Genomic DNA, 236,122 nt, shown 5'->3' on the forward strand with positions numbered 1-236,122 from the left:
CAATGCAGTAAAATACCGAACATTCGGAAATGTTAATATTGCAGCACAGTTGGATGAAGGACGCGCGGTTTCTATTCGTCGGCACAACCAAAACGTCGAGAAAAACCGCCATGTTCTCGGTCGATTGATAGATGTTTTGAAGTTCATTGGTTGTCACGAGCTGTCCCTCCGTGGGCACGATGAACGGGCTGGCTCTTCTAATAGAGGGGTATTTTTGGATATGGTGGAATACATCGCATCCCTAGATACAGTATTGAGAGATCATCTTGATGCCGCAACTGTTTCGAAAGGGACATCTAAGGATATCCAAAATGATTTGCTCGACTCAATGTATAAAATTTATCTACAACATTTGGCTCTGGAAATTGAGAATTGCCAGTTCCTCTCGATTCAGTCTGACGAGACAACTGACATCACGTGCGTTTCCCAACTGGCTGTGATTTTTCGGTTTGTGAAAGATGGTAAACCTACGGAGAGATTTCACAGCTTTGTACCAATCGTTGATTGCACGGCTTGCGGGATATCGGCTGTACTGAAAGAAGTGTTACAGCCTTACAACGCGAAGTCAAAATTGATAGCTCAAACTTATGACGGTGCGGCAGTCATGAGTGGGTCGAAACATGGTGTTCAAGTTTATATAAAAGAAGATTTTCCTCATGCGCATTTTTTACATTGTTATGCACACCAATTTAACCTCGTTATTAAAAGAATGTGTCTTGATACCCCTCTCGTCCGTATATTTTTTGCAAATGTTTCGGGGTTTTCTTCATTTTTTTCCGTTTCGCCGAAGCGCTCTGACCTCCTTCGCCAGATATGTAGCCGCCGTCTCCCAGCTTGTGCACCAACACGTTGGAACTTCCAATCAGGCGTGGTGCAGGGCGTGTCCGAAATTAGGTCTGAGCTCATTGAGTGTTTCAATGGCATTCAGAGCTCTCCGATTTGGGACGAACGCTCTGTGAGGGAGGCGGCAGGTCTAAAGCGTCTGCTAGAAGATGGTGAGTTTTCATTTCTTCTCGCTTTTTCTCCACAATATTCTATCGCGTGGATGTATTATACGGCGCATTGCAGTCAAGGCTAATGGATGGAGCGTCTGTGCAGTCGTGCATTTCAGACTTCTGCGATGCTGTATCTCGTATCCGGGAAACAATAAAATACGACGACACATGGAGTGCTTCTTTACGCCGCGGGCAAACAACGCAGCGTTTGATTTTGTCTGCAAAGGAATGCTGTGACATTCTGGTGAATCAAATAAGCGATCGTCTGCGCACTGAACATCTTGCCGCGTTCTCTTTGATGAACCCCAAAAATTTTTCATAATTTGCACGTCAATTTCCCATCCATTTGTTGGCTACTGTCTCCAAATTTTACCCCATGATAAACGTGGGTAAATTGGAAAATGAATTGCGATGTATATACACCAATCAAACTTTTTTGAACATCACATCAACTTGCGCGCTCTATGGGTTCCTCATAGATAACACTCTAGTAACTACCTTTGCGGCGTCTGCAAAATTTCTGGACATCATTTTGACGAGACGCCTATTTCTTCCGCCGACGCAGAGCGAACATTCAGCACGCTGAAGCGTATTAAAACGTATCTCAGAAACACAATGAAGCAAGATAGATTAAATTCCTTGGCTGTTTTATCCATTCACAGAGACGTTATTTCTGGGATGCATGACTTTAATCAGCGCGTTATTGAGCATTTTGCTTCCAAGAAACCGCGGCGTGTTGCATATATGTTCAAGCAGTAGAAGTCTAGCAGCATATATATCTATGAGTGAGCGACGCATGTCCTTATCTTTGCATAACTTTCCTTTCTTCATAGTAACGTTTTAAACCTTATTTTAGGTTTTGTCTGCTTTCCCGAAGTTTCTGTTAATATGTCATTGTATTTATCTGGGTAAATATTGCCTTTCCTTTTGAAAGAGGTTTCAAAATAAACTATGTCTATATTTATTAATCCCTTAACTTGGACCGGTTTTAAAGACACTTTCTTATCGTTAAAAATTGTCGCTTTTGCCAATTGGTTGTTACCGATGGAATGGTTTTTATACTCATAAAATGATGGGAGAACTTACAGCGCTAATCCTGTCCCCTTAGATGGGGGTGACTTGGTGTCGCAGTAGCTTGCCCCGGTTGTCAAAATGTACACGCGCCGCCACTGCGGAGACATTTTACAGCCTCAAATTGACGTATCACTATGAAATCTCTGAAAAAATGACCAAAAATGCTGTGTTTGTAGTCGAATTTAACGCATTAGATAGTTTTTTATTCCTAATTGCGTTATATATTTAGATAGCATATATCTTAAAGTTCAAAATCCACCCTTCGGTTTCATTCTAGCCCTTATAACAGCGGACTTATTCGATTCGGTACAACAACACGACGAAAATTTCCCATAAGACTCCATTGTTTCTCGTTTCCCAAATATGGCACAAGATGGCGTCCATGAACTTGTTTAACATTAGGCAAGTTGGTTGCCGGCCGTTGGTCCCACCCATTTGCCATGCACATGATCTTGCTGACATGTAAATTTTCTGTCGGGCATTGCTCCAATATAACGAAGGTTTATATGAGTATCAATTTGGGTCGGGTTTAAACAACGAGATGCCCCAAGACCAAGCATTTCCATTTGCGAGTCCCCTTCACACATACAAGCTTCCATTAAATTCATTATGACGTCAGGGTGTCATAATAAATGAATAAAAGTTTGCTAAATCGTTCAACGAGTATTGTGTGACCGTAAATATATAGGCGTGACTAATGAATCCAATTTAGTAAATACATACCAGTGCAACAACAAAATCTCCTTTCTATATTTATATATTTATTTAACATAGTATGTTAAATATGTCTGAACTCAAAATCAACTCGCACAAGATTAGCGCTCTTATAATATAGGAATAATTCTAAGCGCTTAAAACAACGTTTTCTAAACAATGTATATAATCGTTGCATGTTGATAAATAAACATAGCGTTTTAATCTAAAACGATAATGCTTACGTGACAAGATGTTAAATTTTTTCAAATATTCTCTCAAGTGGATGTGAAAAAAATTCTAATATATATATATATATATATTGCTTTAAATATTACTATGGAACAATACCGTGCTGCAGAGCAAGCATGCATTAATAAACTACAAGACTACTATTGTACACAATTTTATTATTTCGGATGACGATGCGTCGATGAGAAGATCACAAGGGTTTCATTTTTATTATCAATACATATTATGGAAATTTCGTTTTGTTGTAGAATTCGTTAAATTGAAGAACAAAGAGAATGTTTTTCCAAAAATTATGGCCCTATTTAACGATTCAGGAATCCGCTTTAACCTAAAATGTTTCTCGATGTCACTTAGACTAAAAACAGCTGAGATATCATATCAGCGAACGTTCTCGGTGCTATTCTCATTCGTGGCCATGCCTGGAGTCTCTGGACTCAGGACCAAATGATATTTTTCTTCTAATATATATAGTAATATATATATATGAAATATCCAATGTGAAATGTTTACCCAATAATATCGCAATTAATAAACACCGGCGCGTTTATTGAGGACTAGGGACTTTGTGACGTATTTCCATTTCGCCCGCCTTGTGTAATATTTCGCCTGCCTTGTGTATTTAAAATAAAGGTGGCTGAACGGTAGACAGATATGCAACAACGTAGGTAAATATTAACGTAGGAGCTAGAAAAGTTGCACCTCAGGCGGGTTAGAGATTTACCACAAAGTGATTGTAACAGTCTCCACATGGGCTAACTATAGTCCTAATATCTTTTGCATATATCTGAATGTTAAACAAAACCTGCTTTGTATATTACTCTTTTTTACAGTCATTATAGCAATATGCAACCCGATCCCCAAAGGTTTCAAGGAGTTGAAGTTGAAATCTTGACACTGAGATTGTTGTATAATGATCATTACTTACATCCTTTCTGCGATGGATGGATGGTATTACCAGTATTTTCGACCTACGTTGAACGAATCTGCGGCAGTGAGATCGAGGAGATTCCACAGATAGGGATGCCACTTTTGGATTTACGAATCGGATTGATTCGAATCGCATCTTTTCCGAATCGATTCAAATCAGATATACGCGATTCGGAAAAAAAGAGCGATTCACCGAAAAAAAAATTGAACGTTTGTTAAATCGTTGTTTTCGGCGGCTTTAAATCTGCCGAATGCGTTTATGCGGCACTCCAAATAACACTAAATTACGGGACCGAAAAAAAAACATTGTACGTTTGTTAATCGTTGTTTTCGGCGGCGTTAAAACTGCCGAATGCGTTTATGCGGCACTCCAGATAATACCAAATTACGGGACGGAAATCAATGAAAATGAATTTTTCGTGATTACCTTTTTACTTATCTGCCGTCATTTGTTTTAAGTTCAGCACAACACACTATTTTACGCATCACCTGAGATGATGTGTGGCGTAATTTCCACCAAACTGCCAGTTCAGTTTTCCACTGAATAGCCCAAGTTTCTATTATGCGCGAATTTGAATGGATCGTATATCTGAAAATTCGTGACAATTTTGATGGAAATTTTCAACAGTACACCTGCGCTGCGACTAAGTTATTGTACGCCCTGGCATGATTAGATAAAGAATCAGCTACCTACGTCTAGTAGATCAGGGCTTCCCAAAAATAGGGGCCTCGAAACGAATTTTGGGGGCCGCAATAAGAACAACAATTCCACACAAAGTACTATATTTATTGTACTTTTTCAGACTATTGATTTGAAATACAATTGTTAAAAACGAAGTAAAACAAAAATTTCACGATTATGGGTGAATACATACATCATCCTATACAGCGTCTTCAATTTTCTTTCGAAAATAACACTAAGGCTTATTTGTTGGGTATGTAGAGAATAACAATTTTTTCTAATATACCAAATGGGAATACCGATTTCCTTTTACTTATAAATTGCACGTTTTTATTTAAAAACTGCTACATAAAGATTATTAACCATTTAAAAAGTAGAAATTATTTTTTGCTATCGACTAGGACTCAGTGGTTACAAAACTTCATTGTATTGTGACGCCCTCCAAAAAAGTTGCGGCTCCCCGTGAAAATACGTATTGATACCTTTCAATAAAAGACCTTTTTTGCAACGAACAAACAAAATCTAACAACAGTGAGTGAAATCACATTTAATGGGCCCTGGTAGAAAAGCCAGCTTTATATAAATACAAAATCGCAAAAGGGATGGGAGTGCGCAACGCTTTTTGAACGAAGGAAAAATAATCTTTATCCACAGAAAACCGAATTTTCAAAATTAAACTTTTTATTATATTATATATATATTTTATTATCGCTAAGTGCGCCTCGAATCAGGATATTTGTGTTAAATATTAACTAATATATGCTTGAATATTTTACATATTTTATTTATTCTGAATGTTTTATTGTTCCCCATTATTGCAAATGGTCTGTATATAAATCAAATTCAATTTACCGTTCTATGTTGTTCACTTTCTGTTACGTAGGGTCTATTGTTACGCTACAGCGTCTTCAATAAAATAGCAAAAATGCATATTTCGAACTGTTTAACATTATTAACGTGAACGAGGGCCGCGAAAAATTTTAATATATATATTAAAAGGGGCCGCGAGCTCAAAAGTTTGGGAAGCCCTGTAGTAGATAATATTTCATTTTGATTTAAATTTAATTCAAACTTTGTTCTGAGTGAAATATTTCGAGTACATTTGAAGAGAACTATCACTGAGTGAGTTCATCGGCCGGCAATGTTAATTGACAATCATGTTTCTCATCCCAAAATATGTATTTATTTTGTTTGTGTTTGTCAGGCTTCCACTCGACTGGCGGTAAACGTAATCAGGGGGACATAATGTAATAGTACATACACGTCTTTTTTCAGCTGTTACAAAAAAGTAGTATTTACTTTTAATTTTGTTAGCGCGATACAAGCGGAAATAAAACATTTCGGATTATTTCTAGCAAATGTCATAACGGACAGGTGGGAGTGAATAAGACTTGAGGAAAGCCAACTTGTGCACTGTTTTACATCAACACGCGCCAGATTTCATACCAGACCAAGCATGCTGTGCGAATGTCGTCTCACTCTAGCCCCAGCGACCATGTTTGATCGAGATAAAGCGTCGACCAATTATCGCTCGTCAGCGCGGCGTCCATTATGCACATTTGGACTTTCTGAATTACGAAATTAAACGTAGTCCACGATAATAATGAAGTCCGAGTTAGCCAATAACGCTGTTAGTCACAAATAATATTGTCCTAATATTTAAGGAAATTTTCGTTAGCAATCGTAGTCGGGTGAACGATTGATTTTCTCGAAATTAATTTAATTATTCTTGGCAATCATTTCCCTTTTATAGTAATTCAAATGCAATTAGAATGTTTTTGTCGTATTACTCTATTATGCTTGCATAAGTATAAAATATTGTACTAAAATATTGAAGATAAAGAATCGGTAATAAGGCCGGCCTTAATTTAATATAACAAGAAGTAAAATACCACAGTCACATATACTGGTGTGGGACTAGGGAAAACCGTGCTGTTGCTGTGTTTATGACATAACAGTACACCTGTTCCCACCTCATTTTCTCATATGAATTCCATCAAATTGCCTTAGTCCTGATACAGGTTTAACACAATAATATCTCAGTATGGTAAGACTTAGATAAGATTTTAGATAAGAGATAGATAGATGAGCAACAGCAAGTTTTTCATCAATGCATTTATTGGTGATATCTATGACTTACATCTTTTTATAATGATGGAAATAAGTGTGGCTCATTCACTGAAAAACCGTTATCATACTTGCTATATAGCAGGGGTGGGCAACCGCGGGCCGGATCCGGCCCGCGACGAGATTTTGACCGGCCTGCTGACTGTATCCAACCACACCCTGTAATGTTGTCCGACGCATCATTCCTGAAAGTTGCCGATCTACTCTCACCGCACTGTCAGTGCAAGCTGGTAGAATAAACAATTGCCATAGTGAACAAACAATTGCGTTAGCACACTTGTTAAACAAACAAAATAAGGTCAAAGCAGAAAGCGTTGTAAACATTCCATAAAAATTATCCAAATCCACATAAACAGATTTATTATTTTGTCAACCAAAAACAAACAGTCATCAATACGAAAAAAATACATAACACAAATAAAATTGCTTCGGTTGACAGGATGGAGAGATACGACCATGAGATCATTGAGGTCAACTCCCACCCTATTTTCTGGAAAGTGAAACTGTGTTCATACATCGTACTCAATTACGGTTTCGGTGATTGCGCTATTTTGGTATTTTTGTCCTGCATATTGATCTTTTCATTCGATCCTCTAGAAAAGCATAAACTGTATTCAGGGGGTTTCCATCAAACACTAATGATATAAACAAGCTGGAAAGTAATTTAGATGCATTCAATTAAAAAGAACATTACATCGACTTTAACACTCATTTTTACCCCCGAAATTCAACAAGCCTTTCGAAATCATGGTCGTCTAGCTCGGTAGAGTCTACCTGGAAACAGCTCCAAATGTCGATATCAACATAAGGCCAAAATGTCTATACACACCGGAGATTGACGCTCTTAATTCACTATGAACACCTAGGCTATCAGACTCTAAATGATATAGGGCAGGGGTGGCCAACCAGTCAGAGACCAAAAGCCGCATTTCATACTTTATTACCGCGAAGAGTCACATTATAGACAAGAACACACATGAACATCAGATATACTTTTATTCAGCTCTGCTAGAATGCTAATTTATTGTAAATGTTACTGACATGATTATGACAGAAATTTACAACCATTTATTGTTACGCATGCTATTTAGTGGGACTTGTGGCATTCCTTGGATTGAACAAGCCTCTTCAAATTTGGCTTGCAATTCGTTGTAGCCAATCAAAGCATTTCTTTCTTACGCGTGGGTGTTAGTCAGAACGCTTTGATTTCACGTATTCTAGGGCGAAAACACACAGATTCGCAGACGTATGTTGACCCAAACATTGACAATATCCTAAGCGCAGCTCCGTTGACAGTGAGGTATTTTCCATTGGCATGCTTTCCCATAACTCAATGGTGCCTACCCTTATGAAAGCGCATTTCAGTTGGCCTTCGACCATCTCAGACTCAGTTGCAACCTCATCGGAGGCCATAGGGAATTTCACACTATCCGTATCAGAATTAAATGGGCCGTCGGCGACGTAATCTGAAACGTTTTATCTCCACTTCACTCAAATGGTAAATTGCGGGGTTGCCGTTCAACTTCATTTCGCATGCGGCTCGCGAGCCGCGGGGTTGGCCATCCCTGATATAAGGTTCCAAATTTTGAATTAAATATTAGAACATGTGAAAAATAGCTCCAGCTCTATCCATTATTGTAAGCTCGAACAAAATGTCTTCAGCCCAGATTAGAACAAATTTAGGTTAGAGCGAACATTTGTTGAAACATTCAAGAAAAAAATTCTGTTCAAGGAAGGTTTTGATTTAATTATAAACAAATGTCATGGATGGATAAAATTAAACTGTTACTCATCAATCATACAAAATGCATTATATGCTTGTAGGTTACATGCAAACCTCATCTGATAATGTAAGACGACTTTAAATTGAAAAACACACATGAAAAAAAAAATCAAGTACGTTTATATTTTGCAAAAATTTAATCAATACCAATATTCCTATTTTAAGATTCAGATGTTAAAGACTTTCAGTCGGTATTGGCGCCATTTTCCCATCCAATAACTATGGTACTTTTTAAAATGTTTTGAATACTCCTTAGTGTAACAAAAAATTGAAAATATACGAGACAAAATGTCAGGTAACAAACAACAGCTTACCTCCAAAAATCCAAGAATGTTACTCATTTAAAAATATACTGTGATAGGAATCTTAAAATAGTAAAAATTCATCTCATTTATATTCCATTAAGTAATACACTCTGAACAAGTTTCAGCTAAATAAATAAGAAGCATAAGATTGCATATGGCACAGTGTGCAACAGCCAGTAAGCCGTAAGAGACATATGATCACACTTGTTACCTTATGATCATGATAACCATGTTCAAAAACTATCGTTTTTGGTTTTCTTTATAACATTATGATAGCCACACAAAGTGATTTGTTCTAATTTTTCCAAATGAATATAAAAGTAGCAGTTTTCATACAATTGCACATAAATATAATAGCAGAGGCATCTGACAATTTCCAGTTGTAAACTCAAAACGTGACAGCAAAAAAACAAGTTACAATTTATCACTTGCATATACCTAAACAAACTAAAGTTTCTAAATTTCTTCGCAAAAACACAAATCGAAAAATATTTTATTTAAAGATTTTGTAAACCAAGCATGCACAAGTGGCGAAAGTATATGATAACACAAGCTGTGACCATGTTTTTCTTCTTAATCAGGTATTCACCCAACCCTGCTGCTAAATCCATTTTTGAAAAGTTTATTTGTCAGGAATATGATAATAATATATATGATTTATATGTTTGGACAAATTTATGAATACAGCAGACAAAAAATAAAATGATTAAGATTGTTTATGGAAGCAAACTGATAATCCGCCATCAATCATGGATTGAATTATTGGAATATAGTCAATATATCTCCCTATTGTGAAAATTCCATGAAACATAACAAACTTTGTCTTGAATATATATATAAATTTCCATCTAAAGCAATAAACCATTAATAAAAGATATATGATGATAAGGCTATAAAAAATATTCCACTTGTCCAACATATGTTCTGGCATCCACTATTTTATTCAGTTTTGTTTTTCTCATTTCTCTGTAGTTTTCTCAGATATTGGCTCTAAATGCATAAAAGATAATCGATCCCAGCATCATCCAATTTATTTGCAGTTCATAATTTAATTTAGTCTAAAATATACAAACACCCCGTGTATGGTTTAAATTTCAGGTAAGAATATTTATAGAGAGTAGCTAAAACCGAAAATACATATTAGATCAGTGGTTCTCAACCTTTTATGGCTCGTGGGCCCTTTCCAGTGCCTTTTTGCACTCGTGGCCCTCCTGTTCGCAATTCCAAAAAACTGAATTGTGTTGGATTGTACTATGTTTTTACGATCTTTTATGGAATGCAAAAGCAAACCACAGACAGGAAAGTAAAAGCTGTTCAGTATACAATCAATGGGAATCTTGCGCTTGGGACTGTCTGACAAGGTTTCTTATATTGGACATTGTCTTTGATATAGCCAGACGAATAGTGTAAACATCAAGACGGGTTTTTAGATTTTGTTTAGATGGTAACAAGATCAGAAGAACAAGATTCGCACACAGAAGTTGAATTTTATTTTGAAAGGAAAGTATGCAAACGAAGTCCCTTTATGATCAATTCCTAGCCTTGTGTCGTGGCCCCTCTTGAGCAGCTTCGTGACCCCGGGTTGAGAACCACTGTATTAGATGATTTCATCGCATGTCCTGCACTTCCTCTCTTTCCTGTTTTTTTTTGCCTTCAAGAACATTCTTGTGATGTTACACTTGATTGTGATACAAAAATGATATTGTATGATGTACATATCACACTGTTTAATATTTAGATTAGAGCAAAACTGAATTTGAGATATTTTCATAATTTTAACATAAGTTTGTTCCCAGTATGATAATAATAAAATTTGAAAAAAAATGGAAAATTTCGTCTCGAATTTTAGTAGAGTAGAAAAATAAATAAATTTATTCTCGATGAAGAACCAACAAGTAACACAATTCAGAAATGAAATAAGTTACCTTTATAAACTTTGTCTTGCTCTTCCTCAATAACAGATGACGTTACAGAAGCAACTTCTGATCCGTTGCTATAATAATCTTCTTCAGGTGTAACATAAACAGCTTCTAATGTCATAGAATTAATCTTAAAACAGAAGTGGATACAAGCTTTGAAATAATAAATAAAAACTTGATTCAGTAATGATAAAGAATATTTCTGATACAGTTAGTCAATTAGCATAACTTATACCTACATTAGTCGACTTTAAAGCATGTGTAAGTGTAGTAGTTGAATACTAAATCTACTCAAACTTACAAATTGCTGCCAGAGAAGTCTATTGCAAAAGAATAGACCAAAATAACACAGCCACAAATAGTTAAAAAATAAGGTATGTATTCAAAAAAAATACACAATTGAATATATATGGGGATTTTTAATGAATAGAAATTTTTTGTTGTTCCAGATGCATGGGCATGCATCATGGAGAAAGCCATTTTTGACCACCGATTGTGTGTATGGAGTGGGAAAAAAGAGTCCAATTTATCCTCTGAAGAGTTTCTAACTTGAGAATTGAAACAGAGTAATCAGAGCACGGAGGCATGATGTGCCAACCATTGAGAGACTATCTCTGTTGGCAACCCTAATCAGCAATATCTTAACGAAGCCAACATCATACATCATAATCAAAATCACATCGTCTAGCTCACCTCTTGACATAAAAGTTGGACAGCTTCTGCATGTTTAACATCCCGCAAGCTTGCCTCGTTGACAGATAATAATGCATCTCCAACATATAAACCACCAACACGTTCAACAATACCTCCTGGATGAATTTCCGATATTAAAATAGGCACGCCATGATCCCGACCTCCCTGAAAAAAAAACATTGATAAAAAAAACTTGAAAACAATTATAAAAGATAGCATAATGCATATAAAATTGATGGATGCAAAATAAGCATGAATAGTATCATGATGACTTATCAATACCAGTACCAAAGCATTCTTCGTGATATAACACACCAATACAGACATTTGAGAAATGTGAATGAAGTCGTAACTTGCGATATATTTTCAATCCCCATGGTAATACACATAAAAAATTATAACCGGATGTTGTCACTGAGTTAACGATTTGCCTATTTTCAGATGACCTTCTTGGCAGTTGATACCAACTAAAATAGCAAATTTATTTTAACAAAGCTTTATACAAACATCTATGCTGTAATTATCTAAGGATGGGCATTCCTTTCAGTTGAAATTCAAAAGAGCTTGATTTTTAATGCGAGAAAATACAAATATGTATGTTCAAGCACAAGTGCTGATAGGATAAAGTGGGGAAGTTAAACTAAGGGTTACAAGTTCCAATCTGCGATTGAAATCACACATTGCACTATAAATCTATCTTCTCTGTAAAATATCAGGAGCTTGCAACTTTTTAAGGTGTAATGTAATTCTCCAGAAAAAGGTCACTAACAAGTTCAAAAAATGCAAAACGAAATTGTGTGTTTTCATGCCATAAAGTCTATAAATACATAAATCTAGACAGTTATCAACAAAACCGATATCTCAGATGTAGGCCTAGTACCAGTGGAGATAAAAGTCACACCACTAGATGATATTATTACAGTTCATAGATTCCTAAAATATACCGATTGCAATACTACAGGAAAGAAAATAGTGCATCAGATCTTGAAACAACAACTGAATCAGATCCAAAACTCGAGTGGAAAGGTTAATAAAACAGCTGATAAATGTATTTCCTAATCACAGACCTCAAAGCTGCCCAAGTATGAGGCAAGTGTATGAATATTTGATGAAATATTGATTATACACATTGAATAGATACTTATTTTATCTGCAACATTGTAATCAGTGTTGCGAATAAAATAAATATTTTAAAAACATCCTATGTTACAGGGGTAACCTTACAGATTGAATCCATTTAATTTAAATCAAACTATACGAATACTTTTACACTGGAAAATGATTCATAACATTATATTGGATCGATGGATTCCTTACATATATCATGAATTACCTTTGAAAACAGAAATGTAAACTTTAAATTTTTTGCTGCCATGAATCTCAACTGAGAAATTCCCATGGATAAGCAAATAGAAAAATACTCCACTTACCGTAATTGATATTCCTAAACCCTCTTCAGGCCTTTTTTCAATTGTAACCTTTCTCACATGACCAACACCTTGGTTTTGTGGACCATCATTATTTATCTGTCAAAAAATATAGCAAGCGTAACTTTAAGTGAGCAAAAAATAAATAAACAAATGGACGTGAAGTTCTATCAGATTAAAACCATTTTCAAATTGCTCATCAAATTTTATTTGGACTCCAACTCTTGTTATAACCAAATTTGGGCCACTCTGATGTGGGAGACTTTATTAATTTCTGCTAAAAAATTTGATTACTCTTGGCAAAAAAAGTTTGAAAATATAACAGTCAACTTTTGCGTCATATATCATAACCAAGATTTCCACATATGTTCTCTTCTGGTATTACCCACGAACAGAGTGACATTTTCGGACATATATTGAATACCAACAATCAAAAATATTTGGCAAAAAAATCCACGCATGAAGCAATACAACAGCTTCTATAAATATGTTAGGATTTTGCACTAAGGTGCCATGTAACTTTCAATTTACAAAATATATTCCAAAGTGAAGCATTTCATTCTTACATGCTGTGGGGGTGAAGGTAGATTTCCATTTCCCCTGCAAGCTTTTATGACTGTTTTATGTCGATGTAAATGAATTTCAGCTTCTAACTGACTCCACATCTTTTCAAAATTATTTGTTTGTATATTTCTTCCCAAAAGTTGAATTTGTTGAATTCTGAATGTTTAAAAACAACAAAATATGAGAATGATCACATGATACATTTGTATCTTTCACCGATGCAATCATTTTCACAAATGTTGATGTATTTGCATTCCAGATGCACTTGTGGGTTAGTAACAGGTTTTTGAATATGAGATTACATATAATATTTTTATACGGCACTTATTCATGCCTTTCTCTCCGAACAAGACTTTATACAAGAAGCCACCGATATCTAGCAATATATAAGTAGCTTCTATTATTTGGAGAGACCGGAATCTTTCTGGTTTGGTATTAACGTAACTACCCAAATTATTACACCCTGGGTGAGTTGGGGGGACCATGGAATTTGAATCAGAGATGTGAAATCTGCGAGGTCAACACAGTATCTTAGTAAATCTAAGGCTTTAATTAACCGCAGAAAAAGGGCTAGCCCAGTAACACATATGAAGAAATTTAGAAAATAAATAAATCTAATTAATGTTGGTAAAACATTCAATATCCAACCAATTTACTATAAAAAATCGATGTTCAACAAAAAATATAAAGAAAGAATTTAGAGCAATATAAATAATAAAAATGGTGACCGTACATTTGAACCCACGTACATTTGAACCCATGCGTATATCCACTGGTTCAATCTATATGCGGGTGCTAAAACCCATGGGTTAGGGTTAGTATGGGTTTAACTATCCGTGAAACAAAAAAAATTCCATAGGTGCAATAGCATACAGGTGCAATTGTCATGGGTTCAAATGTACGTGGGTTCAAATGTAATGGAACCAATAAAAATATATAACAGAATTGTACATTCCTGTTTCTGGTGTCATATTACCTTCCTGCTAACTCTTTGTCAAGATATTTTGCAGCCAATCTTGCACCAAACAACTCTTTCTCCGACAATGCTAACCTTTCTTTGAGTTTCTCATTTTGAGTTTCATATAATTTCACAGTTTCTCCTAATAATGCTTGCTCTTTCGCATCTTTCTTAAAATTTCTTAATTCTTGTTCCTGGAGAATATTTATTTTAAGAAGTTAGAATGTTGAAAAGCAAAACAGATATAGATAAGAGATGTTTGTTGATTTTCAAAATAAATTGAACTAAACCAAAATGACATAAATGCTATACAATACTTAGTGCATAATGGGAATTGCTGTCAGTTCACAAAATCAGTTTTAATTTACAAAGATAGAAAAATAATACAATACCAGATTTTCTTTTATTTTTGTTGCATCCATTGGATCTGAAGTTGTTGTGCTGTGTAATTGAAGTTGAAGTGCGTGGATTTGACAAAGAAGTGTGTTTGATTCTGCTTTTAATGCCTCCACTTCTGCACGACAATCCAATAATTCAGTTCGATAGTGAATGAGTTCTGCCTAAATTTATTCAATTGCAGAATTGTGTTTTAGTCAAAGAAGATGACCACATGAGTACTCGAAAAGACAGAATAGACTACATGGGTACTCGAAAAGACAGAATAGAATCAATTAGATGCTCAATCCGAATTAAAGAATGGATGAGCAACCATGGTTTGCAACATGATTAAGTCATCTTATCAGCATTATTTCATGACCCTGTGGATAAAAATTCATATTAAATTATAATTTCCTTCCAACCTACCTCTAATTTTACATTCCTCTGAGCAGCACTTTGTGATTTGTGGCATAACTGAGAAAAACATGAACTGAGAGAACTCATCTTCTCTTTCGCTGTTTGCAAAATATCATCAACATCATCAAGTTCTGTATCACCGAGAAGTAGGTCAAGGTCCACATAAGCTCGATCAAACTCTTTCTCCAGTAAATCAAATGCTGATAAAAGTGATGCTGCACTAGTCATATTTATAAGTTAATGCAATCCAAGCCAACAAGCTGTAATCGATAAAAAGTGGATATTTTGGTAAAATACGGTACTTGCATCACTGAACCAGACAGCCTGATTGACGGACTGACGGACAACGCGACTACCTAGAGGCCTGGTGAGTTGTCCTTCTTTTGGCATTTTCTACGGTGGTGTTTTAGGTCTATAGAAATGCGTTTTTGATATTTTTAGTGCTCAAATGTTGAGAAAAAATACATAAATATGCTCTAGAAAGAATTTAGCGAAGTTAGACTGTTGACTTATAGGACTGAAGATATGACTGAAGCATATTTATGTATTTTTCTCAACATTTGAGCACTAAAAATATCAAAAAGCATTTCTATAGACCTAAAACACCACTGTAGAGGTAGAAAATGCCAAAAGACGGACAACTCACCAGGCCTCTAGGTAGTCGAGTTGTCTCTGGTGAGTTGTCCGTGTAGTCGAGTTGTCCGCCTCCCCTAAAGATCAGTGTACATCTTGCTGTCTTGTGGTTTTATAATTCAGTAATTACCGGTACGGTACCGTACCATCAGACCATACTGAACATATACTGATATATGAATACTATGGCTTAACCTTAACGTAACACAAAGATCGGGGCTCTGAAGGTATAGGCTAGCATAGGGCTACTCAACTGGCGGATCGCGGTCCGAATCCGGACCTTTTGACCATTCGATTTGGACCGCGTCCACTTGTTTATTTTGGCAGCACAAGCATAGTTATGAAGTGGCAAATTTTGTGCACCGCACGAAACAAAACTGTTCTCCAAATACTTTTATGAATTATTCTTAAAACATGGGTTTAATCCACAATCACGGCACAACCTATTTGTTCCAAGGTCAGACTCGATTTTACAAAAATCCATATTGTTTCAAGGTCCGGTTATTTGGAATGAAATTAGTCAGGAAATAAAAGACTGCAGGTATGCAGGCTTCGCCCGCAAACTTTTTAAAAACAAGTAACATACTCACACCATCGGTCACTGATGGTAGGAGGGCAAAAAACTACTGTGTTTTAACATATTCAATTGAGTTTTGTTTTTTTCTCTTCTGTGTTAATTCATTTTCAGTGTGTGTTACTTTAGCTCAATTTCGTTGACAAAATGATAATATTATATTTTTGTTGAAGGCTGTGGCCATTGAGGTGTATATAACCCTGAGGTTATATCACACCTGAACCTGAATGGCTGTGACTGACTCGATGGTCTCGCAACCTGTCGCACTTTAGTGCGAATGCCCAGTCTAACTAGTCAGGTATCCCTGTCCGCATGACGCAGAAAATTTTTGGAAACGATCGGGCCAGAGGAAAGGGGTCAAAACGGGGTTTTTGTGGCCCGAGGCTGTTCATTGGTCAATCAGCTGTCAATCAAGTCACGCTAGAGTGATTTAGGGGTTCAGAGGCCGTTTAGCTAAGTTTCCGGGGCCGGAAAGCGTTTGCCCGAGTATTAGGAATTTTTTTCCAAGTCTTTTTGGCGGTGGGGGCTGTGCCCCCACGCCCTCTGTGGTGAGAAAACTCGTGCAAAGCCACGCGCACTTAGGTTCTATTGTTTTTAGGGATTTCTGAGGCATGTGAATGGGGTTTTGGGCCAAGATTTGCCTAATTCTCAAAGAGTATAATTATTTGAAATTTTCTTTACTGAAAAATCGGTGTTTCCCCCTCCCAATCGCCCTCCAGTGGCGTAAGAAGGTTGCGCACTTAAAAATAGAGCTATTGAGAAATGAAATAGATAGGTATGGTTGGAAAAATTAGCTTAACATTGTTTTGAAGAAATTTTTGTTCTCTTACTCCCCAGTCACGCTTTAGTGATTTTGGCTTATTGCAGGCCTCTGAAAGGACATATTGAGAAAGTGAAAGCATGGGTATATTTGGAAAAATTATTTGAATCTATTTTGAAGGAATTTTTTTTCTCCAACTCCTCAGTCATGCTCCAGTGATTTTACGTTATATCTCGAGAATGGTAATAGGTAGAGATGCCATATTTGGGTCATACAAGTTAATTGAGGTCTAGTTTATGTCAAAAAAAATTCGTCACAGTTGAGTGATCACGGGCCCTAAAATTAATAAAACTTGATTCCCATTGGGGATGATCAGTTTCTAACCTAGTATTTAAACTATTTAATGGACTAAAAAGGTCGGGCGCAACGACCAGGGTCTTCCAACAAAATCAGAACAAACACCTACTTTTTACCTTACTAAACACATTTCTTTACATTTCCCCTCGCGGGTAGCGAAGCGACCGACCCCTGGATGACCTAACGGTCGCTTCGTTACAGCCTCGTCACAATGCCTTACAGTTAATTTTAAAATGTTGTATGTTAACTATTTGACATTGTTGACGAAATAAAATACTACTACTAGTTTCAGATGATTTTGATACTATTTACATACACAGGATGGAAAGATCCATAGGATGTTTCCCCGACCTTTGAGCCCAGCAAAATTCTCCCTATAGCCTACTTTACTATTGCAAAATTTTGGATGGGTACCTATTTTACGAGTGTTTCAGAGACTGTTTTACTTGCTCAAAACCATTGCTTTTATTGAAATATACAACCACGTGCCACTTACACGCTCTTTTGAGCATACCGGTCTATCGCAGCTTACCCGGGACTAATTTTTGATTGAGCTAACTCTTGACCCTCTTGAGTCTTGACTAATGACAATTAAGGATAGGATTTACATATTTATCCCGGGGGAGAGGAAAGCCGATAAGACGGCTTATCCATATGGCGAACCACGGCCTCTCGTCCGGTTACCATTCCAAGTCGGGTATGGGATTAGTTTTACTGTATTGTTTGTTTTTGGAAGCATGGATTTGGTGGTGGAGGAAGCCGTAACCGACCAGCGGTTACGTGAACCACCCAACGACGGCGAGGAGTCCAGCAATCCTCTCGCACATAACCATCCCTGCATGGGATTCGAACCTGCGAACCCACGCAGAGTAGTTAGAGGTGCGGTGGCGAGCGTAACGCTTAGCCCGTTGAGCCACACCGCCGCGCCTAAAAAAATTAAAATACTTCATTCACAACTAATTTTCAGATAACACGCGAATCCGCAAAAACGAGGATTGTTTACAGTCATGCTTGAATATCTGTCTAAGCGGCTTCAAAAAATTTAATTGTTACGTCATCGTTGACTTTTTGCTGATTGGCCATTGTTACGGAAATAATCAAGGAAAACGATGCTCGTGGAAATTCAATACAGTTTTCGTACTGGTACCGATGTGCGGCATTTGTATCCATATTTTGAGCCATTCATTGCCCTTGTACCTATTTAATTAAATAATGCATTTGAAGTTTCGTTTATTTAATGCAGAGTTTCCCAACCCGAGTCCGCGGTGTCAAATGAATTTACGGTTTGAGTCCGCAACGAGCCAGAAATTCATTGCGGGCCACAAACGTTTTTGCGAAACTTAAATATCAGCCAAGTTACGATTTACGTCAGAATTTACATAAAACATAAAAAGTAAGTTTATTGTCATAGCATTAATCGAGTCAATAATTCTGGTTACTGATATGACTAACATGTGACGCGACAGGTCACTTGCGCGTCGCTCAATCGAAATTAGATTTCCCAACTTACTTACCTGAGTGGTGTTTCTCGCGAGTTCGAACAACGAGGAATAAATTTTATTTCTGGTACATATCAATGGCGGCAACCCAAATTTTGTAAATTGAAAAGCGACAATACAAAATACTAAAAATAAACACCATAAGTTTTGTTTTATGATGGTCCGCGACCGATTAAAACGCTTTTTTATACATTGCAAATCGCAAAATTTCGGGTGCTACCGTAGTATACGTACCAGGGCATTTTCCCTTAGGATTCTTTGCTTTACTGCCTTCACATTGGTACGTACAGTACTGGAGCGCAGTAAGTGTTGTACGAACAGCTCAGATTTGTCGAATTCACAAAAATACGAATCAAAACAAAATATAATCGGGCACTTTAATAGGCATTTTTATGTCCACTGATTGTCATGGGATTTTCTGAGTAGTTAGTGTGGCGTAGTATGTGTACCAGGCTAGGGTTAGGCCGTAATTTTTTTTCCAATTTTCCTTTTTTTAGTTCTATAACGAGTTTGGGGACTAGCGTTACTGCTACTACGATATAACTTGATATTATCTCAACCCCAGTAGGGGTACCGGTACTAAACAACTTTGATCCTTGGACAAAATATGAAAACAGAAAGAAAAAGTAACCTAATGCAGTAATGCGTTCGTTTACAAGTTTATGACCCTGTCATAGTAATACAAAGGACTGTTTGAAAGATAATTTAAAAAAATAAACCTGTGTTAATTTACGGAAATTTTTTACCCACAATCCGAGTAGTGTTCACTTTCATAATTTTATATCCAACGATATATAGAAATGTTGTACATTGACGGGAATCACACAGCAGTTGCTTCTTTCCAAAATTATAAAGCATTGGCAATAGAAATATTATTATTATATACTTATGTATGTTAAATTTATTCATTTTTGAAATGTAGAAGATGACATCCATTCCCTCTGAATTTCTACCAGAGTTTCATATTTTAGAATACCTCAATTTAATTTTATAAATACCTTTTTGATTTTTTGCTAAATATCACGATTTAAACTTTTTGAACTTGAATGCGCATTTACTTGGACATTTCAATAATAATTAAATCTCATGCATTCTGATATAAAGTAATTAAATTCCATTCCCTAGGCTACTGGTCATTTTGACTGGCAGTGAAGAAATAGAAAAACCGACATCTGAAACAGCGCATTCACTACTATCAGTGTACAAAACTGAGGTTTGGTCTTCTTCAGAGCCAGGCAATTCCAATTCGGGCAAGCCTTCAAACACTGGAAATGGAATTTCATTGTATTGTGGAATTGGTCTAATTGCAGACTCGAGGTTTAGGTAAACTAACGATCTCTCGTTCTTCCTATTGATTCCCTTCGTGTTTACTGCACAGAAGTAGCAGTCATCAAAATATTTTTTCGAGATCATTGGAATACCAAAGCGGAGTGACTTTCTATCCTTTTTTGTCCACTGTCGAAGAGGCTCAACACATTGCTTGTATACAATATGGGGTGCCCAACTGCCCATACCTTATCTTGATCACCCATCATTACATTGAAGTAGGCAAGATACGCACACTTCACAAATTTACCAATCCCTTTTCTGTTGGATTATATATACCTTTACTTGTAATTATAACGCTAAAATGCATATAAGAATACTCCTAATTTTAAGGTGGAAAAGGGGCGTTTGGGTAGAATGTGCACCAAGATGGCGCACAACCTGAACATAGTATGTTAACAGTTTAAGATTATCAGGTTGTGCGCAAAAACACTACCCAAGCACCAAAAAGGTATAAAATAGCAAATATTTCAACAATTTTACCTGATGAGAAAAAACTAGTATGCTTTTCGTACTCAGCACCCTTAAATTAACCTAAATCCGCTTAGAAACTTTGGACAGCAAAAATGTGTTGGCCAGTGTTAAGTATCAATATCAATATGCCGAGGTTGGACTATCGAAAAGTTATAAGTTCTAAACAATTTGTTAATTAAATCCTACTAATTAAATTATATATCGTGCCATCACGAAAGATCGCCTCAGACGTTATAAGCCATCAGGCATTATACCTATAAGGCAGTGGTTCCTAAACTGGGGACACGAGAGGTCACAAGATGGAATCGGAAATTTCCATGTAACGGTTCCTGAAACGGTCTCCGCGTTCGTAAAAAATACCGGCTTTTTCGCAGTGTAATAAGTTTTTTTTCTGTCTTGCAATATTCAATCTATATTCTATGATAACTACAAGAATTCAAAATGTCTCTCTATTTTAATTCATTTGTGTTCAAGGTAACTCGCGGTTGCGGCGACTCAGGACAATATAAACTTATTTCCGATCTAAAATACCACCCCAATCTGCGGACATAATAATGTGTGATCAACTGCCCGATTATATTTAGTTTTCATATATATTGCGCTCATTGGAATTCGTTATCGTCGTTAGAAAGATCTGGTATAGAATCCCAGACAGTATATTTAATTTAGTACAATGAAAATACATATAGAGTATATTAGTATCTGAAAAATACTTATTCATCGACTTGAAATCCGGTACGGCTCCTGAGTCAGTTGTCGAGGTTACGCCACTCGTGAAAAGAGAAAGTGAGAAAGTGTTTTAATCTGTCGCAGTCCACCCCAAAACAAATCTCATGGTGTTTTCCGTTTCATTTTTAGTATTTTATAATTCCGCTTTTTCAATCAAGAAATTTTTGGTTGCGAACTCACTTCTTTATTATATCTTTAGCACATCGTCGTTGATGATTATATAATAAAAACTAATTCGTTTTCCCCACCAGTGTCATGGTTCCATGCGAGAACAAAAGAAGCAATTATCATCGTCTTCACGGCACTGAAATATGTCGAGGAAAATTTCTGATTTAGGGAGAATAAACACCGAAATTAAGATTTTCACGGCTAAAATAACACGTCACGCTGACGAAAACAATCGAGATTTATGCAAAATGCAATCGCAAACGTCCTTAGCGACTTTATTTTGCTGTTTTAAGCTAAAAATGTTGATTGAATTTTACGTGTCATATGTAAACGTTTGAGCAGAAAATACATTAAAGCGCAAAAACATACGTTTATTGTGTGTTTAGTTTTACTTAAAACTTAGTTTGACTTTACCTGGTATTGCGAACTGAGCGGAAAAAGGAGAATGTATAATGACCACTATTTGAGTATGGCTTTATACATACGACAGTGAATGGCGAAGTTGTACTCCCATGCGTATTACCCTAAACAATCTGAGCAATGACGCTAGGAGACCAACACTCTTACAGTGTCCTCTTAATATAAAGCAACCTGCCAATCACAAAAGTATATTTTCAAAGAAAAAAAGAGGGGGGCGCGAAGTTTGTAAAATTTTTCAAAGGGGGCGCGGCTCAAAAAGTTCAAGAACCCCTATGGCCAATATAGCATGGGTTTGTAGGAAGAACAAATCATTATTCATTCTAAATAAACATTTTGATTTTCAGTTTATGAGAACTCTTGGAGATAAAAATACAAATGCGTAATTAACCCACAATGTAGGCTACGCTCAGATCATAGTTTATGCTCCGATCAAACAAAATATTCGCATCCTGCATGACTCGCTCTCCCATGGAGTACAGCTGGTAACAACCCAATTTAAACAACGACGCAATCAATCTGTCTTTCTTTGAAAAACAATCACGGACTTTGTGACAAATAAAACACAGCGACATTAAATTGAAACAGTCTAGAATAGGAAAAAAAAGAGAGAAAATGATAGCGCGACGACTGATGAATGATGAATGATGTCATTCCCCGTCATTTGTATTATACTAGCATTTCATGATTGGGCACACAAAGATAGTACCAGGTATAAAAGTTATTCTAGTTCATGGACTGTTTATATATCTTACCTCAATCTTCTTGTAATCCACATTATATTACAATTATATATACAGTATATCGAATTGGAGTTGTAACAGACCGAGAGGCAACAGCGCCATATTATCAAGTCGCTTTGGCGTTTGTTTTCTCAAAGGAAAATGTGAAAAATTTATCCTAACCTGTAGTGACGTAGTCCAACAACGCTAAATTCAGTTGTCAGTAGTTCTTAGTGGCAATACTGAAATAGGTGGGCTCCAGGAGTATGCGCACCAAGATGTCGCACAACCTGAATTTTAACCGGTACACACATACTATATTCAGGTTGTGCGCCATCTTGGTGCGCATACTTTTCGAGGTCCGAAATAAGTTTACTGTCCGGGAATAGTTGTGTATCTGTTTATAATACTTACACGATACAAAATAGTGATTTATAAGAGGATGGGGAACTGAGGTACAAACTTGACAAAACATCCTCAAAATAAGCGCCAAAAATATTGCAATGAGACATAGAGAGCGGTTTCATACATTGTACGGTATGTCATATTCTCAGCTTAGATTACGATCTGGTGTTTATATCCCATTTTGCTCACTAAGCGGCACTCTTGGAGGCAGGGAATTTTCCCGAGTTATAGCCTGTTTGCGGTGTTTTGCGCTGTATTCAGTAAGTAGTAAGACCGGTTTGGCTATGGTTGTAACGTATTCGCGTTGGTGTCATTCAGTCATAGCATAGACTTGTGTTTTCTTCTGAAGCGATAACTCACGACTTCATAGTATGAATCATGAATAATAACAGCCCACGAAAGAATAATGGATATGCCCGTTTTGCTTCCAAGCCAAGTTACGACCAACAAGAAGTTGGATTAATTGCAGGTGAAGTTACCGTACATTCTTCTCATCAAAATGTTTTTTTTAGGATTTTTGGAATTCTATCTTAGGTAAACTGAGGCCCATAAGTTATATATTTTTTAAATCACTTTATTGCACTGTGTGGAAGATGAAAACAGGATTATTTAGAAATCTAGCTGCTTACTTTAAACTACTAACTAATACATAGGTCTGTAGGCGCACGTTCATGAGCTGTTCTTACTTGTTTTAACACAATATTTGATTCACAGATGATGATGACACTGTGGATGATTTGGTTTACAGGGATGATGTCAATGGCAGGGATAAACCAGATGAGAATACTGAAACAAAGTAAGTATCCTATTCAGCATTTGATATTCTTATTACAGCGATAGCAGCTCATGTGTATTATTGGAATATTAGCTTGAAAGTATTGAAAATAAATATTGTTTGAAAATTTGTCTGCTATGTATAATTATGTATTTGGCATTTTGTTCCAGCCTGTCCTGGCTTCCTTATGTTAAAGGTTTTATTTCAGCTAAGATAATAAATGAAGGTGTAATCATCTATTAACATCAAGATTTGTGTTATATCTCATGAATGCAATACTTGGTTTACTAAACTACTCTGCGATGTCTAACTTAACTTGGAAATTTGAAGAATCTTTGTGAGTAATATCAAATTCAAAAATCAAATTTTTCTTTCAGATATTCAATGCGAGTGAGTATGGAGAGGATGAATGGTGTTAATGTCAAAACAACGCATTCCACAAGTTGCAAGTTGAAGTTTATTGTTACATTATGTGGCTCCATTATAATAATCGGCATGATTCTTATTTTACATTTCTACAATAATCGCCCAAAGACTATCAGCATTGGGGATGGACCCTATGGTCTTGCACAACTGTGTTTACATGACAGGTCTCTGAAAATTTTAGACCACATGAAGAATATTAAAATGGAAATCTCAATTGCAGGAGATTATTTTCCTTCAATTGAATATGACCAAGCGTATAACTGTAACGAAGATCCAGCAACTATGTCTGGTATGTGCTTGAGATGGCCTGAACATAATACCACATTGAGCATTATTTCGGTGAAAATTCCGATTTCTTCGTCACCGAGTGATGCTCTTCAGTGCTTAAAGGTTTCATGGTCTTACAAGCATAATAACATACCTGAAGATTGTATATATCTAGACAGTGTTGATAATGGTGAAATAATCGGACAAAATGTCTGGTTTGATACTCAAAATTATGTTCTCTGGCCTCAAATTCAAGATTCATCATGTGTTAAGACATGTTCTCATTATGTTACTGGAAGTCAAGTCGGTGCCACTGAAAAAGCACATAAAGATATGGGTGGCACAGTTGTAGAACCACTTTGGATGTCATCACAAGCATTACTAGTGAAAGCATCATTACATGATCCTCTTCTTGCTTGTAGCTATTTATGTCATAACGCTACCCGATCAAAATTGTGTCTGAAAACAAGGGACGATGACAGCCATCATTTATTGGCACATTCTGATGTGAAAGAACGAACATCCAATCTGACGTATGTTGTTTGCGCAGCAGAGAATACAAAAGAACTTTATGAGAAGGCAACTTCTACTCTTTTAAAACCAGATCTTTCAGTTACTCAAGGTAAACTTTCAAATGTGGTTAATGATGGCGTTTATTTTGAATCTGGCCAGGAGCCTTCTCATCTTATGACAGAAAAGAAAAAATTGACAGAATCTTGCTCTTTTCTATTCAAACGTCCTTTGTGGAACATTGTTTTTAACAAAGATAATGTTGAAAAAGAGTTGAATCACATAAAGGAGATTGGTGGAACAGGAATATTATGTAACATGAGTGACATATTCACTGCAATTGGAGATTTCGAATTACGTAATGATTCCAACATAAACACAATGACTGTCATTAATTCAATGCATGGTATGGGATTTAAAGTAATGCTGCCAGTTTCACCCTTTGTAAATTTTAATTCTGATAATTTCCAAAAAGCAGTTTATAAAGATTTTCTCGTCAAAAGTCAGACAAAAGAGGCTCCTGTGCTAACAAATGTTCCAATGTTTGGAAATCGTATTTATCCCGGTATTGTTGATTTCACAAACCCTGAAACTAATGGATGGTTTGCAAAACATGTCGATTTTTTTAAAACAAAATTCAAAATAGATTATATTCACTTATTTTTTGGACAAGCCTCATGGCTCCCAGCACAATATAGTTTGCATAATCCATTGCATAACCCAAGTTTTTATTCTACATTATATACGAATGTCGGACGACAAATTGGGACTTGCACAGTCACTGATGTTGCATTTTCATCGCAAGGGGATCGCCAGATCGTTATGCTTAAAGCAGTAGATGGTTTAGAATCTACTATGAAGTTGGCATTAGCATCCGGATTGGCTGGTTATCCCTTTTTCATTCCAAATCTACCCTTTCGCTTGGCAGAAGTGAGCATGATGGGACCAGCTGATTTAGAAGATGGTTTTATTAGATGGATCCAACTTGTATCTTTTTTTCCTGTTGCTCATATGCCCTGGGATTTTGATGCCCTAAGTAAAGCTGGAGTGAATTTTACCAGGCTTACCAGTATGGTTAAAAAGTGCATGAATATCAGGCATGGTCCAGTTGTCGGATCAGCACTGGAAGCTGCCATGCAAGATGCAGATAAAGGTGGCTCAATACCTATCATCTCCCCTTTATGGATGGCTGCTAATGTTCCACCAGTTTCTGAAGGCAAATTTGAAATTGAAAGAATTTATAAAATCCAAGATCAATTCATGATTGGTGAAAATATAATGTTTGCGCCAGTATTGCAAATGGGGCAACGTTCTAGATCTGTATATTTTCCTGCTGGCCAGTGGACGGAATTGAATAAACCAGGAAGCAAAATAGGTTCAGATGGTAGACTTTGGCTTAGTGATTACAGAGTTGATTTAGATGACATTCTAATATTTGTACGTAAAATTTAACCCTGCTCAGTGTTATAAATGTTGTCACAGATATTTGTAATACAATCGAATATCCCAATAATTTATATTGCATTTCCCTAAATATAAAATTCATTCTTTATCAAATTATTTGCCATGGATGGTGTATCTTAATTGAGTATTGGCCCATAGTTGATTACAGGTAAAACAAACTCATTACCTAATTAAAATTACATTCTATTTTTGATAGCAGCATAAATATATATTATCACAAAAGCATGCCAGTTTATACCGATCATATGTACATATGGAAATGATGAATCACATATGCCGGTATCATGCCAACACATTTCCTTCTTTTGTGCAATTCAATACATCCTGTTGTAAATGATACCACATACAACTCTGAAGCAAATAACATGTGTAATATATTTAACATATTTATAAAGTGCAGTATGCTTGTTATTTATTGTTTTTTTTCAACAATTTTTCTTTGAAATAGTATAAGATGATAGTATCCTGATGGTCTACTGCAATATGTTTTCCTTTCCAAGCAGTTTGATGAATATAGTTCCATTTACCCAATATGTAATCCTATTTTCAATGCCAAAAATATCCAAACTGCCCCCTGATTTAACTGAAACAATTCAACTATTTTCATTTCAAGTGATAAAGCATTCTATTATATTAATTATTGTTAGTGCTGCTTTTGGGATTTTTTTTAATCTGAGAAAATTTTATTTTGTAAAATTTCATTTCCTTGGAATAAGTTTACTTCAATAACAAATATTCAATGATCCTGTATTTGGCACTCTACCCAAGCTAAAAATTAATCCCTCTAGTTAAATTATGATTTTTTTTTCTGTATTTTCTTAGTTTATTCCTGTGTGAAGTATTGATGCAAAACATTTACATTTGTAAATTTGTATTAAATATTATTTGATGTGACCAACAACTTTTGTTATTGCTTTGAATGTGTCTGTTTTTTTTGTTCTGTAAATGTCTTCCAATACACAACTATCTTAAAAAAAAACGATTGTGAGGCATGATGTCACTGCATTTGTATACAATATTGATTGGCTGGTATTTGTGGCATCAAATTAATGCATTTGAAAATGCCGCTTATAGGGTTGATTTAGGCCAAGATAATTTTTTCTAAATGAAATTTTATAAAATGAAAAATATTTGATTTTTTTTATTTTAGATTGAAGAAAATTTTTCATTTGAAAAAATTTTCTGGTGCATTCACAAGGCCCATGGAACACGTCTAATATTTTCTTTATCATATAACAGCATTATCTTATATTTCTTTGCTAAATCATCTAGTTACGATCAACCATGATAGGTATGAGCACATTAAAAGCGAGCATTCTAAAATTGATCAGCATCTTGCCATTTTTTTGACTGCCTATTACTAACCATGACATCTATAAGTATAAAAATTGATTATATCTTGCTATTTTTATGACTGCCTGAATTTTTGCATTTCTTTTCTTGACTCTAGTGATTTCATTATATTTTGTCAATTATTGCTGAGAACATATTGCTTTGAATTTTTAATGTTTCTAACATTGTACCAAAATACATGTATAGCATATTATTGTCCGAGCACACGTGGATGAACAATATATGAAATTAGAGAGTCTAATTATGGATAATGTCAGTTAGTAATCTACATAGGGTTCAATATTTATATGTATTTATTTTACAATCACATTTTCATAATATACACATGGAAAATTAATTTCTGTAAACGTCCCTTCTGTGAATGACAGCTCTATTTGTTCTGTTTTAGTTTAGTGATTACCGGTATATATTTCAAAATTAAATCAACCACGGAAGCCCGTCTAGTCTTAGGTATGATATCCTATTTGATTGCATTCTGAATTTTGCCATACTGTTCTCTTTTATCATATTTCAAATAATGTCAAGTTATACCGTTTTTGTTGTGCAATGAAAAATAGTTTTCAGAGATATTTACAATTACATGGTACGCGATGGAACAATCTCAATCTCATAATTTTCAATGTTGGGTTGTGAAGCAAGCGCTGTGGTCGAATACACATCGTTAGTCACACGCAATAGCTTTTTGCACTTAGTGTTCGATGATGGCTTCGATCTCCCTCTTTCTGCGTGTGATCTTGCTTTTCCTTGAAAAAAGTTGTCGTTTTCCTCCTCAGTGGTTCCCAACCCTTTTACATATCGCGGCCCACTATTGAGCACTTTAAATATTCTCGGCACATCTATAACAAAACATGAACACTCCTACTGATAAAGCCAGTTTGTTATTAATAATAAACAAAGGAGATCAGATAAAGGGAATTTTATTCAATTAGATACAACATACCCTGTGTTTAGTAACAGGTATAGATATAATAATAATAGTGAATGTCAGTAGGACTGTTATGGCCGGAGCCTCTTTACTACTGCTGTAATGCGGGACGAATGTGAAGGAGACATGCTCCCAACTCTTTGTGAGATACATACTCTTAACGCAGGCGAGAGGGGCCCCAATAATTTCGTCTATATTTAAACACGTGTTGTTCCCGCTTCAAAAAAAATATCATTCCCGAAAAGTATGATATTCATTCCCGAAAAGTATGATATCCCGATATTATAACTGTTTTCTTACAACAATGTACACAAGAGCGCCTTTGGAGCACCTCACATTTTTGTAAAAGATCCGCGGCCGCACGGGTTACACGTGGTCTTTAAACGCCCCGCCGATCACGCGCTCCGGTTTTGCCAAAGTGACTATAAACTTTATAGTCACTTTGGGTTTTGCTCGCCTTTCCACGTTACGCCCTTATTATTAACACAGGCATTCACTTTTGTACCTACGGTATTTCTTTTTTGTTACAATATAATATGTTTCTCCCACTGCCAAAATCATTTAATAGTGTTATTGTCGGCACTTGCGAGAAATGAAAATGGCAAACAAACTGTATTTAATTTAATTAACTGTATCGCTAAAAAACAACAAATTGATTTAAAGTTGTTATAAACCGCTGGACGTATCTTTTCACGTTGTGAATTTCGTGCAAGGCCCGGGCATATGTTAATGGCAAATATCATAGCATTTATTATGTCGAAACACTAATTCGACTTTTCAGACCGCAGAAACTATTCAAAAAAGGTAAACGTTTTTGTGTTAGAGATATGAAATAATCGTCAATTCCACCACGCTTTCGTCAAGTCGTGCAATTTACTAAATTTCAAGACGGTTTTCATGAATTTCATTACATCAGTGTTTGAACTACTGGCGTGATCGCAAGGGAGGGCAAAATAGAATATATTCATCGATTCGAATATTTTTAACGAATTGTCAAATATCGGGTATTTTTATTATATATACAACACGCATCCAGAACGCTAAACATTCTAATGTTGGTGAGCTATTTCTGACAAATTATTACACAACGGCGAACGTCGAAGTGTGGCTTTATATTCCTGGGAGAACTAAGCGTTCACATAGGCGACATGTGTTAAAAACAGCTAGTAAGGAGTGAATTAGGTATTTTATTCCGATTTTTATCTTTTGCGCCGGCTTTGATCTTTCTCCCCACCGTTTGTAAATTACCTTTTCCTATTTTAAGCTGACAATATTACCATTTCTGACGCCGGAATGCGGATATCTAAGAAGACGATATAGTTGACTTTCTTATGATTTTACTTTTCCTTTCTGCGTGTTTTATTTTCCTATTAAATAGTGTATAAAAACCCGACAGAGTTATTGCTTGAATCCTGAATGTTATTTTGAGTTTAAATAACGATCCAATAAATCGGCAATAATGCTAGTCAAATAATAATTCCCTGGTTAAATTGGGTACCTTGTTTGACATTTTCAATTTTACGAAACGGTGTTGAACTAATACCCAAATACGACTCCTCAATTTTGTCGTTTCTGTTAGCAAGAGCCGTGGGGTCATTTCACGTAATTGAAGGGATTGGAAATTGGAATAACTCGAAATAAATTCAAAAATGAAATCTCTCCGTAGCACACCAAAATCATTTCGCGGCACATTGGCACTGTGGTTGGGAACCAGTGGTCTAGCTGGTTCGCTGTTTAAGTTTCAGCAGAAAGAGCATGATTTTTCGAACAGCTTTCTCAGCAGCTCATTATAAATAACTCTTCAGGTGTGATTGATCTCTGCTAACAGCTATAACAAACAAAGAGTATATGTATGTATTATATATGAATTTATTACACAAATTTCAAAGATATGTGACGTTCTAAAACCGAAGTGCTCTGTCTAAGGTGGGCATATCATACACATATATTCAAAATCGACTCACAATGTCTTTTGAATCATATTCAAACCAATTGTTATATATTGTTACTGAAATGGAAGAATTGACATGAGAAACACTAATAATAAAAGGGAAAATGAGTAATGATATATGTATTAGTTAAATAATATTACAGTACTTTATTAGGACATAGCTACAATGGACGGAAAAGAAACACAAATCAGTGCAAAATAAGCTTTGGCAATAGAAATATGAAATGCATTGTACATAGTATGGCCTGATAACTAATATAAAAAACAAAAAAGCAACTCATGTCCGCTTTATTTACAAGTTTTAATAAAAATACCAACTGTACTATTGATTTTAAGGGTAATATAAAGAAAATTTTATGTGCAACTGCTGACACTTTTTCATTACTTATTGTCCAGATTACATTTTTTATTATTGGAATATTGATTTGCATACCTAATTCTAACTTTACAATTATCTCTGATAAGATAAAATTTAGCGTTATCGTCTCCGTTCTAGTGGGCATGGATTACAACTAAAACTTTGGACTGAACACAGATCTGTTGCCCGTTCCATGGCAGACAATAAGCCGTTGTATGGTGTAGGGTTAAGTACCGATATTAGTTATAGTATGCATAAATGAGCAAGAAGAAATAAATGAGCAAGAAGTAATAAAACTCTAGTATGATACAAAATTTCATATGTATTCATAAGTTGATCAATAAATAGCATTTGATAAGAGCGGTAGCTGATGATGACTTTTAAAAAATAAAACATTTATTAAGTATAATATTAACTGCTGTGTAAAGATCAGAAAAGTAATATGCTGCATGATGGGAGGATAATCAATACAGTGATTAATCCTTTTTTGATAATAATATGAGACAACAGGATTGTTTCATTCTGCTCCATCAAAATTGTACTTCAATTCCTTACAGATTGTCTCTCATTTAGCAATATATGGACATCTAATTCTCTAAATTTCACTAATGAATTTCAAGTTACTGAATTGGTTATTAAATACCACTTCTATTTGAAATGTCCCACAGTTGTTGCATATCAACTTAATAAATTTCTTGCATAATAATTTAGTCAGCACAATTCTTATCGATTTGACAAAAGTTATAAAATAAAATTACAAAAGGCACAAGCAATAAAATTTTTATGATAAAACTCCCATTCAAAATTGTTTTTCTGGTATTTATATAGTTTGACATGTGTTTTCTTACTCCTAAGATTTCGAAAAATTGATAAAATTCAGATAAAATGTACTGGCAGGTTAATGCAGAATATGGACAATATGAAAAAAATTGACCAATCGCCACATCTGAGGTGAGGTTTGTGAGACATTGTTCACTGTCACATAACAACACTTTTTATAAACAGTAGCATGAAATGTAAATAAAAGACACCTTCATTTCAATAAAGACTCAGTACAAGAGTCTGCTGTAGGGTATTTAAATGGACAGGAATTGATATTTATTCATTCCAGCGGGCCTCGATCTGCTTGCATCACAGATTTAAGTCCCATGCCATCATCTCACCCAGGGCGCAACAAATTAGTGCCATGTCCGACCAGAAATTAACTGGCCCTTCAAATGTAGCAGACCCTCATAACAACAGTATTTCGGGCAATAGTTAAAAAATTCTTTTTTGTAAGTATTTGACAGAAAGTTCAAAACAGTGGTTCCATTCATGTATGAATAGTCCAATATGCAATATGAATAATTGTCATAAAATAGCAGGCTACAGTAGATATACGACTAGATTTATTCTAAGTGTTATGTTAAATAATCATGATATGATACTTGAAGCGATTTTTCAACAATTCACATATATGAAGAAAAAATGCAACTAAAGCAGGGGTGTGCAAACTTTATTACATAAGGGGCCCGCTTGATATAACTGGGTGGAACCGTGGGCCGCACCTTTCTTTAACATAGGCTTTCTAGTAGTTGCAAGCACAAAATGTTGGTTATTGATTTTATGATATGCCTTATTAGGGCACTGTAAAGTCATATAGGCGTAGAGAATAAATTGGACTCGGGTATAAGCTTTGCAACGAAAGGGAATTACCAAAGTAAAAACTCTTTTCCCAGGCCACACATCATTCAAAATTGGCACTTCTCTGCAGGCCGCATTTTGCTCCCAGGTTGCACACCCTTGAACTAAAGGGAAGACAGAAAAATAGTTGTCTATACTATATTGATGTTACACTTACAACATTGGAATACATTCTTCTAGTGTGATAGCAGCAGGCCAATTCCCATATTTGTTTTTATCTTTTTCACTGCGAATATACTTTTCAAAAACTTTGTCAAGTTTTTTACCTGCTACAAATATCCAATTATCCCGAAAACCCAATGTTTTACATTCCGTGCTGCCTAATTTTGCTAACATATCTTTTGTACTATCTTTCAAACGCTGAGTTGCATCATCATAAGTTGTCATAATAATGACTTCATTTTCATCAAGTTCATTGAGAAAAGTTTCAAATTCTGTACTATCAACTTCATATAAATCAAAAACCTTAGTTCTCAACATTGCTCCAGTTCTTCCATCAATGACAGCAACATTCAATCCACGATTAACATTTCCCTTTGAATTACTTAGGATCCATGTACCGCCAACACAAATGGATGGACCGATGATATTGGCAGCACCACTGACTATTTGAACAGGTAGTTCCTTTTCTGCATTACATTTGATTTTCATATCACATACCTGGTTTGCCATTTGTACTTCTGGAAGTTGGGGAGGTTCTCGATTAATCTTCTTAGGAGATTCTTTCTTTTCATAATTTATTTCGACAGCTTTTTCTCCCTGTCTGGCTTCTAGAACCTCTTGCACATCCTCCTCTATGATTTCGCTGGCAGTGAGTTTATTAACAATGTGTATATATGTATTCACAGTGTATGCTACTGCGAGAATTGCACCAGCAACAAGAAGCAACTTCAAAATGTTGGAAGCTCTCATCGTTAACCTAAATTGAAAAAGTGCAAATATATTTTGAGTATTAAGGTTTTATTTTGAGTTCCAGCATATCACAGTCACCACCATACACATAATAAAGCATGTATATCCAAAGCTTTATAAAATTTAATAATAATTGATACATAATATAAACTGATTAAACCAGGAAGGAGTGTGCAACCTGCATGCTAAATGCTAGCTTGTGCCAAAGTGACTATTCCCTTTGGCTTGTGCAAAATGAACAACGCATGTCTTAATATCATTAACCAAAATTTTGAGCTTGTAACTACCAGAAAGCCTATGTTAAATAAGGTGCAGACCGCGGTTTCAACCTGTTACTTGTATCTGGCCCACCTGTACTAAAAGTATCACACCTTGAATTAATTATTAAACAATAATCATTTGAGTGTTGCCTAAGCTTCGCTCACAGATCATTCTTTTTAATTTCTGAGTGAGTTCTAGTGACCTTGTTTTGAGCAAATATCCTAAAAAAATCAACTTCGCACCCTTCTGCCCTTCTATTCATATTTTGTATCAGAAAAGAAAAAGTAAAACAGCAGAAGCACAATGCATACTAATCCCTTGAAATCAATCACAGGCATGCTGAATATCAAAAAACAACTTTGCACTTACCGTTTCTAGCTACTTTTCAACTTGCATTATTCGTTGAATTTAAAAATAATATTTATCGAAATATCATCTGATATAAATAAAAAGTTTAAATTTTGTTTACATGCTCCAAAGAAAACAGTAAAGTTAATAAAATTACTAAGTATAATAAGGTACATTTACTACAGAATACAATCAAGTTGTCAGTATTGGGCTTGAGAAAAATAACACACCAGTCAAATACGACACCATGAATGCCAAACTTTCAGAAGTTAATTTCAGCAAAAGCCACAATCAGTGAGAAAATTAATGTTCAAATAAATAGGACAAGTCAAAGTGACTAGCGAGATAATTATTTAATCAGTTAGACTTCTCACGCCCTAATATGGGTAGAAAAAATAACAACAATTTTGTATCCTAACATTTTGTCAAAATAAACATAATAAAATGTTAACTGCATATTGTAAGCTAATAAAATCGAAACAAGCTAAATTATATCAAAGAATATTGGGTATAATCAATGAACAATATTAGCCATGGATGTTCTAAACAACTAAAATATAAACATTTACCAGTAAATTCACCAAATGGGGGACAATTATAATTTTGAATATAATGAATAAAAAAGAAAACCAATCTAGAACCGCATTTTCAATTCCATATTCAAAATTATTTTTCCACAAAATTTGGCATACTAAATTGTTTGGCTTCAGTCATCCCCTGTCATGGCTGTCAATTTTGTTCACTGGAAAAAAGTATTTCTATTGCAATCATTTTAGTAAACTTCCGAACTACATTTTATCACTTCCATATTCTAAACCTGCAGTTTACATTATTGAGATATTGTCGTAAATAGCAGCAGATAAACTAAGATAAATAAAATGCATACATCTCAATAAAAGTAAATATGGAAAGCTGAAATGATGCAATAGAAATTGAAAACGACAATACAATTGTAAAAAAGTTACGATTTCCTTTGATTGAAACAAAGGTACAGACAGGTACATTGAAAGCACAGGTATACAAATAGTAGTGAAAAGCAACAGTGGAAAAATGTAATCTATGAAACTGAACTAAGAGCATAGTAAGAAACAAGGATCTCATCTGAATGGTTTTATATCCCCAAATTTTGTCTTTCAGGAACTTCCTTTATTTCAAACTTTGAAAAAACATTATTTTACAAATTCCATGGAAAAATGAACTGTCATCAACGTTATTAAAATCTTAAATTTTTTTGACAGTATCAATCTCTGATATCACTGGATGTTGAATGAACCAGACTACATATATGTATCAATTTGAAATAAACAAAATTATCACATTCAGAATTCTGCTTTACTAACTTGCCAGGCAAAAGGTTTAAATGTAGATATATATATATACTTATCAGGAAATTTACACATATGAACAAAAAAATAATAATAATATTTATAATAAATTAAATCGGAAGAGCTCATATTAAAAAGAATTTTGAATGAAAACAGTTACCGGTACTTGTACAATCGAATCATGAATACATTCACATTTTACAGAAGACCAGATTGATTAATAAGGTTCCAAATTATTCAAATCTATCGCAATGGAAATCTACTTGTACCTCTACTACAGCACAATATAATATTTTGTCATAAAGACTGCCACAGAGATAAAAAAAATATTGCAGTGAATATCACTGAGAAATTGAATACAAGATTAAAAAAATTAAATCGTTTGGATTACTCCCGCATGTACCTGTATATAATTGATTTCAGCATTTATTTTAAAATTCAACTAGCTAAAGATATTCACGAAATATAACACTTTGAAATTGCTTCAAACTCCAGACATTAACTGCAGTAGGGATTACAACAAGTATTCCACAAAATAATGCAGACAGTTATTGAGATCTGGATTATCACGTCGTTCAGCAAACACGAATAAATAACAGGTTCAATTGTAGTTTTACTTCAAGCGAAAATAATTATGGTAATATAATAGAAACAACAAGAATAAAATTGTACAGTTGGTTATTAATAATCAGATCTTCCACTGAGAAAGGATAAACAACAGTTCAGTGCCAGTCGAATCACATCATATTTTAGATAATGACAGAAACTGAAATTGATAAAAATGAGTTTACAGGTCAAAAGTGGAGGACACTAAATTTGAAAAATAAGATTATAGTTTTTGCTAATTGTTACAACTTATAAGATAATTTTTGAATTCCAAACAATATTACAACAAAGAAATTCGGTTCTCTATGAAAATAAACACTGCATACTTATAAAGGTAATAGACCTACATGAAATTATCCATGCAATAGAACACATCCAAATTGTTTTAGGCTTTTCTTCACATACACTACTCTCTCCAATATTGTCTTCTTCAGTGAGCGATTTTCCTTTGTCAGAGATTTGTAATGAATGATTGTTGTGTCAGGAAACATTCAGATATATTTGGTGACTTACTATGATTATTTTATAATAATTTGTATTACATTATACTTTATTTCGGTTTTATAACTTAGGTATACAGCCTTCAAGTGATATTGCTTCAGGCCAATCACCAAATTTGTTTTTATTTTTATCATTCACCATAATTTGTTCGAAATCAGATGGATGTTTTAGTTTTTTGCCTCCTACAAATACCCAGTTGTCTCTAAAGGCAAGTGTATTAGCTTTTTCGCTTCCGAGATCCTTAAATAATCCCCTTGCTTCATCGTCAAGCTTAAATGCTGCATCATCATATGTGGTGATAAGAACTAGTTCATCTTCTTCAACCTTTTTAACAAATTCCTTTACTTCAGTGCTATCTTTACCATATAAGTCAAATACTCCTTGCCTTATAGTCTCCCCATTTTTTCCGTTAACGACAGCAATATTCATTCCCCTGTCAACATTGTTCAAAGCATTTTTCATTACCCATTTTCCATTAAAACAAATTGAAGGGCCGATGACATTGGCAGCACCAGTAGCAATGCGAAAAGTGAACTCTGAATCTGAACATCCTGTTGTCATTTCACATTTAAATTGTGTTAATTCCTTAGGCACTTGAACTTTTTTTTCGGTATCATCCCATTGCTCTTCCGCTGCTTTTATAATTGCATTATCAATCAACAAATCTGGGTCTTCTACTTTCTTATCGGCAATTTGAACCTCCTTTTTAATTGGTTCTTCCTTTTTTTCTTCTACGTCTGAGGATTTTGTAAATCCCAGTAAATTTGCATACAGTTGTATCGTGTACCATGATAATCCCAAAACAAATATTATCAGTAAAACACGAATCACGCCTGCACCTCTTGCCATAGTTTAAAAATTACGACAAAATCTGAAAAATTCATCACAGAATAGCATGTTGAAATCATGAAAATTGAAACAAAATGCTTTCAGACAGTTTACTGGTTTAGAAGCATAAAACAAGTAAAGTCTGCTAGAAATATGGAAGTTGGAACTTAAAAGTCGGTACCGGTATTTTAGAAATGACACTTTTAGACTTTGTTATGTTTAAATAACTTTATTGAAATGGCAATTTTGTCTATTTTAGCTTTCTTGGTACCATCCATCCTGCCATCAGCTTTCATATAGCCTAGATCTAGTGAAAAATGTTTCTTCATTCAGTCATTGATTTTATTGTTTTTCACCCAAATGCTGATAGAATAGAATTGCCAACTGCTAATTTTAAAAATGTCACTGACGCGCAAGCTGGATTGGTAATTCAGAATACTAAACTTTATACTTACTTATAATCTGATGATTCACTTGCTTGAATATCGAATCATATTTCTGTACGGGTACCGGTACCGTACCGTACGGTATTCTATTTTTAATAGTAACCGTAGTAATATACAATATACGGTAATCTAGTAGGCTAAATATTTGTAATTTTACCACTTTATTTCAAATTTAAAAAATGTTAAAGGTATGATTACCAAAGTGCAATCAGATACCGTACTTACTGACTTACGAGAAATTGTTGGCCACGACACCACAGAGTTGAGCAAAATGGTACGACCTCACCTGTCAATCTTGAACGATATATTGCACTGGTTTATTTCCGCACTAATGATCAATCAGCAATAAGTCAACAATGACGTAACAATTAAAATAAAAATTAGTTAAATACGGTACGTTAATTGTCATTATGTCTACCTGCAGTTGCAGTAATCCAAGTGCTTTAATCAGCAATCAGTACCTGCAGGCGACACGTAGTTGAATGTTTTTAATGACAATAATGGATTTGAACACGTTAACACTCTCAAAACAAGTATCAAAAATTTTGCCGAAAATTTCATGATATATCGACGCCTAGGTCCGGGTCGTGTCGGCCGTTAATTGGCCACGATTTGTTTATTCAGTTCCGATATTTAGTCACCCTACCCTCTTTTTCTCAAGATGTAACTCGTTCTCCAACCTTGATATACAAATCAAAATATAGTGCAGTAGTTCCAAACTCTATATACAACTTCAACGAATACAAAGTTATATGTAGTATATATTTACGGTTATATTCACAAAAAATCCTCTTGGACCGAGAAACGCTGGTCTTCATCATTTTCTCGATTTTTCAAATTTTTAATTCTCTTGCTCGAAATGCAAATACAACACATCATCACACCACGTCCAGGTTTAATTTATCATAGGTATCCATAGCGCGAATCAGAAACTTATGTAACTGCCTAATAAATGTGACTGGACACAAAACGCAGATTGCGATTCCTTGAGGGTGTCTTATGTGCAATTTCCGGATGGGCCGTATTCTGAGGCTACCATTCTCTCCCAGGTTCAATTTTCTATTTGGGAGATCAACATGAAAAAATAACAACCGCTAAACGGTTTCCGCAAAGCCTCCTCGAGACTGCACTTACTCAAACCTCCTCGCACTAATAGGGTGATCTTGAAATTATTAAACAGTGGCTCTGAAATGTCACTTTATAAGTCGTGGCGTTTCAAACTGTCAAGAAACGCCTTTTCAGCTTAATTTATCTTTCTGTTGGGAAAAATCTACAATCCACGGCCGGTAAAAGGTTCAAAAAGTCACAATAATTGCATTCAATACCTTCGGCAGATTGTGTTTATTTCGAAATAAAAATGAACTCAGATAAAAGAAATTGAAAAAGGTGCAACAGAGGCTTGCGTTCACATGCAATCATAGTCACACACTCACAATATCAAAAATATTTAGTGCTGGCGAAGCTGATTTCGCCACGAAGAGGAAAAGAAACTAATTCAATTAACGATCTTCAAGACAGGCAAATCATAGCACAGACGAAAATATTGACTCTCCTGTAATTGTTGTGCAAGAGCCGAAGATGTAACACAGCTTATTAGTAGTAGACTATAATATCCCATGTCGATGTTACCAATAAAGTTTTGTTAAAGCTAACATTTCCCCACAAGATCGAAAAGTTTTTTCCTTGTCAAAAAGCAACGCATATAAGACAATATAACAACATTGCATGTATTTTTCAACTGGCAAACGAAATTAAAAAAAAAAATTGGAGAAGTGAATAGTACAGGCAAAAGTTTACCCATGAGAGCAAAACAAAACAGTGGGAAATGCTTAATGAATTGAAATAGTTAAATTTACACCATGTTATAAGTACTACATACATAACTGAGCAGGTGCCAGAATATATATATATTCTATGGATGTTGAGTGAATACGCGAGAAGTGGAATTTTGGCTTTCGTCAAACCAACACTGTCAAACACAATCTTTTCATGTTATATATAAAACCCATATTTGACGAAGTTTCACAGATATTTGAAGGAAATACAAATGTGAAATACTGAAATCAGCATATATTATGATCACTGCTAAGGCAGCTAAGGTTAAAGCCCAATACCCAAAGTGCAACAAAATCGGTAGAATTTTTGAAAACCATGAATATTACAGCCCTTTCAAAAACATAATAGCTTGTAAATTAGTTGTAAAGGCCTGGCTGATAGCGAAGATGTGGGGCATGTCATAAAAATATCCATGATATAGCAGTCACTGCGACCATTTTGAAAAACCAATTTTTAAAAGAATTGTTTCCAAGTATGCATTGAAACTCAGGAATGTAATATTAGAAATGTTCAAAAGGAGCAGCAACAGTAAAAAAGTTAAGGAATGTGACAATGTTAAGCCTAAACAAAGGACATTAGGCACTTATCAATTTTCTATAGCACACGGTCTGATTTTGCAGTAGCTAGGTTCAATAGTACACAGCAGCGTTACAAAGTATTTCAGGTTGCTTCTACCGGCTGAGCTTCTGGCATGAGTCATTCGTCTTTGCTATTTTGTGATCAAGTTCAAAACCTGTTCGAACACGTTTAAACCTGTTTTTCACAATTTACCTATCAATCTCCACAATCAGAGGTATCTGATCACATAAACCACCTATCAATCTCCACAATCAGAGGTATCTGATCACATAAACCACCATCTGGGAGCATGATTTTCACATTCTACAGCTTTACAATTGGTATTGCAGTATATTTGTAGCAGTTACCGATACCAAGTATTGCCTGGAGCTAAAACAGATGAAACCATATCATCTGGTGAAAAATCGTCGTCATCTTCTATATCACTGTTGTCATCTTCAATGAATTCATCTTCCTGCATATCAAAAATAAGAATTTCAAAAATAGTTGAGGTATAATACATTGACATTTTTCTTTAGGTTGATATGTTTATTCAAACTGAGTTGGTCTGCATTTTAAAGATCTCAGTTTCAAATCCCATACCAATGCCCTTATGTGCAGAGAGTGAATAAATTGGATGCCCAAACAGAAAGATCACAGTTCTCCTATAAACATATCAGTCATTACATGTAAGGGTGTACTTGTCCATACCCCCTCATAAAAAAGGATGAAATTGTCCAACACTATTAGAACCTTGGGTTTGCTGCTCAATAAGGTACTTTGATTGTCCACAGATTCCATTTCCCAGTAAAACTGTGATTATATACTTATTTTGAAATTTGTTTATAATTGATTTTTACTGGTTAGAAACTTTAAATTTGAACAAACTATTACATGAAAGACTATATCTGAAAATGCTATGCGCAAACATCTTACATCATCAAAATTATTTGCAGAAAACACTGGTGTGGATGCAGTTCGTATTAGTGCATGATTTCCTAGTTGTTGAACAGGATTTAAAAGATGATCAGGATTCTGAAGATGTTTGGTTAATTGTTCAACACAGCTCGATGGAATCAACAAACCTGCGAAATAGAATGGAAAATAGCAGTAATCCAAATCACTTTTTAATATTATTGGTGTTTGAAGATAATAAGCAAGGCGGCAGGCAACTTAGCTGTAGGGTCAATTCTTTGAATTTGTTGTATGTGAAAGTATTGGAGTCGAGTGAAACTTTAGTCTTTTTAAATTTTTTTATCTCGTGCGTCAGGGGTAGGAATTCTATTTTAAGTTGAGATTCCAAATCAATTTAACAATGCAATTTAATGTCTTGTTAGACTCTGACAGAGTTGAAGTTAAAATTTCAGACCCGGATCCAAACTTTTCAAATTCAATGGCATTATTGGTAATTTCGGTGCTCCCGAAGTATGCGAACCAAGATGCCGGACATCGGAACGTAACATGGGTAACAGGTTAGGGTTAGGCGATAATTTTTTTCCCATTCTCCTTATTTTAGTCCTATTATCAGTTTGAAGACTAGCCAAGAGCCTCCCGTAGTATTTATACCTAAAATTATGGCCTAACCCTAACCTAGTACACATATAACATTCCGATGTCCGCCATCTTGGTTAGCATACTTCGGGAGCCCCGAAATTTCTAACGGAGGCCATTTTCACATTTGACATGATATAGAATTCCACTGAAGCCTATGATACCTATCAAACTTTAGTATCAAGTTGATTTCAGCCCTACTACTTATTCACAATTTATATTGAAATATTTTTGAATTGATATGCTAACAGTAATGGGATTCCAGGGTTCCCATTCTTGAAATATGAAATCAAGGGAATGCATCCTTGTTTTTTAGGGTCGTTAGACAACCGCAGCTTATGACTAGTGCTATACATTTGTAAAGTTTTGTATCAGATTTATGCAAAGCGTGTCATGTAAATTTACATACATTTACAGTTTACATACATTTTTTTATCATGCAATTTTATGTTATGCTCTTGTATTGTTATATATTTATAATTTTTTTCTTAAAAGAGGGAACCTGTTGTTGGTAGTTCGATACAAAATAGAACCTGTTCTTAAAATTTCAAATCTCATCACTGTATTACTTTGAATGAAGTTGATTACAGATAAATTTCAAAAAATAAAAATAAATTATGACAGATAAACGTAGTTTACTATCTGTATTTAAAATGATATATTGAAATTCTCCAGACTTACCAACTAACTTTCCATCTTCTGTTTTTAATCTGACAATTTGCATTTTATATAGTGTCGTCATCCCAGACGATAAAACTTTTTCTATCAATCTCCATATAGCAAGTACAGAACCAGACAAAACATGATAAGTACGTCGCCGCTTCCCAATACCACACGGAACTCTTTGAACTTGACGATGACAAACCCCTTGCCTGCGTACAGAGAAATATGTAATTGACACTTCAAATTGAACCAAATGATGGTAAATGGTATATCCATATTATTATCAGTGGTTGGATCCTAGACGGTGGGGGTCAAGTGCATGGGGAACAGTATTTGTGGCCACTAGAATACTTCAATCTTATGCCACAAATGCAATGTATTTGTTTCTATCATTAGTGCTTTGAATTAAAAAGGGGCATCAAAGGTTACACATCTCAGGTTAAAATCCCATGACCACCACCTCACCCGATTGTAATAAATCGGCCAAGCAATGTCAAACTATAAAGATTCTGGCCCTGGAAAAATAGTAGATCCCTATATCAGTGGTTGCTTATACTAGGCCATGTTTGGAGTGAAAGACGTGAATAAACTTTTATGTATAAGCTGGTCTGTGACAGAATTTTTTGTTTTACCTTACAATTCTCATAGGAAAATACATACCAGTACGCATGGGAACAAATATCTAACGATGCCTTGTATTGTTTTTCCCACCAAATCTTCGCTTCACCAGGTTCCACTTTTCTGTATCGTGATCGAATTGTGGCAAGTGTTTCTCTTTTGACTTGTTTTCCCATATTAGGTCGATGTAGCGTAAACAGGCGGAATTCATCAGATAATTTTTCTGAATCTTCATCATTATATGATTGTTGTTTGCGGGTTTTAAGTTGATTTTCAAAACACAAGACAGCCATACATCGGCCATTCCTTTTCTGAAATGAAAAAAAAGGTTATGATTTGTGAATGCTATTGCTACTAGCATCAATGTGGGTATGATGACTTAATACATGGTTTTTCAAGACAATGGTGGCTATGTAGGTGAAGCGTTAGGCTAATTATGATGGCATCACAGGTTGAAATCTTGGGTTCGAATCCCAGGCCCATCACCTCACCCAAGGTATAATAAACCGCCAAAAACTACAAGTTCATTACCAAGCAATGGCTGCTTATGTGGGGCCTTGTTCTGAGCAAACAGCATATAAAAAAAAAAACTACTCAAATATACATACATCCATATACATACCAAATGTGTGACATAAAATCCATCTTCGTTTTCACTTGAAAGCTGAGACCACGCATTCTCAGCATCATCCCATGACATCCCACGTTCAATTTTCACAGTGTGTAATTCAACATAACCGCTGCCAGCTTTCTGTGCAGCTGTTGGTTTGTCGCCGGTACCAGAATAGGCGTTTAATTGAAATCGTTTGCAATCGACTCGTTCGACACAATCATCTCGAGATCCAACATCTGTCAAGAACATATAGACAGTACAGTCTTGGTTCAACTACAAATACTCCCTTACATTTTATTGGCTGTTTGAATCCTTGGTCAGAGGAAAAAGCGGGAAAACAATTCAAGACGAACTCTACATATGAAACTACATTACCATAACGAATAGATAGGAGAGAGATGATCAAATATATGGACACAAAGACCAAAATGAAGTGGGTTTGCAATTTCTAACATTAGACTACCGGTACTGCAGCCTTCAAGAATAACATAAACGCAGAACCAATACAAGGTGCACAATTTTTGACGATGTCATCGGACACAAAAAACGAATCCCATGAAGCCCACAGAAATTTTCGTAAGAAAACAATACAACAAATATGTGATAACTACAAAATCTCAATAAATAGACGGTAAAACCTATCCATCATCCGTGTTTTAAAAATCATCCCAAATACTCGACCATAACTTCATATATATTGGTTATATCATAATTATTTCTTCAAATGAGTTCCAATTGCTAAAAATGCTCTTTCATTCCATTACAATGGATTATAGAGCAGTGCCTAAATGCCAAATATGGCAATCATTTACCTAAGAAAATAAAAACAATATGTCATAATCTTACCCATAATTCCTTGATCAAATTGTCCGTGAGTTTTTGCTTTTTGAACAATATTAGATAATGTATCGGAAAAAAATTGAAAAACAGCATTTTGTTGTAAAACTTCCATTCCAAGTATACGGTTCATGAACTTAACAATGTTATTATATTCTGAAATAGAGAAGAAACATATTTCCCATTCTAGTCCCACAAAAAAGACAAAATAATTATAAAAAATTAGGACCAAGTTGAATACAAAGTTACACTTTCTTTATCTTCATTTATATAATAGTAACTATCATAATATCGATGCCACAAAGAACCTAGCAATTAGGATAGAAAAGGAGTGTAGATATTTATCCCGGGAGAGAGAAAAGCTGATAAAGCATCCTAATCGTATGGTGTAAAAGGGACTCGCATCCAGTTACTAGTCAATTTCGGGTTTGGGATTAGTTAGACAGTTTCTTGTTTCAGATGCATGGACATGATGGTGGAGGAACACGTAATTGACCAGCGATTATGTGAACAACCCTACCATAGTGAGCGCACCTCTCGCACATAATTATCCCCTACGGCAGGGATGGCGAACCTTTTTCAATGAGTGGGTCAAAAATTATATTTTTATTGCGGGACAGGATAAAATGGGTCACAGATATTCAATCAATGTTTTTATCCATAAGAAAATTCTGAAACAAATATCTGTTGGTGTAGTTTTGGAACAAACAGAACAGATCAAATGCATTGTTACGGCATAAACAATGTCAAGCCAATAGCTGAATAACGGTACACAGCGGTGCAGACATGCGTCAAAGATTAGGGGCTTTGAAAATTACCTTACCGGCCCGAAAATGAACAATTCAAATATGGGCGACCGCAGTCTTGACTTCCCAACTGGCGGTACATTATAATAGTTTAGTCGATGTTAGATTAATTTAGGGCTGGTTTTATCAATTTTTATCAGTGATATGTTAGCATTTTTTTATTCTATTCGTGCCTTGGCGGGTCACTAATAAAACGCGGTGGGTCACTTTGTGACCCACGGGTCAGTGGTTCGCCATCCCTGCCCTACGGTATTAGGACCTGCAAACCTTCGAAGGGTAATCAGAGATGCGATGGTGTACACATTTCTAAAACTTAGCAGTAATGTGCAAAGTTATTTAATTTCATTATTATTTACTGTGTACTGTATTTATTATTTACCTTTTTCTAATTGAGGTGGCGCCCCTGATGATTCTACAGAGATGAGACCAACACCAACCATAGCTCTTCTGATATCTGAAATAAAAAGATAATAAACTATTGATTAGGTAAGCATAAAAAAGGAATAACATATTGTTACTGATCACAGGCTGAAAATATATTTCACGGTAAAAAGCGAAATTTCCAAAATGTGCAATCATAATTAATCAGGGTCAGCGAAATACAGTCCTGTGCATGTTTGATTACAGTGTCCCTAATAGGACGTTTGATTACAGTGTCCCTAATAGGACGTTTGATTACAGTGTCCCTAATAGGACATTTGATTACAGTGTCCCTAATAGGACGTTTGATTACAGTGTCCCTAATAGGACTCTCATAATGCCAGCGCTGTGGAAATTAAAAGCTACAAGAACAAAGAAAATCCATTACATTACTGTATTTCTAATACAACGGAGTACAATACAATGGACAAACGATCCCTGCAACCTAAACATGCATATTCCGAGTGTCTAATCTATACTGACCTCTGAAGAACAGTCCAGGATAAGTGGCAGGTGGATGTACAATAGGAACATCTAAACTTGCAACTGATTTCATTACAGAATCTAGTGCTAATCTTCCAAATTTATTATCAAAATTATATTGGGATAAATCTCTTGTTTCCGTGGCGCGACGATCACCATGAGTCAACGCTCCCTGAAATTAAAAAATAAAGTTAAAAAAGAATTGGGTAATATTAATGGATTAATATCTAGGATTCGGTAATTTTCATTGTAACATTTGAAAAAGATGTCCAATACCAACCTTTATATTTTTAGTTCTGGAGAAACAATTATATTATTTAACCCTTTTCTCCCCTAAAGGAGGAATATAGACGATCACCTTATCCCAGGTGATAATCCGGCTATAGGTTGCTAATTTACTGTTTTGGGGATGTCTAAACTATTTCAGAGTAGTTCGTTGTTACAACGGCGTCTAGTGTGTGTTTATCCTTGGTCCATGCTTGATCGGAGTATACTTGTAATCGCACCTGTGCAAATTACAGTCGACGACACATTTGTCATTAATTTTTTTTTGTTGTTTTTTCTACTTGGTGTATCGACATATTATACGCTTATTTGCGCCCATTAGTCTGGCTGCGTATAATAAGGCCTTCTTTGCCAATAATTTCGCGAATGTATAAAACAAAGTCAACAAATTCTTGCGCCAAGCGTGGGGTCACGATAGTATCTATTTATTTTTGTTATGCATAACGAGGTCATCTCTGCGTCACGTGCAGAGTTATGATCGTAAACAAGTTTGTTATTGTGATCGTAAACAAGTTTGTTATGGCGGCTGTTACATTCCCTCGACGAAAAAAGGACTCTAGATGGAAAAAGCAAGACCAAAGAATCTAAGGCCTTCTTTACGCCAATAATTACGTGAATATATAAAACAAAGTCAACAAATTCTTGCACCAAGCGTTTATCTATTATTTTTGTTATTCATAGCAAGTGCGATCAGTTTCGAGAAGCACTACTGTTTGCATAGAATGTGACGTGCATCTCTGCGTAGCAACCGGCAAAAGTTGCTTCGTAGATTATCATAAAAAAGTGGAATATTGGCGATAGATACTTTGTGTTACCTTTGTATATTCATCCATTTTATGTATATATCATTTATTATGATTTTTATGTATATAAATGTAATGTATGTTTGTGTATATATTTTTCATTTTAATTATAGTGTGATTTTCTTTATTAGTGCAAGTGTGTCTAAGTTTATAAATACAAAACTACTTTGCAAACGATCAATCCTTGGCCCGCGAGACGCAACTGAAGAATTCCAGACTAGTTAGTTTGTCGACAACGCGCAAAAGTGAGACAGCTCGTTATTGACACGCGAAGATTATCAATTGAATATCTATCGTCTGGTTCGCATTACAAGCTTCACTGAGCACTCGTTTGAAAGACGACGTAACGCGCTTTACAGCAGACATAATACATTCGAGTCTCTCGCGCCTGTATACTACAAGGCTCAAATTGAAAACAAAAAAATTGAAAAATTTTTGAAATATTTATCTTTTCCCGGCCATACAAATTAGAGAGAACAGGCTGCGTATTTTGAGCGCCGCATGTCAGCGGGCGTTCAAGAACGGCTTTTCAGAAATACCAAAGTGGTGTTGCTATCATTTTTAAATGAATAGAAATGACAATTTTTAATTAGGGGTGTCAAGAAGGCCGTAGATTGTCGGGGAATATAGGGTTAAAAAGGGAATTTAAGGAGCTCCCCATGGTCCGTAAAATACGATAATAATTTTAATAATTTATCATAAAACTTTTTTCAACTTAATTGTATTTTTGAACATGTCTGTCAAATTTTGTCATTTTGTGAACAAACAAATTATTAAGAGTTCAATTCAAATCCACTCACCAAACTTTCCAAACGTTTTGCAACAACTGAAGCAAATCTCTGTTCACCGGCGAGTTCAGAAATTAAGAAAACATATTCAGGAGCATTCACTTGATTTGAACGATGTGTTCGACCTGAAGAGAAGCATAACATAAACATAAGCAACAAAAAAAAAAACCAATTAAATCAAGTATGCTTGGGAAAAATCAACTTTTCATAAACAAAGACAACATACAAGCAGTGTATTCCAACCTTTTCTGGCTTGAGACCACCTTCTGGATGCTTTTAGCACTCATGGACCCCTTATTTATCATTCTCATGGTATTTATAGTGGTATTTTGATTGGCAGATTCCAAATTATATTATGTTAAAACAATTCATGCTCAACAAAGTGAAAACACCCTGTGAAATAACCTCAACAAGTAATAAAACTTGGAAGAATGGATTTTCTTGTCGTGGTAAGTGAAATCACTTTTGCGTCTAGCATTGGGGCCCAAACCAGCTACGCTATGGCCCCAGGCCCCAGGTTGGGAACCGCTGACATACAGCATTACATTTGTGTTAGTGTGCAGTAAGTCTATTGAATCACTTAGAATAGTCATCTTTACTATTTACTTTAAACAACGATATTTCACGCCTTTGGATCTGCACCCTATATACAAGTAGAGCTACTATTATCTGGAAGGATAGAGTCTTTCTGGTTCACTATTGCCTACCCAATTTAATATGTCATGAATGACGCATCGGGCGTGAGATTTGAATCAGAGATGTGTAATCTGCGATGCCAACACAGTTAAAGTCAAATGATTTAACCGCCAGAACATTGCATCACCCTGCCTCTAAATGATTCATGCATTATCATTGTAAAATAAGCATAAAGTCCCACAAAAGGCCAATTTGTAGACATAGAACATGTGATTTTTGTGCCTGAATTTTACATAATACTTGCCGAATTGTTGAATAGCTCGATCAGCACTCCATGGAAGCTCCAGAGTTAAATGAAGTCTTCGACGTTGATTTCGAGCTCTGCGATCTGATTGTAATGAAATTCCAGAACTTGCAGCTTCACTAATAATTGCAATATTTTTCTCCCCATCCATGAACCTCTGAAATGCAGTTTACGAAATAAAAATAATGAATTAGTGGGTCAATACATATATAATTACATAGAGAGAATGCAGAACTCCACAAACATGCTCCGGTCAGCAAAACATGGCCAGTAAATGTCCAAACAGGTCAGTGAAATAGGGTCAGTGCGTGTTCAATTAGGGTCAGCACAAAACACTCAGTATGTGTCCAAACCGAGTCAGTGGAATAGTCTGTGCATGTCCAATTAGGGTCAGCGAAATATGGCCAGTGTGTGCCCAATTAGGGTCACCTGCACCTCTGAAACCCAACAATTCATTGCAGGAGACGCATCTTGAATTTAAATCTCATTCCTCACTTGGGGTGTAGTAAATTTAGTAGGTAATTCCAAACAAGAAAGATTCCGGTCTACCCAAAAACAGTATCACTGAATGCTTGCAAAAAACTTGAAGATATATTCCTCAGATAGGGATGTTACTCATGTGAAGTTCACATTGTATATTATTAAACAACATACCTGTTTTTCTGCCAAATTAAGCATATTACATCGCACATCGTTCTCAGTTCTAGATTCATATTGAATGTTTCCTTCTTCAGTTGCCACCACTCTACCTTTTCTTCCAGTCATCTAGGTATTTAAGAAAATAGAAATGATTAAAAAACGAATTTTTCATCATGTTTACGAATACCCAGTATAATCCTATCAGTCATATTATAAAACAACGCGAAAAAAATTGCCATTTCATAATAATTTGAATTTATCAATAAACCCAATTACCAAATTAAGGAGGGAAGTCAGGAGAGGCAATGTCAAAAATAGGATTTTCATATTTATCCTGATGGAGAGGAAAGCCATATAACAGCTTAATCATATGGCAGTCACTCGCCCTATTAACAATCCATGTTGAGGACAGTTATAGTTTACCAGTTATTTGTTTCAGATGCGATGACTTGATAGTGGGGGAAATCGTAACGGACTAGCGTTATATAAACTACCGTACCCTACGACAGCGAGAGGTTGTGTAAACCTTCCTACGATAACAAGAAGTCCAGCAATCCTCTAGCACTCAATTATCTCCAACAGGATAATAAACCTGCACACTGTAATCAGAGATGTGATGGCAGGATGTTCCTATCAGGCATGACGCACCAACCGCCAAGCTTCAGTATTGACAATCAAAGTGAAAATGACAGTGTGGGAGTAAAATCAATTTCATTTCGAAATAAAACTTTACAATTCTGAAGATATTTATTTCTTCTATTAATGAGAAAATTGAAAATGGAAAATTGGTATTTGCACCATGAAAGTTTTCTACAACATACCTCGGCAACATTTTCTGGTCCTCCAAGAGCATCAATCAATTCATCTAGTGTATTATTTGGTAATTCAACAGAATCGAGTTTTCTTAACAATTCTTTTTTAAGTGCTTGTGCTTTTGCAACTGGATTTTGCCCAGACAATTTAAGACTTTCAAGTCCTGCAACAACATATTTATTTTCAACAAATAAAGAATGAATAATGTATATAGGTTAATCAATATGTTATTCAAAAATAGTGTGAAATATACTTTAAATCAAAACTAAAATGCTTTCATTTAGGAACTTGAGTTAATTGAACTTGAAAAGGCTGTTATTGTGATATATTATTTTGCCTAATATGTTTTAGTGGTGGTGCACATTGTCTGCTACAAATAGTCTTCGACGTGTATAATGTTATCTTGCTATTTAACTTGGTTTGGAGTATTTGGTTGTATTAAGAATCTTACTAACAGTTACACCAGAGTTTCTCAAACTGGGCGGCCCTTAAACAAATGCCTTTACTATATACCATTCGCCACGGTTACATCAATTTAAAGAAAATTAACTGTGATGATTTGACTGTAATGCACTTATTTATTAATTTCATTTTGTCATCATTGAACTTGTTCAATAAAATAATTAATGAAAACCCAGTAAAAACAAGACTAATTTTTTATATTGACGAGCAGGAGCATGGAGTCTTTGGAAGGGGGCCACAGACTGTTTGGAGTATTTGAAAGGTGGCCAACAGATCATGAAAGTTTGAGAAAGTCTGAATAAATTCTTCCTTATTCTATATTTTGGAAAAGAACACAAATAGATAATATGATCCTCATATTTACTAACAATATACAAACTACAATGAAAATTGAGCCTTTACATGAGTGAAAAATTAACTAGACCTCATTCTATAACATAAGTGTTATCGTAAAATTTTGGTAAACTCACCCAAATCTTCCGTATTCTCTGAATTAACATAGGCAGTGAGATTAGTTTGTTCAGATTCATTTGTTTTAGTTTTTATTTCGTTAGAATGGTTTGAAGGTCCATTTTTTAATCCTGCTTCTTCCAGTAGTCGATCTGCTTCTTCATCCATATCCGATCCTTTCTTTTTGTTTTTCTTCTTCATCTTTTTCTTTCGAGATTCTTCTGCATCTCCTCCCCATTCTATTTTTCAAAAAATTTTAAAATAAAATTGGTAAAGATTGAAAAAATATGGAAATTTTACATGCGATTATTATTTCCCCCCCTTTGCTCCGAACAAGGCCATGTACAAACATCCACTAACTACCACTTTTGGAATACGCCATTGCCTATTCAATTTATTACACCCTGAATGAGGTGAAGGGTAAGGAAATTCAAGTTTATATTGAATTAGTCCTGAAGTATGCGCACCAAGATGGCGCACAACCTGAACTCAAGTTGTGTACCAAGTTAGGGTACTTCAGGAGTACCAATTAGTCAAAAAAGTCAAGTTATTTTGGTACTCCCGTAGTAGGCCTATGTGTACCAGGTTAGGGTTGGGCCATAATTTTATTCAGATTTTCCTTATTTTATTTTTATTACGAGTTTCTACGGACTGGGTATGTTAGCCAAGTGAATACCCCCTGTCCATAGGTTTTAGTCTTTTTACACAACTTGACGTAAAATAGGGGAACAAGATTAGTTACCTCCATATTGGTACACATACTTCTGGAGCACCATTTTAAGGAATACCCATGAAATAAAACATGACATGTTAAAGTCCACTTATTAAATAAATGAAAAAATAAAGAAAAACATATTTTATACCATCACTATCCGAGCCTCCTCCAAATATTTTTCCGATATCTTCATCACTATAATCAATAGATGCATCTGAATCAACACCCGAAAATTTTGCGGAGTCATAATTTTCTTCATCAGAAGATGCTGAGTCATCATTGTCATTGGTTACCGATGAACGAGTTTTCTTGGACACAGGTTCGTTGGACTACAAATTGATGAAATTCAAATAAATATTATAGTAAAATATCCACAAGATAATAATTTTATCTAATTTTTGGTTAAATTTTATTATTCTCAAACCAAGAAAAATTTACCGTTTTTAATGCTCTCGCATTATCATTCAACAATGTCTAACTGCCGTAACTGGTATTTCGTATGACTATGCCCACCTTATTATTAATTGCATTTTTTCTTTTTGCATTATTTTGTTTTTGTGAATTTCCATCTTCCGATGCGTTATCATCCTTTTTATAAAAATCTTTACCGAACAAGTCAGTCACTCTTTTTCGATCTGGCGCAGGAAAATGGTTTTCAATCAAATTTTCAAAAACACCTCTGAATGGAAAAAATATATGAATGAAAATTTAAACTGGAACCGGAATATTGATTACGATATTCTATTGAGAAAAAATTAAAACCAGAATAAAACTAGAATTATTGAATAAACTAATGCATATGGAGATTAGCAATAAAACCTGCTTTTTACATAAAACTGAAAATTTTAATGAAACAGAATTTAGACGTTTGAGGGTTTTAAGACAAAAGGTGAGGTTCGATTTGAAAGTATTACAAGCAAGTACTTAATCATAGTTGTAATATTAATCAAGGTATTTAAATAATATGTTACATGAGTTTAAAAATCAAAAATATAAATTTTCACTCAATTTATCAAAACATATTTTTCAAGTTACGCCTTTTTGGTTATTGAAGCGCTTGAGTTGTAAGCTAAGATTTCAGCTACGTTAATTATCACTAGTCTATGTAACTTTCACCATTGCAACATGAATGTGTTATGTAATATTTTTCATATTTTGCTGCATAAACACTTCTAATCAAATTAATCGCAACTGGAAGATTCTAAAACAACAAACTATTCAAATATGAAATCATATTTAAAAATTGTCAATTTCTCACTTGGCAGTAGAAACAAAGTCTTCTAATTCTCCTCCACATTTTTCCAGCATGTCCAATGTTCTTGCTTCCCCAGTAGATTGTAATCCAATGACAACACATTTTCCATGTTTAACAGCTTCCCTAGCAAGTTGTGAGGCATGATCAACCTAAAACAAGGAAGGCCCGCTCAATTAATGACCAATATCCCAGGCTAAAGGTGAGAGTGGGTTCAAACCCCATAAAGAGCATGCTATAATGAATTATATCGAAATAGTCAATACCTTGGCAGCGATGCATAGATATTTAAAAAATCGTTGATGTGCTGCCCAAAATTGACCCCACATTGTTTTTTTCATGTGATGTTCCGCATCAATGAGTCCAGCAGCGACTTGAAATGCTTCTCTCGCAGCAACCCACTGAAAAAAATAATTTATTGACTTTCAAAAATAGCATTTACATTGTATGTTATACAAACAACAAAAGATATTTGATAAACAAAAAAATTCCGGAGTATTTCAACCCCGAAGCACCCCATGAAGATGGTGCATTGCGCTTAGCATTAGGAATACGCTTGTCTGATTACTCTGTACGGATGTAGTAGGATCAAATTCTGCCTCCCTATAAACCGGCAAGAGGTCGTGGTTCGTCATATGATTAAGCTGATTTATCATCTTTCCAGGGACAAATATGAAAATTCTATCATATCCAGAAATCATTAATCTTCAGACCATAAATTTACAGAATTATTCAATTTATCAAAAATTCAAAAAGGAGACCATATATTCCTGAACAAGGAGATAAGGCAACAAGAGAGCAATATTGGAACACGAATTAATGACAATTTTGGCCAACGCAATGTCAGAGCAAAGTTTCAACCAAACATTAAAATGGGGAGAATTGTACCAGAAGTCATACACAAGTGTACTGAATGTCTTACGAAGGCGTGTTCATAAACTATAAAAACCAGCAAAATTTTGACAGAGATCACACTAAAACTAAAGAGTAAATTTTCCACAGATTCACTTTCTATACAAAAACCTACCAATCGAACAGCATCATTGTACATTTTTATAAACTTTCTTGGTAATTGCACTTCCTTAATACGAAATGATACTCCATGGAAACTGAGCTGCCTAGCAATGTACGCTCCTCTGGATTTTAAATCCATGGCAACCAATTCCATTGCCCCAACACCTCGCCTTTCAACAGCCTTTAAAATAAATATTATTGGACAATTAGTGGACAAGAGGTTGAATTGTTAAGACCTAATTAATCGGGTTGGCATCGCAGATTACACAGCTCAGATTCAAATTCAATGCTTTATTATTTGGTAAAACTCTCACATACATGATCACGAGCAATTAGAGATACAATTGAAATACATTTTTGCTGTCCATTTTGCCAACTCCTTGTAAATTCATTAGTGACAATGAACAATGACATTAAACCATTGGCTTGCTCTAAACAAGGCTTTGAGCAAGAAAACAAATTACAATGAAACCGAGCTCAAAACATACAAATTTTTCGAATTTCGGGATAAATAAATAAACGAATGAACTAACGATAGAATAAATTGTTGCGTTTACCTGAATGAAATTCATGAAATCAGTGAAAGGTGTACCATGTCCCCACAGGCCTATTCGCGACATATACGCCATATTGCGAGGTTCAGAAGCCCCTGTAGCGCTTGCATAGATAACACTAAATGAAATAAAGCGCAATCATTTTTAAGCAACGAACATACACAATATAGAAATTGTCACGAGAGCATGCCATATATGAGTCTATCTCAAATACTCTACAACAGGGCACAGATTTCTTACTATATTTTTCGAGACAATAAATAGTTTTATCTATTTATCTCAGGTTAAAAATCTTGATTGAAAACCTTGATCTTCAAGAGACCTTGGGGGGATTTCTTATTGCCAAGTTAGACCGTAATAGTTAATGGGTGTGGAAAACGTGGGGTTTCAAGAGGGTATAAAAAAGCATCCGAAACTGATAAAAAAAAAATTTACATTTCGGAAGAGGGGGGGGGGGGTGTTCTGACGTTTAGAGTAGAGACATGAAATCATTGTATTGGAAATATAAAATATCCCAAAAGTATCCAGAGTGAAACAAAAATCTTACCGTGCATTTGGCAGTCGTTTCTGTAGTTCAAGAACAGTATATCCAGTTTTAGTAGGTTTAGCTGAACCAGATGGAATTAAATTTTTGGCTTTGTGACATTCATCAAATATAATCTGATTACTCGAAGTCAAGGATATAATTGTTTACACCAAATTTACTTTATATAAATGCTGATTCATTATACGTTGCAACTAAAAATTTGCTTTGTCATTCTTATAGCGCAAAAAGTAGTTGAAAATAGAATTCTCAATTAAGACTGCATTTGTTTACAAATGTATATGGAATTAGGTTTTAAATACAATTTTTTTTTAACATATTTGATGATCACAAACGCAATTATGATTTTTCCATAAATATGACATTTTTTAATCGATTATGGAAAAAACTGAAAAATTTTTAATCAATAAAAACAGAAGTTTCTTGTAGAACCAAGATTTAAAATGAAACAAACTGTATTTCATTATCAAGCACTGTCATCTATATTTTACTATACAACAAACTACATGTCACACATTATTATATGCAGTCAAATGAGAAACCTGGGTGGTTATCGAGAATCATCAAGTTGTGAGTGATGATGCTGAGCCCACAGTAATCCTGGGTATATAGTGATATAAGTTCATGACCAATAGTTCATACGTTGGGTTACAAGTCCAATGTCGTTAATACAACGTGGAAAAAATTTCGAAGAAGAAAGTGTTCTAATGGTGAAAACAATACCAAAATTTTTCCATAAAAATGATATTTTTTTAACAAAGGATACGACTCCATCAAAATCTTTTCCACACCAATGCAATATTTGTTTTAATCTCGTTCCATATTTAGTGTTAAAATGACTTTCTCCAATTAATGATGAATACGTAGCAAAAATAACTCCCTTCTTTACAGAACTGTTTTCTCTCGATGAAATTTTCCCATATTTGAACTAAAAATAGAGGAATATGCATTTCTATTCACATACAACAACAACTACCGGTGTTTAGTATAGTATTCCAGAAATCATGTCTAAAATGTTTTCAACCGTGAATGTTGTAAACTTTCGAAAAATAGATAAAACTGAGACCAAATTTTGATTTATAAATTGATAATAATTAGCATAATGTTATGGTATTCAAGACTCTTGCTGCACACACATATGAATTTATTTCTGTAATATTTCGTCTGTTCGAGGTCTGTGTTATAGAAATATTTAGTGTTAGTGTACAATACGACTTTTGAATTAAACAGAATAGTCATCATTGGTCTTGCTACAGCATCCTTGCATTATACATCAGGAAAAGGATCGCCATATTGGGCCAGTGGAAATAAAAATACACAAAATTGACAATTGATCTATTAAACTTACCTTATTTAACATATGAACATGGATATTTTTGGCACCAATATCTCTGAGATCTCGTTCCGAATCAAATTTAAGATCATTCGATACACTAAACCTATATAATATAATGAAATAACCATCATGATAGAAAGGCAAGATGTCATAAAGTACATATAATAGAATGGAAAAGCAGGTAACAATTAAAATAGACGTGACGAGCAATATAATGTGATGAAATATAATGTCTGAGTAATCAAAGTGTAACTGCCGATTGTTACAATTATGCAAATAACAAAACAGCTGAAAATTAAAAACAGAATATGAAAACTCAAAATTTAGCTTGAAATTTTTTACTGAGGTATGTAAGTTTAAATTTGAATTAATTGATAAACTTTTAGGGAAAAAAGTATGCCTCACCATGAAAAAATTAAAAAAGCAAATTCTTACCAAAGTGCTCTTTTCCTTCCCAATATATAATTTTCAAAAATGATTCCAGCAACTGTTCTTCCTTTTCCCACACCTGCACCATCACCTTGAATGAGAAATATTGAAATTGTGAATACGGCTATTATAATTTATCAGGCGCAGTGATGGACCTGTGAATCGTTTTGTGGATCGACCTGTGGATCATGGTTGCTAGTACAAATAGTCACTTTCACTTCACAGAAATTCCCCATTAGTTGAAGGAATTCAAGAAATTTTTTTTTTTTTTATATTTCTTTCAGCTCCCTGTGACATGTATATTTATCAAAAATTTCAAAAGATGTATGCTGATTTTGCAGTGATCGAAATAGCGAGTTCGTTCTCAATTAACACGCTGTGTGTTTAAGAGTGAGTAGTCTACCTTATATTTGAGCACTCCTTTTTTGCATTCATCCAAATATCTTTCTCAATATTTGACGGTAATAATACAAAGCTAACAACTAGTATGTGCTCATTAACTTTGAGTGATTGGGTACAATGATGGAAAATCGTTCATCACAACATAAATATATTCCAGCCCAGTAACCTATGAATTGTTTTGCAAAATTGTTGTTATTGTTATTCTCACTAGGGTTGTTGTAGTTGTTTTAAAAAAATAATTTATTTTGAAAGTTACCCAGGGTCTGATATAATACAGGGGGTACTAGGATATTGTGTACCGAACTGCAAGTCCTTTTTCCTTGTTTATTTCCTACTTTTCACCTACATCAATCTATTTTGACAGCAAGGTAGAACCAGACCATCCCTAGCATTTTTCGAAATTTATTATATTAACTTACATTGACCATTATTATGATCTTTCATATTCGCATTTATATCTTGTTTTGTCTAAAGAAGTTAGACTATGATCTGACGAAAACTCACAAATTTACTTTCTATTTCGTGGAAAGAGATTATGCTATTCTAAATTATCCGATATAATATTCAGTAAAATTCTCCCAACAATGGATCATTTGAGCTTTGTTGCATATAATATATTCTTGATATTTCTATTACCAACCTACTAAGAATCCTGCTCTTTCTCCATTCGGTAGAAAAGTTGTATGTTTTTGACAAGCATATGTTATTGTTTCAAGTTGTAATGCAGACAATAGTCCTTGATCAATCACTTCTTCAGGAATGGAAAGTTTATAATGAATATCTGGAGGTGGAACACTGGACAAAGAACTTGTCTCGACGACTCTGTCAGGATGAGGAAGTCCAATATTCACTGTGAAAAAAGTTGCAATGTTTAGAACCCTCGAATAACTATCTGTGTTTTTTCATTGCTTTGAATAGATGACATCCTACAACTTCAGTGATGTGTAGATTTTGATTTCAATATACCGGTAAGTAGCGTATCTAAAATATTGATCATTCCAGTCTCTTCAAAGAACATTATACAAATTTCAGAAAATTGAAATTATTGTATTTTTCTATTCAAATTCACAGGTTTCTTACTTACGTTTCAATTTATCTAGAAGATTCAAAATGTAATGGTAAGATTAAATGCCAGAATAAATATTAAACAATTTAACTAAACCTATCTCATTGACTGTATATCATATCACATAGATTATTACTTTTACTAATATCATTGACTAGCTGTGAAGACCCTCGTTTGGCGAATTTTTATACATTTATGCTTACTGCTGCTGGCAAACATTTCAAAGTATATAAAAATATGCAAAACCTGTAAACTTTTTTCCAACACTAGATATTAATGAGAGTAGTATTGCCTAAAGCAAGGTTAAATAAAAAAACGTACATTTGCTTGGTTTATATTCAGCATAAATATTGGCATGTTGACCTTCTTCTTCCCTTTCCTCATCTTGAACTAATTCATCTGTTGACTTACGGGAATCCACAACATCCTGGAATAGCAACAAATAATGAGTATATTGTTTTATGTACTCTGAACAAAGCTCTGAAGCCGAGTTTTCCAACCGGGCAGGAAGTTTTACTCGGAGAAAGGAAATTTTATTTTGTATTTGCATGTAGTGTTACTAATATATTTTGCTTATATATGGTAATACTTATTTTTGTACAGATTATAAACTATTTAATGAACTTTAGAAAAGTTAAAGTCAAGTAACAAATTTCACCTACTAGCTTAGAATCAATTCATGATTGAACAATAAACATATGCATTGTGACCAGGGTTGTCCAAAACGAATCGAATATTCGAATGTATTCGAATATCAAAGTATTCGAATACCTTTTGGGCTTATTTTCGAATAATTCCGAATAGTAGCCACTTTTCACCGTAAACGTGGTGTTTCGTTTTACGGGAATCTTCAAACGACTTGTTACGCTGTCTCACGTATTGTAATGACGATGAAATAGAATCGGCACTTTGATTGTTTAAATTATGTGCGACCGTACGCCGCATAGTGTTGCGACACATTTGCACGTTTGCGTGGGTGGACATTGCCGACATTCGTCTACGAGGCTTCCAATTTACAAATTCATTTCCATTACGTCGAAAAATTGACAAATACCGTATTTCATGATATTTATTCGCAGGCCGGTTATCGTTACTTTAAAGAGAAACACGGCCACCGAGATAAAGTGATTGGTGACCCTTTCGTTTTTGCCGATTCAGCAGAACACGACAGGGACAGGAAAACACAGCTGTGAAATAACCTGTGGACATGTGGACGTACAGTGTAGTACTTATCACATCCCAAAATTATTTCAACATTCGGGTTAATAGGTTGTCCAAAATGATTGCCGCTTTACAACTTAAATTTACCGCTAGGGCTGTCCAAGCGAACCAAATATTCGAAATCGAATCGAATCGCAAATTATTCGAATCGTTTTTCGGCTAATTTTCGAATCGCTAAAATTGGGTACCGGTACATAAAGCGGAAACCACCTTTACGGGATGTTTTTCATCGGGCAAGCGGCGGCGCTCCGAGCTCAGACCACTCTCGCTCCCGCTTGCTTAATTGGTTTCCCGATATTTCTCTCGCCTTCATTTTGTGATAAACATGTCATTACTAATGCCCGCCCGGTGGCATGTGATTAGCCATTTCATGCGTGGTCATCATAACAAGGTATAGTCGATCGTGACGTTTTTGAGAAAGAACAAGGAGAAAAAGGAGACAATTTAGAAAACGATAGTTCTATAAATAGAATCGATTTGAAGCTGTTGAGTTAGTTATCATAGGAACATGGTACAGGCAACTCAAAGCTGAAACAGATGTTTTGGGATCCTTATGATGACAATACCTTCTTTAAATGGAATTTGTAATTTCTCATGATGGCATTACTGTATTATCCATCTATATACCAAGACAAATAATTGCACTCTTGCATTTTGATGGCTGTTGTACACTAACAATATTATAGTCCTCAAATAATATTGTCATCAAACTAGCTTGGAATTTTTAAATGCAATTTTGAACTTGAGCAACAGTTTTATCTATATTGATGGTTGTTATTATTTTGCTGAAATTTACACAAAAAAACATAAAGACTAGTGAATAGGATTAAAATAGCATCTACAAGCTTTATATGTCCTACTAAAACTGAATCCATCAAAATTGAGATTGCAATTTTTGAATAGTGCAATTTTTACTCTTAACACTCAACAGTTTTCGAGACCCAAATTTTGGAGTTCTCCAATTTTTTTGACCAGTTCATACAAGCGTGTGATCTCCTTTGATGTAACTGCACATACGTTACCACAACATCGAAGGGCAGGCGTTTATTGTATAATAGAGACAGATTTACTATTGGGCAATAATATTCGATTACTCGGTTCGATTCGGCGAAAATATTCGATTCGATTCGAATCAAAAAATTATTCGATTTTGGACAGCCCTATTTACCGCTCAATTGTTAAAAATAGATTATTCTGTGAGTATGATTCTACCAAACTAACATGATCTTGTTCTAAACATATAAAATAATTAGCGCATATCAGCATAACTGAACAACAGGGACACAATTTTTCTACCCGTCTTATTGGAGGCCTATATGAAAAAAAAACTTTTTTGAGTGCTAAAAATAGACATCGTCCTATTTGCCATGTGGACTTATTAGCCGGAAAATACGGTATTTATAGCCGTCATTGTTACGATATTCAATAAATTGTGGACTTAGAATGTGTGGTAAACTACCCGATTATAAATAGTTTTTGATTCATATTTTTATATTTATGAAATAATAAAAGTATTATTACTCAAACATACAACGGCGATCTGTGGACTTAAAATGTGTAGTAATGTTCCCGAATATAATTAATTTTTGATTCGCATTTTTGTACTCACGAAAAAATTGTCACAAGTCGGAAAAATAACTCATACTTTATCCCGCTTAATTTGGATAATGGTTGGTATTTAAAAGTATGGGCGTTTTACTAGGATGATTTTGTGTTGCGCAAATATAGTCAAATCCATCATCGATACCACTATTGCCGAATTAATTTAATTCTGTTAACATGACTCGTGGAGTCATGGTATATAAAATAAATACTGCAATAATCTGCAAATATGAAATGCCTGGTAGTATAGCTAGGTTGTAACTTGTAGATAGCAGTTATTCCATTGTTTATTGTATGGAAATTCCTACATACATTTAGATAAGCTTCAATTAGTGGATTTTATTTTCGAAGTATTCGAAATTTCATATTCGGAAAAAATAATTTCGAATGTATTCGAAATAGTGAACTATTCGGTATTGGCCATCCCTGATTGTGACATAAATACAGCTCTGAGCAAAAAATGCTAGTTCGAAAAGTTCTTAAGGAAAGAATGAAGAGTTTGAAAATGGGTAAAGGAGGGAATGTGTTAAAAAAGGCTGGGTGGGAATCGTTGCTCTGAACAAAAGTCGGATTCACCAATCACCACTACAATTAAATCAAAAGCATTTAATAGCACAACAAACCTTAGAAATAAAACATCAGAATATGCTATGAGAGTTTGAAGTATAATGACTAAAAAAAACCTTTTAATCATAAATCATTCATGAATTATAAGTTAAAGAAATTGGATGACAATAAAAAACCTGCTCAAACTTAATAGCCTATGAGATATTACAATGTCTCGATTCAGATTTATCGTGAATAAAAAAAAAACCAAGTCAACAAAAAATGCCCTAACTCACCCTTTTCAGGTCTAGTAAGTTCAAATCCTTAGCAGATTTTGATCCTGAATTTTTGTAGAAGTTTTGTACTGGAAATAAGAAAATAAGAAATCATAAATAAATTGGGTTGTAAGCAATATATTATTTAAACTTATCCTTAGGGCTGGGGAAAATATTCGAATAATGAATAGAGAATGGTATTTTACTATTCATGGCAATTTCTCATAGCTGCAGCCTAAATTACTACCATAATGGATGGAGCTGAAGATACCAGAAATTATAGCGACTTCTAAATAACCATCTAATATTTTTTTCACATTTCCAATACTCCATATATTATAAATCTATACTTTTCAGCAGAATATTTATTTTTTACGTTTTGAGTCTCTCTTCAGCGAAACTGCATTTGAGTTAGGTTTCATGGTAGATGTCACACCAAAATACCACCTCAATGTCTATGGAGTCGAAGATGGAGCTTTTGACGTGAAAAGTGAAGCTTCGCAGCTGGAGTCGTTATTTCAAACCAGCTTCCTGATTACCACCCAATGATAATTACCTGAATAACTTCTATTTATTCCTGGTTTTGTCTCCCTCACAGTGTTTGGCTTAGGAAGAATTTTTGAATCCTTTTGCCAAGAATTTTGATGTTTCTGAAAATAGAAAGTTGAGTGAAATTTATCAAAGTTAACAGAAAAAAAGATCTCACATAATGTCAAAAAGCTTCCTAATCAAAATAAGTTGGGTTCTAGACAGCCGCAAAGATCTTACCAGTTCTCTGTTTTTATTACTTGAATTATTTGTTGAATATGGGTTGTATTGATCATTGGTTGACATCTTCAATAATGGTGAATGTGGCCTGTTGAAAGTAAAGTATAAATATTTGATTATATTGGATGGGTGTTAAATTCAGTTGTTGTACAGATTGGAAATAAAATCATTAAGAACAGAAGGAAAGAACACCCAAATGAAATATTAAATTTTATTAGAGTGTGACAGTAGTTCACTATTGATAATCAGCAAGCACCCGTGGCATTCTTTCTACTGAACTTCATAGCTCTCTGGTGGCATGCTTCTATCTTCTGCAGACATAAGCAGCAATGTAATTATTGGGTATACATGGTGACTAAAAATTGATTGTCATACATATCCTTTTTGCTTAAGCTTAACTGAAGTTATTTATTGGATGCAAGTTTGTAATTAGAAGCACAGGCTTGACGAGAAATACTAGAGGAGAAGATTCCTCATGATATTTTATTCAAAAGATACTCATACCAAATACACTAATATTCTTTTTTTTTGTGATGACATGCAATATTTTTACAATCATTCTTGACTTTTGCATTTCACTAGAATAAACGACCTATTACGGAAAAAAGATTCATTAGGTATAAGTACAATATGCCTGCAGTAAAATTTTAAACAAGATAATATTCACCTGACAGTTGCCAATGATGAAAGTATATCTGTTACTGGAGAAAGTGGAGAAGCGCAATTCCTATGATAAATCTTCTGATGTTGCGGTAAAACCGTGATTGTCATTTTATCAGTATATCCTGAATTATTGTTCTTGTCACTGAAAATATTCTCAGAAACAGGCAGTATAGTGGCCGTAGGAATTATATCAGCCTCCTTTTCAGCAGACTCGATAAATAGACTCCCGAGATTGAGTCCTGATGAGGGTGGTGCTTGAAGCTTCTGTCTACTCTCGACTTTTGTAACGATACGAACCTGAGGACTGCCAGGATTTGAGTTTATAGTCCTAATTTCATTACCTGCAACCTTTCTGACAACAGTTATAGGTTGGGTTTTAACAACGTTTGCAACATTATTGAAAATTATCGGTGAGTTTCTTGTTGTTGCGAGTGTTGATACTCTCACACTACCAGCTGGAACTTCTATTTTATGGGGAACACTTGGCCCATTCTTTCTCATAATTGGAATAAGAATTTTTTTGCCACCAACAGTTACTTTAGCATAAGTATTTTTTGCTTCTGTGTTGGTTAGAGCCACTTTTGGAGTTTGTGAAAATGATGCTGTCGGTAATGTTATTGGTATTACGTTTGACAGAGGCTGTTGCACTGGTGACATTTGTTTCACACTAGTGGGAATTGTAGTAATATTTCCAGCAGGAGTTATAGATGTGGTTGAAACGATAGTCCTTTTGATAATGATAGGTTTTTTGATGCCAGTACTTGTTATATTGAGAGGTAGTCTGATGATATTTGGTTTCCCTTTGGCATCTAAAAAAATGAATAGTATCCAATATTAACAAATAAAAAATTCAAGCTAAGTTGCAACAATATGCAATCTATCTCATTTTCAAGAACAGTGGCTCCCAACCGACGGACTGTTAAAACTAATAAAATATGTTCGCTGGACAGCAACAAAATATTGAAGCAGAAAAAAAAACTGAATTAGCGTAATAAAAACAATGTTTTTGCACCCTTAGTGCGTCAATTGGGAACCACTTTTTTGGAATATCAATTATATCAAAGTTTAAACTTAGGTAGTAAAATAACAAAGTACCGATAATATATTTTCACTGGTTAATCCATGCTGGGATATAGGTGGCATGTCTGATTTTTGAATACATTCTAATGAAATTTAAAATCTAAAAAATACTGTAAATTAATTTATACATCGAGAAGTAGTTTGTTAAAACTAGTATTACTTTGTAAAATATGAGTGCAAAGGCCAAGTTATGACAAAAAAATACTTGATTTTTTTTCAAATTTTTTTTACTTTAAATGTTGTCAGTATCACATAAACAGAATCACAATCTGATAAAGATATTTAACCTATATTACAAACAAAAAAGCAACCTGCAGCTGTTTTTATAATTGGAACTTTTATAATTTTCTTTCCCTGTTGTGTAATTGTGATTATTTTTGGCGATGCTGGTTTTGAACCAAGATTTACTAGGGTGGGTTTCACAGTGGCTTGTGGAGTGCTGACCAGATGAGATGATGCCTGTAAAAAAAGGTAGCATGCAATTACGAATTATTTACAAGTAAAAAATAGAAACACAAAGATAGAAAGACAGTGTTATCACTCACTGACACCTGTTCATTTCCACTAATTGTTGACGATGATGCTTCAAACGACAGACCTAAATATATAAATTATTTAATTATTTATTTACAACATGGGAAAATGAATGAAATTTTCATAAAAAAATAAGTTGTTAAGTTAAAAAAGAGATTTAGAGTGTGTATTCATAAAATATAATTTATTGCGCATATATTTGATAAAAGTGACTTCCAGATGATAAATTATTCAAATGTTTATACAAAGTATGCTGTTACATTTTTTGGGTAGCCTGCAGAACAGTGGTTTTCAACCTTTTTGGCGAAATTATCTACAGACTTAAGAAACCTTTTTTGTCTTTTATTGTCTGATTTGACTGACTATAAATATATTGGCTATAAAAGCTAACCCAATAAGATTCAAACATTTTACATATAGTATTTTCGACTCTAGGATTCGAATGGAAACTTCGAACCCCTGAACTGTAATGGCGGAACCCCCGATTGAAAACCACTGCCATACTAGTTTAAAATACAAATCTGGACTAGACGACAAATAATAGAAAAGATTATAGTTGGTGACATTGGGTCAGTAGAAGAATTTTTTTTACAAATGATGAGGATATTCCAGAGAGAACAAAACTTTTGTGCAAAGCATCCTAGCTTGATGAAACCATTGGGTACAATCATACACAAACAGAAATTCAAGTGTATAAAAAAATATACTTTGTTTTTAGAATTAGGAAATTCGTGAATATGTTTTTTTTTTGAATCACCCTGTATATTATATATAAAGCAAAAAATATGTACCAGAGTTTTGTAAACTCTCAAGAAGATTGTCTGTTTGATTTCCAATAATTTCCTCATCTTGATTCGAGTCAAGAGTTGATAAACCACTTTGGTTCAAGGCGGCAAAAAGTAGATCCTGGGATGTTGCTGACGAAACTTCATCAAGTTCTTGGGACATTTGTTAACAAAACTTTCAAAGAATTTTATAATCCAAAGATTAGTTGATGTAACACTTGACCAAAAATATGGGGAATTAGAAATTACACCAGCACACAGAATTTTGCTTAATAAATTATCTACAGATATAAATCTTTGAGTACTAAAATATAAAAATCAAATGATGAAAAACATTAAATTAGGCCAGGGCTTCCCAAACTAGGGGCCGCAAAAAGGATTTTGAGGGCTGCAAAGAGAACACCAATTTTACACAAAGTACTAACTATATCTATGGTACTTATTTCAGACTCTTGATTCAAAATACAATTAATAAAAATAGTTTAAAACAAAATTTCACGATTCTGAGTGAAAACATCTTCATACCGTGTTTCTCAGAAAATAAGACAGCGTCTTTATATACAGAATATGAATACTGGTTTCCATTTATATATAAACAGCACGTTTTGATTTAAAATAACTGCTACATATAGATTAATAACCATTTAAAAAGTAGATTTCTTGCTATCGTCTAGGACTCAGTGGTTCTCGAACTTCATTGTATTGTGAAGCCCTCCAAAAATATGCTCAGGCTGCGACTCCACGTGAAAATACCTATTGTTTAATACTTTTCAATAAAAGACCTTTTTGCTATGAATTTCATATAAACGAACAAACAAAAGCTAACGACAGTCAGTGAAATCACATCTAATGGACCATTGGTAGAAAAGCCTGCTTTATATAATCGCAAAGGGGATAGCAGTTTGCAACGCTTTTTGAAACGAGGATAAATTATATTTATCCACAGATTTTTCGTATAGGTGTGTCCCCCTGATAATTTGGCGCCACACAAACCGCTGACTTATGGTGAGTTGAATAGGATTTACATATTTATCCTGGGGAGAGGAAAGTCGATAAGACGGCTTAACCATATGGCGAACCACGGACTGTCGTCCGGTTACTATTCCCTGTCGGGTATGGAATTAGTTAGTTATTTGTCTTCGGAAGCATGGACTTGATGGTGGAGGAAGCGGTAACCGACTATCGGCAGATCGGTTACGTGAACCACCCTACAGCGGCGAGGAGTCCAGCAATCTTCTCGCCCATAACTATCCCCGCATGGGATTCGAATTTGCGAACCCACATCATGCTTAGCCCGATGAGCCACACAGCAGAGTTAAAAAAATTCTGGATAAGGACCATGCTGTCGGTGACCAGACATTGTAATTCATCATTTAGGTCTGCATAAACAAACATTGAGCTACGGCTGGACTTGCTATACAGCAAAAAGCATCCGCACCCATTATCAAATATGCATATTTCGAACTGTTTGGCATTTTTAACGTTAACAGGCGCCACGAAAAATATTAATATATTAAAATGGGCCGCGAGCTCAAAAGTTTGGTTAGACTATATTACCAGACAAATCATTCCAAAATATAATGCGTTTAGTTGTGTGTAACTTCAGTGCAATTCACGACTCCGCCACTAGTAAGAAGGAATTATTGAGATATGACTGATCCAAATTCCTCTAACATACTGCTGTACAAACATAATATTGCTATTTTCTCGGGTTACAATAAGACGAATGATATTGAAGTTGACTAGGCTATCTATTGTCTAGATCCAGAGATCTGGAGTCTAATAACACCGTCTTCTATTCTAGGTCAGTAGGTTCTGGCAGCAAAATAGTTTGTGATAGTACCTTAGTAATTATCACAATGACCAGATGACAGACCGACGGACCTATACCAATAAACTTCGGTTCGCCAAATCATATTTTTTGAGAAAAATATATATTAATTCCCGATGAGCATTGCGCAACACCGCGCAATCACCAGAAACACCCTGAAGATGAAAAATTCCGAATGCGACCTCCTCCGCGCGACGCTGTTCGTCGAATGTGCTGCCTTTCAGTTTCACGTGACGATTTTCTGCTTGAATGATTTTAGGCTTCTTCTCATTGTTGCTTTTCTGTCAGTGACGTCGCACACTTGTTCGAGAAATTGTTGCCAGGCTTCAGGCGTATAATAGGTTCGTTTCTGTTTTATAATCAGCGTACTAAACGGCAAAATAGTTGAAACGAGTAGACGATAGAATAAAATAAGTGGAAAACAAAATGAATAAAACTGATTACGGATTCGGGAGAGCAAACAAAACTGAAAAATCAAATGGATGATAAATAAATTCATGGAATGTAATAACAATCTGACAATTGGAACTATAGTGGGTGGGGACATTTAGTCAATGCGTTATGATAAAAAACATTGCTTTTTTGACTTGTTCTAACATATTAAAAAAGGTATGGATAGTGGATACATATATATTAGATTAAAGGTGTTGTCAAAAGAAGACAAGTAGCGTATTCAGCTATTAGTTCAGTTATTATGAATAATCAAAATGTTGCATACCGGTACCGGTACGGTACCGCTACTTTTGATTTTAAATAATGGAAATGCCTAATACAGCAATGAGGTGTCTACTATAAAATTTGATTTACTGATATACATTTTTAATTTCTGTATTTAACATTCATATATATCGGTATAAAATTATGATTACTCTTTGCTGCGACTGCAAAATAATAAATTTTTTCTGAAAAAATAAGTATTCTGTAATTTCTGGGCTATTTCAATCCATTTAAAGAATAAGTTTATGGTTTTTCGATCCGTTCCAGACGACTTTCTTAAACATGGACAGTAGGCTACCACTAGCTAATGGCCAATTTTATGCATCAGCAATAAAAAATATAGAGAATCAGTTCTTATCTACCAAACAATGCTATTTGTGAAACTTGGATGCCTAAGTGTTGAATACTGACGTGGGATGTGTATAAAACATTGAATAGTCATAATAGCGAGTTTGTCATAATTTCAGAAACAATTTTAAGGGATAGTTAAACATATATATAAATATAAAATAATGATTATGGACTTCACAGAGTTACATCTATCTCTCTATCCATAGCTACACTTCATGTTTTTTGTTATATCTATTTAGTAAACATATTATACTTGATCATCCATTGTATTGCTTTGGTGACGAGGATTCTGATTGAAGCTCAACTGTCAACATTGACATACGCATACTAGCATCGGCTGTCTGATGACTGTATTTGGACCAGGTCTGTGAGGTCAAAGAAGAACTAACAACAATCATGACAAGTGAGTGTACTTTTCTGCTTTTTGAATGCTTGTTCATACATTTTGCTTTGAACAAGGCCCTACACAAGCAGTCACTGATATTTAAGGAGCTACCATTATTTGGAAGTACTGTATTTCCTACCCAATTTTTATACCCGGTTGGAATGGGATTCAAACCGACATGTTTGACCTGCAATGCCATAACAGATAACGTTTCTTGATTTATATTTTCCAGGGGGAAATCAGAGGGAACTTGCTCGTAAGAAGAACCAAAAAAAACAAGCTGACATAGCAAGGGGCAAAAACAAGGAGTCAGGTGTGTCTAAAGAGAAGCGTATGCAAAGGTAAAATGTGATTCATTACGAAGTCCTTTGATATCTTGGCATGTTTGAATGTGCAATAAAGTCACGACATCCAGATAGTTTTATTTCAACAAAATGCCCAGATTCAGCTTATCAACAAATAATATGGTATCTAATTTTCTAAATATCTCTAGTCTAATATTTCATTTCTTATCAGGTTTTTCTCCCGTGTATAAAACAAGATACAATTTGGAGAGAATTTTCGGGTGTTTTGATGTCACTGACCTGCTTTATTATACGAAGTAATAAACCCCTAATTTGACATTATACTATATTCACAGTGATGCAGATATTATGCGGCAAAAACAACTTGCAAGTCAAGCGAAGAAAGACACAGGAGGAGCCAGTACCTCTAAATAGCAGTCTGATATTTAGAATATCAAATGCAAGGACATTGCTAATGTTTTGTAAAAAATAATATTTTGTATAATTAAAATGAAATTATCCAAATTACTGGCAACTGAATTCAGCTTGGTATTACCCCAGATAGCCTGTGCTCAACACAATCATTCGTATCATATTCTTTATTCTGTGTTTACTGCAACAGTTTGCCAAGCTAATGATAGGTTTAATTTTTGAAGTGCATAACAAGGGTAGGCCTACATGTCTTGTATAAAATTTTGGCAGTATTTGTATTATGAATATTATGGTTTCACAGTAACTCACATGACAACATCTCTGCCACGTTGCTGCCAAATACTGGAATCTGGTTATATCGCTTTTAAATGCAAGAAATATACTTATGCATATCTACTATGCCAATTGTACAAATATAATCTGGAACCTTATCTGTTGTATGTTTTCCAGTAAGTAAGATTTTTTAGTAGCGACCAGAGGGAGTGATGAATATGCAAGGTTAGATTGGCACATTTTCGTTTGAAGTAATTAAAGAATCACCAGAAGGCCTTCATACAAAAAATTTTAAATATCATTTGATGACCTGCAGCCACTTTCTTGTAAAAACCCAATCTGTCTCAACAATCCTAGACCTAACAATGTTTTCTAAAATGATCGATCTCAATTGGCTTGAATCTGTCGATTCTGTGTAAATGAACAAGCCCCAATGAAGTCCAACACATTCTTACAGGCATATATTTATTATGTGAAGGAAAAAATATCAGACATTTAATTGCAAAAACAGACCACCAACAAAAAGGGAACGTAAATTAGTGCACAACCCGCCGTAAACCTTATTCTAAAAGTATTTGTCAGGTAACGTTCAGTTCATCAATAAACGGTAGGTGTATGTATCAAAAATTGGCCCGAAATGCATTAATAAACCACATTACAAACAGGAATATCAAACAACTTTCATGCGAAACGATCAACACTATGCTCGTTTGGTTTTCTTATAAAACTCCGGATTGAATAAGGCAAGTGTAGTCTGTTGAACGTAAACGCTATTTCAAACCATTCAGAAGGATGACTGATGTTGTTGCACATACTACGGCAGTACCCAATTTTCATCAAATTTATAGCTTACATGTAGTTTACACAAAGTGCCCGTAAATCACCTCAGCTCATATTTTTTTTAAAAATGTTTGTGTTATTAGATACCACTGGTGACTGAAAACTTGATCACTTTAAATTTATCTTGAAGCTCTCTGTTGAAACATGAGTAAGACACCTTGAATGGTTTAATTAGTCTTATTATATAAACTTTTGATAAACCACTCCAAGAATGTTTAAGACCGGTGAAGCACAATTTATGCTTGGATCCTTTAAACATAGCAATGAAGAACCTAATGTCATATCATGATTTATGTTGAACAATCTGGATTAGCAGAATATTTAGAATTACACTATCATTGAAAAGAGAACATACAAAAAGATTAAAAAAATGCAATATAACAATGATTATTACATATATTAAAAGTGATTACAAAAATGATAAAGAATCAATGAATAGTATACATCCTGATGCCTGCAGTGCACTGCTATGTAAACTTGGACAATAATAACTCCTTTTCAAGTATGGCTGGATTTTTATCGAAATCCAACACAAGGTGCAATTTAAAAACACTAAGCCCACATTACACCATAACAGTGCTTTTGTACCCTTCATTCAAGATTATCATTACGTGCTACTAACAGGAATGAAGTAAATCAACTCATATTGTTGCTGTCCTGAGATGATGATATGATAAACATTATTTGCAATAAATTTGATTAGCTTTTTCTTTATAGTTTTTGTAAAATTTTGGCATCTACAAAGTCATAAAGAAGATAATAATAAGATGAGGCTGCATTATTAAGAGATATTTACAAACATGAACAATAAGATGACAACAAAGTTTTCTTGATTTTCTGAACTATCAAAGTCCAAAGAAATGAGCCTCATGCACACATTTCCACTGCATAGTTATTATAAATTTGTCTCTCTTAACATGAATGCAGTTAATAAAATGCAATAAGCTATTATATATACACCAATTTCTGACTTTCAGTGATGAATTTAATTTGGAAACTCTCTGTTGGGACAGCATGCTGGAGCAATGAGGGTCCATACATAGATTATGATGACAGCCCAAGATGTTGCCACTCTTACCCACATAGATGCAGTATTTCCATTAAGATAGGCACTTTCGACGGTTTGGTCGCTTGAAGGTCTGTGTATAAATAAATTTCCATTAGGTATGCTTAAACCCTAAGAATGATTTTTCCGAATCAGGGCTAGGGAGCTGCATAGAGATCTTAATGGCTCCATCTCCGAAGCCGCAGTATTTTCAAACGCTGGCTCAAGCCTAATTATTTCCATCTAATCACTGGGATCCAGCTTGGGCTCAACAGCCATTGAAGTTTTTTAGTATGGCCGTTACCATGAAACATCAGTCCAAATGCAGTTTTGTGTAGTCTGGACTCAAAACTATGATACAAGGTTTTCAAATTCTGAAATTAAACCTTGAACATAGAAACTTAACTTGAAACGTTTAAATTAATATTAGTAATTATGCTTATAGAAATAAGTATAAGATGACAAGGATAGTTTTCATTATCCGTATAAAGTATTAGAGAATTATAAACATGAAGAAAAAATCCAAATTTTTCCACCCTAGTAAAACGTGATACTCACGCAAACCAGTTTGTCAGAGTCATCATCACATATAATGTTGTGAGAAAAAATATAAAATGAAAGAACGAGTAGGAATATGTAACACTATCCTCTTCATCATCAACAACTTGCTGTCCACCCTTATCTGATTCTGAAACTGATAGAAACATGATTATGTTACACATATGCTATTAGAGGAGATGTAACGGCATTCCACAATGCAGTAAACATATATATAAAAGCAAATCTTGTGTTATTTTACAATATGACAAGCTAAAAATATTTTAATATATCCATGTACCAGCCAATGATCGAAATAACATAAAAATACACAAAATATGAAATTTAAGTTGATTGGCATTTATACACTTGTATGTATTTCAATAGTCCCTACTCTGATGGCTTCAATAGTTAATTGAGAATCAAGTTGGACAGACAATGCTGCTATGAGTTTAAGGACCCAGACTTCAAACCGTTATTACTGTGTTTCATAATTCATTTCATCCATAAAGTATCACATGGCGAACCACAGCCTCTCGTCAGCTTACTAGTTTACGTCGGGTATAGAATTACTGTAGTCGACCAGTTGTTTGTTTTCAGATACATGGACTTGATATATCCTAAGCTTGAATAGTTGCTTGCACTGTTCACATTTGAAAGGTCATAAATTCTACGAAGATCAACAAAATGAGGTTCTAATACTTGTTATACTATTAAACAATAAAACACACCAGCTCCGCTGTCATATCCACCAGCCATACAACAACAACAGCAAGTTGCTTCTTCTGGATCAGGTGCCTTTCCGTGCAATGTTAGTCGCTCTTCTTCACTTGTTGTTCTCAAGCTGTTAAATTAAAAAATATTTCATTATCTTAAAATATTCCACTTTGAATGGCAAATGAGGAACAGGAAAAATTTACATATATCCTTGGTCCATTTCCATACAAATTCTACTGGTATGTGAAGCAAATGCTCCTGGTTAATGTACTATGATAACAAGTTAAAATGCCATAACACCGTATTTTGGAAATTTCCAACTGTTGAAGTTTGAACATCATAAAATAGATTCTTTAGTCATTTATGACCACACGAACATTTTATTGTATTCAGACAATATTTACACCAATAACGCTGCACCTACATTTACAGCCTATTTATTTGAATAGATTTGTTTGATTGTCTGTTTTTTACCTTGTGTGCACTTTGAATAGTTAGATAAATAATAATAAGCCAACTTAGTCAATATAGTTACGGTAAGAAGTTTTAGTACAAAAGCAGTCTTACACAATATGATAGTCATTATTTGAAGTCATTTAGAATAGTGTCATATTTATACTTTTAAAAAAATGTAAATTCGATTGAGTAAAGTCTGAATTTCAGTAATACATATTAATAGCATGATATTGGGATAACCCTTTACTTCAAAAAAATTTGGAACCAAAAAAAATAGCACAAAATATAAAATTAGGAATGATGGAGTAATTTGAATAAATTCCTGTTTGAGTATAAAAATAAACTGCATACTCAACATTTAATAACGCCATTCGAATACATTCAACATGTTTTTATTTTGACTGGTTTTACTCATAATTATGTTAACCATATTACTGCTTTTCTAAACTGAGGGTAAAATTAAAAAGCAAACTTACGATACATAGCAAACTGCAACGAACACAAATGCTAAACCACCAGCAATCACCAGTTTATCAGATGTTGCTGTGCTAGATCCTTGGAAACATTCGAAAGGCTTACTTTGTTGCACACTTGAATTTGTAACAACACCTATAAAACATTGTTACTAGATCATTCAGTACGCAGGTGGAAATCACAAATCAAGTATCAAATTGTTGACACTCTCAAATTCGCTTGGATACCTGTCCATGTCAGGTATGAAATGAGTTAGCCAGTTATTTGTTTCAAATGTATGGACTTGAAGATGGAGGATGTGGCTGCATGAACGATGAGGAGAGCAGAAATCTTCTCATACATAATTATCCCCCATGGGATTTGAACCTGCGAACCCACTCTGGGTAATCAGAGGTGTGATGGTTGAGTGTATTCCCAAAATTAAGCATGATGCGCCAACCCTTGACCCGCTTTTGCAAATCAACAGATCGCAAAAAATTATGATACAGAAAAGAATTTTCTCTTCAAAATTTGACGAACTATTTTTTCACTACAAAAATTTTAAATCCAAATATTTTGAACTGAAGTATATAAAAGTTTAGATCAATAGATTTTCAAATATTTTCCAAATGAATTCAGAACAAAAGGCAGTTTTATAATCCAGAAAAAACGTCATTACATTGGACTAACCATTGAAAATGCACAAAAGGAAGATGGTACAAGACAAAATTTTCAACTCGGAATTATATATTTTACTTTGAAGGCAGTAATTTCGATTATCTACAACTTCAAGTTTGAGGGAAATACCTCCCAATAATGACCATTATTTACTGAAAACTGTATTGCTATTATTCATCATAATCACCAATGACGTTTTATAATCTTAATGTGACTCATGATTATGACTGGATGAAATTACGTAAATTGTCAAAGCTAATTGTACTTTACAATACATAGGGCAAGCAAGTAATATTGTTTCAATGCTATATTGTTGAAACGGAAAATTTTATAAAGAAATATGAGCGCAATTTCATCGTTGTACATAACAAAAAACAGAAGTGTTGCAAATTGCAATCTTTGGTATAAGCTTTGACTGACGTAATCTCTTTCCTATTAAATGAGAGTGAGGTCATGCGCAAAGGTAAAAGGTCTCTTCTAAATGCACTCAATCCTAATTTTTTAGCTGGAAAAATTTTATCAACATAGCGACATATTGTATAACATGTTCTGGTTGCTGTTACGAACTGTTTAAATATTCTATGCTCTAAATAATTGAGTAGAAAAGAAAAAATTCTAGTTATTACAAATGATATGTTTTAAATAACAAGAAAATTGAATCTGACAGACTTACGATATTCTCCTGGATTGCTGGAAACAGCGGATGCAGTGAGAAAACAAACATAGGCAGTTACAACAGACGCTTGAAGAAGACCTGATCGTGGTTGAACTGAAAATATAAATATGATTAAAATTGATAAAAAGGGAAACTACATTAAGCGAGGCAATCAATTGCCTTCGACATATGGATATAAATAAATAAATAGTGGTTTCAATGAAAAGCACGATTTTACCATTATAAGCCAAAACAAATATCCAATTTTATAATCAGTTACAGAATTTTTTATTTTTGTGCCGCCAAATGCACATAAAAATACGCCTATATTGATAACATGTTATATTAGACTTGCTAATAGCACCTTGAAGAATCTCAATATTGATAAGCAGAACTGCTTTTGAGTGAGTTTTGAGTTAAAATGGAAATGGCAATGGTAGAAAACACCAAGTGGTCTCTTCTTGACAAAAAAAAACTTCGGGGAGATTGTAGACTGGAAAAAAAGGTATAAAATAAACAGTAATACCTTTTTGAATACAAGGTGATACTGCTAGAATTGAGATCAATATAGAAAGAGTGAAGTTAACACCGATGAAAGCTTTATTAGCGGTACATCCTCCTGCATCTGTGTAAAATACGATGAGTAGCACATACCCCACCACAGCAACAGTAAAAAATAGAATAGACATCAGAAGGAGAGCTGAAAAATAGAATTAGGGGGTTAGGTCTTCGTTTAAGTCGATGTAGCAATTAAACCCTTTTTTATTTGGATAATTCTAAACTAAATAAATCCTATGCAATATTATATTAACTGAATGGTTAATTTTTTACTGTTTAATTTCATTACGTTTGATTCCATATTAAAATGAACAACCTTGTTAACATTGTCATATTGAATCAGATGCGATCAAAGTATTAAAACACAAATGATGATACAGACTGTCACAAAAACACAGTGATACAATTTTAATAAAATTATAGCATTGACTATTCAGATGAAATAGCCATATTTTTATTGTATTATTTGCAAATCAAATTTGCAAAAAATTCATATGCTTGCCTATTTGTTCATATCTCTACAACAATGATTTTGTGACGAATCGGGAAACATTAACAACGAATACAAATTTCTGAAGTATATGGACACGACAGAAACAATGTTGACTGTTACATTAAAATAAAATTTACAAAATCTTACCAACAAACCAGCACTTATTCTTCTCAACTCCCACAAGCCAAGAAGAATTCCAAGTATGCGCAAAATCGACCAGTAAAATTAATTGAATTAAGATGAAAAGGACACCACCAATCATACCAATGTACATCCAAACCTCAAGTGAAAAATATGTACAATTAAAAACTTTTCTAATAATTGGGAAAGCAGATGTTCGTCATACTTCAACATTAAAAAAACAATAATCTCAACAATTCAAATTCGAATCAGATTTCTTTTTTAATCCCTCGAAAATATTTTAATAAGTGACCTATTGTGGCTTGAAAGTTGAGAAAGTTCTGTGCCGAAAATATCTATAAATGATTAGTTAGACATCGTAACACTGAGTTGCTATCAATTGTTACTGTCCTAAATTTCATATGATAATCAGGGGCAGACACCTGGGGGTACGATGGGAGAGTGCCCCCTTCTTTACCTAAAGCAGTATTCTTTGCAATTTCAAAAAAGAAGCATTTTTGGCGCTCCCATAGTATGTGTACCAGGTTAGGGTTAGGCCATAATTTTATTCCAATTTTCCTTATTTTAGTTCTATTACAAGTTTGGGGACTAGTCAAATGACTCCTGTAGTATTTGTAACTGAAATTATGGCCTAACCCCAACCTGGTGCTACATTCCGATGTCCGCCATCTTGATGCACATACTACGAGAGTACCCATTATTTTAATTAACTCATAATTTTAATACTAATTCAACTCTGGATTGAAGCTCAAATATCAGAAACGCAATTCCATGTTAGTTACAATACCGAATACAAACAATTCACCTTTAAAAACAGTTGAGCATCAGGAATGAAAAATGCACCAACGCATAATCCAACAAGTGCAAGGAATTTGAAGAACCAAAATCTGCATAGATGAAAACACATTTAAGTTTACCTGGTATTTAATTCAATCACCTGTTTATTCATAATCTATTTATTCAAAAAAATTCCATCAGCTGTTAAAATAACTGTACTGAATGTCATATGAAATATTTATAAAAAAAAATAGCACAAGTTGGGATAATAATCAGAATTAAAAAAAATAGAAAAATTAGGGGGGGATAAACAGGCCCCATATTAAGAGTCAGAGAAAATGCAAGAATAAAATGAAAGTAATAGCCTTCTCGTGACTTCTTACTGGGTATTTGAAATCGATTTGTCCATTAGGTGCAAATAAAAGAGAGTTTTCACGACCCTAACAACAACAACAATTTAGCAAAATGATCAATCGGCCCACTTTATGCCCAATAATTATCCTCGTATACCCACCCATTTTGTAATCCAGCTCGACAATCTTTCGTATTTTTTATTCCGAAAGTTAAAATCATCATCAGGAAGAAGAAACAAGCCATTCCAAACATTACTTTATAAACAGCTTCATATCCGATTAACATTTTGCATTTTTCAGCACCTATGCTGTCACAAATCTCCTTGTAGAATGGAATCTGTAAAGCAAAATAGAGAACAAAAATAAGATCTATATTTCATCTCATTTCATTAGGGATGGCATTCTGAAATTCTAACTTGCGATTCATTTCAAATAATTGGAATGGTCAATCACCTGTCCACTGCGTCAATAAAAAAAATTTAAAGAAAAATTTGAAAAATTATTAATGCCTGATTCCTAAAAAGAAAAAAGAGCAATTTTCATTAATTTCATATATAGACCATCAAATTTATGTCAATTTTTAGAAACAAAGTGTACATATGGATCGTTTCGTTATAATGGTGTTGCTGTTGTTGGTATTTTTTCCTCCTTATCGTTGTGGAAGGAATCACTTTTCCATTACTGATCCAATTGATTTGAAATTTTCAGTGATTAATTTAGGATTGTATTTTTTACTAGAAGGCTATTCTTTTATTTATTTCGAAACTTTCTGTGGGCCCTAAGGGATTTGTTTTCACTTCGAAATTTTGTGTGTTGACCTTTTCAAAATTAATACAAATTTATTGTAGTAGTTCAGCGTCCCCCTCCATTCTACGCAAAAGTCAAGGAGTTTTTTGACCAAGGGTAGTCTACTGTACTTTGTGTCCATATATTTGAGCATCGCTTTCTTGCTTTTTAAGAAATGAAATCTTTAGTCATAATTTAGATGGTTAACTCAATATACCAAACATGATAATAAACTGGAAAATATAGTCTGCTCTTTAGTTATAATGCTAAAGGAACAAGCTTAATAAAAATATACACACCTTCTGCAGACCGTCTTGCACAGCAGAGGAGAGCATAGCTATACTGACTCCAGTCACAAGAACTAAGAAGAATGTGTACATAAGTCGAGTTCCTGTGGATGTCTTGATGCTGGGTAGGCATGCACAGCATAGTGAACATGCTGCCGAGCCAAAGCAGCATGCAAGCTAGATTGAAAAAAAATGCGTTTCGTTATGTATGAATTATGAAGTTATTGTTATTGTGAATCTCAATCATACCAACTGGCAATACCAATTTCAGTTGTGTGATTATCTAGAATTAGGCATCCCAATTAATTTAAAAAATTAGAAAAGACTAGCTTGTTGATATCTGACAAATAATTGGTAAAATTTGATTTAAATCAACATTTCACTAGAAAATTGAGAAATATAACATTTTTTTTGCTTAATTATTTTCATCTTTAAAAATCAAATTTTATTCAACCAAATCAATATAAAAGCCAAAGATTTTTAACAATTTCAGATTTATCTATTAATAAATAGACTGCAGTAATTGTAATAATTTAAATTTTAAGAATCCTTGATTATTCATTGGTGGGTGCTCCCGAAGTATGCGAACCAAGATGGCGGACATCGGAACGTAACATGGGTGACAGGTTAGGGTTAGGCGATAATTTTTTTCCAATTTTCCTTATTTTAGTCCTATTATCAGTTCGAAGACTAGCCAAGAGCCTCCCGTAGTATTTATACCTAAAATTATGGCCTAACCCTAACCTAGTATACATATTACATTCCGATGTCCGCCATCTTGGTTCGCATACTTCGGGAGCCCCCATTGGTATATGCTTTTTCAGTAAAACATTTTGCCAAACTTGTGTTTTAAGTCAACAGTACAAAACAAAATGAATTGAACATACCGATCCAAGACACATTTTTGTCTTCAAAATGCTGTTGAGAAAATGTTAAAATACTAACTGTTTTCTAATGTTATACCTAAATCAAGGAGAAGAGGTAGAAAAAATTAGAAGCGTTACTATCCAAAATAATACACTCTAGTAGCAACATAAAATAATATAGTGAACAACCAAATCTAAAAAAATAATTTCCAAGCAGATTCACATAATTCCATATAAGACAATTGTCACTTTTAGCTAAGAGAAGATTACAGTAGGTTATATTGAGCTGAGATATATTGAAAAATTGAAAGGCACTTAAACAGGAAAGTTTGCTATCTCGGAACCACCACACGATGCACAATTTTTATGACAATATCACACAAAATGAATCCCATAGAACCCACATAAATTTTAAAAATAAATAAAAATAATAGCCCCCTAGCGACAACAACAATCTTTAACCACTGAAAATTACAAAGTAATTGGTCCAATAGGCTAGTTATTAAAGAGTAAAGAGAGTTTTCCACAACAACAACAAAACGATCCATAGATTCACTTTGTGTCCCGTAAAAGAGATTTTGATCAAAACATTTAATTTCAACTTCATTTCCAGGGAATTTAAAACTGTGACTCTGGTTTCAGTAAAAGTATGCTAAACTCAAAACTCCGCAGGCCTGCTGGTAACCAGTAATGAAAATATGTCATTCAACAACTATTTCAGATGATACATCTAATATATTATGATCTTCAGCATCATTCTCAATTGAAATATAAACGTTTTCTGCAGTATCATCACATGGCACCATATCAAATGTAAAAGTTGGTGCTACCGTGTCATTGGTATCAGATTCTGACATGACATGCATGAAAGTTTTTTCAATTTCAGTCTTTTTGATCATCCCTAATGAAATTTTGCAGGCCATGATATGGTGACATAATGGTCCAAACAAACAGGTGCAAATCTCTTTTGGAAATAAAGCAACAACATATGTGCATTTTTTCTCAATAACACTGAAAGATCTAGTCTTCGGGCATAAAGAAATGTTTTGGGGGTCAATACTAAGTGCGAGATGATATGACTCTGTTCCAATCATTTGATTTAGCTTTCTAGAAGAAGTTGGTATTGAATACTGGTACTGCATTTTAGGATTTCTATAACCACTAGCAAAAATTTTATCCAATTGTCTTTTGTTTGGCTGTAACTCTTGATCACTAAAATTGAATATCCTGCGTGCAAAATATGAGGATATTTCATGGAGTTTTAATGCATTGCATTGTAAATGGACCATTGCATCCATAGGCGAACTATCTAATTTTTCCAAATGATTAACGATTGTTGAAAAGGGTTCAGATAATAAAAAATTTGATAGGTCTCTAAAGTTGGCACCGTTGTTTTCAAATGAAACTGATACATTTTCGACATCTGCCAACTTCGGTACAAACTTGCAAATAGTGGACCATATAACATCTCGATTGGTATTGGGAGAAGTTTTATGTATAAAAAACATGATTGGAATGCCGCCATCAACATAATAAGCATGATGATAAATCAATGCACGAGATTCATATTTACCTACTGAAACAGATTTAAAAGTAAATTTTTGTTCTTCGGACAATGATATTAAACATAATAAAGATGAAAATAATTCAAATATAACGTTACTATAAAGCATTATGAATAAATCCGGATGTGGATTAATATGGGTTTTAAAGGAAGTGTTTAATGATGTAGCATCCATCTTTTTCAAAATTTCACATATTAACTTTTGTTTTTTCTTCTGTGTTTTTTGTAAATAATGTATCTGTGATGCATTCCTTGGTATAGAAACATGGAATTCCATTGAGCGAGGATTCATTGATGTTACCAATTTGTCATATATTTCACCTGGATCACCAACAGAATTCCTACAAGCCTCTAATACTGATTTTCGAGTCATAGAAAAGGGCGTATTACTACGTCGACAGTTACCATGTGGGAATCTGCCTGCAATGGTGTGATCGCCTTTGTATAAAACAATGACTATGTTTGGAAAATCTTGACATTGATGGGCGATTCTTTGAAAACCTTTGCTTGATTGTTTTGGTCCAGTGAAAACATTGAAATAAATCTTTTTAATCAAGTGACCATTGCATTTGATATTCTTCGCTCCATTTTGTCGCCATCGATATCCATCTGCTCGCCAGTCCTCTGAATGAATGAATAAAATATAAACTATAATTTATGTTACTCTTGCAACAAATATTTGAGAACAGAATCAAATCCAAAATGAAAGGAATACTCAAACCAATTCAAAATTTGATATAATCAATATTATTTATTTCGAAATCGTTAATCAGAACTATTACTGTAATGTGCGATATTGAAAATTGTAGAAAATAGAAAACTGGTCAAATCATATAGAAGAATACATTCGTAAGACTGGAAAGTAGATTATTCAGTTTTGATGATAGCAATCAGCTTTAGTGATTATTAATTCAAGGTCAAAAATGAATTCAACATTCAAAAAAAAACTTCCAAACAAAACAATTTTCGCAAGTGAATGGATTCTTAGAAAGATAAAAAGGGGGCTGGTTTTTTAAGCGAAAATCTAACAATTATACAATTCCCGAGGAATTTGAAATTTTTAATTTTCGTAATTTCTGTACTTGTACTCACTATTGAGATATTGAAAAATAATAGAGGTCCTATCTTTGAAGAGTAACTTCGTCAATACTGCTAGGGTACCATACATGAAAGTTTACTAACGTTTCTTGCTTTTATTTTCAGCAGAACTGAATGCATAGCATGTCCCAGCTTGTGGCAACATTGGGGGATCTGCAAGTAATTGTTCTTTTCCACAGTAAACTCGTTCAAAAAATTCCACAATAGTCTGGTTTTCCTTGACTTTTCCCATAATTCTGCAATCTGATACGCCAGTTTATCAATATCTAATTCTGACAGTGCCGTGTTTTATCCTCTAGCTAGCCAAATAGCCTACACCCAAAGATATGATTTCATAATTAAGCCGAAAGACAAACTAATTTACGACGCAATGTACTACATCAGTACATTATTCCTTCGCTATTTCGACTATAAATAGATTAGTGAAATAAAACAACAACACAAGGACAAAAAAATAACTACTTTTACAGAAACAAAACATAAAACTGTCACGTGAATCCGTGAATCATGAGCGACGCGAAACAGCGAAATAACGTTACGGTAATTGTCGGGTGCCTTGTCTTCATCAAAGTGACTCCTGTAATATACCAGTAGTCACTTCGGTCTTCATATAAGTTACGGTATCTATTCAGCGGTATTTTTTTCGTTTGTTTGTAAAATGTAGAAAATCTGAATAATGGACGAAGTACAAAATTTCACGGCAACAGATGCATTGACGTTCATGGGAGAAGTTTCGAGTGGGTTGAAAACTTCCAGCGATGTTCCGATCGTTCTTGCAGGTGGTGGAACATGCTATGCATTTTGCAGCTTGGAAAATCCACGAAAGAGAGGTAAGCACGTCTTTGTTTTTTGTTATCATGCTTATGTATGTGTTTTTCTAAGTACAATCAAATTTATGTTGTTGTTTTATCTTGATCGGTGATGAATGTGTTTTTCCCCCTTAACACCTCCCATTACTGCATTACCAGCACTCTCATTTATACTTTATACGTCATAGTTATATTGGAATTCATGTACTTTGAGATTTTAAATGACATCACTGATAATTTCATCCACAGAGTCAGGTGCAAAGAACATGTGAAAAGTTGAAAGCCAATTCTGGCTTTGATATCATTGAGATCCATTGAGCATGACAGTCCGAAAATATATTTAATCACAATAATTTTCTTATTTTGTTTACAGATGACTGGAAGGCAGATGGGTATCGTTGGCGACATACTGGCAAGGCCAAAATTAAAATTAATAACACTGTAATTCGCAAAACATACTTCAGTGTATTCTCAGCTCCAAAAATTTACACCTCTAATTTTCGTCGAATATCTCACGAATGTGATGAATATCCCCACATTGTTATAGTCTATTACAAAGGAGATAGTTCAGTGGCTGGTAACTTTCCTCATGGCAACAGGAGATGTGGTTCAAAGCCGTTTATCAGAACATGTCCATCTGTTTTGTTGTCATGTAAATATGCAAAAGGCGCCCCTTCAACGATATATCACAGCATGATCAAATCCACGTCTAATGAGAATGACTGTGCTATCGGAACTCAATTATCTTTACCTAGAGATATTTTACAAGTTGCCAATGTCAAAAAGTACATGAGAAAAAAACGCAGGCTTACTCTTAGTGCAATAAGAGAATTACAAAATGAAGATGTGGAAAAATTCATCATTGATATTTCATGTCAAGATGATAGTTTATGTGCGGTTGTGTATCAAGAAGAAAGGTGTCATAAAATTAATTCACTTTTGTCCAGACTTCCACTGCCGGATGGGACAACATTGACATACTGTTTGTGTTCTCATTTTAAAGACTATAATATAAATGTTCTTTTGTGTGAACACCAGGATTCAATTATAATTCATCTTTTGTTTTTCATACATCATTCAAAATCTACAATTAATTTGGAATCGATATGGGAAATAGCAAATAAGAAAATCCCAAAATTGTCATTACAAAATATTATATTGGAAAAGAATGATGAGCACTTGTGGATGACTACACAGAAGACATATTTTGACTTTTCTCCTTTTATATCTGTCATAGAAAAATTAAAAATGTGGGATGATAATCCATGTGATGCAATTGATGACCTGCAATGTACTGCAAAGCATCTTCACAATCTTTCATTATATTATCGTTCTTCAGCAAAAAATTTACATTCAAAAATGAACAAGCATGGGAAATATCGAATCAATGATAAGTTTACTGGATTATTAGACTTGATGCAAGATGATGTTCTTCTTTGTTGTACTCCAACCTTTGAAGAAGCTACGGCATACGTTCAAAAAGCTTTTTCGACAAATCGTAACGCAGATAAACTGAACTACAATCCACTTGAGCTCGCCCGAAATATCATTGACAGAAATGGAATAGAATTTAAATCCACTACTGGTATATTTTTAATTACTGACGAAATTTCAGTATGGACCGTAAAATTATTTCCAGTGGAGACATGTCACTGTAATTTTCCACCTCCATGTCATCATATCATTGCTGCTAAATATTCCATTGGAATTCCTTTTCCTAAACCAACTTTGATGAAACAAAGTCAGTTTAAACGCAAAAAGTTATCTCATGATTTTCAACCTAATGGAAAAATAATTGTTGAAATATTTGAATCAGAAAATGATGACACAGGGAAAGATGATGAAAGTGTTTTAATTGAAAAGGCCCCATGATATTAGAGTTGATAATTGTTACAAGTACAAATGTCCGAACAAGTCTAAGTTTGAATGAAATAAAAATGAACTACCATATTTTACCGACTATAAGGCACACTTCAAATAATTTTTTCTTCTCAAAATAACCATGAAAAAATTGTTGTTTTCTTGTTCAATGAGCTTTGCACAATCTAAGCAATTTATTGTCTGGTTTTTGAAAGTTTTTTCAAGCTTCATCTGATCAGAATCGCTTTTTCCTGTAAAATTTTCAATCTAATCTACTGATGTTTTTCTTCTAAATCAACTCATTCAAGCCTTTTTCAATTCTCTACTTTTCATCATTTTCCACCTTATTACATTAAATACTGATGTTGGTTATAGAGTATTTTGGAATACTGATGCAGACATATCTCATGTACTATATTGTTTCAATTAAAATTCTCTATTAACAAGCTTTTATACAATAATTAAATACAGAATGAATCGTCCTAATGTCTGCTTTTACATTGGGAAGTCAGATTCAGTCCTTCCATCAAACTGAGACTTTTTTAGATTTAGTACCATCTTTTCATGCACTATTACTGCTAGATCAGAGAATATATGGGTATCGGGCAGTTGAACTGAATTATCTGGCAGGATTGCTGCGATTACACGATGTCTTGGGTACATATTGATGGCCATTTCACATTAACCATTGGTTTAAGTAACATGTGGTTTATATTTAATTAATGGTGGTGTAGTTTGAAGGCGATATGGCTGACAGAGAATGCAGCTCTTTGTGAACTGGAGAGAAAAAGCGCTTCAAGATTGTTGGTGAGGATGCCCATGGTAAGATGAAATTTATTAAAAATCCAAACCACTTAGCATTTGTAACATTCATTCCATGCAGAAATGACCCCTTGCAATAAAAATAGTGACCATTTGATATTCTTATTGAATGTATATGGGAAGGCTGCCGATGCATACACTCGGTTATGTGGTCACCACTAAAAATTAATTTCCATTCATACCAAGCCAGATTTCCTTCTTTCAAAACTTCCCATTTGCAAGAACAAACTCTTCGCGAAATTGGCAGTGTTTTATTATATACAGTAGGCAGTGAAGACTGAAGGAAAAATCTACCATAGGAACAGTAATGAAACAAAAGCTTATTTACAAAGAAATTGAGTAGAACTGATAAATTCGTACTTTCAAATTTCAGTTCTAATAAATCATCAAATTCAGTATGGATATGGCCAACTAGAGGATTATGTTTTTGTTGGCAATCAAATACGTTTTAAACAAGAAATTACCTATATAACCTGATTTCCGCTACTACAACGATGCATACCAAAATAATTCAAATAAATGCAATGATTTCCATAACTAACTATACAAATATGAACGAAACCATTTATACACTGCCAAACAAGGCAAATTTGCAGAAACCCTAGCCAATGTATCATTTGGTAGTAAAGGGAAATTTTTTTTTGTGCACGATGATTTATTACTGTGAGCTTAATTTCTCAATGTCTGCAATTAACTTTCTTGAAAAATCCTCATGTGCAATAGGTGAGATTTCAACAACTGTTGATCTCAGCCGCTCTTCATCCTGAAACAACAAGTCATATTACAGAGAAGCTCTTTTCACCAATAAACAATTCACAAGCAGGAGAGGCCAAAATCAGGCTATTTCTAATACATTTTGATTTTTGATGATATATTATTTTAGAATATCAATTAAGAGATTCAAACGTCTTGATGCACACTAACTCAAAAAATTTGGAGTGTGACCTTGGTCGGGTGGCACCCTAAAGAAATACAATTGTGTTTTAAATCACTCGGAATAGTTGTCTTCACCCTTGCTACAGCATCCTTATATTATATGCATATTGACCCACTGGAGTAACAGCATAGAATGGTGTTTCCCAACTATTTATGGCTTGTGGCCCCCTTCCCAAAGGCTTTTAGCACTCGTGGCCCCCTTTTCATCATTTCCGTGGTATTTATAGTGTTATTTTGATTGGTATATTCCAAATCCCTCTATGTTCAAACAATTCACGCTCAACAAAGTGATGTTACTCTGTGAAATAACCATATCAAGCAATAAAACTAGGATCCTACATTGTATCTCTCCATTTTCACACGAATTTTGAAGAAGTAAGAAGTGAAGTTTGGCTTTTTTAGAAGTTCTTCAAATTGTGCTTCATTTTCTTCCATCAAAGCTCCGATTTCATCAGCTTTTGAACCAAGTATAATTTCTCCTTGTTCTTGGAAGCATGTCACCCAAATATTGTCAGTCTCATCTGATATATTCATCTGAAGCCAATATACAACAGTTTATTTTTTAAATTTTATTAAGGGAATTTGCTCAAAGCAAGGTCACACGTACTCACTCAGATAGATACAAAGAAGAATGATCTCACACTGACTAAATGCAGAGGAACTACAGCCCATTATAATAATATTTGTAAAATAGGGCACAATGACGCAATATTTAGCCAATCGGGAATAGTTTGCAGTCTGGACACTGATTAGAAACCAATCACATTTGATATATTTTTTTGAATTCTGTCCGTTTTGTGAAAAGGTTTTACTTTAAATGTAGAGCTCATTCTATGTTTATGAAGAAACTGTAAATGAATAAAACTGAATGAAGAAACTATAAAAAGGAAATCTGGCTTGGTAGATGCACTTGGGATGAATGGAAATCCATTTTTAATGGTGACCAATAAGGGGTCATTTCCACACTGCATGGAATGTTACAAAATGAAAATTGCAGAAGATATTTTCCTATGCATAATGGTATTGCTAATGTACTATGGAAGTGTTTGCTATCAGTCTGTTGGTGCTTTAATCAAAACTGCGACAGTGAAATCCAATTTGCATTGTTGCATGGGTTTTATTTCCATAACTGTAAACCATATTTCTTTTGAATAATTTTTTACGTCAGCATTGTGATTTACGGGTTTTAAAAGCATGCCAATGATGAAATTGGATATAACAAATAATAAGATTTTCATACATTGAGAATCATTCTGTATTTGAAGTCAGGAGACTCCTTGTTGCATTTCTCACATCTGAAAGAACCGTTCTGCAAATCGATCACTTTCTTATTACATCGTTCAGTTGCACATGCCTGAAAATTAAAAAAAGATAATTATCATCCTTTTAGTGAGGAAGTTCCCAACTTATCAACAAAATTACTATGCTCAAACATTGCTACTGAAACCTTGTTTTACACAATTCCCTTCCACATTGACCGAAATTATCTAAAATTAGTTATCTACTGATATTTCTGTCACAAAGATAAATCTAAATATAGCAGTTAGTAAGTCAGAGAACATAATGAGATTTGGAATCCACGATTCAAAATAACACTATAAATACCACTGGAATGATGACTATGTACTCAGGAACATACATATTTTTATGAAATTGTGTAACACTTAAACATGACGGTAATTTACAATACTGAATGCAAATTACCTTATATAAAACATTCTCCTTTTTGCAATAAGTGACAATACATTTACATGTCACATAGTCAGGTTTGTCACCCATGCCCATGTTTTCTTCTTTTATATCTTCCAGAGTTTTCCAGTTTGTAGCTGTAAAGCATTTCAAAGTGATAATTAGTTGTCAAAACATGAAAGAAATAAAGCTATAGCGTAGCCATTGATTAGAAGCTATAGTATATAAACTATAGCAGAAGATTATCAATAATGAAAAATGTGTTACATACTGTATGCGCCTCCACCACCAGTTGTAGTTACTGATGTTGTTTCTTGGTTGCAACCTCCAGATTCAAACCTAGAAAAATTACAAGTGAAACAATATGTTATAAATGTTATGAAAGGGTATTATGTAGCAAAAATTTGAATTAATTGGGAAAAAACAATCAACTGGTCTTACATATTACTATTATTAAATAAAATAGTAATAGCAAATGACCAATGGAAATTTGACATGGCTTGGTTATTACTTTACAACATATATCAAGAAATTCGTCGCAACGATTGTCTATCCATCAATACTGGCCCGATGACCTACCTAGTAGTATGAGAATTAGCGACGTAGGTTACAGATCTCTCTTTAAACCCATGCCCAACCAGGCGTAATCAAGTCGATAGGTTTTTTTTTTAGGCAGTAAAATGTGATTGATGTATGTGAGATTTTCAGGAATTTTGAGCAACATTGGTTTTGGGCATACAAACAATATGTCAAATTCTTCTTTTTTTCAATCCAATTCATTGTTGCCATATTTCATCAAATATGAAAAAAAAGTGTCATATTTATCCATCCTGAAAAAACTCAAGTCACTCAGAATTCAGAAATAAATTTCACCATTGTTTTAATTCAAATGCTTCTGGAATGTCAGGATTCTTCATCATTGTTGTTGAACTAATGGTAGATATCGAACATCCACCAAAATCAGACACTCTCACACCTTTACATGCAACAACTGGAGATCCTTCAGTATCAAATTTCTCTGCCTAGAAACCAAAAGCTAAGTTTGCTTTTTTTATGTACACAACACGTCTTAAAAACTCCATAATATTCATAGCAATACAGGCTCAACTGGTAGGTAACAAATAATATAGTTCAGCCAATGTTTTGAATGTCTTAACAGACAAACTTCGTCAGATAATGCCCTATTCTCTCCCCTGAAAAAATTTGTCTGTATAGACCAATGTACAATTCTTCCCAAAGAGTACAATTTATTTTGGTACGATGAGAAATTTATTAATCATATTTTACATTGATTAGCTTATATATATACTCTCATCATAACCCTGGAGAAAAGCAGAGTACGGCGCGACAGTAATTCTGTAATATGTTTTTATATCGCCCCCTTTGAGAACCACTTGGCTAGACTAAATGTTTACTTTTTACCAGTTTCATTACTACATGCTCATACGCAACCATCGCCCTCAACAATATAGTTGAACTTAACAATATAGAACAAAAACCAATTTTATGATTTTGTATATGTTTTTAAGCTTCAAAATCTCAATACTACAAATCTTGATTTGGATAGATTCAACTTCAATAAAAAATAATTCCGTTATTTAGACCTCATCTCCCCATAACGTCATTTGAACTTCAGCTCCAGATTTGTCAACAAGATGGAGGTTTCTTCTTTTCGTTTCTCTGTTTTGGCTCTTTATCATGATTGATACTGGTTCGTCAGCGAATTTCACAACACCGATCACATCTGAATAGAAATAATAATGTCGACTAATTTGTTAAACAAGAACTATATGATCATTTCCATGGAAGCTTTTGTTGGATCATAGTCTATTTTTATCAGACATATAACTACAACGAAGATAATCATAATAATTGTCATTTTCTATGATTTGGTCTGTCTCCGAATACCCAACTAGGCTAGAAAAATTGATGTGGGTGGATTTGTAGATGATTTGTAGCATCTCCGTGGCAATGGACGTACACGGATCCATAGGGAAACTACTACAAAGTCTGGGAATGTGAAAAAAACCAAGGCAGCAGCTAAGGCCAATAAAAAACAGGAGCAAAGAAGTGACTGAAAGCATATAACGCCCCTTAACAGCCTAAACCTAAGAAATACGGATACAGAGGTAGACAAAGAGAAAGGTTCAATACACCAGTACTCCTGTATTTCAAACATTATTATAATTTTATTAAGCATAATAAGTTAATAACCTCAAACTTTATTTATTAATTGAACTGTCCTACCAGTTTACAGTGCCATTGCCACGATATTGTGTCACATAAAGATTCAAACCTACAAACTTACGCAGGGCAAGCAGTTAACAACTCATACCAGTGCTTCTTAACCTTTTTCATATAGTGGCCCACTTTCACTTCGCGGCCCACCCCTAATTAGTTTTTTTATCAGAGGCTAAAATAACTCGAGACAGGGTTGTCCAAAACGAATCAAAAATTAGATTATATTCAAATATCAATGTAAGTTCGAAATTTTCGAATATATATTTTCGGTGAATTTTCGAATAATTCCGAATAGTAGTCACTTTTCGTCGGGTGTTTCGTATTCGAGAGAACTGTTCAAACTATTTTCTGCATTTTTTTCATGTATCCTAATGCGGTAAAATAGAATAGTTTCAAAACATTACTATTGTTGAATACCATCATCGTATAAATGACAAGGATGGCCACAGACGCAAATAATAGTTACGTTTGAACGCCTGGATTGATGGAATCGACTGATATCCTCATCAAAAAGTCGAAATATTTCCAATTTCAAAACAAAATATATAGAAAAATGCAAATAATTTGGCAACGATTTTGCCACCCACCATGAGATGCTTGATGGCCCACCAGTGGCCCGGGGACCATCGATTGAGAAGCGCTGACTTATACATCGCACTTCAACAAGGCCCCGAACCACTGATATCTTACAATATGTAAGGAGCCACCATCATTCGAAAAATCTGAACTTTTCAACAACGAGCCTATTCGAATTGCACTTACCAACAATCTGTGAAATATGATTGGATAATTTTGAGACAGGAACAAAATTATAAATGACTTTGGGCAAGTCTCCAACTTCAGAATCTTCACAAGGGTTGATGATTGTTTCACGTCTTAACGTCATCTCATAATCATGTGTAGTGTTGTTATATTGTTTATTTGCTGGTTTCAAAGTTGCGTTCGAAATATAGTAAGCCTAAGATTGAAAAATAAATTAATACAATTTAAAAATATTAATCCAATGAGTCTCAACTGGTCTCAAGGATCTCAAGGATCCTAGCTTAGATGGTGAAAAAGCTTTAAATTATCTGTCTGAACAGCATACCGTAACCTACAGTGATACCCCGGTAGTCGAACATAATTTGGGTGTTCGAGCACCTAATTCCCATTCGAGAACCACAGCATTTTCGACTAGAATTTTTGGGTCGATTACTGAATTGTTAGAGTATCGAGTCGTATGACTACCAAGGTATCACTGTAGTTTTATGAAATTTTGATGTTAATGTAAAACAAAATCACAACCATCAACCTTGCCAGTTTCCAGCATATCATAAAATTTATCAACTTCTTCCTTGAAACAAGTGACTCGAATATCACCAGATTCATCCAGAACAGTGAAACTGAATAGTTTTCCTTCTCCTTTGGCATTTTTCCATTCTCGAACAGATCCTTTTTGGGTTACTCGAGCTTTTATCGTCCATCTAATTGTTAGACAGAAAATTGGGAATATATACAGGGCCTACTAATGAATCAAATATTTGAAATTTTTTAAAGAAAACCGTACATTGTTGATTCTATTAGAAATAAATCAAAAAATAGTTTTACTAAAAAAAAATTTTGTTTGAGGCACAATTCTCGCTGATACAACAGATACCGTCACGAGATACCGTTTCTCTAATTATGGTATATATATTAACCAGATATCCAATAATAATCTAAAACATTTTGGAGACCGACAATATAGTTTGCTCTGAAATGAATGACCAAATCTGAATAGTCTGTTATTCATTGGGGAGATTACTAAGATTCAAAATGTTAATTACAAATCAAAAATATTGAGTCTCATTTATTGATCATATTTTATGAGCAGTAATGGCCCATGAAACAACTTACTGAAGATGATATTTTCAAATATGCAACATCGATTACATTCTAATTTAGGTAGGCCATGTGGTTTGAATGTTGCTGAAAAATTATTACTTGTTCTGATAAGGAGTAAGGCTAGCAATCGGCATCACTCTCATCGGTGTTCCTCCTGGGGTGTTTGGAGTGGTCCCCTTTGCAAATGGCATTTTTCCAGTTGGTTTGGGACTGTCATAAGCAGAAGTAGAGTTTCCATTTGTTTTGTTGGCTGTTCCATTGAAGGATGGTTTTGGCCTCGAACTACCTTTCACTGAATATAAATGTCAGGATGACGATTTATTCATTTACATATTTATTTATGAAAAATTCATTTTTTCATCTACCATAAAATTACAAAACAGCCAAATTTGGAGTTTAAAAATATTCACCATGGCTGTGTCACAGCCAATACTAATTTCAAATCTAGGTGCTCCCAAAGTATGCGAACCAAGATGGCGGACATCGGAACGTAACATGGGTAACAGGTTAGGATTAGGCGATAATTTTTTTCCAATTTTCCTTATTTTAGTCCTATTATCAGTTCAAAGACTAGCCAAGAGCCTCCCGTAGTATTCATACCAAAAATTATGGCCTAACCTAGTACACATGTTACATTCCGATGTCCGCCATCTTGGTTCGCATACTTCGGGAGCCCCCAAATCTATTCTCTTTAACACTTGGAACTTTAGTCCGTGTATGATTATACCCAAAAAGTTTCAGGAATCCAGGGCGTTTCGCACAAAAGTAATATCCTGTCTAGAATATGTTTCAAATGACCTGGGTCTTGTTTTTTTTTCTAGTTTTTTGAGTGAATATTCAAAAATCATTCATGAAGTATTTATTTATCCAATTATATAATTACAAAAGTATGATAATATTTGACTCATGTTAGACATCTATGCCAAACCTATATAACATAACTTCATCGACATAGCATTTCCTGAAATATTCATAAAATATAAAAACAAACCAAAGTTAGTAGATGATACTGGATCTCCGATTCTTTGCCCAACTTCATCACCTGTTTTGAGTATTTCAATCTCAAGACAAACAAGGATATGCCTGGTAAAAAAAGCAGTTTTAATGATCTGAATAAAAAAAATGATGGCGTGTGGCGTTCTCCAGTCGGGAAGATTTCCTTCCTGCAGAAGATTTTATTGTAAAATATGAAAGTTCGGGAATCACTGGACCAGTGTTTGAGGGTTGGATCTATGGAACAAAGGGAACGTACAGTATCGAAAATATTCATTAGAAAAGATAAAAGTAAAAAGATAAAACTACCTTGATTGCTGTAGTACTGAGACTTGATATTTTGTTAATTTGATAATTGCATATTTATCGATTTTCTTCTCTTTCACAAGATGATTTAGCTGAGTGGCAAGCATGGTGGCTGAATGAAAAAATAAGTATGTGTAAATTGTGGGGTTAGCTATGCTAGTGTCAATTTTATGTCAAGAATGAAGCTAGTCGCAAAGTGGGTATGACAACATATGAGAATTCATAAAAAGGCATTATTTAAATAGGAAATCTCACTGGCTAAAGAATATTCTCCATCTGATACATTGAGACGAACTCTTTCGGTCGCACTGCTTTCAATAATTTTTGTTCCCAGCACTTGAAAAACTGGATTTTCTGGTTGCTCATCACTCAGAATTGCCTGGAATGTATATACAAATGTAAATTTTTTGACTAATCACGAATCAGCTAATGCTGTAATTTTCCTCACTTCAACATACAATTCCAAATTGATATAGCTAAAGATTTAGCCAAGTTTATTCTCCCAAACTTAGTATTTTTTGAGTTCTTCCCATTTTTAAATGATCAATTAGCATCAAAACCATTGATACACACATTTTTGAAATTTGACAAACTGACAAAACCTATTTCTGTATTTATAATAGTATACAAACACCCTAATAATCTGAGATAAAAAAAATTATTAAAAATTCAGTTTAATTAGAGAATGACTTTAACTGTATTTGTAAACCATTAGACAATACTCTCAGAAGACTGAACAGAACATACCGGTACCGTAGGAGATTGAAAAAAAATACTTACAGCAACAACCCCTGGCTTTACAAGATCTGCCATCGCTACAATACAGCAATATAACTTGATAACGGTATACAGGTATAACGGTTTGAAACTAACCTAGCACAAAGTTTGATTCCTGAAAGAAAGTTGAATAGTTAAGAGATACCGCAGTCTAGGGATGGCTAATTCCATACTGTAACCCTGCAACTTCTGAAATTCCCAAATTTGGGGATTGCATACGGTAATCTAGCAATCAGTTAACTGGAAAATATGCAACTGATTACAGGCATTAGCTTAGAAATTAAAATTTTTCTTGTAATAGTAAAGCATATTCCAAAGATCCAGCTGTTCCCAAACTTTTGGAAAGCAAGTTCAGAAGTAAAAAGCGAGTTCGGCGCGGCTGTGTGGCTCATCGTGCTGAGTGTTAGGAATACGCTCGCCGCAGTACGGTGGTTCACCTAACTTCACCCTGAGTAATTTTCTTTCTACAGCCGGTCCAACACGACTGCATCTAAATGATAGAATGACAGCAAACAGCAGCCAACCTCAAGCTGTCAAGTAGATCTAATACCTGAATGCAGTAATATGATCAACATAACCCCTTTCTGCCTTTCCCGCCTTTTGCGATATCTGTTGTTATGCTTTCTAGTTGGTAGAGGACAAATTCTACACTCGAATTATCGTTGTGGTATATTCGATTTTAGGATAAAATAAATTTTTTCTTTATTAAACATTAATAATAATATTTAATTATTCTTATTTTGCAAATTTATTTTTTATGTCCGGTAAAATGTTGTCACCAAAGACGCTAGTGAGCAAAAATGGGACGTTTTGGTTCTCGGCGCGCGATTCCTTTTCTATCAAAGTGACTATATCATAGACACTTTGTATTCTATGTTCCACAGTTTTTGTCCAGCGGTACCAGAGTTCCTCCAGCCCACAATCAACCTCCGGTCAACGGGTTAAGCCACTATTATGATATAAGTTATACTCAAAGTATAATCGTCTGTAAAAACGAGATTTCGCGCCAAGGGTGCGAACCAGTTTTAATTCAATAATTTCATATGACCCGCACGATGATATTTTTTTCAATGACCTAATTGTCACATCTTTGATAGCCCGGAATCTATATAGACGAAACACAATGAAAACGTATCGAACGCGCCACTCTCAGTCCCTTTATTCACAAAGAAGACACACGCTTAAATCAGCTTCTTCTTTATACACTTGGCAAAGAATAGCGGTTTTCTTAAATCAGGGGTCGGCAACCTTTCGTAGCTCGCGGGCCAAAATTAAGGTTGCAAGTCATTGGCGGGCCGCACATATTTTTAGAAAAACGAAAAACCGAACGGATGATACTTTTTATATTAAAAATCAAGCAGTGATACATCTCTCGAATAGAATATAGATTTATTTCCTCATTGCATCTCATATAATTCCATTTGAATATTTCAGGCTCCATTGAACCATTTGCACTTAGCATCAACTATTCTGCGTTTTGTTGCCATTTGCTTAATTATATGCTTATTAAACGAGTAATTGTGAATTATATAATTGTTAGGTTATAATATAATTTAGCCTAAAGAATATATTCGTCAAAACGGATGTTTTGTTACTATAATTTAGTGAAGCGCCGCGGGCCAGATTACAGTGCTCCGCGGGTCAGACCCGGACACTAATGCCTATTATTTGTATTTCAAACATGTCATATTTGAGTATCGAGTGAAAGAGATGATCACTGCGATAATCGAAAAAAAAGGTTCTGTTTTCCACACCTTATTTTTTTTTTGAAATTTCACTGAGTAAATCCTGTTTAAATATATATAATGAATTCCTATTTGCGTTCTTCCTGTTCTAAACTGAGACTTGATGTATTTTTATCAGGTAAACTACCTAACGTCTCAGTTCTGAACAATGGCAAAACTACCATTTGTTCTAAGAATAGTATTTTAGTGAGGAATTCGGGTCTCGACGGGCTCGTGTAACTCGACATACTTATAGGCAGAAGAATCAGAACCATGTCGATATTTAAGTACTCGATCCTTTTATAAAGTATTGAATTGGGTAACGGGTGCACCATGTTAGAGGGAGCTTCAATGCACCGATTTTTTTATTCATGTTTAATCAAACATAAGAATCACTTCCCCCCCATGGCGGTGTGGAGCTATGAGGTTGGTAAATCCGATAAAAAATACAACCAAATGTAAGAACATTTTACTGCAAATATAAACTTTAATCTAAACTAAAGCAACAATATATTATTTGATACATAAAATTTCAAGGATATAAAAAAGTTAGATTGGGAATAGATTCATCCAGCATCAAAATATTCACAGCAGCTAACTAAAAATAATAATAATATGCTACTTGGTTCCCCAACACACAGTTATGTTTTGTCGTGAGCTTCCATTCCTGATTAACTGAATGCATTCGGAAAGAAAAAGATTCGCATGAGCCCAAACTATTAGCATCCAAGCATTCGCTAGATGCATGATACATTTCAATTCACACACGGCACTTTTCCGTGTGTAAAAATTTGAATAACATTCAAGTGTATATATCTATCCTATCCACAAATATGCTCTACTGCCGATCTTTTAATGAATATTAGATGAATAAAGGCATGACACATCTCTCTAAGTATAAATAAAGGAAAATATAAATATGTAATACTCTGTGGGTCTAACAAGACTATTATCAAAAGAATCTATTATACAGTATACCGGTATATATACTTCAAACAATATTAATCTTCGAGTAGGAAAGGTGAACCACAAAGAGTATTCATTTGCACACTATTTTTCTCCATTCATATTAATCTGAGGTAAGCTGTAAGAAGATTCATCCGCAATGACTCCTTTCAATGGTCTGAAATCGCCATCTTTTGGTGTTGAACAATCCATCATATTGTTTCTCCCATTCATCATATGCACTGAAGTATCTCTTGTTGGAATATGAGACTTTGAAAAGGAAAAAAAATGGTAAAAATCTGTTCTGCGGAACTTATTACTGGCACTAAAATTAGTTTCTTAAATTATAACTTCAAAAATGAACAGTGGCAAATCTGTACAACAGAGTTGACTAAGCCTGAACGTTTATTGCCAATACTTTCAGTGAAAGCGAAATACTTTGGTGAAAAACTACATCCCCAAAAATTCGAAATATTTTGAAAAAGATTGGTTTACAAGTTGCGGTGAAAACCAATTTTTATCTCCGCAACAACAATCACAGAAACAAAAATTCATCAACTATCATAAAACTATTTCAATGTCCACTAAGCTCAAAATGAAAATGAGGTTACATTTACATCCGACAAAGTAACATATCCATTTTCTCTTTTACAAGCATCATGAAGTTCTTGTTTCAAAGCATTAATGTGGGATCTGTAAGATGCGATCTGATCTTCAAGAGATGTTATTCGTGATACTGCACTGGATTGTACGCGTACAAATGATTGAACAGCTCGCTGTCAAAAAAGTCATTTGAATAACTGTAGGAAAGTTAAAAATTATTAAAGTAATTGAGCTAACATACGGTTATTTGATTGGGCAACGATTAAAATGAAGCATGATAACACTATCAGACGTGGCATAAACACAGAAAGTGATAAAAAAAAGTTACATTGAAAACAGGTGGAAATTTCGAGACTGCTCTCACCGTATTATTTAATTTCACAATACTAGAATATTGAACAAATGTATTGCCTGCAAAGCAGTTATATTACTACTGTTAAGTTATTTATAATAGAAATTAGAAGTGATTTGCTAATTGTTGGAAATCACAGCGTTTATCTTTTTTCAATTAAAATCAAGAACAAAAATTTAAGAAGTAACATGGAGAAAGTGAACCCTGGTCTATGCCTAGATATTTTCCAAATTATACATGTACTGTATTATGAATACAGTTTAAAAAGAGGAGAATCTGTATTGAAACTATTTTGAATTCCTAGTGAGAAAGACTGCATGAATATTTCTTCAAGATAGCTCTTATAGCGAGTCTAATCCTGCAATGTTCAACGTAGAAACATAGATGTATTCAACCAGTGTAACTAACCTGAGCAGCAATGACGTCTGGTCCAGCATGGTCTTTTGAGATATTTCCTGGTAGTTTTGAATCCTAAAATATTAAACAATATTTTTGTAATTGATAATTTGGGTTATAGAAATTACCGATTAAGACCAGTAATAACAAATTTGGAAAAAAATTCACTCACGACAAGTTCCGCTGGATTATCAGACGTTTTCTTCAATAAATTTTCAACAGATCGAAAATAGGTTGCAAGAGAATCTTTCTCACTAGACAGAATAAAAGCAAGTTGGAAAATAAAATTAAAGGCATGCTGAACAAAGTTACAGACAATTAGGATCTCAATGGGTTTGTACGAGTGGATTATTTCAATCCAGTGGTTTGCAACCTTTTTTTCGTAAATTCCTCTCTTCACCTATTTTAGACCCCTTTATTCCTCCCTCGCTATTCATGAAAAGTACTATAGATTACACAGTAGGAAACCGTTATTTTGTGTATTCAATCTTCAATGGATCCCAAGCTATAGTGTTATGTACAATGCAAACTCGGGCTTTTGTACAGTTCAAGTAGTTCATAATGTGGGCAGAAAAGAGTATCATAGTAATAAAACTAAAAAATAATAGTAATACTACAGCACATACAAAGCAAAATTTCTACCCAAGAACTGCAAAATTCTCTTTAAAAAAACTCTTTAGGGAGGAATTCATTTCTGGTTGGGAAATTTTGTTCCAACTTCCAATCGTTTGAAATGCACAATTTTGGGTACTTTTGAAGTATGTGAACCAAGATGGCGGACATCGGAATGTAATATGTGTACTAGGTTAGGGTTTGGCCATAATTTTAGGTATAAATACTACGGGAGGCTCTTGGCTATTCTTCGAACTGATAATAGGACTAAAATAAGGAAAATTGGAAAAAAAATTATCGCCTAACCCTAACCTGTTACCCATGTAATGTTCCGATGTCCGCCATCTTGGTTCGCATACTTCGGGAGCACCCAATTTTGTATACCTTGGGTAACGTTTATAAGGTAAGCGAATGCAATCATCAAAAAAGAATCAATAATATAAATATTACCGAGCAGCTTTCTTCAACGCTTCTTTGGCATCAGACATTTTATTACCAAGATTATCCCTTTCCTGTTCAAGCATCATGACTTTTTTTGTTAACAGTCTCTTACTTTGTGTACATCTTTTCAACTCCATTTTTACTTCATTTAGGCTCTATAAATAGAATAGAAAAGGTTGGAGATACATACTTCTCAAAATTATTATAACAATCATCAATAAGGATGTCGAATCAGATGATTATATTCGTGTAAATGTGAGCAAGAATCTTCATGCAAGATATATAAGCCAACAAGATCAAGGCAATGAAACTATGAACTTCCTCCTGAAGTCACCGATATCGGAAATCTGAATTACAGACCTTTAACCCTTCCTATGCGATTTTTATTTTTTATTAAATAATCGTATTTGCTACGCCGACTTTATGCATTTGTACCCCCACAACTAATTGATTGACTAAGGAAAAAGTAATGATCCTCAGCTGCCCACTGACGGCTCGTTGGAAAGCTTATTTAAAGAGCTTGCAATTGGCGATTAAAAAAAAAATTTTTTTTAAAAGGGGTGGTCTGAGTCACAAACCGGATAGTTGAAACTTCAAACCGTGATAAAAAATAGAAATATTCGCTAAATCCTTTACTGTTACCGCTTCTTGGTTGGCAAACAATAACATAATATTGCTGTAGCAATTTCGTTATCTAACTCAAAATACTTTGGTAGATGGAAGGGATAATATGTCTTCTATTACCACCCAAAAAACATCGAAATTTGCATAAATTTCAAAAACACTCCCTCGTTCCGCCGCAAATAAAATTCCCATGGTAAATGAAAGCGAGATTTACCGTCACTTATGTCAATCTCGAAGAAGACTTCTTATCAATAAACTAAAACCCGGATAAACTAGACCAACAGTTTGCGACCGATTGCTAAATAAAACAGTCGAGTACATCAACGTACCCGCCGCAATCTAGCGAGTTTTGTCGTGGGTACGTATACGTGCCCATTGCACGGAAAGGGTTAATGGGGATAATAGAAATTCCTATAAAAGTTCCTAAGGATTTATTAAATAAGGCTTGTATATGTTAGTTTTTGTTATCAAAATTTGATTTTCTTTGAGTTCAAACTTGGTGTCAAAATTTTTGGAACTCTAGGTAAAGATTAAAATTTTTCGTAAGCCGTAGTCAAAAAAAATTTTTTTGATCAGAAGTCGAGAGACGATTGTAAATTTTCTCCAATTCCACAGCCTTGAATGAAGCGGCCAATTACAACATTTGCAAAAAATAATTGGCGTTGAAAATATTGTTGCACAACATACCGATACTGCATGAGACAATGTATTCTCTTTTTCAGTTCCTTCTGTCCATTGTTCATCAAGTTTAGCACTCAACTCCTGAAATGACAGATACAGATAAGTTTGTTTTATTCACGCATACTACAAGTTGAAAATTTGTTTCCTCATTTAAATGTGCTGAAACTAAAGAAATTCTTAGTCCACAAACTAAAAAAGGTTGAGAAGCACTGGTTTAGATGACTCGAGTCACTTCGAGTTTTTGATAAACTGCGACTCAATATCAACTCAATTGGTAATTTTTACTTCAATTTGTGGTTGTATTTATAATGACCTGTAATTTTGTGTTTTGTTCATGTAGAAGTTTTTGTGCTTGCTGTTCACGTTCAAGAGCAGCATTTAATTCAGAGCAAACGCCATCGAATCGTTTTCTTGAAACCAGATGATTTTCACGATCTCGTAACAATTTGATTTCATCAGTTGCAATTTCTAAATCAGCTAAAAACAAAGATATACAATTATCAGAATGGATGTATTCAGGTTAGATTACAATCTCCAACAAGAAATTCACTCGATGACCCTTTAAATGACAAAATGTTGTTAGACTAATCCACCATGTTCTCAAACAGGAGGCCATGACTCACTGCTGGGCCACAAATCTGTTAAAAATTACTGAAGTAATAGTTTGTTTGTGTCACCATAATAACATGATGATGCTGTCATTCTACTACTTAGTGGTGACTTTCTATGAAAGTCAAATTGTCTGTTTTTGAAGTAAGAATTATTTGTTTTTATTTTTTTTGTTTTTGTAAAGACAGAATGACAACATGAAGTAAGCCAGGCTATTTGCTCAAAGCAAGGTTATGTTCACTAAATCAGAAGTAAACTCATCTCTGAGCCAAGGGACTGGCAATCACAAAGCCAAGAACTACTGAGACTATAAAAATATGCCAATATGCAATACTGCAATACTGCAAATATGCAATACTGAGACTATAAAATTATGCACCAATAAATGTTGATTGATGCAAGACTAAATACAGTTCAAATGATTGAGATCAGAAAAAAAAGCTACGAAGTAGTGAATTCCCCATAACAAAAGTTGGAAAAGCGCATTATATGTATATGTATAAAACACAAGGACAGCACCCAGTATATTAAAATTCTTCAAATACATAGTAAAATGCGACAATACATCAAGAATAAAAATACATATCTCCGCATACTTTTATTCTTTGTAAGATGTTGGATGTGTGATTTGAGTTTTGTTTCATTACTTCTTAGATTTCTTTTTTCAACCTCAGTTGCATGAAGTCTCTCAGTGAAATTGAGTAAATGACGTTGAAGTATAGCCAGTGAGTTCTTGAATACAAAACATGATTAGCAGAGTGGAATGTGATTCTGAGCAGGGATGTTCAAATTTAATGACATTTGAAGTGAAAATTTATTTAATTGATAATATTCGCTTCTATCTGTGAAATTAGTCATTTTACCTCATAAACAGTTATGTCACAGTAAATTTAGCAAACTTCATGTTTTTATTATAGAAAATATGAATTGTTTTATTAAAAATTTAATTACAAATATGAATTTTCAGACACTGCAGACACCATTAGACACAAAGACATCAAAAATTCTGGGTACGCTTAATTTTTCTGTTCTACATACAGTCGATGTTTGGAGAATCTCACTTTTAAAATGCGAGATCTTTAAATGTGTATGTACCATTTTGTCATTTTACATTATAAATAAGTGAGCTGAAGCCAGGGATGTCCAAAACAAATCGAATATTCGATTACATTCAAGATTGCTTATATTCGATTCAGTAAATTCTTGACTTTGCGAATAATTTAGAACACTCCATTCTGTCCCAAGAATTTATTATCTTATGATGAACAGAAAATTAGAAAACAGACGAAATAAAATGGAGAATACATTTAAAAATAATCCTCATCTCAAATATTCTGCATAAACAAATTTGATTTATTAGAATTTACAATGGTCTCGAAGAATTTCCTTTCTGGAACAGACCCATTCAAAAAAATATTATAAATTTCATATCCGAAGGGATTGTTTTAGAATGTATTCGAAATACTAAATTATTCGGTTTTTGCCATCTGTGTTTGTGAAACCATTGGATAATTTTACATCAGACTCAGAGCCATAAGGACTCTAGTTCCAACTCCAACCATGTCAAACCCTGACATCACCTGCATGGTTGAACTGGAAGTTTTCATAAACATTAATAGAATTCTGTCTTAATCCGGGATTTATTTAAATCGATATACTGGTATTTGGATAACAATATAAGACATGTTAAATTACTCACCTCAGCAGAATATAATTTGATTGGTTCCTGCAATTTACATTTGATGACAATTCGTTCTAATCCTTCAGATAAAACGCAGATGAGTGAGGTACGTTCCCTGCAGAAACATTTAAAACAACAGAATTCTATTACATAATCATTTGGATCAGTTTTCTATTTCTTAACGGAGGTGAAGCTACCAGAAATTTTAGTTACTCCAGCTCCTAACAATCTAATTATTGTTACACATTTATAATTTTCTAATAATTCATACAAATAATAAAACTTATAGTTTTCAGCTTATTCTTTTCAATATCATGTTCTAATATAATATAAGTTTTTTGCTTAATTTGTACAATTAAAAGTTTAATTTTGATCTTAAAACTCATATCATGGTTCAGTTGCGACAGTACAATTGGGCTGATGTTTCATGGTAGTTATCATACCAACAAATACCATTGGCTATGAAGCCTGCTCTGAGAAAAAGAACAGAAATCCAATTGTTTGAACAGAATTTCAAAACAGTTACCCAGTCATGTTTCTGACTACAAGTCATTATAAGTATAAACTACGCACTGAAATTATTTAAAAATTAAGTTGCAGTGTATAGAGAACACAATATCGGTCATATGGTTAAAATGTGGCAGCGCAACCAAGTATTCATTTCATACTGACAATTTCATGACAAATAAAGCAGGGAAGTTCATCCCCTTACAAATAGGATGGCAGTAAAAAGTCAACATCACATAAATAATATCACCTGACAACATTATTTGTTGTATACACGAGCGAAGAAAACATTGGATGCGTGGAACGTAAAATATTCAAAAATGAATTCTTAGCTGTTTTCACAATTGCTCTCGACATGTAACCTTCGAAAAGATAAGCATTTAGAAATAAGATTAGTTAGAGCGAAAATAAAATGTATATTATCAAAATATTTTAACAACCTAATAAACATCTGCTTAAGAAGTAATATTGTTGAATACAGCTAATGGAAAGGTTCAATATTTCTGTTCGAATAATTTACCGGGTGCGATTGCCCAGTACAACGTTTCCAAACTCAGCTGGTCTGGGTGGGCAACGATTAAACCAAAAATATCACATCCCTTCCAAGACATAGTAGGACCATGGGTACTCCCATAGTGTTATGTACTACAAGGGTAGGGTTAGGCCATAATTTTATTCCAATTTTACCTATTTTAGTTCTATTACGAGTTCGGGGACTGTCTGTGTTATCCAAGTGAATATACCCCCCTTCTCATAGGCTCAGTCCCTTTACACAAACTGATGTATAGTAGCTGAACAAAATTAGTTATCTCCATAATTGTACACACACTTCTGGAGCGCCGCCCCGTGAATATCAGTTAAGAGCTTTGTTCTAAGAGGAATAAAAAAACGTCATATAGAAAATTTGAAACATCAACAGATATTCAATTTCGGTAAACCTAATTTGAAATATTTCCCTTTAACAAATTTGTACCTTTTCTATTCCCAGTTTTTTTATCAAGCGCATCAACCAATCCACACATGGTATCTCTGACAACATGCACAGTTCGTTGATCACAAAGCCATTGCATTGCACTGTCAGACTGCGATTCTTCAGGTGCAACATCTGCAAATATAATCCTTAATGTAAACAAGAGAGCTATGCTCAAATATTTGGACACGAGGACCAAAGCGAAGCAGTAGTATACTTTGACTTTCACAGTACCGGTACCGCCAAAATAATTTGTATTAATTTCCGAGATGTTATCACACAAAATTTTGAAATGAAAAACTAATCACATAAGGCCCACAGACAGTTTTAGGTATTCCTGAAGTTTGCGCACCAAGATGTCGCATAACCTGAACCCTAACCTGGTACACAACCTGAGTTCAGGTTGTGCGTCATCTTGGTGCGCATACTTCAGGAGGTCCCAGTTTTATATCAAAGAAAGTAATGACCCTCTAGCAAAATAATACAATCTTTAACCACTGAAAAATTCAAAGCAATTGATCCAGTAGTCAATATGAGAGGCGATTTTTCACAACAAGAAGAAGAAAAGAAAAAATACTAACAAAAACAGCAACATAATAACAAAGAGACCCATAGCTCCACTTTGTGTCCAATAACCAATAAATGCATGAAATTATTGATTTGATCGTAAATGAATAAGTGAATCAAAAGACATCGAACCTGTTTTAGATGATTTGGAAGATTTACCAGCAACAACCAACACACGATTAGAACTTGCAGATGATTCATCGCACGTAAACATTGTAACATTGGATTGTTGAGCAAAAATACGAAGTCTGTTTGCAGCAAGCACAGTGACAGCGGCAACTCGAAACCTGGACAGCAAATAGGAAAGTTACACAAATTTCCTGCCAAATGCCTTACACGTTGGTTAAAATAGAACGTGGAGTTTAGTATATTTTCAATATTTTAGTGTGGATAAAAAAAATCAAATTCGTTTACAAAAACTCAAAATTCAGTTGTGTTAATTTGTTCGATTTTATCAGAGTTCGAAGCTTGAGCATGAAATTTTTACAACCTGAGGTCCCAGGCTAGTAAGCCCTGGTTCATCTAAACTCACCACTTTCAACCATATGAAAGTAAATATAGAGTTTTTAAAGACCAGGACATTTCTGCCTGCTGCAATTTATATCATTCCAAGTGAGATGGCATACTGTTACAGATATATTAAGCCTTTATTTTTGTATCATACTTTCATATTTTTTATTAAATAACGAAGCACGAAACAAAGAGCTGAAAATAATATAAAATTTAACACAACGACAACAACATACAAGCATTGTAATGTTAAACAGTTGTATCATCTGCCATCTGCCTGAGAGAGAATTTGCAATCAACCATGAGTTGAAAAAATACTCAGAATTGAAAAAAAACTTTTGAATTGGACACAAGCTTTGAACTCATGTGGAAGTTTTGATAATAAAATCTTTTGTGTGCTGAATCCTTCTTTAATAGACTGTTTGGAATACTCTGAATTTCTGTAGAAAATATTAACCTGAACTCTAGCAAATCAATTTTTCCAAACTTAGACTCAGATTCTGTAAAAAAAACTCAGCAAAAGGAAAAATCTGATGCAATTCATTCAAGCTGCTAAATTATAAACAAACGCACCTGATCAATGGATGTATTTTTCTAAAACTAGAAGCTGCAGCCGGGGTTGGTTCTTCTTGATCTGGTTTTCTTAATTCTTCAGATAATGTTTCAACTAATATTCTGTAATTCAGGAATATTAAGCATATATCATATTATTTATATAAAACATATCAGCAAATAAAATTCTAAATTTGTATGGCAGAATAGGTGAAGTTGGCAGATAGTGGAAATCAAAAATTATTCATTCAATTGGTCCGGTTAATTTGAAGTAACTTAAAAAACAGTGAATGATTTCATTTTTGATATTTCATAAATTCACATAAACTCTGCTTCATACAAGCATATTTGTTAAGACTGTAATGTTTAGGGTTATGCCAGGGGTGGGCAACTTCTCTAGTCGGCGGGCCAGATGTAAAAAAATAAAGCCTTCGTTGTGCCGGATTATTACAAAAAATACTTCGATATTCAATCTTTGTCAAATGCTCGACACTCTGTCAACTTTACGTTTTTTGGGATATTCCATGGTTAATAAAACTTGATATAAAATCTAATTTCTAAAATCTTTTTATATTTAGATTCCAAATATAACTGGTAACAGTAGTGAGGAATGTTTACAACGCTCTCTGCTCTGACCAGTTGCGTAGCATCCACCCCCCGCAACGCAACCCCCGCGGTCGCAGGAGGGCCCACAGCGCAAAGAGGCCCAAGCGGTTAGAATTTAGAAATTTAAGCCGCAAAACCAAAAGTTGCACTGCAAAACCAGTATTGTACATCTTATTAACGTTGATGTTAGTTCTGCTCAAATCGTTTGGTTACGTAACAATGCCAGGGAGTCGTCGATTTTCGGCGTCTTGTGGTTTGATCGCACCGGCAAAATTACGAAGGCTGTCAGAATGATGTCGAAAGCAAAACCTCTCAGTGGCGCACAGAATCGCAGAAAAAGGGCAGAAGAGGAAGCACGTATGAAAAAAATTAAAGTAACCAAGATAAACAGCAAATTTTAGGTTACCATTGCCTTTTAATAGCGACATGTTATGCTTTTCGACAAAATAAAAAAAGCGTTGTTTTAGCTTATGTCCGAGAGTTTTTAGGGTTATTTCCACAAAATATCTTTGCGGGAGAGGGGGCACGAGAGTCTTGCTACGCCACTGGCTCTGACCTTATATTGTTTGATTAACAAGTGTGCTAAAGCAATTGTTTGTTTACAAAGGCAATTGTTTATTTCACCAGCTCGCACTGACAGTGCAGTGAGAGTAGAGCGATCGGCAACTTTCATGAATGATGCGTATGACCACATTACAGTGTGGTTGGATACAGTCAGCAGGCCGGTCAAAATCTTGTCCGGCCCGCGGGCGGTATGTTGCCCACCCCTGGGTTATGCATATCATTTTCAATTTCCTAAGATGGTATGAATTAATAAAGGAAAAAAAATAAACATAAGGCATACATATACTAGTGTGACAAGTTAGAGAAGAAGTGTGGCAAGTAATAAGTTGATTCTGTTAGTATATAAGAAAAACATTGGCCCATGCTCCTCATGATCGTAAGTAAACATAACCCTTATAATAAATTTGTACATTACAAATTCCCTCAAAACAAAGATCTTAAAATCTACACGTCAAAGTTTCCTCACCTCAGCTGATTCTTAAAAATAAGTGAATCATTATTAATTCTCATCAACAAATCACGCTGTCTCGCCAGATCATCTCGTGATCTCAATGCAGGGTATAAAGATCCAAGTAATAATGAGCAAGCACATGTGAGTGCATTACGTTCCTAAAAGCAGAAAGAGACAAAACAGTGACACTGTCCTTACATGAAATCTTAACAGTTGAAGTGTAAAATATGAGAAGCAGTATAGCAAGCCTATATATCTAATTAACCAATCTATATTTCTGTAAGAAAACGTTTTCATTGATGTTTTGAACAATCATTGAATTGGAGGCAATTACATAAACTACAAATAAGAATGAAATTTGATAAAAAAATAGAATGCTTAACAGGATGTAACGGTTGTTTGCTTGTTTCTTTAAAATGTGAATATGTATTACATTAAAATATACTTACTTGTTGCAGATTTCCATTTTCACCTCTTAGTTGTGAACACTCCGCATGCAATGCATCACTGACTCCATCACCAGCTCTGATACGTTCCCATGCCTCGTCACATAAACCTTGTGATTTCTGAAATAAATAAATTAAAATAAAATATATGTATATATTTAAATCGATAACAAAAACAACATCTACAAATATTACACAATTTCAGTTTGTTTAAAAAGACTCAGAATTTTACATGGCTAAATTTTTCATGTAGTATTCATCATCATATAATAAATGATGAAAAATGAAGAACATATTCTTGATGTACTAATGACAAAACCCATATGGAATTCTACCTCTTTAGGAAAGCAAGTACACTTATAAAAAAACAAAGAAAAAAATAGACTCAGAGTCAGAGCTTGAAGATTAAGATAAGATAATGCACACAATTAGAACTGCAGAAATAGAACTCAAAATCTTTGGGAAATTTGAAATCTAGTTTCTATAAAAATAAACCAAGTTTCTAAACTCAATGGACATGGACATTTGCCAACCAATCATATTGGACCCATGTTTTCAAAATTAGACTCTCACCTGAGCTCTTGACTGCATTTCTTCTAGTAATGCATTGTAATGATCTTCCAATTGTTTTCTTTGTTTTTGTGCTTCTTCTTCTCTCTCACGACATTGTTTAGCCAATCTATCAACAGATGCTTCATGTTCTCGCTGCATTTCTCCTAACGTTCGTTCCAGTTGATTTACGGAAGTCTCTTGCTGTACGTTCTGGTTTCATGAAAATATTTTATAGCAAGTTTTCGTTGAATGAAATTTTTACTCTCGCAACATAAAACACTACAATAGAAATAAGCACAGATGTGAAATATGTCTTTGACTTGCTTACTTTATGACACCTATTGTAATAAACGGCTGTAATATAGTTTCAGTACATTATATACTGAATAGTTTCAGCAGCTCTTGCCATTTCAGGGGTCGCCCCTCTTCACTCAAAGATCAGTCTCCTTTATTTCTGAATAAGTGTGCATAACTGTGCTTTGAGCACTTGATTTAAAAAATAAAAATTAATAACATAAAATTTGCTATGCTTTTATCAGCTATTCTTTCTCATTCTTCCTCGCAGACAGATTGATAGTAATGAGGACACTTTAGCAATGAACAATACATCTCTTTCATACAGGCCTAGTGCAGAAGAAAATGCTTATATAAAAACCCTTGGGAATTTGCTCACATTTCCATGGCAGTGTAGACTAGAAGTGTGTTTGGTCTTGCATAAACTTTTATTTACAGGTGCCTATGCTGATATCTAAGCATATCAATTGATACATAAAACTTTTTTATCAATGGTGCGGACAATTATAGATATTTGTACTAGGCCTTACTTTGAGCAATCATACAAAAAACCTTCAAAAATCGAATTTCATACCTTTTCTTTATATCTGCTAAGACTACTCAACACAGAGTCAATTCCTTCTCTGACTCCAACAGAAAACTCAGCCCATGTGAATCTGAAAAAAAGTATAAGCTGTCATTGATGCTTCTTGCTTGTTATTTAGACATAAAACACCAATTAGAGGAATATAATTAAGGTGTATAAACGCATTTCAAGTTTAAAGTAATCTAAATGTCTTCAAGCCAAGAATAAACTGCCTAGTTATAGCCCTAGAAAATGCATTTGAACTTGTACTTAGATAGCTTATGTGTGAAATCATGCAAAAAAGTCAGAGGAAACCTACCAAGGTCTTATATATTATAAAACGTTCACAGGGTCAAATCCCCATGCAATTTCTGAACCTGGAAGATTCTGGTCCCTCTAAAAATTCTGGTTAAATACACATTGTTAGATATTCGACTCGAATAAGAAATTATTGGAATAACATAACACACAGAAGAGTGGACCATGAACTAAATATTATTATTAAAAATGAGATGAACATAGGATTACTTTGTCAATGATGTGATTCCTCTTGCATGTGGTCCAAGTGCGTGATGAAGTTCACGTAAATAAGACATATGTGCTTCCATTTCTGTTTTATGACGATCCATAAGACCACTTGCCTTCAAAAATGATGATAAACAACACTATTAACAGTACAGACAACAGAAAGCATACTCATATCAGAAGATTCATCGTCTTGCAACTAGTTTGGCTTTTGAATATTCATATTGATTCTCTTTTGCAGCAAAATCATGATTTATGCCAAATTTTCGAGTAAAATCATGATTCTACTAGGAATTAACAAATCATAAAGGAAATTAAATTTATTTCGAATTTCAGAACGAAAGTGTCTGGCATGTAAAAATTAGGACTTAAAAAATTGTGTAGTATAAAGTATTAATTCCAAAATTTCAACTTGAAATGTAATGTAATCACGAAACCATGGCACAGTGCGCAATTTTAATTTTGGATGACGTCATCACACTCACACAGTACTTCGAAGTCAAAACAAATCCTATTGGATCCTAGCAGGTGGCGACAACAACAAGCTTTAACTACTGAAAGTGTGAAAGCAACTATTCCTATGGTTAAAAAAAAAGCTATTGTTTCACAACAACACAGTTAAAAACGATCCATACGTCCACATCGAGTCTAATAATATGATAAAGAATTTAACCCTCTACTAACAACAAAGTAAAAAAAATGTCCACAAATATTTGCCAATTGGCATACATGGCAAATGACCTGACAATGTCTTTTTCATGTCACCATGCTGAATAAAATGCTGGAATATGCTTCTGAAGAGCCACGAGTGAAGTTTTATTGAAGGGTTAATTGCAAGCAGTAAGAACTTACATTTTCTTCTAATTGTTTGCATCTGTGTGTTTGTTGTTCTAATTCTCCAGTAACCTCAGCAAGATCTCTTCTCATTCTATCACATTCTCTGTCATAATCAGATTGTTTTGTCCGGGTACTATCGAGTTCTGCTCTACAGCTCATTATTTCATGCTAAAACAAATTATTATCAAGATTGCGATTCAATGCTAAGGTCTATATTTCAAATGGCAGAAAAACTAACTTATGTGTTTTCGTCTATTCTCTGGATCAGCGTTTCTCAAACTATTTTGTCCCAGAACACCTTCTGCTTTTTATATCACCTCCCGGAATACCAAAACATTCGGAGGTAAAATTGTGTGATGGATTTACTATTTATATCAACTTGCACAACCGGCTTATCACAGCATCTTTTTAGTTTTAAATTAACCGTGAATTGAGTAAATTTGGTAAAAAAGTTTGCTGTAAACTTGACAATTGAAAAATCAAGCCGACGGTCGACGATATTAAACAGTAATGAAAACCCTATGCTGGCAAGGCCTGTCTGTTGCCAGCTGGGAGACAAATTTAAGACGCAGAGTCGCCGAAGTAAGGCAGAGATCGGATCGCTATGGCGACCAATTTCTATTTCTGTCCTGAGAAACTCTGAAGAAGCTCGCGGAACACAGCTTGAGAAACCCAGATGAAAGAGATATTGTTAGCTGAAGAAATATCCAAATGAAACGAGCATTCAACCGATTGAGTTTACGGCAAAAGCCAGATTTTCATCTTCACAAACATAGAAGCTATTGAGTAAAGGTAGATGCTTGAGAAGAGCCTTTTTATGAATGGAGATATAAAACAACATGTAAATATACTATGAATGCAAAGCAACACCTGTGATTGTTGCAAATCTTTTTCCCTTGTTAGGGCACGATCTCTGAAGATATTACAGTCCTTTTGCATTTGTTCTTCTGATGATTTACTGGAAAGTAGATCTCTCTGTATTTATTAAGAATAGATATTAATTTTTCATGGTCTCATATTTAAACAGAAATCCAAAAAAATATTACCAATATTAATGAAAATTTTTTGTAATAGTGAAGTATACGACAAAATTTTTCTGGGGTTAGAGGTCGGGGAAACATTCAAAATTCATTCAAATTCATTTGGTTTGTGGTAAAACATGCTAGCTTATATGGTTTTAGTAGATTGTTACACACTTATCGCTAAGTAGAAGGCTTCAACATCATATGAAACTCACATGTAAATCATCAATATCTTTTTTCAATGCAAGTAAGCATTTTCTCAACTTTTCCAAAACTATTTTAGGGTCAGGTGTCACAGACTTGTTTTTATCATTCTTCTTCGGAATAGCTTGAAAAAAATGGTATAATATTGCAACATATAATTTATACTATATATGAATATTTTAAATACAAATGAAATACTTAATGTAAAATTTCTTTCATACTTCATCCCCTCACCCAGGGTAAGCAATGCAGAACCAAAAAATTTACAAACCTTTCAAAAATAGCAGCTACTCACATATCAGTATTTTGCTGGCAGAGGCGCAGCTAGGAATTTTTTAACAGAGGGGAGTTTACTTTATACTAAAACAGTACGCTAGAGGCGCAATGCGTCACACCGTAAGGCATTTCATCATCAAAAATTTGTGTGTCGATAACAGCAAAACGCCATTGAATATGTTGCGACCAGTGGTGGGATTCAAATTTTTTGTCATCCGGTTCGATCATACAAACGTCGAATTTCCAGGTGGTTCTGTTACAAAAAGTCATGTAATGCTAACCGGTTCGCAGATTTCATAAAATTTCGTGAGACGGTTCTATAGAACAGGTGCGAACCGGCTGAATCCCACTACTGGTTACGACCCACGTAACCAACCTTGGATGCTTGTTCTATTCCTTGTTCAGAGTGAAAGTCATGGAAAAACGTTAGATAAAAGTGGTGACGAACATGTTCCAAATTCATGAATTGAAACGTTTTTAACACAATGCAAAGAAAAGGCCTTTCTAAACTTGAGTGATACTTAATTAAGATTGATTGGTCCCGCGCTAGAAAGGTAAAGTCCGAAAAAAAACGTACTTGGTTTTGTTAATGATTCATTACAATAAGTAGCCAATAGCATTTCAACTTCTCTCATATTTCCACTGTACGTTTCTTCTAGGTAAATCTATAACAAAAGACATGAGTACCCAATTGAACAAATATATATAATATTTATGGAAAGTATGTAAATAAAAAGACTTACAAGAAATGTTACATGATATCATACATACCGGTACTTCAGGCAAGCTCAAACTTGTTTAAACATGAAAAATAAAGTAGTTACTTGAGTACTATTGGCAATTTTAATATGCAACTGTGTCAACTGTAATGTTCATAAAATCTTTTTCTAAAATTTAGAGTTTAAGATTAGACTTACAATGAGAATACATTTTGGGGAATTTTTGTGCCATAGTGAAAAATCAATTTTCTATGCTATCAAAATTTCGGTTGTATGAAATGAGTCAATAGTTTTAAATATTCCAAGAACTCATTTAGCATTTGTCGGTTAGTGCATTCGGGCCTGGGTATGTTGTCATAACAGGTAGAAAGAAGTTCTACCATGTATGTCACATAGGATGTACCGTAATAAATTAGGAGAGGCAATTGAAAACATGACAGATTCTGGTTACTTCAAAAATATAGCTCTGGCCGTTCGGCGCACCGTGCTAAGCATTAGGAATACTCTCGCCATCACACCACTGATTACGCTTTGGGGGTTCGTTTGAATCCTGTAGGGGATATTTATGTGCAGGAGAATTGCTGGACTCGTAACTGTTAGCAGGTTTAGGCTTCCTCCACCATCAAGTCCATGCATCTGAAAACAAATAACTGACTAACGAATCTCATACCCGACATGGACTGGTAACCTGGCGAGAGGTCAAAGTATGCAATGTGATTAGACTATCTTGTCGGCTTTCCTCTCCACCGGGATAAAATAAAAAAAGAGACCGTACATATCAATGCTGGTTAGTTGCCTGTCATAGATAAGAAAACACAAAATTGAAAACTTTAGAGTTAAAATTTTAAAACCTGTCGTTTCCTTGTTTTATTCAATTCTTCTTTCAGCGATTCAAAGTTTTCTTGTTGTTTTGTTAATTGAGCAGAAAGTTCAGTTAATTTCTTAGTTTTCTCAGACAGTTCATTTTCAAGTTGTTTTCTTACATCACTATAGACCTGCATTGTTCTAACATCAAAGGAAACAGAATATGGAGTTAAGAAAATAAAAATTTTGAAGCACCATATATTGTTTAGGATTTGAATATCATAAAAACACATCCGGTATTGCAGCCTCCACGACTTCGCAATTTTTAATTTTGATGACCTCTATCGAAGGGAAAGACTCCAAAATTAAATAAAAATTTTAGAAATTTCATACTTTTCCAATTTCTGGTCAGCTTCATTCGCGCTTTCTTTTGTTGTTTGTACTTCTGATTCCAGTTCGTTAGATTTTTTTGTAGCGATTTCAAACTCCTGCTTCAGTTTACTGTTCAGTTCTTTTTCATTTGAAAGTGCAGTCTCAGTTTCTTGATGTTTCAACTGAAATATAATATTTAAGTAAAATAGCTATACAATTTGAAACGTGCACCTCTCAGAACTTAAATGACAGCTAGGGATGTCCAATTTAGTTTGAAGGAAATTCAAAATTACTTCTATTCAAAAAATTACTGTGAGACTTTCTGAGAGTCAAAACTACAATTTATTTTTTGGTGAATTCGAATAGTTCGCAGTTAAGATATTGCTTTGTAGCACGATTTCCATCCAAAATAGATCCAATACCAAAAATCTTTTAAAAAGTGCACAGCATTGAAATAGGAGTTTTTAAAAGAGATTTCAGTGTTACCTCAAACAAGACCAGAAACAGCTTCACGATCAATCGAAATTAGTCGGATATGTTGCATTGCATTTCTCTCCGAATAAAACATTTTCTCTCCATGTTAGAATTAGGACACAACACAAAAATCAAATACCTGTATTATTTCAGCATTAAATTTTGATTCAAGATGAGCTGCTCTCTCTGCTTCAACACTTTCTTCTAATGCATGACATCGAAGGTTGAGATTGTGAAGTTCAGAATGAGCGTGTTGTTCCCTGAAATAACATGGGAACATGCTAAATGGGAACTCATACTATTCGAGAACTCTCAACCAGCTAAGAGTAAGTGGGATCACTTTGGTTGAACTTTTCTAATGCATAAAATGGTTGATGAAGAAAGCTTTAAGAAAAATAACAGTATGAGTGTCTAGTCTACAAATCTGTTCGATAAAACCACAACCCATGAAAATTGAACCTGTATCTAGCGAACAGGGTAGTAAACAATGTGATGGTGTGCCTTTTTCAACAATTCAACACAATGTGACAATATGGCCGTATTGGAAACCTAAGGAATTAAGTAGAAAAAATACATTGTTCATATTGTTGTGATGTGCTGAACCTGTGTGCAACCAACTGATATAATAAAATATCAGTTTAGCCATATTGAATAATATTCTATAACGAAGATCTGTTTAATAATTAAAGATTTAAATATTTGAATTCGATATATTTTCTTATTCGGGATCTTTTTCTACACGAATGTAATACATTTTACTTCACTGCATAATATGCCAAGTTCAAATAAAAATAAATAGCAAAATATTCTTCAAATATATACATTCGGTATCCAATACAACCAGAAACAATACAATTACGGTATGATAAATACAAGCAACTGAAGTTTGAAGAATAATAATATCAGGTGAAGAGATGAATAAAACTCCAGGTAAAACATTTTGTCATCATTAATCCTTATAATACCAAATAACAACCAATTAAAACAACTTCACAAACGTTCATCAAAAGATGTTGATGTAGTATGGTTGAGTTTTTACAATGTTAGAATTAACTATAAAAACATTATCAATAAATTTATTTTGTTTGCAGTAGTACTTCCAGAAAAATCTATCACTGCGTGAAGCTTGGACCACGCGAATGATTTTTAAAAATCTGAATAGCTCATATGTTTTATTAGAAATTTTTGGGAATTCAAAGAATATCGGAATTAGATTTAAAATACTGAAACAACACCAAAAAAATGTTATGAATCAAGAATCAATGGTATACTGTATATTTTGGGAACAGGGAAAAGTGATCTAATCAGTCATCAAGATGACTGACCATCACAATTAAAATCACAAAACCGGGCATTGAACGAATACAAAGAATTAAATTGTTTTGTTGAGATAGCTGGTACATCTTTCTCTACCTACATTGCCAGTATTCTTCACTATAGAATTTGAGGTACTCTCGTAGTATGTGTACCAGGTTAGGGTTAGGACATAATTTTGTTTCGATTTTCCTTATTTTAGTTCTATTACAAGTTCGGGGACTGTTTGTGTTATCCAAGTGAATATACCCTCTGCCCATAGGCTTCTGTCCCTTTACACAACTTGATGTAAAGTAGGCGAACAAAATTAGTTTTCTCTATATTGTTACACATACTTCTGGAGCGCCAAATTTAATGCCATACAAAATGAATACAAGGTAAAAAATGGTTTATCAAAAACGCTGTGTCACACTCGTAACACACTTGTTCCACTGTCCCGGCTTAGGAGAGATATACAACTCAAGTTCTGGGTCAGGATGGATATAATACTTGCAAACTTGCAACTTAGAGTAAGATATAAAATAGGATTTATACAATTGGGATATAAGTGGTACAATGGGGACAAGTGTGGTACAAATGGGACAAGTGTGTCTATTTTTGAGACACCCGCGAAAAAGATACCTTTCACTTGAAACCTGGACATCAGTGATTTTCTTTCTTAATTCATCTTCTTGTCTGATCAAACTCTTTTCCAAATCTTTAACTTTCTTTTTTAGCTCTTCAATCTGTGCATTGTTGATCTGTTTGTCTCCGACTAATTTATCATGATGACTTCTCAAAACTGCTTCGGATGCAAGTTTGTCAGACTCGACTTGTTTCTGAGAATTAATTATTTTCAAAAATAATTTAATAAGATAACATCCAGCAGAAAGTTTCCAAATGCTTGGATAATTAATTCATAGAATTTTTAATTATGAATATCCCTAATTGCAAAATCTGAAATTAAATAATTTTTATAATTCATGAGTCATTCTTACCAGGTTCATGTATATAAAAATTGAAATAGATAATAAGGAGATGCACAACTACCGGTAGTTACAATCTCATCGTCACAATCTCTCAGTCGAACATTTTTTTCTTAGATTTATTGTGTTGGAAGTTGTTTGTTTTGCTTATTTTATGTTGCTTAATTATTATGCAAATGATGACACTTTAATGAGTAAATTCCATGCGATAAAGCAGGGGTCACCAAACTTTTTTGACCGCGGGCCGGGTATGACTCAAATTGTGTTGAAACGGGCCGGATGAATATTTTTGTCAATGCAATACAATAAATTCACAAATGTTGGGAATATCGCAGAATATAGATCGAGAACATCCTAGGAAAAAAAATTAACAAGATTTCTATATCTAGACAACTATCCTGAGTTTAGCTGTTATCAAAACGTTGCTGTCATGAATTAGAAATGTTACAAAATCCGCGGCAAAAAATGTACGCATCACGTCTGCTAAGTACCATTACGCCGTGTTGAAATACCGCTCATAAAAACGACTGCCTGCTGTAGCTTGGAATTCTATGAAATTTTGACATAATTTAGATAAAATAAACAACTATTATCTGGAATTTGAATTTTTTCATTAGCGCATAAATTTCCCAACATTCGACGCTTTTACAAATTACGCTCCAGTTATACGTAGTGCAAATTATTGATATTGTCTATGGACACCAATAAAATTTATATGGACGTGTGTATTTCTTGTCTAACTTGATACTTACCAATTTTTATGAAGTTCGTACAATCAGAACATCGTTAATTATTACCCACAATGAACCACTGTCAAACTATCATGCACAACTCCAGCGTTTATTTGCGACGATCTTTCGGCGGTGTCAATCAATGACCGTTGCCAGAATAAAATCCTGAAATTATCTCAATATACCATAGATGTGACGCACATCGAAAGATTAGTGATTGATATGTGTTATTTTTCCATATTTAGTACAGTTCCCATCAAAAAAGTAATACAATCATTATGGGAAAAATTGGCTGTCGGGCGGTACTAAAATTCCGATATCTCCGTTAGTTTTTATTTAAATCGGATGAACTTCAATTTTTTTGTAACATACCTACATGAATATCCGCATTAAAGCAGTACAAAAGTTAGTGTGGCTTTTGAAATTGGAGCAGTACGCGAGGGATTACAGTACTGTTAGCACAAAATGCACATTCGACGTTTATTTTAGCACGAAAAACAAACAGTTTCGTCGAAAGCAAGCGCCACGAGTGAAAATCAGTCAGGGTGACAAAAGTGTCTGAGCGGATGCGGAAAGGCCTATTATTACGTCACTTTCCTGCATCTCGCCGATTGGCCAATGTTACGAAATAAACAAGGACGACGATGCTCGTGAAAATGCCATTTTTGCGTGTTATTGCGGAACGGATAAAATGACGCCGCGGGCCGGATAAAATGACGTCGCGGGCCGGATCCGGCCCGCGGGCCGTAGTTTGGTGACCCCTGCGATAAAGCATAGGTGTGCAACCCTTATTAATACAGGAGGTTCGGAGACAATTAACTGAGTGAAACCGCGGGCCACACCTTTATATAATGTAGGCTTTCTAGTAGTTGCAGGCACAAGAATTTTGGTTCTTGATCTTATGAAATGCATTGTTCGCTTCGCACAAACTAGCTGTTATGGCATTTGTAACGTCATAGGCATAGATAATAAATTGGGCTGAGGTATTGGCTTTGAAAGGCAAAGGAATTGGAATTACTCTCATGTACGAAATTAAACTAAATTAAAAGCTCGTTTCGCGGGCCACACACTATTCAAAATTGGCACTTCATTTTTCCCTCATGGGCTGCATTTGACCCGCGGGCCACCCTGCAGTATAAAGCAAAAAAAGAATAAATTTTGGCTAACCTTCTCATCCATTAAAAATGCAATTCTTTTCTCATCTTCCATTGTTACTCTTCGTGCAATTTGTAAAGCTTTCTCTAAATCTTCTATTTTCACTTCAAGAGCTGACTTTTCAGCTGAAAATGATTCACTTTATAAGGATAGTTTCGGTACTTATTTCTAACTTTGATATATCCTCAACCTCAAGTTCAGAGATTTTTTCTATTTCACCAATTGGGCAAATATAACCTAAGCATATTTGATATTGAATATTTGATTTGATATTGATATTTGAATAAATTCATTAATAGTAAATTTGGAAGTGAACCTACTAAAAGAGCATACCTAATTTAAATTTTTTCAAATGTTATTAAATATTCAAGAATCATTCAAATTGAACGATTTTTAATCCTATATATAGTTTGGAAGCATGCTTGATTTCTTCCTAGTTCCATTATCTCTACTTCAAATTATTGATTAATAATTAACCTCAACCCAAAACCCAAAGATTAGGGGATGAATGTTTATTGATAAAAATAAAAGAAACAAGTGGCAAATTGATTTATCTCAATTTTTTTTATTTTAAAATTCCAACATATAGTTGCTATAGTTGAAATATACTCGTTGTAAGAAAACGAAACTGCTTGTGCTAACTTAAACATATATCCAAATTTTCTTTTTTACACAAATTAATTGATAGAAATTCAATGGACTTTTTTATGTTAGATAAATGCTAAATCAGATAAGAGCAATAAATTAAAATAAGTAGCCTACTCCATGTTATTGTTATTGGCTCACATTTATACTAAAAATATATTACATTTGTATTACTCAAAAATTTACGTAGAAAATATTTTTCAACAAACAACTATTAATGACTATTCATGCTGAAAGATTTGAATTTCAGAATTGATGCCCAAAATATATGTCATAGCCAATTCAAATTACCTGCCAGTGATTTATTCTCATGTGTAAGTGATGATTCTCTTTGTGTTGTGGCTCTCAAAACATCATTAGACTTCTTTTTCACAACCGCCAAATCAAATTCAAGTGCTTGTCGAGTAGCTTCGCCTTTTTCCAGCTGAGACTGAAGCCTTGCAATCTGAGATATGTTGTCTGCATTTTCCTGGGATTTATCAAGCAATGAATTACATGATAAAATAGTATGATACATTTTTACCCACAAAATTGATTTTAGAGTAAGTATTATTCTTAGAATCTTCAAAAAGTATAATTTTTCTATTTTTCTTATTGAGAAACTAGCCATTTCAATTGAAACACAATATACCATATTGTCCAGCTAATAAGCTGATTTTGTGGAGCCAATTTTTGTGCTGATTTTCTGTGGTTGACTTATTGCACAGCTCAGATCCTTTTCTCTTTTCTGAAGTCAGTTTATTAAAATAGAATCAATAGAGTGCACATAGGTGCTGAACTGGCGAATGGCCAAAAAAAGTGAACACAATTTTTCTGCTTAAGTCTATTGGACGGCAATATGCAAAAACCACTCCTTTCCAGTGGTAAAATTGACCTCATATTAATAATCGCTGGGTTGACTTGTTAGCCAAAAAAAACGAGAAGTAAAAAATATTAGTCGTAACCTTTCAACACCCTATAACAATTTGTGAACTTGTTGCAAAATAAATATTACAGGATAGACCAGGGGTCGGGAACCCATGGCTCGCGAGCCATATATGGCTCTTTTGGTGACGGCATATGGCTCTCAGAAAAATCTAATATCCCAAGACTAAGCTTACTATTGTTACGAGATTTCAAATTCTTTTATAGCCAAATTTGGCAGGAAATTCCCAATACGTTTGAGTCCCAACGCGCGTCCAGCACATGTCTATGTTATGTAAGATAATTACCAGACAGGCATTGTGACAAACAAGGGGATTCTGGAACATATATCGTGACATCACAGAGCGATAGAGTTTTCAAAACACTACGGAGATGCCTAAACGAAAAAGGGTGATGAGTATCGTAGATTTCCACATTGGGCTGCAGGTGAGCAACCGTTCAAGGCCCGCAGCGACTACATGCAGCATCAGAAATCACATTAAATGTATATTGACATTGTATGTGTTGATTTTTGAGTGAACATTTCAGGCCTGATTAAGTGAAGAAATGTTATATGGCTCGCACGGAAATGCAATTGAAGATATGTATATTTTATGGCTCTCTTGACCAAAAAGGTTCCCGACCCCTGGGATAGACAATATTTTCAAATTACCCCCAGCAATACAAAGTTACATTCCACAATACAGGTGAATGACTTCACTCCCAATACAAAAATGGACCTACCGGTATTCAACTTGAGTTTAGTTCAAACCTTGAATTTAAGAGAATATTTGAAATGTGCATTTATTTACCTTGTTGAAGGCTGTTGTCATAGCAACCCTATCATCTTCAAAATTCAGCGCTCTATCACGAAATCTGGACAGTTCCTTAGATAGTTGATCATTTTCATCTTTCAATGATTTTATCTGGAACAAATTTTTGGACAATGTTTACCGATGACCATTCAAATTACATACTATAAATAAATAATTGCTTTTATCGAATGAAGTTTTTGATCGCTCAGTTGCAAATAATGCAAAACAGAATTATTTCATTTGACTAAATTAGGCTTAATTTCCTTTGGTTCATTTTGGATAATGTAACAAGTCTATATTCAGTCCTGTTAAACTGGAAAAGGTTCCATTTTTTGGGTTACCTTGTATAAATTTTCATATTACAAATCAAATTGTTTTAGATCAAATTTTATTGTATGCATTTCACATCCTGGATTCTAATATATCACAGTCTTTTAAGTAATTGTTTCTCTTATTTAAAATGAATTTTAATCTTTTTTAAAGAAAAGCCATTTCAGGCATCGAAGAATGTAAAAAACAAAAATACTACGTTTAAAAGATTATTGATAACTATTCTTATACAGCCTAAAGTGGTAACTGGTAATTTTGAAAAGTTTCTGATTTCCACAATATCAGCAGATCCATTCCAAAATACCTGAAGTTTTAGCCGTTTACAGGATTCTTCATTCGTCGTATAGTTGTTAATATGTCGTTTCTCATTTGGAATAGACACTGAGCTGGAATTCGACAGTACTGATGCTCGTCTCAAATCATCCATTTTAAAATATCAAGTGTTGCAATTTATTCATCCGATAGCAATAATTTTCAACTACATATATATTTGAATGAACTTTTAAAGATCAACCAGAAATAAAAAATGATATATAAGGCAAATACCAGGAATTATGATAGAAGGGTGAACATTAGGGAACATTTCTCCAAATCCAAGATGCCCGACATTTGGTCAATAAAACAAACACTCTATTTGTCTCTGAAACGAGCGAGTCTGGAAATACAGCAGATGCGTCAGATTGCGCCATGCTTGTGTTATTACAGTATTAATAATATTAATTGACCGTGTTCGTCACGTCAAAATTGCCTTTTTTTTGCTAAAACTCTGGAAAGCCATTCTAAAAAAAATTTTCTCAAGGTAAATTGGATTATTTTATTTTTTGAGAAATCCAATGGTGACGTTTTTGTTTGCGCTTCCTTTTAGTTTATTGCGCAAAGATTGTTTGCCGATTTACACCGATATGGAGAACCAGACTGTCTCGTGAAGGAGCGGTTTGCACTCACTGTTATAATTGATGATTTGTTTAGCTATTTTGTTTGGATTAGTAAGTTTTCTTATCTGGAAAATTTTATATGATCCCACCAATCTGCCAATGCTGCAATGACTTACCGGTAGCGCAGTAGTGGCCACATGGCTATCAAAGAATGAATCTTGATCAGTAAAGTTTGGCTTTATTCACTAATTCAATATGACTAAGTTTTTAGCAATCGTATTTGTGTATTGCAATAATCTGGGAATCATATGACCCTGTAAAATACAAACGTATTCTAAATTATTTCTGTATTTAGATATCTGTATTTTCTTGGTCTACATTAGTGATTACTGACTTTTGCAAACTATTCTGTAATACAACTTGGTCATAAATTTTTGCAACTATTTTTGTTAGTGACCATGGCGCTACCGTACTTGGCTACGGTACCGGTATGTGCGTATTATCAGCGGTACCTGACTTGATATGATCTGTATGATGCGGCAATCCACCTTCGGCCTTCCCAGAACAATTCCATAGTACTCAACAGTAAACCCTCAACAGTCTGCAAACGATACCATAACTATTTAGATTTGAAAATGAACCAGCGAAACGCTACGATCACGCGATAAACTTGGAAATATCTATCGTTTTCCCATGAACTGATAACACAAAATTTGTAAAAAACCGCTCAGTTTGTGTTTGTCATGCATGGTTGGTTAGCCACCAAGTTGGTACCGATACGTTAGGAAATCGTGAGCCATGCAATCGTTATCCAATAAAAAAAAAAAATATTTTTCTTGCTCTATTGAATCCAGATTTCGTTCATTCCATGTTAAATTTGCTTTGCGAGCAGTGCCCACTAATGACCTGCTATATAGAATAAGTCCGAAATGTACATTTTGTAATATGCATGTTGAAACTGTGTTAGATTTATTTTATCTCTGTGAATTTGTGCAGCAATCTTGGGAAATAGTTAACGCCTGGTTAACCGTTGAGTACGGATTAAACCTCAATTTGACACATAGAGAAATGTTATTGGGGGTAGGGCAAAACCAGGGTATAAACTGTGTTTTATAATGTGCCAGATATTTTATATACAAATGTAAACTGCGTAATGAAAGGCCTCAATTTCGCCAATTTTTATATATGAAAAAAAAATATTATAAACTGTGAAAAGACTATTGCAACTAAAAATGGTAAACTATCAATCCATAAGAAGAAGTTGAAAACAATTATGTGCTCGTTTTTTTTTTAAATACAATTGTATTTGGGGTATTGTTTCTATATAATGTGATGTTTTTATTGATAAAAAAAATAAAAATAAAGAAATTCAAAAATAACAATGTAAAAATTCTATTCTTTGCATTGGATTCTATTTCGAATACCAAAAAATCGTCGGCCACTTCGCTTCGTAGTAAAAATGATCAGGGTTGTAATATCAAAATTATTAATTTACTGTAATGTGCAGTTCATGTTAGTTTCTGCTGCAATGAAAGCTATAATAGCATAGAATGTTTTCTGCGGACGAAACGGATACACAACAACAAACTAAACTTGACAAAAAAATCTCACAAGCACCACTTTCAAGCGATCGCAATGAAGAAAATAGGCAACTCGACCAACTAGAAATATAGTTACACTCCCATAGTTACATGATGTACCAAGTATGTAGATATTGCTCGAGACTAGAGAGAGTATATACTACAAACTAGAGTTGTTGTCCAGCTTTTGTTGGAATATAGTAAAAATAGTGTGAAACCCAACTTTTTAATATTCAGTCAATACAGATGAAGCAAAATAGTATATTTTCTTATGTGAGGCGAAATAATAACAACGGTGAAGGTCAGGACGGCAATGAGCAAAGTAGTTCAAATGTTAAAAAAGGCATTTTCTGCTTTAACAACTATTAAAAACAAAAAAGAAGTTGTTCAAAGAGTGTAGACATGAGTATGAGAATTGCATTGAACGCCGTGGAGCCACGATTCAAGAAGATTGCAAAGGAAATGCAAGAACAACCTAGTCATTAAATTTCACGCTTGTTACCTTCTTTCTGTTTCGTTGTTGAAGTACAAAAATTTGAATTACAAATATTTCGTGTTGAGAGTATTTTGTGTTTTTTTTCAATTTTGTTAATTGGGGTTCCATAAAAAACAAAAAATTATATCAGGGGTTCCACAATAACAAAAAGGTTGAATAGCACTGGTTTAGAATCTTTCCACTTATTTTTTCCAGTTTATAATAGTGGTATACAATTCTGATCGCTTGTGTAATTTTTTTTTCATTCTGTTGTTTGTTTTGTTGACTTTTTCTTCAACAGCAAGACTGGAGTGATAAACATAAATGCAGTGAACGTTCAACTGTTTTAATCTGTGTGGGAGACATGATATATAAGTGAGCTAGGAGAATAATTTTATAAGAATAGCAATATATTAAATACAGTATCGGTAATTGTTTTATATGTCAATCAAACAACTTTTGACATTATGATATCAGTTATGATGATTTGCTAATATCCCGTAGAACAGTGGTTCTCAACCTTTTATGACTCGTGGCCCCCTTTCGGAGGCTTTTAGCACTCATGGCCCCCACTTTAATATTCCAGAGGTATTAATAGGGTTATTTTCATTGATAGATTCCAAATCCCATTATGTTAAAACAATTTACACAAAAGAAAGCGAAAACACCCTGCGAAATAACCTTGCTGAGCAGCAAACTAGGAAAAACTGTGAGATTTCTTTTAAAGTGAAAAGTAAATTCAGATTTCAGCCCATCCTTGTGGCCCCCCTCCAACTTCTCTGTGGCCCCCTTAGGGGGCCGAGGGCCCCGGTTGAGAACCGCTGCCGTAGAATATATAGGTACCATCGAATCGCAAACACCCTACGTAGGCTAATATACTGACCCTGTTTGCTGAAATTTCGAGAAAACCCCAAAACTCTTATAACCTTGTCCGACCTCAATGTCTGCAAAATGGAAAGAAATCGTGCTCACATTCTTGATAACCATTAGATTCCAATAACAAAGTATCATACTGTCAATATATTTACCTATACTGTTGAGGCAACATTTATAATAATTGATGGAATTTGGACTATAATTTGACTGTTGTTTGGTGAATGAGGGCTCCTAATGAACCTTTTCCACAAGCATCGACTTCCTTCTTTACTTCGTGACATTGGCCAATCAGCAAGCTGCAAAAAGTGACGTAACAATGCTTCCCTCGCATTGGCTCAGACACTTTTTTCACTCAGACAGATTTTCAAGCGTGGTCTTAAACATTACCCCGTTTTCGCGTTTTTGAACTCTATTCTTTAGTTTTCAGTTGTGTTTCGGAAACTCAAATATAAATCAGATAATTCAATGATCACTCTGTATTTCTAGTGGTTTTAATTTAATTTTTTTTAATTTAACTATTTCGTCTGTTATGCTGAGTCGGAACGGTATCTTAGTCGTTGGTCGGAATAAACTTAAAATGATGCCAACTTAATGCCACGCTTGGGGTGTCACGCCTTCAATTTGACCGTTGGTTGTCATAGCTCATACGTATAGTCGCTAGCTTTTTTAGTCTTTTTTAGTCTTCGGCGTGGGCTGTTTTCGGTTTTTTACGGAAGAAAGTCAGGTAATTTGCATGCTATTTTTCCACGCTAATATGTACATTGTAATGATATGCTTCTGATGGAATGTGGACAATGTTTAATACAAATGGATATATGACGAATACTGGAGTATCAACATTGGATATCATATGTATAATTGATTATTTACCGTATAATGTTTTATTTATCTTCGACTAATCGGAACTCAATACATGCAATTGTTTTCCAAAAAAAAATTGTTTAATAAAAAAAAAATTTGACAATATAATTGGCTTAAAAAAAAATATTTAAATAATCCCATACCGGTAGTGCTACATTCCAGACAGTGCTAAGCGTTAGGAATACGCTTGCCAATGCACGTCTGTATGGGTTCATGGATTGAAATCATTAAATATTTTGACGCTATACCAGTACGGTAGTCTACTCTATTTGGCACTTGATATACCTACTTAGTTGACAGTTAAGTGAATTTTATTTTAACTGAAGAAGCGCGGCGGTGTGACTCAACGGGATAAGCTTTAGGAATACGCTTGCCACCGCATCTCTGATTACTCTGCGTGGGTTCGCAGGTTTGAATCCCATGCAGGGATGGTTATGTGCGAGAGGATTGCTGGACTCCTCGCCGTCGTTGGGTGTTTCACGTAACCGCTGGTTGGTTACGGCTTCCTCCACCACCAAGTCCATGCTTCCGAAAACAAACAATATAACTAATCCCATACCCCACTTGGAATGGTAACCGGACGAGAGGCCGTGGTTCGTCATATGGATAAGCCGTCTTATCGGATTTCCTCTCCCCCGGGATAAATATGTAAATCCTATCCTATCCTTTTTTCCTGTTTAACAGACTTTATTTTAAAAAAAAAAAAATTTTCACATATTTTTGATTGACGTAGATATAAGGAGTTATGCCGCTTACGTCGCCAAACCTCATACAGTTATATAGTTTTTGTCAGTCTGTAGCTGTTTCAGTGTTTAGCAGACTTTATCGGGTCTAGTATAGTTTAGTACCTCAAGTACTTCCAGTGAGCGTAGCATAACGAATTTTGCATATGTTATTATTCCTAACCCCCACCTGACTATGCCATCCACAAATTATATCACTACGACGTCACCATCGCGTCGTAGGGCTTGCCAAAGTACAATTACGATTGCCCAAAATGGCATCCGCGCCACCGATAACGAACTCGACAACGCCGGCAATCTCTCTCCTGTGGTGATCGTTGTGACGAAAAAACGAGAGAAAAAGCTTGCACGATTTCGTTGGATCGTCTGCGCGTTTTGGATGACCATCCGCATACTTTGGCTGGCCTTATTACCCCACTGTGACGTCCAAATGATGTAATTTTTCGGTGTCGGAGTCAGGTGGGGGTTAGGATTGACATATGCAAAAATTGTTGAGCCAGGCCAACTAAAAGTGCATGTGGTACCAAACTATACCAGACCCACTTTATCCTGGTCCACAAACAAGTAGCCTACATTTAAAAAAAAAACTGATGTACACTCAGAATACATTTTTCTGATAAATGTGTACTGCAGTCTGGCAGTACCGTGATAACTACCATTCAAATAACATTTAATTTTTTGCTTTTTTTTCTACATTTAATATTGAATAATAACACCTAAATAAATTCACATACAATTTTCTAATACGAAATGGATTCTACACTAATATGACATGGATTCTTGGAAACATGGACTCAATGCGGATGACTTGTTAAAACTCATTTATTGTAATTTTGAATGCTCTGGATAAATTTTCAACTGCTTCACTGACTAAAAAATGAGCTGTTGCTCCCGATCTTGTCTTTTCTGAATATAATTTTAAGAAAAATTTCTCGTGCTTTTTCGACAATATTTTCTTTTTAGTGAATTAATTTTGTCAGTACTATCATTATGGCAACAACTACGAAGCTGCAAGAAGTGCGCGAGGTAACTAGAATAGAAAGAATCGGTGCTCATTCTCATATTCGTGGACTCGGATTGAATGATGATTTGGAAGCCAAACATGTGTCACAAGGAATGGTTGGACAGCTTGCTGCTAGACGTGCAGCTGGTGTTATTTTGGAGATGATTAAAGAAGGAAAAATTGCAGGTAGAGCTGTATTAATAGCAGGTCATCCAGGAACGGGGAAAACTGCCATTGCAATGGGTATGGCACAGGCACTCGGTAAAGACACACCTTTTACTGCAATTGCTGGTAGTGAAATATTTTCATTGGAAATGAGCAAAACAGAGGCGTTGACTCAAGCATTCAGGAAATCAATTGGAGTTCGCATAAAAGAAGAAACTGAAATGATTGAAGGTGAAGTTGTTGAAGTTAGTGTCGAGCGACCTGCGACTGGAACTGGAGCAAAAGTTGGTAAGCTGACTTTGAAAACGACAGACATGGAAACAGTGTATGATTTAGGTCAGAAGATGATTGAACAATTAACGAAAGAAAAAATTCAATCTGGAGATATAATCACCATTGATAAAGCCAGCGGAAAAATTACCAAACTTGGCCGATCATTTACTCGTGCAAGAGATTATGATGCATTGGATGCACAGACTAGGTTTGTTCAATGCCCAGAAGGGGAATTGCAAAAACGAAAAGAAGTTGTTCACACTGTATCATTACATGAAATCGATGTTATAAATAGCAGAACACAAGGATTCCTTGCTCTGTTTTCTGGTGACACTGGTGAAATTAAAAGTGAAGTCAGGGAACAAATTAATTCCAAAGTGGCAGAATGGAGGGAAGAAGGAAAAGCAGAAATCATTCCTGGTGTTTTGTTTGTTGATGAAGTCCATATGTTGGACATCGAATGTTTTTCTTATCTCAATCGTGCTCTAGAAAGTGACATGTCACCTATTTTCATTATGGCAACCAATCGTGGCATTACAAGGATCCGTGGCACCAATTATCAAAGTCCTCATGGACTTCCAATTGATCTATTAGATCGTCTTCTAATTATTTCTACATCACCATACACAGAAAAAGAAACAAAACAAATTTTGCAAATCAGATGTGAAGAAGAAGATGTTGAAATGGAGGAACAAGCTCTGTCTGTTTTAACAAGAATTGGAATGGAGACATCCCTTCGTTATGCTATTCAACTCATCACAGCATCTAGTTTAGTATGTAGGAAGAGGAAGGGAACGGAAGTTTCAGTGAACGACATTAAACGAGTGTACTCACTCTTTATTGATGAATCACGCTCTACCACGTTTTTGAAAGAATTCCAGCAAGAATTTATGTTCAATGAATTATCTGCATCTGGAGATGCACCTGTTATGGAGACATCTTGATAACTAATTGAGACTGAGCTATAGCCTTGTAGTAAATTTTCAAAACAAGCAAGCTTGTTTATAGTATAGCACTATTATACCTCTTGCTTGTGTTTGTATTTTACTTAACGAGACATAGCTAGTTGTCTTTGGTGCAAGCTATCACAGTAAAAAGTTGCACAAACACTTGTTCTGTTTCATTAAATATTTCAACTAGGCATTAGTTTTAAATTTGTGTTGGTCAGAGCAATGTATTATTCATTCAAATTGCTTGGTCATTATTAACTCAGTACATACCATAAGTAAAATTTATGTGGTACAGTTTTTTTCTATTGCTGTTATCTCTGCTAAATTTGATAGAAACATTGTTTTGATGATTTGCCTTTGTTTTTAGTGCCACTGTTAGTTTTGTATAAAATGTGTGTTAGCTTGCATTGGAATTTTCATTTTTTTTTAGATCTTTAACAATCGAAAAAATCAGTAAAAGAAACATTTTTTAATAATAGTTGAATCCATTTGTTGAAACCATGGAATATACCTGATTGTGGATTTTATATAAGAACAAGGATATATTTTCTCATCACAGCGGAAGCTTTGGCATGGCTGAAAATCGTGAGAAACGAGGTAATGAGAGTGATAAATTCTTGTTGCATTTACTGTATAATACACTAGCATTGCTAATAATTTAATTATTAGTTACGGTCTGCTTATTCAAAGACAATTTTGCAGGCAATAAATGAAATTATGGTTGGAAGGAACATACCACACACACAATGTATTTTAGTGTTTACCTTCTGTGATCATTGAGATGCAAGCATGTTTGAACGCATACTTCAAAATTTTGTTTTATGCTTTGATTTTATCTATTCTATTTTTAAACTCCGTAATGATATATGGATGATGCATTGTTATTACCCTAATACTAATTATAGCTAATACTAAGAAAAATGTAACTTTTTAACATTATGTGGAATAAACGGGACTCCCGTAGTATGTGCCCCAAGATGAACACTGGAACGTAGTATGTGTACCAGGTTAGGGTTAGGCCATAATTTCAGGTGCAAATACTACCCAAACTCGTAATAAATCTAAAATAAGAAAAATTGAAATAAAATTATGGCCTAACCCTAACTTGGAACACATACTACGTTCTGGTGTCCGCCATCTTGGTCCGCATACTACGGGAGTACTCACCCACCCATAAACTCACCCATGGCAATTTAATGATAAATAAGTTTGGGCCATATTCATTGTAAAATACATATATGTCTACATTTATAATACTCACAAGTATTTTATCGTTGCCTGTTGTAATCATGCTTTCTTGTATCGACTTTTGAATTGTAAAACATTGGCTTATTTAAGTATCTCCAATCTGAATGGTTGAAACGAATTTGCATTTGTTTGTTTATTTTGTGATAAGTTGAGTCTTCTTTCGTTTTTAGAAGCGACAGGAAGTCAGGATGCAACTAAAAGAATGGCAAAAAAACTGAGGACTGCTAAACAAAAACTCACAGAATCTTTCAAATCAGCAGCTCTGAAGGAGTTTTATCGGGAAAAGTACAAGAATAATAGAAGAATAAACAAAAGTATGTTCTATATACCTTTTTTGTATAGGGCTACTTGAGAAAAATATAATAGAAACCAGATTTATCTAGTTCTGAAACTTCTCCAAAATTTTTATACCCGCCCATCTGTAACTGTAATTCGTCTCAGACTCTAAGCTATTAGTATGTTTATTCTAATTCAGATCTATACATTGTAAAGTCTTTCGCAATATTTTATTGCTTTGTAAAGTCTCAGTGCTGTGTTAATAATTTATTTGTGGCAATTTATACGTAGGTGTGCTGGTTTTAAGAGTTGAGTAACCATAGTCTTCCCACTTATGTCTATATTAATATATTGAATTATTCTAGAAGAAGATGATTTAGATATATTGAATTTTTGTGGCATGATACATTAATAAGTCATTTGATAGTTTTTTGATAGATTGATTTGATAGATATTTTTTCGTTAATGTTTGCCATTCGAATAGTCATATTGAGATAGAGCTAAGGCATTAATATGATTTCAACTTATGAGAAAAGTAGTGCTCTTTTCAATTTGTTCATAATTATTTGAGTCTGCAGTTGTAAATTGTTGGTAGTGTTTGTGTTTCTTGAGAATTTGATATTGTTAGAAGAAGATATGATCAGGATATTAGAATTATAATATTATTCTGTCTATTTGTGTATGTATCTGTTCTTATATTATATTTATATGACAGATATGAAATTTCCTTATTTATCAAATATAATATGGTGATTACACACTCCAGTCTAGTCTGTGAATTATAACTACCATTAGTTAATTTATTTTAAATTACTTATATTTTTATTCATTTGTACAGTACAGGGAATTTTTTGTAGCGTAAGTGCTTATTTAGATTTGCTTATCAACTAGGTAAACATTGAATAATATGTTTAATTTTAATAAAAGGAAGGAGAGCATTCCTGCTTTGGTATTATCAACAGTAAAAGGTAAACATAATGTTAATTATAAATACTACATGTGTATTTGTTAGTTTTGACATTGCCAAGCAAGAATTATAATATCCTTGATCACTGTCTAAAATTATTAAAATTCATCAGGTTATGAAAGAAATCACAAATTACACAGAAGACACAGTCCAGCCGCTTCCAGCCTTGAAGATTTGTTTCGACCTGGATCTGATGATGGCAGTTTTGATGGAAATAAGGTTGGTGTATAAAAAGTGTTTAGTATTGAATTTTTGAATTGAAAGCTATGCGTATAGATAATGAAGACATAACTGAAAAAGCAGAGATGCCAAAACTACCTCACTATAAACCTGTCTATAACTCTCTGATTATACCCTTTGGAGTGAAGATTTGTCAGATTGTTAACAGGCCTTAAAATGCTGATTGGGGTTAGCTATATTGTATTGGATAATGATGATTACTTTCCTGTCATACAAATATGAGATAGAAACATATTGCTTGAAAATTCATTTAGTATTTATATTTAACCTAAATGAGATTTAACCTTGAGCAGAAATATACTCAAAATAATGTATTTGTCCCAATGTAATTTATACACTAAACCAGGGGTGTGCTACATTTTTTGTCATTAGGCCATATTATAACCAACTTCAGACATCCAGCTGGGCCACACAAAAAACATAAACTGTCGGATTAGGATTTTATGCTTGATGGGAAAAAATCTTGAGTGTTGACAAGGGCCACACTAGATAGCTTGGCGGGTCGGTTTGTGGCGCGCGTAGGTCGAATGCCTGTTGCACAACCCTGCACTAAACCAATGTCAAAGACATTGGGAAAGGACATTGATATGAGATAGCAGGAGAGGTGAAAAATATACTGCTTGTTTAAAGCCAATTGTCCAAAATGTCTAATAAATCCACTCATTACAAAAATATAATTGTTTTGATGGTTTTTATGTTAAATTGAATATGTTTATATATCTGATTTACATGATATCAAAATGGTTCAAATTAGTAACAACTTGTTTGTATAGTCTGTATAATCATGTAGAAAATATTGATTATTCATTTTGTGATGCTATTATTGTACATCTGTAAATACACACAGCACAGTTATTATGTTATTATCATATTTACAATGCATTATTGCATTATTAAAGCATTCCCAATTTTTAATTTGCATGTCTGGTAACTAATGATATTTTAAGTCATTATCTCAATTATCTATGATTAGGACAGTTCATTCTCTGTTTCAATTATGTAGGTGGATTGTTGTCTTTCTGGAAAATCTTTATTGTTCCCTTTTTCATCATATCTCTCTGCTTGATGGTATCAGTGACAGCTCATAGTCGAGTAGGAGAATCCTTCATGAAATGAATTGAATCCATGAATTGAAATTTATCTGAATTCAAATTTAATTTACTCATTCAAGATACTTTGGAATAGTAAATTTTTCACTCCAGGCCTTCCCTGGCCTGGTTATTTTTTCGTTTTTTTTTCATTGTATTTAAGAATATTGTCGCTGATGATTGAATGCTTTAGTATGGGTATTGTGGATTTACACTAATCCATCTTCATTTTTTTTGCATTGATAAATTATGTGTGATCTAAAAACCCAAGTGACCTCAGTTCTCATATTGCAATACAAACATCTAAATCCGTATTCGTTATTGCAACCAGGACTTTTAGTAAATGATAATGTCATCCATCATGTAATATCTATTGCACATTTATTGTACCGATAATTTTGAACAGTAATCTGCCTACAAAACAAGCCAAGTAGAATGATTGACACTGCTATATGGGAGAGGTCTATTTGCATTAATTTTTTATGAACCTCTCGTTCAAAGCAAAATAAACAACTCTCCCAGCTTTTCGAGCGAGGTAGCTCCATCATCTGAACAATATTGTTTATTGAGAATACCTAATATGTATGCAAATTTCTTGATTACAGTAATTCATGATCTAAATTTGAACACATTTAGATTGCAATAATTTAACTTTAGCAGATAGTGTGTTGTGTAGATTTATCTTATCAATTCTGTTCAATTTTAGTCGGTCAATTTACGAATGAATACTTACATATGTTGTGGCTTGTATTGTACGTAGTGCAATATAACCTATGTAGTGACAACTTTATTATTCATTCTAGTTTTGATTAAAATTTCGTATGAATTTCTAAGAAAGTTCAAAATAAATGTTATTACATAAACTATTTTTGGATATCTTCGGCATTTTCCATTGGAATCATTATTCATTTCATGGTATCTCGAATTTTACCCTGAAGTTTTACAATTATTATGATTTTTCTTCGAATTGGGTTTAATTTGATGATTAGAACCAAAAATTGATTTTTTTTTTCTGAAACAATGAATATTTGGATATGGATCTTTTTAGGGTATATCTAAATTTATCTCAATTTCTAAACTGCATAAATTATTTTATTTTTGCCAATGATTTAAAATATGTATTTAAAGCGTTAACATACAAATGCAGCTCTCGACGTATTATGTAACCAAAAATATGACAGCTATAAATAACTGCACTAATATTTTTTTTTGTGTAATCGCTCCACCAACTTTAAAGTTCGAGAATCGTGCGTATGCATCATACTATTGATGTCAGAAATAAATTTGTGTGTGGTTGCATTATCGATGAGTCATCACATATAAAATTTTGATGACGTAACACGCATTGTGTGTGTGTGTGTGAAGTAACTCATGTCTCTACCTTATTCATATCTTAGATATTATTACCTAATGTGTGGTTATCAATACCCAATAAAGCACACCTTGCCAAAAAATTTAGTATCCAAATCAGTGTAATCTTGATTGTTATGCGAGATTTAAAGTTAAGTCGGATAATTTTGCCGAGTATGATATTTTTGCTTTCCATTTTATATCAGAAATAATCAATTTTGTAGTGGGATTAATTACCGTAACTTTAAATTACACAAAGCTTGCTTGTTCAGATTCCCAAGTTCAAGTAATTGTTAAGGATATCCATATTATGTTTGCTGGCAAATAATTTTGCCTTGGGATTGATGATGGCAAATAGTTTAGATAAGATCCTTCAGTAGATCTGATTTTTTTTTGAGGGAACCAATGGTTGTGATTTTAGGTTTCACTTTTTTTTGATTCATTGCATAACTTCATTCCACTGTTTTTGTACCGATATTGAGGAACAGCAGCAGCCAGATGTTACCGAAAGAAGGGGGCTGTCTGCAATATTCTGAATTTTACTTTGTAAACTTAAACATGAAACATGACTTTACTCCCAAAATGGTAAATTCCTTAGTAAATTCCCCATGTAATAGGCATTTATGGGTAGTTTTAAGAATCAGTCTCATGTTTTTTCATAAACAAAATATTATATATTGATTTTTTTGCTATGATTTAATTACAATATTGATTTTTTAAATGTCTTAACTGCGCCTGATACACCACCTGCCAAAATGTAATTGAGCAGATGGAAGCCCGATTCCCAGAGGAATGTTATTGGCTTAAAATTTTGAACACCTTGATAGAGTGGTTTTAGATTACCATAACTGTTTCACCAGTACCACACTTGCTTTAAAAAGATTTTTTGTTTTGGCTATTTTGCCAAATAGGTAACGAAATCACCAGTAAAAATAGGACATTGGTAAAGATTCAGGAAATGTATTATGCAAACTATAATAGTCTATAATATTCACAAACTATTCATTTTCAACTTTTATATTTTGGATTACTGGCTGTTATAGATTCGTTGAGCGCAAACAAAGACGTTTATCATTACCTTTTTATGTTGATGTGTGATGTAAAAAGATTTTTTTAATGATGTCAAGGTCAACAATACATGATTGATTCTCGCTATGTTTTACTGTTGAAAATATTTATATAAATGTATAAATAAAAGAGAAATGGAGAACTATTTGGACACAGAAGTTGATACCTACCATTATCAGTAGGCCACCACCCTTTAATTTTGAGTATTTCTCGATCATGGCTGAAACTTTATCATTGGCTGTCATGATTTTTTTTTGAAATAAGGTAAATTTGAGGGGGCACAATGGGCAGATATTAAAAATATGTAGTTTTACTAGGTGACTCTTTTATTTTTAATCAACTGCCAAAATTTTCAACGGCTATTATTAGACACCATCAGTTTTTGATAAACAAAATAAAGTAGACTGATATTTCGAAAAACTAACAGCTTCAGAGCATGAGCCCATTCCTCTGTAATAAGTTTTAATTTGTCTCAAGCATTCGCATATTCGCTAGTTTACTATTCACTATTACAATGTTATAAATAAATACGGTAATGTAAAAAACTGTAGGCGGTTTTCCTATTCATCTTGGTTTCATGTGTGAAGCTGACTCAAACGCTCTATGATCTATAGGTCTGCTGTATATTGTAGAGTAGGAAAACGTGTAGGCGTCAGTTATGATATCATAATAACAGGTATTTAGTCATATTCTTGATACATCGCATAGCTAGTAGGAATAAACTGAAATAATGTAAATTTAAAGGTTCAATAACAGAAAAACAACTCATCATCATCGGCTTGTTATCTGCTTCTTGTAAAATAACTTGTATATGAGTCTATGAAGTGATTGCAATCAGTGTAATTCTCTAATACTGGTCATATTATTGATGCGTCAGGCTTAAAATCATTTCTGACCGGTTTAAATTATTTTCTGAAACCAATAGTTTCATTTCAATTCTCAAACCAAGCAATGTCCAATGTGTTGTATGACTAATTGAATACATGGATCACATTGCAATCAATATGCATGCTACATCCCAGACTCAAGCTTGGCGAATACATTCAACTGGTGGTTGTAAACGATTAGATTTGAGAAATGTAGCTTCACAATTTTTAACAGGTCAGTCCCAGGGTACAACTTAATTACCCTTTGGAGGAAGTCGTAGGGATACAGTGATGTGTGACTTGAAAAGTTTTTTTCCGGCTTGACCTTATTTGCTTTAATAAATTGCATCAGCATATTGCAGTATAGAGGTTTGTCTGGAATACTTGATTAATTAACAATCGTGTTTGGTTCCAATTATATGTGATAATCTATATATGGGGAAATCAGGCTTATAAATAATACAAAAATGTAAACTCAAAAGGTCAAACAATAACGATAATTACACAGTTTATCAATAATTTCATATACATTAGAGTTTGAAAATATTTTACATCAAATTTCGATGAAGATATTGAAAGATTTTGTCTACTTTATTACATCAGATCTAGACAGCTACCATGCATTATTACATCTCAGTTTCGGCCATTTGTTTGGTCATAACATGAGTTACCAACTTCCTTATGAACTATAGACCTTCAGTTTAGTAGACGTCAATCATCAACAACTCATTGTTTCGATATTCAAGCTGTTTAATATTGCCTAAAATTTTGCCTAATTATTAGTTTTCTAAAATCACAGAAACTAGGAAATTTACTAATTCAACATATTCTTTAAAATAGTTCCGATTCTGAACTAAAATACATTTTGGAATAGCTGTATTTAAAAAAAAAATCTGATCTTTTTATTTGAATGAGGACCCAATTTTGAGGGGAGAAATTAATAAGGTTTTTGTTTCTATCGTTTTTCGATATTATCAGTGACCGAATTTCACATTCATTTTGATCAATTTCATTAATTTTGAGAAGGTCACCATATTAAATTTACGATGTTCAGATATCCAATTAGGAATCCTTTTCTGATTTCCATGTGATAGTAAATTTGCCACTGTCTTTAATAAAAAAATTTTTACTTGCATATTTTAGTAATGCCTCTGCGTATGCACTTTTTTTATTAAGTACCGGTAGGCCTACTTCACTTTGTGTGTTAAAAACATCAATTAGTAAACGACTGTTTTTCTGGCAACATTATTCTTTATTATTAAGTACCACAGATTGACCAGAACTAGCTTTACTTTGATTGAAATACCATAGTCGTTCTTTACACTTTTGGTTTAGTATAGATTAATAAGCAGTGTTTTCATTTGGTTAGTGTTGTCTCTATTTTTGGGTTGTTTACTTGGTTTTCCAAACAACTAGAGTTCAAATGAGGTGTCAAATCTTGGCCTGAGGGTAGATAAACTCAGTCAACTACTGTACGAAATAGCACTTGTGGTGGATGCAAAATTATCAATGATTGTAGATTTCTAGATTTGGATATTTAAACATGATTTTTTATCACATTAATATACATTTAATTTCAAGAAACTTTTATAAATCAAATTGAAGGAAATATTTATAATACGGATTCGGCAAAATTCAATCAATCACTATTCCTCATATTTTGAAAAATAAATTTTAATTTGGAATATCGATTGAATATGCACAAAACATTATATATTTTATGATTAATTTTAAATATGCAGATTTCTTTTCTTTTCTAATTTGTTCAGCTATAGAAAGAGAAAGTATGTTTTAGTCCAATTGTCTAATGCCAATACCTCGATTTTCAAATGAGTACATTGAAAATTTCAAAACACCACGAAGTTGAACATTCAGGGATGTCCAAGACGAATCAATATTTAAAATTATTTACATTTGATGTTTTAGATTTTGTATTTCAGAATAATCTGGGAGGGTTTTAGTTGAAAACTTTTGATTTTGAGGAATTGAAATCTCACATTAGAAAAAATACCTTTATTGATTTAAGCAATTAGAAAATAAAAAAACAATAGACTCATTGTTTTTCTGAACTTTTCACACATATTCAAATCGAAAATCATTGAATACACATAAACCTACCTAAGTGTTTTTTTTATTTACTATAGGCTAGTCTATATTCCATATTGGAAAATAGTATTTCAGAATGTATTCAGGATAGCAGATTACCTGTTTTTGACCATATCTAATTTGAAAATGTTTTAAATATCCAATTCATTTGGACATCTCACAATCTGGTATATCAGAAATTTTCATACCATAGTTTTAAGATATTGGATATTCTCAGTCAATATCAATAGACCTATGATCTGACTAATCTGTTTACTCTCAAGATCACCAATGAGCTAACTTCATTGTGTTATTCAGCGTTGAGTCATTTTGGCTTCTTGATCAGATTTTTATACTGATTATACTAGACTGTGCGTGAAATATTTCACATATATTATAATAAATTTATTTGTGAGCCCTTGCGAATAATCTGACCCAATTTTAGTGACACCAGGGCTGAGGAGTTGGAAACCCTGACCAGTGAATCCATCTCTGAACTGCAAGAAAATAAAATTTTGATATAACAAAAACTTTGGCTTATGCAAGTTTTCTGTAATAGGCCGTTGACAATGCTTGGTGAAATTAATACGTTTTGAGCTTTAGTAGGAAGTTTCTGTTAGTAGGAAGACTTATTTAATTACTATTGAAAGTCTAAAATTCCGATTTTAAAAACTACATCTGCTTATAGCAGTGATGAGTAGCTTCCCAAGTGTTGTTACTTATTTTTTATAGTTGATTTTACTTTTATTAATATTTAATTTTTATTTTCTAGCAGGATGATGCAGAACAAAAACTGAAAAACCTTTGCAAAGATGTGAAACTTTCACTTCTTTATTTTGAAGCGATTGTTTTGAAAAATATCACAGAACAGTACGCTGGGTCTGCAACTAAAATTTTAGAAACAATAATGGGAATATTTGATCAATTGTCGCATGGAAATTTTTCACCTGAACAAAGGTTAGTTTCGAGTTTTTTTTTTAAACATTATTTTTTTTTTATTCCCAAAAAATTGAAAAACACTTGTGGTTGAGAATACATCAGACTCAATGAATATGGATTAAGGGATTCGAGAAATAAATATCTGAACTTATATCTGTAAAATTCGATTTGTGATTCAACTATGAAGTTGAAATTCGTCTGAAGAAGTCTCTTTAGATGAAACATAACAGAATTATAAATACAGATACATTACAGAAATGTTGGTGTGCAGCAAATCCCTCATTAGATCACATGCGCAAAGGTATGAAGGAATGATAGGTAGTTAGTCTCGCGTGACCCCAACTGATAGTGTGAAATTGAAGATGTCTTTAATAAATGATAATCAATTTGTTTTGTATCAATGTACTTCATAACTTAGATTTTTAATGTGAATTATATTCTGTAGAAATATTTTTATAGTTGAATTATTTAAAATTCTAAATTAGTATTTTCCATGTCATTTGCACAAATCAATAGTTATTCTCATATAACCTGGGAGTAAGATAATGGGTAAAAATGAGAGATTGTTTTGATCTAGCTTTTATTAATGTGGATAGATATCAGGGGATCCCGTTTTGGTCTCTACTGATTGATCTCAAATTGGGATTAAAAATTTATTATAGGCTCATGCATGTAAATAATTTTGGGCACTCCAGAAGTTGGTGTAACCAATATGGAGGTACGATAACTAGTAATTTTGTTCGCCTACTTTACATCAAGTTGTGTGCAGGGACTGAAACCTATGAGCAGGGGCTATATTCACTTGGCTAACACAGACAGTCCCTGAACTCATATTAGAACTAAAATAAGGAAAATATTCGTTACTTTGCAGCTCTGTGCTAATGTCATGCCGAAGTCGTTTAGTGCAAAGTCTTGCTCAACTCATTCATTGGTCAGATACAACGCTACTTCATACTGCTAAAACACATGAGAAGACGCCGATCAGAGATACAATTCGTAAGTATTTTCAGAAGTTTTATCATGGATTCATTGTCCGGCTGACCGCTAACATATGAGTATTCTTCTGCATTGTTTTCTGTGATCAAAGTATCATCAAAGTATTTATTATGTTATTTCACAATCTATGTAAAAGTATGGACATTGAACTACGGTATTTTAAATTGGTCTGATGTCATCAAAATCACGAGGAAATACTTCATTAATAAGAATAAGTTTAGATTTCTCTCAATTTACAGTGTTTTAAATATCTTATTCAAAATTATTCAAACTTCATTTTTTAAATATTACCAGTACAATCATACATTAGGTTTTATAATGCATCTTTCTTGCAATGTAGGTAATTTTTCATTTTGAATTAGGAGATAAAGTTATATTTTTGAAATTCTACAATTAGAATTTACATATCATTGAACTTCGTAATGTTGAGCATCAAATAGGGTGTCGCAGCCCGAGATGGAATCTGGCAATCATCATTTGCTAAATCTTTGTTTTTCTATTCAGAATCTGTTCAAAGCGCTGTTGAAGATCTGGTTGAAGAATCAATCAAGAAAATTCAAACTCAAACAAACAACAGTGCTCCAGTGACTCCAATGAAGGCACTCAAGTAAGAGAATTATTTTGTAGGAGTAGTGTGCAATGGCTGGCCTGGGAAGTTTGAGTCTCAGACACGATGCTTTTCTCATTTCTCTGAAAAGAATTTGGTAACAGAAATTGTATTTAGTATACTTTTAAAGTATTCAAGAACTTTGACTTGAATTGAAGGAATAAACTATTGTCCTGTTGCTATATATGTTTTCTGAATTCTGCTCGTTTAACAAAGTAACTTAGTAGGTAATGTTTATTCGATGAGTTTGAATTTGGAAATGCATAAAAGTGAACATAAACAATGATTTGATTGTTTTGCTTCTTTGTTATAGTTTTCAGAAATTCAATGAAATTCTTGGTCACAGTTCGAGACTTTTTGCTCAAAATTAAAATCTCTCAAATTTTTAGTTATTTCCAAAATCTAGAATTTAAAATATTTGTTTTGTTTTCAACATCCTTGAGTATGAATTATGTATATGCCTTAGTTAGCACGGGCAAACTATATTCCAATCTTTGTAAATGGTGCCAACCAAGCTAACTCTACTTTTGAGTCTATATTATACAGTAGGCTTAGCTTAAAATTGCTGTATACTCATTACTTACATGCTGCTATCAATTTACCGGATTTCAGCACTATGCTGTCATTTGATCCGTCCTCATACCATGGATGTCTGGCGTTCTTATCTATTGCTAGATTAGTACAAGCATGCTAAGTATGCCTCTTTGTGAAATGTTATACCTTAGGTAGTTCTTAGTCATAAAACCTATTTTTCTTTTATGTTTTTATAAAAGGGTGTACTGTACGCTGGCTAAATTTACCGTAGGTTTTTTTACTTCAGTGAGTTTTGTTTAAGTCTAGTAGTTCCTAAATTGGAACTAATAGATTTCTATTTTGATGATGATGTTATTCTTATAATAAAAGTCTAATTTTGTAAAATTGCAACTGATTGAAATTGAAGCTGAATTCCACCTTGTCCTAATCCATATTTTTCCTTTCAAAAGCCAATGTTTCTATTTTTTACTTTTAACCCTAATTTTATTTTCTTCAACCAAAGTTTTTAGTTTACACTACGTAGAGTCATTTTCGCCGAAACAATACATTTTGAAAACATGTTATTGAACAGTTTTCTTGTTTATCAAACTTGGGAAAAATATTTATTCACAATTACACACTGGTAAGTATGTACATTGATTAAGTTTACTGTTAATACAAACATCATGCTTGATATTTACCTGTTCCAAACAATTTTCTTTCGATACTGGAATTGAGAATGCTGCGTTTGCACTCCATAAATTTATTTTTGTAATGTTTTGACTCATTAGTATTGGTTTGACAGCCTGCATTATGTAATGTTCACTTTTGAGTGTTTATTACAATTTGGAAATAATCCAAGATATTCGATCATGGTATTATATTTATACCCCTATGATTTGTAGTTCACTGATAAGATGGCAGTGACTTTTTGTATTCATTAATCAGTCTTTAAATTGGGATATTGCTCAACATTTCCAGTAAACATTTGGAGCTTATTATGATTATGACTAAAGATGGGAAAACAAATTTGATTAATAATATTATTGACTATAAAAATATTCATTTAACCACTGATTAGTTAAATCGACAATGATGCATCTGACGGTATGTTTTTGCAATAAAATATTATCATTCCATAAATAAAAATAATTACTAGATAATGGTATTTTGGATAATTTTCTATATATTCAGTAACATAGATACATAAAGATGTATAGTTTTTAAATTGATTTTTCTGAAATATTCGATAATAATCACTAGCGCAACAGATGGTTTGAAATATCCGCCCTCATGTTTGTCATAATCTCTTTCCACGAACTAGCCAGTATTTTTGTAAGCTTTCGTTGGAACATAGTCTAACTCAGTGGTTTTCAACCTCTTTGGTTGAGCGGACGGAACCCTAATGGAACACTCCAGAGGCTCGAGAAACACCTGTGTAATACTTTAATTGCCTCTTTTATTATCTGAATTGTATTGACTATAAATATATATAGCAGAAAACCTAATGCTGGCAAAACAAAATGAATTTTAGTAGTGGTGTAACGTTTAATAATAGTGGCAAACGTCGGTATTTGGTTATATTTAAACAATATACATATATTAATATAGATTCGGATTTGAATATAAACTCGCGAAACCCCTAGACTATACTGACGGAACCCCGATTGAAAAGCACTTGTCAACTTCTTCAGACAAAACAAGATATGGCCTATTCAAACAGAAAATCTTGTTTTGTCCAATGAAGTTAGACTATGATCTAAGAAAAGTTCACCAACAAACTGCTGTTAAATACACAATATATTCTTGAAAACACTATATTAAAGTTTATCCGAAAAAAAAATTTTTTTTTCCAACGTCATAGACATTACAATCAGCAAATTCTGGAATATTGTCAAATTTTGTCAATGTTCATAACATTCTGATATTAAGCTGTCACAGAGTAAATATAGAAAAAAGCTTTTTGTTGACAAACCGATGTCATCATCGTGGTTTTGACACTCTGGTTTATTTACAATTCACACGCAGTGAACGTCACTTTACAATAAATATCTGGTTACGTCAATATGCAAGCAAGCTTGTTAATAAGGAAACATTACTTCATAACATCACTGTTTTAATAAGACTTGGAGATTGGAAATGTTAAATACAGTAGCTATGAGTAGGTATATCTCATAAAATATGTATAATCAGAAACTGCTAAAATGTTATAATTTTCTGTTCTATTTGTATCATGAAATATTTTTGATTTTTGGGTATTGAACATGTTTTGGATAAGATGATGATTTACCCTAAAATTCTTACTAACCAATATACCTTTAGAGAGACTGATTCCAAACAGCAAAAACGCCAAATATGACATTTTCCTATTGAATTTCCAATTTTTGATTTTTTTCGTAGCTACAAATGGCAGTTTCTTTATGCAATAGTCCTGAATTAATCATTCTATTTCTCATTCATCAGGTTTTCGTCACATTTAAATGTTCTATTGATCTTGACCATTTCTCATCAATAAATACATTGCATGAAAAATTTATCTACAACTCATGGTTGGTTGTTCTATGTAAAATAGTTCATTTATGCTACAACCATGGCAGAGGTAAAAAAATAATGTCTCAAAGTCATGTTTTATCTGTGGCTTGTGGGTGGCCTTACATGAATGTATTGACATTTTATACATGGAAAATCACTTCGATGCTTTTATGTCAAAACATTGACAGTAAATTGATTTGTAGGCTTTTTAACTAATGGATAGCAGAAATAGAAAATTACATCACTTTCTAGTTTATTCATTTGTTTTGAACTTGGCAGTGCTGTTAAATTCTGTCAATGTTACAGTTCATTTCATTGAAAATTTGGTTCATAGGGAATCATAGCATACCCAAATTTGGGGATTTTCATAGAATACTAGTGAAATCTAATATATTTTACTGTCTCTAATTAGGCCCTATCTAGTTATGTGTATGAGATGAATTTGACATGATAGGGAAAGCTTTATATAAAAAGATAGCAGTATCTTTAATGCCCATGAACTTCTAAAAGACACGCTTATATACAAGTTTATTCCATATTTGGTTTTGATTAACTTTTATGATATTTCCAAATTTCATGCACATACATTATGTTACCTAGTACCTACATATGTGGCAACGTTTCCAACGTTTCTATTTTGATTGGACAAACGAAAACTAATATATAATATGGTGTTATCAAAATTCTTTTAGACCTTTTTTTGATATCGGACATTTACATTGTTTTATACAAGGATTGAATTAAAATATATTAGATATTTCATATTCGAAAATCTTCTCTCAGAATGTATTCAAAATAGTAAAATATTTGGTTATAATATATAGCCTATTCTATTTTTATAAAGATTTTGGTTGTATTTTCTTCAAACATTCAATTGATCACCTGAGTTACGAAGCCCATTGCTACACGAAACGTTTCTATTTCACATTACATCATTACTTGTGACAATTTTCAGTGTTGTATTTCTTCGATTCATGAACTTTCATAATATAAGAGCTTGAAGTGTTTCCCAGTAGAGACATGCCCTCAGTGGTTTTAGGGTTTGGTTTCTCAGAATTGTGATTTGAAGTATATTTCTGAATTGTTGCTTTTGAATCTCATTGGCCAAATATCATTTTTTAATAATACATTAAAGAGTTTGTATTTTTCTGTAATTTTGTTCAGTATAACCAGTGTCCAGTATAATAATATTATACCGGATTTCTCTCCTATGGTCATTTTTAATAATTTAATTCTTATCACAATGGCCTATTCCATTATAGAGATATAAAACATAATTCCATTTAATTACCACCACAAACAAAGCTTTCTTAATGTGAGAAAACACAAAAACTTTAAAATCTCAAGTTACTACTATTTTAGTATGTAGACATCTGTGACGTTTATAACACATCAAATGAGATAATAAACCTGTTTTTGCCATACTTTGTTAATTCAGTATTTGGTGTAATGTGGCAACTAGTAACGTGATGTGTCACAAAAATTCAAGATTTAATATTTCCATGTTTGTCTAAATCCATACTGAGTCATTTACTGTGTGATATGTCCACATACTTCCTGTTGCATTTTGTCCAAACCTGTAGCTAAATTATAGTTTTTCATGATCAATGAATTGATTGAAACGCTTGGATGAAAATTTGCATATTCAGTGCTAAATGTTCACTAAATCTCTATTTTCGGTTCGTAAAAGTATTTGCATAATGCACAGGTCGGCAGGTTGAATTTTTTCAGACATGAATTATAGGTATGGATCACTTTGCTAACTTGTTTTGTTGTGGAAAATTCCCCTTTCTCCGCAACAAATGAACAAATCTATTTCAAATTTTCAGTACTTGACATTTGAAGTATTGACTAAAGGGCTATTATGCTTTCGTTTTTTCAAATTTACTATGACGTACAATATTGAACCAAAAATTTTGTTTTGTCGTATTTTAATTCATGGGAACACTTTTTCGGCATTTAAACTTGGCAATTCGTGAGAAGACTAAACCTTGTTTTTTTGACGTACAGTGCTTGCCATGGCCTTACTGATACTGACTACGGTAGTGGGACTTATTTGTTATTTAATTATGTTCATTATAAATAATAATGTTATTTTGTATTTAGACCTCCTTGGCCATCTTTAAGTGAGAATCAAACGGATGATTTCACATCAGCTCCACCTAAACCACCTTTGCCGACTGATCGTAATAATAAAACTCCACCACTGCCTCCAAAATCGAGGAATTCAGGTTCAAAACCTGTGGGAATTGTTGCACCTTTCAATATGAACCCTGATGTAAGTCATTGTATTATTTATATCTGATTTTGTATAGTTGATTTTTGCCTCTGTTGATCATCTAGTACAGTGTTCCTCAAACTTTTTTCATTTACAAGAAAGATTTTACCGCAACCCCCATTGGGCCTTCCAGTTTGAAGAGCCCTGATCTAGTACATGCATATAATTTTTCATAGGCATAATTTTGAGTATTTGGGGTAAGTATACCTGCAGTTTTGCAGTATTTTTTGGTGAAAGTAAAGTCTTTGGCATTGAAAAAATAAATTGGAGCTCATTTTTTATATTGCAAACTCCCTTTTTGAATATATATTAAATATTATGGGTTTTAATTATGAGAAAGATAATATAGTATTAAAAATATATAGCCATCATTTTTTATATCTTAACTCTTGATATCTATACATGTTTGCGTAAGTTAACAACAAAAATTTCTTAAATTCCTCTCTAAGATATTTTACGAAGATAAAATTGTATAGGTCTGCATCAGATTTCCAAACCACCTAAAAAAGTAGTTAAAAGTTACTCAATTTTTGTCAAAAATTTGTGTGCATATTTCAATTTGCCATGCATAAAATATTCTAACCTAAAAATATCTTATAATTCATGTTTCATTCAGATAAATTTTGCAAATACAAGCAATTCCATTTTCGGAGTAGCAGGCCTCACTCGTTCAGAAGAATCTCTTCTTGAGCAAAACTACAAGTTTGCTCAGGAGACTGACATGAAAAATGGATCATTACATAGAGGTGAACCTGATCGTAGTAGCATGTGCTCAAGTAATTTTGGATCTGACACATTTGGTTAGTATTTTGGATATTTTGTTATTTTTTATATTTTGTTGTTAGGTTCACACTATACCTTTACCTGCCGAAACGATCATGTCGAAGTCACAAATCATACTTGAGCTCATAAAATATACTGAACTTATAAAGAGTTGGCTTACGAACGAACGTATTACATTGCGGACCACTTCAAACAACCTTTCAGGTCGCGGGTAGGGCAGCCCTGTGCTAAATCATCACTTAAAATAAGGGAGCAAATATATTGACACGAAGACGCAAATATTTGCATGGATTCAAATAATCCGCAAAATTTTGGGTGGAATATCAGATTCGATAGGACTTGGAAGAACAGAAAAGAATGAAAGTGTCGTATTAGCCTTCTAGTGACTTATACGACCCCTGAATGCAAATGCTGAAAATTTAAAATTGAGTGGTTCATTAGCTGCAGAAAAAAGCGCTTTTTCACCAACAACAGTTATCAAAACGATCCATATGTTTTTGCAGATGAATGCAACTCAGAAGCAATGTTTGAAGCAGACAGAATCATGCGACGATCATTACCAAAAGAAAAGAAAGTTATATATGACGATGATGGAGATTATGAACAACTTCGTGAAGACAGTACTGTCAATGGAGGAAAATCGCGACCTTTATCAGATCCTAGCGTACTTCTTCCTATAAGGTATGATCTGTCTTCAAGAAATTCAAATCAATTTATAATAAACATCAGGAGGTAATTTAGTCAGTACTGTAATATTTTTCTGATCTGAGTTGAGAAAATATAGAGTATGTGTACATCTCATAATATAACGATACTGATATATTCCAAAATTGTATTTAAACAAAATGAAAGAAAAATTCTCTAATGTTAAACCTTATTTTACTGTGTTTACAAACTCAATATATGATAGAGGAAAATGTAATGCAGTATAAAACAAATGTTACTTTGGCCATCCATTATGTGTGCAATGGAAACCTAGGTTTCTGTAAAAATTTAGTAAATAAATTAATGCTAAAAATTGTGACTACGGATCAAGTAGTTAATAGTAATTTGGTGCTGTAATCTAGCATGGGATGAGCATGTCTGCAATGGTGCAATATTTTGCTAATAACAGTTGGCAGATATAATATTGTGAAATAATAATTCCCTACTGTCCCTCGATTGAGTTACATCTTAAAAATGGGTTTAACAGTCTTTGTTTTTACTTTCGGCTATCAGAAATGTTTACCACTCATCTAGGGTCTCGATAATATTTATATAAAGCTTGCATTTCGCAGTCTTTTCACCCTGTACAAGCAGCCAGCTGAAAAGCTATTTTTCAAAGGACTGGAATTTTCCAGGTTTGGCATTCGGCCTGTCCCATATTTTACACTGTTGATGAGGTGGTGGGCGTGGGATTCGAACCCAAGATTTTTACCCTGCATTGCCATCATAGTTAAGTCAAACGCTTTAATCACCACATCTTCAATTTTCCTTGAATCCTGTTTTAGTTCACATACGTTTTATTATTAACATTAAATGGATTTTCAACTAGTGCTGTACGTGTACCATATATATAATTTCTAATACTCTTTATACATTTTTGCCCTGAGTTTCTCGGTCGCATTAAACAGAGTTTCTTATTAATTTGTGCGCTGCATGACATATAACTGTTAGTTTTGCAGTGCATATTATTTGCATGCTTTTTACCATTCCTCATTCTCATTTCCTAAACAACACAAACGGCAGGTTAAGTCTGGCAGATGAAAATGAAATTATTGGATCAAGAGATGACTGGGCTTCTCTGCTCCAGGGTCGCCGGTTTGTATTATGCTTGCTTGTTTTTAAAATTTTGTTCGTCTGTTTTGTTCAGTGTTTTGTCCTAGGTAGATGTGTAGTTCTCCAGCTATGGTTATAACCTTTTTCAAACGCAACTGACATCTGTAAATGTACCCACCACTGTGTTGTCAGTCATCCATAATTTACCTATAAATTTTATTAATAACAATTCAAATTGGCGTACTTCGAAGCATCATTTAAAACTGATTGATTTCAAACAAAAGAGCTTCAAAATTCCCCTTCCTAGTTATTTTGTTACTTCAATTTTTCTTCTGAAGAGGTTATGTTAAACAACAGGCATAACGACTTAATAAATCTCAGATTTAGCTTCATAATAGAGCTTCATAGTTCATTTAGTGTCTAATCGCATGAAAATGCGGGGGGGGGGGATTGTTTCACATTCAAGCATGTTCAAATTTTCACATACACATGATTTTATATATCCGTTTTGAATTATAATCACTCTTCCGAATTGAAAATCTAAAAATTTTAAAATGCCCATACAAAGTATTGTTAAAATCTTTTTCTAGGGCGGCTCTCCGAAGAGCTGCACCTGATGTCGAAAGGGGAATTTTTTATTTACACAGAGCTGTAAAGTCTGAAATATTTCAGTAGGTTATGATAATACAAGTGTTGAAAATTATTCCAACACAATATGTTTCGGTTGTTGCCTGCAGCAGTGACTGTCGCACTATTCGATCTAAAGTCAATCGAATAATGCTTTACATTTTATCCGTCTTTTCTACATTCTTATGAGCAAACGCTAATAAATTTTTTTTGTTAAACTTCAATATTTTATTTGACGAACCAAGAAATATTTAGCTGAATGCAAGGATGCATTTGGAACGAACTAATTTTTTGAATTAATTCGGAATTAGTAATATTCAATTCTTAGCTTGTGGGTAAACTTCTATTAGTTTTAATAGAAATATGCCATTTTTGCCATTTGACAACTGGTGGTGAGATTATAAATAGGACCTTATATGACTTTGGTCAATGAATAAATAAAAGATCAATCAACTCTGCAGTAACAAATCCAATTTTTTCCAATCTCTTTGTTGAATATGGTACAATTTAGATTTTACACCGATATTCCATGTTCAGAATATAATCTGAATAGTAAATTATTCGATTTCGGCCATAGCTGGTTGAATGCTCTTCCATGTGATTTGCAGAATTCAACATATCTTGTATTAAATGGTGTATTATCTGTAATCTTTGTTTTTGTCATTACTCCCAATAGAAGGTTTATTCATAAAAATTATTTTTTTAAATTGTACAATTCATTAAATGTATATTCGCATCGCATGTTACAAAAGCATATTACATTGTTGCATGTCAAAATTATAGTAGTTGTATACTGTGATCTAATACAGGCAAATATAGGAATTTATGAAATTGAAAAAAAAAAATTTTTAGAATTAGTCTATCATGACTGCTTTATTCCAGTTTATGAGAAAAATTGGATGATTTAAAATACCAGCAAAATTTAACTTTTCTCTACTTTCAATCTTATTATAATAAATTTTCATTGTAGTGATTCATACTTTAATCTTCTTCAATGAAATTCAACTGATCAGGAGTTGGTCAAATTATAATATGTCTTCCTAAGCAATTGCTTGGTATTTTGCATGGTTAATTTCAATTTCAAAAATTTGAAATTCCTTTGATTTGAAGCAAAATTTATGATATATGGTTTAGTTTAATTTAATAACGTCATAAATCATTTTGTCATTTCTACTAAACAAGCTATTATTCAAAAGTTAGCTCTTACTAACTAAATGCTGCAATGGCTTGTCATAAAAAAGTACTCAAGAAGCAATTATTTTTTTAATTGTATTGTTCTTCATCATAGTACTAACATTGGTGACATAGTTAATAAGGTAGAGTATATTTTCATAACCTGATTTTTTTTTTAGTGCTTCTGCCAGTGTTCCAGGCTTAGACAATCTATCAAACAGTGAAAATCCTCCTGCTTTGCCGGCCAAACAAAGGTAAAATTAACCTGAAGTATACCTCATTACACTTCGACTGCCTTAAGATTGAATGAAGGCATTTCAAAATGCCCTTTCTTTAGAGAAGGCGTATCCACTAAGGCAGGGGTTGGCAATTACTTTTCTGAGTGGGCCAGTAACAGGTGATAGACTTGATTACTGGGCCAGAGGCTCATAACTCAATACAAAAAACTATTATTAAAAAACAGTTTATTTACAAAAGCTAGTCCAACAGCTAGGCTGACGTTTATATAATATTAAGAAGCACAATGTAACGACCGGGGGTCATTATGATGTTATTTTCATCAATATTTTCAATGGAAATTTATATTCATAAAAACTACAGTCATGATTTCATCAGACATAAGTGGACCGGGTGAAACGCTTTGTTGGGTTCGATCCGGCGTACAGGCCGTAATTTGCCCACCCCTGCAATAATACAATACTTTTTTTGTATTAATAGGCAATCTTTGTTAAATAAACATCTGAGCGATGCAAGTCAATTAAGCATGGGAAGTATTGATTCAATGGAAATGACGTCAAGTTCACAAGATGATGACGATGACAAACCTCCGCCTCTTCCTATGAAACAAAAGACAAGTATGTTGATTTATGTTAGTACTTGAAGAATTACAGTGTGTTCTCGATATAATTTGGTTTTACATCGTGTTATACATTTTATACGATTCCATTTGTGGACCTGAGGATTTTTGAAACGGGTCTGGATTTTTCATTAGGTGTACAGTAGGTCCCAAGAAAAATGTATTGCTGAGATTGAACCAAGGTTTGGAAGTTCAACTTGATTAACACTTTTACTGTATTGTTTATATTAAAGAAAAATATTTTCATGATGTTGTTTACTTCCAGGAAAATGAAGAAAATTTGATTAACACTTGTGTTCTGTTTGTGTATGACTGTACTCAAAAAATTTCAGTAAACTACGACGCTTTACACAAAAGATATTACTAAATGCAACTTAGTAAATTCTTAACAATGAAATATCGCTAAAAGCCATTCCATGTGTTTACAATAAGTTTATCAAATAATATATGATATTATCATTTGTGGTATGTTTTCATCTTTCAACAGTTCAAGCATATATGCAAATGTTTTCGGAGGCACAACCTCCTCCGATGGCAGAAATTGCTCGACAAACAGCAAAACGTTATCAATTTCCTGTTATCAATAACAACGGAACTTATGAAGTTACACCGCAGCATGGACCAATGAAAGCATACCAACTACCTTATGATTCACAGGTAACAAAAGAAAAGTTCATAGATACAATAGATTAAGAGAAATTCTTCTTTCACCAAAGTTATACATGTATAAAGGACTTGCCTATAAAATATCATAGTACTCTTATTAAAATATTCAACTCTTTTACCACCAAATTGTCTTATCTAAATATTTTTCTGCCATCTGAATTTTTTTCATTCCTAACATTTAATATAAAATATGGGTGCTCCCGAAGTATGCGAACCAAGATGGCGGACATCGGAACGTAACATGGGTAACAGGTTAGGGTTAGGCGATAATTTTTTTCCAATTTTCCTTATTTTAGTCCTATTATCAGTTCGAAGACCAGCCAAGAGCCTCCCATAGTATTTATACCTAAAATTATGGCCTAACCTAGTACACATATTACATTCCGATGTCCGCCATCTTGGTTCGCATACTTCGGGAGCCCCATAATATGGAATGTTAAAATGTCAAAACACTTAAAACAAGATGTTTAGTTAGTACAGAACTAATCAGAGATAACATAACTTTTACAAAACGTGTCTTCGCCAATTTTTTTTTGTGTCTGGTTATTTGAATAATTAACTAAACATCAATATTGTGATTTATAAATTTTCCTGTTAATCTTGAACAAAAAAGTGCATCAATTCATTTGATAATTAAATCATTAAATAATTAAATAATGACCTCGATAATTTTTTGTAAATTAGAGTAGTTATGGCCTCTGTTTTTCTGATTTTAAATATAATCTAGTTTCTTAAATAAATCAAACTTCCACTCATATACACTTAGATTTGTGTCACTCTTTAAATCGCAATACTTACACTGGCTGTAAGAGTTGTATGTTTTATTTTTTCATCCTAAAATTAGGACATTTTTATTGAAAAAATGTCCTTTATCACTTTGATTTGATTTTATCATTTTATTTTTCATCATCAGTCACAATACAGCAGCAGTTCGATGGGTCGACATCGAGATTCATTAACGTCATTATCATCCATTACATCTGATATATCAACAGCTTCCTTTCCTGGGGTTACTCAAACGCCTCCTGCACTGCCACCCAAAGCCAGGCGGAGCACGGTACTATTTGTTTGTTTTTGTGTTTTGTGATTTTATTTTTAATTATCAGAACTTCAGTTGTTCGTAGAAGTGTTCGGGAGGCTCGAGTTATTCACTTTTGGAGTGATAGTCACCATTTTGACTTGAGTTATCTAAATAGAATGACTAGGACTCGTCATTAATTAACTACCAATGAGACCCAATGCAATGATTGACTCGACCTTTGGGTTCAAAGTGACCCATAACTCAACCTGACTCATGATCCTGGATTTAGGGACCAAATGCTGGTTTTAGCTGAATTCTTAACCCCTGTACTTCAAAGGAATGGTATGGAGTGCAAAAATAACGACCCAAACTGTAATCCAAATTCCTGGCATATTATCTTTCATTGCACCCCTCAAATACTTTTCTCAACTATCTTTGATTCTAAAATTTGTTATTGAATCGAAATTTTTTTTTTTTCACTTGAACATATTCGATACTAATAATATATATATTTTTTTTTTTATGAAATATATATTAAAAAAAATATATATTATGATATTGAACATCTATTTATTATCATATTCATAAGAGCGTGTTTTCAATCTATAGTTTGTCAAACTGTTCCTGGACCTGATCATGGTGGAAGCCATAACCGACCAGCGATTATGTGAACCACCCCATGATGACAAGAAATGCAACAAACCTCTTGCACATAATTATTCCCCACAGGATCCAAACCTGCAAACTTATGCATATATATTGTAATCAGAAGTGCAATGGCAAGCATATTACTAACACTTGGCAAGATGTGCCAACCACCCATCAATTTGTTTATTTTTCTTTGGGTCTGATCAAAATCTGGACTTATTTTATTCTTCAGAATGAAAGCCTTCCGATGTCTTCACCATTGTCAACTAGAAGTCCTTCAGTGTCATCAGAACAAGGCAGCATCGATATTCCTGAAAAAGGTTTCCCAATTTGTTTTATATGAAATATAATGTTATGTATGGGACAATGTGATTGTATAAGCCCCACCCCAGTTTAAAAACAGAATGGCACATTCAAACTATGGCTCAGGCATTAGTGTTTCATTTTATAACTTAGAGCTAAGCTCTATCTCAGGTTCCATAGCCAAATACTATTTTTGGTATGGCATCCACCATGAAACATGAGCCCAAATTCAATTTTGCGACAGTGTGACTAAAAACCACGATGCAAAGGATCACATTTTAAAATTAACCTTTAATTTTACAAATTGAAATTGAATTAAAAAATTAAGAAAGTTATAGATGAAAAAAGCTAGATTTAATGTTTGTATTCAATAATCAAAAATTATGAATGTAAAAAATGATAAGATAATTAGGAGCTGCAAGCCACTAAAATTTCTGGTAGGCTTGACTCTAGTTTCACCATCTCTTATGGTAAGCTTGTCTCGCCTGGGTTGAGGGTAAAGTACCCCTAACATCACAGCTCTGGTCTTTCATACTCAAAATTAAGAGCAAAATTGTTCTTACCGAATTTTTTTTTCGCCTACAGAACCTCCTTTACCAGTTAAAATCAGGCCGATGTTGCTTCCGGATAAATTAACTAGCAAATCATTCAAGACGTCTGAAACTCGACGGAGTACTCGTGATAAAGACAATTCACATGATCTGAAGGCGATCACAGATCCTGGCGATCTGATGGATAAAACTGACGTACTAGAATGGATTGTTTTCAAAACGAAACGAAGTGAAACAAAAGATGACGTTAAGGAAATTAAAGCGGGAGTAGCAGATGCATTAATCGTTTATGCCGCAGAAGCTAGTAAAAAAAGTAAGAAAAGGAATGCTAGATAAGCGTATAAAATTAGGTGTAGGTTGGTTATACGACTCCCAATTGCCATTTGAATGACCTCCTTTTTGAAGGTCATATGGGGCTGCCATTTGCCAACAGGTTCGATTTCAAGGGAAAATTGGGTAACACTATTGCGATGATTTCGAATTGCTGACCCCCAAAAATGACCCATCTTGTTTTTTTGTGATCTGTTGGGTGATGATGTATTGCAAAAGTGTAGATATGAACAACATTTCAGTGATAAAATCATCAGTGAAAAATTTGTATAAAGTTGGTTATTTAATCTAAGTAAACTACTACTTGTTGTTTCGCTATATTGGCGCATGTGGCCCGCCGCTTCATTATCTGTCGCCCGCGTCACATTCGGAGAGTAATCAAAATATCGCATTATGTGTTGTTTCGTCATAAAATTAATCAAAAAAATCTTTTGACATATTGCCATCACTAATGTCACTGAATTAAATAGTTTTATGGCTAGTTGGGGAAACTAGCAAAGTTGAATGATGTGCTTGGCAGTCTAAATTGTTTTCTGGCTTTCTAACTTTTTGGTCGGGAATATATGCTAAAAATATAGGCATCATGGAAAACTAAAAATTGAATGCAGAGTATATTAGCCTAGAGTGGCTATCTATGCCTGATAACTGTGTGATTGCACAATAAAAGTGTTTGTTTTGTATTGCACTGTTTACCTATTCCTGGCACTATTGTGGCCCACAAACAATGTAAGAATAACTTTGTGGCCTGCGGAGCCGACAACCTTGGACAACCCTGAACTAACCACTTGCAATTAATGAACTAAATTTTTTCTCATTTACAGATCTACTGTACTATGAAGCATTTCTTACAACATATAGAACTTTTATGACTCCTATGGAGTTGCTGCAAAAATTATTATACAGATATCCTTTGATAAAATTTCTCTATGTTACGTTTTATTTTAACTTACTTTTAACCGTACACAGGAATAACCAAAGCTGAACAATCTATTTTTGGACTATATTCTATTTTAATACAGTGATACTTCAGTAGTCTTAACATAATTTGTTCAGAATTGGTGTTCGAATACCGATTTGTTTGAGTACCATAACCTTTTTGCCATATCAAATATGGTAATTATTTAAATATCCAAAATATTAACAAACGTGTACCTAGAAAACAATAACTAATCAAATATGTACATAATAAAGAGGGGTCTATGAGATATGTTTTTGTGTACATTGGCGTCATCAAAAATTGTACGGGTTCAGCTATCACGTTAGTCGCGCTTCATCGCTAGGCCATTTACACCCATGTATCGAATATAACTAATTCCGAATAAAATATATAGTCGGTGTGTTATGATATCTTTAACCATGCATATTACTCTAACCATGCATGTTATTCGTACACACGTGTGTATATATATATATATATAACTATCATTACCTATTTCAATTTAAGATATGATAACGAGATTATCCCAAACTCCCAAATGAATTTTTTCTTAACTGACATTATTTCAATATCCACATATAAAAAATTTGGTAAAGAATCAACCGAAGAAAAACGTGATCATCAACGTGCAAGCAGAAATGCATTTTTTTTGTTACTGAGAGTTGTCGATGAATTGAGGTGAATTTTTTACTCAAATTAATATCATGCAGTGAAACATTTTTGAAGTTGTGTATAATTATTCATGTTTAATGTCAACCGTATCTCTTACATTACACCTGGTAAAGTTTTGTGCTGGAGTAACAAAGACTAAAATATTCGAAATTTAGCATAGCAGATATCAAAGGTAAAATTACAGACTTGACTTTGTATGTCTAGCACTAGGCAAGACATTCTTTCATTAGTAGCAAGAGCATAACATCTGTTTCCAAACAGATTGCATTGCAAATTGCAATACTAACAACATTGCAATCAGCAAGTTGGTCAACGGTCAACATTTGGTCATGTACATAAATTGCTAGCAAAATTTACATCAAGACAGGTTGTAAACTGGCAATTCTGACTGTCTTACAACTTTTTCTTTATGAATTGAGATTAATTTGAAATTGCTTCTGCAATCTAGGAATAAATGGGATCGTGTTCAGTACCCCATTTCTCAATTTCTAACAATTTACCTAAAATTACATATTCTACTTATTTTCCAGCTTGGTCGATATTCAAGACAATGTTTTAAACCTGTTAATGGAACTCGTTTATCAGTTACTGTGTGATGGAAACCTGACTCTAGCCAAGTTACTGAGAACTAAAGTTCTTTTCAAACATGAACATAGAATGTCAAATATTGTAGATAATATTTTAACGCCGCTGTCATCCCTAAACATATCTTCAAAGTAAGTAAATCAGATTTTGAATTCTTTTTAAGTGAATTTTTTATAGATTGCCTCTGATCAATGGTCGTTGCATACCCAATTAAATGGAGGCAGCTACTGGATTTGGCAAGCCTAAAATTTTCAAACGTTTTAAACACTGAGGCTGAGAATTGACTCAACTCTCCCTTGTTATCTCTAATCCGCTATGCTAAAATAGCTAGTTATAGTTAACGTAGTTTTTGCCACTTCTATAAAGCCTGAGTTTGGGCGATTTATTGCATTTAAATCAGAATTTTGATGTTGTCAGTTTGTACTTCTCAGAATTTCTAAAAACATTCTTAAGTCATAGTTGACTTTTGAGTTGGAAATTAAAAGGCTGAATTTGTGGAGTTTGAATTTTTTTTATTCATGTGTGAATCAGCGTTTGCATCCGTAATTCGAAGTTTGGTGCCACTGTCTAAATATTTATCCCAAGTGGGAGTTGGGAGTGAAATGTTTCTTTTCGAATTGCGTCTTATAACAAATTTTCTCTGACTTCTGATACGAGCTTTTACATTGTCCACATTATATATTCTTCTAATTCTTCTTTAAAATTTAGTGAATAAATATCTTTTATTAACAATGACAAATTTGGGATTAGAATTCTCTAATATTTTCAGAGTAACGACAGTGGCCGATTTCAGCAGTGAAAGGATTGCAGAACAAATGACGTTACTGGATTTGGAATTATTTCAAAAAATTGAGGTCAGACGTTTTGATATATGTATTGCGTATTTACCTCTTCCGTAATGACTATGGTTAATTTATTTCGAGTCCGTCTGTCCGTCCGTAATTAGAAATGTAACAAAATTCTTATTGCTTTAAATAGGTGCTATCCGAATATTGTATAATAATTTGTCACATGTGTCCATTCCATTTATGGGTGTACGGATAAATCCCTGACTGATGTGCTAAGCTTGTTTCCTATAGTCGACCATATATAATAATTGCTGGTTCATCATATGTTCAATCATTTTGGTGGATCCAGGCTAACTTAATTTGATTTACTGTTTATGTCTGTATTTTCAAATAGTTATTTGTTAACAGGAAGTTTGATCAAAAACACAGCAAATTAGGCCTTTGTGTTTATAGCTACCCCGTTACCTGATATTGTTGTTAATTACTTGTTTCTCATTGTGTTCCAGATTCCTGAAGTATTGCAATGGGCAAAAGAACAGTCAGAAGAATTATCGCCCCATCTAACTGCATTTACTGAACATTTTAATAAAATGTCCTTCTGGACTCGGACGATTATTTTGAAACAAGATAAACCTCAAGACAGAGAGAAATTGTTGAATAAATTTATAAGAATCATGAGAGTAAGTCCTAATTCAATTCTCACTGGTTTTCAAAGAGGTATTCTGGAGAAATTATGTTCAAAAATATTTATAATTCAATTACTTATTTTAATTCATACTTTATATAATGTGTAATTTGTACTATTATATATCGTTATTGTTTACTACTATATTCTATGTAATGTTTTACTCCTTGGTTTTAACAAACTGTGTTCAAACTTCAAAGTTTGAGATAACTGTTTTTGTTTGGTATATACCGTTTGCCGTGGTTGAAATAACAGACTCAGGCTAAGCAATGATCTGGCAGATCAGAAATCTCTAACCTTAACTGGCAATGCAGGCATGGTTGGCCTTTGACGCTATCTGCCTGGCCAAAGATCAATTACGGTACATCCATATACACTATATTATTTACGTTTTTCAGCATTTACGACGACTGAATAACTTCAATTCATATCTTGCAATATTGTCTGCACTTGACTCTGCGCCTGTTCGAAGACTAGAATGGCAAAAACAAACTACAGAAGGATTGCGAGAATATTGTCAACTCATTGATAGTTCCAGTTCATTTCGAACATACAGGGAAGCTCTCGCAGAGGCTCCATTACCATGTATACCATATCTGTAAGTAGGATTGAATTGCAGTTAAATTATATTATGATATCAGTGTTACTCAAGTTTTTAGTATTTAATCAGGAGAAGCAGAGAGTAATAGGAGGCTTAATCACATGACGAACCTCTGTCTTTTGTCTAATTTTCAGTCTATGTTAGTTAGACATGGGAATAGGTAATCATCCACTTGGTCTTGATGGAGGAGCAAGCCATAATCGACCATCGTTCACATGAACCACCCTGAGATGGCGAGGGGCCCAATTTTATCTCGCACATATTGTAGTTGTAGTTAATTGCAGATATTCAATGGTTGCTATTAGGATTACAGTAAGTGCAGTCACAGACATGAGAAGCAAAAGATTCTACTAAAGAACTACCAAAATTCACTTATTAGTTTTCAGATAGTGCATTCGCTTAAAACTATTATTCAAATTATTTGAGCGGCATTGGCTTTTGTTAAGTCGAGTGTTAAAACTTATTTCCTATAACTTTTCAATTCACATACAGGGGTTTGATTCTTCAAGATCTAACGTTTATTCATCTCGGAAATCAAGACGAACTTCATCCAGGATTAATAAATTTCAGCAAACGGTGGCAACAGTTCACTATTCTCGACAGTATGAGACGTTTTAAACAAAGGTGAATGTCAATGCTTTTAACAGTACATTACAATGTTGAAATCTTGCCCTGATAGGTATCCATACATGTATTTTAATACAGGAATATAGCAGGGTGTTATTTCCATGGCACTCTAGGGTTCTGTCAGTATAGTCCAAGGATTCCCATGTTTCTATTCAAATCCAAAATGAAATGTTCCATCCAATTTGAGCCATTCAAAAATCTTAATCAGATTTGATTTCAACTTTAGAATAATCACATTTTGATTTTTGATGACAAAATCTTCCATGTCTTTAATTCAGGCTCAGCGTTCTATAATGCCGTATTCAACAGCCCTGTAAGAAACTATTTCTTGTATTACTTTGTTTTGCAGTGTTTATCCATTTGATAAAGATCAACATGTTGTTGACATGTTTGATAACTTCAGTAGTCATCTAGCTGAAGATGCATTATGGGAAATTTCACTAAAAATAAAACCAAGAGTTCGAAGACCAAGGCGCCCTCACATGTCAACTGTAAGTATAATCCTGAATATCCTATTGGTCACAAATTGTACATGGATGTTTTTGTAGTTAATTGTGAAAAGAATGAGTTACTGCAATTTTGCATGTAAGCGTTAGAAGTCATTTTATTCCTGAATTCAATTTCTATAATTCTAATATTCGAATCAATGAATCTAATATTGAATTAACTTCAGGATACCAGTGTAAGTCGACCAGATTCTACTGTTACTACTGATTCAACATCAACACAGGACGCTACAATAAGCTGAAGATAGAAAAGTGTATGGAAGGAATGTAAGACATATCAGGAGAATTACTTATGTTGGGGCCAAATTTTGAATGTATGATCGCCTATGGCAATATTCACATTTCATGAACATGCTAACATCTGAACTACTCAAACTAATGTAGTGTTGTGTCCCGGAATTCTATAATTCATTTTTTATATCATCATTGCGAAATAGTTCTTTAAGATATTGTTGTTTTAAATATAAAGTAATTCAACTTGCATCCAGAAGTGACCAAATATATTTTGATGAAATTTTATAATAGATTATTGGATAACGTAACATTTCAATTTCAGCAGCCATTTTCTAGACAGTGAAAATGCACGTCGTCCAGTGATTTTGTAGTTCGTATCATAGAATATATGTATGACCTACAGCAGCTTTTCGTAGTCATGAATTAATTTAGATGCCATTCAATTTTTAAATGCTCACCTTAAATTGCTTTAGTACCAAAATTTTAAAGGTTACTCATTTGCAGAATAGCTTTCCGGTAATCGATATTTTTGCTATCATTCATTATTTATATTACTCTGTTCACTTTGTAAAGGTAAAATACGCAAATCTTCAGTTAGTTTTGGAATTCTGTTAATTAAATTCAATTCACTACAACACAAGGAAATAACTAAAACTAATAACTTGAGGCATCATACTTTTTATCGCTTCATATAAGAATGACGACCATTACCTCCAGTTGTTATTTATAAATCTTGTGAAGTTTTGGCAATATTTACGAAATTGGTATTTAATTATCACCTGATTCCAAACGCTGGTGTAATCTTGAGGACAACATATTCTACCAAACTATTTTAAAAGAATTTTCTAAAAAAAATATGAAGAAAAATGTTCTAAGTTGATACCCCTGGTTAACATTGTACTCCTGTCAGCTCCAAATGTTACTGCATCAACAGTATTACTGTCATGATTGTTTTATTTTCTGCCATACTTTTTTGTTCAACTTAACTTTTATAAGACTTAATCTACAGGACCGAATCTTCGTTATCCTAATCAAAAAATATTTTCATACTTTGCTTCCTTTGTAAAAGATGTCAAGTTTAATCTTTCTTTTTATCTTTTTATTACCTTTCTCGTATTCAAGAAAAAGTATGTTTTTTTTTTTCATTTACATTTCCTTGAATCAGTAAATATCTTTTTTGCTATTTTAATTGCAATTTCAATCAGCTCAGCACCTATAGATTCTATTTGCTTTGATCAGAAAGATCTCATTGTTCCTCTTTCATTTTTGGGCCACTTTTCTGACTCACTTATAATAATGCCCACTGCCTAGTTATGGGAAAAACGCTTTGTATCAATCTGAAGCAGTTCATTATTTCATTTTATATTTCATTTTTATTGAAAACCAAATCTAATAACGGCATGATTCTGTATGCTACTCCTTACTTTGGTGTATAGGTTTGAAAAATTTTGGTCTTCGTATGAAAATGGTATTTTGCTCTCATAGTACTCACTGCCTAGTCGTAGAAAAAAAGCCTCATGCAATCTGGTAGCGGCTAATTCTTTTTCTTTATTATTGAAAACTAGATCTTAGCAGTGACATTATCTTGTCTGCTAAACTGAGATTTATCGATTAGGAAAGTGTTGCTCGCTGAAAATGGTATTGATATCTATGTATAAGTCAGCGCCATATGGTTAGAAGTATCAAAAAATGAGTTGAAATAGATTATGAATTTGAGATGTTAACGTTGGGGAGGTTGGGTAAAATTAGGGTTTTCTCGGGTTCATATTCAAGTTTATGACATAATAACTGGTTGGCTAAATCATTTGTTCATTCTGTGCTGTGTTTGGATGGTATATAAAAGGTGTTGTCAAGTTGTTCGCTCATACATATATATCAATGCCCCTTACTCAAATTTTTGTGGGTACAGCTATTCTGTGATAAAGGTAAATTTCGTAAAGTTTAGTTTTTTCTACAGGTATCGCTCTTTCTGAATCTAAAATATTGTGCGTAAAAGCGCCAGAAGTGATGTGTGCGCTTCAGAAAATCTGTCTAAAGATATAATATTAGTGTTTCTCAGTTTGATCGGATCATGTTTTGTCATATTTTTATTTGTTGCGGCTTGATATTATTGCACTGTACAATGTCTTTTTTTCTGGTATATTATTAAAATTCATAAATCGTACTGCTTTTTTGTATAATGGAATCAGTTATGAGTTCGCAGGTGGGTGGAAAATTCACAAAATGTCAGGCATAGGACAGCTAGTGTGTGTGCCTGCATGCTCTTCATCACACATGGTAGCTTGTTGTCGTTTTGATTGTGACGTTTACAAACTATAGTAGCGTAATTTCCGTCTTTTCAGGGCTCCGACAGCAAGAGGAACACATAAGTCGAGATATTTTGCCTATACTCTTTTGAAGGAACTAGACCACGCTGTCAGGTTATTGACATTATTATATAACACTGTGTGTTTTGGAGATTTTAATAAAAATATTCAACCACATACCGGTACCGCTTTCGGGTGCTGATAATTTCAGCTTAGTCCATCGAAGCGTTTGCGGCACTAATTTCTGACCATTGCAACTAAACTAACTAAAGCCCGACGGAAGAGATAATAACAATCAAGTTATAAGAAACACAACCGAAAATCAACAAATAACACGCAGAGCTGCGACGGCGTTTAGTGAACTAGGTAGGCCCCACCATATATGGTATATATATATAGTCCGGCAGAATCGGGCCTTAACATTGTTTAGGGACATAAAGTTTTTTTTAATGTTTAGATAAAATGTATATGACATATATAATGATACCCAGGTGGGTGTGGAGTAAATAATGTTGAGTAATTTTTTTAAGTGGATTTAAAGTATTCGGTCCAAGATGACGCACATCCTGAACCCTAACCTGGTAAACATACAATGTTCAGGTTGTGCGCCATCTTGGTACGAATACTTCAGGAGCGCATTTTTGTTAAAAACAATTATTTCATAACTACATGGTTTAGTTTTGCATACATGAATGCATAACATTGAATCGCCTTACAATGTCAGAAATTCAATTTTAATAGAATAAATGATAGTTTATTTCACTAATACAAGCCAAGATCTATCGACAGCATCTAGCCACTATCTATTGCGCTCTTCAAACTACATTTGCGTTGCCGCGCGCATTTCGTTTTCCTAGTTTAAGCTTAGGGACTTGGGAAATATTTTATTAGTTGAATTGGATTGGAATATTTGACTTCGTCTTTCACTCCGAACAAGGCCATGTAAAACCACCCACTGGTATCTAAAGATGTGTAACGTGTTTCTTTTTGGAAGAACCGCAACCTTTCAGTGCTGTATTGACTTTGTCAAAAATAATATATCCTTGTGGAGATAGAAGGTATGCGTATGCGAAACCGAGATGTTCACCTGTTATGCCAACATAGTTGAGTCAAAGTTTTGAATACTAATACATTACACACATTTTCCTGCGTGCTTCGGTTGTACGTAGTAACGCGCACATGCATCAAATTCCGCTTGATTATTGAGCTATAGGTTTTTTAAAGAGCTTTTGGGTAAGATTACATTCCATAGAATTTGTATGCTGTTTTAAATAATATTAGTTTCAGCTTTTCCATTCATTCAAACCTCGTGTTAAAAGTAAGTTTTGTAATATTTTTTTTTTTTTATTAATAAAAACATCACTTTTTATCCACACGATATAACACATAAACACAATTGCACTTTAAGAAAATGAGTTCATGATAACTTTCCACTTCTTAATGTGGTTCGACAGTTTACATTTTCTAGTTGCAATAATTTTTTCACAGTTAAATATACTTTTTATCATATATAAAAATTGATCAAATTGAGGCCTTTCATTACGTAGTTTACATAGTTCATTACGTAGTTTACGTAGTTTTGTAATATTGCGTGTTGGTTTCCAATATCCTTGAATCGGTGATGCCAGTAAATCTTTAATACAAAAAGATCAGTACATCTGCAATAAAAACAGCAGTACCCACTCAAATGACAGCTGGGGGATGGATACTCTCATCGCGTGCCTCTTACAGTCTTACCAGTTTACATGAGTGCCAATTGGTATCTAAGCTCAGCCAGAGACAAAAAGTTTCGGACTGCAGTTGGCGTGACGGGATGTTTTTAAATATATATTCTACAATAAGATTATTTGATTGCATACTACTGAAAGTTCCGCCTTATATGTCTTTTCTCATTGCACTATTCCTTTACTGATATTCGATAATATGACGCTCATCTGACATAGTTCTTGTAGTAGTGTACTGTGTAGCTGGGTATAATATTTTCCACGCTGTTCAGATGGGAATGCGCGAATATATATATAAATTGCTAATATTGGTTTGCAATGCGATGAAATACCATCTTGGCATTTCTGCCTCTCGCAATTGCTGCGTATACTTATCGGGGAAGTTCTGTGGCATGGTTATCAAATGAAAAAAAAAACATGGGAGTTTTTTTTCTACTTCTCTACTACTATCAAACCTTGACATTTTGTGAAAACTTTTTTCCATGCAACCTTTTCATAAAACATCCCCAACAATCACAATTAATTCTGTTATTAAACTTCCGAAACAAACACATAAAATCATCAACAGATGCATATCACCAAGTAGATATTGCTGAATTGATCTTTATTTTACCATTTTTCATGTAATTCTTTTTGGTAAACCTGTTATCTATCGTAAATACAGCACATTTGACAATGTTGTAGTGTGACTTTTTTGACCTCACATTTTTGATATTTGTAGTTAGAGCTCTTGGGGCTCTGTCAAACAAAGTTACATACAAAATATTGCATACATTACATTACATTCATTCTTTCCCAGGGATATACTATAAAATGTAGCAATTTTCTCATGCTTGTTCTCGTGATATCATTATCTTTCACTACGTCGTCGTGATCATCCCGCTGCATAACAATTCTCGCTAAGAAATAATTGACTGTTCTTCACCGGGTGTAAATCTTGAACCACTGGCGACTGCATTAGCAGGCTTGTATTGTTAAATGCAACAAAAACGGGTATTTTGAAATAGTACTCTTTATTTTACGCGTATGTTTCGACACTATTTCTATATACTGTATATGGGTCGCGACCCAAACTGGGCTCAACAAATACCTAAAAGTTATTGATTTTATTTCCTAGTAAATTTGGTGCTTGCGTAGTTTGTGCACCAAGATTGCGCCCAACCTGAACATAGTATTGTAACAGGTTATGATTCAGGTTGTGCGTCATTATGATGTACATGTTTGACGAAAAACACTAATACAAATATCTCAATAAATACCTAAAAGTTATTGATTTTATTTCCTAGTAAATTTGGTGCTTGCGTAGTTTGTGCACCAGGATTGCGCACAACCTGAACATAGTATTGTAACAGGTTATGGTTCAGGTTGTGCATCATTATGATGCACAGGTTTGACGAAAAACACTAATACAAATATCGAGCCGTAAAAAAAATTGCTCAAGGCTGCAAACTCCACACCCATGTAGAAATGATGGACAATGACCCCAAGATGAATAATCACAAATAAAAAAAACTTTATGTCCGAAATCAAACTTGGACCAAAAAGGGCCCCTTATCTGCCGGACTAATATGGGCTTTTGGCCCCACAACTCGATCGATGCTCAACCGCTTGCCTAGTGTTTACTTATCGCCGATGATAGTCCTCGAGCTGAAGTTTCTTTCGTGCAGAAGAAAACCAGAAACAGATGGGCACTACTGGTAGGTATGGTTGGACTGAAACAGAATAGGGCATTTGATTTTTTAATTAGACTATTTAAAGTGTAGCCCGCCATAAATTTGTCAATATCTGTATGCAGGTATGAGAGTATTTGCCGCAGAGGTTTTGGCAAAATTGTTCAGATACAGATAGCAATATACCGTCCAACTGTATAGACGGTACGGTACGGAACTACCGGTATTGCAGACATCGCAGAAAAAGAATTATTGCTAATATGGCAATATACGATACTGATATAGGCTAAGTACCGGTATCTTTTTAACATTTTGCTCGATATTTTAGTACCGGTACGGTAATTGCGGGAAAGTCAACGGGAACGGTACCGATATTTGAAAATAATGTTTAAACGTGAGGACATTGAAATTAAATAATGGCATTAAGCCCACTTTACGTTGCGTTGAAAGTTTAATGTGCAGTTGGTTTACCATGATTGCTCTGATTATTGAAAAAAAATTGAGTATTTGAAATTTTCAAGTGAATCTTCATTTAAATAGCAGTCTTCAAACTCTTCTTTAGACTACAGGACTAAATCCTGCCACTGCACTTCAACTTTCCCTCAATTATTCTGAACCTACAATATTGTATGTAAACATCAAGGGAATTTTGTTAGTGTTCAGTTGTAGGGTCACGTGTAGTTTCGTACCACAAATACTTGTAGTCTGGTAGTGGGCGTGCATAACGTCATAGAGCTTGCCAAAGAAAAGCTACAATCACCCAAAATTGGAAGTGGCATCTGCACTGACGATAACAAACTCACTAACGCCAGCGATCTCTCTCATGTCGGGATTGTTGCGGCTAGAAAATGAGAGCTTGCTGGATTTAGAATGCTCGCCTGGGTGTTTTGGATGACCATCCGTACACTTTCAGACTTTGGAGGGTCTTATTAAGTCACTGTGATGTCATAGTGACGTGATGTTTGAATGACACAGTCAGGTGGGGGTTAGGGTTTGCATAAGAAGCAAACAGACCAGGGAAAGCGAACCAAGATTTAGGTCAATAGATACAAAATAAAGTAAATATTCAAAGACAGCGATAGGGAAATTTGAGAAAATTTATTACAAACACAAAGTCTGGTGTCTTATGTAGTTTCGTACCCCATGTACTTCCAGTTGGCCTGGCTCAATAATTTTCGTCGTTCCTAACCCCGGGTCTCATGTAGTTTCGTACCTAACATACCTCTAGTGGGCGTATCCTAACAATTTTTGGGTCTCCTGAAGTACGCACCATAAGTACTTTAGTTAGCCTGGCTCAACAATTTTGTATATGTAATTTATAACCCCCACATGACTATGTCATCCGGAAATTACAAAAATTACGTCACTTCGACGTCACAGTGACATAATAGAGCCCTTCAAACTATACGAACCGCCATCCAAGACGCGCAGACAAGAACCCGAAATCGAACAGTTTTTTCCCGTTGCAACGATCTTGATAGGAAAGAGACCGCTGACGTTAGTCAGTTCTTTATCATCGGCGCTGATGCCATTTCGGGCGATCGTATGTGTATTTGGCAAGCTCCATGACATGATTGTGACGTCGTAGTGACGTGATTTTTGGATGGCTTAGTCAGGTAGGGGTTAGGATTGACATTTCAAAAAATTGTTATGCTATGCACACTAGAAGTACGTTAGTTACGAAACCACACGAGACCCGGAGTTAGAAATGACATATGAAAAATTGTTGAGCCAGGCCAACTAGAAGTACATGTAGTACGAAACAAATTTTTTTTCAAATAATTTTTCATTTTGACTGTTTTCAGCAATCCATTATATTGTAAGATGGTTTCTCCACGACTAATATCTCAAGTTTTTACACAGGTTTAGTCTCACTTCATAATTTCTAGTATGGTGTGGGTTATACAGCAATGATGTTTTAAAAATATTCGATATAGACGAATTGTATTGCAGAATGTGAAGTAGAGATGGAGGGAACAGAAACTATTGATCGATATAAACCAGCTCATGGATTCTCAACATTACCTTACCGACATAGAGTGGATTCCCCACAAAAACAAATATCTTTTACGTCTGTTTCATCTACGGAGTCGGGTCCCGATACATTCAATGCAAGCCAAGATACAGTGGATGCTGTACCACTACGAATACGAAAAATGCCTTTGTTTCCGGACGATTATAGCAAACAACGTCAAGCTTCTGTAGAGAATCTTCTCGCCAATAAACCTTCAAATATGTCAAGTGAATCGAAGCACTCTGGTCAGCCTCAATTAGTCGGTGAAAAAATAGGTTCCTACATCCCCTCTTCTGCTTCAGGCAATCTTGATCCTGATCCGTATTCGTATTTTGAAATGCAACAACAAGGTCTCATGCCTAAGAGTTTTCTGGATGTACATAAAAAATCTGTGGATTCAAATTCTGATCGTCACATCCCACAGAAAAATAATGACAAGGAACTGAATTCTGGTGTTGAAGGTGATACATGCAATGTAAAAAAAGGTGCAGGTGGATCTACTTCAACAAAAAACACCAATAATCACAGCACTCACGATAATGGATTTCAGCAATCAGGGTACTACTCTGTTTTTTATTACTGCTCATACTCATGCATTTTACTCCAAACTAGGCCCTGTACAAGCAGTGACTGACATCTATTGATATGTGGGAAGCTATTATTTTTTAGAAAGACTAATCTTTCTGGTTCAGCATTTCCCACCCAATTTATCACACACTGGGTGAAGTGGTGGGTGTGAGATTGGACCCAAGATGTGTAATCAGCTATGCCAACACAGTTTAATGCTTCAGTTAACCACTATACCAGTGTTTCCCTACCTATGGGTCGCTCGTTTTTTAAAAAAAAACCTCAAAGTTACTGCTTTTATTTTTTAGTGAATTTTATTGTTTATTTTATATTTGCATTGAAATATTGCTCAATAGTAATTGTATATAGGGGAAGTATGACAGTATAAAAACTTTGCATCCGCAGTTATAAGTCAGTTAGTTCAATTTGTGACCATTTAGGGCACAAGCATTAACTACCTCCTATAGTAATTCAGCATATCCTCGGGTCGCGAGATTTTACAAAAAATTTTTTTTTAAAAAATTTGGGTTGTTTGAGAACCATGGCACTAGACCACCACATGATTATTAGTGATTTTGAAATCACTCATTCATTTTTACTTCTCTGCAGAACTTCTTCAAGGCAGATGGGAACCACGGAAACTGATCTTTCTGTTAATCGACCGCAGAGACCAGTTTTTAATCAAGGTGAATAGTAAAGAATACCTGTAATTGAAGTTATGGTTAATTGGAAATATCAAATTTGAATAACAAAAATTTACTATGATAGCTTTTGATTAGCTTATTATTAGCTAACTATACCGGCATAAGTTTAGTTTATAACTGTTTTGATATTATAATCTGATGCGACCTCTTCTGTTTCATTTTGTTAATTGGAATAGGGATATAATGGTCCAAATTGTCCTTTGAATGACATTGATTGCAATGTATTATGTTAATTAAGACTTCTGTTCGTAATAATTTGAAATGTGTCTAGACTAAATTAAAGACTGAGATCTGTGTAAAGTTTGTTATTTTACACCGTGCCTAGCTTATCTCTCAAAATTTCTTTAAGGACTTCAGAAACACGAAGATCGTGCAATTGAAAACCAACCGACTGCTCCTATATCTACTCCACCGACGCATACAAGAGGACGTGATGAAACTCAAGTGAGTAGTATTACCATGAAGTTCCAAAACTTTGAGTGGGGAGTCTCAAATCAAGTTAAGAGTCCGAGGTCGAGTCAATCACTAAATTGAGCCTCGCTTGCAGTTAGTTGATGAAGAGATATCCTATTGAGATGGGTTAATTGGAGTATTTTATAAATTGTGACTCTAGTTCTAGTCGAGTCATTGAAACGAACGTCCCCAACACAGGTTGAATATTATCATTCAATGATAAGAATGTACATTCATTTTGAACACAGTGAATCCTTGGACCATTTCAGAAAACTTATTATTGTTGTTATTTGAAAAAAAAAATACTTCCTCAACCATCAGACTATTCACTCTCAAATTTTCAGTACTCAGTGAGTTACTAATTATTAAAGATGGAGATTTCAATTTATTTTTTCAGGCTTTCTGGGACTTGTTGTTCCACCCCACATTTCGTTGATTTAAGAAAAAATTGTACTATAACGTGTATTTCCAAAAAGTGAAAATAGCCTTGTCCATATATTTAAGCATACTTTCGTGTCAACTGATTTTGGGGAAAGTTGGATTTTTCTGATTCTGATTTTCAGGTAGTAGAATAAAAGTTTAAGATTATCCATAGAATTTCAACTGGTAAATTGTATTTTTCAGAAACCTACTGGGTGTTGCCAAAATACTTGTATCAAACTGTGTTGCGCATTATTTAACTGGAAACATATATTTGATAGATTTTCTATGTGGGATTGTGTTATGACATTGGGTAAGTATTCATATTATCAATTTTATTTCTTCCCTTCTACAAATTGTTTTTGTATTTAACTAAACATTTTGCATGCGTTTAGTATACCAAAATTTAGCTGTTGGAATTCTTCCCTTTATTTCGTGCTATTTTGTCATTGGTCCACCCATGATGTTATGTGGTATTTTACCCAGGGATGGTCAAAGACGAATAATTTACTACTCAGAGCATGCGCCGTATTGATATTTCCGATTCCAAATATGAAATATCGTACATATTCTAAAAATGGGTCATGTTTAACAGGAAATTTCATGCAAACCATTGTAAGTTTGGAAACGCAGAATGTTCGAAATAAATATTATTTGAAATAAAATTCTTTTTAATATTGCTGTGTGAAGTAAAATTAAGTTTATTTTTATTTATTTAATTTGTTTTGTATTTTGTCAAAATAATTCCGTTCTTAACAGAATTCTGAAATTTATTGATTCATTAATTAAGGGTTTATTTATAAGAAGTGTACCGGTAATTAATTAGTAATTGAATAGCAATATAGTAACAGAATGCAATGGTATTATTAATACTATGTGTTAGTGTTACCCCGAGAGTGCTTATTCCTATATTCAAATAGAGTTTATCAAGAAGAAAATAGTACTATATAGTAAAAATTGTTTTAGTGATTCTTATCTTTTTTATTCAGTTTCTGTATCCATATTCATTTTTGATGTCGTCACTGATTTGATTCTTGCTTTGAAATATTATTCAAAAATAGAAGAAAATGAAGCATATCGATTTTATTTTGGACTCACTCTGGGATTAGTTATTGGTCCGTCCATCGTAATACAGGTATGATAATTCTGCTCATATTGAATAATATAGTTCAGGGATGGCGAACGTCTGACCTGCAGGTTACATAGTGACCCGTCATGTTTTTTCAATGTTCTGTCCAAATAATGAATTATTACAAAAACGTACCAACTTTTCAGAGATGAAAAAATTAGAATTTTAGTATGTTATTATTAATGAACATCTAACTACATTTTAACTGCGCGAAATAACAGTTTTTTTTTAAATTTTTCCTTGCGGAAATTGTTACTGTTACTGATTAGGAATTTTTCATATATTTCAACTAAATTAGGCAGTTGATCTAGGCATAATGTTGACATATTATATAGTAATTAAAAATATCATTAGTTCTCTCCTGGGAATTTAGTGTGCGAGGCTTGCATTGTTAATTCAATCGAATTTACAGACTATAAACTATTCAACAAACTGTTTATCATTTTATTGATTAGTTGATGTATATGGTTTTGAGAGGTAATTTAGCTATGTGTGTAATATAACCCTTATTTTGGACACCCTGTATGTATGTAGTAAGGAACTATCTATTTCAATTGGGATATTTTCAGATTAATTTCACCATTTAAAATATCTTTAAAAAATATAGATGTTATATCTTATCCTTCTCTCATTTGTACTGTATCAATTGATTTTCTCATCAGTTGCAAGTACTTTTAGTGAGATTAAGGTGTAATTGATAATTTATAAAACCTACTTGGTACTCTTAATTCTTTGGATAAGCTGTTCAACAGTTGAACAAGTCATCGAAGTTGACTACATACAATCTACCCAGCTTTTTAATTATTAATGTATCCGAATATACTGTTGGCATGTGTGTAATGATATTTTTTGCTCTCTATACATCTGTTGGTTTATGCGGTTTGTTGGGCTTTTACGGCTCTTGATCCCAATTTTCAACGCATTTCATCTGCCGTCACAGATTATTTGCTTTATTATTATATAATGTGCTCTAAATTTATCACAATTCCGAGGATCATTCCGATATGAGTACGAAGAATATATCGAAATTGGATTTCAGATAATTTTCTACGCGCATTTCAATCTACATATTCTGTTTTTCCTATTTATTTTTGCGAGACTTTAAATACCGTAATGATTATCAATGTCAGGCAGTTAATAAAACAAAATCAGATATTTGAATTAAAGTCATATTCGATAAATTGAATCTTGATTTTGGATACAATTTAGAACAATTCAATCTAAAAAATTATCCTTCATTAAGCACTTGAAATTTCATAGTATGACCAGGGAGGCCTTCCTTATTTTGAAAAACTAAATAGAGAAAGAACCAACCAAATTCCTTAGATTATTTAGTTTTGATAATCCCCGATCAAGATCAGCACTCCAATTATATTTTAGGTTTATTTTCCAATTTTTTTGTTAATGAACATGATATTCGTATATAATTAATAATAATATAAGTAACTTACAGTCCAATTACCAACCAATACAGTATTTCATCATATTTCATACAGTAAGGACTTAAAATCAATAATTTTATTGGTTGTCCTTCGTGACCGATGCAGTTATTAGGGACGCCTGTATCTGATGTTTTTAAGAGTGACCTCTGTGAGTTACTCAAAATTTCGATATTCAAAATGACTAAGATGCAAAATCACAACTTTGAATCATCAATTAATTTTACAAAGTAAAATAATGAATTGTATTGGACTAGAATTAATTGATTTCTACTGTCTGTGTTTATGGAATACAGCTGATAAATATTTCATTTATGTCACATTTTGTTTAAGGCATGCCTAGATGTAATATTTATATCCATCTATATTCTTTCACCCTTTCGCTGCAGAAGTAAAATTGGCCGAGACTGCCAGACATATTTAGATAAATAAGGGATTTTGGAATAATATATGTGACCCAAGAAACACAAGAAAATCGATTCCTTGTCATTTGTCAATACCTATTACTTACTCACACTGAAACTAACGCTAAGAATGACACACATCTCCCCTGTTAGGAATCGGAGTCTGGTTGGTTGTGTTCATGTTAATACTGAATAACACAAAATACATCACCTAGTCAATATATATATTTTTCAATTGGTTACATCCAAAATTGAAGATAAATGATGTTAAATTTTGAAAGGATTTATGTGATTTTGTCAAGGTACATATCAAGCGCTAACAGGAAAAAGATGAGAACAAAAAAAAATTGCAACACAGTGTTATTATTAATCATTGTAATAATCATTGAGTAAAAAATATAGGTACAATTTTTACCCGGTATGGTTACAGAAAACTTTTATATAAGGGTAGTTTTTGAACACAAAATGGGGCCAAAGCTATCACTTATATTAATATAATATATATTTTTGGGTGAATTCCTATGGGGCCTGATATCTCGGTCTGACTTTCACTATTATTTTTAAATGTATTGCCATTTTTTCATCCATTTTCTCTCAATTTTTATATTTCCAGATGTTTTCATTTGGTTGGGTTATAATTGATTTTGTATCAAAGAAAAAACGGATGGAGGAAAATACAAAAAAGAAGCAAAAATGTGAAATTAAAGATGTGATTACACTTTTATTCAGCTTTATTATCCACTTTTTTCAATTAGCTATTTTTTACAGGTGAGTGTAAATAATGTTAGATAGCCTTTAATATAGATAACTTTCAATTTGCCTTTGGTATACTTTTGAGCCAGTATCTACTTAACCATAATAATTTCTGTAATAAATTAGAAATTCACTTTTATCAAAACAACACTAAACGGTAGTTGAAATTGTGGTTTTTATATGAAATTTGCAATTTTCGCAATTTGCAAAATGAAATTTGTCATATATTATGTTTCAACAAAGTATTCCATTTGGAATATTCTGAATCAAAATAAACTAGAATATCAAAGTTTTCTCCTGTTTCAGCAAAATTATAAAATCATAGTATGGGTATAATTAAAATCTTGAGGACTCTCTTTATATCAAACATTTTTAGTACCAAAATATTTGAATGGAAAGTATTTGTATCTAGTTTTGAACTTGATAGATTTGCACTGGTTATCGAAGGTCAATTCTTTCATGAAAAACCTGGTACGACTTGAAATTAATTAAATATACTATCTTCTTGCAACGGTGTTTCGGGTCATCATACCGAAACTGCGACAAGTATTTTTCTTTGCTCTGATAGAACTTTTGTCGAATGTCAATGAAACATTTTCAGTACTCTGTGACAGATTTTGAAGGCTTATTTTTTATAATCCATGAAATATCTTTATTTAGGTATGCACACGGTATCATTTATGGAATGAAATCACGTTATTATGAGGTCCAGACAAAAATATGTCCAAAGCGTGAGCAACAGAAGAATGAGCGAATAAGAAAACATTATGATCATATGGTGGTTAATTTAATTAAGTTTATTAACATTAAGGAAATGCGTTCTCAGAATAAAAGTTGTATATACTTCCATTTATTTTGAACTATAACTATTTTAGGTACATTACTCAAATTCAAGTTCCATATACTTTATTTTACAATTGTTTGAAGGCTGACATTATTTTCCACTTAATTTTTAGTAAATGTGTTTTTTGTAACGTTACAAAAACTTACAAATATAATGTCAATGCGGTACACAAATTAAATAATAAATGAAGACATACTGTATTAAATTTTATTCCCGGTTTGAAATTTTAAAAACCATCAACAAGATGTAGTAAAAAAGGCTTTTTAGCATGTCTAATCGCGTTTTTACATTTCGCAACATTATTACTTTTGCGGGCAGATGGAAATCACAATTTCATTATTTTAATTCCATTTCGAAGTTTCTCCCCACACATCATTTATTTGTTCATCTTCTTTTCGACATCTTATCCATTATTTACGACTTTCAATGAGCAAATGGAAATTTCTCTGAAGTAATCGTCACGTCATGGTGCCCTTTTCAAATGTATCATCACATCATTCTTGATTATGGCATGTTGTACGTCATGTCAATTTGGCCCAATTCTTGTGAATTCAATATTGGTTTTCGTTATATTGAGTTATAGAGAATGCGACTGAGTAAAAGAAGTGCTATTTTGGTAATAACTAATCTATCATTTCGTTATTATGATACTTGTAACTCGTTTAACTAATGCATGAGGCAGAAAATATTTTACAGTATGTAAATTTTTTTAGCAATCATATCTTTGAACGGACATTTTGGATTAATTTTATATCAAGATGTACTTTCAGAACATTGACCCACAGTAGTTTAAACTATACTTCATAGACAACTATTATGAACTACACACAATCACACGACCTACCTCTCTTAATATTTATGTAAAGGGGATAGGCCACCTTGAAATACAATACCAATACAATTAATCTCAATTAGGTCGAATTTTCCATGTAGCCAAAAAAAGGAACTCAAGAGGTAAACAATGCTATGTTCGAGCAATAAATAAACAAACTTCATCAAAGATGCACAATTTTTGGTTTTGTCATTTTTATATTTTTTCTCATTATCCATGTACTTTTTTTAAACTTCGACTGTTGACTTAAAATTCTGCCAGCCTCTAAAAAAAGTCCTAAAGTCCAATCCCAATAACCAGAGGGGAATTTAAAGCAAACTCCAAGAAAATTTACCCAATGTATTTTTTTTTATCCTGCCCTCTATAAAAATTAGAGTAACCAAGAAAATGGTATTAAAGGGAGGATAATTCTTTAACAACCCTAAAGTCTAATTTCAATAACCCAAGGGGATATCAAAACGAAATTTACCCAATGTATTTTTTTTTATCCTGTGAGAAAAACAAACATTAAGGTACTTGAATATTCGTAAATGCCATTGTATATTCAGCTTTGAATATTCACTGCAGTGTCACTATAGAACTTCAGGAGCAATATAATAATCTTCATTAAATATTTGTCTATTACAATGGCTTGATGGTCCATTACAAACTGTCTGATAGTATTGTTAATTAAACAATAGCACAGGTGTCAATACATATTTGTTCTCCATCAAACTTCTACCATGGGATTTTATTGTCGTATTGTCAGGGTAAATACATTGAGGGGAATTGAATTTCAACATCTTTTGAAACAAAAAAAAATTTCGCCTTCCTATTTGTCTGTAAATTCTATATAAAACATGGTTTACTCGAAAGGAAATGTTCTTTTGGTTAACAATTTAAACTTAGTCTTAAAAAAAGAAAATCTACTTCATTTTAGGTACATGCATTATTTCTGGAAAATCGATGTTAATATTCCTTGTTGGGTTTTTGCATGCATGCTTTAGAAATCAAGTATAGTTTTTTCGTATTGCTGTGTTAAATTTATATTCAGGTTGTAAAATGTTTATCTCATCATTCAAGTAAGCTATTATTGCTGTTCTTTATTTTTCATCTACCCAAGTATATCATTGAGTATGCATTCAATATATTATGTTTGGTATTCTTTTAGTAAAAATATGTCACCTAATTGCGTCACTTCTTTTTTTCTAGTGGAGATATGAAGTCCATGATATTTCCATGTTGCGATTACTGGAATCATTCTTGGAATCTGCTCCTCAACTTGTACTTCAGTTATATATTATGCTGATGACTAAAAATCTTAATGTAGTGGCAGGTAATTACCTTAAATGTTAACATCTGAATATTATGTTGCATTCATCAGGTAGAGTTTCCTATATTTATCTTGGAAGATATAAAAACCAATGAGATTCAAATACTGTCTCATTCGATTACCAGTCCAAGCTGTCGGAATAAAATAATGTACTAAACAAAAATTTTGGTAAAACATTTACAGTTAATGCGTGTTAATAGGAGAAATCAAAATTTTTATTCAACATCAATCATTTCAATACCGTCACTTGATATGAGTGTATCTTCAAACTGGGTTGTGGAATATATGCCATGTATTTGGATAAGAAGTTGACCTATGGATTGTGATACTAAATTGTCATAGCTCTTGTCCATGCAAAGATTATTGTTGGGAATAATCATACCTACTTACATCCTTCAAGTCCATTTATTTGAGAGTTGCTTTCTTGTTTCAAACTGTTCTGATCTTTTTGCTTTCATATTTCAGTTGTATCTTGTGTTGGATCACTTCTTGCATTATCTACAATGATGGTAACAATACAACGTGCAATCCGAAATTCTAACCATAAGAAAAATCAACTATCAATACCAGCTAGTATCGTCATGTTTTGTTGGAGAGCCTTCACAATTTCATCCAGAGTAAGAACAGTGCATTAATTTCTGTATTTCTTTTTTCAGAAGGCGATAATTCTCAATCTCAAAGATCTCCAGTACTCATTATTGAACAATTTCCTAACTAAAACCATAGTAGCTTATGTCACATTTTTCAGAAATGAACTTTTTTCATATTCCGTCATTCAGACCAGGGGCCATCTTCTGGTCTGGGTTCCTAAGCTGTACCTGTTTTAGTTCACAAACGAACTGTTATAGTTGTGCAATTTTCTTAAAACCTTAGAATCTGGCATAAGCTAATTTGGTTATACTGAGGAGGTGTGAAGAGCAATTATTTTGTAAGGACCGGAATCTTTCTTGTTGGCCTTCCTAATTTAATACACCCTGGGTCAGGCACAAGATGTGTAACCTGCGATGCAACACAGTAAATCTAGCGTCTTAAATCCCACCAATTTACTTTTTGACAGGTTCTTGCATTTGCATTGTTCCTCACAATACAGCCATTGGCATTCCTTATATTCATTATCATGCACTGGGTGGCTGCTACAATATGGATTGCTGTAAGAGGAACAGATTTTTGTCCTAAGAAAATTGCAGAGTATTTATTCAATGGTATTTGTGGGTGAGTTATTTACAAAAAATCAAGCTGCTTTTAATCAATTAACATATGATCATTTTTATTTACCATCGAATGTTGAATAATTTAAAGTTTAATAATATGACAAAATACCTTCAATGACACTGATGTGCTTGACTCTATTTTGGTAATGGTGGTTCTCAGTACTGGTTTCAAGTCTTCCAAATTTAATTGATATTTTCATTTAACATAAGTTAGTGTCAAAAAATATTGTGACTCAATGGTGGTCAGGTTCCCCAGTTTAAAGAGCCCTGTCAGAAAATCTTATTCAAGCAACGCGGAATCTACAATTCAAATTGGTCAATGAGGCCAAATATTCACTCCATTTTACCCCGGGTCTTTGGGGTGACTTGGACTTTTTCACATTGTGTGATCACTATCTACTTTTAACAACTGTGACTGTATATTTCAGTATTATCTACATATTTTGCTTCTTCAATGTACATGAAGAAAAGGACGGTAGAAATTCTCGTTCAAGATGGAGGATGCTGATATTTTACCTTGTTGTGTTTGCCGAAAACTCAATTTTTTCCATTTTATGGTACTTCTTTAGACCTGGCGGTGATACTAAATTACCTTCATGGAAAGAACTGATGTCAAGCGGAATTTTATCTAGTTCTGAAACTCTTCAACCCACTCCGCCATCTCTGATCCCAACTAAAAGTGCAGGGGTTATTCAAATGGGACATGCATTGCTCCTTATTGTTGCGGTACATCTATTTTACATACTGGGATTAACATTCATGTTACTATATTATTTCGCTTTACATCCCAAAAAATCTTCAGAAAATTGTTGTCTTGCTTCAGAAACTGAAAATACTACTCAAGAGAGTGCCACAAAACTCGTAAGTGCCCCGGAGGAATCTTTTTCACGAAATATGGTCGTGTATTCATCTGTGCCATGTGATGAACAACTATCAGTTCCTGCTGGTAATTTGTTGATGAGTAGTGAACCGCTCAATTCTCGTAATGCAACTAATATTCCCTCTAGCAGCAATTCTCAACATCGAACTGGTCAAAGAGAAAACTTGCGCCACAGAGAAAGGGGTAAGAAATCAACAGAAGATGTTGAATCCGATGTAGAGGTTGGACCTTGGTCCATGACTGTTTTCGATAGAGATTTGCGGACAAAAAAATTATATAATCGACAGTATTCACAGGAGAAAATGTTGGAAGAACATGGTTCTTCTGAAAGTATTGATGAACAAATAGAGTACAGTCCGCGGCAAACCAATCGTTTTAAGGCTGTTGTTACACCAACGCATAACAAGCGTACAGCTTTTAATTCTCCAATTACAGCAGCACCTGGAGGGTCGCGGCATAAGGATCCGGATTTTAGCAAATCTACGAAGGACAGTGCTGATGTCCATATGCCTAGCGTAATTATCAGGCCTGGGTCGCAAACTCTTAAGCCAACGAATACGGCTCCACGTTCAGCCACTCACCATGGTTTTCAATCCCAAACTCTTTCATCTTCAAAAAAAGTCAGGCAGCGTACAACTCCACCTTCATCTCTAAACACAAGTCCTGTCAAACAATCACCGAATAAATTTTCACAAAAGATTCCGCCATCTGTAGAGAGTAGAGACTACAGTGCATCCATGTCCTGCCTTATGGAAACCAAGCCACATTCATATGCTGCTCGCAGAAGACAAGCATTGGGTGTTCCTCCTGCGACAAGCTTCATGATCAATAAAGGTGAAATTGTAGAATCGATGGAGAGTTCTGTTTAGATTCGATAGAACGGTTTTGTCAGCGTCCGATATATATATATACCAACATATGTATCTTGCCTGTGTAATCATAAAAGTAATGTCCATGAAAGTAATCTTGAATGTATAATGACTATTGCCATACTTCCTATATCATTTACATATTCAACACAAGCAAGGAGCACAAATGAAATTTTATCAGTGTTAAATGTCTTGCACTTATCTATTTTTTATACCACATTACCAGCGGTTATTTTTCAGATCTGACTACCGTAAAGAGATCCAGACAAATAAGTAAAGTGTAGCAAATAGATAACTGTTCAAAAATGTCGAATAAATTTGCCTCCAATGACAAATCAAATCATAAGAACCTAAATTTTAGTAGTTGATAGTGATTCATAATTTGATATGAAGTCAAATCTCACTATATGATTTTGATCTGTAATTTGTATAGAAATTTTGCCTGCAGTTCAGAATATGATAATTTAACCATAACTTGGGATGTTCAAACGATATAAATTTCATATTTGATTGTATTGTTAAAATCACCCCATACATTATAGTGATTCAAACAACACAAATTTAATTCTTTATAGAAGATTTAATGAAAATTTTACATGAACTCATAATGATCCGTTTGATTTATGTTTAAAATAAGCTTATAGTGTTCCTAGAAAATGTTAGTATCTGTAGTTAGCCGTATAAAGACAGTGTATATGTAAACTTAGCTTACCAAGCATGCAATAGTTATAAAAGACATTTTGTGTTGTGAGATTAACATTTCAGATCAAATTATTTTCCATTTAATGTCCGTTATGGTGAAGCATGATAATATCTTAGCTGATATTTAAGTTTTTAAAATATCCATAGTTTATCCAATGCGCCAGCCAAGACATACAAAAAAAATCATGTTTACTCAAGGTTATAACTACATGAAGATATTGCAAGCTTATCATTTTTATCTTGTATAAACATATGTTTTGTAAATAGTCTTGTTTCAATAATGTTCTTATTTTTTTTTATATAGCTAATTCACTCTGGTACCTCAGCATCTCGTTCAGCAGCAATCCAGAAACATACTTTACCAAATTCATGCCAAAAATATTCATTTGCGAGCTTGTTCATATATATGGTGAATCTATGGTGTATAGTACATAATATTCTAATAAAATAGCTAATGTTTCCGTAAGAAAAATCTTTGTCAGTTACCCAGGATTTCACTCATTGCACTGGATAGCTTTTCTTGTATGTGTTTTATAGGGTTGGAATTTTATTTCAGACCACTATCTTAAGAGGAATACTGATGACACACTGGTTTGGTTGACACAATCATTATTATTTTGCAATTTTTTTTCGAGTGACCACTTTTAGTGCCATTATTTTATTTCACTTGTTTTGCTGTATTTTTTGTTTCGTACTTTAATTTTTCATCAATAATGAAGCCAACAAAACAAGAGTTCTACGTACTTATATCTGTACTGTGATTTCAATTATGATTTATATTTTTTTTTGTTGCTTCTGTATTAAAGAGAGTACTATTCTTCACCTCCATTATTTTCACATATCGCAATATCACTTGTAATTTTTTCTTGTATAATAGATCGTTTATTAATTTGGATTGTATTATTATTGTCTTTTTCTACTGTCAGCATTGGAATGATTGACAATTAATTTTTCATCTCAGTATGTGAAAAAAATTCCCTATCCCAGTTACCAAATAAGTTTATCTGGTAAAATATTCAAAATGATGGATAAGTTCATTGTTCATTCAATCGCTATAGTGCTTTTTCTGATGTGATATGATATAATGTGGCATAAGGCATTTGTGCCTTCACTATATGGTTAAATTACATTCACCTTTATCAATTTGTTGTCTCGCATTACCATGACGAAAGGTTCTGCAAAAGTAACGTGTAGCATTCATAATTTTCACATTTTGCTTTTACTGTGAATATAGAATTTAATTCTTTTCTCTTGTGTATCGTCCAGGCATAAATTTTATATAACCAATACAGTATTCGTTGGAACATAATTTTAACACGATATTGATCAGAAGGAAAATTTATGTGTATGAATTTGTGTTCATTATGGAGTTAGTTGGTTGGTTCCTAATTGTCCCTATTTTTTTCTGTTGTACAAGATTAGTTTAAAGCAGGGGTGTGCCGGATTTTGACCGGCCCGATGACTGTATCCAACCACACTCTGTAATATGGTCCGACGCATCATTCTTGAAAGTTGCCGATTGCTCTACTCTCACCGCACTGTCAGTTGCCTTAGTGGACAAACAATTGTGTTAGCACACTTGTTAAATAATCGTATTTGCTACGCCGATTTTATGTACCCCCACAACTGATCGATTGACTAACGAAAAACTAATGATCCTCTGCTGCCCACTGACGGCTCGTTTGAAAGCTTATTTAAAGAGCTTGCAATTGGCGATTAAAAAAAAAAGTTTTTTTTTAAAAGTGGTGGTCTGGGTCACAAACCGGATAGGAAAAAGGCATTTTTTTTTCTTGGGAGTTGAAGCTTCAAACCGTGATAAAAAATAGAAATATTCGCTAAATCCTTTACTGTTACCGCTTCGTGGTTGGGAAACAATAGCATAATATTGCTGTAGCAATTTCATGATCCAACTCAAAATACTTTGGTAGATGGAAGGGATAATATGTCTTCTATTACCACCCAAAAAACACCGAAATTTGCATAAATTTCAAACACACTCTCTCGTTCCGCCGCAATTAAAATTTCCGTCGTAAACGAAAGCGGGATTTACCGTCGCTTATGTTAATCTCAAAGAAGACTTCTTATCAATAAACTAAAACCCGGAAACAGTAGACCAACAGTTTGCGACCGATTGCTAAATGAAACAGTGGAGTACATCAACGTACCCGCCGCAATCTAGCGACTTTTGTCGTGGGTACGTATACGTGCCCACCGCACGGAAAGGGTTAAATAAGCTTTCCAACGAGCCGTCAGTGGGCAGCAGAGGATCATTAGTTTTTCGTTAGTCGATCGATTAGTTGTGGGGGTACAAATGCATAAAATCGGCGTAGCAAATACGATTATTTATTGAAAAATAAAAATCGCATGGAAAGGGTTAATAAAAATCGCATGGAAAGGGTTAAACAAACATTATAAGGTCAAAGCAGAGCGTTGTAAGTATTCACACTACTGTTATCAGTTATATTTAGATTCTGAATATAAATAGATTTTATATTAAGCTTCGTTAACCATGGAATATCCCAAGAAAAGTAGAGTTGACAGAGATTGGATACCGAAGTATTTTTTGTAATGATCCGGCCCGCCGAGGACTTCATCTTCCCACATCTGACCCGCCGACTAAAGAAGTTGCCCACCCCTGGTTTAAAGCATGCCTGCCGCCGCAAACGACGGCGGCCGTTGTCCGATTCGATTGATACATAGAAATTTGAAAAAAAAAACATATATACCAAAGTTAAAATCAAGCACATAACATTTGTTCGTGTACCCAAAATTTTGAAATGCTAATCGGGAGTATTGTGAAATAAGTCCTCGAAATTCAAACTGGATTATTTCATCATGAAATGCGTTCCCTCAATACACGCAACAACTAAAAGCCACACTCGACCAAAATGCAACAAACTCACACCCACCTTTTGCTTTTCAACTGAATTCGTTTAAGTTAGTCTTGCTTATGCTGTACCTCCAGTTCCAACCTAACTTATAAAGCGAATGAGCTCTTCTAATAAGCACAATAATCACATTTGTTCTGCGTGTTTTGTGATGTAATTAATAGTGAAGTTCACTCCAGCGTTCCACGGATGGCTAAAATATAGGCAGATTAGTGTGAAAAAAGTTGTTATTATATGCTCTGGGAGATGTCAGTCGCCACTCAACAAAAAATATAAAAATCGCTAATGCGCATATGCATTATACACTCTTGCTACAGCATCCTTGCGTAATACGCATACGGATCCACCTGCGCAAAGGCATAGAGAGAAAGGAAAGGTAGTTAGTTTCACGCAACCTCAACTGTTAGTTGCTTTGACCCCCGAAAATTTCCTCCTATACTTCACCATCGCAAAATTTTCGGGGCTATTTTAAGGGTGCTTTAGCGAGTTGACGCCTGTAAAATGGGGTATGCGTTACAAACCATCATTATGATTGATCGCATACAACAATCTGTTTTTTAAAAGTACCGGTAAAGAGTTTTAGCCTAGTATATCACATCTATTTCTACACTAATTTTTTATAACTGCAATTAAATTAAAACTTCTAGGAAGACAGAGTGATCATTGAATTATCTGATTTATTTTCAAGTTTCCGAAACAGCAGAAAACTAACGAATAGAGTTCAAAACGCCAAAACGGACCACGCTTGAAAATCTGTCTTGAGTGAGAAAAATGTCCGAGCGGATGCGAAAATGGAACATTGTTACGTCACTTTTGCATCTTGCTGATTGGCCAATGTCACGAAGTAAACAAGGAAGTCGATGCTCGGGGAAAGGGAAATCCGGTTAACCGTCACAATAATATCCGGATATCATATAGCGAAATACCTCTCGGTTATCCGTTATCCGGGTAATCCAACCCTAGCTACGACCCTCGCGCTTTGACCAGTGCCGGTACCGAATCGGTGAAGTATGAACTTCTGCGGCGATGGGACTTTTGAATTATCAAGTCAAGTTTATTTTATCCAACCAGATAGCTGATTTCAGCGTGACAGGTGGTCGCGTACCGGTATATCACAACAAGTTATTTTGTTGTTTATCTTTATAAAATATACGGTAAACTCTCTAACTGTAACGAGCCCTTTTTAGTTTTTCGAACAGCAATGCTGTTTGATTTTGTAGGCCCTATATGTGAATATTATTGAATTATATGAATAGATTTTGTATGTTAAAATCAATTTATATCTAGACAGCCAAATTGGTAAACTTATGTTATATACTTCTTAATTATATTGTATACCTATAAAGATTCTCAAGTGTTTTACTACAAAATTTCCAAATTTTAATAATAGAACCGGTACGGTAATCAAAAATAGCAATATGTTAAAAATTAATAAGACAAATTTTGGTAGACTATTCGTATAGTCATGTAGTTCAAATAATCTGGTTTTGTAATTATTGAATTTGGTTAATAAATCCATTGTACATAAAAGTAAAACTGTATTATTTCTGCATTTATTATTGCGGCGATGTGGCTTATCGTGCTAAGTGTTAGGAACACGCTCGCCACCGCACCTCTAATTACTCTGAGTGGGTTTGAATCCCATGCGGGATGGTTATGTGCGAGAGGATTGCTGACTCCTCGCCGTCGTAGGGTGGTTCACGTAACCGCTGGTTACGGCTTCCTCCACCATCAAGTCCATGCTTCCGAAAACAAATAACAAACTAATCCCATACCCGACATGGAATGGCAACCGGACGAGAGGATGTGGTTCGCCATATGGCAGTATGGTTAAGCGGTGTTGTCGACATTCCTCTCCCCCAGGATAAATATGTAAATCCTTATAACACAGTGATAGCATTTGAATTATTATACATATTGACATAACAATCTTCAGATCTTCAAAATATATAAATACAATTGATTTTGCCCACTCTGCCAGTAACATACCTCTACATCGTAGCATTACAATATATGACTATTATTGAGTCCCGTGTAGTTTCATACCTCAAGTACTTCTTTCTAGTGGGCGAAGCATAACTATTTTTGCACATGTCAATCCTAACCCCCACCTGACTACTCCATCCAAAATGCCTGAAATGGCATCTGCGCCGACGATAAAGAACTCGCTAACGGCAGCGATCTCTCTCATATTGGGATCGTTGCTTGCTTTTGGATGATGGAGTCAAGTGGAGGTTAGGATTGACATATGCAAAAATTTTTATGCTACGCCCACTAGAACTACTTGAGGTACGAAACTACACTAGTATTTTATATTTAAACTTGCTTTATTAAGCTAAGCATAAAGCTATAAACCAGAAGAGTTACAGAATGACAATGACTTCTGAAAATGATGACATAGATTTTGGGAAGCTTGAAATAGAATTGGAAAACGCTATTGCAAAAGATGAAAAATATCAAAGGGAAAACGATGCCAAATTTAGAGCAGTTCATCAAAAAGTCGCCTCATATGATGAATTCCGAGATATTGTTCTTGCATCACATCTTAAACCTTTGGATAGGAAAGATATTAGTGGCGGAATGAAATATCAAGCCTGGAACACATTAGCTTCTGCAAAATCTCAATCACAATCTGACATCGACGTAACTGAGACAGTTAACTCATTCAAAATGCCTAAAACTTCTGCAGAATTTGATAAAGTTTGGAAACATACTTGCAAATTACCAGCACAAAAATTCGATCTTCTAGGTAAAATTGGATCTGATAAATTGAAAGATTTGTTTAAAACGGAATGTCCTCTTGGGGAAATTATCTCAGTTATAAAATCTGCAGCTACATTTCCGAAAGATTGTGACATTGTTTTGGAAATTTTCGATGTTATGAGTAATACAAAAAGATTTTTACTTTCATTAGACTTCCTTGATAAAAATGAAAGGAATGATCTGAATGAAATTTTAGCAGAACTCAAAGTTAATATTGACAATAATGAAAATTCAAAAAAGTATGATTATGTCTCGGTAAAATATAACTCAAGATAGTAATTAGATACATAAAAAATTTCATTGTGATTTCATCTGATTGTATTGTTTTATAATTATCTTGCATTTAGATTTAGTTCATTAGAGAGAATGATTACAATGAGAAAATATTTTAAAATTTTAACTTAGTTTGATTTTACCTCTTTGGCAATTCTGAAATACAGTACTTTATACATGTATTTTGTCACCTGGATATTTCAGGATTGATTTAAAAAAAATATGTATTATGATAAAATGTAATTCTTACAAGAAACAATCTGCAATCCTTTTGATCTTAATAATGATTCCCACTATAGCTTATAGTAATCATATCTCATTAATGCACTACTGTTTAAAATCCTTTGATTAATGATACATTTATTGATTTATATAGGTTTGTCACTATATTATTGATATATAGTGTTAATCACGTCTTTGCACCTTATAAATATACATAAGAGCATGATTATGCCACTCCGAATATAGTTAATCCGGTTGAATATGCTACACCTGTTCTTTGTTATTGTCATTCACAGCTTGTATTTTTGCATGTAGGTGTGTAATAGGAGGTAGTTGAGAGCTGTAGGAAGTTTGAATGCATCTTAAATTATATCTTCATGACTATTTGATTTTTTGAAAATAGGAAAGCTATTTTTGTTATGTATATTCTGTTTTTTTTTTTATATTTTCTAGTGTCTATATATAATGTCTTGGTCATCTTATAGACATTGACGGTCATTTGTGCAGTGCGCACTTTGATGCAGTGTTTTTAGACATTTAGGTGAGTGTTGTTTCTATTTTTTTCAAATGTACTAAATCATAACTATAGCAATAGACAGAAATATTCATAGAGCTCTTTGTATGATATTTTTATTATTATTCTTGGGTGTTTGATAATTTTCTTGCACAAAATATACATTATTTCTCTGAATATTGGTCATTTATGCAGAAATATTATGATCTTCTGACATGGACTTGATTTTGTTGCTAAGTGATTTGGTTTCAATTTTGAGTGTCTGTTTTGTTACAGTAAACTGTGTTTCTAGCTCTTATGTGTATATAAGAGCAACAAGAAACTTATTCCATTGTGTGGATTAAGAGAAAGACGCCAAAATATTAATCAAGCATCAGTTGTTGATGTTGGTATCTGACCCGGGGAAAATTTTTTCATATCTGACATTTCTAATTGTTCAACTTGATATAATTACTTTTATTCCTTGATACATCTCTGATTACAAATTCCCTTTTTTGGTATAAGTATATAATATACCCAAGCACAATATCCTATTTATATAAATCAGCTTATATTTCAGTGCAATTCCTGCTTTTGCTCCGACATCATGGCAGAATATTTGATAAGTGGCGAGACTAGCTACGTTCCTGTAGATGGGCTCACTGCGCCACAACTTTTATCTAATGGTCAGGGCCTTACCTATAAGTAAGTATGGCGACTTGGTTTGTTGATTCTGTGACAGTGATATTAACAACTGTGATATGTGATATTAGACAAAGTACTAGTATAATCTAATGTCATTAATTATTACAGAAAATATATGTGTTGTGAACCACAGGAAAATTTAATGTTCAACCCATATTGTAATGCTAATATACAACATGGATTAAAAGGACCAAATAGTTATTTATAAACTCTGTCATTGAGATGACCTCTTTGGCAATAGTGTTGATCTACATCTACCACTCGGGTCAATTGACTTCATGATGATTCAGCCGTATCTTTAATGATGATATTTGCTGATTTGTTTACTAAAATAAATAAACATGTCATTTGTTTAACGTGCTGTCATTGTGTGAATTACATTTCTACCAAGTGGTATTTTATTTCATATTCCAAAGTTGATATTTGTTGACTGGTGTAGTTCACCTCTTACCATTTTTGTAATTGTAACTGACTAACTGTAATAAAGTGATTGTAGAACATTTTTTGAAAATGTTCTGTCTTAAATCTCTGTACACATACATTATGTTCATTGGCATTCACAGTTAAGTTTGTAAATGCCAACTTTCTGACAATCTTCGATACATACACTTTATCATGGCGTGTATGATAGTTCAATCACCAAGTTATCACAATTCAAACATACAGTACTCCACACATTTCACATGTTCAGAGATGGATTATCTGGCTATTTTTTCTCCTTTTTGTTCAGTTCAGGCCAATAATAGTGATGAAATATCAAAAACTATTTACTGGATAATTTGGTGTTGTATGATGTTGTAACGGATTGACAATTATCTATCATTGTACACTCATATAATGTCGTTTTCCTTTTGTTCAGTGATTTTCTACTATTACCAGGATCAATTGATTTCACCGCCAGTGAAGTGGTGAGTTATTTAATAATATAGTAATTTGAGTAACATATAATACATGTAAAGTAACAAAATACCCACTTTTGCTTCTGGTAGTGAAATGCTTTCATACACACTGCACATTTTAAAATGAGTACAAAAAATATTCTAAACAACCCAAACAGTCATTCAAGCGAATGCTCATTATATTAGGCAGCAAAACTGTTCTCCCTATCAAATTTACACCATTGTTTGTCAACTAATTCCTATTACACAAATTTTTCAGTAATGAGATATTTAGAAGTTGCTATTGATTTCTTTTCTTAGTTATTGTTATTCAATAATTATAGATTTCATATTGAATTTCACTAATGTTGCATCCTTGTCATTGCATATCATTCTATGTGTTAATAAGGTGTAATTTATATTCTTTTATTCACAGGATTTAACTTCTGCATTAACCAAAGGAATCACATTGAAAACTCCGCTTGTATCATCACCTATGGATACTGTTACAGAAGCTGACATGGCAATTGGGATGGCTGTAAGGACTCTAATAAATATATAGTCGTTCAAGTAGGAAATCTGATTTCGGTTATTAATTTTCTTGGTGATTATATATATATATTTCCAGCTGATGGGAGGGATTGGATTTATACACAACAATTGTACACCAGAATATCAAGCGGCACAAGTACGAAAAGTGAAGGTATATTGATCTTTCATTATTATTTAATATGCTGTATCGATAGTCCCCATTCATTCATCTTTGAATTATAAAAAAAACTATATGCCCTTCCATGTAAATGGTACATTTTGACGTAATTTTTTTAAGACAATTTTTCGCTTGTGAAACATGGCTAAACCAAACATGGACATAAATTTTCGTCCCACCAATTGCTCAAGCAAAAATCCAAGGTATTCTTTGTATTGACGGTAAACAACTCAAGACTGAACATGTGATCCTATGTAACATAACTACCGGTAATCTTCTAAAAATACCTTATTGTCATAGAAATGATTGAATTTTTTTCTAACAAATTTTCCTTTTTCTAACACATGTTAGATGTATCCACACTTTAACTACAGATCAGTGGTATTGAGAGCAAGTGTAAGAACATACATAACTGTTTTATTCTCCAAAACTCAGAATCATAAGGGATTTGAATTGAAATAACCTCACAAAAATTCTTGAGTAGTAAATGAGGTTATTTAACTGTTGAGAGTTGGACTTCTAACATTCAGTTATATTCAAGTAGTGCAAGTGTGCAACATTTAAATTATCTTGCCTACAAGTTTCATTCAAATAGCAATGACAGTGAACATTCGATTGTCCCATTTCTCATGATTCTGAGGTTTTTCGGTGATATTACATAAAAGTTTGAACACTCAGCCTATTTTTTACTTTTTTGCATGCTTTCAAGAGGTTTAATTTGGTGAGTAAACTTGGAAATAGGTTTGCCAAGATTGCAATATTTCAAACCTTTTCCTGCACTTGTTTATTTCTGTATGATATGACTTAGTTATGTATATACAATTTTAAATTTATATATTAAATGATCTTTATAAAGCGTATCATTGCCGTATAACACAGCTATTTGCTCGAATACAGTTGATTATTTTTCTCTTATTATAATTTTTCATTCCCTCCATCTTATTATATATTATTTAACATAGTGAATAAAAAAACTATGTTATACAAGAATTTTTGATGACTTAATTCTGGAATATGCAGATGAAATGCAGACTGTATATTTAGATCATCTCATCATCATTTTTTGTTCAGTTTTTCTGTAAATGGCTCATTTAAACATGACATGTTCATATTTATAAAACCAACAATAACCTTATGTTAGTAAAGAGTTTTCCAGTGCTGTTTGGCCTGTTTCATATTTTATACTGTCAATATTAGGAATCAAATTATATGGCATTAATATTTTGGTGGGATTCAAATCCATGTTGTGGAGTATTGGTACATCCACGAAACTCTTTTTAGTGTAATAGTATTTTACTTGGAATATTATTTCATCATAGTAGCTATTGTCTAGGCCAAATAAGATCTAATAATATTAATATTTTGTCCAGAAATATGAACAAGGCTTCATACAGAATCCCATTACACTGGGACCTAATGCTACTGTTCGTGAGGTCTTCAATGTGAAGTCCACCCATGGGTTCTCTGGAATACCAATTACCGAGGATGGAAGTGCGAATGGAAAACTATTAGGCCTAGTTACTTCTAGAGATGTGGATTTTCTCAAACCTAAAGATTATTCAACCCCAATTTCTGAAGTCATGACTCCCTTGTCCGATCTTATTACTGCATACACATCAGTAACACTAGCTGAAGCAAATGATATTGTTTCAAAGAGCAAAAAAGGTTGGTTTCTTATCTATGGTGTTCGTATTTAATGCAAAATGTAGGAATGTTTTTATAATCCTCCACTGATTTTGTTCTAAGGTAGATGAGGTGTGTGGAGAAATTGTGTGTAATTTAATCTTCAATTGTAAAGCATGTTCTGTTATTGAAAATTTATTTTATATTTTAATCAGGCTTACACTTTCTCATTGTGTCAAAATTATTTCGGACAATAATAAACCTGCTGTGACAGTTTATTCATTATAACTAAAATATGGCTTTAATGAACTAAAACACATCATATTCAACAGTCAACACCAAAACACAACAACATGCAGCGTAATTTGATTTAGTCATTGAATATGACCAAACTTATCGAGCAATTGTCTAATCCACGTAGCTGCTAGTAACAGGTACAATGAGACATACAGTCCATTGCTTTTTATGATATAATCACTGATTGCAACACAAAGAACAGTAATAATGATGTACTATAAACAGAGGAGTCCCAAGTGTAGCACACTGTACTAATTCTCATAACAAAACTAGGCTTATACTTACAAGTAATAATAGTTCATGCCTGATATCTATTTCCATATTCAATATTTCATATATCTCAATTTTTATTCTTTTGACGTTTCTGTTTTTTGTCATTTTATATGATTTACTCCAACTGAATATTCTGTTATTTTATTGCTTGGGTGGCTGACATTCGTCTATCCAAATCTATCCAGTCTCTTGGGATTTTGTTTTGGAACCGGTTCTTAATTACTAATCAATCATTATGACATTTAATTACTTAGCATGCTTATTTTATCTCTTAATAACTTTGATAATTATGCTGCCCTTGCCCTATCACACGCATTGTAAGATTTCTATACCATCCAATGCTCGTGGTAATTGTTATATTTCTCATATAATTTGTTCAATTTCGTTATCATTTCAAAACTTAACACCGAAAGTCCGTAACATTAATTGATATCATGACATGACTCTAGACCAGGGTCGGCCAACCTTTTTGGCCGACGGGCCATATTTAGTTTACTAATAATTGCGCGGGCCACTTAACATGGTAATTATGTTCTAGTTTTGCTACACTGACCAAAAGTTAATGAAAAAACAAACAAAACCCTCGCACCAAACTTTCTCAATAATAAGAAGAATAAAAAAACGAAAATACAGTAAAGTCAACAAAGTTTTTTCTACACATAGACATTTTAGTGTGAAGTTTGGCACTGTTTTTCGCTAACAAGTTTGTCAATATTCGCTGAAAAGGACGATGTAGCAATGCGAAGCGAATTTTTCATATGACTGTCAGAAATTAGTGATCTCACAGGGGATTTAACATGGTTCATTTGTGAAAAAACTTGCTTGTACGAGTACGTGCTGCAAAATTATGAGGTGATTAAAACTGCCATTCTGCCCAAGTGTGTGAGCTACTATTCATGTATCGATATCTTCCAGTTGGTGATGGCACTCATGGCTCGTTTGAAAGGGCTAGCAGAGCGCATTTCAGGAAAATGAACAAATTGTTTGTATCAAAGCTTCATATTAACTACATCACTCGAAAAATAAAAGTTATACTCAATTTTTTTTTATTTAATTTCGAAAATACAGCGTGGGCCACTCGAAACTCCTCGGCGGGCCACATGTGGCACGCGGGCCACGGGTTGGGCGACCCTGCTCTAAACATTAGCACAGAACCTATGATACAAATATTTCATATATTTAGCGGCTGAATATCCCTGTTACAGAATAGATAATATACCATTGGGTGCCTACTTATGATTACTTATTTAACTATAATAAATATAAAACTTGATATAAGTATATGTTAGCTTGTGTTCAATTTGAAACTATTGAAGTACTTACAACTGTAATTGTTGTGTTTTAGGAAAACTTCCAATTGTAAATGAAAATAATGAACTGGTTTCATTGATTGCAAGAACAGATTTAAGGAAGAATCGTGATTTTCCATTGGCTTCGAAAGATAAAAATAAGCAACTTCTGTGTGGAGCAGCAATATCAACAAAAGAAGATGATAAAATAAGATTAGAATTATTGGTTGAAGCTGGTGTGGATGTCATTGTCTTGGTTAGTTGTAATAACGTTTGCTCATTTATAGGAGGTATTGATGGCTGAGGTGCAGATCGTTTTTACACTATACATATACATTACATTATAAATTGTAATATACTATAGTTATATAAATATAAACTCAGAAAGAATTAGTTAGTTATTCTGTTCTGTAATTCTAGGGATTTGGATTACTCCGTGAAGGGCCATTGGGCATTAGAGAACAATAATGCTTGAATATATATTTAAACGATGGTGCAATGAGTATCTGCAGTAGAGTATGGGCCCTACAATCATTTAAATTCTTCAAATCTAAATTACAAATGATGTTCCAACAAAATTTTGGATCGACTGGTCAATTACCTGAAGTAAACCAATTTTTTCGTATCTACAGCAATAACTTGACCATCTGGTTTTACTCACTACACTATCTAATATCCCAGCATTGGTTTCCTAGAATTATTCACAGAAAATAATTTAGATTTTTACCAATTGGAGTACATATCATTTATAACGAAATAATGAACTGCAAAGAATGGCAAACTTGACATAATGAGCAAGAAATTTGGTTATTTGAATCGTCAATTTACTTTTTTCCCAATTTTTCAATTGCTTATTAAATTTCAAATTTTATTTAATTTATATTAATTTAACATTACTATAGTTCTAAAAATTATTGTTTTATTTTCACTTGCATTCTAATACAATAGGATTCATCACAAGGAAACTCCGTGTTTCAAGTAAATATGGTGAAATACATCAAACAAAGATATCCAGGGTTGCAAACTGTTGGTGGAAATGGTAAGGAAGATTTCATACGATTTAGCACTTGAATGTTTCTTTTATTTTCTCATCCATAATAATAACTTTTTCAGTGGTTACTGCAGCGCAAGCAAAAACTTTGATAGATGCTGGAGTTGATGCTCTCAGGGTGGGAATGGGAAGTGGATCTATTTGTATCACTCAAGAAGGTTAGAAATTGTGTATATATGGCATTTTTTTGCATACAAAAAATAGGAAATGTTCAAATGTTATTGAACATGAAGTGGGCATTTTGTTATTAGGTTGATGTTGTTGTGAAAAAAAGCTTTTCCTCTTAACTACAGAACCAATTGCTTTTAAATTTTCAGAGGTTAAAGCTTGTGGTTGTCGCTACAAGGCTATTGCTTTTATTTACTTCGAAAATATCTGTGGGACCTATGAAATTTTTGTTTTTTGTGTCATAAATTGAAAATTGTGTGCCTTGGTTCTGTGATCACATCTCGGTGATCTGGTGGACAGACTACCGGTACTGTAAAATATTTGATACTGCTCCGTTTCAATATATTTGAACATTGCTCTCTTGTTTCTGATATTATTCTTTAGCTACGTGGAATTCCGAAGACGAAGTTTTACACCCAATTCAGATATTAATAGATTTTATAATAACATGATATTTACTGATATATACCGGTACTGGCTTGTTGTAAATCTTTAAAGATTTGTGATCATTTACCCCCATGGCTCTAAGTATTCATCACTACAGCTGGATAATCATTTCAAACATTCCAATGCTTTGTTTGTTTCAGTATTTTATTACAGAACTGAACTTAATACTTTGTCAAGTGTAACATCAAGCGCACTTGTCTAGTCTCAATAGGTTATAATGATAGAATGAGATGGATACTATAAAACCTAATGGCTGTTGTCAATGGAATATTATAATTATTTTTTTACCAGGTGCTTTTGACTCGAAGGTCAATGGGTCGTTTTGTAAGTTGGGATAGTGTGTGTTATAGCATGTCACATTCGCTTTTCAATTATGTGTTGCATTTCAAGCATTACTAATTTTATAGCACTTGATAGAAAAAGCCTAAAAAATCCTTGATGAGTTTTGACATTGATTTTTGATTTAGAAATTTTTCTTACTGATGGAACCATTGGGATGATTTGAACACCATGTTGGTTTTTAGAGGATTGCAATGAGATCATGAATTGGTTCATGTCATCTATCACTAATTTGATCAAGCTATATTTCATCTTATTAGCTCACTTTATATCAAAAGTAGTTTTTCAAAGTAGAACTCCGTGAAATTTTTTTGTGTATATCACTAATTAATTTGCAAAATATGCTTCTCAACCTGACGCTATAGAACTACAATGCTAGACTAAACTATATGTCCTTGAACTTGGTCATATCATGATCAATGGCGTGATGGATAACTTGCAAGAAATCAGCTTGTCTCACACCCTGACTGTCATTGTGTAATTGATTTATACTAAAGATGCTGTTGCAATAATAAAGTATGTTCATTAATTCGGTCTTGAGGAATTTGAGCTTGAAGTTTTCTGATTTTTGATTGTAACATACTTAATCTAGATTTACTGTTACTAATCTAGGTAGAAATTAATAATATCAATCATCACCAATAATTGTTGTTATTAAACTGAATAGTTCCCTATCTATTTGTATTTACTGGAGAATTCAGAAAGCAAAACAATTTTTATTTAGTGTCACCCTTTGCTTGCTTCGCAAGTTTGTGATTTACATTTTGAAATGTATATAGTTCAGAATATCAAAAATAACTGATTTGTACAGGAAAACATACTGTAATTCTTCAATTTTAAAGTGTATTTTTCTTATTTGTTGAAATAGGAAACACATTTTGTAGTCTTAACATAACCACATAACATATCGATAAATCACAATGTTTATGTATATTGATGGAATTTGATTTCATAAACAAAACCAGTTTTTATGGAAATTATATGCAAGAGCTCATACCAACATCATTCTCAATAACTGAAGCAGATAAAAATCTTGCATTTCATAAGAAAAATAGTTAAATTTATTAGCAATATATAGATTCTGGTTTCCAGAATACACAATACTCATGCTGCTAAACAACACTGGCTTGAAATTTTTGGCATCTATTCTGTTTATTCTTATTGGCAAGCAGTTACCATGGCTTTTTATTTTTATTCCCATAGAATGGTCGTGATATGTTAATTGTGACCGGCTTTTATATTGCATGGCATGATTTGATCAGATACATCACTGATCGTCGTCTTTTTATCGAATAATATTCTATTTTTATTCCGTTTATCCCAGTGATGGCTGTTGGACGTGCTCAGGCCACAGCAGTATTCAAAGTATCAGAATATGCCAGAAGATTTGGAGTTCCTGTTATTGCAGATGGTGGAATGCAGAATGTGGGACATCTTATCAAAGCACTGTCTCTTGGAGCTTCTACTGGTAAGTCATAGAGGAATTTATCAGAGTATTGATATATCTTCGGCTCATGAGATTGTAAACCAAGACACAAGCATATAACAACCATCATTACCTAACTATCCTAGTGGATGCGATCATATAAAAGTCAAGATGCAAATCCTTCTGTGGTTTATTGGAAAGCTCACTTCGTAAACCCGAGATTGTTATGCGATTCTTTCATTCAAGCCTGGAGTTTCTGTAATACTGTCACCATTTCCAGGTTCCAAAGCTGTTGGATGCAGCTACCTATAACTTATTTTCTTGGATTTCAAGTGTTCGTTTGCGCATTGCACCAAGTTATGAGAGACGGAAGCCCAAAATTTATAAAAAATAATCTAAAAGCTACAAATTTGTACAATACGTGCCTTTAATAGAAATTTACATTACTTTCTTAATGTTGAGATCTGACGGTAATACTATATAATACACCATTTTTTATTTTAGTAATGATGGGATCACTACTTGCTGCCACCACAGAGTCTCCAGGAGAATATTTTTATTCTGATGGTGTTAGACTAAAAAAGTACAGAGGAATGGGTTCAGCTGAAGTCTTAAAACAGCAAACATGCATGGATAGGTATTACAGGTAAAATTCTGATATGAACAATACGTGAAATGTTTCCAATATATATATATCTTGGCCCTGGAGTGTGAATCAAATTACTTTGGCACTATTAATTCTTTGTTGACAAAGTGTTACAATGCCAGCCATCACAAACTGAATGAACATAACTGCATAATAGTTGGCATTTTGGTTGGTCTGTTTTTGAAGTTTTTTTTAACTTCTGCTCCTCGTTGCCCATATGTTAGTGGATACTGTATGCACCAAAGCAAGGATACTGTAGCAAGAATCAAAACCGCTGCATTGAGTCATTCAAATATCTTGCACCACACTTTCACAAATTCCATTTTGTAACATTTCAGACAGCCAAGTTTCAACAATGGTAAGAAATGAACATAATTATCCTATCATTGTTGCAAACAGCTTGTCTGAAAATGCCGGTCAAAGAAAATTTGCGAAAGTTTTTTATGGTTTTTAGTTCATGATATTCACAGAGATATCCATTTAGAAACTAACATATTTTTCAGTGAAAAGGGTTCTCCTATTATTGCTCAAGGTGTATCTGGGACTGTGCAAGACAAAGGATCAGTTCATACTTTTCTTCCTTATTTAACTGCCGGTATACAACATGGCTGTCAAGATGTTGGCAGTAAAAGTTTGTCAAGATTAAGGTATTATTATTAAACTTGATTTATTGTTTTTTATTACTAAGGTTTTTCGATCCTACACTTTTAGGTCTTTTGATTGCTGCAATGTAAAATCCAAATAAGGACTATATTTGCGCCTGTTAGTACACGATGAAAAGGCAAAATTCGGTATTATAATTGTATAAAACCTTAGCACGTAATTTATAGAAATACACTATGAAATTCTAAACCAATGACGATTTTCTAGCATTTTATCTTCATTTGTCACTGCAGTTTTATCAATTTTAGTGGTTAGTCTTTGCTTCGCTCGGTAAAGAAAATTGACTTGCTATTTTATTCAGGGCAATGATGTACAGTGGTGAGCTTAAATTTGAACGTAGATCTGCATCAGCACAAGTGGAAGGAGGAGTACATGGTCTTTATTCGTAAGTTATGATATTTAATATTTTCAATGACGTAAAATAAACATTTTTTCAATTCTCATTACTCTTGTTTCAGATATGAAAAAGCATTCATGTAATCCACGCCTATCATTTCTGTACGAGATTGCACCATGAACAATGTTTGTATGTTTGACCCAGCATATATTTTTTTTTAATTTGTAAATTGCTGTGGTACTGCCAAAAACCTTAAGAAGCTGTAATCGTGTGCCAATTGATTTATCTTAACAACAATTTTTTTCTTCAAGTCAAGTACCATCTGTGGATCGGTGTTTAATTTAAGCTTGTGCTCTGTAAATGTATTAATGTGCATATGAGTAAGAGTTCATCATAATGTAATTGTGTAATAGATTTGGTCATTGTGTTTTACCCTTTAGCGAATCCACAATACTTTATTTGCTGGCTCTACATTTTGAGTTCTATTTACTTAATTAGTCTTCCTCAGTACTAAAGTAATTTATGGATATATTTCCTTTGCAATTTTTTGTGATTTCATGCTTTAATTTCACCCTGCACTTTCTTTAGCTTATAGTATTTATGTTTAATCTATAAATAATATTAAATCCTTTTATTTACCCAATAATCCTTTATAATAATTATTCGGATAAAAGAACTTCTATTTATTTTGACATTTTTTGTTGTTCAAGTTAATAGGTAAATTTATGATGCCCTATTTTCATTTTGAGTCACTGCTGTCGTTCAGTAAGCGCTACATTGCCTAGTATGTCTTTTACACTGTGTTTCATCTCTTCATAGCCATGTTGGCAAAACAAATACAAGAGCAAAATAGCGGGGTGTATGTGTCATCATAACTCGTCCTTTTTCACATTGATAGGTCTTTTTCATATGCGGCAGTGTCTTCGGACCAGTAGTTTTCAATAGGTGGTGGTGGCAGGGGTATTGTAGATTCAGCAGAGACTGACTGTTCTTGCAATCCGAGTAAGAGGATATTTTTTTCATTCAATACAGGGGCACAAACAAACATGCGTCTTGCCAGAATAGAAAAAACAACTGTTTTGGTGAATAGCTAGTTGGTGAGGACCACGACGTTTGGCGTCGTCAAGACTCCCAATTTAAACATTGTTTTGTGTCGGTCGGTATGCATATATATATTGAAGGTCATCTTGTCTCCTGAACATTTTATTTCCACCTGGATTGAACTGTCAGAATTGGTTACCACAATATAAAAAAGACGGATAATGGGTCATCATCGAGTACAATTACATGGGTAAAAATAATCGCGCGGGCTTAATGTTTGCGTACATCAGTAACTCTTTTGGGATAAAATTAACCTATTTTGGACGCCGTCCTCCCGCGCGCTTTCGTTTCACAGACGAATATTGTGTCCTCCATACATCAGTACAATCTTGGATTTGGAGAACTGCGCTGTACTGCAGTGACACATTTTAAGACAATATTACGTGCACATACTTTTTATGCTTGCTATTAACACAAGGGAGCTATGCTCAAATATATGGACACGTCACAAGGTATTTTTTATTCTGACACATAAAAAACGAATCTCTTGAAGTCTACAGAAATTTTTTAAATAAGTAAAAGTAATAGCCTTCTGGCCAAAAAATCAATCTTCAACTACTAAAAATTTCAAAGCAATTGGTTCAGTAATCAAAGAGAAAAGCGACTTTTTAAAAACGTGTCGAAGAACAACAACAACATAATATTGTAACGATCGTTATGTCCACTAACGTGTCCAATAACTAAAACTTATAGTGTAAAATCCAATAACACTATATTCAATAAATATCGCCGGTGATGATTAAGTACCCGTTCATGCAATTTATTCTTGGATAGCTCGTTGGCATCGTATCATAACAATTTCATTCGGGTCAAAAGTTCTAATACAACATATATATATAGCCTATATAGTATATATAATAACAAAATGTTGCAGCACATACTACCATAAGTTTGTTTTGACTCCATAATCAGCATAATAGACGATAAAATAATCAATAAAAACAAAAGAAATAAAACTGAATATAGAATCGAGAGAGCAAACCAAACCTCAAGTAAGGTTTAAAACGCACAAATTATAGATGGAAAGAAAGGTATTGTTAAAAGAAGTAGTAGGCTACGACTTCCTCCACCACCAAGTCCATGCATCTGAGAACTAACGAATCCCATACCCGACATGGAATGGTAACCGGACGAGAGGCCGTGGTTCGCCATATGGTTAAGCCGTATTATCGGCTTTCCACTCCCCCGGGATAAATATGTAAAAAAAAATCCCAATCCTAACGGAACTTCACAGCTGGTCCGCTCGTTCATGGATTTTACATAACAACAAGTTATGCATTGTCTCTGGCCAGGTCTGAGTCTCGGTCACGTCAACGACTAACATACGGGTCACGTCCAGCAAACGACGGCGAACGTTTGTGTAGATTATAAGCGACTTAACACTTATGATGAGGCTCTACAAGAAGCCTATAACGTGTTGGGCGGTGACACTTCGCGCTATTAACTTCCCCTGATGTATAACCTGCCAGGTTTCTCGATAATTAACAACTCCACAACTTTGAATATGAACGAAATGTAATGCAGTCGATAAAATACCAGTCTACATGCACAAGTACGATATAGACGAATAAATAAACGACGAAATTGTGTGATGATAAGAACAAATAATTCCAGTATTGTAGAGACACAAACGATCACAGTATTGTAGAATGTAGACGTCCAAATAAAGTTATGTTGAGGTTGAGGTTGAGGTTGAGGGTTGCTAAAGTTTACGACCAACCCAACAGGCAGGTTAATAACATACTTAATTCTAAAGATGCAAACAATAGCAACATTACAATATGAAAACAAATCAAACCCTATTATTTAACTTAAAGACAAGCGAATAAATCCGCTCATTACGGCATATGAATTAGCATTACTAACAGACTAACCGGCAAACTCTTAGCACAAATAAATTGTAAACAGCCGACTGGCAATGATTTGAAATAATAAACAAACACAAAAACGAGAGAAAAGAAAAATCGATAAAAGACTTTGTTCCCGCCGACAGGCCTATTCCTACCCACGAACAGATGGTGCAATCGCCTTGAAGGGAGTAGTTTATTAGCGGTCATTCGACAAAAGTGCAATGACCGATTTCTCTCGAAATAACCCCGGGTCAAATATATGCCAAATAAAACAAAGAAACTTTGTCTGTAACATTCCCGGCCTCAAAATAACGAATTGAACAAAAGTTATTTTCAAACATTTAAACAAAATACAGACAAGTTTCTTTCCCATCACTAGTTAACATTTGGTGCAATTCGAAACGAAATGTGTAAATCAAAATATGTACAAATCAAGGTGATTCTAAGTAACATAGCTTCCTTATGTCCCGAATGTAAGTCGACTTTGCTGTTCTAACGCGAACTCGACGAACATTTCCATATTCGTCTGGATAAACCTCTTCCACAAGAGCTTTAGGCCAAGACCCACGAGGAGAGTTCTCATCCATAACCAGCACTAAATCTCCAACAGCAAAATTCCTCTTTTGTTGTTGCCATTTTTGACGAGTCTGTAGTATTTGCAAATACTCCTTCACCCAACGATTCCAAAATTGATCTGCCATCCACTGAACCAACTTCCATGATTTTCTGTATCCATCAGCCTTGAGAAATATATCAGATGGATATGAAGGATCTAGACGTCCAGTCAGTAACATTCCAGGTGTTAACGCTTTCAAATCCTTAGGGTCATCTCCAACGGCTGTGATTGGTCGGTTATTCAGTATCCTTTCTACTTGTGTCAGGAATGTGTAGAAAGATGCCTCCGTCAGATGCCGTTCCCCAACAAGAGCAGTTAACACTTTTCTGACAGAGCGTATCATGCGTTCCCAACAACCGCCCCAATGACTGGCAGCAGGAGGGTTAAAATTCCACTTTATTTCTCTTTGGCTGAGACTCTGATGAACCGACTCGTTCCATCTTTGCACACCCTCCTTCAGATATTTGTTAGATGCAGTAAAATTTGTACCATTGTCAGAAAACACTTCCAAAGGCAAACCCCGTCTTGCAGTAAAACGATCAAAGGCCTCAAGAAATGCTGATGCGTCCAAAGAATTGACAACTTCAATATGGAGAGCTCTAGTAGCCATGCAGGTGAATATAGCAGCCCATCTTTTGACTTCACTCCGGCCAGACTTGATCAATACCGGTCCCATCAAATCTACTCCTGTACTTGCAAAAGGAGAATTTCCTGGTGTTACTCTAACTTCTGGTAATGGTGCCATAATTTGTGTTCCAGACTTAGAATGCATCATTTTACACTTTAGACATCTTCGTATTCGATTTCTGATTGCAGAATGCCCTTTGATTATCCAAAACTTTTCCCTGATCACAGACAAAATGTGCAATACACCACTGTGTCCTTCTTGATGATGATAATGGTCGATTATCAAGTCTGTAACATGATGATGATATGGTAAAATCAGTTGATGCTTCGATTCTCGAGATAAACTTGAGCGCTGAAGTCTTCCACCAACGCAAATTACTCCATCGATCAAGCATGGTGTCAAACTCTTCAAACTTGATGATTTAGTCAGTTTCACATCTTCACTAGAAAATGCTTCATCTTGTACAAGTCGAATGACATTAGTTGATGCCATCTTGAGTTCATCAACACTCAATCCAATTTGATGAAATTTAGGTTTATCCTTCTTACCATACTTCCACAGAAAACATTTCTTGAAGCGACACAACCAGGCAACACTTCTACATAGCTTCGTCCATGATGAATATCTTTCCAAGATTTTGAATAGAGCTGGCTTCGATTTTCCAGTTGTTGCACACACTTGACGTGTCGATTTTGTTTCTGGATCATTATCTGAAACCTGTGGTAATATCTTTGGTCTTTCAGGCCAGTTTTCCTCCGAATCACAAAGAAAGTTTGGTCCCTGAAACCACATGTTGCACTTGTTCAATTTGCTAGGCATTACTCCCCTCGAAGCAACGTCAGCTGGATTATCCTTCGTTCCCACATGACGCCACTGCGATGGCTCCGAAAGTTCATGAATGGTTGCAATTCGATTTGCAACAAAAACTTTAAATCGGGTTGACACATTATTGATGTACTGTAAAACAGACATTGAATCTGTCCAGTAGACGATCCTTTCAAATTTATATTCCAATTCCGATTGAATCATAGCACTTAGTTTTGCTGCAACCACCGCTGCGCACAGTTCTAATCGAGGAATTGATACCGCCTTTAAAGGAGTTACTCTAGATTTTCCTGCGACAAATTCACATTGAACTGCTCCAGAAGTGCAGACAACTCTTACGTATGAAACTGCTCCAAGACCAGATTCACTGGCATCACAAAAGGTATGCAACTGCATCTTGCATGATTCATACCTAGTTCCATGCAGCCATCTTGGTACCCTCACTTTTGCCAATTCAGATAATTGTCCAATCCAATTCTCCCATAGTTTAATTGCATCCATAGGAAGGTCATCATCCCAGCCGAGATCCTGGGCACACAAACGTTGCAATAACTTCTTCATTGGCAACAGGAATGGGCCCAGCATACCCAACGGATCAAAGACTTGACTCAGCATTGAGAGCAATCCCCTCCGAGTATGTGGTTTCTGCTGAATATCGACTTCAAATACAAAGGAATCTAGTGGAATATTCCACGACAGTCCGAGTACTTTCTGTGACGACACTTTGTCAAGGTTCAAGTTCTCTGATGAAACAGCTCTGTCAACTTCCGGTATAGAATTCATAACTTCAATGCTATTGCTAGAAAACTTCGAAAGACGGAAACCCCCATTTTCTAATAGACCGCGAACTTCTTTGATTCGTTTCAATGCAAGAGGAACAGTCGGCTCAGATCGTTCTAAGTCATCGACATAAAAACTCTTTCTAATAGCATTCAAGGTTTCTTCATCTTCATGGTTCGCATTATCTTCAGCTACTCGTTTTAAAGCGTAACATGCAACGCTTGGCGACCAATTTCCTCCAAAAAGATGAACGTTCATTTGATACTCAGCTACTGGTTGTTTGAGATCACCATCTGGCCACCATAAAAATCTCAATGCTTCACGATCTTCAGGTGTGACTAGAACCTGGTGATACATACTTTTGATATCAGCAACCACAGCAATCTTCTCTTGTGGAAATCTTGACAGGACACCAATTAGCGAATTAGTTTGAGAAGGTCCACATAGAATATTGTCATTAAGAGACGTGTCTTGGTATCTAGCAGAAGCATCAAAAACAATCCGAAACTTTCCTCCTGTGCAGTGATGAGGAAGATACCACGTCTTTTTGGTGTGTTCCAGCTTGTTATCCCAAATTCTGCTTGCATGACCATTCGATATGTATTCTTCCATTTTCTTCTTATATTTATCATGCAATTCTGGATCACGAAGCAATCTTTTCTTCAAATTGTTGAGACGTGACTCAGCAATTTTTATGTTATTTGGCAATTCTGCGTCTTTCCTTTTCCACGGAATGCTCACTTGATAATGACCATCCACTTTACAGATGGTATTTGCCATAATTGATAATGCAGCCTTATCTTCTATTAAAGGAGCAGTATCGTATGCATTGCAACCTGAAAACTCCGTTTCAAACGCTTTCTCCATTTGCTCATGTAGCCTCTCATTGTTCAAAGAAATCCATGAAACGTTGTCAACATGAGATTCATCACACTGATTGTAAGTATCATCAGGACCGAACAACGCCCAGCCTAGAGCCGTTCTTGCGGCATATGATTGACCCTTTTTCCCGCGTCTCATTCCAGAAATTACATGCGCCTCTGGAGCATCCACGCCTACCAAAATCTCAACTTTGGCATTTTCCAGCGTTGGAAAATTCAAGTCCTGAATGTGATTGCATCTTAACGAATCAGCATTCGAAGGAATGTTAATCTCCAGATCGGATGGAAGTCTATCCAGAACTCTGACGCCTTTGATGTGAATTGAATGCACTTCACGCAATCCACGGATATTCAATGATACTCGAGCACTGTCAGTCTTAACGACACCACCCAAGGTTTTCAAAACAATTTCATCTTTGATACCTTTTATGCCAAGCCTCTTCATCAAATCATTTGTACATAGCGATACATCAGAACCATCATCTAGAAAGGCATACGTGTCGCAAGATCGGCCATCCGATCCCCAACATCTAACTGGTACTACCTTCCTACGAATATGTGATGCTGTCTCCCTTGATGAACAAAATGATGATGAAACATGAGCCCCAGTCTTTTCAGCTGGTTCAGACCCGGCCTCCTTCGATGATGAATAACTACTGACTTCATGTTTCTCAGACTGAGTGTCGTCAGTTGAGTTACGCAAGTCAACTTTAGAGTTTGTTTGTCCATTTTTTGAATGCTTAAAGTGCAACAGTGTATGATGTTTTAGATCACAGCCTTCCACTCTACAGTGAATTTTAGATTGACACCGGCTTGTCCAGTGACCAGGAATCAAACAATTAAAACAGATATTCTTCTGTCGCACAAACCTGTGTCTGAATGAAACTTCTTTTTCTTTGAATTTTGCACAATTCCACAATCGATGACTACCGTCACACATCGTGCACTTCAACTCATGACTTTTACGTTTTGGAATGTCCTTACTAGAGTTTTCTTCGGATATGAGAAAGGATGACACCTTGCGATTACTACGAGTACCTCCCAAGTCGTCAACTTTCTTCTTCCTTTGTGATTCACGAGCAAGTTTGCCAAAACCTGATCGATTGACATTTGACACAGATTCCATAAATGATAAGAGTGTATCGAAGTTTACCAAGTCTCCAGCATTATAACGATCATTGGCCAAATTTGCAAATTTCCACAAATGCTGAGATGGAAACCTTTTGACAATTTTTCTCAGTACAGTTAAGTCATCCAAATTGGCTCTAATACCAAATTGTGAAAATGTTATAAATGTGCTTCTTGCTTGAGTAAGCAATTTATCCCAAGCTTCAATGTCATTAACTTTTATTGCGGGTCCCTCACACAACAAATTAAGATGTGCATCAATGATTAAATGAGTCTGACCATAATTTCGATGAAGAATATTACGTGCCAAATTGTATCCCTCTTCTGATGGTAAATTTCCACATGATTTTATAGCTTCCTTTGCTTCACCAGTGCAATGAGATATTAGATAATTTAATTTTGTAGCAGTGTCCAGTTTGCATGATCCAATATAGTTATTGAATTCACGAACGAATTCAGGATATTTTAGTACGTTCCCGTCAAATACAGAAAGCTTAATCTGAGGTAATGTGAATCCCTGCTTGATTATATTTGCCACATCAGTCATGCCCGCCATCATCGCCCTGGTCAATTGCGCTACAGCATTCAGGGTCATGTTAGGCATTTCAGTAGCAAAAGGCTTGGCCACATCTGGCGCCCTCATGCCTCCCCTAACATCATCATACACGATATCATGCTTGGCAGATTTGAAATCAGGCTTAATCTCTGGCTTGACGTAATTAGGCAACAATAATTGCTCCGCACTAATCTGTGGATCTAGTGGTTGCTCGCAATTATCAGGTAAAATAGGACTCACCAATATCTTCTGAGTCACAGGCACCTCATGCTCCTGGCTTGAGTAATGGATAGGTATGCCTGGATCCAACATGCAAATAGGCCGCTGTACAATTTCTTCCGCAGTAGAATGTTTATCCTGATCCGTATTTACAATTTTGAAAATACTCCTGTTACAATCCTCATTAAAATCTAATATTTCCGATTTATCATCATGTTTATTTAATATTTGTGCATCATGACTTGGCACAGAAAACAGTCCCTTCCCCCCTGGTGTCTTCACGTATTCCATCAATCTCTTCGGTGATAAGGTAGTAAAGGATTCCACATCTTCTTCTTCATCATCCCGCGTTGAGCCTTTGCTTGATCTTGCCGCGACGCTTTCCAATTCTATCTTCGCTTGTTCTGCTTCCGTTTCCGCATCCAATATACTTCGCTGAAGTTCAAGTTGGACACGTTTACGCTCAAGTTCAACACGTTCGCTCTCAAGCGCAGCTTCCTTTTTTGCCCGCTCCAACTTTAATTGCGCTAAACGTAGATTACGCTCGGCCTTGGCTTGATCCGACTTCATCGACGATGTTATCGATGTCCGAGACGACGACATTTCGACAATATAAACGCTTAGATGTTTCCTTTCAATTGATTTACGATAAAGTTCACACGATCAAAGTATCCACGAATGGCGAGTGTCACGAAGCCAATATTTAGCAACAAATGTAGATTATAAGCGACTTAACACTTATGATGAGGCTCTACAAGAAGCCTATAACGTGTTGGGCGGTGACACTTCGCGCTATTAACTTCCCCTGATGTATAACCTGCCAGGTTTCTCGATAATTAACAACTCCACAACTTTGAATATGAACGAAATGTAATGCAGTCGATAAAATACCAGTCTACATGCACAAGTACGATATAGACGAATAAATAAACGACGAAATTGTGTGATGATAAGAACAAATAATTCCAGTATTGTAGAGACACAAACGATCACAGTATTGTAGAATGTAGACGTCCAAATAAAGTTATGTTGAGGTTGAGGTTGAGGTTGAGGGTTGCTAAAGTTTACGACCAACCCAACAGGCAGGTTAATAACATACTTAATTCTAAAGATGCAAACAATAGCAACATTACAATATGAAAACAAATCAAACCCTATTATTTAACTTAAAGACAAGCGAATAAATCCGCTCATTACGGCATATGAATTAGCATTACTAACAGACTAACCGGCAAACTCTTAGCACAAATAAATTGTAAACAGCCGACTGGCAATGATTTGAAATAATAAACAAACACAAAAACGAGAGAAAAGAAAAATCGATAAAAGACTTTGTTCCCGCCGACAGGCCTATTCCTACCCACGAACAGATGGTGCAATCGCCTTGAAGGGAGTAGTTTATTAGCGGTCATTCGACAAAAGTGCAATGACCGATTTCTCTCGAAATAACCCCGGGTCAAATATATGCCAAATAAAACAAAGAAACTTTGTCTGTAACAGTTTGCATAATTCGAAGGTCAATTAATTGGCACAAACGAACGTGATAAACAATTTCGTACAGGAAACGAGAAGATTCGCGTTTCGAGAGAGGCAGGTTGTAATGTTAATGGTTAATGTTAAGATTAATGGGGGGAATGGGATTAAATAAAAAAATGATAAACAAAAACATGGAAACAAAAAAAAATATTTATTTATATATTTATAATAAAATGATTTGATACCAAAATATTAATACGAAAATTCCGTTTGGCATTGGAATTTATTTGGCACAAAAAAAAAAAAAAAAAGGTTGTAATGTTACTGTATATTTATGTAGGTCTTCGTACATAATCAAATATGTTCCTCCCTTCCCTCACCCCAGGAAACTATATTATTCTTTTGCAATTAGGGCAATCCATGGCATGGAAACAATGTTTCGCTTTATACTGAACTAACTGCAGCAAGTAGAGTTCATGTTTATACGGAGCACAAAGTTCTGAAATTGCAATTGTCAACAAGAGTCATATTGCTTCGAGCATTACCGGTACGGTAGATGTCACATACTTCTGTACTTACATATAAATGTATGTATGTTTATTCGTCTTGTAATAGTGAAAAATAAATAATTTTTTTTTACATGCTTTATCTTAAAAATAATTGTAATCGTATAAAATGATGATTATGAAAAAAATGGAATTATGGAAAAAATGAACCGTGATGAATTCTTCCTTGGAACAACCATGAATAAAATGTAAAACATATTATTAATGTACTGTTGGTAATTCTTTTTGATATTATTTTATATGTTATTTTTCATTAAAAAAAAAATGAAAAATAAATTGCCAATTATTATTAAGACAGGATGCATGCACAAGATCTACTGGACTAAAACACAAATGTACGGCATGTACCCCTTATGACAAATATAAAACAAAAAACGTTAGAATAAATATGTATAGGCCTAATATGGTCCCTTATATAGACAGTTGTGCAATGTCAGAATGTGGGGCAATGGGTTGATTGGAGTGGTGAAAGTGATAATGGTGGAGTATGCAAAACTGTTTATACAGGGGAGTTTATAAGACAATATATATAAATAGAGCCAACACAACACCAGGTACAGGTACATAATGATGAAATCAAGATTTAGGCATAAATACAGCACCTTTGAGTGGTGAGACCATATAATTTAAATGGGCCAAGTATTAAAAGTGAATGTCGGTTCTTGTGTCTATATGGTATGCGGCACTCAAGGGTGATAGTAGAGTCTTCAATAGAATATGGCTATTTCAGCAAAAATGTGAACCATGCAGATTTTGATAAAATACTTCATTTCGCGTATCAAAATTTAGGTTTTCTTGTTTTATATATTAAATTAAAGCAGAATGTAGTAAGAATATAAAATAAAAATAAACTTGATGAAAAGCATTTCAATAAAACCTACCATGATTGCATTTTTGCCAGAAGAAAAGAAATGTATAAAAGTACTATTCAATTGAGGCTATTACATTATAACTGTACTGACTTATGCATTCTTGCTATTATGGTACGGTACTGTATTAGTGAAATTGTGTCTTTTAGTACGATTTATTTTTGTTTAATTTCTTTAGGCTCAATAGGTCTAGCCTAGTCCTAATTGTCAATTTCTTTTAGATATTTAGAAGTTATCTGTGTAATAATAAATACTTCCATGATGGATAACAGAAAACGTGCTCCTGTAATAGTGATTTCAAATGATGTTCTGGATGATCTATGCAGCCGATTTTTATTGAATATTCCAGGACCTGAGAAAGATGATATGGTTCGTCTCTGTTTTCAAATTGAATTGGCCCATTGGTTTTATTTGGATTTTTATCGAACAGAAAATCAGGATTTACCTGACTGTCGTGTACGAGATTTTGCGAAAATTATTTTTGAAAACTATCCATTCCTGCTCAAACCGACTGGTGCTAATATTGATGAGGTAATAGATCGTTGGAGAGAATACAAACGTAGTGTTCCAACTTATGGTGCAGTTATCCTGGACGAAACTATGGACCATGTTTTACTTGTTCAAGGTTTTGTTGTTAAATCTAGCTGGGGATTTCCAAAAGGGAAAGTAAATAAAAATGAAAAGGCGGAAGATTGTGCTGCTCGTGAAGTTCTAGAAGAAACAGGATTTAACATAAAACCATACATGAACACAACAGAATATGTTGAACAGAGATTCAACGAACAACTCACAAGGTTGTATTATGTGGTTGGTGTGCCCTGCATGACAAAATTTTCTCCTAAAACACGAGGGGAAATTAAAAGTGTAGAGTGGTTTAATATGGATGACTTGCCATGCCATAAAAAAGACATGACCCCCAAACAAAATTTATCTATGGCACCAAATAATTTTTTTATGGTGATACCTTTTGTTGCAAAGATACGAAAATGGATTGCAGGACAGAGAAATCGCTTTCAGAAGACCCAGAAATCTTCGAAACCATCAACACCAGTGAAAAAAATCCATCATTCAGGTAGCAATCATAAACTTGAAGGTCTCAGCAAAGCTCAGTTTGAGCATCTATCAAGCACAAATCCTCTACCAGTTGTGAATAAGAAAGAAGATTCTTTAAGAGAAGCTGAAAGACAAAGACAATATTTTGCACAAGAAAACAACCTACAATTAGAAAAAATTCTACGAATTAAATCTGGAAAAAGTTCTCCTCAACCACAAAAAATTCAACCAAGAAACAGGTCTAATTCTCCTCATCATAAGTTGTCTTCGCCTGTGGGATATAGCTATGTCTCGAATCGTGGCCGAGGACGAATTTTATACAGTGAGGCCATGCCCGAATGTTGGAAAAACTTTCAGTTTGATTTAGCCTCGTTGCAGAAGGTCATTGATGAGTTTACACCGTAGTTATTAGTTACTACCTGATAACTATTCCCTTATGCATTTTTATCGTTGAAGGCTTTTGCACTGTTTAACAAATTTAAAATAAATGATTTTGTTTTACAGAATAGTGTTATTGGATTTAAATGAGATGAAATTGTGTTTTATTTTTTTTAAAGGAAATTTGTCAGAAGCAAAATTTGCTCTTTCACTCACTGAGAAATAAAGGTCGTTGATCTCTAAGCAAAGTTACAAACGTCCGCTAATGTGTCAAGAGCTACACAGACTATATATAGAGTTATAAGATAGAATTACACATTGGTAAATACCAATTGACAGAAAACATTTAAAAGCTGTTTCTGTCAATACAATCAGGAAAACAGTTATAAGGTAGTGAATTCCACATAACTGAAGTTCTTGAAAAATATTTTTGGTCATTTTGACTGGTAGGTACACTGACACTAAACTGGGGTGAGTGCCAACCAAGTTTGACCACTGAAAACTTTTTTAGAAATAAATCCAGAAGAACACAGTTCATTATAATATCTGTAAAATGTTCACAGTGATGCAACATTCTGTTGATGGGAAAGACCTTGGCAGTTCAGATGACAATTACATAGTATGAGATTAAAAAGTAATTTGAATTTACAACATCTTGTCTAACATGTATGATTAATTTGAGTTTGTCTCCACGCATAGATAGACAAGACAAAAGGGAAAGCCACACCAAGCCTCAAAATTTTATATGGTTTTCTCTTTTGTACCGGATAATTGTTTTGGTATTTCAGAGCTATTCGAATTATCCACCTGGCCTTAGCATTTACACCAAAGAATATATAACGTACAATCTGGTCATATAACTTTGAATAAAACTATTACATTTCATATCACTGTGTGCTAGTTAGTGTCTATTAACAGATTATGTGTTGAATACAATGATTTACCATTTATATAGACTTTTCTGTGGTTGAATCAAGTAGCCTTTTGCATATTATTTTAATCAACAAGGAAAAGTCTTTATGTATTGGTGTTTATTATTTCATCATTTCTTGTTTATTTCCTTTGGTTTTGTTAATTCTTCAACTTCAAAGGTATGAGCACTGATAGATCTTTATATTTATCTAGAGAAGTGATTCTCAATCTTTTATGACTTGTCCCCTTCTGGGGTATATAATCACCCGTGGCCCCCTTCTGGAGGATATAAGCACTCGTAGCTCCCCTTGCATAACCCCCTTCTGAAGAATATAAGCACTCGTATTTTTTACTGAAAATGCAAAGAGTTTCTAATTAAGAAACTAATTTTACGATCGATGACGCTATTAGAGATATTAGCATTCTGTAATTCACTAGACTTTTTAGTTTGGAATTTGGGTCCAAACTTCATACCTGCAAGTAACAATGATTTATACTTACATTTGTTTTGATAAAAGTATACAAGTTGTAATAGAAAAGCAGTTAATAAAAGACAACTTTTAAGAAATTGGTTCAATTCCGTTTACAATTATGTTTAATTGAATCCTTTCCCACTGAAAGTTTAAAACATTGGGTTGGAAATAATGTAAGACTTTTTTTGAATGCACTGGAGTTTTTTTTTCAATTTTCTGACATCAAGCAAGATTTGTTTTTATTCATCACTTTGTACATAAAAAACTGATATAATATCAAACTTATTGCGGATATAGGTTGAAATATTTTATTCAATTTTGATGATGTACATGTTTATTTATGTAACAAGAGAGCAATTCTCAAATATATGGGAACGAAGGAACCTCATCAGTACCTGTATGGTAAGAAAGGAGATTTTTCAACTAATGTCACCCCAGCAACAATTAGCAAAACGAAACATATGTATACTTTGTGTACAAAAAGTGATACTTAATCCTCTCAGCACCCATCCATCAGTATGTCCGACACTTTTGTGCTTTTATTCTGTTCACCACATGTTTTTATCTTTGTATGTTTGTTCCCTTTCGAGTTGAAATATGAGCCAAGTAAACTTGAAGATGTGTTGTCTTTATATTAGCACCAATTGTCACTGGGTAAGCCTTGTCTAAAATAAGCAACAGGGAAAAAAATATAATTCTATTCTTGTGAGAAAAATTATGATTAGTCAGTTCCAATCTAGGAATTTGGGGATCTTAAAATATGAGCTTCTCTAAAATGTTTCATCTTCTGGTTCCGTGGATGAGCTGATAGATCAACTACTCACAGAAATCTGTGGGACTCGGGCTGAAACAATTTATTCAAAATAAATGTAATGTACTGCATCTAAGGCTAATATCAGAGTGCTTCTTCAAACATCAATCATTGGAGGGATGAAGGTTTTGATTTGTATTGTCATAATTTATTTTCCTACATTTCTGCAAGAAAAATTTTTTTCATCCAAGGTGTTTTATCATCGCAAGGCTTCGCGATGTGCAGTAATGTACGAGTAACTTGAGAAATATAAGTTTGCAGCCGTGAGAGATATCGTATTTCCCCGAAAATAAGACAGTGTCTTATTTCAATTTTCTTTCGAAAAATAACACTAGGGCTTATTTTGGGGGATGTCTTATAATTTTATTTAACAAAATCAAAATTAGAACGTACAGAATTAAGAGATTTTCAAATGAAAACCGATATCCATTTACTTAAATGACACGTTTTACATTACCTAATCATTTGAAACGTATGGGAGAGATTTCTTGCTATCGACAAAGTAAAAAAATTCGCGTTATTGACTACCGTAGGTCTTATTTAAGGGGAGGGCTCATATTAAAATCATTCTTAAAATTCAGGCTAGGTCTTATTTTCGGGGAAACACGGTACGATTTTAAAGCATAAAAATATTATGGGTTTTCCCATAACTTCGCATGTACTTATATATATATATATACTGTATTAGTAAACAACTCCGATGACGAATGTCGAAAAAGTCTTGTGGGGGTGGGGCGAAATGTATGGGCCAAAACGGCTGTAAAGTCTGTATACCATCATAACATTGTACAGTATTTTTTTAAATGCAATCACGTGCTGAAAACTTTTACTGTTGTTTCAAATTATTATCATCGCGATACTATCATAACGCCGTTCGTCGTTGTTTACTTCATCCATTGATTTATATGCTTGATAGTGTTGTATGGTAAAGAATATAGATAGATGTGTTGTGTGTATGGTATATATAACAATTGGAATGCCTCAAAATTTTGGTATCCGCATGTAACAAGTATGCGTGTTCCAGCGTTTATTTTGCTTTCTCTTTAATCACATGTGATTATTGCCCAAATGCGTCGACTTGGCTAAAGCGCGTTTGTCTTCGTCACACTATCAATTTTATTTTCATTTTTTTGTACTTCTATGTATGACTCACTTTATGTTACATGAAACGCCAGACGAGTCTCTTTATAAATGTTATCATGCGCGTTCTACAGGAGTGGTAGCACAAAAGTCATATTGGAGGTGTCAAAATAGGGCTGACGAAATGCGGTCGTTGCGTATTAAATTGGGGGTGACGAAATAGGGTCGTCGAGTCAAGTTAGGGGTGACGAAATACGGTCGGTGTGTGTCAGATTAAGGGTGGCGAAATACGGTCGGTGCGTGTCAGATTGGGGGTGACGAAACACGATCGTTCCGTGGTGTCAGGTTGGGGGTGACGAAATACGGTCGCTGCGAAGAAACCTTAAAGATTTGATTTCAAGGGTTCAATAGCGCAGTCAATATTCGAATATATTGCAATGCAATAAGAAAATAAAATTCATATTCTATTCGAGACATTCATCACTGCTTAATTTTTGTAAGAATGTATCTTCTTAAAGGAAATCTTTATCAAAATTTCACAAATCATGCGAAAATATTCACTTCGATGTTTGGAAGTACATATTTGTGCGAACAATTTTTTTCAAAAATGAACATTACAAAGAACAAGCAAAGAACTGGGATTAGTGATGCCCATTTGGAAAATGTTCCACATTTGGCGTCGTAAAGCTACTCAGCGTGATGCAGCAACAAGACAGTGTCACATTAAATGTCATTGTAATATTTTTTTAATAAGACGACTGAGTTGAGTTCACGGATTGTCGCAGTTTTCGCGCGCTGTTCCGTTTTTAACTTTCAAAAAATATATGCGACCCGCAAAAGACTGGCAACCCTGAATTTTGTCCCGTGAGCCGTAGCCGATAGTCGATCACGACTTCTTCCACATCCGAGTCCATGAATCCAAAAACAAATGGCTGATTAATTATGGACTGGTGATCGGACTGGAGGCCGTGGTAGGATGAGGAATCGGGGATGAATTTTACCAAAGTATTTTGGTGCATGTCATCATGCTGTACGAATGAATGAGATGTACGAAAATCATTATTAAAAGGTTTGGGAAAATTAACTTTGTTTTCATTATTTTAATGTGAAATAGGATGAATTTAGGAAGTGAAATACTATAAGGCAAGAGTACACGGCGGTTTTTGAGGAGGTAGAACCCTGGATTCTTTCATTTCCGACCTATTATATAGTGAAAAAGGGGTTTTCAGCCGTGCTACTATTGCTTTCAAAACAACGAAATCGCCTTTTCACCAGTAAACGGGGTAATTTAAGATACAATAAAAAACTCGCTGAAGAACACCAAGCTCATCTATTTCATTAAAAAACACTATAAACTATGATTTGCCTTCTTATTTGATCTGTAATATATTCGTTTCTGACTTTATATTTTTTGTATTGCCGGGGGGCGATGAAGTTGTATAAACTACTATAGGGGGGCGATTGTCAAAAAAGTTTGGGAACCACTGGTCTAATACATTTAAAGCAAGTATAGGGGTGACGAAATGAGGTCGTTGTGTGTCAAAATGGGAGTGACGAAACATGGTCGTCGAGTCAAGTTAGGGGTGGCGAAATACGGTCGTTCGTGGTGTCAGGTTGGGGGTGACGAAATACGGTCGCTGCGAAGAAACCTTAAATATTTGATTTCCGCATGTCAGAATAGTAGCAGCACGTTTTAAACTGGACATATATAATACCAAACATAGCGTATATTCCGGTAGTTTTATGAAAAGTATATATGTATCATAGTTAAAAGTGGTTTTGTAGTTCAACTAAATTTGCTAGATAATTTAACAATTATCTTTTCACTTTTCAATATAGCGATATTGGACGTATAGTACATTTAAAATAAGTATCGGAGAGTATAAAATAGGAAAAAAAAACATTTAACGTCCCCTCGTGGGTACTTTTTGAAATGTCAAAAAATCAAAGTTTTGGATGGGCGATTTCTCGAAAACTTTCAATAAAGTCAGCATTACGATATATTTACAAAAAAAGAAAATAAAAAATCATATAAATTCGATTTCATCATGTCAGAATTGTAGCAGCACGTTTTGACCTGGCCATATATAATACCAAACATGGCGTATATTCCGATAATTTTATGAAAATATAAATGTATCATAGTTAAAAGTGGTTTTGTTTTTCAACTAAATTTACTAAATAATTGAACAATTATCTTTTTTACTTTCGCATACTCTGATACTGAACGTTTTTAAACATGGAATAAGTTACAGGTATTGTAAAATAACGATAAACATTATATGTCCTCTCGTGGATTATTTTCAATTCTGAAAAATTACAATTTTGGTTGGACGATTTTTGGAAAACCTCCTATAAAGACAGCAATACGACACACTGGGAAAAAAGGGGAGACGTAATAGATTCGATTTATCGATTGATCGATTTAGATAAAACACAAAACCAATTCAAAATATTTTACGTCTGAAGTGTTGAAATATCGAAGGATATGCGCTGTGTTTGATATTACGTGCTGCTACTGTTCTACTATGATGAAATGGAATCTATGAGGGTTTTTATTTTCTTCCAATGTGTCATAATACTGCCCTTATAAGACGTTTTCGAGATATAGCCATTCCAAAAACGATATATTGAAAATTTTGAAAAGAGTCTACGGAAAATCGTGAAATTTTTTTTGTTATTCCAAAGTAAGCTATCCGCAACTTATTCCAACTTTGAAACCGTGCTGCTACTGTTCTGCTAGGAAGAAATGGAATATAGAAGCTTAGAAAAGGTCCTCTTCTCCCAATGTTGTCTTTATTTAAAATTTCTAAGAAATCGCTGTTTGAAGAAGACCTATTTTTACTATCAAAATTTTTTGAAAGAATCTGCAAGAAAGCGTAAATTGTTCTACTATTACATTGTAATTTACGCAAATTACAACAACTTGTTAGACGTAGAACACGGAATTTAGACAATAGTTTTAGAAACTATTTACTCGAGTGTTTAGTAAATTTGAGTTGAACCACAAAACCCCGTTGGAATATTTTTCAAATTGTTAAAAATTCGAAGATTATACGCTGTGTATGGGATTATATACAGCCATATCAAACCGTGCTGCTACTGTTCTGCTATGATTAAATGGAATCTAGAAGGGTTCTCCTTTTTTCTTTTTTCTAATATTTCGTAATGTTGGCTTCATTGTAGGTTTTCAAGAAATCGACCAACCAAAACTGTAGTTATTCAAAATAAAATCCACGAGAGGCCGTATAATGTTTATAGTTATTTTATACCATTCCCAACTTATTCCAAGTGTATAAGACGTTCCGTATCGGTGTATGAGACGGTAAAAAAGGTAATTGTTCAATTATTTATTAAATTTATTTGAAATACAAAACCACTTTTACCTAAATATATATTTTTCATAAAATTATCGGAATATACACCATGTTTTTAGTATTATATATGGCCAGTTAAAACGTGCTACTACTATTCTGTCATGATGAATTCGAATCTACAAGATTTCTTTTTTTCTCCCAATATGTTGTAATGCTGACTTTATAGTAGGTTTTCGAAAAATCGCTCATTCAAAACTGTAATTTTTATTTTTTTATATTTTATACTATTCGGTACTTGTTTTAAATGTATTAGACGTTCGGTATCAAAGTAAAAATATACTTGTTCAATTTTTCAGTAAATTTAGTTACATAATTTATTTAAACTATGATACATGTATATTTTTCATTAAATTATTCGAATATGCGCTATGTTTTGCATTATATATGGCCATGTTGAACCATGCTGCTGTTCTGTCATCATAAAATCTATAGAGTTTCCCTTTTTCTTAAAATATGTCGTAATCTTGGCTTTATTAGAGGTCATCGAGAAATACCTGCCTAAAAACGAGTCATTGGATCAACTGTAATCAATAGTTCTCATAATACTTGTTTTACAGTTTATTTATTGCTACTGTTGCTTGTCTATGCGAACTACAGGGTTGTCGCTATAAAAGCAGAAAATTTATCAAACATTTAATTTTTACAAAGAATGACTTTAATGAAATTATTAAAAGCATATGCTATATTACATTCATGGATGCTAAAAATGTCGTCTGTGCAGAGCAGTATCTTAGTCCAAGAAATTAGTAAGAATGCACTTTATCCCTGATGTCATTCGAGCTTCCAAATTTCTGCTTTTCTAGCGACCACCCTGTATATTTCAAATGTGGCATCCAATGGTATCCAGCGAATCTAGAATTTAACAGACTAATTCAAAAGGTTTCACCGAATAGCACATAGCCGTATAACTATCATTTCATATTTACATAAACATTTAAAAGATTCTCGGTAATATTTCGAGTGCAATCTTCTGATTGGACCCATTTCTTTCAAAAACTTTTTCTCATTTCGACTTTGTACATTGTCACATGTGACCCGCCGAAGGTTTCCTAGTGGCCCGCGCGATATTATTCGAATCCCAATATTTTTCATAAATCTGAGCCATTATTGAAACTTCTAATAAAAAAGTTATTCCTCGTCGTTTAAACGCGCGAGAAGCACCACCCAGCTATCGAAAGCTTTTTTTATGTCCCTTTGTGGGCGTAATTACTGGAGAGAGATGTTTGAATTTATTTTTATCGTCTGCCTTGTATTTTAATCTGATTTCCTGTCTTTTTTCTGCGAAGCTAGAAGAGGCAGTTTTCGTGACCTCAATATTTGACAGCACTTACTTGTGCGAGCAAGTTTTTTCACAGATGAACCATGTCAAATCCCCCTGAGATCACTAATTTCGCTAATGAAAAATTCGCTCTGCATTGCTACCTCGTCCATCGCACCGAATATTGACAAACTTATTGGATAAAAGCGGTGTCATACTTTACATTGAAATATATATGCGTAGTAAAAACTCTCGACTTTACTATATCTTCGTATTTTCATTGTGCTTATAATTTTGGTTTGCGGGTTTTATTTGTTTTTCATTAATCTGGCCCTTCGGTCAAAAAGGTTGGACTTCCATGCACTGAAGAATGCGTTTCACTTACTTAACATCTTCTGAATAGCGTTTCATCTCTAAAAGACATTCTCATACAATTCGGTTCCTAACTGAAAGAATGAAAAACCAGTGTAAATTACATTCTAACGTGGGTATTCTTCCTGATATTTTACATGATGCTTGTAGACCTTATTCATACGAAAACATTTGAGCTTAATTTTGATATGATTGTTTTTTTTATGCCTACTTTGTTGCTCCGAACTTCAACACTCGAACAACTTGACTATTGCAGTGACGTTTTTATTGCCCCCATGTAGACGTTACTTTGAGTCATTCATCATTTACATATTTCAAGTAACCAATGCCCTACACTCACATGAAAACCTTCTCTTATTATTTTAGTCATCAATCAAAAATTTCAAATTCGTTAATATCATAATTGAACGAGCAAGTAATTTATATCTAGATATATTTAATTAATGCTTATAGCATCCCGAACGCTTGCCAACTAAATTATTATTCCATTAAAAGTTATTGATGGTCTCAGACAAACCTACAATATCACATCCTAGATGTCTTATCACATCTAAAGCTTTTGTTATTCACGTCATAAATAATGAGTGGTACTGGTAACTGATCTTGATGTGCACATGATCGTATTGATACCAGTTTCTATACAGTCTACACCGGGAATTTGTTGCTTACAATTATATTTGTCGTGTTATTGTTTTCTGTTTGACAAAACAAATGAACTCTCTACTTAAAATATGAAAAATCTGTTACTATTTCGAGATGTCCAAGACTTGAAGAGCAAAACGTAATAATATATCAAACATACCTTCACCTTAAAAATTTTATTCAAATTAATAATCGAAAAAATTTGAAAGAAACTTTAAGAATTATTTACAATCTTTAGTAAAATTTAATTAGCTGATTTTGATTTAATTTAAATTTGGCATACGACTCGATCCCTCTGCATAGAGAGATTTCGTTGATTTTAGTCTCTCTATGCAAAGTGATCCCAGTCGTACGTCAAATTTAAATTAAATCACGATCACTTTGCACGATGACATAAAACACGTTTTTTTATGTCATTTTTATGCATAATTAAGTAACATAAAATATTAGAAATAGGAAAAAAATTGTTTGACACTATTTGGGGGCAAGGAAATTTTCTTAAAACGAATTCAACTAACTGTAAAATATTCTGTTATTCGTTTTTCATATCTTGTTTTAAAGCTCCCGACGAACACAAACGTATTTCAGGCAACATTGTACAACAAGATAATAAATATGCAGATGTATTTCATAACGTTGGCCTCCGAACTGTGCCTCCGTTTGTGATTTTTTGAATTTCATTGAATGTTACATATAGGGCGCGAAGTTCCGAGAGAAGATTGTTCCTTTGAGCGTTGACTGTTTTCACAATACGGCGTGCTCTTTTCCGAAATTTTGGTCCGTGATCGGTTCCTCATTCATGCAATAAAACACCAGATGCATGCACCATTTCATGAATCATAACTTCCAATACCTTTTCAAGGTTTGTCATCGCCGATTTCATAAATAATTTCTATTAAATTCTATATTTCCTGGCGTCACTACCGGTATACCCTCACATCTTTATTTAGGTTGATAATAATTAACAGAGGCTCAATTGCCACAATAAACATATAAATACTCGGCGAATTTCATTTTTAAATTTTAGTGATTCTTGTTTTCATCCAGCTCGCTGTCACTGATTGCGTACCGGCACCCTACTGCCAGATTTACGGTAACTTGACACGCTCAGTGATATTTTGCCATCTGCATTCTGACACGCCTCGACCGTATTTCTTCACCCCTAATCTGACACCACCACCGACCGTATTTCGTACCCCTAACCTGACACCACGCAACGACCGTATTTCGTCACAATTAACTCGACGACCCTATTTCGACACGCCCATTTTGGCACACAACGACCGCATTTCGTCACCCCTATACTTGCTTTAAATGTATTAGACGTCCAATATCGCTGTATTATCTATCTAAAAAGTAAAAAGATGATTTGGGTAAATTGGGTTCAAATACCTAATTTACCCAAATGGGTCGCCGTATCGGTCTTTGCTGGGCTGTCTCCTCGGAGGGGAACTTCACGATCACTACTAACAATCTCCTGATCGAGAGCGGCAAGAAGATAACTCGGGTGATACACCACGTGTCCAACACCCGTTGGTTGGACCAGGGGAAGACAGTTTCCTGTCATTCCCGGTTCGGTTGCTCTAACAATCTCTCGCTCAGTTCCAGATCTCGTGGGTTTCGAAAGCTCGATCAAATCTTCTGCCGCTGCGATCCGTTCGTAGATGGTTTACGGCATATGCGGAACCACGGGTGACTTGTAGTAAGTGTGGATACGCAAACGAGACTCTTCCTCATGTGCTGAATCACTGTCGTCCAGTCATGATTATCATCAAGGAGCGGCATGATTCGGTGCAAAAAGAGATCTTGAATCACCTACCTCCAGCCAGGTTTTCTAGGTGCGATGTTGACGTAGTTTGTCGAGAGCACGCCGCTAGAACAGCTGAGATGCTGCGGCCCGATTTGATTCTCGAGGAAATTGGAACGAATCGGGTCGTAGTACTCGATGTGGCGTGCCCATTCGACAACGGTGAGGCCGCTATAGATGACGCGGCCCGTCGGAAGCTCTAAAAGTATGAAGAGTTATGTCGCTCATTGCTCTTGCCTCTGGCAAAATCGTGGAGTTCCATGCATTTGGGGTTGGTTCTCTTGGCAGTTATGCCGTTGGAAACCAGACTGCTCTTCGTGCTTTGGGTGTGACCGGAGGTGGTGCTACGGCGGTCTCCCGTAACTGCGTTAGGAACGTTATTCGAGGATCCCTTCGCGTCTGGAGGGCCTGGTGCGGACTTCCTGACAGTGTCGGCTAATCTTACTGCACCCCCTTTTCTGACACTGTTTTATTATCTTCTTCCCTTTTGTTTTGTATTTGTGTGATTGTGATCTTGCGTGTGTGTTTCGTTGTCCCATTAACCCTTTTGATTCCCACTAGTGGTTTCTCTAGGTAGTTTGAGCCATTTGCTCGGACTATTTTGTTTGTATTTCATCTTTTCCCCACCACTTGCCTCCACAAACTCACGCTCGGCGATGGGCTTGGGCCAACTTAGATGCCATATATATATATTAGTGTATACCGCTTGCCTTAGTTATCCCAATTTTAATTTGCAGTTATTGTGCACTTTTCCACGGTTTATTAGTTTGTTCGTTTCCTTTTTTTTTATTTGATAATTTATCAAACTTTTTCCACATTATTGATTCAGAATTTCACCCCGGTTGATAGGAAAAGGCGAGCGGTAATTATAATTCAGTTAAATTTTTCCATGTTTAGAACCCATCGCCAAGTTTGCCAGCCCCTCGCCACTACTTTATACTTGTTATTTTTGCTTATGATTTTCTTTCCTATATTCTTTTAAGGGGGAGGGGGGGGGGGCTGGCTCAGTTAGATAAGCCCTACTCTTTCTTTATATTGACTTGTTATTCTTTACATGTTCAATTTAATTTTTTGTTAAGGTTAAATTCTTAAATTTGTATTTATTTATAAATACCGTTTTTGCCCCCCCCCCCCCCCCATGCGCGGGGGAGACCAGGGTTACTGGCAAATGTACATGTTATTGAATAAAAGTGCATAAAAACAAAAAAGACGTCCAATATCGCTGTATTATCGATCTAAAAAGTAAAAAGATAATTTGGGTAAATTAGGTTCAAATACAAAACCACTTTTAACTAAGATAAATATATATTTTTCATAAAATTACCAGAATATACGCTATGTTTGATATTATCTAGGTCCAGTTCAAAACGTTAAGGTTTCTTCGCAGCTACCGTACTTCGTCACCGCTAACCTGACACCACGCAACGACCGTTTTTGTGACCCCCTATCTGACACGCACCGACCGTCTTTTGCCACCCTTAATCTGACACGCACTGACCGTATTTCGTCACTCCTAACTTGACCGACGACCCTATTTCGTCACCCCCAGTTTGACACGCAACGACCGCATTTCGTCAGCCCTATTTTGACACCCCCAATATGACTTCTATGATACCAACCCCTACGGTACACGTTGTAAACTTGTATTCTTGAGTTTTGCTTGTTTTCCGGGCATTTCTGGTTATGTTTTGTTCGATTCATTGAAGGTTTTGTTTTCAGAATTCCGAAATAAATTGTAGCCTATATTCAATGTTACTTCCAAGACTTTTTAGTCTACTCTTCGCTATGTGCTGATTGGAATGTCTTTTTATCCGTCTCTCATCTTTTCTCTTATTTTCTAGCCACTCCAGTCTCGGAAACCTTGTCGCAGTACCATGTATGGTGCAAGAACTTGCTCACAGATAGATCGACATACCCTACTTGAGATAAACTTTAATCTACTATTCTACTGCAGGGCTACTCAACTGGCGGACCGCGGTCCGAATCCGGACCTTTCGGGTATTCGATTCGGACCGCTCCTAATTCTTTATTTTTTGTGGATCATTAGCCCCACTTTTGAAGTTTCCTTTATATAATTACTTTTATAGATTTAAATTTATATGAAAAACACTATAACGCCATAACAAACAATGGACCTCCTGAAGTATGCGCACCAAGATGGCGCACATCCTGAACTCAGGTTGTGTACAAGGTTAGGGTTCAGGTTGTGCGACATCTTGGTGCGCATACTTCAGGAGTGCCTAAACAATTTTGATTAGCTAATAATCACTAGTAGACCGAGGAAGTGCGTGTTTAAGAATGCCGAAATATAATTTCTGTAAAGACCGGACCCAAATAATTTTGAAATTTTGTATGCGGATCTTCGGTAAAAATAGTTTGAGTTCTACTAGTTTGTTCTACTGTATCATATTCCCCTTTTCTGGTCTGATAAGCAAACAATCAGTGGGACAATATTAGCAAATGAAATAATGTTTTTTGGTACTTCCGTGGTATGTGTACCAGGTTAGAGTTAGGCCATTCATTCCGATTTTCCTTCGGGGTTCGGGGACTGTCTGTGTTAGCCAATTGAATATACTCCCTGCCCATAAGCTTCCGTTTCTTTACATTCTAATCAAATGTATATATATATCCCTGTTCAAATCCAATTTATAGTCCTGTGGATAAATTGTATTCCCCAATAGGGTAGTGCCAAATGTATTCTTGTAATATGTCTTTAGCATTATTAGAGTACTACACTACATTCTTATTCAATACCCTGAGTTTTTTTTTTACGAGTTGTACGTAAAATGGTGGTATATCACTCGGCATACTCCCTAAGCAAACGACCCTGTCTTTTAGTTGAACAAAAATTTTCCCAATTTTTTTGTGACAGCCAGTACGGTCTCAAGCCCAACAATATGTTTCGGCTACGTGATTTTGGTGTAATATTGCTTCACAATGGTACGATACCGATACACGTATGGTTTTTATTATGGGTTTTGTACTTTCTCAAAACGTTTCCTGGACCGGATGAATTCATGAACACCACTGTACTAATTCATCCTACGGTAAGCACATTACAATCGCTGTATAACGTTATGGTAGTATTGCTGTATACTGGTTTACGGCTGTAGGACAAATAAGCAAACTCGGCAATACCGATAGTAAACTTAAAATTCAGATATTTAAACCCTATTTCGGCCCAAATCCCACGCTAGAAAACACAATCTGGGACGACAAACTGACCACGCGTCAATGGCGAGTGAAAACGCTGGCTCGAGGCACTTGCCATGGTTTCGTCATAATTCGTGCAGTATCACATGACTCGTGGCATTACCGCTACTGGGGATGGGGATCAAAATACGTTAAAGGTTGATGGTTACAGAAGATGCCCATCATAACGTGACTACATTTTCTGGCCACAATTACCCTAAACAAATGTTTGGAAAGTAGCAAGTTTTTTAAGCTAAAGCCTATTTTGGACAAATTAATTATAAACTATGATATTTGATATTTGTGATCGTTAATGTGTAGTCTATGTATTCTGAAGTTTGAAAATATGTAGGCCTAAAGAATAAAGACAATGTCAACTTTTCTTCTGCATTTCTGCCCGATTTTCCTTTGAAATACTAAAAAAATCACTCGTGTTCGCGAAACTCGGTTCAGCAAATAATTAAACTGCAGCTCATGAAATTGCAGTGAGTAGTATTTCCCTTAATTGTTACGTAACAATGGAGGCAGACACAACGTAACATAGAGTAAGCGACATTGAAAGGTAAAACAAATTTATTGATCATCACACAGCATTTAAAATGAGAAACAATAAAAAAATTACAATAAATACAATATGTAAAATATTCAATCATATATTAGTTATGTTCAACACAATTTTGTTTACTCAGCAAATCGCCGCGGCGTCCCCTTTGCGAATATCCCCATATATATATCGCCGGATGAGAACAGAACAGGCTAGGTCACAATTTTGAGTTTTGAGAAAAACGCAAGAAACAATTTGGAATTTTTTTATTTTTGAATTTCTAGATATTCACACTTAGTAAAGACGTGAGCTATGGTTATTTTAATGTGGATGTGAATATCTTTGTAATCAATATTTTTTAGCACTCCAGCTTCAATTCCTTCCTGCTTTTTTAACCCCATAATGAACTTTGGCCCATTCTGTTCTCAACAACTTCTGATTTTTTTTGTATGGGATGCAAGGTAAAACAAGGTGACTTAGGCCTAAGTTGCACTGAAGAAATTTTTAGGGATGTAACATTTCATTTCTAATGCTCATGCCCATCATATTAGAACTTGTGACTATCTTTTTCTGTATTTTGGGATTTTGAGCCATGCTCTACAAGGTGGTGGTCTTGAAATTCTGAATTTCATAATATTAAAAATTTTAGCTGGACTTAGGCCCATTCTGTTCTTAGCTTCTACAGTCCTAAGTCCAGCTAAAATTTTTATTATTGAGAAATTCAGGATTTCAAGATCACCACCTTGTAGAGCATGGCTCAAAACCCCAAAATATTGGAAAAAGTGAATTTTGCAAAAATGTGACTTAGGCCCCTACTGTTCTCATCCGGCGATATGTCCTCTGCTGCGTCTAGCAAACGCAGTAAATTATTACTATGTTTTATATGAGAAAACACTATTGAAACTTGTATAAGGAGTATAATATAAAAAGAGTCAGAATATATAAACGAGTCAGAAGATTAGACTATCGTAATCGTTATGAAGGGTATTTCGAAAGTTTATATGAAATGAAACACAACTGTTATCGAATATTCTATTCTAATAAGTTAAAATATCCTAAGTCAGACACAATAGTAAAAACAGAGTAATTATGGGAATGATTATATGATAAGTTGAGTTGCATGCACAAAATATCTAAAAGCAATTTTGGCACTACACCAACTAGCACTTATATATAAATTTGGATACATAAACTATAATTTGAAGCATCCAGGAAAAATAAAGTCTGTTGCTCAAATAATTAGCATTGAACATTCTGAGTCAATGGATATCTGTGGTCTTTTCTCTAGATTTTATATTCTCAGTACAAAATTTTAATTAATTTTGCCCGATTAGAACGATTTCCGGCTCGGATGCTCAATGTTGACAACATGACAAAAACTACTATCATACTGTAGTTTGTAATTTTAATTACAGTCAAGTTCATGGATGGGCTACCAAAACAAAACACTGTTGAAATACATATCTACAGAGGATAAATACTCACTTCTCTCAGGTGAAACCAGTCTTGGTTATTTCTAAAGCAGATAAACAGTTTACCTAGTTGTATTTCATTAAAATAAAGTGCCTTTTTTCTAACCACATGGTATCAGGATTTTTCTCAGCCCTTTGAAGGAAGGTATTGTTGCAATGATTCGCCTCCCTTTTCTCACAAATAAGAAGAAATTTAAGAACTTTTATTTCGGTGTATATCAAAAATTGCAACGAGAGTAAATAATTCATAACAGTTATCACTGACTGATTTATCATCAAGCAGCCATGCGTTCACCAGTCGTTGTATTTTATGTAAGACTATATGAAACAGATATAAGCGAAAACGATATAACCGATTCCGGTATAAATTTAAAAATGTTACAAAATGTCTGATTTGCCATTTAAGTTTGTAAAAACACTCCCAATAATTAGAATGTGTTAGCACAGCTCTTAAGTATTACGATGACTCGATCCGCAGATACATTCGTATGTAACCTGGTTGTTAAATTCCATCATGAAACTGTATATTGTTATGCGAAACGACAACTAAATGACTATTATTGGCCTGATTTTCATTTTGCACTGTATTTCTTACTTTATATGGAATTAGGATTTCTCTCCACTCTTTGAAAGAAAATATTACTGCAACGACGTTAAAGACATTAAAAAGTGGCACCACAGAACCTAGGTCATACCAACTGTATTTGGATAGTAATACTGATACGAGTGAATACAATATTTGAGCAATAACAAAAGCCAGTGCTGTATAAAACGATCTTCTAATAAGAGGTGTTACGTACGAAAGAGAACTTAAACTACCGAACTCCCTTTCAATATCTCTTTTATGTTTCGCTAACGGAAAATAAAACATTCCTAGCAAAAGACACTCTGTAATTATTCTATGTGCACCTGTCAATATATATTGCCAAACAAATATTTCTTTCTCACAGGTGTAAAATCTGTGAATTGATGCAATCAAATGAAATATTGTCGATATGGTGGGCATCGCTATATGATATAAAATAATATAATCTTGCTTAACAGTCTAGTTGTGCGATTTGATAGACTTTGGAGATACGGATTTGTATAAATCATCCGTTGGCGACACCACAGTGATAAAAACAACATTGTATGACCAGAAACGATCGAGTACGTTATAGTTATTTTTCCGATGGTACAATATTGTATACGAAAACAGTTGAATAATATAACGTTAATAAAAGCAACGCAAGTTGCTATTTGAAATGCAATAGCCGCGATTATACAATATCGCATATATTTTCCCCAGTCTAAGTCTCCCGAGTCTCTGGATCTTCTGTATCTTCGTTTTATTCTTCCGTTAAATCTGAGCATTGCGATGAGCAAATGTGCAAAAATAACCAAGTACATAACCCTGATAATACTATAGAAGATGATCTCAAAATCGCTGTATTCAACAAAAATGTTTGTGTCGTTCAACTGGGCATATTCCGTTTTGTTCCACAACTGGACAAATTGGAAAAAAGTAACATTATCTTCAATCATCATCCTTTTTTGATAATTTGATACTGTTTGTGAAGAAAATAAATTATTAGAATATGATAGATTACGGAATAATGACAATGCGTGTTATATTCGTACTAGGCATAAATATAGTCATGGCAGAATTCTATGTTCTAACACTATTTTTACCTATTTGTACAATGAGCTACTTGCGACACTCAAATATCAATATATTATATATATTTCATACTAATAACGCCATGAACTGTAATGTAATGAAATGTAATAAACTTGACATGGTTTTTGTTTCCTTCCATGGGTACACAAATGGATAATTTTGTCTGAAATTCATTGCCATCTCCGTTATCCGATACTTTAGCAGGAATTTGTAAAGGCTTGTAAAGGCATGCTGAAACGAGAATATGCTTTTTTGTTACTCATTATAAAACATTGATAATGCTTACTTAGCATAATGAATGGGAAAAACTTTTATCGAAATAAGCGAATTAAGAGACGATTAGTTTGGTAAAATTTCCAGTTAGACGACAGACGAATAATTGTCTTTCCTCTAATATAAAATAGATACGCTTTGCTGTTGTACCGGTCTACTGGATTCCCCTACGTCTATTACTGAATATGAACTAATTATGCGTGTCATTGCGTTGTCAATTTGCAAAACATGTATTACGGTTATCGGATTATCTCTTTCGAAACGACGCGTAAATTTGTTATACGTTTTGCAATTTTAAATTGCTTTGAAATTTTCAGTGGCTGAAGATTGATTTTTTTGTTGGAAGACTATTTCTTTTATTCATTACTAAATTTTCTATGAATCCCATGAGATCTAATATTTCATCCAAAATTTCACTGTATCACTTTTTTAATGGGCGAACACGGTTTTTAATCCGCCCAGCGTGACGTGAGTTTTTTGAGGTTACCGGTAATGCTAAAGGTAAGATAGACTACTGCTTCTCTTGGTGTCAGTATTTGTAGACTGTGGTATCTGCTGTTATGAAACCGTAGTAAATCGAATTAGTTGGTATTTCAATTCACGTTGAAACATAATCGTCACGGGACCTGGAAAATCCGTGTACCGGTCTAGCTGTCTGACAAACGAGGAGCGTCTGGCCCCACAGGTACCGGTACTGGTAAGTTACCCCACCGCATATGATTATCGGGGAATCGAATAATTTTATTATTATTTTGCCCTAGTAACGGAGCAGTGACTCGGATCATTTGATATTTCAATTCATGTTGAAATTGGTCATTGCCACAGGACATGGAAAAGCTATGACAGACCCTGTACCGTTATTTGTACCCCGATCCAGGTTCTAGTAAGTTAACGCATATGATTTTGGGACGTTTTTTCATGGGAAATGGTTGACTGCGGTACCTGATCCGGTAATACAGCAGTGACTCAGATCACGTGTTTAAACATAATCAGAAAGAAGGAATCATTGTCACAAGACCTAAAAAGCTATGACAGTTCCTGTACCGTCACGGTACCACGATACAGGACTGGTAAGCTACCGCATATGATTTTTGAGGAATTGCTCTGCGTGTCCATATATTTGAGCATTGCTCGTTACGAGCATACGTCACACATATATGTTTGTTCGATAAATAGAAAATCTTTAATTAAATACACATTAAGAAAACCATTTTTTACAAACACGATAATGAAATTCTAATCCTTTTTCGAACATTAATATTTTAAACTGCTTGACGACTCATCCTCATATTTCAATACATTATTAACGTATTTGGGAATAATCAGGTATATATAATAGGATATATGACATCTGACTGTTGATCTCACGATCTGGCAAATAAAAAATTCAATGAGTACATCTTAGCAAATGGATTAAAGCAGGTGATTGACAGTGTAACAGTAGAGGTTTGCAGCTGTTTATTGTAATATTTATTATCTGCTTATCGCAAGTCAACAAGACGATTTCTGAATTTCGTCTTGCACGGAGTCTTTTTTTTAATGAACTGTTCACAGAAATATGTGATGACGGAAAAGAGATCATTTTTATGCATGTTTTTCAGATTTTTGTTACAGATCCTTTAAAAATATGCAAATCATTTCCATGCTAGGCTTGTTTGTGATGAACGATCGCTTGTAATTTTGTTGTTCTTCGATAATTTTTGAAGGATTGTAAATTCGGCGAGTAACTAGTGAACGGAAAAGAGCATCCAGAGGCACTTTTCGATCAATATGTCTTTGTCGTATTTGATTCACAAGGCTATGGTAGAAATTTTGACTGTGTATATACCTCTATATATATAACTTATATTTCATCAATATCAGAAAGCTGTTGACACCAAATTGAGCATGTGGCAAATATCGAGACATGCTCATCAATTTTTTACCGAAATCAAAATCTATTTATGTTTAAAACTCATTTGGTCATATATTTAGAATGATAAAACAGAGATGATTGGCAGAACCCAAATGTATTTTGAATTAAAAAAATGACAAAAGTTAGAAACTTGAAAATAAGAATCGAAGCTATGCAATCCCAGACTTCAATAGTAACATGTATAAAGACGCCGTAAATAAACTTTTGAATGTTGTGAAATACGAAAATTTATTTACAGGTGAGACACGTACGCTAATCACCCAAACGTATTAGATCAGGGTGGTCTAAACCCAGGCCCGCGGGCCACATGTGGCCCGCCGCTTCATTATCTGTGGCCCGCGTCACATTTGGAGAGTAATCGATAAATCGCATTTCGTGTTGTTTCGTAATCAAATTTATCAGAAAAATCTTTTGACATATTGTTTCATCACTAATGTCACTGAATTGACTAGTGTTATGGCTGGCTGAGGCAAATAACGAAGTTGAATGATGTGCTTGGCAGTCTAAATTATGATCTGGCTTTCTATCTTTTTGGTCGGAAATATACTGAAAATCGAATGCAAATTCTATTAGCCTGGGATGGCTATGTCTGATAACTATGTGTTTGCACAATAAAAGTGTTTATTTTGTATTGCACTGTTTATCTATTCTTGGCACTATTGTGGCCCGCGAACAATGAAAATAAAAATTTGTGGCCCGCGGAGCCGACAACTTGAACCCCCCCTGTATTAGATACTATGCTGATTTTGAAAATACGTCTAGAATCTCATAGCTGTGGCAAGGTGTAGGTGGAATTTTCACGGTTGCAAAAGGCCGTGGATGCAAATGCACGTGGGTTTAAATATCAATGAATGAAATTGTTCGTGGGTGGATATGTCCACGAGTGCAATTTATGTTCGGTGCTAAAATCTGTGGGTGCAAATGTTGGATTTTTTTTTCTATTCTTGTTGTTGTTAATCTTGTTAGAGTGATGGTTGTTGTTAAAAATATCCCACTTCAATTAGTGTAACACTCGATTTTAAGTATAATGCATTCATTTTTTATTTTCGTGTCCATATATTTGAGCATTGCTTGTTCGTTATATATTTTCATGCATATACCGCAAGTAGCCTACCCCCCGTTTTATTTTAATCATTCACTTCCTCCGTTTAATAATTCGGATATTACAGTATGTCCCATTTCTCCCAATAAATTGTGCATAATCGAGATATTACTGTGACTTTAAAAACATACACATTTGTAGGATTACAAGGGATGTTACCGATTTTGTGAACCGTGTGACGTGCTACTCCATAAAATATAAATAAATAAATGTCGTACACAATAGATGGCGGTATAGTAGATAAGGCATGGCGCTCATGTTTTTGTCGGACTAGAAAACGCTTTTCTCCCCACCCTCAGGACCAATCACCCTCAAATTAAGGATAAAAGTATATGGAACTTAATTTATGTGATAAATTCTAGAATTTGCTCTGGACCCTGCAGGGTCTGTTTCCCAATCCTAAATTTTGACGGTAGGAGATAATCTACTACCACGCACCCCACCATTTTGTCATCGATTTCGGGGCGAGTTAATTCTCATAAATGATTTATTCATTGATTTGGTACCACGTTGGTGTCCCTATATCTTAGCATTGTCTCCTTGTTTTGAAGAAGCAACAGCCAGTTGCCTCTGCCACCACTGCCTCTTGTAAATAATTGATTATTGCTAGGTTGACTCCGTTAAATGCCTGGGCGTTAGCACTGCATTCATCTTTCTCGTTTACACTTTACTTCACTTTTGTTCAAGAATCACGCTAAAATGATATATAACATAAGAGTAGGCTATTCTTCTGTTTTCGTCACCATGAAACAAACCATTAGGTTAAGATAACAAGTCCTTTATTTGTGATTTATGACAACATTATCATGTTTTCAGTTGTGGTAAATAGAAGTTATTTTTAAACTATGAAATAGGTTTCAGAAGATTTACGAAGACCTGGGGCGTTATAGATAATAATCAGCTTTTTAAATACCGCTAACGTTTGTTGTTGTATTTGTAAATGTTGATTTTATCAATATGCACATGTACGAGAAGTTTCTACGAATGGTACTCCGCGTTTAGTAATGTGGACTGACGAATATATATGTTCCTATATGTTATTTATCAGTGATCCCGTGTATTAAAAAAAAAGAGTGAAATATCGGACCCTGTAGGACTCGGGAATTATTTGTAAAAACAAAAGTAATAGTGTTCTAAAGACTTTTTCCACTTTCAAAAGCGATTTGATCACAACAGTTCAACAAAACGATATATGGGAACAGTTTGTGTACAACAAACGCTCATTCACAGTATGGTCTAATGATTGTTTTTGATTGGCATTGATGATAGTTCTGCGAATGTAATCAACTATGTCTAACGCTTCCCGAGGTTACAGTCACCTTGTTGTGTTAGATTAGGTGTATCATGTTTTGCACATCATGTTCTGGCGTCTTGCTGTGGTGTAGCACTAAATTGGAAACGATTTACAACCGCATGGCGAATCGGCGAAACTCTCGTAAGCCATTTCGTTTTGTGAAGATTGAAGTCACCCATTTCAAATGACAAATCATATTTAAAAAGTGAAGACACAAAATCGACCATTAACTTATTTATATTCAAAATGAATGAGAAAAGGCGTCAGTTTGAAATCGTTCCTATTTTGCAAGAGTTTTTGATAGACAAAATCAAGTTGAATTTAAAACTGAATTGAAAGTACATAAAATCGTTGTAATAATGATTGAAAACTATTCTGACTTGGAAGAAAGTAAAATAGAATGTGCCATAGTGTTTATGTTTTCACGGGCATTTCAATTTTCTGCCGAAGGAAAATTCATCATGTGTTTAGCATTACCGGCACAGACGATCAGAAATTAACATTTTAATGTTGAAATGGTCGACGCGCATTGATTTTTTTCATATTCTTTCCATAGTAGACGTTGTTGTTTGTTTTGTATCTAACGTGGAATGTAAGGTGACATTGGTCGAAATCTACGTGTCAGATCAGAGCACGGATTTCGTCATGTCACAAATACAAACAAAGCTGATGATGTTTTTCCTCGATAAAGTAAATACCAAAATAAAAATACAAGCAGGACATTGTATTCGAACTTATAATAAATCATATTTATCCAATCTATGTGCTTTTTGTAGTTATTTATCCTAAACCAAATCATTATACCCGAGTCCGGGCACATTTTTTATGAGGACCACCACTCAGACCAGGATAATTCATTTCTGATGTGACATAAAATTAAATCAATTTTACGTTTTTTGTAATAATCTCGAAAATGACGGAAACCCAAGGTTCAGGATAACAAGGTCACAATGTCACGATTATCCACAAATCGAGGTTCAATTTCCTTATACACTGTATCATATCTTCGCATATTTAAACTAATAATAACGGTGACTCATCACAAATAACTAGTGTCCTTGATATTTCAATAAATAAATAAATAAGTTTTGCAGGAATTTGCGTTTTCGTAATACTGAGTATTTTCTGCAACCAAAATTAGGAAACCATTTCGGTAAATTAATCATTGTAACTGCGTTTGTAGGACGTTTTCGTTACAAGAATATACAGAGTGCGATATGGTGCTCCGATTTAAAGTCAGCAAGAGTACGTTGAGTTAAACTTGCGATTTTCTTATGGTGAATTAAATCAACAGCCAAAGGTATTTTTGGAATTGTTATC

General features: G+C 34.2%; 17 protein-coding genes, 1 long non-coding RNA gene and 1 pseudogene across 27 annotated transcripts; 9 read left to right on the forward strand and 10 right to left on the reverse strand.

The window, feature by feature from the left end:
- Positions 1 to 8,514: 8,514 nt before the first annotated feature.
- On the reverse strand, positions 8,515 to 15,472 carry LOC120346085 (Golgi-associated PDZ and coiled-coil motif-containing protein-like). Its single transcript, XM_039415733.2, has 8 exons — positions 15,204 to 15,472; positions 14,792 to 14,959; positions 14,418 to 14,593; positions 13,444 to 13,597; positions 12,881 to 12,976; positions 11,451 to 11,615; positions 10,764 to 10,887; positions 8,515 to 9,828 (listed from the first exon to the last, which is right to left on the reverse strand). Exons 1-8 carry the CDS (start codon positions 15,420 to 15,422, stop codon positions 9,797 to 9,799), a joined length of 1,134 nt encoding a protein of 377 aa, XP_039271667.2. The 5' UTR covers positions 15,423 to 15,472; the 3' UTR covers positions 8,515 to 9,796.
- Positions 15,473 to 23,398: 7,926 nt separating this feature from the next.
- LOC120345455 (myogenesis-regulating glycosidase-like) lies at positions 23,399 to 28,652 on the forward strand. Its single transcript, XM_039414908.2, has 3 exons — positions 23,399 to 23,727; positions 23,973 to 24,054; positions 24,411 to 28,652. Exons 1-3 carry the CDS (start codon positions 23,637 to 23,639, stop codon positions 26,686 to 26,688), a joined length of 2,451 nt encoding a protein of 816 aa, XP_039270842.2. The 5' UTR covers positions 23,399 to 23,636; the 3' UTR covers positions 26,689 to 28,652.
- Positions 28,653 to 30,831: 2,179 nt separating this feature from the next.
- Positions 30,832 to 34,645, reverse strand: LOC120345403 (protein FAM3C pseudogene; annotated as a pseudogene). The gene is made up of 2 exons (XR_013477545.1): positions 34,513 to 34,645; positions 30,832 to 33,889 (listed from the first exon to the last, which is right to left on the reverse strand). The product of XR_013477545.1 is annotated as a protein FAM3C pseudogene (transcript).
- On the reverse strand, positions 34,579 to 37,794 carry LOC120345402 (protein FAM3C-like). Its single transcript, XM_039414834.2, has one exon. The coding sequence runs from the start codon at positions 37,770 to 37,772 to the stop codon at positions 36,984 to 36,986; it is 789 nt and encodes a 262-aa protein (XP_039270768.1). The 5' UTR covers positions 37,773 to 37,794; the 3' UTR covers positions 34,579 to 36,983.
- A 1,715-nt stretch (positions 37,795 to 39,509) lies between these two features.
- LOC120345379 (protein strawberry notch homolog 1-like) lies at positions 39,510 to 66,861 on the reverse strand. Its single transcript, XM_039414803.2, has 32 exons — positions 66,555 to 66,861; positions 65,775 to 65,827; positions 65,541 to 65,688; positions 64,154 to 64,958; positions 63,487 to 63,574; positions 63,275 to 63,368; positions 62,740 to 62,807; positions 59,396 to 59,501; positions 58,649 to 58,858; positions 57,613 to 57,697; positions 57,190 to 57,280; positions 56,608 to 56,769; positions 55,845 to 55,957; positions 55,301 to 55,415; positions 54,757 to 54,924; positions 53,996 to 54,130; positions 53,736 to 53,881; positions 52,991 to 53,156; positions 52,626 to 52,806; positions 51,783 to 52,001; positions 50,859 to 51,013; positions 50,053 to 50,163; positions 49,399 to 49,555; positions 48,471 to 48,583; positions 46,583 to 46,754; positions 46,059 to 46,133; positions 44,883 to 45,029; positions 44,046 to 44,272; positions 43,466 to 43,734; positions 42,824 to 43,014; positions 41,528 to 41,676; positions 39,510 to 41,066 (listed from the first exon to the last, which is right to left on the reverse strand). The coding sequence occupies exons 1-32, from the start codon at positions 66,709 to 66,711 to the stop codon at positions 40,956 to 40,958; spliced, it is 5,187 nt and encodes a 1,728-aa protein (XP_039270737.2). The 5' UTR covers positions 66,712 to 66,861; the 3' UTR covers positions 39,510 to 40,955.
- On the forward strand, positions 51,271 to 200,550 carry LOC120345456 (inosine-5'-monophosphate dehydrogenase 1-like). 5 transcript variants are annotated; one of them, XM_039414909.2, is made up of 17 exons: positions 51,271 to 51,291; positions 188,800 to 188,889; positions 189,422 to 189,546; positions 190,406 to 190,454; positions 190,861 to 190,962; positions 191,053 to 191,127; positions 191,485 to 191,529; positions 192,504 to 192,798; positions 194,672 to 194,871; positions 195,564 to 195,654; positions 195,729 to 195,824; positions 196,573 to 196,605; positions 197,945 to 198,088; positions 198,551 to 198,692; positions 199,196 to 199,339; positions 199,657 to 199,740; positions 199,814 to 200,550. In XM_039414909.2, the coding sequence occupies exons 3-17, from the start codon at positions 189,449 to 189,451 to the stop codon at positions 199,833 to 199,835; spliced, it is 1,620 nt and encodes a 539-aa protein (XP_039270843.2). In that variant the 5' UTR covers positions 51,271 to 51,291; positions 188,800 to 188,889; positions 189,422 to 189,448; the 3' UTR covers positions 199,836 to 200,550. The 5 variants fall into 5 exon arrangements, with proteins under 5 accessions (XP_039270843.2, XP_039270845.2, XP_039270846.2 ...); XM_039414911.2 differs by lacking the exon at positions 191,485 to 191,529 and adding an exon at positions 191,843 to 191,854; XM_039414912.2 differs by lacking the exon at positions 196,573 to 196,605.
- Positions 69,653 to 70,979, forward strand: LOC144425791 (small EDRK-rich factor 2-like). Its single transcript, XM_078115436.1, has 3 exons — positions 69,653 to 69,850; positions 70,065 to 70,173; positions 70,473 to 70,979. The coding sequence occupies exons 1-3, from the start codon at positions 69,844 to 69,846 to the stop codon at positions 70,549 to 70,551; spliced, it is 195 nt and encodes a 64-aa protein (XP_077971562.1). The 5' UTR covers positions 69,653 to 69,843; the 3' UTR covers positions 70,552 to 70,979.
- LOC120346819 (serine incorporator 5-like) lies at positions 71,270 to 80,573 on the reverse strand. The gene is made up of 11 exons (XM_039416652.2): positions 80,485 to 80,573; positions 79,610 to 79,774; positions 78,686 to 78,861; positions 78,200 to 78,281; positions 77,401 to 77,533; positions 76,729 to 76,902; positions 76,221 to 76,316; positions 74,893 to 75,025; positions 73,975 to 74,087; positions 73,265 to 73,400; positions 71,270 to 72,800 (listed from the first exon to the last, which is right to left on the reverse strand). The coding sequence occupies exons 1-11, from the start codon at positions 80,497 to 80,499 to the stop codon at positions 72,647 to 72,649; spliced, it is 1,377 nt and encodes a 458-aa protein (XP_039272586.2). The 5' UTR covers positions 80,500 to 80,573; the 3' UTR covers positions 71,270 to 72,646.
- On the reverse strand, positions 80,561 to 83,585 carry LOC120346818 (uncharacterized). The gene is made up of 2 exons (XM_039416650.2): positions 83,210 to 83,585; positions 80,561 to 82,651 (listed from the first exon to the last, which is right to left on the reverse strand). The coding sequence occupies exons 1-2, from the start codon at positions 83,355 to 83,357 to the stop codon at positions 81,165 to 81,167; spliced, it is 1,635 nt and encodes a 544-aa protein (XP_039272584.2). The 5' UTR covers positions 83,358 to 83,585; the 3' UTR covers positions 80,561 to 81,164.
- On the forward strand, positions 83,670 to 86,418 carry LOC120346817 (uncharacterized). The gene is made up of 2 exons (XM_039416649.2): positions 83,670 to 83,955; positions 84,308 to 86,418. Exons 1-2 carry the CDS (start codon positions 83,802 to 83,804, stop codon positions 85,804 to 85,806), a joined length of 1,653 nt encoding a protein of 550 aa, XP_039272583.2. The 5' UTR covers positions 83,670 to 83,801; the 3' UTR covers positions 85,807 to 86,418.
- On the reverse strand, positions 86,852 to 95,541 carry LOC120346405 (replication protein A 70 kDa DNA-binding subunit-like). The gene is made up of 14 exons (XM_039416133.2): positions 95,425 to 95,541; positions 94,900 to 95,023; positions 94,648 to 94,756; positions 94,337 to 94,428; positions 93,445 to 93,637; positions 92,774 to 92,945; positions 92,245 to 92,440; positions 90,846 to 90,985; positions 90,115 to 90,263; positions 89,513 to 89,580; positions 89,257 to 89,378; positions 88,793 to 88,906; positions 87,892 to 88,086; positions 86,852 to 87,379 (listed from the first exon to the last, which is right to left on the reverse strand). The coding sequence occupies exons 1-14, from the start codon at positions 95,455 to 95,457 to the stop codon at positions 87,275 to 87,277; spliced, it is 1,812 nt and encodes a 603-aa protein (XP_039272067.2). The 5' UTR covers positions 95,458 to 95,541; the 3' UTR covers positions 86,852 to 87,274.
- On the reverse strand, positions 97,605 to 123,282 carry LOC120345942 (coiled-coil domain-containing protein 171-like). Of its 2 annotated transcripts, none has more exons than XM_039415545.2 (30): positions 123,069 to 123,282; positions 122,432 to 122,545; positions 121,008 to 121,185; positions 120,084 to 120,196; positions 117,842 to 118,038; positions 116,046 to 116,166; positions 115,454 to 115,614; positions 115,108 to 115,261; positions 114,115 to 114,202; positions 113,273 to 113,385; positions 112,906 to 113,010; positions 112,051 to 112,203; positions 111,202 to 111,314; positions 110,683 to 110,764; positions 109,836 to 110,024; positions 109,266 to 109,382; positions 108,832 to 108,974; positions 107,217 to 107,318; positions 106,266 to 106,420; positions 105,570 to 105,701; positions 104,847 to 104,958; positions 104,108 to 104,204; positions 103,005 to 103,140; positions 102,113 to 102,276; positions 101,806 to 101,880; positions 100,504 to 100,649; positions 99,614 to 99,695; positions 99,454 to 99,516; positions 98,708 to 98,866; positions 97,605 to 98,360 (listed from the first exon to the last, which is right to left on the reverse strand). In XM_039415545.2, the coding sequence occupies exons 1-30, from the start codon at positions 123,189 to 123,191 to the stop codon at positions 98,196 to 98,198; spliced, it is 3,852 nt and encodes a 1,283-aa protein (XP_039271479.2). In that variant the 5' UTR covers positions 123,192 to 123,282; the 3' UTR covers positions 97,605 to 98,195. The 2 variants fall into 2 exon arrangements, with proteins under 2 accessions (XP_039271479.2, XP_039271478.2); XM_039415544.2 differs by having other exon boundaries at positions 98,702 to 98,866.
- On the reverse strand, positions 125,373 to 127,120 carry LOC144425585 (uncharacterized). The gene is made up of 3 exons (XR_013477537.1): positions 126,723 to 127,120; positions 126,578 to 126,638; positions 125,373 to 126,045 (listed from the first exon to the last, which is right to left on the reverse strand). It is a non-coding gene; the product is annotated as an uncharacterized LOC144425585 (long non-coding RNA).
- On the forward strand, positions 127,242 to 130,996 carry LOC120346380 (ruvB-like 2). The gene is made up of 2 exons (XM_078115444.1): positions 127,242 to 127,294; positions 129,138 to 130,996. Exon 2 carries the CDS (start codon positions 129,165 to 129,167, stop codon positions 130,557 to 130,559), a length of 1,395 nt encoding a protein of 464 aa, XP_077971570.1. The 5' UTR covers positions 127,242 to 127,294; positions 129,138 to 129,164; the 3' UTR covers positions 130,560 to 130,996.
- On the forward strand, positions 131,020 to 164,133 carry LOC120346379 (rap guanine nucleotide exchange factor 1-like). 3 transcript variants are annotated; one of them, XM_039416096.2, is made up of 25 exons: positions 131,020 to 131,162; positions 131,984 to 132,127; positions 133,169 to 133,275; positions 140,526 to 140,710; positions 141,564 to 141,688; positions 142,193 to 142,295; positions 147,447 to 147,618; positions 148,235 to 148,418; positions 148,905 to 149,082; positions 150,130 to 150,201; positions 152,139 to 152,213; positions 152,677 to 152,813; positions 153,303 to 153,472; positions 154,395 to 154,538; positions 155,383 to 155,470; positions 156,039 to 156,317; positions 157,156 to 157,237; positions 157,848 to 157,949; positions 158,474 to 158,659; positions 159,298 to 159,382; positions 159,823 to 159,996; positions 160,400 to 160,599; positions 161,095 to 161,226; positions 161,579 to 161,720; positions 161,903 to 164,133. In XM_039416096.2, exons 1-25 carry the CDS (start codon positions 131,138 to 131,140, stop codon positions 161,975 to 161,977), a joined length of 3,366 nt encoding a protein of 1,121 aa, XP_039272030.2. In that variant the 5' UTR covers positions 131,020 to 131,137; the 3' UTR covers positions 161,978 to 164,133. The 3 variants fall into 3 exon arrangements, with proteins under 3 accessions (XP_039272030.2, XP_039272031.2, XP_077971569.1); XM_039416097.2 differs by lacking the exon at positions 150,130 to 150,201; XM_078115443.1 differs by lacking the exons at positions 131,020 to 131,162; positions 131,984 to 132,127 and adding an exon at positions 132,926 to 133,057.
- On the forward strand, positions 169,524 to 183,550 carry LOC120345396 (uncharacterized). Of its 2 annotated transcripts, XM_078114997.1 has the most exons (12): positions 169,524 to 170,241; positions 170,860 to 170,936; positions 171,304 to 171,398; positions 172,032 to 172,140; positions 172,817 to 172,962; positions 175,413 to 175,567; positions 176,213 to 176,330; positions 178,420 to 178,543; positions 179,006 to 179,157; positions 179,598 to 179,752; positions 180,180 to 181,465; positions 181,741 to 183,550. In XM_078114997.1, exons 1-12 carry the CDS (start codon positions 169,637 to 169,639, stop codon positions 181,782 to 181,784), a joined length of 3,066 nt encoding a protein of 1,021 aa, XP_077971123.1. In that variant the 5' UTR covers positions 169,524 to 169,636; the 3' UTR covers positions 181,785 to 183,550. The 2 variants fall into 2 exon arrangements, with proteins under 2 accessions (XP_077971123.1, XP_039270761.2); XM_039414827.2 differs by having other exon boundaries at positions 180,180 to 183,550.
- LOC120345457 (dynein axonemal assembly factor 19-like) lies at positions 186,091 to 188,793 on the forward strand. Its single transcript, XM_039414915.2, has one exon. It carries the CDS (start codon positions 187,461 to 187,463, stop codon positions 188,127 to 188,129), a length of 669 nt encoding a protein of 222 aa, XP_039270849.2. The 5' UTR covers positions 186,091 to 187,460; the 3' UTR covers positions 188,130 to 188,793.
- Positions 200,551 to 203,074: 2,524 nt separating the features above from the next.
- On the reverse strand, positions 203,075 to 208,879 carry LOC144425871 (uncharacterized). Its single transcript, XM_078115628.1, has one exon. It carries the CDS (start codon positions 208,877 to 208,879, stop codon positions 203,075 to 203,077), a length of 5,805 nt encoding a protein of 1,934 aa, XP_077971754.1.
- A 2,491-nt stretch (positions 208,880 to 211,370) lies between these two features.
- Positions 211,371 to 214,618, forward strand: LOC120345531 (m7GpppN-mRNA hydrolase-like). Its single transcript, XM_039415012.2, has one exon. The coding sequence runs from the start codon at positions 211,446 to 211,448 to the stop codon at positions 212,643 to 212,645; it is 1,200 nt and encodes a 399-aa protein (XP_039270946.2). The 5' UTR covers positions 211,371 to 211,445; the 3' UTR covers positions 212,646 to 214,618.
- Positions 214,619 to 236,122: the final 21,504 nt, after the last annotated feature.

The sequence above is a fragment of the Styela clava genome, chromosome 8 (genome assembly GCF_964204865.1).
Source record: "Styela clava chromosome 8, kaStyClav1.hap1.2, whole genome shotgun sequence".
NCBI lineage: Eukaryota > Metazoa > Chordata > Ascidiacea > Stolidobranchia > Styelidae > Styela > Styela clava.

Coding starts and splice junctions, on each gene's coding strand:
- LOC120346380 (XM_078115444.1), top strand. CDS start 129,165: ATGGCAACAACTACGAAGCTGCAAGAAGTGCGCGAGGTAACTAGAATA.
- LOC120345402 (XM_039414834.2), bottom strand. CDS start 37,772: ATGGCAAGAGGTGCAGGCGTGATTCGTGTTTTACTGATAATATTTGTT.
- LOC144425871 (XM_078115628.1), bottom strand. CDS start 208,879: ATGTCGTCGTCTCGGACATCGATAACATCGTCGATGAAGTCGGATCAA.
- LOC120345457 (XM_039414915.2), top strand. CDS start 187,461: ATGACAATGACTTCTGAAAATGATGACATAGATTTTGGGAAGCTTGAA.
- LOC120346085 (XM_039415733.2), bottom strand. CDS start 15,422: ATGACTAGTGCAGCATCACTTTTATCAGCATTTGATTTACTGGAGAAA. Junction 13,598..14,417: donor GACAAAGAGTTAGCAGGAAG/GTAATATGACAC, acceptor TTAAACATTCAG/AATTCAACAAATTCAACTTT. Junction 11,616..12,880: donor GTTTAGGAATATCAATTACG/GTAAGTGGAGTA, acceptor TTTTTTTTTCAG/GGAGGTCGGGATCATGGCGT.
- LOC120346818 (XM_039416650.2), bottom strand. CDS start 83,357: ATGGGAAAAGTCAAGGAAAACCAGACTATTGTGGAATTTTTTGAACGA. Junction 82,652..83,209: donor TGAAAATAAAAGCAAGAAAC/GTTAGTAAACTT, acceptor TCATTCATTCAG/AGGACTGGCGAGCAGATGGA.
- LOC120346817 (XM_039416649.2), top strand. CDS start 83,802: ATGGACGAAGTACAAAATTTCACGGCAACAGATGCATTGACGTTCATG. Junction 83,956..84,307: donor GGAAAATCCACGAAAGAGAG/GTAAGCACGTCT, acceptor TTTTGTTTACAG/ATGACTGGAAGGCAGATGGG.
- LOC120345942 (XM_039415544.2), bottom strand. CDS start 123,191: ATGGATGATTTGAGACGAGCATCAGTACTGTCGAATTCCAGCTCAGTG. Junction 115,262..115,453: donor GCTGACCAGAAATTGGAAAA/GTATGAAATTTC, acceptor CTTTGATGTTAG/AACAATGCAGGTCTATAGTG. Junction 99,517..99,613: donor ATAATCCAGCGGAACTTGTC/GTGAGTGAATTT, acceptor TTAATATTTTAG/GATTCAAAACTACCAGGAAA.
- LOC120346379 (XM_039416096.2), top strand. CDS start 131,138: ATGGCTGAAAATCGTGAGAAACGAG. Junction 150,202..152,138: donor TCTCTGCTCCAGGGTCGCCG/GTTTGTATTATG, acceptor TTTTTTTTTTAG/TGCTTCTGCCAGTGTTCCAG. Junction 155,471..156,038: donor CATCGATATTCCTGAAAAAG/GTTTCCCAATTT, acceptor TTTCGCCTACAG/AACCTCCTTTACCAGTTAAA.
- LOC120345379 (XM_039414803.2), bottom strand. CDS start 66,711: ATGTCCCAAGAACTTGATGAAGTTTCGTCAGCAACATCCCAGGATCTA. Junction 52,002..52,625: donor AGGAGGCTCGGATAGTGATG/GTATAAAATATG, acceptor TTTGAAAAATAG/AATGGGGAGGAGATGCAGAA. Junction 50,164..50,858: donor GACCAGAAAATGTTGCCGAG/GTATGTTGTAGA, acceptor TTAAATACCTAG/ATGACTGGAAGAAAAGGTAG.
- LOC144425791 (XM_078115436.1), top strand. Junction 70,174..70,472: donor AAAGAGAAGCGTATGCAAAG/GTAAAATGTGAT, acceptor CTATATTCACAG/TGATGCAGATATTATGCGGC.
- LOC120345455 (XM_039414908.2), top strand. CDS start 23,637: ATGAATAATAACAGCCCACGAAAGAATAATGGATATGCCCGTTTTGCT. Junction 23,728..23,972: donor AGAAGTTGGATTAATTGCAG/GTGAAGTTACCG, acceptor TTTGATTCACAG/ATGATGATGACACTGTGGAT. Junction 24,055..24,410: donor GATGAGAATACTGAAACAAA/GTAAGTATCCTA, acceptor TTTTTCTTTCAG/ATATTCAATGCGAGTGAGTA.
- LOC120345531 (XM_039415012.2), top strand. CDS start 211,446: ATGATGGATAACAGAAAACGTGCTCCTGTAATAGTGATTTCAAATGAT.
- LOC120346405 (XM_039416133.2), bottom strand. CDS start 95,457: ATGGCAGATCTTGTAAAGCCAGGGGTTGTTGCT. Junction 90,264..90,845: donor TGACGTTATGGGGAGATGAG/GTCTAAATAACG, acceptor TTTGGTTTCTAG/GCAGAGAAATTTGATACTGA. Junction 87,380..87,891: donor TGAAAATGGAGAGATACAAT/GTAGGATCCTAG, acceptor TTGTTGTTTCAG/GATGAAGAGCGGCTGAGATC.
- LOC120345456 (XM_039414909.2), top strand. CDS start 189,449: ATGGCAGAATATTTGATAAGTGGCGAGACTAGCTACGTTCCTGTAGAT. Junction 191,128..191,484: donor CACAAGTACGAAAAGTGAAG/GTATATTGATCT, acceptor AACACATGTTAG/ATGTATCCACACTTTAACTA. Junction 198,693..199,195: donor TGCATGGATAGGTATTACAG/GTAAAATTCTGA, acceptor CATATTTTTCAG/TGAAAAGGGTTCTCCTATTA.
- LOC120345396 (XM_078114997.1), top strand. CDS start 169,637: ATGGAGGGAACAGAAACTATTGATCGATATAAACCAGCTCATGGATTC. Junction 172,963..175,412: donor GTCCGTCCATCGTAATACAG/GTATGATAATTC, acceptor TTATATTTCCAG/ATGTTTTCATTTGGTTGGGT. Junction 181,466..181,740: donor AAGCTTCATGATCAATAAAG/GTGAAATTGTAG, acceptor GTTATTTTTCAG/ATCTGACTACCGTAAAGAGA.
- LOC120346819 (XM_039416652.2), bottom strand. Junction 77,534..78,199: donor ATGCTCAACTGTTTTTAAAG/GTGAATTGTTTG, acceptor TTTTCACTTGAG/GTTTGGATGTACATTGGTAT. Junction 75,026..76,220: donor CAGCAATCCAGGAGAATATC/GTAAGTCTGTCA, acceptor AATGTTTTATAG/GTGTTGTTACAAATTCAAGT.